This window comes from Eschrichtius robustus, chromosome 18, assembly GCF_028021215.1.
Source record: "Eschrichtius robustus isolate mEscRob2 chromosome 18, mEscRob2.pri, whole genome shotgun sequence".
NCBI classification, from domain to species: Eukaryota; Metazoa; Chordata; class Mammalia; order Artiodactyla; family Eschrichtiidae; genus Eschrichtius; species Eschrichtius robustus.
In genome coordinates, this window is record NC_090841.1 from 67,106,141 (window position 1) to 67,331,816 (window position 225,676).

The following is a 225,676-nucleotide window of genomic DNA, read 5'->3' on the forward strand; positions in this document are numbered from 1 at the left end:
GCAAAAGAGGTGTTTGAATTATGGCCTGTGACTGTCTTGGATGAAGTACTTCTCAAAGGCAAGTCTTTGGGACACTGAGTGGCTACTGCATTTAACGTTTCGTTGGGAATGATGGTGCAAGGATCGTGAGGTTGGATGACTACTCCTTACTGTACCAAAGAGCCTTAAATAAAGAAAATGACAAACTCAGGACTTTAAATACTCAATTTAAGGCCATCAGAGAACCCAAGAACTTCTATGATAGCCCTAGAATAATCACTGATCTCTTGTAGCCACAGAACTGATAGAGACCTACAGTTGGATGATTTGGTCTGAGGAATTACAAGAGAAACTGATTTAGCAGCCTCTCCAGTTTTCTGACATAAACCTTAGGGCATTAATTGAGAACTGGGACTCTGAGAACTGAAATGGGGACATTTGTGTGGATTTGAACAAATAAAATGATTTTGAAACACCAAAGGTCCCTAAGTCACCATTACAAGTGGATTCACTCTCTTCTCCGTGTCCAAGGAGACGAGACTCCTTTTCATGGTTGAAAACACCCTGTTAGGTTGGAGTGCTATTTTACAGGATAAGGTACATGCTTTGGGTCAGAAATTAATATTTCTCCCACAGTCAGACACTGGTCCAGGATATAGCTGGTAGAAGTTGGAATAGTGCCTCTCAGTCTCACGCCTGAAATTTGCTTCCCATTCCTGCATTTTTAATGTCTGAAGATTTAGTGGACTTCCTTTACTTCTGCGAGGAGAATGCGTCCACCGGGAGACACATCAGTGGTTCCAGGTAAACTGCTTCTCTTGCCACTGAATCAATATGCAAAGAAGCAGGTAAATTACTGACTGGAGTAATTGATTACAATTATAAGAGGATGTAGGGTTGCTACTACACGGTGAGGCAGGTAAGACTTAGTCAAACCAGGGACTCTCTGGAATGCCTCTTAATACCCTCAAGTCCAGTAATTAAGGTTAAAAGAATGACTGTATTCACCCAGTTAAGGATTCTGATCCTTCAGGAATGAAGATTTAGGTCACAATACCACATAAAGAATCCCAGCCAGCTGACTTCCTGGCTGAAGTGAAAGGGAAGATGGAATGGGTAATAGGAAAAAATTATAAATATCAACTAAAGGCTCAGGGTCAGCTATAGAAATGAGGGCTACAGCAGCTAGGCATGTTTTCTACTTTGTTGTTATGTACATGTTATTTATGATGAACCTCGAGAACGTTATACTAAGTGAAATAAGCCAGTCACAAAAGGACAAATACCATATGATTACACTTATATGAGTTACCTAGAGGAGTCAAATTCAGAGAGAAAAAAAGTGGTTGCCAGGGGCTGGGGGAGCAGCGAATGGAGAGATGTTGTTTAATGGGTACAGAGTTTCAGTCTGTGAAGATAAAGAAGTTCTGGAGATGGATGGTAGTGATGGTAGCACAACATTGTGAAAGTACTTAACTGCCACTGAAGTGTACCTTAAAAATGATTAAAATGGCAAATGTTACATTGTGTATATTTTACCATAGTTTCTTTAAAAAGCACAAGACTATTAGAGTTGTCAGATGTAGGCTCAAATACGGGTAGAAGGGCGTGTATGGAGTAGTCAAAGGGGGCAGAGCAAAATGAGCTTGGTCAACTCATGTCTCCTACCCCTAAGTCCATCCTTCTTCTTCTTCTTTTTTTTTTTAAGAAAAAAAAAATCCATGTTCTTTAATGTACAAAAAAGTATGAGTAGAACCAAAAGCAAATTAAACATTCTCACATTTGTTTATACCACAATCTAGTTCTTTATTTTACCTTTACTATTCAAACAACAGAAAGTAGGTGGCGATTTTAGGGATTGGGAAAGAGGTAAGACCCCAAACAACATTTCTACTGTGTTTACTCTATGCTGTGTATACAGCCATCCTTTAATAGGCTCCTCTAGAGAGCTGGGGCTAGGATTCTGGAGACCACTTTTTCCAGAGTCCCTTGCTGGTTGGTTCCTGTTAGACTCTGTCAGCAGGAGGCACCAGAGGGAGACCTGAGGCCCGGGGAGGGAAAGGAGACTTCCTATGTTGCTTTCTGCCAGCATTCCTCCAGCTTCTGGCACCGTCTCCAGCAACAGCCCAAGCCCCCTCTCAGCGAGACTAGGAGCAGTGGCAGTTGGAGCCCCAGTGGAGCTGAGCTCCTTGATGCCCTGTGCACACCTCCTGGTTTCCCAGAACTCGTCTCCTCGCGGTCTGAGCCCCTGTGGAGTCAGGCCTCTTCCTCAGGGGTCTACACAGCTGCTGAGGCCTTGCCTGAGCACCGGTTGAGTGGACATTCCCCTCAGGAGTCTGAACAGCACCTGTAGTGCCCTTCTCTCAAGCTTTAGTTCTGGTCACCCCACCTCTTCTCTTTTGTTTCCTCAACCCAAGGGATTTTATCTGCTTCCTGCAGTTATTTGTTTCAGGGTTACCTCAGTATCTCCATTGTGCTCTCAGATTTCCAGTACCTAGGTAGCCAGTTTTTTGTATTAAATCCCTTCTGTTTAAAGTACTAGTGTGGTTTCTCTTTTCCTGATTGGATCCTGATTTATACAAATCAAAACTAAGGGATTAGCAGAAAAAAGAGGGGAGAGAGAGGGAGGCAGGGAGGGAAAGAGAGGTTTAATAGAATCATTGACCCTCCCCTACACCTGGCAGAAGCAACTTAAAAACCACTAGATAGAAAAACTCACAAACCATGTCACATGGAACTCCCACAGAGAAGATAATCTCCTTTGAAGGCCATTACAGTTTGCAAAATCTCAATTACCAGATTAAACAGCAGTTTAGAAATAGCTGAAAAGTGACTTAGTAAATTGGAAGAGAAATCTGAAACTATCCAGATTGTAGCACAGAGAAATGAAGAGATGAAATATATGAAAGCATGATTAAGAGAAACGAAGGTTGGGATGTATGAAACTAGAGGAGAACTGAGGGAGAACAGGTAAAAAGGTCATTTTTGAAGAGAAAATTGTCCAGAATTGAAGAAAAGTAGGAGCCTCCATCTCAAACAGGGCTTTAAAATGACAATAAAATATGTGTAGTGTTTTCTACTTATCCTATATATAACGTATGTATTATATTATTACACTCATCAGTCATAAAAGAGATTTTCAGATTGGACAAGAAACACCATCTATGGGGAAATACCCTGGCGGTCCAGTGGTTAGGACTCTGAGCTCTCACTGCCAAGGGCCTGGGTTCGATCCCTGGTCTGGGAACTAAGATCCCGCAAGCCACATGGCGTGGCAAAAAAAAGAAAGAAGAAAAAAAATACCATCTATGCCATTTATAAGTAATCCACGTAAAACATAATGAAATCAGAGATTTAAAGTGAAGGAAAATGATATACAAAGAAAACATTTCCCCCAACAAAGTTGGTATAACAATATTAAATGTTACGGACTGAATGTGTGTGTCCCTCCAACCCCAATTCATATGTTGAAGCCCTAAACCCCTGTGTGACTGTGTTTAGAGGTAGGGCCTTTAGGGAGGTAATCAAGGTTAGATGAGGTCATAAGGGTAGGGCCTTGATCCAGTAGGACTAGTGTCCTTGTAAGAAGAGAGAGAGAGTCCAGAGTTCTCTTGCCCTCTTGCGCTCTCTCTCTCTCTCTCTCTCTGCAAGCACACACTAAGGAAATAACCATGTGTGTACACAGCGAGAAGGCAGCCCTCTGAAAGCCAGAAAGAATATTCACTAGAAACCAACCATGCTGGGACCCTGATTTAGAACTTCCAGCCTCCAGGACCGTGAGAAAATAAATTTCTTATTTTTTAGCCACCCAATTTGTGTTTTGTTATGGCAGCCTGACCTGAGTAATACATTAATAGTAGATAAAATACATCCTGTGGCAAACAAACAAACAAACAAAAAACAAAAGAAAGAAAAGAAAAAAAGACAAAGTATTATTATGGATAAAGAGGATCAATATTATAGGATTTTTAAAAAATCACAGAAAGGAGGGGGAAATTTGATGAAGGCAGTCAAAAGGTACAAACTTTCAGTTATAAGATACATAGGTACTAAGGATGTGATGTACGACATGATAAATATAATGAACACTGCTGTATGTTACATATGAAAGTTGTTAAGAGAGTAGATCCTAAGAGTCTCATCACAAGGAAAAAATATCTTTTTCTTTTTAATTTTGTATTTATATGAGATGATGGCTATTCACTAAACTTATTGTGACAGTCATTTCATGTAAATCAAATCATTATGCTGTACATCTTAAACTTATACAGTACTATATGTCAATTATATCTCAATAAAACTGAAAGAAAAACGAAACAAAATTACAGAAAGTTAAAACAATCCTGAGTTTGTACACTCTGATGATTTAGCATCAATATATAAATCAAAAGTACATAGAATCAAAAGATCATTTGATAGGGACTTCCTTGGTGGTCCAGTGGTAAAGAATCCGCCTTACGGTGCAGGGGACATGGGTTCAATCCCTGGTCGGGTAACCAAGATCCCACATGGCGCGGGGCAACTAATCCCGCGTGTCACAACTACTGAGGTCGCGTGCCTCAACGTGAGAGCCCGCGTGCGGCAAACGATAGAGCCCACGCACCCTGGAGCCTGCACACCACAACTAGAGAGAGAAAACCTGGACGCCACAACTAGAGAGAAGCCTGCGCGCCGCAACAAAGAGCCCACATGCCTCAACGAAGATCCCACGCGCCACAACTAAGACCCGATGCAGCCAAAATAAAATAAATAAATAAATAATTTTTTAAAAAAAGATCATTTGATAAATCCACACATATAGAGATTTTCATACATGCTGCTTAGAAACTCCAGATCAAATACAAAATTAATATAAATGTAAAATTAGTAAGCTTGATCTCAAAGATGTATAGAACTCTGTCTAACAAATAGAGAATTATTAAGTATATATGAAATATTTTTATAAATGTATTAGGCCACAAAAGAATTAAAAGAATTGATATCATAGAGAAAACGCTTGTTGACCATGATGCAGTAAAATTAAAAATAAATTGGAAAAAATTAACCCCAAAGAATATTTATTTTATATATTGGGAAACCAAAGCCGGTTGTTTGAAAAGGATAATAGCATAGGTAAAGGTCTGGCAAGGTTAGTCAAGGGAAAAAACTGAGAAAGAGAAGGAAAAGAAATTTTAATTTAAGATTGAAAAAGGGTGTGTAAAAAAGTCAGAATACTATAAAGCAATTTAATGCAAATGAAAACCCATAATATATTTTAATAATACTTAATAAGTTCACTTCAACAATCCAAAGATAGTGTAATACCAGAAAATAATGTAATTTATCATATAACAGATATAGGTAGAAAACCTACATGATATCAATAGATTATAAAATTATTTTATAACATTCAATATCAATGCACAATTAAGTCTCCCCACTCCACCCAGAAATGTAAACTACAGTTAGAAGGGAAATCCCTTAGCCTAAAGGGAACCTAGAAGAAATCTATATCAAATACCATATTTTAGTGGTTAGAAATTAGAAAATGTCTCTTCAAAATCAGGAACCAGATAAGGATGCTCATTATCACAACTTCTATTGAGTATCTCTATCTTTCTCCTGAATAGCACAAATTCTTTAAAATTCTTTCATTCAGAGAGGGCATACCATTCCCTGAATACACTTATAAATATACTTTGAAAAGAAAAACATGGATCCACAAGGAAAGTGGGGGATCCAAGAAGCAACAAAGATCCATCAAATTATCCAACACTTTAGAAATGTCAGTGGGGACACAATTATATTGCAATTTTAAAGTTTAGGGAATTTATTCCACTCATTCTTTTTTATTCAGCAAGCATTTGTTCATATCCTATCGTGGGAAGTAGGTGTTTAAACATTTTATTATGGAAATTTTCAAACATATCCAAAAGCAGAATAGTACAATGAACTTCAACAATTATTAACAATGAAACAAGCTTCAACAATTATTAACATGTTGTCCGTCCTTTCTCATTAAACTCTCCACTTTTGCTGCTTGCCTCCAGTATTTATCCCAACTCCCAGATACGTATAATTTCACCGATAGATACTCCCATACACATCTCTAAGAGATAAAGACTTGAGGAAGATAAACACAATACCCTTATCCCATTTAATAATCACCTTAACATCATGTAATATGTATATGCTCAGTACTATGTGTCAAGAACATGTTGAGAGGACTTCCCTGGTGGCGCAGTGGTTAAGAATCTGCCTACCAATGCAGGGGACCCGGGTTCGAGCCCTGGTCTGGGAAGATCCCACGTGCCGTGGAGCAACTAAGCCCGTGCGCCACAACTGCTGAGCCTGCGCTCTAGAGCCCACGAGCCACAACTACTGAGCCCGCATGCCACAACTACTGAAGCTCGCGCACCTACAGCCCATGCTCTGTGACAAGAGAAGCCACGGCAATGAGAAGCCCGTGCACAGCAATGAGGAGTAGCCCCCCCTTGCTGCAACTAGAGGAAGCCCGCGAGCAACAACGAAGACCCAACGCAGCCATAAATAAATAAATTTATAAAAATAAAAAAAAAACATGTTGAGAAACGTAGATGCCTGCTGAAATCTTTACACAGGATCTCACTAGTTTTCTTTGGATCCGTCAGTCTTTATAAGCATATGCATTTAATTTGGCATTACATTCCTATATTTATTGAACCCAAGAGGTCATTCCAGTGATCACTGCTTCCTTTTCTAAATCGCCACAAGCCATCGATTTAATAATTCATTTTGGAATTTTACTTGACAGCAGTTTCTGGGATGATTCATTTCTTCCCTTTGAAATGCTGGATAAATAGCTTCAGTCTTTTTTTTTGGAATAAAAATTTTTATTAGTATAGTTGCTGTGCAGTATTATATGTTACAGGTATGCAATATAGTGATGCACAATTTTTAAAGGTTATACTCCATTTATAGTTTTTATAAAATATTGGCTATATTCTGTTGTACAGTATATCCTTATAGCTTTTTTTTTAAATTTTATTTTATTTATTTTTTTATACAGCACGTTCTTGTTAGTCATCCATTTTATACACGTCAGTGTATACATGTCAATCCCAATCTCCCAATTCATCCCACCACCACCCCGCCACGTCCCCCCCTTGGTGTCCACACGTTGGTTCTCTACATCTGTGTCTCTAATTAGCTCCAGTCTTATCTTGCTACCAGTCCTTTTCTTTTGTCGTTATTATGCAATAACCTAATCAGATAGCCTGCCACCTAACACCTGAGTCAGAAATTTAAAATGCTCTTGAGGAGAGGTCGGAACATACATGGAGAGGTGGGAGGGGCTGCAGCATGGAGGTCAGGGGCCCGCAAAGGTAACTTTCCCCCCCCTCACAGTGATGGGGGACCTGGGTCTGGCGAAAATGCTATGGTGTTTGCCTTTGCTGCATGTTACGTGCCCCACACCCTGGTTTAAAAGATGAGAGAAGAAGCCAATCAGTACCTCAGACCCTCATGCCTTTTCCAGCCTCACCCCTCCCCTCCTTGTCCTTGTGTGTCAAGCCACTCAAATATCAAGGGCTAAGCTTTTAAACAACAGAGAAGTTAGCTTAAGAAAGATTTCAGCTCTGAGACAGAACTCTGGGGAGACCCGGATGGATGCGAGGGCAAGTCCAAGGGCAGATACAAGGGCAGAGGGGAATAGAAGGGCGGAGATGGCGGGAGCAGGGCAGGGGGGTGGACCTGCCGAGGGGTCAGAGGACACTCATTCGTCTCATCCTCTTCCCCACCTCTCAGTCACGGGCTCACTCAGCAGTCAGGCGGCCGGTTACGGAGACACGACAAGCCTTCTCTCGGCCTCAGCCCTGCTCTTCTGGGGAAGGTGAGTGAAGTATGCGCTACATCTCTGTTTAAAAAGCATGGCCATTAATGCATGCACAGCGGTGCACCCCCTGAGGTTAGACACAGCCCCTGGCGAGGTCTGTAGGGAGACTCTCTTCTCTGCACTCTAGGTCTGGGAGGCATCTGCCGGCGATGTCCTGACAGGTTCCCCTGTGAACTCTAGGCCAAGTTCTTAATTCATTTGATCCACTTCCCCAGGGAGTGCCCCTGTGTGGCTTTTTGTCTAATCTGAGTTTTCCAAGTGATGTCCCTATACCTTGCCAAACTTCCCAGAGCCAACTTGGACAAAGGCCAAAGAGGACTTCAATTAATCCCATCCTTTTCATGTCTGGGTTTATCGCTGAGATCAAGGCCTCTTTTCCATAGGGAAATTGGAAGCTCTCTTACTATGAATGAAAACAGAAGCGGCTGGTTAACAGCACCAGTTCTTAATTACCTGTTTGTCTTGTCTTGGCAAGCTTTCCTGACCTGAAAGAGGAAAAAAAAAAAAAAAAAGCTAGTGCTCTTAATAGCTTCTTTGAAATACATTTGTTGTTCTGTGCTGGTCTTCCTGGGCTTAGAGTCTGGCTTTGTGGGTCTCCTAGCCTCGAACTGGATAAACTCAGGACCAGGAGCTACCGGGACACAGAGGTGATTTGAGTGGACCGTCTGTAACTTGTTTTGTTCCTGCTATTTGGTATTTTCTCTGTCATGTATAAATCATCTGATCCAGGCTTTCTGGAGTGCCTCCACAGATTTCTTTTCTTTTTAGTTATGGTAAAATATACATAAGATTTACCATCGAAACCATTTCTAAGTGTACAGTTCAGTTGTGTCAAGTACATTCACGTTGTTGTATGATCAGTCTCCAGAATGCTTTTCATTTTGCAAAACTGAAACTCTGTACCCGTTAAACAACAGCTTCTCATCCCTCTCCCCTCAGCCCCTGGCGACCACCGTTCTCTCTGTCTCAATGAATTTGACTGCTCTACGTGCCTTGTGGAAGTGGAGTCACACACTAGTTGTCCTTTTGTGTCTGGCTTATTTCACTGAACATAATGTCCTCAAGGTTCACCCATGTCGTAGCATGAGCTCCACAGATTTTCACATCATCCATCTGACTTTTTTTTTTTTTAACATCTTTATTGGAGTATAATTGCTTTACAATGGTGTGTTAGTTTCTGCTTTATAACAAAGTGAATCAGTTATACATATACATATGTTCCCATATCTCTTCCCTCTTGCGTCTCCCTCCCTCCCACCCTCCCTATCCCACCCCTCTAGGTGGTCACAAAGCACCGAGCTGATCTCCCTGTGCTATGCGGCTGCTTCCCACTAGCTATCTATTTTACGTTTGGTAGTGTATATATGTCCGTGCCACTCTCTCACTTTGTCCCAGTTTACCCTTCCCCCTCCCCATATCCTCAAGTCCATTCTCTAGTAGGTCTGTGTCTTTATTCCCATCTTACCCCTAGGTTCTAAATGACCTTTTTTTTTTTTTTTTCTTAGATTCCATATATATGTGTTAGCATACGGTATTTGTTTTTCTCTTTCTGACTTACTTCACTCTGTATGACACACTCTAACTCCATCCACCTCACTACAAATAACTCCATTTCATTTCTTTTTATGGTGAGTGATATTCCATTGTATATATGTGCCACATCTTCTTTATCCATTCATCTGATGATGGACACTTAGGTTGCTTCCATGTCCTGGCTATTGTAAATAGAGCTGCAATGAACATTTTGGTACATGACTCTTTTTGAATTATGGTTTTCTGCGGGTATATGCCCAGTAGTGGGATTGCTGGGTCGTATGGTAGTTCTAATTTTAGTTTTTTAAGGAACCTCCATACTGTTCTCCATAGTGGCTGTATCAATTTACATTCCCACCAACAGTGCAAGAGTGTTCCCTTTTCTCCACACCCTCTCCAGCATTTATTGTTTCTAGATTTTTTGATGATGGCCATTCTGACTGGTGTGAGATGATATCTCATTGTAGTTTTGATTTGCATTTCTCTAATGATTAATGATGTTGAGCATTCTTTCATGTGTCTGTTGGCAATCTGTATATCTTCTTTGGAGAAATGTGTATTTAGGTCTTCTGCCCATTTTTGGATTGGGTTGTTTGTTTTTTTGTTATTGAGCTGCATGAGCTGCTTGTAAATCCATCCATCTGACTTTTTCTGAGCTTTTTCCTTTCCTCCACTTTCATACGACTGAGCTAACAATAGATAAATCTGTTCATTAAAAATATTATTCTTTCAGGACTTCCCTGGTGGTCCAGTGGTTAAGACTCTGCGCTTCCACTGCAGGGGACACAGGTTTGATCCCTGGTCTGGGAACTAAGAATCTGCCTGCCGCATGGTGCAGCCAAAAAAAAAAAAATTATTCTTTTCAAGGAGGGAAGCAAGAGAATTGAAGATAAAAAGGTGTATTTGAAAGAGGAGAAAAAGAAGGCAGGTAGAGATGCTTTGAAAGCACTGCTGCAACAGCAGCATGGGAAGGAGTAGAAGCAGCAAAGCAGTAGAATTGGGGATGACAGGAGGGGACACTGGCCATCATGTCCCCAAGAAAACTCTGATGGGGAGTCTTCCTCATCACCTGCCCTGCCTCCAAGCAGCTTGAAGAGTGGAATCCCTACCCCTTGATGCCACCGTGCCTCTAGGAAAATCTTTTGAACAACTGGATGAGAAATCAGTCAGGACTCAAATCCTGCAGTCACTCAGGCACAGCAGGACATGCCAGTGTCATCTCCAAACTGCCCAGTACGTCCTCTGATGTGATCCAGTTCCTCATGCTCATTGCTCCAAATGTCCATTGAGTTCCCCGGGAACACCTGCTCTGTATCAGAGCAGGAACGCCCTGCAATCCCACCTCATCTCCCACCGAGCTCCCGCCTCCTGTCACTAACAGGCGCTTCCTCCGTAATCTTTTGCAGATTCCCTTTATTTTCACACACACCACTCATCTCAGATCCCAAGGTGGGTCCTGTGCCCATATTCCCCAGCCTTCCAGACCTTTCTCCTTTTCCTTCTTGCCAAATGGTACCAGCTCCCCTGATGCCCAGACCATGAGACCACCCCACCCTCTCCGCACCCGCCTTCTGCTTTCAAGCAACTTCCTACTCACTGCCCCCCAGTCACTTAAGGGGAACTCTTTCCACTCCACCTTCGACCAGCATTTACACTCTGGCCTCTTCTTTCCTGAACCGTCTCATCCGCAGGAACCTCTCCTCCACTCCATCCATCTCAGCCACCTGATCCCAATACCAAACCCTGCATCTTGTCATCACCAGAAAGTGCGCCGCCCCTGAAATCTCAGATGTAGACACCCGCTTCTCCAAATCCATCCCCTACCCTTCCCGCATATTAGCTGCAGGATGCCCATGGGAACAACTCTTCAGCCTCAGGGAGACCCCTCCCCATGGATGCCATCCCCTCAGGTCCCAGCGTCCAGCCAGGATTCCACCGCCCAGAATTAAAATCACTCCCTGGGAAACACCTGCAACTTCCTCTCCTTCCCTCAGCTGTATCATCTGGAAACACCGAGTCCTAGAGAGTGGGAGCCCCACCTGCTGCAAGCCTGCCGCTGGGCATTCCCAAGGAATCACCCACCTGGGCAGACTGAACTTATTAGAGATGTAATCGCAAACTTTAAATGGACTTTAAGGAGCAAGAATTTGTACTAATGGGGTCACTTTCCCACTCCCTAAAATAGCTACCTCAGGCCTTTTCTTCTCCCTTCAAGCCCTCAAAACACACACACAAACACACACACACACACACACACACACACACACACACACACACACCCGCCTCCCCAGTCACGGTGTCTGCAATTCATTTTTTTTTAAAATAAATTATTTTATTTATTTTTGGCTGCGTTGGGTCTTCGTTGCTGTGCGCGGGCTTTCTCTAGTTGCGGCGGGCGGGGGCTACTCTTCGTTGAGGCGCGTGGGCTTCTCATTGCGGTGGCTTCTCTTGTTGCGGAGCATGGGCTCTAGGCGAGTGGGCTTCAGTAGTTGTGTCACGCGGGCTCAGTAGTTGTGGCTCACGGGCTTAGTTGCTCCACGGCATGTGGGATCTTCCCGGACCAGGGCTCGAACCCATGTCCCCTGCATTGGCAGGCGATTCTTAACCACTGCGCCACCAGGGAAGCCCTGTAATTCATTTTTTAAAACTTCAGTGTAATTAGTGTGCTCTTAGTTGTGTGCCTGTCAGTTTCAGCTTTCGTTCTAAGTACGGTTAGTAACATGTCATCTCGCCAGGTGGGCATGGGGAGCCCTGTGGGGTGAGGCGGACAGAGGGACGCATGCAGATACACAAGCATGTGGTCCGCTGGGAGGGGGCACAGCCTCAGGACCTCAAAACCCCGCCAGAGCCATCCTCTCTCTCTTCTCTCTTCTCTCTCCTCTCTCCATGCATCCCTCTGTGTGGTCTTCCTACTGATCAAAAGGTTTAGGAGAACCACAGAGGGCAGAGACTAAAGTCTTCACAGATAAATGACAGTGGCATCAGTTTCCTAGGCCTGCTTGGCAATGTACGGAAAACTTCGATGGCTAGAGACAACAGAGATTTAGTTCCTCACAGTTGTGGAGGCTGCAAGTCTACAATCAAGGTGGCAGCAGGGCCCTGCTCCCCCTGAAGCCTCGTGGGGAGACTCTCCCATTGCCTTGTCTAGTCTCTGGCAGCTCCGCCTTCCGTGGCTTGTAGACGCATCACTCCGGTCCCTGCCTCCGCTTCTTCCTGTGTGTCTTTTTTTTTTCAATGACAAATCATAAAAAGCATCTGTCTTTAATTTTTGTTGGTTTTAGGAAATAAATGGGAAAATATATACACTGTGGAGTCTTAATACGCCCATCATAGAGTGTGAATGATGGTCTGGTTGCGAAGCTTCTGGATATACTCTTTGGCGTGGGCAGCTGCTGCCTTCGGTGCCTCATCTGGAGGTAGAGGGCCTTCCACCAACTTCACAAAATAATGGCAAAAAACCTTTTCCATAATCCCAAAGCACCCTCTGTCGGGGTATCAGATGCGTTTCAGGTACTGGCCTCGCCCTGAGGTGGACTCAGCTATATATAAATTGGATCTGAATTCCACATTGTGGTTTCTCACTGCCATATCTTGTGCTTCTAAGAGAACCTCTTTAATTATCTGGGCCCCTTTTTTGTCACTGAATTCCAACTGAGCCAGAGCCTGGTCAATGGACATTCCTCGTATCAATTTTGCCAAATACCACATCTTGTCTTTGCTGTACTTTATTTGTCTTCGACAATGGTAGATTTCCCCAAAGCCAGCTTCCCCCTCAGATTCTGCATCCATAAGGCACCCAGATGATCCAGTATTGCCGCTGCCATCTTTCTCACTCCCTCTCCTTCCTGTGTGTCTTTACGTCGCCTTCCCTCTGTGCTTCTATGTGTCCAAATTTCTCTTATGAGGACACCAGTCATTTTGGATGAGGCCCTCCACTCCAATTCCAATATGACCTCATCTTACCTTAACTAATTACATCTGCAACTACCTTGTTTCCCAACACCCGTCTCAGGTCACATTCTGAGGGTGTTTGGACTTGAACAATCTTTTTAGGAAACAAATTCAATCCATTACAAAGGTTGACATGCATTGCTCAGTGCCAGTGCTGTGTATTTGCTTATTCAGCTAAAGCCACGGAAAGCTACCAGAATGAATCCGACATTATCTTGAACGGGGTGGAGCTCAGTGTGAATCAAAAGAGCAGGATTTGGCAAAAGTTCCCAGTAACTCTCTAGAGATCTGGACAATCTCTGTGGGGTTCCTTCTCATATCTACCACTTGGCTCAAACGTTCCTCACAGTTATGAGTGTGAAACCCAGGGGGAGAGTTACAGATCCATTGATCATCCAGATAAAGTAGGTAACAACATTATGGAACAATTAGACTCTGTGTCTTTTAGCAATTACTTGAGGACACCCCATAACGTAATTTGTGGAAGACATTCCGTTGGGGTGTTATTATATGTTATCACGGAACTCCAGAAGAGTGGGATGAAAATGAGCTTCTCTTTCTTGAATCATGCCAGGCGAATCCACATAGGAACTAGTCCTGTGAGCTGTACAGCAGGAGCAGGGTCCGTGGAGGCTCTGACGCCCCCAGGATGCCACCCGCACGTCCCCCCGCTAAGACTAGGGTCCCAGCCCAGCCCGTACAAAGGCATCCACCCTGCTCCGAGAGGATGCCACCTGCACGTCCCCCCGCTAAGACTAGGGTCCCAGCCCAGCCCGTACAAAGGCATCCACCCTGCTCCGAGAGGATGCCACCTGCACGTCCCCCCGCTAAGACTAGGGTCCCAGCCCAGCCCGTACAAAGGCATCCACCCTGCTCCGAGAGGATGCCACCTGCACGTCCCCCCGCTAAGACTAGGGTCCCAGCCCAGCCCGTACAAAGGCATCCACCCTGCTCCGAGAGGATGCCACCTGCACGTCCCCCCGCTAAGACTAGGGACCCAGCCCAGCCCGTACAAAGGCATCCACCCTGCTCAGAGAGGAGGCCACCTGCACGTCCCCCCGCTAAGACTAGGGTCCCAGCCCAGCCCGTTCAAAGGCATCCACCCTGCTCACAGAGGAGGCCACCTGCACGTCCCCCCGCTAAGACTAGGGTCCCAGCCCAGCCCGTACAAAGGCATCCACCCTGCTCCGAGAGGATGCCACCTGCACGTCCCCCCGCTAAGACTAGGGTCCCAGCCCAGCCCGTACAAAGGCATCCACCCTGCTCCGAGAGGATGCCACCTGCACGTCCCCCCGCTAAGACTAGGGTCCCAGCCCAGCCCGTACAAAGGCATCCACCCTGCTCCGAGAGGATGCCACCTGCACGTCCCCCCGCTAAGACTAGGGTCCCAGCCCAGCCCGTACAAAGGCATCCACCCTGCTCCTAGAGGATGCCACCTGCACGTCCCCCCGCTAAGACTAGGGTCCCAGCCCAGCCCGTACAAAGGCATCCACCCTGCTCCTAGAGGATGCCACCTGCACGTCCCCCCGCTAAGACTAGGGTCCCAGCCCAGCCCGTACAAAGGCATCCACCCTGCTCAGAGAGGATGCCACCTGCACGTCCCCCCGCTAAGACTAGGGTCCCAGCCCAGCCCGTACAAAGGCATCCACCCTGCTCAGAGAGGATGCCACCTGCACGTCCCCCCGCTAAGACTAGGGTCCCAGCCCAGCCCGTACAAAGGCATCCACCCTGCTCACAGAGGAGGCCACCTGCACGTCCCCCCGCTAAGACTAGGGTCCCAGCCCAGCCCGTACAAAGGCATCCACCCTGCTCACAGAGGAGGCCACCTGCACGTCCCCCCGCTAAGACTAGGGTCCCAGCCCAGCCCGTACAAAGGCATCCACCCTGCTCAGAGAGGAGGCCACCTGCACGTCCCCCCGCTAAGACTAGGGTCCCAGCCCAGCCCGTACAAAGGCATCCACCCTGCTCCGAGAGGAGGCCACCTGCACGTCCCCCCGCTAAGACTAGGGTCCCAGCCCAGCCCGTACAAAGGCATCCACCCTGCTCCGAGAGGATGCCACCTGCACGTCCCCCCGCTAAGACTAGGGTCCCAGCCCAGCCCGTACAAAGGCATCCACCCTGCTCCGAGAGGATGCCACCTGCACGTCCCCCCGCTAAGACTAGGGTCCCAGCCCAGCCCGTACAAAGGCATCCACCCTGCTCAGAGAGGAGGCCACCTGCACGTCCCCCCGCTAAGACTAGGGTCCCAGCCCAGCCCGTACAAAGGCATCCACCCTGCTCACAGAGGAGGCCACCTGCACGTCCCCCCGCTAAGACTAGGGTCCCAGCCCAGCCCGTACAAAGGCATCCACCCTGCTCCGAGAGGATGCCACCTGCACGTCCCCCCGCTAAGACTAGGGTCCCAGCCCAGCCCGTACAAAGGCATCCACCCTGCTCACAGAGGAGGCCACCTGCACGTCCCCCCGCTAAGACTAGGGTCCCAGCCCAGCCCGTACAAAGGCATCCACCCTGCTCCGAGAGGATGCCACCTGCACGTCCCCCCGCTAAGACTAGGGTCCCAGCCCAGCCCGTACAAAGGCATCCACCCTGCTCCGAGAGGATGCCACCTGCACGTCCCCCCGCTAAGACTAGGGTCCCAGCCCAGCCCGTACAAAGGCATCCACCCTGCTCCGAGAGGATGTCACCTGCACGTCCCCCCGCTAAGACTAGGGTCCCAGCCCAGCCCGTACAAAGGCATCCACCCTGCTCCGAGAGGATGCCACCTGCACGTCCCCCCGCTAAGACTAGGGTCCCAGCCCAGCCCGTACAAAGGCATCCACCCTGCTCACAGAGGAGGCCACCTGCACGTCCCCCCGCTAAGACTAGGGTCCCAGCCCAGCCCGTACAAAGGCATCCACCCTGCTCCGAGAGGATGCCACCTGCACGTCCCCCCGCTAAGACTAGGGTCCCAGCCCAGCCCGTACAATGGCATCCACCCTGCTCAGAGAGGATGCCACCTGCACGTCCCCCCGCTAAGACTAGGGTCCCAGCCCAGCCCGTACAAAGGCATCCACCCTGCTCCGAGAGGATGCCACCTGCACGTCCCCCCGCTAAGACTAGGGTCCCAGCCCAGCCCGTACAAAGGCATCCACCCTGCTCCGAGAGGATGCCACCTGCACGTCCCCCCGCTAAGACTAGGGTCCCAGCCCAGCCCGTACAAAGGCATCCACCCTGCTCACAGAGGAGGCCACCTGCACGTCCCCCCGCTAAGACTAGGGTCCCAGCCCAGCCCGTACAAAGGCATCCACCCTGCTCCGAGAGGATGCCACCTGCACGTCCCCCCGCTAAGACTAGGGTCCCAGCCCAGCCCGTACAAAGGCATCCACCCTGCTCACAGAGGAGGCCACCTGCACGTCCCCCCGCTAAGACTAGGGTCCCAGCCCAGCCCGTACAAAGGCATCCACCCTGCTCCTAGAGGATGCCACCTGCACGTCCCCCCGCTAAGACTAGGGTCCCAGCCCAGCCCGTACAAAGGCATCCACCCTGCTCCTAGAGGATGCCACCTGCACGTCCCCCCGCTAAGACTAGGGTCCCAGCCCAGCCCGTACAAAGGCATCCACCCTGCTCCGAGAGGAGGCCACCTGCACGTCCCCCCGCTAAGACTAGGGTCCCAGCCCAGCCCGTACAAAGGCATCCACCCTGCTCAGAGAGGATGCCACCTGCACGTCCCCCCGCTAAGACTAGGGTCCCAGCCCAGCCCGTACAAAGGCATCCACCCTGCTCAGAGAGGATGCCACCTGCACGTCCCCCCGCTAAGACTAGGGTCCCAGCCCAGCCCGTACAAAGGCATCCACCCTGCTCCTAGAGGAGGCCACCTGCACGTCCCCCCGCTAAGACTAGGGTCCCAGCCCAGCCCGTACAAAGGCATCCACCCTGCTCAGAGAGGATGCCACCTGCACGTCCCCCCGCTAAGACTAGGGTCCCAGCCCAGCCCGTACAAAGGCATCCACCCTGCTCAGAGAGGATGCCACCTGCACGTCCCCCCGCTAAGACTAGGGTCCCAGCCCAGCCCGTACAAAGGCATCCACCCTGCTCAGAGAGGATGCCACCTGCACGTCCCCCCGCTAAGACTAGGGTCCCAGCCCAGCCCGTACAAAGGCATCCACCCTGATCCGAGAGGATGCCACCTGCACGTCCCCCCGCTAAGACTAGGGTCCCAGCCCAGCCCGTACAAAGGCATCCACCCTGCTCAGAGAGGATGCCACGTGCACGTCCCCCCGCTAAGACTAGGGTCCCAGCCCAGCCCGTACAAAGGCATCCACCCTGCTCCGAGAGGATGCCACCTGCACGTCCCCCCGCTAAGACTAGGGTCCCAGCCCAGCCCGTACAAAGGCATCCACCCTGCTCAGAGAGGATGCCACCTGCACGTCCCCCCGCTAAGACTAGGGTCCCAGCCCAGCCCGTACAAAGGCATCCACCCTGCTCCTAGAGGATGCCACCTGCACGTCCCCCCGCTAAGACTAGGGTCCCAGCCCAGCCCGTACAAAGGCATCCACCCTGCTCAGAGAGGATGCCACCTGCACGTCCCCCCGCTAAGACTAGGGTCCCAGCCCAGCCCGTACAAAGGCATCCACCCTGCTCATAGAGGATGCCACCTGCACGTCCTCCCGCTAAGACTAGGGTCCCAGCCCAGCCCGGACAAAGGCATCCACCCTGCTCCGAGAGGATGCCACCTGCACGTCCCCCCCTAAGGCTAGGGTCCCAGCCCAGCCCGTACAAAGGCATCCACCCTGCTCCGAGAGGATGCCACCTGCACGTCCCCCCGCTAAGACTAGGGTCCCAGCCCAGCCCGTACAAAGGCATCCACCCTGCTCCGAGAGGATGCCACCTGCACGTCCCCCCGCTAAGACTAGGGTCCCAGCCCAGCCCGTACAAAGGCATCCACCCTGCTCACAGAGGAGGCCACCTGCACGTCCCCCCGCTAAGACTAGGGTCCCAGCCCAGCCCGTACAAAGGCATCCACCCTGCTCAGAGAGGATGCCACCTGCACGTCCCCCCGCTAAGACTAGGGTCCCAGCCCAGCCCGTACAAAGGCATCCACCCTGCTCAGAGAGGATGCCACCTGCACGTCCCCCCGCTAAGACTAGGGTCCCAGCCCAGCCCGTACAAAGGCATCCACCCTGCTCACAGAGGAGGCCACCTGCACGTCCCCCCGCTAAGACTAGGGTCCCAGCCCAGCCCGTACAAAGGCATCCACCCTGCTCAGAGAGGATGCCACCTGCACGTCCCCCCGCTAAGACTAGGGTCCCAGCCCAGCCCGTACAAAGGCATCCACCCTGCTCAGAGAGGATGCCACCTGCACTTCCCCCCGCTAAGTCTAGAGTCCCAGCCCAGCCCGTACAAAGGCATCCACCCTGCTCCGAGAGGATGCCACCTGCACGTCCCCCCGCTAAGACTAGGGTCCCAGCCCAGCCCGTACAAAGGCATCCACCCTGCTCAGAGAGGATGCCACCTGCACGTCCCCCCGCTAAGACTAGGGTCCCAGCCCAGCCCGTACAAAGGCATCCACCCTGCTCACAGAGGAGGCCACCTGCACGTCCCCCCGCTAAGACTAGGGTCCCAGCCCAGCCCGTACAAAGGCATCCACCCTGCTCACAGAGGAGGCCACCTGCACGTCCCCCCGCTAAGACTAGGGTCCCAGCCCAGCCCGTACAAAGGCATCCACCCTGCTCAGAGAGGATGCCACCTGCACGTCCCCCCGCTAAGACTAGGGTCCCAGCCCAGCCCGTACAAAGGCATCCACCCTGCTCAGAGAGGATGCCACCTGCACGTCCCCCCGCTAAGACTAGGGTCCCAGCCCAGCCCGTTCAAAGGCATCCACCCTGCTCAGAGAGGAGGCCACCTGCACGTCCCCCCGCTAAGACTAGGGTCCCAGCCCAGCCCGTACAAAGGCATCCACCCTGCTCAGAGAGGATGCCACCTGCACGTCCCCCCGCTAAGACTAGGGTCCCAGCCCAGCCCGTACAAAGGCATCCACCCTGCTCAGAGAGGATGCCACCTGCACGTCCCCCCGCTAAGACTAGGGTCCCAGCCCAGCCCGTACAAAGGCATCCACCCTGCTCAGAGAGGATGCCACCTGCACGTCCCCCCGCTAAGACTAGGGTCCCAGCCCAGCCCGTACAAAGGCATCCACCCTGCTCACAGAGGAGGCCACCTGCACGTCCCCCCGCTAAGACTAGGGTCCCAGCCCAGCCCGTACAAAGGCATCCACCCTGCTCCGAGAGGATGCCACCTGCACGTCCCCCCGCTAAGACTAGGGTCCCAGCCCAGCCCGTACAAAGGCATCCACCCTGCTCAGAGAGGATGCCACCTGCACGTCCCCCCGCTAAGACTAGGGTCCCAGCCCAGCCCGTACAAAGGCATCCACCCTGCTCAGAGAGGATGCCACCTGCACGTCCCCCCGCTAAGACTAGGGTCCCAGCCCAGCCCGTACAAAGGCATCCACCCTGCTCCGAGAGGATGCCACCTGCACGTCCCCCCGCTAAGACTAGGGTCCCAGCCCAGCCCGTACAAAGGCATCCACCCTGCTCCGAGAGGATGCCACCTGCACGTCCCCCCGCTAAGACTAGGGTCCCAGCCCAGCCCGTAAAAAGGCATCCACCCTGCTCAGAGAGGATGCCACCTGCACGTCCCCCCGCTAAGACTAGGGTCCCAGCCCAGCCCGTACAAAGGCATCCACCCTGCTCAGAGAGGAGGCCACCTGCACGTCCCCCCGCTAAGACTAGGGTCCCAGCCCAGCCCGTACAAAGGCATCCACCCTGCTCCTAGAGGATGCCACCTGCACGTCCCCCCGCTAAGACTAGGGTCCCAGCCCAGCCCGTACAAAGGCATCCACCCTGCTCAGAGAGGATGCCACCTGCACGTCCCCCCGCTAAGACTAGGGTCCCAGCCCAGCCCGTACAAAGGCATCCACCCTGCTCAGAGAGGATGCCACCTGCACGTCCCCCCGCTAAGACTAGGGTCCCAGCCCAGCCCGTACAAAGGCATCCACCCTGCTCCGAGAGGATGCCACCTGCACGTCCCCCCCTAAGGCTAGGGTCCCAGCCCAGCCCGTACAAAGGCATCCACCCTGCTCAGAGAGGATGCCACCTGCACGTCCCCCCGCTAAGACTAGGGTCCCAGCCCAGCCCGTACAAAGGCATCCACCCTGCTCCTAGAGGATGCCACCTGCACGTCCCCCCGCTAAGACTAGGGTCCCAGCCCAGCCCGTACAAAGGCATCCACCCTGCTCCGAGAGGATGCCACCTGCACGTCCCCCCGCTAAGACTAGGGTCCCAGCCCAGCCCGTACAAAGGCATCCACCCTGCTCAGAGAGGATGCCACCTGCACGTCCCCCCGCTAAGACTAGGGTCCCAGCCCAGCCCGTACAAAGGCATCCACCCTGCTCAGAGAGGATGCCACCTGCACGTCCCCCCGCTAAGACTAGGGTCCCAGCCCAGCCCGTACAAAGGCATCCACCCTGCTCACAGAGGAGGCCACCTGCACGTCCCCCCGCTAAGACTAGGGTCCCAGCCCAGCCCGTACAAAGGCATCCACCCTGCTCAGAGAGGAGGCCACCTGCACGTCCCCCCGCTAAGACTAGGGTCCCAGCCCAGCCCGTACAAAGGCATCCACCCTGCTCCGAGAGGATGCCACCTGCACGTCCCCCCGCTAAGACTAGGGTCCCAGCCCAGCCCGTACAAAGGCATCCACCCTGCTCCGAGAGGATGCCACCTGCACGTCCCCCCGCTAAGACTAGGGTCCCAGCCCAGCCCGTACAAAGGCATCCACCCTGCTCAGAGAGGATGCCACCTGCACGTCCCCCCGCTAAGACTAGGGTCCCAGCCCAGCCCGTACAAAGGCATCCACCCTGCTCCTAGAGGATGCCACCTGCACGTCCCCCCGCTAAGACTAGGGTCCCAGCCCAGCCCGTACAAAGGCATCCACCCTGCTCCTAGAGGATGCCACCTGAACGTCCCCCCGCTAAGACTAGGGTCCCAGCCCAGCCCGTACAAAGGCATCCACCCTGCTCAGAGAGGATGCCACCTGCACGTCCCCCCGCTAAGACTAGGGTCCCAGCCCAGCCCGTACAAAGGCATCCACCCTGTTCCGAGAGGATGCCACCTGCTCGTCCCCCCGCTAAGACTAGGGTCCCAGCCCAGCCCGTACAAAGGCATCCACCCTGCTCCGAGAGGATGCCACCTGCACGTCCCCCCGCTAAGACTAGGGTCCCAGCCCAGCCCGTACAAAGGCATCCACCCTGCTCCGAGAGGATGCCACCTGCACGTCCCCCCGCTAAGACTAGGGTCCCAGCCCAGCCCGTACAAAGGCATCCACCCTGCTCAGAGAGGATGCCACCTGCACGTCCCCCCGCTAAGACTAGGGTCCCAGCCCAGCCCGTACAAAGGCATCCACCCTGCTCCGAGAGGATGCCACCTGCACGTCCCCCCGCTAAGACTAGGGTCCCAGCCCAGCCCGTACAAAGGCATCCACCCTGCTCCGAGAGGATGCCACCTGCACGTCCCCCCGCTAAGACTAGGGTCCCAGCCCAGCCCGTACAAAGGCATCCACCCTGCTCCGAGAGGATGCCACCTGCACGTCCCCCCGCTAAGACTAGGGTCCCAGCCCAGCCCGTACAAAGGCATCCACCCTGCTCACAGAGGAGGCCACCTGCACGTCCCCCCGCTAAGACTAGGGTCCCAGCCCAGCCCGTACAAACGCATCCACCCTGCTCACAGAGGAGGCCACCTGCACGTCCCCCCGCTAAGACTAGGGTCCCAGCCCAGCCCGTACAAAGGCATCCACCCTGCTCAGAGAGGATGCCACCTGCACGTCCCCCCGCTAAGACTAGGGTCCCAGCCCAGCCCGTACAAAGGCATCCACCCTGCTCAGAGAGGATGCCACCTGCACGTCCCCCCGCTAAGACTAGGGTCCCAGCCCAGCCCGTACAAAGGCATCCACCCTGCTCACAGAGGAGGCCACCTGCACGTCCCCCCGCTAAGACTAGGGTCCCAGCCCAGCCCGTACAAAGGCATCCACCCTGCTCAGAGAGGATGCCACCTGCACGTCCCCCCACTAAGACTAGGGTCCCAGCCCAGCCCGTACAAAGGCATCCACCCTGCTCACAGAGGAGGCCACCTGCACGTCCCCCCGCTAAGACTAGGGTCCCAGCCCAGCCCGTACAAAGGCATCCACCCTGCTCCGAGAGGAGGCCACCTGCACGTCCCCCCGCTAAGACTAGGGTCCCAGCCCAGCCCGTACAAAGGCATCCACCCTGCTCCGAGAGGATGCCACCTGCACGTCCCCCCGCTAAGACTAGGGTCCCAGCCCAGCCCGTACAAAGGCATCCACCCTGCTCCGAGAGGATGCCACCTGCACGTCCCCCCGCTAAGACTAGGGTCCCAGCCCAGCCCGTACAAAGGCATCCACCCTGCTCAGAGAGGATGCCACCTGCACGTCCCCCCGCTAAGACTAGGGTCCCAGCCCAGCCCGTACAAAGGCATCCACCCTGCTCACAGAGGAGGCCACCTGCACGTCCCCCCGCTAAGACTAGGGTCCCAGCCCAGCCCGTACAAAGGCATCCACCCTGCTCAGAGAGGATGCCACCTGCACGTCCCCCCGCTAAGACTAGGGTCCCAGCCCAGCCCGTACAAAGGCATCCACCCTGCTCCGAGAGGATGCCACCTGCACGTCCCCCCGCTAAGACTAGGGTCCCAGCCCAGCCCGTACAAAGGCATCCACCCTGCTCAGAGAGGATGCCACCTGCACGTCCCCCCGCTAAGACTAGGGTCCCAGCCCAGCCCGTACAAAGGCATCCACCCTGCTCCGAGAGGATGCCACCTGCACGTCCCCCCGCTAAGACTAGGGTCCCAGCCCAGCCCGTACAAAGGCATCCACCCTGCTCAGAGAGGATGCCACCTGCACGTCCCCCCGCTAAGACTAGGGTCCCAGCCCAGCCCGTACAAAGGCATCCACCCTGCTCAGAGAGGATGCCACCTGCACGTCCCCCCGCTAAGACTAGGGTCCCAGCCCAGCCCGTACAAAGGCATCCACCCTGCTCCGAGAGGATGCCACCTGCACGTCCCCCCGCTAAGACTAGGGTCCCAGCCCAGCCCGTACAAAGGCATCCACCCTGCTCCTAGAGGATGCCACCTGCACGTCCCCCCGCTAAGACTAGGGTCCCAGCCCAGCCCGTACAAAGGCATCCACCCTGCTCAGAGAGGATGCCACCTGCACGTCCCCCCGCTAAGACTAGGGTCCCAGCCCAGCCCGTACAAAGGCATCCACCCTGCTCAGAGAGGATGCCACCTGCACGTCCCCCCGCTAAGACTAGGGTCCCAGCCCAGCCCGTACAAAGGCATCCACCCTGCTCAGAGAGGATGCCACCTGCACGTCCCCCCGCTAAGACTAGGGTCCCAGCCCAGCCCGTACAAAGGCATCCACCCTGCTCCGAGAGGAGGCCACCTGCACGTCCCCCCGCTAAGTCTAGAGTCCCAGCCCAGCCCGTACAAAGGCATCCACCCTGCTCCGAGAGGATGCCACCTGCACGTCCCCCCGCTAAGACTAGGGTCCCAGCCCAGCCCGTACAAAGGCATCCACCCTGCTCAGAGAGGATGCCACCTGCACGTCCCCCCGCTAAGACTAGGGTCCCAGCCCAGCCCGTACAAAGGCATCCACCCTGCTCACAGAGGAGGCCACCTGCACGTCCCCCCGCTAAGACTAGGGTCCCAGCCCAGCCCGTACAAAGGCATCCACCCTGCTCAGAGAGGAGGCCACCTGCACGTCCCCCCGCTAAGACTAGGGTCCCAGCCCAGCCCGTACAAAGGCATCCACCCTGCTCAGAGAGGATGCCACCTGCACGTCCCCCCACTAAGAATAGGGTCCCAGCCCAGCCCGTACAAAGGCATCCACCCTGCTCAGAGAGGATGCCACCTGCACGTCCCCCCGCTAAGACTAGGGTCCCAGCCCAGCCCGTTCAAAGGCATCCACCCTGCTCAGAGAGGAGGCCACCTGCACGTCCCCCCGCTAAGACTAGGGTCCCAGCCCAGCCCGTACAAAGGCATCCACCCTGCTCAGAGAGGATGCCACCTGCACGTCCCCCCGCTAAGACTAGGGTCCCAGCCCAGCCCGTACAAAGGCATCCACCCTGCTCAGAGAGGATGCCACCTGCACGTCCCCCCGCTAAGACTAGGGTCCCAGCCCAGCCCGTACAAAGGCATCCACCCTGCTCCGAGAGGATGCCACCTGCACGTCCCCCCGCTAAGACTAGGGTCCCAGCCCAGCCCGTACAAAGGCATCCACCCTGCTCCGAGAGGATGCCACCTGCACGTCCCCCCGCTAAGACTAGGGTCCCAGCCCAGCCCGTACAAAGGCATCCACCCTGCTCAGAGAGGATGCCACCTGCACGTCCCCCCGCTAAGACTAGGGTCCCAGCCCAGCCCGTACAAAGGCATCCACCCTGCTCCGAGAGGATGCCACCTGCACGTCCCCCCGCTAAGACTAGGGTCCCAGCCCAGCCCGTACAAAGGCATCCACCCTGCTCCGAGAGGATGCCACCTGCACGTCCCCCCGCTAAGACTAGGGTCCCAGCCCAGCCCGTACAAAGGCATCCACCCTGCTCCTAGAGGATGCCACCTGCACGTCCCCCCGCTAAGACTAGGGTCCCAGCCCAGCCCGTACAAAGGCATCCACCCTGCTCAGAGAGGATGCCACCTGCACGTCCCCCCGCTAAGACTAGGGTCCCAGCCCAGCCCGTACAAAGGCATCCACCCTGCTCCGAGAGGATGCCACCTGCACGTCCCCCCGCTAAGACTAGGGTCCCAGCCCAGCCCGTACAAAGGCATCCACCCTGCTCAGAGAGGATGCCACCTGCACGTCCCCCCGCTAAGACTAGGGTCCCAGCCCAGCCCGTACAAAGGCATCCACCCTGCTCAGAGAGGATGCCACCTGCACGTCCCCCCGCTAAGACTAGGGTCCCAGCCCAGCCCTTACAAAGGCATCCACCCTGCTCCGAGAGGATGCCACCTGCACGTCCCCCCGCTAAGACTAGGGTCCCAGCCCAGCCCGTACAAAGGCATCCACCCTGCTCCGAGAGGATGCCACCTGCACGTCCCCCCGCTAAGACTAGGGTCCCAGCCCAGCCCGTACAAAGGCATCCACCCTGCTCCGAGAGGATGCCACCTGCACGTCCCCCCGCTAAGACTAGGGTCCCAGCCCAGCCCGTACAAAGGCATCCACCCTGCTCACAGAGGAGGCCACCTGCACGTCCCCCCTCTAAGACTAGGGTCCCAGCCCAGCCCGTACAAAGGCATCCACCCTGCTCACAGAGGATGCCACCTGCACGTCCCCCCGCTAAGACTAGGGTCCCAGCCCAGCCCGTACAAAGGCATCCACCCTGCTCAGAGAGGATGCCACCTGCACGTCCCCCCGCTAAGACTAGGGTCCCAGCCCAGCCCGTACAAAGGCATCCACCCTGCTCACAGAGGAGGCCACCTGCACGTCCCCCCGCTAAGACTAGGGTCCCAGCCCAGCCCGTACAAAGGCATCCACCCTGCTCAGAGAGGATGCCACCTGCACGTCCCCCCACTAAGACTAGGGTCCCAGCCCAACCCGTACAAAGGCATCCACCCTGCTCACAGAGGAGGCCACCTGCACGTCCCCCCGCTAAGACTAGGGTCCCAGCCCAGCCCGTACAAAGGCATCCACCCTGCTCCGAGAGGAGGCCACCTGCACGTCCCCCCGCTAAGACTAGGGTCCCAGCCCAGCCCGTACAAAGGCATCCACCCTGCTCCGAGAGGATGCCACCTGCACGTCCCCCCGCTAAGACTAGGGTCCCAGCCCAGCCCGTACAAAGGCATCCACCCTGCTCCGAGAGGATGCCACCTGCACGTCCCCCCGCTAAGACTAGGGTCCCAGCCCAGCCCGTACAAAGGCATCCACCCTGCTCAGAGAGGATGCCACCTGCACGTCCCCCCGCTAAGACTAGGGTCCCAGCCCAGCCCGTACAAAGGCATCCACCCTGCTCACAGAGGAGGCCACCTGCACGTCCCCCCGCTAAGACTAGGGTCCCAGCCCAGCCCGTACAAAGGCATCCACCCTGCTCAGAGAGGATGCCACCTGCACGTCCCCCCGCTAAGACTAGGGTCCCAGCCCAGCCCGTACAAAGGCATCCACCCTGCTCCGAGAGGATGCCACCTGCACGTCCCCCCGCTAAGACTAGGGTCCAAGCCCAGCCCGTACAAAGGCATCCACCCTGCTCAGAGAGGATGCCACCTGCACGTCCCCCCGCTAAGACTAGGGTCCCAGCCCAGCCCGTACAAAGGCATCCACCCTGCTCCGAGAGGATGCCACCTGCACGTCCCCCCGCTAAGACTAGGGTCCCAGCCCAGCCCGTACAAAGGCATCCACCCTGCTCAGAGAGGATGCCACCTGCACGTCCCCCCGCTAAGACTAGGGTCCCAGCCCAGCCCGTACAAAGGCATCCACCCTGCTCAGAGAGGATGCCACCTGCACGTCCCCCCGCTAAGACTAGGGTCCCAGCCCAGCCCGTACAAAGGCATCCACCCTGCTCCGAGAGGATGCCACCTGCACGTCCCCCCGCTAAGACTAGGGTCCCAGCCCAGCCCGTACAAAGGCATCCACCCTGCTCCGAGAGGATGCCACCTGCACGTCCCCCCGCTAAGACTAGGGTCCCAGCCCAGCCCGTACAAAGGCATCCACCCTGCTCAGAGAGGATGCCACCTGCACGTCCCCCCGCTAAGACTAGGGTCCCAGCCCAGCCCGTACAAAGGCATCCACCCTGCTCAGAGAGGATGCCACCTGCACGTCCCCCCGCTAAGACTAGGGTCCCAGCCCAGCCCGTACAAAGGCATCCACCCTGCTCAGAGAGGATGCCACCTGCACGTCCCCCCGCTAAGACTAGGGTCCCAGCCCAGCCCGTACAAAGGCATCCACCCTGCTCAGAGAGGATGCCACCTGCACGTCCCCCCGCTAAGACTAGGGTCCCAGCCCAGCCCGTACAAAGGCATCCACCCTGCTCCGAGAGGAGGCCACCTGCACGTCCCCCCGCTAAGTCTAGAGTCCCAGCCCAGCCCGTACAAAGGCATCCACCCTGCTCCGAGAGGATGCCACCTGCACGTCCCCCCGCTAAGACTAGGGTCCCAGCCCAGCCCGTACAAAGGCATCCACCCTGCTCAGAGAGGATGCCACCTGCACGTCCCCCCGCTAAGACTAGGGTCCCAGCCCAGCCCGTACAAAGGCATCCACCCTGCTCACAGAGGAGGCCACCTGCACGTCCCCCCGCTAAGACTAGGGTCCCAGCCCAGCCCGTACAAAGGCATCCACCCTGCTCAGAGAGGATGCCACCTGCACGTCCCCCCGCTAAGACTAGGGTCCCAGCCCAGCCCGTACAAAGGCATCCACCCTGCTCAGAGAGGATGCCACCTGCACGTCCCCCCGCTAAGACTAGGGTCCCAGCCCAGCCCGTACAAAGGCATCCACCCTGCTCAGAGAGGATGCCACCTGCACGTCCCCCCGCTAAGACTAGGGTCCCAGCCCAGCCCGTTCAAAGGCATCCACCCTGCTCAGAGAGGAGGCCACCTGCACGTCCCCCCGCTAAGACTAGGGTCCCAGCCCAGCCCGTACAAAGGCATCCACCCTGCTCAGAGAGGATGCCACCTGCACGTCCCCCCGCTAAGACTAGGGTCCCAGCCCAGCCCGTACAAAGGCATCCACCCTGCTCAGAGAGGATGCCACCTGCACGTCCCCCCGCTAAGACTAGGGTCCCAGCCCAGCCCGTACAAAGGCATCCACCCTGCTCAGAGAGGATGCCACCTGCACGTCCCCCCGCTAAGACTAGGGTCCCAGCCCAGCCCGTACAAAGGCATCCACCCTGCTCCGAGAGGATGCCACCTGCACGTCCCCCCGCTAAGACTAGGGTCCCAGCCCAGCCCGTACAAAGGCATCCACCCTGCTCAGAGAGGATGCCACCTGCACGTCCCCCCGCTAAGACTAGGGTCCCAGCCCAGCCCGTACAAAGGCATCCACCCTGCTCAGAGAGGATGCCACCTGCACGTCCCCCCGCTAAGACTAGGGTCCCAGCCCAGCCCGTACAAAGGCATCCACCCTGCTCCGAGAGGATGCCACCTGCACGTCCCCCCGCTAAGACTAGGGTCCCAGCCCAGCCCGTACAAAGGCATCCACCCTGCTCAGAGAGGATGCCACCTGCACGTCCCCCCGCTAAGACTAGGGTCCCTGCCCAGCCCGTACAAAAGCATCCACCCTGCTCCGAGAGGATGCCACCTGCACGTCCCCCCGCTAAGACTAGGGTCCCAGCCCAGCCCGTACAAAGGCATCCACCCTGCTCACAGAGGAGGCCACCTGCACGTCCCCCCGCTAAGACTAGGGTCCCAGCCCAGCCCGTACAAAGGCATCCACCCTGCTCAGAGAGGATGCCACCTGCACGTCCCCCCGCTAAGACTAGGGTCCCAGCCCAGCCCGTACAAAGGCATCCACCCTGCTCACAGAGGAGGCCACCTGCACGTCCCCCCGCTAAGACTAGGGTCCCAGCCCAGCCCGTACAAAGGCATCCACCCTGCTCCGAGAGGATGCCACCTGCACGTCCCCCCGCTAAGACTAGGGTCCCAGCCCAGCCCGTACAAAGGCATCCACCCTGCTCAGAGAGGATGCCACCTGCACGTCCCCCCGCTAAGACTAGGGTCCCAGCCCAGCCCGTACAAAGGCATCCACCCTGTTCCGAGAGGATGCCACCTGCTCGTCCCCCCGCTAAGACTAGGGTCCCAGCCCAGCCCGTACAAAGGCATCCACCCTGCTCCTAGAGGATGCCACCTGCACGTCCCCCCGCTAAGACTAGGGTCCCAGCCCAGCCCGTACAAAGGCATCCACCCTGCTCCGAGAGGATGCCACCTGCACGTCCCCCCGCTAAGACTAGGGTCCCAGCCCAGCCCGTACAAAGGCATCCACCCTGCTCAGAGAGGATGCCACCTGCACGTCCCCCCGCTAAGACTAGGGTCCCAGCCCAGCCCGTACAAAGGCATCCACCCTGCTCCGAGAGGATGCCACCTGCACGTCCCCCCGCTAAGACTAGGGTCCCAGCCCAGCCCGTACAAAGGCATCCACCCTGCTCAGAGAGGATGCCACCTGCACGTCCCCCCGCTAAGACTAGGGTCCCAGCCCAGCCCGTACAAAGGCATCCACCCTGCTCAGAGAGGATGCCACCTGCACGTCCCCCCACTAAGACTAGGGTCCCAGCCCAGCCCGTACAAAGGCATCCACCCTGCTCCGAGAGGAGGCCACCTGCACGTCCCCCCGCTAAGACTAGGGTCCCAGCCCAGCCCGTACAAAGGCATCCACCCTGCTCCGAGAGGATGCCACCTGCACGTCCCCCCGCTAAGACTAGGGTCCCAGCCCAGCCCGTACAAAGGCATCCACCCTGCTCCGAGAGGATGCCACCTGCACGTCCCCCCGCTAAGACTAGGGTCCCAGCCCAGCCCGTACAAAGGCATCCACCCTGCTCCGAGAGGATGCCACCTGAACGTCCCCCCGCTAAGACTAGGGTCCCAGCCCAGCCCGTACAAAGGCATCCACCCTGCTCCGAGAGGATGCCACCTGCACGTCCCCCCGCTAAGACTAGGGTCCCAGCCCAGCCCGTACAAAGGCATCCACCCTGCTCAGAGAGGATGCCACCTGCACGTCCCCCCGCTAAGACTAGGGTCCCAGCCCAGCCCGTACAAAGGCATCCACCCTGCTCCGAGAGGATGCCACCTGCACGTCCCCCCGCTAAGACTAGGGTCCCAGCCCAGCCCGTACAAAGGCATCCACCCTGCTCAGAGAGGATGCCACCTGCACGTCCCCCCGCTAAGACTAGGGTCCCAGCCCAGCCCGTACAAAGGCATCCACCCTGCTCAGAGAGGATGCCACCTGCACGTCCCCCCGCTAAGACTAGGGTCCCAGCCCAGCCCGTACAAAGGCATCCACCCTGCTCAGAGAGGATGCCACCTGCACGTCCCCCCGCTAAGACTAGGGTCCCAGCCCAGCCCGTACAAAGGCATCCACCCTGCTCCGAGAGGATGCCACCTGCACGTCCCCCCGCTAAGACTAGGGTCCCAGCCCAGCCCGTACAAAGGCATCCACCCTGCTCCTAGAGGATGCCACCTGCACGTCCCCCCGCTAAGACTAGGGTCCCAGCCCAGCCCGTACAAAGGCATCCACCCTGCTCCGAGAGGATGCCACCTGCACGTCCCCCCGCTAAGACTAGGGTCCCAGCCCAGCCCGTACAAAGGCATCCACCCTGCTCAGAGAGGATGCCACCTGCACGTCCCCCCGCTAAGACTAGGGTCCCAGCCCAGCCCGTACAAAGGCATCCACCCTGCTCCGAGAGGATGCCACCTGCACGTCCCCCCGCTAAGACTAGGGTCCCAGCCCAGCCCGTACAAAGGCATCCACCCTGCTCAGAGAGGATGCCACCTGCACGTCCCCCCGCTAAGACTAGGGTCCCAGCCCAGCCCGTACAAAGGCATCCACCCTGCTCAGAGAGGATGCCACCTGCACGTCCCCCCGCTAAGACTAGGGTCCCAGCCCAGCCCGTACAAAGGCATCCACCCTGCTCAGAGAGGATGCCACCTGCACCTCCCCCCGCTAAGACTAAGGTCCCAGCCCAGCCCGTACAAAGGCATCCACCCTGCTCAGAGAGGATGCCACCTGCACGTCCCCCCGCTAAGACTAGGGTCCCAGCCCAGCCCGTACAAAGGCATCCACCCTGCTCACAGAGGAGGCCACCTGCACGTCCCCCCGCTAAGACTAGGGTCCCAGCCCAGCCCGTACAAAGGCATCCACCCTGCTCAGAGAGGATGCCACCTGCACGTCCCCCCGCTAAGACTAGGGTCCCAGCCCAGCCCGTACAAAGGCATCCACCCTGCTCAGAGAGGATGCCACCTGCACGTCCCCCCGCTAAGACTAGGGTCCCAGCCCAGCCCGTACAAAGGCATCCACCCTGCTCCGAGAGGATGCCACCTGCACGTCCCCCCGCTAAGACTAGGGTCCCAGCCCAGCCCGTACAAAGGCATCCACCCTGCTCAGAGAGGATGCCACCTGCACGTCCCCCCGCTAAGACTAGGGTCCCAGCCCAGCCCGTACAAAGGCATCCACCCTGCTCAGAGAGGATGCCACCTGCACGTCCCCCCGCTAAGACTAGGGTCCCAGCCCAGCCCGTACAAAGGCATCCACCCTGCTCAGAGAGGATGCCACCTGCACGTCCCCCCGCTAAGACTAGGGTCCCAGCCCAGCCCGTACAAAGGCATCCACCCTGCTCACAGAGGAGGCCACCTGCACGTCCCCCCGCTAAGACTAGGGTCCCAGCCCAGCCCGTACAAAGGCATCCACCCTGCTCAGAGAGGATGCCACCTGCACGTCCCCCCGCTAAGACTAGGGTCCCAGCCCAGCCCGTACAAAGGCATCCACCCTGCTCCGAGAGGATGCCACCTGCACGTCCCCCCGCTAAGACTAGGGTCCCAGCCCAGCCCGTACAAAGGCATCCACCCTGCTCCTAGAGGATGCCACCTGCACGTCCCCCCGCTAAGACTAGGGTCCCAGCCCAGCCCGTACAAAGGCATCCACCCTGCTCCGAGAGGATGCCACCTGCACGTCCCCCCGCTAAGACTAGGGTCCCAGCCCAGCCCGTACAAAGGCATCCACCCTGCTCCTAGAGGATGCCACCTGCACGTCCCCCCGCTAAGACTAGGGTCCCAGCCCAGCCCGTACAAAGGCATCCACCCTGCTCCGAGAGGATGCCACCTGCACGTCCCCCCGCTAAGACTAGGGTCCCAGCCCAGCCCGTACAAAGGCATCCACCCTGCTCCGAGAGGATGCCACCTGCACGTCCCCCCGCTAAGACTAGGGTCCCAGCCCAGCCCGTACAAAGGCATCCACCCTGCTCAGAGAGGATGCCACCTGCACGTCCCCCCGCTAAGACTAGGGTCCCAGCCCAGCCCGTACAAAGGCATCCACCCTGCTCCGAGAGGATGCCACCTGCACGTCCCCCCGCTAAGACTAGGGTCCCAGCCCAGCCCGTACAAAGGCATCCACCCTGCTCCTAGAGGATGCCACCTGCACGTCCCCCCGCTAAGACTAGGGTCCCAGCCCAGCCCGTACAAAGGCATCCACCCTGCTCCGAGAGGATGCCACCTGCACGTCCCCCCGCTAAGACTAGGGTCCCAGCCCAGCCCGTACAAAGGCATCCACCCTGCTCCTAGAGGATGCCACCTGCACGTCCCCCCGCTAAGACTAGGGTCCCAGCCCAGCCCGTACAAAGGCATCCACCCTGCTCAGAGAGGATGCCACCTGCACGTCCCCCCGCTAAGACTAGGGTCCCAGCCCAGCCCGTACAAAGGCATCCACCCTGCTCCGAGAGGATGCCACCTGCACATCCCCCCGCTAAGACTAGGGTCCCAGCCCAGCCCGTACAAAGGCATCCACCCTGCTCATAGAGGATGCCACCTGCACGTCCTCCCGCTAACACTAGGGTCCCAGCCCAGCCCAGCCCGTACAAAGGCATCCACCCTGCTCAGAGAGGATGCCACCTGCACGTCCTCCCGCTAAGACTTGCGTCCCAGCCCAGCCCGTACAAAGGCATCCACCCTGCTCATAGAGGATGCCACCTGCACGTCCTCCCGCTAAGACTAGGGTCCCAGCCCAGCCCGTACAAAGGCATCCACCCTGCTCAGAGAGGATGCCACCTGCACGTCCCCCCGCTAAGACTAGGGTCCCAGCCCAGCCCGTACAAAGGCATCCACCCTGCTCATAGAGGATGCCACCTGCACGTCCTCCCGCTAAGACTAGGGTCCCAGCCCGTAGAGGATGCCAAAACCTCCAACTAATGGACATGGGCTTCTTTTCAAGGCATAATCCTTCTTTAATGTCAACTCATTAGAAAATGCTACCTTGTTTAGGGCAGTGGAAAGAAGACTGACCTCGAAATATTTTGATTTTAAAAATGATGGATGTAAAGCCTCAGCTGTGACAGGCCGTCCTCTGAATGAAACTGATAAAGAGCTTAGCACATCCTAGATTTGTACTTTTTGGACACTTGTGAATACATATTTTTTAAGAAAGAAATTATCTTTTAAAAATAGTCTGTATTGGGCTTCCCTGGTGGCGCAGTGGTTGAGAATCTGCCTGCCAATGCAGGGGACATGGGTTCGAGCCCTCGTCTGGGAAGATCCCACATGCTTCGGAGCAGCTAGGCCCGTGAGCCACAACTACTGAGCCTGCGCGTCTGGAGCTTGTGCTCCGAAACAAGAGAGGCCGCGACAGTGAGAGGCCCGAGCACCGCAATGAAGAGTGGCCCCCGTTCGCCACAACTAGAGAAAGCCCTCGCACAGAAACGAAGACCCAACACAGCCAAAAATAAATAAATAAATAATTAAAATTTAAAAAAAAAAAATAGTCTGTATCAACCTATAGTAATCTGCAGTATTGTCAATTACTACCTGTGTTATACAACAGAAACCTTCTATTTTTGTGTTTGGATAAAGGGTTACAGAACTCAAAACAAAAAGGCCCAGTCCAGGGGGTCCAGCATTCTATTAGAGAGGGCCATACTCCTAGGGTGACCACTACAAGTCTTTTATTTATTTATTTATTTATTTATTAATTTATTTATTTATTTGGCTGCGTTGGGTCTTTGTTGCTGTGGGCAGGCTTTCCCTGGTTGCGGAGAGTGGGGGCCACTCTGTTGCGGTGCGTGGGCTTGTCACTGTGGTGGCCTCTCCCATTGCGGAGCACGGGCTCTAGGCATGCGGGCTTCAGTAGCTGTGGCACGCGGGCCCAGCAGTTGTGGCTCACGGGCTCCAGAATGCAGGCTCAGCAGCTGTGGTGCACGGGCCCAGTTGCTCCGCGGCATGCGGGATCCTCCCAGGCCAGGGCTCGAACCCGTGTCCCCTGCATTGGCAGGCAGATTCTTAACCACTGCGCCACCAGGGAAGCCCCACTACAAATCTTGATATTGTCTCTATCTTAGTCCAGAATTGACCATTTATTAATGTATCAGATGCCACAAATGGGTTTTTATTTGCGAAACTATTGGCCTGTTAGTTTGAGTGATGGATGTTAGAAAGGGCCACTTCTTGGGGACATTAAAAGTATTTGATATGTGTGGACAAGGTAAAATAGCTTGAAAATACCACCCTCTCCACCACCTCAGACACCTATCTGCCTTACATGAACATGGAAAAGTATCCACTGAAGCCTCCAGCTTGCACCTCTTACACATGGGGCTCGTGGCTTCCTGGGTCCAGGAAAAATGGTTTAGGGAAATTTCTGACCACACGATATCAGAAAGAGGGCGCAGAATGTTGCTTTGGGAAAGTTGTCCAAGTGAATCCTTTATAGAGTGGGAAAAGTAGGTTGGAATTCCTGTGTATCAGTCAGCCTTAGCTGGCTTGTGTTTTGGTAACAAACAGTGCCCCGATCCTCAGGGGCTTCCAGCAACCAAAGCTGTTGGCATGTTGGCTGCGGGTCAGCTGAGGTCCTGCTCTGCATCTCCTTCATCCCACGAGCCTGAGGGAGGAGCCCCTCTGTAGGATATACTGGTCTCAAGGCACAGGGCAGGGAACGATGGTGAGACCAAAGAAAGGATCTTAAAACCTCTACTTGGAAGTGACACACATCACTTCCACTCACCTTTCATTGGCCAAAGCAAACCACATGGCCAAGCCCGAGGTTGCTGGGTCGGTGGCAGGGAACATGGACACAAGCACAACCTACTAACCCACCAAGGCTGGAGAGCTGGGAGTGGGTCGAGCTTGCAGAACTGGTTGCATGAATGGTGTTGTGCCTTCTGTGCTGATAACTGTTGGCCTAATAAATATCTCTGGCTGAAGCTAGTTTTACCCTGACTTTGTAGTGAGGCTGTGGGGGGAGTGGATTCTTTGACAGCTCCCCTTATCTAGCAAAAGAGCCCAAGTTGTGCACACCCCTCCCCCGACTCCCTGACAAAGGCAGATGGCTCTCATTCCCTGGAGCCTTTTCAAAGCTTGGCTTCTGCAGTTTTCCCCAATCTCTCTGAGGCATCATCAAATTCTTCCTTTTTACTGAATCATTCCCATCAGCACATAAACATGCAGGCGTTTTTCTCATCTTCAAAACAAAAACATGGACCTTGAGGGCATTATGCTAAGTGAAAGAAGTCAGACAGAGAAAGACAAATATCATATGATTTCACTTATATGTGAATCTAAAAAACAAGCAAACAGAAAAAACAAGCTCATAGATGCTGAGAACAGGTTGGTGGTGCCTGAGGCGGGGATGGGGAGTAGGACTTCGGGGAAAGGAGTGAAGGTGGTCAAAAGGCACAGAGTTCCAGTTACAAGATAAGTAAGTCCTGGATGTAATGTACAGCATGTGACTATAGTTAACAGTACTCTACTGTATACTTGAAAGTTGTTAAGAGATTTGGTCTTGAAAGTTCTCATTATAAGAAAAAAAAATTGAAACAGTGTAGTGATGGATGTTATTTAACTAGGCTTACTGTGGTGATCATTTTGCAATATATACATATAGCAAATCATTATGTTGTATACCTTAAACTAATACAATGTTATATGTCAACTGTATTTCAACAAAAAGCAAAACAAACAAACAAAAAACCCAAATTCTTTTAAACCCTCAGCCCCCTTCGGTTACTGCCTTTTGCCTGTTTCTTTTCCAAGAAAAACATCTTTAAAAAATTGTCTCCACTACTCTTTCTACTCCTTCAGTATTGAATCATTCACTAACCCACCTCGGTCTGCCTGCACCTCCAGGATGCCACAAAACCCTTTGCAGAGATCACCAGGAACCTCCCTGTTCTGTGTCCAGTAGACATTTCCAGTTTGCATGTGTTGGCCTCTCCATGGCATCCGATGCCGCTGCCTACAGGGTCCACTGAAACACTCTCTCCTCCTCACTTCCTCGACAGGACCCTCTCCCGGTTTTCCTTGTGTCTCTCCTCAGTCTCTCCTGAAGGGAGCCCTGATGTCTTTTCTGAGCTCCACACACTGATGCCCAGCTGATCATCTGACTGAGACGTGGCGCAGGCATTTTAGGCTTCTCAGGTCCACACCTGAGCTCTTGATCTCCCCTCCAAAACTCACGCTCTGCCTTTTTCCTCATATCAGTAAGGGCGCTGCCACACGGCCAGACGTGCGTTCCCAAACACTCTAATTGTTATGACCTGCCTTCTCTCTCTCCCATCTCCTCCAGCCCATTTCCAAGTCCAAACGTTTCTACCTACAATTTCTTGACTGTCTCTCTGCTGCCGCCGTGCAGCCTAGGCTGCCACCACCTTCTGCTTACGGAGTGACAGAAGCTTCTCAAAACAGGCTTGCTTCACTACCAGTGAGAGAAGATTTTGAAAACCCCAAGAGATTTGTTTTGGCCAGAATTTGAAGAGCTTACAGTAATATCATTATTTGGAATTTGTGATTTGAAGGAAGGAAGGATTAAATACAGTTGTGCTTTATTCAAGGATTCCCAGTTAAGTGCCTTTAAAAACATATTTTGAGCACATACACACACAGAGACACAGCTGGCTGTTACAGGTGTGGTTTTCATTGAACCAGCTCTGTAAGAGGGAGAATTCTGGGTGTGCTGGATTGGAAGGAGAGGAAGTAGTTCTGGGCTTTCCCAGGTGATCTGGGGGGTGCCCACACCTCCTCCAGCAGGGACCTTGGGGTTCTGGCTCCAGGTGGCCCTCAGGCCGCAGGGCAGACTCGAGAATGGAGGGCTTGTCATGCACCTGTGCCCTGACCTCCAGATGATTCTTGGACAAAACCCAGAGCACCCTCGGAGATGATAGCAAAGTGTGGGAGGAGAAGATTTATTTTTCTTCCCATATAAATTAGTGTAATTTGATACCACTTTTCTACTGCCACCACCAGATGGATTAGAAAGTGTCTGGTACCCTAGCTGGCACTGTGGTATTTCTAATTGAATAAATAAGCATCTTTTTTTTTTTTTTACAGTATTTAATTTTTTAATTTTGTTATTTTTTTAAATTTTACTTTTTTTTTATACAGCAGGTTCTTATTAGTTACCTATTTTATACATATTAGTGTATACATGTCAATCCCAACCTCCCAATTCATCCCACCACTACCCACCTCCAGGCCGCTTTCCCTCCTTGGCATCCATACTTTTGTCCTCTACATCTGTGTCTCTATTTCTGCCCTGCAAACCGGTTCCTCTGTACCATTTTTTCTAGGTTCCACATATATGCGTTAATATACAATATTTGTTTTTCTCTTTCTGTCTTACTTCACTCTGTATGACAGTGTCTGGATCCATCCACGGCTCTACAAATAACCCAATTTTGTTCCTTTTTATGGCTGAGTAATATTCCATTGTATATATGTACCACATCGTCTTTATCCATTCGTCTGTTGATGGGCATTTAGGTTGCTTCCATGACCTGGCTATTGTAAACAGTGCTGCAATGAACATTGGGGTGCATGTGTCTTTTTGAATTATGGTTTTCTCAGGGTATATGCCCAGTAGTGGGATTGCTGGATCATATGGTAATTCTATTTTTAGTTTTTTAAGGAACCTCCATACTTGTCCTCCATAGTGGCTGTATCAGTTTACATTCCCACCAACAGTGCAAGAGGGTTCCCTTTTCTCCACACCCTCTCCAGCATTTGTTGTCTGTAGATTTTCTGATGATGCCCATTCTAACTGGTGTGAGGTGATACCTCATTGTAGTTTTGATTTGCATTTCTCTAATAATTAGGGATGTTGAGCATAAATAAGCATCTTGAAATATAAACTTTGTTACCTTTTTATTTTTGAAGGAACCAAAAGTCTTTCCTAAACCACAGCTTTCATTCAAAATGAGTAATATAGCAGAATGTCAACCATTAGTTTTTCTTAGAAATCTCTATTTCTGCTCAATTATTCAATTGTTAATGGTGCACTAAAGTATTTAAAAATGAATTTTAAGGTGGGAAAGGGATCTATTAATGATCCATACTATGAAAGCAATTGCGTCTTTGCTTTTATATATATATAGAAAGAAAAGGAAAAAAATCATTGTCATGCCAGGTATGACTCATGAACTTTCTTTTCATAGTTCCTTTCCTTCCTCTTCTTCAAAACAAATAAATCACTAAACCGATAACCCAAAACAACCCCCCTCGACAACTTATTCCTTTTAATAAAAGATTAATCAGTGGCATGTCGTTTGGGAAGAGGGGAGCAAAACCCAGTCTTCAGCAACTGTGGGCTGTTCCTGGGGAATAAGCACCTCACCCTGGCGAGACTTTCCCAGCTGTGTTGTTGACAGATGGAACGAGAGAGAGAGGAGGGAGGCGAGGGGATACATTTCAGGGGCTTTATGAACGAGCTGAGCATAAATCTGTTCAATAGATTAGGCTTTCGTTTCCCCTTGCTGCAATATGAGAAATATTAGAGGTAACTGAGATAGAAGTCCTTTGTGTATGCAAAGTCTCATTGACGGTGTCCCCTCAACAAACATGATACAGTCTTGAATTTATACATGTTCCAGCCCCAGATGAGTGCTGTGTGCTTAGTGAGTTCCGGGTGCTGTGCTTGGTGGTCCACAGCATCATTCCATTTTTTTCCACCGAATGACCTCCCCTGAGCAGGGCCTCTCCCTTTCTCAATGAGAATCTAAAGCGAAGGTGCCACGGGGGAGCTGGGACTGGGAAGCAAGCTATTTGATCCTAAAGTCTACATTCCCCGCCTCTGCTCTGCACCGCCTCCCGTTCAGCCTTCACTCGCTTCCTCGGGTTCAGGCCCCCTCCGTGGGCCCCAACCCTGCAGAGCTGCGGGCACAGCGCCAACCATAGTGTCCTAATGGTGCATGGCGCCATCTGGTGGCCAAACTAGGCAACTGTAGGGATCCACACTACATCCACTGTATTTGGGACGCATGACTGCTTTATTTGGGGTGACAGCAGAGCTCTCTAGATGTTCTTTTCTTTTCTCTTTTTTTTTCTTTTCTAACAGAATAACATTAACTCATATGCTCAAAGAAATTCATGTTCCCATTTTAACTGACTCATGGCACGAACAGGAAGTGTTTACGTGGACAGAAATGGAAAAGGGGAGGATCGCAGGAGCAAAAATGGGTTACAAGGAGCATTTTATTTTATTTTTATTTTTAAATTTAATTTAATTAATTTATTTATTTTTGGCTGCATTGGGTCCTCGTTGCTGCACGTGGGCTTTCTCTATTTGCGGCGAGCGGGGGCTACTCTTCGTTGCGGTGCGCGGGCTTCTCATTGCGGTGGATTCTCTTGTGGAGCACGGGCTCTAGGCGCGTGGGCGTCAGTAGTTGCAGCACGCAGGCTCAGTAGTTGTGGCTCGTGGGCTCTAGAGCGCAGGCTCAGTAGTTGTGGTGCACGGGCTTAGTAGCTCCGCGTCCTGTGGGATCTTCCCGGACCAGGGATCAAACCTGTGTCCCCTGCATTGGCAGGTGAATTCTTAACCACTGCGCCACCAGGGAAGTCCCGGAGCATTTTATTATTAATGTAGTACTGACGCCTCTTTTTCTGGCATGATTCAAAGACAGAAGTACAAATGTGCAGAGGTATTGTGGTAGTAGCACTTTCAGAAGTATGTACCATACATCTACATATACAGACTTCTCTTTTACATTATACAATATGTATATTCTCTCTTATGTATATACAATATATATATTCCCCACTTCCATAAATGTGAAATGTAAGCAGGACTAACAAAGCCCGTTACATGTTTACTCATCCTTACTTGTACATCTGCTAGTGTTCCCTGACTCCTCTGGGGAAGTTATGACCGATTTCCCTGCCTGGGTTCATTTTAGGACAATAAGAAGGTGATTTGTTTTGTCCAAACCTGTGCTACGTGACTGTGAATGTTGGGAATTTCTTTGACAGAGACCAAAGCCTGTCTCTCAAGTACTATACTATGCCTTTTCTATATTCTTTGGCAGTAGTCAGTTCTGCCTAGGAGACAAGAAATACAGGCAGAATGGATGAAACTCCTAAGTGTTACGTATAGATAGTAGGTACGCAAGTAGCTTATGAAACATAAGCAAACCTAATAGGATATATTAGATATAGCTAATAAGTAAGTTGATCATCTGAAAGCCATGCTAAAAATAAGCAGAATAAAAGGAATATACAATGGGACAAGCATTATTCTTCATAGATAGAAAGATGGAGAGACCAAGTCACCGTGCTTGCCCTAAGCTGGCAGCTGGGTCATGCCCACGTCAACCACACATTGGCAATGCCCAGTATATGCCATCTGGTTCCGTATGTGCTCTGCCCAAGAAAAGTGAATTAAAGCGCCAAGAGCTAGGCAGGCTAACTGGCAAGCTCCAGCTGTGGCCAGGTGTGCACACCTGAGTCTCTCTGATAGAGCAGGTGGTGTGTTGGCCCCCATGCCTGCTGTCTTTTGGGTCTGCTTACTCAACACGCAATACTGGTCCTCACATGCGTGCTGCCAGGAGGCGATGCAGCAGAAAGAGGGAGAGGGAGAGAAAGAGAGAGACACAGGACATATGAAATTTGTATGATCTGGGATTCAGGCAGTGTGGTCCTTGTGTCCCCCTTACACCCCATCCTAAGCCTGTGCACCTTTTGGACCGTGAGTCTTTCTGATCCATGACCCCTGGGGTAGCCTCAGCGGTGCTCCTGGAGGCTAACATCGCATCCAGGTAATTCCTACATAACAAGTACAGGTAAGGGCTAAGCTGTTGAGAACCCAGAATTTCTATGTAGGAGGGGCTAAGGGACAACAATTTGTTGGAACAGAGGCCGGGGACTGTCTTAAAGTTGTATTTACATAGCAAACACTGTTTAGAGTGATGGAGGTAAGTGGGAGTGCTTTAAACCATCAGTCACTGAGTTTAAAAACGTTTATCCTTGGGAAGCACACACAGACTGAAATCCACACTGACCTCAAATGACAGCCGGTCCCCTGCCAAGAGCAGCTTGGGGTTGGGGGGAAGGAGAGAAGGGAGGGGGTGCTGATGATGGGGAAGCCACCAAAGAGGAAGGGATGGGTAAGGAAAAGGTGGCCGCAGCTGGGTCAGAAGCCCGGGCAAAGGCACCCAGCTGCCTACGTCACAACCCGGACTCCTAGGTGTGGGTCATGATACACATCTGGCAAGTTTTATAAAAGAAAGATGTTCTGAGCTTCCCAATTAGCTGTTAAAAATCTACATCTTCTTGGGGGGTGGGGTGGGATGAATTGGGAGACAGGGATTGACATATATACACTTTTGATACTATGTATAAAACAGATAACTAATGAGAACCTACTGTATGGCACAGGGAACTCTACTCAGTGCTCTGTGGTGAACTAAATGGGAAGGAAATCCAAAAAAGAGGAGATATATGCATAGGTATAGCTGATTCACTTTGCTGTACAGCAGAAACTAACACAATATTGTAAAGCAACTATACGCCAATAAAAATTTTTTTAAAATCTACATCTTCTCCCAGGTTAGTAAAAAATATGTTTCTCATCCCAAGGAGACATAGACATCACTTGTGACACCCCTGCTACATAGCATATTCCCCACGTTCCTGGGGGGCGTCTGCAGCGCTCACCCCGGACTCCACCGAGAGCCAGGTGCCCAGCATGCCATGAGCACCCCACAGGCACCTCCTGCCGTGCTCCTCTGGTTTCTACTGGAGAGGCCAAACATATTTTCCTGCAAGTGTGAGTTGATCCACACCGGTTAAAAATCCAGCCCTCCTGGCCCAGTCGTCAGTTGTGAAAAGTCCAGGGCACCAGAAAGCTGTTAGGCATTGTTTGCAGGAGAGAGGAACGTGCCAGGGAGCACCAGGAAGCCCTTTCAGGCCTTGGGGAAGGTGGGCTCACAGGCGAGGCATCTGTTCTTACCTGCCCGCACAGGTGCAGCTGGTCTGCAGCTCAGACGTTTATCAGAGGAGAGGTTGCCTGGATTGCTCTGTGCTCGTCGGACCCTGGTGGCATCTCTGATCTACGAGCCAGATAGGGTCCCATTTGAAGAAGGTAGACATGAGGCTGCTTATACGATAGGACTGATTGGGGGTAGGTTGGGGAGGGGAGATCGCAAACAGTGAGCAGTTATTGGGTATCAATTATGTGCCAAGCACCATGCTTGCTTTTCACGTGCATTGATTAATGACACTCTAGGAGGGATTTTATCTGTCTTGTTCATAGCACACTGCACAAAGTAAGTACTCCATAAATATCTGCAGAATGAATAAATGAATCATCTCGACAACCGTGGAAAGTTTGTATTTTAATACCCATTTTACAGAGTATTAATAGATTTGAAAACAAAACTAATCTGTGTTGTTGAAAGTTGGGAGACTGGTGATTAATGATGTAGAAACCAGGGAAACGTGGTAGGAGTGCTCCTGTGTCCTGGTCACGTGGTGCTCAGTTTGAGAAAACTCAAACAGTACACTTATGTTCACTTTCTAATAGTATATTGTACTTTAATAAAAAGCTAAAAATTTCCTCCAAAAATTAAACAGGCATGGAATTACCATATGATCCAGCAATTCCACTTCTAGGAATATGCCCCAAAGAACTGAAAGCAGGGACTCCAGATATTTGTACACCCATGTTTATAGCAGCATTATTCACAGTGGCCAAAACATGAAAGCAACCCAAGTGTCCATCGACAGTTGGGTGGATAAACAAAATGTGGTATATACGTACAACACAATAATTATTCAGCCTTAAAAAGGAAGGAAACTCTGACACAGGCTACAATATGGATGAACCTTGAGGACATTATGTTGAGTGAAATAAGCCAGTCACAAAAGAACAACTATTGCATATTTCACGTAAATGAGGTCCTAGAGTAGTCAGATTCGAGGCAGAAAGTAGAAGGGTGGTGGCCAGGGGCTGAGGATGCGGGAGTTCTTGTTTAATGGGTGCAGAGTATCAGTTTGGGGAAGATGAAGAAATTCTGGAGATGGATGGTGGTGATGATTGCACCACAGCGTGAAACTACTGAATGCCACAGATGGTGCGTTTAAAAATGTTCAAATGGGAAATTTTATGTTACCTATATTTTACCACGATTTTCTTCGAAAGCTAAAAATAAATAAACTTGCCTTAGATCACATCTGCTAGTAAGTGGGAGGCCAACCCAACTTCACCTGGTTCCAAAGCCCTGCCCGTTCCTCGCCACCACAAGACCCTGCACCTTAAAGTTAATGTCTGTCTCAGGCACCATTAATAGGAACAGAGGTTGACAAGGTCTAATCCGTCATTTCCTCCTCTTCACCCCAGCATCCCTGAGCCTCTTGCTCAGAGTCTGTTGCTGGACTTGGTTTGACAATGGGACCAGCCTCAAATGCCAACCCATCTCCAAATAAAATGGAATTATGTTTTTAAACTCTAGGTTGGGGGACTTCTCTGGTGGCACAGTGGTTAAGAATCAGCCTGCCAATGCAGGGGACACGGGTTCGAGCCCTGGTCCGGGAAGATCCCACATGCCGCGGAGCAACTAAGCCCGTGCGCCACAACTACTGAGCCTGCACTCTGGAGCCCGCGAGCCACAACTACTGAGCCCGTGTGCCTAGAGCCCGTGCTCCACAACAAAGAGAAGCCACCGCACTGAGAGGCCTGTGCACCGCGACGAAGAGTAGCCCCCGCTCGCCGCAACTAGAGAAAAGCCCGCGCACAGCAATGAAGACCCAATGCAACCATAAATAACAAAAACAAAAACAAAAACAAAAACTCTACGTTGAGTTTGAATCACTACAAAATAATCAAGAAAAGGCAGTTCCAGCACCAAATGATGGTATGGTTATGAAACTATCATCAGAAATCCTGTCCAGAATTTACCGAAATCCAATTAATTCAGAAGGATTTGTGGAAAGAGGATGAGGTTTGACAATTAATCTGGAGATGAGGGTTCATCTTGGAAGGAGCTGTCCAGCGGTACAAAATATTGAACTAGCGTAAACATTTGCCTTTAAGGATCTTTATCTTCCTAAAGAACTCAGAAAGTTTCTCAAGGGCAGTTAGGGAGGTTTTCTGTGAGGTAGCAAGCTGGCACCAGTGCAGGCCATAACTCACATTGTTTCTCCATCTGTCCCAGGAGGTGTAGACACGACAGAGGTTCTGGAGTAATCTCTCTAGGCTTCCATCCTATTGGGGTGAGTTGGGGAGTCTGCCTGAAGTTAGTAAGGCCCAGTGGCCATAAAGGAGGAAAGAGGTGTGGCCTATGCTTAAAAAAAATAGAAAAAGTTAATCACAGGCCCATGTAAAGAAACAAAGAATCAGACTGGGCCAGATAACTGACATTCATAAAGAAGAAGAATTTGGAAACAGATTTGGAGTTAGAAAGCAAATGCTCAGTACAAATGGGCAGGCCATTGATGGGATTAGAGCGAAGTTAGTCCCTGATGGGGCCGCTTGGGATTCTCCCAGTGAGCACGTTATCCGTTCACAATAGCACCGTATGTTGTGTTTTAGACACTCTCCTGAATATGTGTTGTATTTCATAATAAAGAAACAGTGCAGGGGCTTCCCTGGTGGCGCAGTGGTTAAGAATCTGCCTGCCAATGCAGGGGACACGGGTTCGAGCCCTGGTCTGGGAAGATCCCACATGCCGCGGAGCAACTAAGCCCGTGAGCCACAACTACTGAGCCTGCGTGTCTGGAGCCTGTGCTCTGCAATGGGAGAGGCCCACGCACCGCGATGAAGAGTGGTCCCCACTTGCCGCAACTGGAGAAAGCCCTCGCACAGAAATGAGGACCCAACACAGCCAAAAATAAATATAAATAAATAAATAAATTTATTAAAAAAAAAAAAAAGAAACAGTGCATTGTATGAGCATAAGGATGGGGGTTGGGAGTGTTTAGGTTTGTTCTGTGTAATCCTCCCTGCTGTGTTTGATCTTTTGCCGTTCAGTTAGGGGCTGAAGATGAGGCTGGCTACTGGTGTAATGTTCTGCCTCCTCTTAAGTTGCAGGGTGATTATGTTAATGATGTGGTTTGGGGATGGAAGATTGAGTGTCAGCTCAGCTCCGGGCACCCACCCACCCTCCCAGGATTCACAGGAGGAACGTACATAAAGGGTCTCCATCCTTTGCCTCCAGGGCAGGTTTGAGCAACATCAAACATCAAGAGAACCAGTGCAACTCACACTTGTCTGGACCTAGTAAAGGTACTTCCCTGACTTTATGGTAAACAAGAGTGCTGGGAACACGTGCTCCTATCTGTTTATTCGTCTTTTAGTAGAGAGTCATGAGTCTTTCCATCCTGGTAAAAGCCACATCAAGCAATTTGATTTGCTGCTTGTGGTGGCAACTGACCAACTTCAAAGTAGGAAGAGCTGGGTGAAGACAATGTCTTTCTAGAAAATTCAGTTGAAATCTATAAATCTGAACTTTCTGGTTCTTCCTATGTGTGTAGTACCCTGCATCAGGTTATTTGTTGAATGAAATTGATGAATCATTCAACAGCACTTTTTTTTTTGACCACCACAATCCTGGGTTGGGTTGCTGTGTTAATTTATCCCAGCAGTGATTGCTTTAGCAGACCTCTATTCAATTTACCACCTGTAATGAGTCCATTGTATTTGCTTTGAAAGCCACTGAAAAATGAGTGCGCTAAAGTGAAAACACATTTGGCAAGGGGATACATTTTATAATTTCCTGCAGTAAAACTATAATCTTGTTTTGGGATTATATTAGTATAGCATCAGAAAAATAGAAAAATAGATGTGGGACAGCAATACCTCCTGATTTACATGATTTTCAGTGACAAGTGTGCTTCTACTGCAGGGGCCGCGGGTTCGATCCCTGGTTGGGGAACTAAGATCCCGCATGCCGTGAGGAATGGCCAAAAAAATAGAAAAAACAAATAGAGTTATTGTTAATGACGAGTTTCTCTAAGGGAGACGTAGGAACATGGAAAACACCTCTTTACCTCCCCTTATCTGCCCTGTGTCAACATCTCACTATTTCTCACTCAGACTCCCTCACTCAAGATAGCTGATGGCTGTGAAATCCTGTGTAAAGGGTATAAGAGATCAATTTTTTCCTAAGTCCAAGCATAATCAAGAGAGTAACTTTTTTCTGGTAATTCAAGACCTAAAAATGAAAGCTTATGTCTAGAGGTTTACTTTCTTTCCTTGTGCCTGGTCCCCTTTATCTTACTGATGCCTAAAAACACTAAAATTTTATTACACTGTGATGTTGTGAAGAATTGATAAACTTACCCTAAAATGTATGTAGGAAGATAAAGTTCCACTCAGGGAGGACTCAAGGTTTATGTAGTTTTGAGGGCTCTCTTGAAGAAATTCAAAATTAGGTGTGAAAGTGAATATCTAGAATGAGAAAAGAAAGCACAGCAAACTACTGGAGTCATGGATACTTGGGTCCCTTTCTTGTAAGATCTTTTACCAGATGTGCTTACTTAGAAATGCTGGCTGATTGCAATCTGCCTTTCTTTCCCCACCTAGAACATTCTTTTTTTTTTTTTTTAATAAATTTATTTATTTTATTTTATTTTTGGCTGTGTTGTGTCTTTGTTGCTGCACGCGGGCTTTTCTCTGGATGCGGCGAGCAGGGGCTACTTTTCATTGTGGTGCACAGGCTTCTCATTGCAGTGGCTTCTCTTGTTGCAGAGCATGGGCTCTAGCCGCACGGGCTTCAGTAGTTGTGGCACACAGGCTCAGTAGTTGTGGCTTGCGGGCTCTAGAGCACAGGCTCCGTAGTTGTGGCGCACTGGCTTAGTTGCTCCACGGCATGTGGGATCTACCCAGACCAGGGCTCGAACCCATGTCTCCTGCATTGGCGGGTGGATTTTTACCAGCAGGGAAGCCCTCTCCACCTAGAACATTCTGCAACCCCCAGCTACTCTCAGGAACCCCAGGGTGTGGGCAGATGAGGGGCTTTGATGCTTAAGCTTCCTTCTCTTCATGCCACATCCACCTCTGATCCATGAATAGCAACATCAGCCTTTCAGAAGGAGGACAGGGACGTCTGGGCCACCAAGCGGCCCTATGGGGTGCAGAACTTGAGTTTCTTCACGGTGAAGACCTGGGAGCTGCACACCTGGGGAGAGTCCTGGTCCACACAGCCCTGGTTCTGCCCAGGCCCCGGAGAGCAACCCTGAGCTGGGGGGAGACAGACCCAGAAACACTGGAGAAGGAGCCCAGGACTTCAGCCTTTGAGGAAACAAATCTGCACAGGACTCTGCTCACCTCAGGAAAGCAGGGGGCTGCCCCACGTGGTCACGAAATGCAGTCGCCACTCCTGCCCTGGGAGACTGCCTGATGCTTCTGAGGACGTGGAAGCCTCTTTACACACAGTTCTCACTGTGCATTGTTCGTGTTGCTATGGTTTCCGATTTCTTCTCCCCCAGCATTTTATTTTGAAATTTTGCAACCAGAGAAGTTGAACATATAGTGCAAAGAACACGCAGGCACCTCACCCAGGGTCATCAGTTATCCACAACATCTTGCCACCTTTGCTTTGTATATACATATTTTTCTGAACCATTTGATAGTAAGTTGCCTACATTTTGACACTGTGACATTAGGTTAGAATCATCACACGTGCTCTGAGCAACACAGAAGAGTCCTAACAGTACAGTGTTGACAAAACGCAACAGAGTGAGATACAGTAACAGAACAATATATTTTATACACTACATTTTTATAAATCAATAAAACCTGCACATCAGACAACCATGTACCTTTTTAAAAGAATACAGAACAAAAGAAGGCACAGTCAACACCAGAGGACAGTGGTTTGTTTATGGAAGAGAGGAAAATGGAAATGGAGAAGTGGGACAAAAGGAATCAAACAAGAGAGCAGCTTCCCACAGTGCAAAGAGGCTGTTACGTCATGAACTGAGGCATATGATGAACCCAGCCATCGGCACCTAAAATCAGAAATGAAAGCCAGAAAGGAACGGAAAAAACAGACAAGAAGAAGGAAGGGAGAAGAGAGAGGGAAGGAGGGAAATAATAAATGAATTTATCCCAAATGAGGGGAATTCTGGAATTTCAGATTTCTGCAAATTCTTTTGTTTTACCTGCTCTCAATTCATATTTAGCTTCATTTGGAAAGTAGTTGTATGTGTTTAGGGGAAAGAGCTCTCCTGAAAAAAAAAAAAAGAATGATAACCCCCTTTCTTAGTACATTGTATTTTTCTTCATCAAACTATGAGTCGACTTCTCAGAAAAGATATGCTTGGTTCTACATTTAAGATGGAAACCCAGGGAATTCCCTGGCGGTCCAGTGGTTAGGACTCCGCACTCTCACTGCCACAGGTTGGAGTTCAATCCTTAGGGAACTGAAATCCCACAAGCCTTGCTGTGAGGCCAAGAAAACCCAGCAATTTAAAATGAAAAACCACTTATTTTCTTATATCATTCAAATCAAATTTTAAACTAGATTTTTTTAAACTTAAAGACATTAATATCTACCTCTTTTGGTCAATATCTTGATTTCAGGGTTTAATTAGAGCCCCGTCAAACATTCTTCCAAACATTTAATAACTAGCACTAAAAATTAAGTAAACAATTCTGTCTATAAGTAATTATTAGTATCTTAGTTTGCCTGCCAGAATTTTATGCACTTTGATTTTTTTTCAGATGTAAATACAGGTTAAAGTCTCCTTTCTGACATAAAGATTCAGAGGATTAGAACATGAGAAAGAAAACCGAGAGAAACACCACCTGGGTGAGTCTGCAAATGTTTTGGGCATAAGCAGGTTCCTAGCTCACCTCCCCCCGGAAGGGAAACAAGAGGTGACTTCTCTGCAAGAATTCAGCTGAACTTTGATCACTATCTATTGTCAAAATTACTAAGAGATGCCAAATTTTATTGTTTTTGAGCTTTTGCAAAGCTTCCTGGAATTCAAAAGGCAAATGCAGATGAAGGTGGAGGGAAGAATCCATTGTAATTAATCATAGAAAAAAGGGGAAGAATTAAGTCTGCAAAGACAGAAACATTAGAAATAGCCAGTTTAAATCGTGGAACACTCGGCTAGAGGGATGGCAGTGGGGTGCTGTGAGTGGAGCTGTAATTCCAGGTTTTCTTTGAAGGGGGGCAGAAATCTTTGAACCCTTCCAGGCTCATAAATTTTATTATATCACAAATACCTCCCTCCTAAGTGCGTGTGAAGATTATGACATAATACATGTAGAGCACAGTGAAAGTGCTAAATAAATGTCAGCTATTGTTATTATTATTCCCAGAAAGATGAGGATACTGAGATCAGGGTGACCAGCCCTTTCCGTTTGCCCAGATGGTCTAGGTTTTAGCACTGAATGTCCTGTGTTCTGTGAATCCCCTCACCCCCAGGACACAAGTAGTTCCAGGTTTTCAGCTTTTGTTGGGGTCGAGGAGGGTGGAGGAAAGTGACTGAATTCCTGTTTTCCACAATCAAACGATCATCTCCTGTCAGAGGCCCAGCATTTCCTGTTTCTACCCTATCTTTCCCTCACACTGCCACCTGCCTGCAAAAAAGAAGGAACTTCTTGTCCTGGGAGACAAGTCAGCACATTGTCCTGAGGAGGGCGGCCTAAGGCTCCATCTGGATTTGGTGTTCTCTGCACCACTCAGCAGCTACCAGCAGAGGGCACACTCCAACCTACCCTGCTCACTGTATTCCCCTCCCCTGACCCACCTAGAGTTTCTGCCTCCTATGAAGTCTTAGTACATTGCTCTTCCAAGCTTAGATGTGTGCATCCCTTTTCCTCTCCCTTTTTTCCTTCCCTTCCTTTCTTTCTCCTTTCTTCCTTCCTTCCCTACCTTCCTCTCTCCTTACTTCCTCTCTCCCTCCCTCCCTTCGTTTCCGTGAGTAAAGTTGCAAGGAACACAAGCTCACAATCACAAGTCACGAAGCACACATTTTAACAAACCACTATGAATGACGGATTCAGTAGGAAAAAATATAATCAATCCAACCTGCAAAAGCTACAGCTATGAAGATAATCAGACACAGAATATAAAATAAGTATCTTTAATACTTAATAAAATAGGGCATTTGAATTATGACTAAAGAACAAGACATTAGAAAAAAAAAGAAACAGAAAAATTTGAAAAAAATAAAATGGAACTTCTAGAGATAAAAAAAGGCATTTAGAAATTAGAGACTCTGGATGGGTTAACAGCAGATTATACATAGCTGAAGAAAAAATTAATGTATCAGAACATATAGCTGAAAAAATCCCCAGAATGCAGCATGGAGAAATAAAGAGATAAAAAATGTTAAAGAGAGTTTGAGCCATAGGACAAACTAAAAAATAGTTCTTACCAGAGTTACGAAGGAGATAAAGAAAGGATAGGGACAGAGGGTAATATCTTGAGAGGAAAGGAACTAATAGTTTTCCAAAACTGATAGAAGATATGAATTACGGTTTCAAAAGTTTAGTAAATCCCAAAAAAGACTTAAAAAGAAATCTACATTTAGAAAATCAGAGTGAAACTGCCAAAACCAAAGACAATCTTAAAACCAGCCAAAGAGAAAACACAGATTAATTTACAAAGAAATGACAAATCAGACTCTTGATTTCTCAACAGCAATGATGGAAGCCAAATCAAAATGGAATTATACTTCAAAGTACTGAGTCAAAATAACTGTCTACTTATAACTGTATACCCAGCAAAATTATCTACCAAAAGCAAGCATAGAGTAAGTATATTATCCGACACACAAAAACCGAGAGAGGTAACTACCAATGGTCCCTCACTCCTGTTTCTAGAGAAACTTCTCAAGAATAGACTTTAAATGCAAGAGGGAAGAGATATAGGGATATATGTATATGTATAGCTGATTCACTTTGTTATACAGCAGAAACTAACACACCATTGTAAAGCAATTATACTCCAATAAAGATGTTAAAATAAAAAAAAGAACAGACTTTAGGAGGAAGAAAATAAACTCACAGGGAATGTTTGAGAAGCACAATGGAATAACAAGCAAAAAAAAAAAAAAGGTAAACAATGACAGCACACAGTAATAATAATACTTACTGTGGAGTTAACATTTGTGGAGGTAAAAATCCAATTTGTGGGGCTAAAAACCAAACAACATACAAATAAAGTAATAACATAGACCAGAAGAGGAGTTATTAATGTTAAAACATTTTAAGATCCTGTGTTATTCAGAAGGAGAGTAAAGACAATAATTTTATATATTAAATTAGATATGTATTAACATTTCTAGAGCAACCATTAAACAATACAAGTAGTGTATAACTTCCAATTTAATAGAATGGAAAAATTGAGGTGTGGAAAAAAACTCAACTCAAAAAATGCAAGAAAGAAGGAAAACTATATGTAGATACAAGAAAAAATAAGAAATCATATGTTAGGGACTTACCTGGTGGCGCAGTGATTAAGAATCCACCTGCCAGTGCGGGGGACACGGGTGCGATCCCTGGTCCAGGAAGATCCCACATGCCGCGGAGCAACTAAGCCCGTGCGCCACAACTACTGAGCCTGCGCTCTAGAGCCTGCGAGCCACAGCTACTGCAGCCCGCGCGCCTAGAGCCCATGCTCCACAACAAGAGAAGCCACCGCAATGAGAAGCCCACGCACCACAACGAAGAGTAGCCCCCGCTCGCCGCAAATAGAGAAAAGCCCGCACGCAGTGACAAAGACCCAACGCAGCCAAAAATTAAAAAAATAAATAAAATTTTTTTTAAAAAAAGAAATCATATGTTAGAGAAAATAGATGTTAGAATGAGTCCTAAGTTTAAGAATAAATCTGGCAAAAAAATGTAACAAGGCCTTTATGAATTAGAGTGTATAACTGAGAGACATTAAAGATGGGTTAAATGAAGAGACATATGATATATATATATTTTTTTAATTTATTTATTTATTTTTGGCTGCGTTGGGTCTTCGTTGCCGCGTGGGCTTTCTCTAGTTGCAGCGAGCGGGGGCTACTCTTCATTGCGGTGCGTGGGCTTCTCATCGCGGCGGCTTCTCTTCTTGCGGAGCACCGGCTCTAGGAACGTGGGCTTCAGTAGTTGTGGCACGTGGGCTCAGTAGTTGTGGCACACGGGCTCAGTAGTTGTGGCTCACGGGCTCTAGAGCGCAGGCTCAGTAGTTGTGGCACACGGGCTTAGTTGCTCCATGGCATGTGGGATCTTCCCAGACCAGGGCTCGAACCCATATCCCCTGCATTGGCAGGCGGATTCTTAACCACTGTGCCACCAGGGAAGTTCCAGACATATGATATTGATTGACAGGAAGACTCAATTTTATAACGTTCTCCACTTTCCTCTAACAAACATCCTAATAAGTATGTATGTGTGTGTGTAACTCCACTTATTCTAAAATATATAAGGCACAGCAAAAAGCTAAAAACAAAAAAAAAAGTCCGAGACACTCTTGAAAAAAAGAGCAAGGTAAGAGACACCAACAAGATCTCAAGACATAGTTATAAAATTTGAGTAATTAAGAAAGTGTTGTATTGGTGCAGGAATAGACAAGCAGGTAGATGGAACAGAGCAGAGAACCCAAAAACAGACCATGCAAATATCGATACCTGACATGACAGAGGTAACATCACAGATCAACAGGGAAACCAGGGACATTCAGTAAAGATAGAAAAAATGGGTTTCCGTTTTTAAAAGATGAAATAGAATAGATGGCAAACCATAAAACACACACAAAAAATCAATTCTGGATGATTTAAGAACTTAAACGTGAAGGCTAAAACTTTGAATCGGAGGGAATTCCCTGGCGGTCCAGTGGTTAGGACTCGGTGCTTTCAGTGCTAAGGGCGAGGTCATCAAGATCTCAAAAACACAGATCATTTAGGGGAAACTTGATAAATGTGACTACATTGAAATTAAGACTCTTTATCAAATGGCCCATAAAGACAAACCACAAACTAGAGGAAGCTATTTCCAACATAAATAACCAACAAAAGATTACTCTCCAGAATATTATAGAACTAAAGATAAATTTATTTAAAAATCAAGCATCTCAATGGATAAAAATGGGCAAAAACTACAAATGTCTTTGTAGACAAAAACACGAATGGTCCATAAACACAAAAAGATGCTCAACCTCACTGATAATCAGAAAGTACAAAGCAGTAATCATAATGTGGTACCTTTACACCCATCAGACTGGACAAAAGAAGAAAAACAATTCTGAGAACACCACAATACCAAGTGTTATGAAATAGCGTGGTGGAGACACAGCCTCTGGCAGCGGGACTGTGTACTGCTGTGACTACATACTCAGTAGAGCAATTAACATCATCTATAAAATAGAAGATGGGTATTTCCTACTTCCTAGCAATTCTCTTTCCAGGATTTACCTTGGAAAAGCACTTGCACCTATACTCAAGGAGAAACGTGTGAGAATGTTTATAGCTGCTGCAATTAGTGATACTAAGGGGTAGAGGGTGAGGGGGAAGCAACATACATATTCATCTCCAGGAAGATAGATAAATAAATTGTAGCATATTTAATAAAATACTATATTCATGTATAGTAATTGATGAACGATAGCTATATTCCTGAACACAGATAAATCTCACAAACATAATGTGTGAAAAAATAGGTTACAGAAGGAAACCTAAACTATGATTCCACTTATATAAAGATTCAGAAGTACACAAGCGTAAAGCAATAGGTCGAGTAAGCCTTAACCGTTACTATATAATTTGCACTTTGTAATATCTGGTCCCTGCATGGTTCATTAAGCTTCAGGCTAACAGAAAATTAAGCATTAACTATGTGGCAGGAAAAAAACCTGCGAACTCAAAACCTTTAGAATCCGTCTACAAACTTTTAGTAAATATCCGTGTAGGAAGTTGGAGAGATCATCTTAGGCTACCTTTAAAATGCCATCGGTAAATCAGACTTTATCCTAAGTTCCGGTCCTTCCTCAGGCCACCTGAGCATGAAGTACTGTCACCTACCCGCATTAGCTTGCTGCAACACTGGTCCAAGCAGGTTGTGTCCGCTGCATGCCTAGACCACCGCAGCGATCTGTCTGGACAGTGTCCCTGGAGACGCCTGAGCGACATGTTCAGGGCACAGATCTCGGCTCTGGTGTTTGGCGTCGGGGGCTTTGGTGCTCTCGTCGCTGCCACCGTGTCCAATGAGTGGAAAGTAACTACCCGAGCATCCTCGGTGATAACGGCCACTTGGGTTTACCAGGGTCTGTGGATGAACTGCGCAGGTACCGCGTTGGGTTCTTTCCATTGCCGACCGCACTTTACTATCTTCAAAGTAGAAGGTAAATATAATAGCTTTGTTTGGGGTGGAAGTAAAATGTTGCTTTTCCCCTTACTGTGCTGAAGTGGCTGTGTACAGTTGGCTGTTAACTGAGTGCTTGATCCAAGTGCCAAGATTGGCCTAGGATGGATGGGGTCTTTTACATGGCAAAGGAAAGTTAGGAATAACTTTATGGATATTTTACAAAAATACCTAATGTGAACAATAGACTCCAAAGGAAAGTGACTGACTTCTTTCACAAACTAGTTTCAATTTGCCTTGCATCATGGAGGAATTATATACTATATTTGTACATATATTATATATACTTACATATTTATACACACATGCTGTCAGCAGATCACACATTATTCTGAATTCCTGTATTTCTCAGGCCATCTGAGCATAAAATCCATACACACACATATGTATATTCATATATATATATATATATTCACAGTGATAGAAGCATATGAGAAGATGGATAGTGTTGAGAGAGGAAGAAATTCTGCTTTTAGAGGAGTTTCCATATTTTTTAAAAAAAATCATATTTAGTGATAAAATAGCAGAGCAAGAAAATTTTTAAAAATATTTAGGTGAAAGAAAATGCCCATGATCTTTCCCTTTTTGTTACTTAGTTTTATTAAAAATATATATGTAGACAAGCTTTCAATGCTTTGCATGTTAGGAACTATTACAAGCATATGTATGTTAAAGAGGGAAAACATTTTAAAGGCATTTTCAGGGAATTCCCTGGCAGTCCAGTGGTTTGGACTCCATGCTTTCACTGCTGAGGGCCCAGGTTCGATCCCTGGTTGGGGAACTAATATCCCACAAGAAAGGAAGGAAGGAAGGAGGGAAGGAGGAAAGAAAGACATTTTCAGTATAATCTATAAGAATATTGAATCATTATGTTGTACACCTGAAACTAATATAATACTGTAAATCACCTATACTTCAAAAAAAAAAAAAAGGGCATTTTCATACCTCAGCATACCTCCAGGGACACAATTATTGGCTATTGGCTTGTATGTCATTATAAGAATCACTGTCTGTATCTGCTTTCTGCCTATTTGATTATTTTTACAAATCTGCCACAAGTTGTGGGTTTTAATACGTTAAAAATTGCCCCTGGTATTTTATAATATATAGACTTTTCACAATCAAATTGCAAAACTGTACTTTGGCCCTAGTAAAGAAAATGAAATAAAATTTTAACTAGGAAGTTACTAAAGCATCATATTTTATGGGATTTTGTGTCAAGTATTCACGTTATTAGTCCACAGTGCGTGCCAAGGGATGAAGAGAGGATATTTAGTTAAATCCAGGAGGGTCTAATGACAATCAAGGGAAGGGTTCAAGCTTGGACACCTCAGTTAGGCCTCCAAATAACATGGACTTTCCTGAGCACCCATTAGAGGAATCAGTGCTAGTCTCTCTTTAGTCCCAGCTTCTAAACTTATTTTAGGATATTTCAAAATTCTCCTTCTACTACAGAAGGTTTCCCTAGGTGCAGGGAAAACTGTAAAAGGAGAAGAGTATTATGGGGACACGGTTGTCATTCCACAGACCTCTTGGCCCATTCCCACCTTGAGGCAGCAGGTAGAAGTTATGTCATGTGGCTAAGTTTATTTCTTTGTTCTCTACTAGGTTCATCCTTTAAGAAATATATATATTTTTTCTTATTATCCTTCATTCTGTATTCCTTAATGAACCCCAGGTATTGTGAAAAATAGGTGTTCGACCTTAGCTCCAAAGTAGATTTCTGTTAGGATTTCAACAGCTGCTTCCAAATACATCTTGGGAAACATGGAGTTAGAAATTTTGCTTCTAAATAGTGTTGGTGGTGGTCCAAATAATCTTCCACCCTTAAAACTTGACCCTTTTGATTTTGCTTCTCAACAGTAAAAATAACGTATTCTTTGTCTGCTGTGTACCCTGCACACGAGAGGTAATTTGGAAAACCTTGTTCACTGACAATGCTTCAATTAGAATTTGTAAAATTCATTTAACATAATCTCTCCACTTTCTTCATCCTGAATCCAAATCTTTATCAAAGATACAAGTTACTACAGAAATCTATATTCAACATCAGGAACACGGATTCATATTTCCAAAGGAAATGGACACTCACCAGTTTGGATGTCCTCATTCACACGGAGTCATTGCTGACGAGGCTGGTTGCTTTTCCTTTATTCCTGTTTGAAAACACAATGGTGGGGTGTTGGGAAGCTTTCTATGCCAATAGGCTCTCAAACGTCACAATGATTCCAAATTGAGAAAAGAACTCACAAGCCAAAGAGGAACGAAAATGGTTATATCGCATTTTAAAATAATAAACGATTTAAGCCGACATTGTCAATTTGAGACACATCTTCTAGGTTTGGGCCAGATTAAGCCTCCTCTAAGAAAGAAAAACAGAAAACCTTTTTAAGCTGCCAGATTTTTTTTTCCTTGCTGGTTACATAACTTATTGTCAAAGTCATACTTTCTTGCTGCTAACCCTCTTAGACGCCCCAGTATAGCCATGGGTTTTTAGGAACTCATTTATATTAATAGTGACTACATCCTTTAATGATTTTATACAATCCACACCTCTTTGGACAAGGAGCATTTATGGCTATTGTGAAAAATACAGGCCCCCTTCAACTACAGTTCTGTGGAATAAATTTCAGAAGAACACCATAGGGACACTTGGAATTCAGTCCTCATTGTGGCCCGAAAGCTTCCTGACTCAATTTCAAAAGCACTTCACTGTCTTTAGATGCAATATCCACTCTAGGCTGTGTCTCCTGTTTTGTTGTGTTTTGTTTTTCTCTCTTCTCGATGTTAATAGAGATGTTTTAACTGTGAAAGCAAAACATCTCTCACAGGGAGAGCAGCAGTAATTTCTGACGGGAAAAGCTGGATCCAGAAGCATTGCTCCAAGGAGAGAGTAAAGCTGAGTCATGGTCACTTTGAGGGCAGGGACCTGGTCTGTGATGTTCTCCTTGTGCTCCTGGTACACGGCAGGCTCTGGATACATATTTGCAAAATGACTGAATGAATAAAATAATGAGGAGAGAGTTTGTGATGAGGACAAAATTGTATTCCTGGAGGAAGGCTGGGGTGTTGAGGAATGATTTAGGATGGGTACTCAGGCAGGAAAAAGGAAGATCGCTGGGCTGCAATTCAGCAGACTGAGCTTCAGTTCTGACTCTTTTATTAGCTAGTCTCAAGATCTTGACCTTGGTAATTAAACTCTCTGTGCCTCATTCATAAATTTCCTCCTCCATAAATTGGGAGAGCTGGATGCCAGGAGTCCCTTAAGGTATGTTTCTACTTGAAGTTCTCTCAAGAACTTTACAATCCTTGACCACCTCAAAGTAGAAGTTCACTACAGAATGATGGCTATGGGACTTCCCTGGAGGTCCAGTGGTTAAGAATCTGCGCTTCCACTGCAGGGGATGCAGGTTTGATCCCTGGTCGGGGCAAGTAAGATCCCAAGATCCCGCATGCCATTCCGTGCGGCCACAAAAAAAAAAAAAAGATGGCCGTAAAAGGCTCCTCTAACATAATTGCTCCTGAGAATAGTCCTTTTTTCCCCTCCCGTTATCTATTATGTTGGCTGGCTTCGTGGTTCCTGACAGTGTAGAATCTTATCTGCATCTGTGTGGAGATAGGTCTAAATGACCTAAATGACCGTATGACTCAAGTGAATGTGCCAGGGTTTCAGTGGAATGAAGGTAAATACTACTCTGGAAGCTGGTGGTCACGGGATGCCGGCTGCCTGGAGGAGTGTGGACCTCTCCTCACCTGCCTATCCTTCACCTCTCTCCCCATCCCCTTACCAGCCAGGCCATAAGGATGGGGGGAAAGGAATGGCATTTGCTAAAGAAAAGGGGTTTCTGTGGGTGTTTATTCTCACATAGGGGATAGTTTGGAGCCATCTGATGTTATAACTTTAGATTTCTTCCTGGTTGAAATGTGTGCCTTAGTCCACAATTAAATAACAGTGAAAATTGGCTTGAGTAATTTAGATGCTTCAAAAATATTTTCAAAATAACACATTTGATAGATCTATGTACGCTTGGAAGGCATTTACCTTTAATCTCAGGACAGGTGTCCATTTGCTGAGATTCTGAGTGCTTTCTGAGACTTAATTTCATTAAATAAGACTAAGGTTAATTTTAATTTAGTTTTATTCTCTTGCTGTGTTCCAAATGCATATAAAGTTATCTAAAAGTGTATGGAAAAACTCAAGTTCTGTCTTTGGCAGTTCTCACCCCCAAAATAAGTATAAGAAACATTTGATGTGTTCTTACCCTAACAAAAAATGGCATAGTTTTATGTTTACTGACACAATCAATGACCCAAGGTAGGTGAATTGTATTTTCGCAGTAGACTCTGGACAGGAGGAGCCACCAGAAAACTGTCTCTGTGCCAAGAGAACTGGACCCACGTGCTGAAACATGCCCACACCTTGTGGCAGTGAGGATGGTGCCAGAGCCAAGGCAGCCCACAAGTGGACTCCGTCCTAAGTCAGTCTGCTGCAGGGTGTTCAGAGGTCTTCAGGACAGCCTGTGTCCATCAATAGCTTCTCTCTTAGAGGCCAGGACCTTACTTTACTTATCCTGCTATCCTCAGCACCCACCATTATGGCTGGCTCCTAGCAGGCTCTCAATAAAGGTTTGTGGATTGAACAAATCAAAGAAGAAATCATTCACTGAGTTAAATCAGAGCATTTAATAGATGCATAGGGACTCTCCTCTCATGTCACCAAGCTCTGGCAAAGGGAGAAGCCCTAGGGAGGTGCTTAGGAGAAGAGCCATGAGTGTTGTTTTCTTTTTTTAATAAATTTATTTATTTATTTTTATTTTTGGCTGCATTGGGTCTTTGTTGCTGTGTGTGGGCTTTTCTCTAGTTGAGGCGAGCGGGGGCTACTCTTCTTTGCGGTGCATGGGCTTCTCATTGCAGTGGCTTCTCTTGTTGCAGAGCACAGGCTCTAGGCGCGCGGGCTTCAGTAGTTGTGGCACTCGGGCTCAGTAGTTGTGGCTTGCGGGCTCTAGAGCGCAGGCTCAGTAGTTATGGCGCACAGGCTTAGTTGCTCCGCGGCACGTGAGATCTTCTGGGACCAGGGATCGAACCCGTGTCCCCTGCTGTGGCAGGCAGATTCTTAACCACTGTGCCACCAGGGAAGCCCACCATGAGTGTTTTTTTATGATGAGATTCAAGAAGCACTTTTTGAAGAGCAGGACGATTTAGAGCTTTGCTTCTTGAAGTGTGGTCCTCAGACCAGCAGCGTCTATATCACTTGGGAGCTTGCTAGACATGCAGACTCTCAGGCCCCACCACAGACCCATAGAATCAGAATCTGCACTTTAACAACATCTCCAGGTGTCTCCCATGCACGTTAAAAGGTGAGAAATTCTGTTTAAAACTTGGACTTCGAGTCTGATGGACTCACCATTTACTAAGGGTCTTAATCTCCCTGTGCTTCAATTTTCTTACCTGTGAAATGGTGATGAAATGAGATAACATAGGCAAAGTGCCTTATACAATGCCAGACACAAGAGACGTGCACCATAAAGGGCAGCGGTCATTCCTATGAATACAGATTTCAATGCCTGCAGAGCTCACATCTCAACAGTAGGAAGGTGACCATTACTTCTGCTCCATCTATTTGTTTCCAGCCAGGACTGCAGTAGCTGCTTCCTGGAATCCAAAACCTAATAGAAGGATGACTCTGATGCCTTGTTGCATGTCTTATGTCATATTTATAACAAAGCAAAGGCTATTGTGCTCATTGGACTACGGTTTATGATTATCCTACAGGTAAGGATTTGCTGTACCTCATAAGGCAAGACCACACTTTGTTTAGAAGTCAGTTTCTCACCACAGATGTGGGACCCTTCCTTGTGTCAATCACATGTTGCATCTGCTGAAATGGGGAGAAAAGGCCCCCTCTGGGCTCCATGGTAGGGGATAGAGCTTCACCAGACCTAGGACGTGTTTGTGTTCTGGACAGTCAAAAAAGGACAAAGGTTTCCAGGAGTATTCCTGGCCCTGAGAACTGGGAAAAACTTTGTGACAAACAGTTTAATATATTGATTTGAATCACATTTGCATTTTACAAAGTGCTTTCACATATATTATCATATTTATCCAAAAGATGGTATTCTGTAGTCCCCATTTTACAGACAAATTAACTGAGGCTCACAAGAGAACATATTTATAACTTTGTATGGTCGTCTATAGAACTTTTGGGGAAATGTCCAGCCTTTAGTACTAGCCCCAAACCTGTGTTTAAATCCCAGCTCGGCCATTAATTTTTCGTGTGACCTGGGATAGGTCACTTAAATTCATTTTGTTTCCCTCCCTTCCTTCCTTCTTTCCTTCCTTCCTTCCTTCCTTCCTTCCTTCCTTCCTTCCTTCCTTCCTTCCTTCCTTCCTTCCTTCCTTCCTTCCTCCCTCCCTCCCTCCCTCTTTCTCTCTTTCTCTCTTTCTTTCTCCCTGCAGCCTGGCTTGCAGGATCTTAAGTTCCCCGACCCTGGGTTGGAACCCCTGCCCCCTGCAGTGGAAGCGCAGAGTCCTAACCACTGGACCACCAGGGAATTCCCTCCCTTTCTTATCTATAAGATGATAATGATGATATCTAGTTACATACCAAAAGTTTGTACGAAGATCAAGAAAAAGAATCCTATTACGTGAAATAGACTAGTATATGTTTTTAAATGTACCTGGACTTTGTTTTAATCAGGGATGGTAAGACACACAGACATGAAATGCTGTCATGAAGGAAGAAGTTTTTACACTCACAGATCCCTAGAAGTAGGAGGCCTGGTTCCCCACACAGGACCCTGCTGGGAAGCACCAGAGTTGGTCAGAAGGCAGAAGGAATGAGAGGAAGGCACTGGCGAGAGGCTTTATTGAGTTGTCTGGTACCCGGCCCTGGGTTGATTAAGGTGGAGGAATGTTGGTTTGATGTGAGAAAGCTTGACAAAGGACGTCGCTGGGGTGTGTGCTTTGGATTCGCTGATTTGTCTCTGAAAGCTGCACTTGTGTGTCATTTCTAAGAATCTGCTGGCCCCGGGAGGGCAGTCTTCCCCTCCGCTCACCTGCCACACCCGAGACCCTAGATGCCAGAGCATGGAGAACGCAGAAAATAAGAAAAGGCAGTGAGAGCAGTACGAATACGAGATCCTTTGGTGGTGTTTGCGTAGGGAAGTCAGGAAGGCTATCCCACCTCCCCTTTATGGCTTCTCACGCTTATCTGATTGTCAGTATTTGTCTTCTCGTGGTGAATATTTTGTGTAGAAAAGGCTCAGGCGTGTTTCTCACCGGGTCCACTGCTCCTCTCTCGCTCGTTGCCCGTCTGACCACACGTGCGGCAAACTGGCGCTCCTGAGTCTCCTCTGCTGATTCCCTTACAGACTAACTCGCATCCTCAAGGGGATGAGCTCAAAGGACACCTGAGCAAAGAGCATACTGGGATTGGTAGTTGTTTTTTTTTTTTAACATCTTTATTGGAGTATAATTGCTTTACAATGGTGTGTTAGTTTCTGCTTTATAACAAAGTGAATCAGTTATACATATACATATGTTCCCATATTCTTCCCTCTTGCGTCTCCCTCCCTCCCACCCTCCCTATCCCACCCCTCTAGGTGGTCACAAAGCACAGAGCTGATCTCCCTGTGCTATGCGGTTGCTTCCCACTAGCTATCTATTTTACATTTGGTAGTGTATATATGTCCATGCCACTCTCTCACTTTGTCACAGCTTACCCTTCCCCCTCCCCATATCCTCAAGTCCATTCTCTAGTAGGTCTGTGTCTTTATTCCCATCTTGCCACTAGCTTTTTCATGACCTTTTTTTTTTTTCCTTAGATTCCATATATATGTGTTAGCATACGGTATTTGTTTTTCTCTTTCTGACTTACTTCACTCTGTATGACACACTCTAACTCCATCCACCTCATTACAAGTAACTCAATTTCGTTTCTTTTTATGGCTGAGTAATATTCCATTGTATATATGTGCCACATCTTCTTTATCCATTCATCTGATGATGGACACTTAGGTTGCTTCCATGTCCTGGCTGTTGTAAATAGAGCTGCAATGAACATTTTGGTACATGACTCTTTTTGAATTATGGTTTTCTGCGGGTATATGCCCAGTAGTGGGATTGCTGGGTCGTATGGTAGTTCTAATTTTAGTTTTTTAAGGAACCTCCATACTGTTCTCCATAGTGGCTGTATCAATTTACATTCCCACCAACAGTGCAAGAGTGTTCCCTTTTCTCCACACCCTCTCCAGCATTTATTGTTTCTAGATTTTTTGATGATGGCCATTCTGACTGGTGTGAGATGATATCTCATTGTAGTTTTGATTTGCATTTCTCTAATGATTAATGATGTTGAGCATTCTTTCATGTGTCTGTTGGCAATCTGTATATCTTCTTTGGAGAAATGTCTGTTTAGGTCTTCTGCCCATTTTTGGATTGGGTTGTTTGTTTTTTTTGTTATTGAGCTGCATGAGCTGCTTGTAAATTTTGGAGATTAATCCTTTGTCAGTTGCTTCATTTGCAAATATTTTCTCCCATTCTGAGGGTTGTCTTTTGGTCTTGTTTATGGTTTGCTTTGCTGTGCAAAAGCTTTGAAGTTTCATTAGGTCCCATTTGTTTATTTTTGTTTTTATTTCCATTTCTCTAGGGGCTGGGTCAAAAAGGATCTTGCTGTGATTTATGTCATAGAGTGTTCTGCCTATGTTTTCCTCTAAGAGTTTGATACTGTCTGGCCTTACATTTAGGTCTTTAATCCATTTTGAGTTTATTTTTGTGTATGGTGTTAGGGAGTGTTCTAATTTCATACTTTTACAAATAGATGGAGAGATATACCATATTCTTGGATTGGAAGAATCAACATTGTGAAAATGACTCTACTACCCAAAGCAATCTACAGATTCAATGCAATCCCTATCAAACTACCACTGGCATTTTTCACAGAACTAGAACAAAAAATTTCACAATTTGTATGGAAACACAAAAGACCCCGAATAGCCAAAGCAATCTTGAGAACGAAAAATGGAGCTGGAGGAATCAGGCTCCCTGACTTCAGACTATACTACAAAGCTACAGTAATCAAGACAGTATGGTACTGGCACAAAAACAGAAATATAGATCAATGGAACAGGATAGAAAGCCCAGAGATAAACCCACGCACATATGGTCACCTTATCTTTGATAAAGGAGGCAAGCATATACAGTGGAGAAAAGACAGCCTCTTCAATAAGTGGTGCTGGGAAAGCTGGGATTGGTAGTTTTAAAACTTACTGCCGCTGTGCGTTTTTAAGTAATTCCAGAGCACTTCAGAAAGCAGTATTGCTCTTAGATAAAGCCAGGATAACTGATCTGATTTTCAGGAGAAAATTAAGAATTTTTAAATTCTTTAATTCTTTCTTAAGAAAATTAAGAATTGATCTACAATTAAGCTTTGGCCAGATTTTTGTACTCATTACAGGAAAAACTGATGGCCCAAAATTAACAATTTGGTAAATGGCTATGATGCCATATTACAACTACAGAAGGAACCCTGTAAGTAGTTAATTCACTTATTCATTAATGAGTTCCTTTCATCAAAGCATTCATTAGATTTCTGGCACAGAATATAGGTTCTGGGGGCTCAGTGAGGAAAGGACAGGGGCCTATCTCCGTGGATGTGCTGCTTAAGAGGGAGATGATCATTTAGCAAACGACTAGCCCAGAACGATAAGTGCTGTCTGAGGTTAAGTTCAGGGCATAGGCAGACTTCCCAGAAAAGCCAGTACTTGAACTGTCTTGAAAGATGGGTAGAAGTTCAGCCAGGAGAAAGAAAGGGAGGGCATTTCAGGTCACGGGACTCATCCTGCTCTACAACTTATTAACTGCGTGACTCCAAGCAAAATACTTAACATATGAGCTCCCCCATCTGTAAAATGGGAGTAATATTATCTACTTCAGAGGGTGGTGATGAGGATGAAGTGAGTTAATTTGTGTAGAGCATTCAGAGCAGAGCCTGGCACATACGAGCAAAGACCTCAAAGCAGGAAGGAGCCAAGCGCCTCAGGGACCAGCGAGCACATTGGAAAGGCTGACACGCGGATGTGCAGGAGGAGGTTAAGATGGGGCACAGGTGCACATAGAGGGGAGCTTGCAAAGGGACCTGAAAACTCTATGAGGGGATTTCGACTTTGTCTTAGAGGAGCCGGAAAGCCGTTGAAACATTTTGAGCAGAGAATACCTGATGGGACTTGCATTTCAGAAAGCTCCTGCAGTATTTCATGTGAGAACCTGAACCTCATGTGAGGGCAACAGTGGGAACAGACAAGGAAGGTACTTAGAGGAAGAACTGATAAGACCGAGTAAGTCGGTGACTCATGAGGGATGAAGGGGTCACGGGTGCTCTGAGGTTCCTGCCCAGAGACTTGTGGGCAGTGGAAGGGGAAGCTGGCTGCAGAGCAGGTCCCAACCTAAGTTCCATCCCTTCTCCCAGGACAGTATTTTCCAATACATACCAAGATCTCAAGCAATCAGATTCTCGACTTAATGTTTGGCTTTAAAAATCAATTGGATAGAATGAAAGAGAATAGTTTGACTGAATTTAATTAAAAAAAGAAAACTGTGCTTCTTAGATGTTTAGTAAAAAACAACAGGAAAAGGTAGCAGCCTTAAAGATTAATGCAATCAGTGCCATTAATAGTATAAGAATGTCCAAATTAGGAGCGTAATAACCCCTCACTCCCGCATATTCCGTAGTCAAATTGCATAGTGCTGGTCTTGAGCACCATATTTTAAGGAACGTGAATACAAACCACATTCACTGATGTGAGAGGAGGGTAACTAGGAAGATGGGAGGTCTTGAAATAAATGTACACGGACAACTGTTTCACCTGGAAAAAAGGAAAAGAATATGGTGAGTAAGGGTGTGAGAGGGATGGAGGAATGGGAAGAAGATGAGTAGGACCACTGGGTAGATGTTACTAGGGAATCAGATTTAGAGGCTCTCTGAAGAAGAAATTCATATCAGAGTTGCCCAACAATGGAACAGGCTGTCCCACAAAGAACTGGTTGGAAATATCCAGAGGAGGCTGATGATCCTCTGCTAAAAGGGTGGTAGAAATAATTCCTGCATTGGCCAGGAAGACAGACTAGGTAATCTCTAAAGTCACTTCCAGTTTGAGATCTGAGATTCTGTGAACATGTAAAAATAAAAAGAAATATTTAAACATCAATATTCCTGATTTGCATATCGACAAATAGTTTTGGACAACTTGTGGGCTCTGTGCTGATCACTTGGGAACAAAGCAGTAAAAAGACCTGTCTCTGCCCTGGAGATGTTCTCGGCCCAGAAGAGGACATTAGGATAATAATATCTTCTTTATGAAAAAGATTAAATGTGCTAATATATAAGTTCCCTATTATATTGTTGTTTTCTCCAACCCACAATTCTAGCCTTCAAGACTGTTTTGAATCCTGATTTGGGCATCTTTGTATTCACCAACCTCCCAGTTTAGCATCACGTAAAAGCCTTCAGCACACTCCCTGTGATCTCTGTGGAATTCCTCCTATAGAGGTAAAGACATCTTCCACCCAGTCCCACACTTGCCCCCAGATTTCCAAATCCAAGAGGATGCAGCACACATTTCTCCTCCTTTCTTTTCCCAAACTGCTGATCCCACACCTTGCCAGTTGCCAAATCCTGCAGAATTGCCTGCCCACCCTCCCATTCTCCGTGCGGGGAGGTCTGCCTTTTCTGTGGCTCAGCCTGTGGCTTACCTGGGCTCAGCCTCCCGGCTCTCCCTGCTACACTAGATAGAGATCAAATATCAGGAAGACATTTTCTACTCTTTGATTTGTTCTAATCAAGGCTATCCAGCACTGCCAGATCACACTTGCAAAACAGAGCTTCCTCCAGTTTAATTCTGGGCTTTTTAAATTTTTTTGGCTGCGCCGTGTCTTAGTTGTGCCACGTGTCTTAGTTGTGCCACGTGGGATCTTCGATCTTCGTTGCAGCCTGTGGGATCTTTAGTTGTGGCATGCGGGCTCCTTAGTTGTGGCATGCAAACTCTTAGTTGCGGCATGTGGGACCTAGTTCCCTAACCAGGGATCGAACCCGAGCCCCCTGCATTGGGAGTGTGGAGTCTTAGCCATTGGACCACCAGGGAAGTCCCTGATTCTGGGCTTTATTCAGCCCATTTCGAGAGCACTCCCTCCGTGCCAGGCACCACTTGACACATAATCTCGCCTACTCCCCAGAGTGGCCCTCTGCGTGGGGCGCTGTAACCAGGCCTGTTCTACAGGTGAATTAACCAGCGCTTGGGGAAGTTTCGTAACTTGCTCAATTTCTTGGCGAAGGTGGTGGCCATGGCAAGATTCATGCCAGACGGTGTGACTCCTGAATCCAAACACCTGATTGAAGGACTCCGCGGCCGCTTTCCAGCGAGAGGAATGCATCACAGCAGTCCTGACTTGCCTTTCTCGTCCCCCTGCTTCGATCAACCTGGACTTTGTGCTTAACCTTTTCCCTAGTCTGTGCCTCTGCTCACACCGTGTGGGGCAAATGCCTTTCTTCATCACCCCCATCTCTCTCCTCCTTCCAACTCCACCTCCACTGCCATGTCCCATGCAAAGCCTTTTCAACCTTCTAACCAGATAGGACCTTTGTCTCCATTGATCCCCCCCATAGTGCTTTGTACTTTTCTTTTTGTGATTTTGCTTTTTCTGGCTTGGATTGTGGTTACTTGTGTACTTGTCCTTTCCCACCACTAGGTTATAAGCCCTGTGAGGACAAGGATTGAACAATTTCTTCCTATCTCTTTCCCAGAAGATAAAATCCATAAAGTCCATGCTCTATAAGGCATACATTGAATTAGTGAATTCTCTGTTGAGGTGAATGAATGGAAGCAAGGATGGGACCATAGGGCCTGGTTCACCATCCTTGGTGCCATCACTGAGTCTGTCTGGATGGTGACCAGGCCCGTGTTTCTCCTTCTTGTCCAGCAGCACAGCACGATCAAAGTTTCGAAGCATCCTAGTAAACTCATCAAAAGAGAAATTGTCTTATATGATGTTTCTTGCTCTTAGGGAATCATGCTGCCTCCTATTGGGAGCTTCTTGCTTTACTAAGAGCTATAAAACCATCCCTTTAATTATCCATTCTAGAATTTATCTGGAGTTTGCTGCCAAGCATACCATTGGCAATTTCTGAAATGTACCCTTTTGAAATTTGGGGCATTTCCTTGACCCCTTCCCTTCTCTCTGGTCATTGCTTTCATTCTAAGATCACATCTGGTCCCTTCATTCAGATGTTAACATTATGAAAAATCTTAGGCACCATTTACAACGTTCCCTTTGGGCCTTAGAAAACAGGTTGTATTTGAAAGAGGCAACGGAGAAATCAGAATGTGATTAAAATGGCTCTGATTGTTCGGAGTACTCTAACAGACTCCCTCTCTGAGGACTTTCTATCCTCTGGGTGGTTCTGGACTGAGTCCTTCTCTTGGTAATTAATGACTCTGAGATACAGATGTAGCTGTTGGTCTTGTCCATGAATCATCTAGCCATGCGTGGCCACAGCCAGCAGAAAAAGAGCTCTGCGTCTCTTCATCCGATAGACTCTGAAGAGGAGCTGGATGGCATGGCCATTTCTGTGAGGGTTTACTTTCTGCATGTTATAAGCAACTGGGTAAAAAGGGCAGGGTGAACATAAAGTGCCATTCACTGCAAACAGACCGAATTACAAGCCAAAACCTTCTCAAGATAGCTTGGTATCACTCAGGTTATCTGTGTTACAAAACATGTCTGAGGATGATTGCTTTGATTAGTTGTTCTTTCACGGGTCTTACTTTATTTTAACTCAAATAGTTGAGATGAGGAGTGGAAATCATTTTCTAACAGTAAGTTATTTCCTTCCTGAATTTTTTTCCTGTCAGGATTTTCTCTTCGTTCCCTGTTCCCTGACCACACACACTCCACAGCTCAACTGTGCTTCATTAGCTTCTTAAAATATTTGTTGCTATCTTTGATTGTTAACTTAATTGACAGATCTTTTCTTCCTATTTACAAATCTTGATTCTTCCCTTAATCAGCATGAATTTTTTTTAACCTTTCACCGTCTTATATCTTATACTTTTCATTTTATTCTTTTCTATGTGTAAAAGTTATGCTCTACACTACATCAGTCTATGGGAACAAATGCTATATCTTTACATTTCTGCCCCAGTTCAAATGGAATCCAGGCAGAAACTCCAGACTTTTCCACGGGCCCCTGCCCTAAATATCTCCAAGCTTCCTGGCAATGCTTGTAATGATCTCATTTCGTACTTGGTATTGTCTTAGGGGAGAACTCAGGTTCTTCTCAATAGGGCTCAAGTCCCACCATCACCAGCACCACCACTGCTCCACCTCAAACTCCATCAGCCTTTCCTCTAAATAAACACAAAGGAGAGTAAAAGCTATGCATTCTATGCAAACATAGCTTCTAGAAAAGACTCCTAGGCATATCTCTCCCAACACCACCACTGTGCACAAGCTCCTCCCACCTAGAAACCCAGGACCCTCATTTCTCCTCAAGGTCATATTCCACCACTGCTGGCCTCTGCGTCCACCCTGTCTCTTTCTCCCTCCCTCCCTATGTCAACTGCAGAGAGACACGTCCCAAGGGTCCCAAGACAGTGACAATTTCAATTCACCTTTGGGTAGGTGTTTCCCACAAATATACCCACAGTCAGGATGGCCAAGTCAGGATACGTTTTGGTGTTGGTGCCACATTGGACCAAGACCCTTGTCTTCCTCTCCAACAACTTACAAGTTTTTATTTATTTATTATTTATTTATTTATTTTCGGCTGCATTGGGTCTTCGTTGCTGTGCATGGGCTTTCTCTAGTTGTGACAAGAGGGGGCTACTCTTCATTGAGGTGCGTGGGCTTCTCATTGCGGTGGCTTCTCTTGTTGTGGAGCATGGGCTCTAGGCACACAGGCTTCAGTAGTTGTGGCACATGGGCTCAGTAGTTGTGGCTCACAGTCTCTGGAGTGCAGACACAGTAGTTGTGGTGCACGGGCTTAGTTGCTCCATGGCATGTGGGATCTTCCTGGACCTGGGCTCGAGCCCGTGTCCCCTGCATTGGCTGGCAGATTCTTAACCACTGCGCCACAAGGGAAGCCCTCTCCAACAATTTAAAGAAGATTGATGCTGAGACCACATCACTATTCAGGCTCCTCTCCCTCTCTCCCCACACTTTTATGGGGTTGATGGTAGGGTGGGAAGGGAAGTGCTGTCCTTTCTACACTCTGACCTCATCTTAGAGGTTCAGTGGAGATGGTAGTAGAGCAGGTAGTGTGTGAGGATGATAGGATGGAAGGGGGTCTGGGGGACGATGTGAGGGTCTTAGTGCCTTTCAGAAAACTTGACTCTGTTGACTGAAAAAATATACAACCTAGAAGCTGAGAATTATATTTTATTTGGCGGACAAAACTGAGGACTTGGGAATTCCCTGGTGGTCCAGTAGTTAGGACTCCAAGCTTTCACTGCTGAGGGTGCGGGTTCAATCCCTGGTAAGGGAACTAAGATCCTGCAAGCCGTGCAGCATGGCCAAAAAACTGAGGAATTAAGCCCGGGACACAGCCTCTCAGATAACTCTGGGAGACTGCTCTGAAGAGGTAACAGAGGAGCCAGGATATATAGGAGTTTTTGCAACAAAGAACAGGTAGTTGGAACATCAAAAGATTACTGTTAATTAAAGAAAACCAGACATCTCAAGTATGTATGGGAAGATCAAGAGTCTGGGCTGACTGAAATCATTCCTTTGATATGCACCTCAGTTATCTGGGGCCAGTGTCCTGTGCTTTCTCTTCCTGAGAGTCCTCAGGATGCATCATTGGGGGCGGCTGCAGAGCTGACTCATTCATTCACCCTACAGATACTAATGGAGTCCCTCCATGTACTATTCATTGTTCAGCACTGGAGACACTGTAGAAAACAAGGCAAACAAAGTCCTTGCCTTCATGGAGCTTAGGTTTTAGTGGGAACAGGAGGAAATGAGGGGGTTTCAATGGACTGAATGTCTCCCCCAAATTCATACTTTGAAATTCTAACCCTCAATGTGATGGTTTTAGGAGATGGGGCCTTTGGGCAGTGATTAGTGCCTTTATAAAAGGGACCCCAGAGAGCTCTCTCCCTCTCTTTCCACCACGTGGGGACACAATGGGGGTTTGACAGTCTGCCAACCAGAAGAGGGTTCTCACTGGAACCTGACCATGCTGGCACCCTTTTCTCAGACTTCCAGCCTTCAGAACTGTGAGAAATACACTTCTGTTGTCTATAAGCTTCCCGCCCTGCCGAAGTCTGTGGTACTTTGTTACAGCAGCCCAAACTAGCTAAGACATAGGGGCTTGGGGAATAGCCCTCAAATGCCATACATGTCATAACTATCCTTTCTGGATGAATGTTCATCAGCCTCATCTCCCTAAACCTTTTCAGTAAGACTCTATTATGGCATTTCTGTTGCTTTCCATACCTTCTTTCATTGAATTTTGAAGAACTACAGTTTGACCAACAAGGAGCCAAGGTTGGGGCATAGATGGATTAAATGGAAATTTTCTCAGTGTGTTTCAAAACTATAAGAATATTTGGTCCTACTTGTCAAGTAGTTTATTTATTTATTTATTTATTTATTTGGCCTCATTGGGTCTTCGTTGCTGTGTGCGGGCTTTCTCTAGTTGCAGTGAGCGGGGACTACTCTTCGTTGCGGCGTGCGGGCTTCTCATTGCGGTGGCTTCTCTTGTTGCGGAGCACGGGCTCTAGGTGTGGGGGCTTCAGTAGTTGTGGCTCTTGGGCTCTAGAGCACAGGGTCAGTAGTTGTGGCGCATGGGCTTAGTTGCTCTGTGGCATGTGCGATCTTCCCGGACCAGGGCTCGAACCCGTGTCCCCTGCCTTGGCAGGTGGATTCTTAACCACTGTGCCACCAGGGAAGTCCCTGTCAATTAGTTTTTGCTAAAGGTCATTCCTTCTAAAGCTACATAGACTCATGGCAATGCTCAAAGCAAAAACTGTGCCTGATATACTGTACCGAGGATTATTTTCTATAGCCAGTAAAATAGATTTTAAAAATTCTCTTCCTGTAGCCTACTGGCTAGGGGCCCTGGGATTCAATCCAACCAAAACACACACATCCTATCCAGTGGTGCAGTGTGATTTCGTTAGCCTTTTCCCTCACAGAATGTTCAAAGAAATTGTTCATGGTTATTTCTTTGTGAAGTTTTTGATTGGATTAAAAAACCAATATAAATTGAATTTAAACTGTCCAATGGCAATTTTTTTTTTATTAAAAATAAAACAAATCCTAAACTCCTGGGAAACAGAACCAGTAGCTTATATTTCTCTCTCTATTGCACAGCACTTACCTAGCTCAGTGCCTGGTACAAATACGAGCTCTGTAAGTTCATTTGTTGGATGAATGAATTTACTTATTCATGAATAAATTCTTTATTCATGAATGAACTTATTTATTCACTCATTACTTTTCTTCCTTTCCTTGCATTTTATCTGCAATTTTCTTTATTCTTTGGACTCAGTAATACTTTTCATATCATTTTCAATAAGAGAGCTGAATAAATGCATATTGACCTGACTTGAAAAGAGTAATGGAAACAGACAGAAAATCTTTAGCAACTGGACCCAAAACCTCCCAGTGAGTTGCAAATTAATCCAGTGAAATATTCCGGATGTTTTGGATGAGGGAATTCTATCCCAGACAGGTCACACTCTCTTACTAACCTTGGGTCTGGTTGAAGGAAGATTCCTCTAATCCAAAACATCCTGCGATTTTAATTTAATTACAAAACAACATGTTGTGCAAGTGAAGTTGGACTTCAAGATGATGTAGCAGAAAGTTCCTGCTTTGATAATGAAAACAGATGCCATCTAGAGCAATAAAAATGACTGCACCAGGCCAAGCGGTCAGAGACAGGTCCAAACAAGCTGGAATGGCTTTTACTTAACGTGATGTTAGGAGCAATATAATTCTGTGTCATTTGGGGTTAAACTTTAATTTCACAGTTTTTAAATATAAAACTACATTTGCTGTTTGCACACCAAGTAGACCGTCTAGCCATCTTTACTCTTTTTCCTTACTTCTCGAAACATAACTTATTTTTATGTTCTGCCAACTCTTCTTTCTGACCTCTTACATCTGTCTGTTTGTTGTCCCCATAAAGATTCCAACTCTTTCCAACCTCTGCTCTCCTGTCCTGTCCCACTTTGCTCTAAGGAACTCCAAGAAGCAAAGGCAAAGCCCCTGCTCAAGAACATTTGAATATCCATCCAGCCATCCATTCAACATCCATTAAGCATCTTCTATGTGTAAGGCATTTTGCTTGGTTTGTGAGGGCAGATCAAAGAAAACCAAGTTATTGTTTCCATTCTTCAAGAGAGATTTAAACTTGAAGGGAAGGTTGAAGCAGAAGGGGGAACAGGAGAAAGATGGAGCTGATACGCATAAATACAAGACACGTAGAGGCCCTACCAGGTCGTAAATAGGTCCCAAACCAAACTCATCATGTTCCCCCACAAACCACTTCCTTTTCCAGCCCTCCTCGTGTGGTCATGGCTCCACAGCTGCTCCTCTGTCTTCAGGTAGCATTTTATTGTACCCATCTCACGTCCACCTCTATTGTTGTCATTTATGCATTTGCCCACTTCTTGAGGAGGACTCTACCTTAAACCTGGAATCTGATGGCAGATCCGATTCCTAGTCACCTCCTCATCTCTGGAGATGACTCCATTTTCCAGAGGGAAGGACACTTCTCAAGGCCTTGATTTATGCTAAAAACCACTTTACTTTTTTCCTTCACCATTGATCCCCATTTATTCTCATCTCCAAATTATTTGGCTTTTCTTGTTGTGTGGTTGAATCTCCAGAATTCTACCTAAGTGTTCCTTCCACTCTCCCACACTGTGCCTCAGTACCATCAGCATGACTGTTTTCCTGACCTAGTATAGCAATGGCTTATGAAGCCCAGAGTTCCCTTGGGGGATCTGCATTATTCTAGGGAAAAAAGAACTTTGAAATGAAACAACTTAAGCTTCCTAAACCAAATTCCTGAAGGCTACTCTGCTTTTTAAATCAAAACTAACTATTCCTACCTATCACAATGCAAATGCTTGAACTCTGTGTGCTCCTGTGAGATACAGAACAGCAGAAACTGCTCTTTAAAGAACACTTTGCATGCAGTATTTAAGCTCTATTACTAGGTCAGCCTTTTTTTTTTTCCTCTCCACATCCTTGTAAAATGTTTACAAGCTTCCCAACATTTTCACACAGTCCAGAATACACCCAGACACCATTTATCCAAGCCTAGGATTCCTTGTGAGTTGGGGGAGGAAGCAAGGGATAGGGATGAAGACGAGATGGAGAGGTGTTAATACAATGATCACCACTGAAGGGAAAAGCTGTGAAAGATGTTGGAAGGGCAAGAGAGGCTGCAGAATATCTCTTCAGTGGAATGCCGGATTATGATCTTTGCAGGGTTGTTTTATCCTATAGAGTTGAACACCTTTGTTTTTCACTAGGCTATTTTACAACTCTGTTAAGGTAGAAGTTAACTTGTAGAAAACTAATAGTGATACAAATGATTCCTGTTCACAGCAGTGCAAACAATCCTGTTTATGGCAACTGAAAGGAATTTTGTCAGGGAGAGACTATAAAAACCAGTTGTAAAAGAGGCATGTACCACAATGTTCATTGCACCTCTATTTACAATAGTCAGGACATGGAAGTAACCTACGTGTCCATCGACAGATGAATGGATAAAGAAGATGTGGCACATATATACAGTGGAATATTACTCAGCCATAAAAGGAAACGAAATTGAGTTATTTGTAGTGAGGTGGATGGACCTAGAGTCTGCCATACAGAGTGAAGTAAGTCAGAAAGAGAAAAACAAATACCGTATGCTAACACATATGTATGGAATCTAAAAAAAAAAAATAGTCATGAAGAACCTAGGGGCAGGATGGGAATAAAGACGCAGACCTACTAGAGAATGGACTTGAGGACACGGGGAGGGGGAAGGGTAAGCTGTGACAAAGTGAGAGAGTGGCATGTACATATATACACCACCAAATGTAAAACCGATAGCTAGTAGGAAGCAGCCGCATAGCACAGGGAGATCAGCTCGGTGCTCTGTGACCACCTAGAGGGGTGGGATAGGGAGGGTGGGAGGGAGGGAGATGCAAAAGGGAAGAGATTTGGGGATATATGTATATGTATAGCTGATTCACTTTGTTATGAAGCAGAAACTAACACACCATTGTAAAGCAATTATACTCCAATAAAGATATTAAAAAAACCAAAAAACAAAAACCAGTTGTAATATCTTACTGATTCCATTGTGAATTAATAATAGTTAATAATAAATAACTCACAGATTAATGATGACCATTTATTATTTGCATGAGAGTCATGATTTTACCTTTTTAGAAATTACCCTCTTAAAAAAAATTACCCTCTAATGCTGCATCACTGGGTTGCTTTCAGATTACAATCCTTATTGCCACTTCTGCTTATTTTATTCATTCAGCCTGTAAGGAGAAGTGTCTAAGTTTATTAACACCGTAATTGATTTTCTTTGACCATTCTTTGAATATTTTTCAGAAGTAAATAACTTTCACAAAGGCAAAGGCTTTGGTGTCAAAGGAAACTAAGAGGCCCAGAATGAGTAGTCGGTAGCACCGAGGGCTGGAGATGGTTCTATCACATGCTCCCCTTTTGCACAGGTGGTTGGGAGACACTCAGGGGATGGAAGGAAGGGAAAAGGAATCAGGGCCCGGTGACTGCTTGACAGAGGAGGGCGCTTTTAGGCCAGAACACACTACAGTGTTTGAGGCATTAAGTGCTCAGAAAAGCAGATGAAAGAATTAAATGGTGGTCAAGTACCACTTTATTCTAAATAGAAGCTAAGTGTTAGGTAGAAAAAAAGAGGGGAAGAATTTATGAAGGGATGGGATATGGAAGCAACCAGAAATGGGGAAAAGATAAGCAACTCTAAGGATTCTGTGATGCTACAGTTCAGAGCTTTTAGCAGTTCAGTTCCTGCCAAGTATTTATCTGATTGGAAGGAAAAAGACCATCTATGGGTTCAGGGATACAAAAGAGAAATACCTAATTTATGCTTGTTCCACTGATCAGAGATTATAAACTGCTTGAGCAGGACTGAGGCCTCCACAACCTGTTTGTTTGGCTGGTTGGCGTTTCTGAAATGTTTTGAAAGTAAATACTTTTGGACAGGGTGTGCCCTCTGATGACAGGCCCCCTTCTCTCTGCAAGAGATCGTAAGGCCTCCCTCAGTTGTTTTACCCATGGAAACATTTGAATTTGCACCCTCAACTAATAATTACATCTTTAAGCAGTTTTTGAAACCATTTACACAGATTTAATGATGTGACATTACTTATAGCAGTTAGCCAGAGCCAAAGTAAGTTCAAGCTCTGCCCCTATATGAACAAAATCACCCTTTGGCAAGTTCCCAAAATATAGGCAGAGGACTTGCCCTGCAAAATCCTCTTTTTTGGCAACCCCCGGCCAGTGCTGTCTTTTCTTCGTGTCATTTATGTGTTTACTTTAAATGCACAACTGCTAAAGTTGTCCAAATAAATTTCATTCTATGCCCAGTTATTCTTCAGTTTTCCAGGTTATTCAAGCAGCAAGTCTAGTCCTTAAACAAGAATATTAGTCCCTTTAACTTGTGATTATGAAGTCCTCTAGCCTGACATCAATCTAAGAGGCAGACATAACAGTCCCAGTCCCCGCCTTGGATGTTGTTCATCATGATGAATACTTCCATGGCCCAGGCACTAAATACTTCATAGGTATTATTTTTTTTAAATTCTCATCTTATGGTGTTAGAATCCTAATTTCAGATATGAATAAAAGCTAAAAGAATTCTGAGGCTTAAAATTTAAATCACTGAGTTACTATAACACAGCTACTGTTAAATCTAAGTCTAAAGCACTTGCCCTAAATCTCCAAGCCATTCAAAGGCCCTTTAATTATGGTACCACAAAAATACTCATGCCCATCTAGCAGTTGAATAATTATGCCTGTAGCAAAGAAGGAATACACACACCTACACTTTAAAAGTTTACGCTATGTACTCCTCTTAGATCTTAGATAAATCATTTACGCTGTCATTGTTCATGATCAAGGTAGATTCAAGAAGACTCTTTCCAGGGACTTCCCTGGTGGTCCAGTGGTTAAGAATCTGCCTTCCAATGTAGGGGATGCAAGTTCAATCCCTGGCCGGGGAACTAAGATCCCACATGCTGCGGGGCAACTAAGCCTGCACGCTGCAGCTACTGAGCCTGCGTGCCACAACTACTGAGCCCGAGTGCAGCAACTAGAGAGAAGTCCAAACGCTGCAACGAAGATCTCACTGCCACAACTATGATCCTATGCAGCCAAAAAAAACAAAACAAAAACAAAAAAAGAAGACTTTTTCCAATAGATTCAAGAGAACATTTTTTCCCCAGTAGCACCCTTTAAATTTACTTTCTAGCCCTCGGTTGTTTCTTCACTATTATTTGTCATCTGCTATGTTTAGAGACTTTCCAGAACAGGTGTTCTCAACCAGGGGTACATGAACTTGGATTTTGTCGAATGCTTTTCCCACACCTACTGAGATTGATCATGTGATCATCCTTGCATCCCTGAGATAAATCCCATTTAGTCATGTGTATAATTCTTTTTATTATTTTACTATTTTTTATTGTGGTAAAATATATATCACATAAAATTTGCCATGTTTAAGTGTATTATTCTTTTTACATGTTGCTGGATTTGATTTGCTTGTATTTTGTTGAGAAATTTTGTGTACATTGAATGCGAATATTGGTCTGTAGTTTTCTTTCTTGTGTGATGTCTTTGTCTGGTTTTGATATCAGAGCAATATTGACCTCATAAAATGGGTTTTTATTTTATTTTATTTTTTTAATATCTTTATTGGAGTATAATTGATTTACAATGTTGTGTTAGTGGGTTTTTAAAATTTTTATTGAAGTATAGTTGATTTACAATGTGTTAATTTCTGCTTTACAGCAAAGTGACTCAGTTATACACATATATATTCTTTTTCATATTCTTTTCCATTATGGTTTATCACAGGATATTGAATGTAGTTTCCTGTGCTATACAGTAAGACCTTGTAGTTTATCTATTCTATATATAATAGTTTGCATCTGCTAATCCCAAACTCCTAATACTTCCCCCCCACCCCCTCCCCTTGGCAACCACAAGTCTGTTCTCATGTCTGCGAGTCTGTTTCTGTTTTGTAGATATGTTCATTTGTGTCATATTTTAGATTCCACATGTAAGTGATATCATATGGTATTTGTCTTTTCTTTCTGACTTACTTCACTTTATATGATAATCTCTAGGTCCATCCATGTTGCTGCAAGTGGCATTATAAAATGGGTTCTAAAGTGTTTCCTCTCTGGGAATTCCATGGCGGTCCAGTGGTTAGGGCTCTGTGCTTCCACTGCAGGGGGCACAGGTTCGATCCCTGGTTGGGGAACAAAGATCCCACACGCTGCCGTGTGGCAAAAAAAAAAAAAAAAAAGTATAGAAGTGTTTCCTCTCTTCTGTACTTTGGAAGAGTTTGTCTGACATGTAGGATGGAGTTTGATTATGGTGGGGTTTGTTTGTCAAAGTAGGGGGCACCTGCATTTTATCACAATGTGATGAGGAAATATTGACTCATATATAGAAAATGCATTTCAATAAAATTTAAAAAATCACTACAAGTAAATATGACAAAATAAACGAGTGCCCTCCTCATGAGATAGAGGAAGGAGTTAAAAATCATATAGTTTAGGAGGCAAATGAAAATATATTTGCAACAGACAAAAAAGGAATAGGTTTTGATTGGTACCTTAAAAATATGTCAATGGAAAAGTAAGCATTTGAAAAAAACATGTACTTGTAAAAAATTTATAATGGAAATAATATATAAAAGTAGAGAAAATAGTATAATCAACCACCATGTTCTTATCTTCTATTCTTCAACAATTACCAACACATGACAACTTTTGTTTTTTTCTATACCCACTCTACTCCTCACCCTTACTCCTACCTCTGCTGAATTATTATTGTCTTTAATTCTTTTTTTTTAAATTAATTAATTTATTTATTTTAATTTTTGGCTGTGTTGGGTCTTCATTTCTGTGCGAGGGCTTTCTCTAGTTGCGGCAAGTGGGGGCCACTCTTCTTCGCGGTGCGCGGGCCTCTCACTGTCGCAGCCTCTCTTGTTGCAGAGCACAGGCTCCAGACGCGCAGGATCAGTAGTTGTGGCTCACGGGCCCAGTTGTTCCACGGCATGTGGGATCTTCCCAGACCAGGGCTCGAACCCGTGTCCCCTGCATTGGCAGGCAGATTCTCAACCGCTGCGCCACCAGGGAAGCCCTATATGAATATTTTCTGTTATATTAGTTTGGTCCCCTGAAACTAAGCTCTAGGACAAGAATTTGAATGCAGTAGATTATTTTGGAAGTCGTCCCAGGAAACGCTGGTAATGGAGGGGGGAAGTGAGACAAGAAAGGGAATGAAGGCAGCAAAGGATTTATTATCAAGCATTTCCCCAGGATGGGCTACTGGAGCATAATCCTGCTGGGTAAGTAACTTTAGGAGACAGTGTGGAACACAAGCCTCACGGTTAACTTCTCTGAGGAGTGAGTGAGTTGGGGTATTTATACTCCTGTCTGTCTGTTGACTGAAGGCTGCTGGGGGAGGAGAGCAGAGAGAGACATTAAATTCCCTGGCACTCTGGGCCTGCCTTGAACTTGAGCAGAGCTGACTGTGGTGGCAGACAAAGCCCTCAGGCAGAGTTGCAGGAAGTCAAGCTGGTGTGAAATGGAAGGGGGCAGGGCTTATGGGCAGGCACTGGCAACTCTCACCCATGTTATTAAACACTGGCTATAGAACAGTCTACAGTGTGGAGGAGTGCCTTCTCAAGGGTTGTACTCCTGCACTTATTTCTTTTTCTACTTCTTTTCTCTTCCTCCTCACAGCAAAATTTCTCACAGGAGTTGTGTATAACCACTGTCTCCACACCTTCACACACTGTTCTCTGCTCAACACAGTTTTATAGGGTTTCTCTGTCTCTGTCTGTCTTTAAAATACTGCTTTTTCTAAGTCAAAAACCTCCACTTTGCCAAATCCAGTTGTTACTCTTCTGTCTTCAGAAGCATAGGTTCCAGCTTTTCCTGCATTTCTGTGACTGCACATTTTCTCCCACCTCAGTCTCCTTGGGTGGGTGTCTACCTGTAAATGTTGGAGGGCCTCAGGGCTCCATCTCTGGTTTCTCTCTCCCTCTCTCTCTTTTTGGTTTGTTTCTGTACATCTTATTTCTTTAATGAAAATTCATAAATAACTCTAGGAAAATGTCAACACTTTATATAATCTGTTTTGGATATATGTACATTTGAAAAATAAAATTGGGGGTATTTTTAACATTCTTGAAATATTTCATATTAAAAGAAGAAGGGAAATTTACTAATCATTTAGGAACACTTATAAAGCCATTAGCAAACCAAAACACCTTCTGGTAACATTCACTTCTCCAGCTGTCATTCTTCAGGCAATTTCAGTCTCACAGAAGACAACTGAGACCAAGAGGCATCTAAGTTGCCAAAATTGTGTGTCCAAACTCATCATTATTATTCCTAGCAGAGACCCTCTGATCCTTACTTTAAAGCCTATTAAATCTTACTTAACAAGCCAATTTAAAAATAGTAAAAAGTAAAATATTATTAGAAAAGGAAAGAGAAGAAAAATATATAAAAAACAGACATGAAAGTTTTAAAAGGTAAATGGTTGCTATTAAATGTATATAAGTAAATCCATAAACCCCTACACCTGTGTTTCATTAGGCCCTAAGGGTATTGTACCAAATGGCACAATACTACTTGCTGGTAATGATACCAAATAATTAATAATGTTTGTCATCATATTCTGCATACTCTAAGAATGGAGGGACATCAGCAACACATTTTAGAAAAATGCCCATCAAAAAAGTCAATATTTTTTGTTTTAATACTGAAACATAACGGACTTCATTTCTGTTGTCCATATTATAATAGAAGGCTTCACTCAAAGGTGTGACTCTAAGGATGGGAATTGCACACACAGTATAAGTTGTAAGCTCTGTGAGGGTAGGAAACATACATTTCATTTAGATGCAATTTGCTAATTTTATACCCATAGCTTCCCTAAGAGTGCAGTTGAAAATAGACTGTCTAGGGCTTCCCTGGTGGCGCAGTGGTTGAGAATCTGCCTGCCAATGCAGGGGACACGGGTTCGAGCCCTGGTCTGGGAAGATCCCACATGCCGCGGAGCAACTGTGCCTGTGAGCCACAATTACTGAGCCTGGGCGTCTGGAGCCTGTGCTCTGCAACAAGAGAGGCCACGATAGTGAGAGGCCCGCGCACCGCGATGGAAGAGTGGCCCCCGCTTGCTGCAACTAGAGAAAGCCCTCGCACGGAAACGAAGACCCAACACAGCCATAAAATAAAAATAAATAAATAAATAAAAATTAAAAAATATATATATATATATAACAAAGTATGTACAATATCTATATGAAGAAAAAACTATAAAACTCTGATGAAAGAAATCAAAGAACTAAATAAATGGAAAGATATTAAAAAAAAAAAAAGAAAATAGACTGTCTAGAAGGAGTGAAGGGAAGTCCCTTTTCAGAAAACAGAAAACAATTCTAGAGTTCTTTATGTTCGGGAAGAGCATTTCAGCTTTTTAACCCCTGAATGTGATATAATATATCTATGATTATCCAAAACAGAGATTAAACATTAATATAATGCAATGCAAATTAATTTTATACATGTATTTCTTACCTCAAATTCTATTTCTCTTAGTTTAACTGAAGTCTCATTTAATAAACAGAAAAAAAGTTTAATGAAGAGAAAATGGACCTGCTGATGGTAATTTGCAAGGGATGGAAAGGAGGTTAATGGTGATCACTTTGGTAGTGTGTTCTACATTATTTTTTAAAAATTGACAGGCGATAGGCTAAGTCTGGCCTTCTAATTTTCCTGATTGAGTTGGAGAAAGCTGTATCTCTATCGGATGATGTATAAGCCTGTGAAATTCTCTAAGGGATCAATGGGACAGTTTATTAATATGAATCTCAGTCTCTAACTTAAAAAAAATCTCTTTATGTCCTCTCTTATAACACTTCACCTTTTGGATATATAATCTTCATCAATATCTTATTAGCATTTCATAGATTTTTCTTTTTTCTTTCTTTTTTTTTTGTAGTGGCAAGTACGGAGATTTCCCGTATCTGCCCTGTCCCCGCACTCCATAGCCTCCCCACTACCAGCATTCCTCCACCAGAGTGATGCTTTTGCTACAACTGATGAATCTACACTGACACATCATAGTCACCTGAAGTCCATTGGTTTTTTTAAAAAAATATTTTTTTAATTTATTTATTTATTGGCTGCATCAGGTCTTAGTTGCGGCATGTGGGATCTTTCCTTGCGGCGCGTGCGTTCTTGTTGCGGCATGCGGGCTTCTCTCTAGTTGTGGCACGTGGACTCAAGGGTGCACGGGCTCTGTAGTTTGCGGCACATGGACTCTTTTGTTGAGGCACGCAAGCTCAGTAGTAGTGGCGTGCGAGCTCAGTAGTAGTGGCGTGCGAGCTCAGTAGTAGTGGCGTGCAGTCTTAGTTGCCCCACAGCATGCGGCATCTTAGTTCCCCAACCAGTGATCAAATCCTCTTCCCCTGCATTGCAAGGTGGATTCTTTACCACTGGACCACCAGGGAAGTCCCCTGGAGTCCATAGCTTACGTTAGCGCTCACTCTTGGTGTTGTGCATTCTATGGTTTTGGACAAATGTATAATGACATTTCCATCACTATGGTATCGTACAGAGTATTTTCATTGTCCAAAAATCCTCTGTGCTCCACCAGTTCATCCCTCACTCCCACCTCCACCCTCTGGCAGCCACTGATCTTTTTATTGTCTCCATAGTTTTGCCTTTCTGTTATATAGTTAGAATCATAAAGTATGTAGCCTTTTCAGACTGGCTTCCTTCACTTAGTTACAAGCATTTAAGTCTCCTTCATGTTGTTTCATGTCTTGGTAGCTCATTTCTTTTTAGTGCTGAATAATACTCCACTGTCTGGATGAACCAGTTTATTTATCCATTCACCTACTGAAGGACGTCTTGGTTACTTCCAGGTTTTGGCAGTTATGAATAAAGCTTCCATAGATTCAAAAAAATTCCTTTCCTTCAAAATTAAGCATATAATCAATGAGTTTACTACCAGTATGCATCCAAACCAGACTGAAGAGTTACCTCCTTTGTTCTACTTCATACTCTCTCCATCTTTGCAGTAATTGCATTATTACTATTAGCATACTAATTTTTCCATCTTCTATTCATTTATGTTAAAGAATGCAGGAAAATGTAATAAAACACCAAAATGGATCTACAAACAAGTGCCATTATAATACAGACATGGTTGTTTTATGGAAACTGAACCAGTTGACTGATAGGCAGAGATGGATGGCAATGCTTGATAGTCAGTTGCTGGATGAAAGTCTAAATTTGAAATAAGAAAAGCAGTTTGAGGGCAGCAGAGTAAATGTTGCAGTCCTATAGGACACACAGATGTGTGCTAGAAATAGCCTGCCTGGCTATTTTGATTAATGAGTAAAGACTTAAGTTGACTGACTATTGAAAAATGATAAATGACACATACATACACACTAGTTGGTGAAAGGTGTGGAAACTTTGGTCTCAATTTAGAGAGAGTGGCATCTCTAACAGGATACAGGCAAGCTATACTACATAGTTTGATTCTGAACTTTGCATGGACACATGACATGGCGTTAAATGTATCCTTACAGGTCAGCTCATTTTGAAGAGGTGGCACCTCAGGCTTTCTGACCAAAACTACTAGATTTGGGTCAAAGGCCAGTTGCTCTTTCCCAATTGCTTCTTATCCAAAGCTACCGCCTTATTGTGGGTCCTCCATCGGTAGACTGTGGTCAGTAGTAAAATACTGTCACCACACAAAATCCAAAGAAACCCACTGCAGGCAGTAAAGAAGCTACCACCTTATCTTGGTTCCTCTGTGTGGTAGACAGTGGTCAGTAGTAAAATGCCATCACCAGGCAGAATCCAGCAAAACCCACTGCAAAGTAAAAAAAGAATAATATCCTTAGCTACCAAAGCTCAGGAATAGTCAAATGTTAGGAATCCAGAAAGAACCTACAGTTGAGTCAATAAAAGGTATTAACCATCAGTGCAGTAAACATGGTTCAATGCACAAGTCAAGAAGCTGGCTGATCCTCAGTCCACAGGTGAGGTGACGTACAACATGTGGTTGCCATGAAAGAGAAGTGAAGGAATGGGAATGGCAGGCAGAGTCTAACAGCCTGTTTGCTAAAATCCTCACAACTTCTCTGTTGCTTTTGTCACTACACTCTCAGGATACAGCTTTTGAAAGTTCTTCCATTCTGGCCACTGTCCAAAGCTTTCAATACCGTTTTATCTGTTCCTCTTGCAGAACTATTCCCTTCGTCCTTCTTTGATGCTCTTCCTTACTTTATGTAGGTCTTTGTTTCTGACATTATTTTCCTTCTCAATGAAGAACTGCTTTTAACATTTTTTGCAAAGCAAGTCTACCGGCAACAAAGTCCCTCAATTTTTGTTTGTCTGAAAAAAATATTTCTCCTTCAGTTTTGAAAGATCATTTCACAAGGTACAGAATTCTAGGTTGGTGATTTTTTTTTTCTCTCAACACTTAAAAATTTTCACTCCACTCTCTTCTTGTTTGCATGATTTCTGAAGAGAAGTTGAATGCAATTCTTATCTTTATTCCTTCATAGCCAAAGTGTTTTTCTTTAATTTGAAAATAGTATACCTAGTTGTAGGGGTTGTTGTTTTTTTTTTTTTTTTTTTTTTTAAATTTATTATTTATTTTTGGCTGTGTTGGGTCTTCGTTGCTGCATGCGGGCTTTCTCTAGTTGTGGCAAGCGGGGGCCACTCTTCATCATGGTGTGCGGGCCTCTCACTGTCGCGGCCTCTCTTGTTGCGGAGCACAGGCTCCAGATGCACAGGCTCAGTAGTTGTGGCTGACGGGCCCAGTCGCTCCGCGGCATGTGGGATCCCCCAGACCAGGGCTCGAACCCGTGTCCCCTGCATTGGCAGGCAGACCTCTCAACCACTGCGCCACCAGGGAAGCCCCTGTTTTTTTTTTTTTTTTGACATTAATTCTGCTTGGTGTTCTCTGAGCTTCCTGGACCTGTGGTTTGGCGTTTGACATTAATTGGGGGAAATTTTCAGTCATTATTGTTTTAAACATTTCTTTTATCCCTTTCTCTCTTTCTTCTCCTTCTGGAATTCTCATTACGCAGATGTGGAATCTTTTGTATTTGCTCCTCAGTCCCTGGATATTCTGGTTTTTCTAGCCTTCGTTCTCTTTGCTTTTTGGTTTTTGTGGATTCTATTGATATATCCTGTAGCTCAGCAACTCCTCCCTCAGCTGTGGCCAGTCTGCTAATAAGCCCATCAGAGGCATTCTTCATTTCGGTTACAGCGCTTTTTATCTCTAGCGTTTCTATTTGGTTCTTTCTAAGGATTTCCATCTCTCTGCTTACACTGCTCATCCGTTTTTGCATGCTGTCTACTTTATCCATTAGAGCCCTTGGTGTGTTAATCATAGTTGCGTTTAAATTCCTGGTCTGATAATCCCAACATCCCTGCCGCATCTGGTTCTGATGCATGCTCTGTCTCTTCAAAAAAAAGTGGGTTTTTTTGGCTTTTGGTGTGCCTTGTAACTTTTGTTCGATATGCAGACACAATGTCCTGGGTTAAAGGAACTGCTGTAACAAAGCCTTAGTAATGAGGTGGTGAGGTGTGAGGGCAGGCAGCTCCCACCATTAAGTCTCAATCCCCCAGTGAGCTTCTACCTCTGGACCATGAACTTCACAAGTGTTTCTCATTTTTTTCTCCCCCCACCCCTTCCCTTATGTGGGACAGGACGGCTAGAGACAGTTGAAGCTGGGTATTTCTCTTCCCCCAGGTCAGTTAGGCTCAGCTAACAGCCCAGCAGGTTAGACTCTGGTTAACTAGTTTCCCCCAAGGGCAAGCCTTGTTAAGAGGACCGAGTCTTCTGGTCTATTTCAAATTGGCTACTTTCCCCTCCCCCAGCAGGAAGGCTGAGGGATTCTTCTCTGGTATTTTCTGTAGGATCCTGGTGGAGCTCCTGGAGGAAAATCTCCCTGTGTCGTGAGTCCTCGCATGACGGGGTCCCCCTGGAGTTTCTAGCTCTCAGATGGTCACACTGAGCCTCCAGCAATTGTCACTTATAGCTGTGGTTTTCCTCCCCAGGCACAGGTCCCCCTGGTGCTTTTGCTCTGAGTCTCTGGTCCGGGAAGCCTCCATTTCCTCTATTCACTGGGGGGGGGGGGCTCCCCAGTCTCGGGGGTGGCAGTTTGCCTAGTGTCCTCCCCTCTCTTCCAGATGCAACAGGTCTCTCTTCCCTTTAAAAAAAATCTACACTCACCCAAGTTATCTTATCCAATGCCATGGAAAGTGACAACTTCTGCTATAGCAGGTCACACAATCCAAGTAGGGATTCTATTAGCTTCGGGAACCCCAGAGAATTGATGCCACTAAGATGCTGCTTTGCACCACTCACCCTGTTCACTTGTGCATCCCTAACTCTTGGAACAGTTCTTGGCACACAGTAGGTGTTTAGCTAAATAGTTGTTGATGTGATGACTTTCCTTTGGGTACCTGCTTTATTCTTTTAGGCCTCTCCACATAAATGGAAGACATGACTACCAGCAGTTAGGAGTTATATCCATGTAACTCCCTTCTCAGAAAGGAAACTGAGGTTTTTCCCTTTCTAGCTCCAGCCAAAACAAAAACAAAAACAAACATTCTCAAGGAAGAAAACCAGTTGGTCTGGTGTGGGCCATGAGGTTATCTCCGGGCCATACCCTTTTGATAGGGACACGGCATGTTATGATTGGCTAGATTTGATTTGGGTGCTGACTTCTGAGGTTACAGAGGTGGATATATTACTATAAGGTGAAGTGACAGAAATGGTCACCATATTCAGAACTGTGGATACCCACTGAAGTATGTTTAAGTTGTGAATGCCATTTGTCCTATGTGTCTTGGTAGAAAATGCTTGAGGTCCAGAACTGTCTTAGCTAAACCACATTTTGGTATTACTCTTAAACATACTGCAGATTTAACACTTGATGCTTTGACTATTTGACAGAGATACTGTAGATCATTTAATAATTTATAGTTTGCACAGCTGCACATTTGCATCATGTGTCCCTGAGGTTTGTCTGGGAATGAATCATCAAGCCCAACAAGATTGAATCTCTCCTAAGATGCTGTCTCATCATCCTGACTAGAGTCAATGGCTGGCTTCATTAACTCAACATAATATTTTCAACGTTCATCCATGTTGTAGAATGCGTCAGTATATCTATCTTGCCAAATACTATTCCATTGCAAGGAATACCACATTTTATTTATCCCGTCATCAGCTGATGTACACTTGGTTCCCCCTGCCCCCAACACACTTTTTGGCTTTTATGAATAGTGCTGCTATGACATTTGTATCTAGATTTTCACGTCGCCATATGTTTTCATTTATCTTGCATGGATAACTAGGAGTAGAATTGCTGGGTTATATGGTAACTTTGCGGCTGTACCATCTTACATTCCCGCCAGCAATGTATGAGGGTTCTAATTTCTCTACATACCCTCCAACACTTGTTACTGTCTTTTTAGTTACAGCAGTTTTTTAAAATTTTTGTTTATTTATTTTTGGCTGCATTGGGTCTTCATTGCTGCGCGCGGGCTTTCTCTAGTTGCGGCGAGCCGGGGCTGCTCTTCATTGCGGTGCACGGGCTTCTCATTGCCGTGGCTTCTTTTGTTGAGAAGGAGGGGCTCTGGGCGTGCGGGCTTCAGTAGTTGTGGTACGTGGGCTCAGTAGTTGTGGCACGTGGGCTCAGTAGTTGTGGCTTGCGGGCTCTAGAGCGCAGGCTCAGTAGTTGTGGCGCTGGAGCTTAGTTGCTCTGCGGCGTGTGGGATCTTCCCAGACCAGGCTTCGATCCTGCATCTCCTGCATTGGCAGGCGGATTCTTAACCACTGGTGCCACCAGGGAAGTCCCCCAGGGGACATTTTTGAGTAGCAAAGGTGGGCAGAGCCTGAGCCTCCTCTCTGCACCTTCTGGGTGGGTGCGTGGGCTCAGAGCAAGCACTTTTGGCAGAGTTTGCAGCCAGGTACTAGTAAGTGGGTGCCTGCGCGCTGGACCCGGTGTGCTGTGCAGTCCGCCTACCCGCCTCCATCAACTGCGCCTGCGGCCTTGCCTCACACCTGCCTGTGGCTCCTGGCAGCGTCTGCTCGGCCCCGCTTCATCCGGCAGCCCCGCACCTTGCGCGCAGGCTTCATCTCTGAGGCCTCAGGCAGCTGCGCGTAGAGGGCGCTCCTCCCCTCCCCGCCCCCGACCCGAGGCGTTCCCGGAAGGCGGCGTGGCGGGGGGTAGACGCGGACTGAGCGGCCGCCGGCGCTCCACTCCAGGTTCCTGCGGAGCGGAGGCGCCCGGGGCTCCAGACGCCCCGCCAGCGGTGGCAAGATGCTGCCGGTGAACCCGGAGGTGCCGCCCAGCTCGCTGCAGGACGCGAACCCCTGCTCCCGCCTGTTCTTCTGGTGAGCTCCCCGCCTGAGCTGCGACATCCCGCCGCCGGCGCCCTTTAGGGGGCAGAGCGTTGGGGCGAGGGAGCGCTCTCCGCCGCCGCTGGAGCCTCCCCACGCCGGCGGCGTGTTCCCCTCTGCGCCCGGGCGCGCGGGGCGGGCGGGAGCAGGCCCGGGGAGGGAGACCTCGCGACCTGGTGGCTGGGGCACAGGGTCTTCCTCTCTTGCCGCTAGTCGCCCCGCCAGCCTCCAGTGCCCGAGAGCAGGAGGAGGAGCGGGAGCAGGAGGCGGGGAGGCTGAGGCCCGAGGCGGCCCAGTGGGGTCACCACCCAGCGGGAGGAGGGACTGGCGTCCCCGCGCTCCACCGTTAGCCGGCTTCCCCCAGGCCGCGCAGGAATTCGCAGTTCTGAACTAAAGCTGTAGCCTGTTTACGCCAAAGCAATCAGCTTATTAACCACCTCCTGTATCTAGTTAGCGCCCTGGACCGATGCCGTCTTCCAGTAATATCACCACCTCTTCCCATGTATCTTATGTGACAGGGCGTTCCAACTGCACCCGGCTCCCTCTGTCCTTGTGTCTATGACCATGTCTCTCTCTCCCTCCCTCTCTCCCTGTGTGTCTTTCACTGTATGTCCTGGTACCTAATCATGGCAAATTTCGTGTTGGTGAAAAACACTTATTTTTTATTTAAGGATTAAAAAACACTTATTTTTTATTTAATATTTATTTTATTCTTGAAAACGTTTTGATTGGGACACACAGCCACTACTGGAGTGTGTATTTGACCAGCCCCTTTCCCTATTTCGAATATTTCCACTTCTACCTTTGAGGACCACTCTGGGGATGGGGTCCCTGAAGCCTGTGGGGTCTTATCCATATCTTTAGCCTTTGGAGAAGCAGTGCATGGTCTTGATGCAGGTGGTATGCCTAGGAATCATTTGGTCCTGAAACCACTGAAGGTTCCTTGAACTGGGGGGAAACACACAGATAAAAAACGGCTCAGAGAGGTGAAGCTCTTAACTAAAGTTTTCCATCTAGTAGCTGGGACTACTAACAAGATGGGCCTGAAACTTGGGGCTTTTTTTTTTTTTTTTTTTTTTGGTTATTTATTTGGCTGCGTTGGGTCTTAGTTGCGGCACACGGGATCTTTCGTTGCAACGCGTGGGCTTCTCTCTAGTTGTGGTGTGGGCTCCAGAGCGCGTGGGCTCAGTAGTTGCAGTGCACAGGCTTAGTTGTCCCGTGGCATGTGGGATCTTAGTTCCGTGACCAGGGATCGAACCCGCGTCCCCTGCATTGGAAGGCGGATTTTCTTTTTTTTTTTTTTTGACTGCGTTAGGTCTTCATTGCTGTGCACGGGCTTTTCTCTCTAGTTGCGGCGAGCGGGGGCTACTCTTTGTTCTGGCTTCTCTCGTTGCAGAGCACAGGCTCTAGGCACGTGGGCTTCAGTAGTTGCAGCACTCGGGCTCCGTAGTTGCAGCATGTGGGCTCTAGAGCGCAGGCTCAGTAGTTGTGGTGCACGGGCTTAGTTGCTCCGCGGCATGTGGGATCTTCCCAGACCAGGCCTCGAGCCCGTGTGCCCTGCATTGGCAGGCGGATTCTTAACCACTGCGCCACCAGGGAAGTCCGAACCTTGGGGCTTTAATCACACTTGGGTGATTATTAGATCTTTTGTTTCTGGACCCTAACCCATTCATCTTTCCCACAAATTCTGATATTTTCTTTTTCTATGGGATGGTCTAGGGGATCCCCACGGGATGGGAGCTCCTATGCTTATTTTGATTGTGGTGTATTCAGTGTGTGTAGCCACATCTCTTGGCTATTTGATGGCCCTTAAGGCAAGAGGGGCCTAGAAGAAGGTGTATGGGTGTAGTTAATGTAAATAATAACAAAGTAGACACGTCTCCTTAACTTCAGGCAGGGCATGGAACTCTCTAAACACCTTCTGTTTGTGCATTTTCAAAATGTATGTGGATGGAAATGGGAAGGTTAAGACTTCTCATTGATTTTGGTAGGCACCAATTTCCAGTTTTCCTGCTGGAAGGAAAGGAGCTATTACCTCTTATTTTACACCTGAAGGCACTGAAACAGAGAGGTTGAGTAAGTTTCCTACCATCACACAGCTAGTGAGTGGCAGAGCAGGATCCCAGATCAGGCGGTCTCGTTCTGGAGCCTATGTTCCTTGTGTAGGTAACTGCTGTACTTGTCACCGAATTGGTCGCCTGGACTCATGCCGGGGTCCTAGCCAAGGCTAAGAACCGTTATCTTGGCTGGGGCGGTTGTTTTTCCATTCGGATTCCCACAGCCAATAATTAAACCGATGGTGAATCTGGAACAGCACAAGCTTTATTCCATGGCCAAAAAATGGAGAAGCAGGAACTTAGTTCGCAAATCAACTTCTCAACCCAGTTTAGGCTGAGGCACTGTATATATATAGCAGGGTCGAGGTAAAAGGAGGGAGTTGAGTCAAGAGAGGGAGGAATATTCATGACTTATCTGAAACAGGCTCTTGTAACAGGTGAGATAGCTCACCCATCCTCACATAGCTCGTAAATGACAGAACCAGGATTATGCCCAAAGCCCGGTTTCTTAACCATTGTTACATTATTGCCTTCTTAGTACCTTTGGTCATGTGGAATATCTCATTAAGTCTAGTTTTCATCATCTCCTCTTACTCTGAAGACCTTCAAAGGTTCCCTGTTTCCTGCAGAATCAAAATGTTAAACTCTAGGCTCCACTGGCCGCTCTATTTGTTTCCCAGCACATGACCCTCCACTCTGGCGGGGGAGTGGGGAAGGGGGCTTGTCCCTGTGACCTGCCTCATTCATCCCCACTTTTGGGTCTTGGCTCACTCTTCTGGGCCCCCTGGGTTGCCTTCTCGTCTGTCCTTGATTTAAGCAAGTGATGCTGAGCCCTCCGGCAGCCCTATGCCCCTCTCCCAGCACTTTCGTTCGTACTGATCTAGGGCTTCCATTTATGTGCACGGCCAGTCCCGCACCGCCCAGCGTCATGTCAAGTGGGGTGATCCTGACTCCCCAGGAGTATTCTAAGGCCTTTCACAGCAGACTGTATCTGGTAGTTCTTTAGCATAGTGCCTGGCCCATGTTGGACACGTCATGGGCATCAAATAAACACTGGATTGCCTGAAACAACAGGTGCAGGAAACAGCTGGGACCCCACGGAGGTCCAGGGTGGCTCAACCTGTTCTAGATGCCAGAGAAATGCAGAGGGAGGGAGCAGCTTGGAGTTAGGCATCCCTGGAACATCGGGCCCTGGCAGGGTCTCAACGCAGGGCAACTGGATCTTATCCAGAGTGGGAATAGATCTGAATCTTCCCCTTGTTCTGTGTGTTCATCTGTGTAACTCAAACCAGCCCTACTGGACTTGATACCGACCAGGGTTCTTAGCCTTCCCCAGTCAGTAGAAATTGACTTGAGGCCAGACAAGAAATTCAGGCCAGGCTTTATTGGGGCCCCTGAACTGGCTGCAGGAGGGAGCGAGAACAAGTGACAGGTTCCCTCGCTCGCTGAGGGGGGCTCATTCCTTATACTGGATGAGGGTGGGGTGTGTCCAGGGGTCAGACTGGACGGGTGGCTGAGGTGGTCTGCCCACCCCTTTGTGGTGTTGAGTGCAGGGGGACATGCGCGGTGCCCTGCTTTTACTCCCGACACCCAGTTCTTTCGCTCCCAGCTCTTCAGAAATGGCAGTTGGGTTTTTTGTCTTTCTTTAATCTTTTGGTCCAGAATTTGCCCCAACTATGCATGCACACAGTTATTTTTAGTCCCATATGGTTTCTTTGTATTTTGTAGCTCGAAGAGAGGTGTGTCCCGGTGCAAGCTGCAGGCCTGTCTCAGACTTGGTGGACCTGCTCTCTAGAGAGAGGAACTGTGCCCTGCACAGCCTGGTGTTCATGTAGACTCTGCTGGCCTGGCTCCTGGGCTGGGCTCTTGGGCCTGGCAGGGATTTAGGAACACCTCAGTCTTACTTGGTTAACAACATTAGTCTGACTGTCTTCCTGATCATCGTGAGATAAAAGAAGATTAAAACAATGAAGCTTTATGCTAAAATGCATTTCAAGTCTGAAGGTGGTCAGGAGAGAGGATTCCCTCCTCTTTGGAGTTTGTCAGTCTTTATTTTCTGAAGGCCTTTGTCTAATTGCATGAGGCCCACCCACATTACAGAGGATAATCTGCTTTACTCAGAGTCTACTGATTTCAATGTTGATCTCATCTGAAAAATACTTTCACTGTAATATGTGTTTGAGCAAGTGTCTGGGGACTGGGTTTAGCCAGGTTGACATAAAATTAAACATCACACCCTCTTGAATCCCCATCTCTTCCTTTGAGCTCCTGGATGTGACTTCGTCCTCACTGAGCCATGTGTTTGTGGATCTCTTTCCCTCCCTGAACTCCAGACTTATCTAAAGGGCAGATACAGTGCCTCGTTCATCTTTATACTCCTCACAAATAGCAGGTGCTCAGAAAATGTGCAACTGGAGGAACCATCGAGCTCCATGATGTCTGGGTTCCTGCAAATGCCTAACCATTAAGCATGGTTTTAGTGGAAAAACTGGTAACTGATTCTTTGACGGATTATGTGATGCACCAAAGAGTGTAGCATGAAAGGAGTCCTACAGAAAGTTTTCAGGGAATTATGCTCAAATATTTGGGTGGATTTTATTTCTTTTCCTCAAAAATGCATCTGAACTGTCTGAGTCCTGAAATTCCTTCTCATGTAGGTGTGTGCAGTAACATTAAAATTATGACCTGCTGAGAACTTTGGATTTTCTGGGGCTGACTTTGTCAGGCTGCTTTGTGTCCTGATGAATGAAGCATCTTTGATTTGGGCAAGAAACTTAAATTTTCCCTCATGTACATAAATTTTCCAGCAGGAAGGTGGTCTAGGAATTTAAACTTCTTTTGGCAGTAGTTGCTTTCAGTAAAGGTGGGACAAGTGGCCAAGAATGAGAGTGGTGAGAAGGGTTGGTGTTAGCGTGACAAACTCCTTCTTGGTGGGTTGAAGTAATCGTTGAAATATTATTGTCTTTTAGGTCTTAGATTCTGTATATGGTTTCTATAACCCTTTAAAAAATTTGTTTCTCTAGTTCGTCAGAATCACCTGGAGTGCTTTTTAAAACTAAATGGTCACACCTTGGAGTTTCTGATTCACTGGGTCTTGTCTGGGGCTCAAGGTATCTACGTCTTTAGTAAATGCTCCTGTATACCTGAAAATAGGCCACATTTGGGAAACGTTGCCCTAGTTGTAGAAAGAAACACACAAAGCCAAAATGTATTTCAGCAAATATGAAAGACGACCAGATCTCGTTATGACTAAAATCAGCTGAGAGGAAAAACTTGTCTTGGTTTATGCTAGACTTTTGTGGGAACAAATTTGGAATTTATTCATCCATTCAATCACTTATTCCACAAAATAACTGAGTATCTACCTGATGCCTGGCGAGGTGCCAGATACATATGTACAATGGCAGGTGGCAAATGCAGAGGAGTCCTTCCTGCTTAGAATTTGTTTCATTAAGTGGGGGATTAATAAAGAATTAAGTAGTGAAACTCACTGTGGATGCGCGTTTGTGTGTCATCAGTCCTTGGAAGGAAAAGTCCAAGGGGCCATGAGGTGCTTTGGCAGAGACGCTGGTGTAATTTTGGAGGTCGTGCTTCCTGGGAAGGCTGAGGAAGTTACCTGGAGAATTACGTGGGGGAGGGGGGAGGAGGGGGACGGCTGATGCTGCGCATTTCCCTGGGGAGGGTGATGGGACACAGGCTTTTAGTGCACAAGAAGGGGATCCATGCATCTGAGGAAGCACAAGTGTCTGAGGCTGCAGAGGAGAGGCTCTGGAGGCCTGAGCAGGGGACTATACAGGACCCTACAGGTAACATGAAAGCTTTTATTACCTCAGAGCTCACCCTGGCTGCAGCCTAAGGAAGGGGCCAGGGAGCTGGGGATTGGGACCCAGAGCGGAGGCAGGGAGACGTGTCAAGAGGCTAATGCAATCCAAGGACCACGTGGTGTGGTTTGGTTTAGTGTGAAATAGAGAGACTTGGCCAGATTTGAGAGCCACTCAGGTCAGGTCTTGAGTTGGGTATGGGGGGAGGGGAGAGGTGGATCGTGGGCTGTTTTGGGATTTTGGGCTGCAGAATCACCTGGAATCATTGATATATGGAATAGGGGAGGAGAGGAGCGTGAACTTAGTTTTGAATTCTGAAAGGCTCTTGAAATGCCTGGTGTTTGCTGTAAGACTCACACCGCTGGCAGGCCCTTGGCCTGATTCAGCCTCCTTTCCTGTTAGATGACAGGTCCTAGGCAATGAATACAGTTAGCTGATTGGATGTTCACTTTTCTTCCTTTCCCTGCCTTTCACTTAGATGTGTTCATGCCCACGTAGAAGGTGAAGAGTTCAGCAGGAGTGGACGAAAAGGCCAGCCAAGTGGATTGACCAGGTAGTCAGAACAGGGCGTTGTCTGACCATAGGCGGGCTGGAATCGTGGCGGGCACGTAGAGCTTAGAACACGATGTTGTGTTGAAGCCCTGCCGCCCCACTGCCTTCTGCAGCCTGGGACTCAGCAGATTGGATGGGCCGTCTTCCAGGATTTCCAGTCAGGTCACCTTGGAGGTGGTACGATGGTCCATACCCTCGAGGCAAACCTACATGTTCATAGTGTTGTGTCTTCTTGTTTACACGTGCTTTTCAATGTCCTTTTCTTCATGTACAGAAAATGAACGATTTATTATGACCTTAGAGGGCCAAGAAGTCCCTCTATTTTTCTCTCAGTAAGGAAGGGGGACTGAAGTTCTTGGCATTGAACAACTTCAGCAGCGCAACTCCAGATATCTTGTCTTAACTTCAGAGCACTGAAAGTCCTCAGTGACTTTTACATCTGTAAAAGGTATCTCTGAGGTTATACTGTTCACAGAGCTGCTTAGGTTTTCCCCTACCAGCTACTTGGATGTCAGCCTTTTTGGCTGCAGTTCTGACATTGATACTTTCCTGCAAGACCTGCTCTGGGTCTGCACTTCATGGCTCTAATGGCAATTTAATTTCAGCGTTTTCATCAGCCTGAGTCCTGGAGAAAAATCTGGCCAGCACTTCTGGCACCTTTTTACAAGCTGGTCATGTGTTGGAGTGTCATTTAAGCCCTGGAAGATTGTGACTTCTTTACCCACTCAGACCTATTATTTGTGGACAAGTGCTCAATAGTTGTAATTCCTCATTTAGGGAATACCTTTCTTTACTTACTTTTTTTTTTTTTTGAAAGTGGGGAATTTCTGTTCTACCATGCACACACTGAATATTGAGTTTTTGTCTTGGTAACATGCTTAAGCTGAAATTGGAATTTGCCTCTGTCTAGACAAGATGTATAACATACGTATAACCTTTTGCTTGTTGCTCTGTTAGCTCAGACTATGTAAGGCTGTTGCCATGCAGATAGTGGTTGGACGGATTTGAACCAGCCCTACAGTCTGTTCCTTCCTTTAGCTGATGCCCACGATGGACCGACTCTGTGCAAGGCCCAGTCTTAGTTGGAGTTGGGTCTGTGTAAGTGCGTGAATGATGTCGTGTCTACCATCTTGGTGACTTAATATCCCTATGGGGATTCAGAGCTAGGGAGCGCAGTGCCAGCCTGGAACATCCTGAGCTGGTTCCCAGGAGGATTAGCATTTGAGATGGGCCTGGAAGGATGGGTGGGATTAGTACTCAGGGCGTCCAGGCAGAGGCCATGTGGGAGTATGGACTTAGGTGCTGTGGGTCACTGGAGGGTGTTAAGTGTGGTGGACACTCTCAGAGGTGTTGTAAAGAGGTCAGGAGGGAGTGGTGTTGGGGGAGGGTCGGTGGTATTGGGGAGGGCTGAGGAAGGAACCAGCAAAAAAAAAAAAAAGTTGTATCAGTATTTCAAATGGTTAATAGTATTGCCGCAAAAGGCCTCTGCTCACCAGTGCCGAATAGAAACGCGGAGACACAGCTTTAGAGGAGTAGAAAGGAGTAGCTTTATTACTTTTCCAGGCAGAATGGGCCACAGCAGGCTAACGCTCTCAAGACTGTGCCCCACCTTCCTGGGAAACAGGAAGGGGTCTTAGAGTTTCAGAGTGGAAAATAGGGCTGTAGAAAAGGATCGGGGCTGCTGTAGTCTTGGATTCTTCTTTCCTCCTGGAGACACTGAGATCATTAGGGCTGGCATCAGGTGATTCTGGAACAGGTTCTGGTGGTCCTCGAGGTTATCATTCTGTGACCTTCTTTGTGGAATGAAGAATGCTCACAAAGGAAAGGAAGGTTAGGGAGTGTTGTCTTGGAGAAGTAAATATCAGGTGCATAGTACAACTTTAGCTAGAGGGCAGTCATTTTCAGAGTGCAATGAAGCAAGAAAGAGAGGGGGAAAAAAACCTGTAGACCGGTTGAATGGGTGGAAAGAATAAGGGCTGAATAAGGGCTCACATAATGGGGGTGTCTCAACTAGTTTCTGCTACAGCAATAGTAAGTGAGATTGTGAAATTATGTTTCAAGAGGAAAGGAGAATTGGGAGAGGGATGAACTGTGGCAGCACAGGCGAGAGCTGGTACCTGGCTGACGATGGGAGAGGTGGAGTGGAGAGAGAACTCAGGCTGCAGTGGCTGAAAGCCTGCAGAGGAGTCCTCAGACCACTGTCCATCCTGCCTCCTGCTGGACACGGGCTCGGGGCGGGTAGGGGCAGCCGTGCCCAGTGTTCAGGTTCTCAGTGAGCCTGAGAGGAGGGAAAGAGTGGATCGCATCTCCCGCCAGCTGGTCTTTGAGGGAAATGCAAGGATCCCGTCTTCCTTTTCAAGTTCAGTTTTTACTTTGAAGTAGAAGGTTGCAATCACATTTGTAGCTTTGTGGCATGATAGATGGGGACGTCAAGGACTTGAAGGGTGTTTATGATGTTTAAGGTAGTAGGTTACTATTCGTGTGTCGTTTTTATTTCTCAGACATCCTCACGTGCTTGTTTCAGTTGCCCCCTGTGTTGCTTAGGACTCAGTTTGCCTGTGGGTCCTAGAATTACCCATGTTAAAGCTGTTTTCACAGATAGTTTGTTTTGCTCTCATTCAAGAATCCTTGTAAGGCTCTGTAACAGTTTCCTGAGGCTGCCGTTACAAAGCATCACAAACCAGGTGGTTAAAACCACAGACATTTATTGTTTCACAGTTCTGGAAGCTAGAAGTCTGAAATCAAGATGTCAGGAGGTTCAAGATCTCTCTGAATCCTGCAAGGGGTGAGAAATGGAATATTGCCTGCCATATCAGTAAACGAGGATGTCACACTCATCAGCGATTACAGCGCTCCAAAATGAGCTGGTGAGCCCTGAGGAAACTCAGGAAGGGAAAGAATACCCGCCATCTAGCAGCCATCAGACTGCAGCCACTCCCCTTGGGGAGCCCTGAGGAAACTCAGGATGAGAAAACACAGGACACTGGCCCCAGATAGCTGAGGTGCATATCAGGGGAATGAGTTCGGTGAGCCCAGACTCTTGCGTCTTCCCATACATAGAAAAGCACTAAATTCCTTAACTTGGGATATCTGGTTTTCTTTAATTAACAGTACCCTTTTGTTCCTACTATTTGCCCTTTGTTGCAAAACTCCTATATATCCTAGCTCCTGCCTCGCCTCCTTGGAGCAGTTTTCTCGTAGTTACTTGAGATGCTGCCTCCTGGGCTTGAAGTCCTAGGAATACTGCAGAAGAAAACATCACTCTCAACTTTTAGGTTGTGAATATATTTTTTTAGTCGATGGGGGAATCCTTCCTTGCCTCTGTTAGCTTCTGGTGGTTGCAGGCAAACCTTGGCGTTCCTTGGCTTTTGTAACTGCCATCACTCCAACCTCTGTCTCCATCATCGTGTGGTTGTTTTCTGTCTGTGTGTCCGTCTCTGCATCTCTCATAAGGCCACCAATGATATTGGATTCAGGGCCTGAAGCCGACTCTGGCCTCTGTGTCCTGACACTGAATTAAATCTCGGAGACAGAGTTTTGGGTGAAGTAGAAAAGAATAGCTTTATTGCTTTGCCAGGCAAAGGGGGCCACAGTGGGCTAATGCCCTCAAAACTGTGTGTCTCAACCTGGAGGGGGTAGTGAGAAGTTTTATATTAATGGTTCAAAGAGGGCGTGATCAGCTGGTGGACATTCTTCTGATTGGTTGGTGGGGAGGTAAGTGGGAGTCAACGTCATCGACCTGGTTCCAGCTGGTCTGGGGTCGATGTGCTTAACCGTTAACTTCTCCCACCTCGTGTGGGTTTCAGTATCTGCAAAACAGCTCAAAGATATCTTTCTGTGTATCCCTGGATGGGGAACCACGACCCTGCCCGCAAGGCTGCACTATTGTTTCTCTTGACTGTTTCTCCTTGTCTCCCATCCCCTCCTTTCCCTAATTAACAACAGCTTGAACCTACCTGTTGGAACTCAGGGAAGGTCATGGAGGCTGAATGAAGCCTATTTCCTGTAATCAAAGAAATGGGCGACTCAGAAAGGCTTTTGAGCCCAGGAGCCCTACAGGGTCCTGCTCAGTATCAGGCCCACCCTACTCCAGTGTGATCCCACCTTAATTGATGACATCTGCAACAACCCAATTTCCAAGTAAAGTCACGTTTTGAGGTAACTGTGGTTAGGACTTCAACATAGCTTTTTTGTGGGGATACAGTTCACCCCATAACAAGTTCCGTGGCTAGTATGATCCTCCAGGGTGCTAGGGACCCAGACTCTTTCTCTCTTGTTGCTCCTCTGCATGTGGCCCTGACCCAGCTGGTGACCTCCAAGGCCCAGGCCGTGGGGTGGATGAAGGTCCCGGACGTTGTCACTTTCCACCGGCCTGGATGTAGTCACGTGGCTACACCTATCTGCTCGGGGGGCTGGAGAGAGAGGGCCTCCTTCCAGGCTGCCAGGTGCCAGCTAAAATCTGGGGTTTGTCACCTCAGAGGAACGAGAGCAGATTTTGAGGACAACCAGCAGTCTCTGTCTGCCACACGTTCACAGTTCTTGGTGGGGGGAGTGGGCAGTGAGGGTGGTATTTCTCTACCACTGTAGCTTTTCTTGTTGAATTATGTCCAGCACTTGCAGGGCAAGAGGGAGTTTTCCTATATATGGTTATGTTAGTTCAGTAGTGGTTCGCAGGACTTGGTTTTATTCAGCTGAATTGCATTGAATAGCTGCTAAGGGGTGTGAAAATAATAAGAAGTGGGAGATGCGGCCATTCCTGCTGTCGAGGAGAGAGGGCGTTGACTAAGGAGAAGAGACAAGTGATTGTGAATAGTTGCTTGTAAACTATTTCTTAAGAGAGAGAAACTTAATAAGAGCATTTCATTTTTAGAGCAATGACTTCAGTGATAGTTAATGACAAGCAGCGATATTGATTTAACACACGTGAGGAGAAGACCAGAGTATACTTAAGTGCCCAGGAAAAGGTCACGACTCAAAACAGGCAGAGCCAGGGTTTTCGTTCAGAGTCTCTGCCGTTTGTCTTGTGTTCCCAGCCTGTCCTGTGCCACCTGATTCCTGAAGGCCTGAAAATGGCCTTCCTCTCTGTGTTCCTGGTATGTCGCATGGTGCTTGGTACATGGTGGGATTCAGGAAATATTTATGGAATCATTTCCTACCAACTCCAACTCCCCTGTTTGTTGTTAGTAACACAAAAGTAAAACAATAAAAATGTCCGGGTTTTAACTATGTTGGAGTTTGGAGCCATATTTTCTCCTTAAGGAGGAACTAGTAAACCAGTATACTTGTTGAGAAAGTTACAACTTTTCTCATGGCCTGGAACTCTTTTATTTATTTATATATATATACACACACACCTACAAACACACATACATATATAATATATATAATAAGCTATACATGTGTACTATGTATACTATATGATTGTATATACTATATGCTATAATAATAGTATATATTATTCTCTATATTATTTAGTATGTTCTGATGTGAACCAACATTTTAAATATAGTTGGCAAAATGATATATAAGCTGTATAAAATTTTTTATTGCAAATTCCAGGAAAGCGATTATTTTTGTTTGTGTTTTATTCCTGCAGTTTAAACAATCTGTTTTTCCTTTTCTGTAGAATTTTCTGTTACTTGATGAGATATCACAGTGCAACCCTCAGCTGCCATCAGATGGTAAAACCATAGTGGACGTGCAAGATTTCACTGCTTTTTGGGATGAGGTAACAATTCTTCATTCTAAGATCTTGACTGCTAACAGACAACTGAAGACATAGATTTATTGGAGAATTTTCAGATTTTACACATGTTGTAAAGTATGACTTGCTCATTTACTGAAAGTATGTTATAAAAATTCTCAAAATCAGGAATAAGGTTTGCAACTACTGGAGATTAAGTATAAAATCAGCCTAAGACGTTTGACATGTTGCTCTCCATCTCACTTTCAGGAGAGCTTTCAAAGTACCAGCACATTTTGAACTTCAAGCACATACGTTTGTAATGTTAGACTTTATAGGATTGGACAGACAAAATGCTGCAGTGTGGAGTGGGTTAACTAACAGGTACATGAACAGTTGTTACAGACCAGAGGCTTTGGGGGATCAGTGTACATTTTTTGCCTTGATGTCCTCAGGTCCTCTTATTACATATGGAGTGAAGCCATGGATCTTCATACGGATCTTTACTCTGGGGCAGGGTGGAGGCTCCCCATCCTTAGCTTCTGGATGGTTCTGGCTACTTTGGTGGCAGCCAGGGACGGGGAGGCGACAGCAGGAGGGCATAGTGAGCACCAGTGATTCCCAGTTGCAGGGTTGCACTGTGCGGCAAGCTGACAGGGAGAACTGGTGATTTTCCAACACTTGGTTTATTTATGACGTTCAGGCAAACAGAAAACACACAGGGTCTGCTCTCAAGAAGTTGTCAATACTGCACACCCTGTGCAGCCCCTTTACCGACGACCGAAACGCTCCCCCTGCCCCCTGGTTCCATGGTCCTCCGTGCGCATGGGTTTACCTCCAGCGTGGTGTTTCTCATCGTAACGCACATTTATGGAAAGCATCATTAAAGTTTCATTGTAAAGGCGACTCTGTGTGAATGCTAACACATACTTTGAATGACCCATTACCAAATTTCTTTTGTACCAAACTATGTAGCATTTTAAAATGAGCTCCTTTGTCCTTCTTTCAAGAACTTAGTAACATGTTCTCAGACTTCCCTGCAATTTGCACCCTATTCTGTGGTCCTGGCCTTGCCTATGGAAGGATTCTGTTCCACGCTGGCGTCATTAGTAATTAGGACCTGTCAACTTAGGTCATGGGTGAGAGAGCCCTCGGAGGGGGAGGGGCACAGTCCTTGGAGGTTTTGGGGAGAAGCTGCTTCTGAATGAAGGGCATGCTGGGTTGGGAGGCAGGAGATAGACATGAGCTCTGTAACCTGCTCCGCTATACAGCCAGGTGGGCAGGTGGGGGAGGTTTTCGGAGACCCAGGTCTCATTCGTGAAATGATGGGACTTGGTCTCAATCTTGAAGCTTTAAAATAAATGGTCCTGTGAGAGCCTCCAAATCTCCACGGGGCGGGGATTTCAAACGGTCTCTGCTACGGAGTGGGGCTCAGCTGATGATCAGATGATCATCCCTCAGATGGTCCTTGTTGAGTCAGTGTCGCCTGAGCCTGGCTAATCAGGAGACAGTCCCCGGTACCCCTGGGCTGTCGAGTGCTGCCCCCTTCTGGTCACGGCAGAGCAGTGCCCGATCCTGAAGCCTGAACAGGGAGGGAACTCAAGTGTCCGGCCCTGATAGACTGTGAGGGGCTGCAACGGGAAGCTGATGTTTGTATGTGGCTCATTGTTTTGTTGTCATAACTGAGTGAAAGGTGGTAAAATAGGAACCCTAGGTGTCAGACAGGAAGAAAGGAATGGAGAAGCTTAAAAAATGTTTCTCATGTATTAAAATCTAGCCTCTTATTGATAGATTTGTAATACCTATAAAATCTGGGGCTAGTTTTTTTGGTGATAAAAAATAATTGTCATTTTTTTTAGTATGTGAATGTTTTATAATTAGTTTAGTTCTTTCCAGCAAAATTTTTCATTTTGAAGATTATCCAGACTCTGCCTTTCGATCTTTTGGGCATTTTACTAATCAAGTGTAACCACTCTTTTTTTTTTTTTTTTAAACATTAGCTGTTACTGACAATTTTCTTAACACATGCATACGCTCTTACGTCTCTCAGGAATACTACCTGTGATTGGCATGATGAGTACTTTGTCCTTCTCCCTCACGTTGGATTGTGTGCTGTCACATGTATCTTCATGTTTTTTGTTTTTCTTACGGTAGTACTTTACTGCCCCTGTTTAGCCAGGACAGGTAATGCATGAAACATGTATAAATATGAGGCCTTATCACTCTGACCCATGATGTCATAATTAATTTTTTTAATAGAGTTTTTTTAATTAATTAATTTATTCATTTATATTTGGCAGTGTTGGGTCCCCGGCATTGGCAGACGGATTCTTAACCACTGCGCCACCAGGGAAGTCCCCATAGTTAATTTCTTTATTCCCCATTTTTTGTTGCTGTTGGTGTTAAATTAGAGCTCTTGTGAAATTAGAGCTTTGACCGTTATTTGTAAGAGTTAATTTACCAAGAGTGACTTTATCATATAAAGTGCCCCTTTGCGTGCTGAGCGTTACTGAGATTCATTCTTTATCAAATGAAAATGGAGCGATTAGTGGAGATTTCAAATTATTTATTAGTAAAGGGCCAGGCATGTATGCACTTATGCTGCCACCTTGTGGAGATTAATGAAATAGACAGTTAAAACCAAGGGTCATAATGAAAACTTACAAATGATTAAAAACTTCATACTGAATATTCTATTAAGTACATTATTTTAATAAGCTAGTAAGCACGTTGTGTTTTCCTTCCTGGTGCTTCATGTTACACAGTTGGGAACTGCTTGTTGGGACTTTGGACATCTCAGTGAAGGAAATGATTTATGTGACAGCTATTGTGGATGGACAGAGACAATGGGGACTTCTTTCTGTCACAGTGGTCCCTCCAGGAGGTCTGGAGGTTGTAATGGCTCTTCCGGGAAGCTTTGAGCATTTCCTCATGTGACTTGACTTGATCCCGTCAGTACACGTGTAGTGAATGTGCAGCCATGTGCTGGAGCTAAAGATACAGACGTGAGCAAGACCCAGACGCCTCTGCCCTCCAGAGGCAACCAGGTTCTGGGGCGAGACAGATACGCAGGCAGATTATTTCAGCCCAGTGTAGTGAGCGCTGTGATGGTGTGGACACAGACACGCCACGTCTCTGTGTTGCAAGAGATTTTAAGAACATGTGCACATGCACTTAGTCTCCTGTGTTCTGTACAACAAAATACAGAAATCTAAACTTGGGATGTGTGCACAAGAGGGTGATGTGTGCACAAGAGGGTGATGACTTCCTTTATGATGGATTTTTGCTCTTTGGACACAACTCACTTCAGAGTTCTTTTAATAATTTTGGATATATTCTTCACACACAGCTTTTTAAGTGCAAGTATTTGTCACGTAAAGGATACCTGTATGCAAGAACAGCTGCATTAAACATCAGATACATGAAATACACGTCCTGCTGGGCTGCTCTGCTTGTTGAGAATGTTAAACATTCTTAATTAGTCTTTGCTGAATATAGCACTTCATTTGGGCGAAACTCTTGGGCAGAGTAGATTGTTATACTATTAATAATCCTTATCAACCATTAGTTTACGTTGACCAATAGTGTTATTTTCCATTTTTTTTGTCCCTACTGCCTTAATCCTATTCTAAACGAAAGGGTTTAGAATACTGTACTTAATCCTATTCCTTTAGAATAAGATTCTAAATGAAAGGTTTAGAATCTTATTTTTTCACTATTCTAAAGGAAAGGGTTCTATCGTTTATCAAGCGCCCAGGGTGGGGACAGTTGTTCTGCGGGCATGTCCGTCCTGAGCGCTGCCTGTTCACGCCTGTGTGTTGCCATCTGTTTCAGTCGTCACTGTTGAGTGCTGTGCTGGGGGAACTGCCCCCGAGCCAGGGGCTGGTCAACGTGCACGGGAGGATCGCGTATGTTTCTCAGCAGCCCTGGGTGTTTTCAGGAACTGTGGGGAGTAACATTCTGTTTGGGAAAAAAGTATGAAAAAGAACGATATGAAAAAGTAATAAAGGCTTGTGCTTTGAAAAAGGTGAGTAATGACTTTTGAGTTATATATACTCAGATTTCAAATGATGATAGTGTTGGTTTAAACTACAAGGTTTGTTCAAAGATCTTTTAATGTTGTTTAATGCTTTGAAGCTGGTCTTCTGGATGAACATGTACACACGTATGTGCTACTGTTTGAATTCGGATGTAACGACGCTCACAGAATGCCTTTTTGGGGGAGGGGACTGTTTCATCTTGTGAAGTTTCATTCACTTTTACCTTCTTTTTTTAATGCACAATTACAAAAAATTGTGAAAATAGAGAGCACAGTGTAATGAACTCTCAGTTACCCACCCCCAGCTTCAGCCAGGATCAGCTCGTGGCCGGTCTTGCTGCATCTCTACCCCTGCCCACCGCCAGCCCCACTCCCACCCCAAATTATTCTGAAGCAGATCCTAGACCTCAGATTAGTTCATCTGTAAACATTTCACTAGTTTCCTCTAAAAGACCTTTGGAAAAAAATTACCACGTATTACACCTGAAAAGTAACCTGAATTTCCTGAATATCATCAATGTTCTCGTCAGTGTTTACATGTTAATCATCTCACTGGGAAATTTCCTTAACCATTGGCTTGAATCAGGCTTCACATAAGGTCTGCCCCCTGTGCTTGGTTGATGCCTCCTTCTTCCCTTTCAGTCTGTAGGTTTCCCTCTCCACTTCATTTTTGACTTGTATTTTATTATTTAAGGAAAGCGGAATGCTTTAAAAATTTCTTCTTAATATTGCATTGTTTCACTGGGGGAAAGGTTGTTTTCACAAATGGCATTGAGTTTCACAGAAAATAGCAACTGAAACATTTAACTCTGTTGGGATTTAAATGAACTTAGTGAATGAATGATGAAAACTGAACTTATCTGATAGGAGAATGTAATTTGGCAAAAAGAAAGAAAAATGTAAATACTGATAAATACTATGTTACTCTCTTGGATTATAAAAATCAGTGAATAATAGCATTAAAGGGCTTCCCCGGGATCTGTTCAGTGCATTCTGGACGTCCAACTGTCCTTTTATGCTGTGAGGAAAAGGCTGGGACAGGCTTTCAAGGGCGTGGTGTTGAGGGCTCCAAACCCGCCCGCTTTGTGAGGAAAGAGTAATTCTGCTTGAACAATGGCTTGAACCTCATAGATTGCATCAGTTGATGTGGACAAAACAGAATCGCTTGCTCGTTTAATGGGCTTCTATTTCTTTCTCCCAGGTTATTGTTAATGGGAGATTGTGCATTTGCAGAAATGACATCAAGTTAGCAGTAATGAGCTAGATTTTTATTAAGTGGTATATATATTGTGGAAGAAAAGAAGGGGGAAAGCAAATGTATAACAGTGAGAACAGTAGCTGCCATTTATTCAGTCCATGTGCAAATCATTTTTCTATCTCTCACACACGCTCACGCGCGCACATAAAAAGTATATGTGTTATTAATTTTTTGTGAGTGTCCTCGATGTTACCATCCTCATTTTATAGTTGGTAAAACTGAGGCTTGGAGAGATGAAACAGCTTTCCTCAACATCTGCACCTCACGTTCAGTCTGTTCCTGCGTGACTCTACACTCCATGCTTTTCCACGGTGTCATGCTGCCTCTCAAATGAAGAAATTTAAAAGAAGGAACTTTTTAAAAAGCGGGTGATGGATGAAGGTAAGGTTGAATGTGGAATAAGCAGATCTCAGACATTTCCTCTTTACCTTAATCACGTCCAGCTCCTGATTCCCAGATGATACTCCAGAGACGCAGGCCAGTGTGTGGGTGTTTCTTTCACGACCTCGCCTTTCTGGTGAAGCTCAGCCCTGTCTTTCTCCCACACATTTGAGCATCTCTGGAGAAAAGCAGGTGTTGAGATAGTGGCTGCCATTCAGCGTTTTCCCCGGGGGCTGAGGCTTTGCCCCAGCCCCGTGGGGTGATGGGACCAGTAACTCGGGCCGTGCTCTGGGGCTTCACCCACCCTCGGGTGTCCGTGCGGCACAGACTCTGGTGGGAAGGGGCCCCTGCGGGATTGGGCTGCACAGCGATTCTTCTGTACGTGATGTGAGGTTTATAAACACGGACTGCTCTCCTGGTCGGCTGCGTGGTCGGGACATAGAGTTGGGGCCCCTCGTGCCCATTCCCTCCTTGGCAGGAAGGGAGGCCCAGGGCGGAGAAGGAGCGGAGAGCGGAGTCCTGGCCCCGGCTTCGTCACTTGCCTGCTGTCACTTTGGACACGTCCTGTTTCCTGCCTGGGCCTCTGACGTTTCTGCAGCAAAATGAGGGCGTTGGGTCGAGGGTTTCCAAGAGGTTTTGCTGCTGCTCTGAAACGTCGTCTATGACTCTGATTAGCAAGGGGTCAGCAAGGTCTTTACGACACCTGGGAACCACTTAATGAGTAATGCGATCCTCTGCTTATCTCCTTCTGGAATCCCTGTGTCAGTGGATGGGCATAAGACAGTCACAGATAATAGTGGTATTCTGGAATTATTTTGGCCTGTAGATACAGAGACTGCACGTGTAGTAGAAAAGCCTTGGCCTTTGGAGAGAAACAGTCTTGGGTGGTAACTCCAGGTATTTGTCTGTTTCCTCTCATTAAATGGGGGAGGTGTGGGATTACTGTAAAGGCTACAGGCAGTGCCTATAAAATGCAAATATGCCAGGTTTTTAGTAAATGGTAGCTATTGTTGCTATTATAGCCCTTTTCTGTACATCCATACATATGTACGTAGGTACATATAAATATAATAAAGGTTTCTCCTTACAGATCTCCTTACCTCCCACTTCCCCCAAATCCTGAGGGAAAAAACAGAAAAAAAGCAACATTTCTTGTATTACATATGTTAATAACAACATAGATGTATTATACTAGGTCTAATTAACATAATTACATATGTTAATAATAATATAAATGCATTATACTGTATCTAATTGAAGTAAACATTAAAGTTCATAGAGCTGAAAACTTTTCTGTAACAAAATAGATAAGATGTAATCACATTTGGCAACATCGATTCAGGCTGATGACATCGACGCCAAGGCCCAGGAGTCAGAAGGCTCAGGGATTGAGTCTCTGTCTCTGTGTGTCTCAGGTGTGTGACTTTGGTTGATTGTCTGCACCTTACAAGCCTGTTTCTTCATCTGTAAAGGGGAGATAATAATACTGTCAACCTCATAAGGTTGTTTTGAGGATGAAATGCGGTAATGATTTTAAAGCACCTGATTGCTAGGGATGTAACAAGCACTCTATAAATGTTAGAGTGATTTTGAAAATAAATTAGCTATTAATTATAAGCTCAGCTAGTTTTTGGTAGAATCACTTCCATAAAATGTGACATGTAAGAAGGAAGGTATCTGAGTATTTATCTTCCGTTGTTTTTTTTTTTCCTTCTCTGTGAGAGGGCTTTCTCCAGTTGCGGCGAGCGGGGGCCACTCTTCATCGCGGTGCGCGGGCCTCTCACTATCGCGGCCTCTCTTGTTGCGGAGCACAGGCTCCAGATGCGCAGGCTCAGTAGCTGTGGCTCACGGGCCTAGTTGCTCCACGGCATGTGGGATCTTCCCAGACCAGGGCTCGAACCCGTGTCCCCTGCATTGGCAGGCAGATTCTCAACCACTGCACCACGAGGGAAGCCCCTATCTTCCATTTTTGAGTTGGTATTTATATAGGTGCTCTACACATAGTACGTTATATAAATCAACAATAAAAATATTCTGTTATCATAACATAAGTACTATAGTATGTCACATTTGTCTGCATATTATCTTCAACCACTTGAAGGCTCTTAAAAACTTTCAGGCAATACATATTTAAAGGTATCACAGTGATAAATTCTAGTTTAATATTTTCTCACATAGATCGCTTGAATTTACAAACCCCTCTTGGGTGCCCACAAGCTTGTTCTTTTATTTCATATTTACCATATTCTGGCCAACTTGGACATTTTCAGATTGCCTTGACAGTCATAGAATAATAAGTTTATTGATACTTCCTTATCTAGGTATAGAGGCCTTCAAGTCTTGAATTATTTTAGTATTACCTTCATTTCAAATATACTGTTCAGTCACCACTTGGATAGCATGATGTGAAAGAGCAGAAGACTACGAACTGCCATGAGCTTGGTTCAGATTCCAACTCTTCTGGTTAAAAGCTGACAGTCCTCAGACCAACGGTGTAACCTCACTTAGTCTCAGTTTCCTCATCTGTGTAATGGGGCCAGTACTTACTGTGCAGCTTGTTGTGAGGATTAGAGATAATCAGTACCAGGGTTCAGAACAGTGCTTGGTGCACAGATCTTACCCTCCAGGAGCTGAGAGAAGGTCCTTCATGAAAGATGCAAACAAAGCCTTAGGAACCCAGCAGGAAAAGAGACGACTCCAGGATGGTTTCATGGAAGAGTGTGTTTGGGCTGAGCCTGCAAAGATGGGCAGGATATTGACAGGCTGTGAGAGGAGGGGCAGTTCCAAATGGAAGAAAAACTGTGAAGAAAGGCAGGGGCCTCCTGCTGTTTGACTCTGGAACCCAGCCCTCCTCTGCCAGGACCTCACGTCCGTTCCTCGTCAACTATTTCCACAGTCTGCTCCGTGATGTTTCTACTGTAAGTCTCCACCATCGCTGAAGGGCCCTTGATGTGCTTCAGGACGGGTGGCATCAAACCAGCGTCGCCATTTCCTTGTGTTTCTTTAGTTTATGTACTGCTTTTCAGTGAAAATTGGTGAAATTTAACTGAAAGGTAACAATTGCTCCAGTGGGAGGAACTATAATATATGCTCAACTCAGGCTTTTCCCTTTAACCTAATCGGAAAATGGTGGCTGGGAAATTAGCCTGACTTAGATTTTACTTCAAATCCTTTGAAATGGTTTTCCCATTTGGAGCTAGTCCATAAATAATTTGCAGAGTGAGTAACACACTTGAAGTCCTACTACCAGACTCAGAGAGCCTGTTTCTTATGCCTAACTGTGCTAAATGAAAGAGTGGATTTAAGTGCCTTTTCTAGAATGTGGTTAAGATTGCTGTGCTATAGCTTGGTGTAATTTTGAGAAGGAAACCAAAATGACATAAAATCAAGGCATAAAATCTAAGTGGAACAGTTTGCAAGGACTGTCAACAGTGAAACGGAGGCTCAGTAACTGTGTGTGCGCTTGTGTGTGTGTGTTTAAGGCTGGAAACCTATCTTAAAATGGCTCATTGTTTTTCGTGAAAACCAAAAGCAAGAGATGGTGTAAACTTTTGAGCCTAACAAAGAAATAATGTAAAATAATGATGAATTTTCACGACAGAGCAATTGCTGCCTTTCATTTGATGCAACCCAGTGAGGGTGCAGGGAACCTGTGTGTGCCTGTGTGTCTTTCTGGCTGTCAGGGAGGGTTATGATGGAGATAGTATTTCTCTTCTTCTTAGGGTCATGTGATTTCCCTGTTGTGATTCACACTGTGAATGGGGTCCCACTGTTGGTTTGATGAGAAAATAGGGATAAGTCACCAATAGCAAGTTACAGTCAATTCATGTCCTTTTTCCACTTACAGAGGGTGTTCATACACTTCTTTTTTTTTTTTTTTAAACATCTTTATTGGCGTATAATTGCTTTACAATGTTGTGTTAGTTTCTGCTGTATAACAAAGTGAATCAGCTATATGTATACATATGTCCCCATACCCCTCCCTCTTGCGTCTCCCTCCCTATCCCACCCCTCTAGGTGGTCACAAAGCACGGAGCTGATCTCCCTGTGCCATGCGGCTGCTTCCCACTAGCTATCTGTTTTACATTTGGTAGTGTATATATGTCAATGCCACTCTCTCACTTTGTCCCACCTTACCCTTCCCCCTCCCCGTGTCCTCAAGTCCAGGACAGGAATAAAGATGTAGAGAATGGACTTGAGGACATACACTTCTTTTGACTCTCACAGCATCCTTGAGTTTACTGACTCTTGTTTCTGCAGCACATTCTGTAGAAGAGGAAAATGAGACTTAGAGAGATCAAACGACTTGTTTATCATGGAGACCCCAGTGTGCCACTTGCTTTCTCCCCAAATTTGCTGAAGTAGAGACAAAGAAATGAGGCCTTCATCTGCAGAAAGAGAGTGCTGTGTATCCTAGGTTGATGCCTGAGGAGTTTAGTAGATGACAAACTCCCCACAAACTCTGCTTGTCTATGCCACGTTCTGTCCAGTGATAATTATAGGCAATCTAAGTAAAGGTTTCTAATATAACACCGTATAACTTAAATCTGGTTGTTATCTTGTCATTTGGGGGATGTTCTTGTCATCTTTTCTTTTTTTCCCAGGTACTCTGATTTGTCTACTTACTTCTTAAATAATATTCAAATATAACTTTTGATAGATTCCCAGATCCTCAAGTCAAAACTTCATATCCTTCTTAAATTTGAGTTTTTCTTGCTTCCACGGACAGGCACCTACTTAGTCCAGCTGATCTGCTTGGTGTCCCTCGAGCACACTGTCTCCTTCGCTTTTGTGTTTCCTGCACAGCCTGCTTTCTGCTCCCATTTCTTGTGTAGACCTTGTCTGTCGCTCTGTCAGTATGCCTTAAGTATCACTGTGAAGACAGAGGTCAGGTGTTATCCCTTCTCTGAAAGTGGAAAGCTGGGGCCGAGATCAGCAAGATGTCCAGTTTAAGACACACTTATTCCTGGATAAAAACAGTCCTGTGCCTTCACCAGCCTGGGACACCAGCCCTCATACTTGTGCCTCTAGCACAGACCTTCGCACTGTGACACCACCAGGAGGTCATCTCAGCTCGTCCACAAGCGAAGTCCCCTAAACCTGCATCCACCATCTTCCCCAGCTCAGTAAACGGAGACCCTGTTCTTCCCCTTCCTCACGCCCCAGACAACAGTCATCCTCCTCTCTTACCGCCTACACCCGTCCCATCAGCAGGCCTTACAGACTCCGCCTTCCACATGTGTGTGCAGTGTGTGACCCCGCCTCTCCGTTCTCACTTCTCCCACTCTGGTCCTGGCCACCGTCGTCTCTCACCTGGGTTACTGCAGTGGCCTAACTGGTATCCTCTCTCACCCTCCCCCCCTTACTGCCTGTTCTCCACAAAGAGGCAGGAGTGATTCCTTAAAAGCCTCCGACCATGTCAGTCCCCCCCATTCCCCTCCCCCTTTTACTGGGAGTGAAACCAGGGCTCCTCCTGCTCTGTCTCTGCCTTCATTCTCCTCATTCTCCCTCTGTTTCTGCTCTCCTGGCCTCCTTGCTCGTCCTGGGACACCTTGGACATCTGCCCCGTAGCCTTTGTACTCGCTCCTTGCTCTGTGTGGAGCGCCCTCTCCAGGTCTGCGTAAGCCCCTCCACCCTCCAGAAGATCTGCTCAGACCCCCTCTGAGCAGAGCCCTTCCTGACCCTAGTATAGACTCACTTTCCCTCCTTCACTCTCTATCCCCCTAAGTTGGCTTCTTTTTTCTTCCAGTCCTTAGTACTTGCACTCATGTTAATTTTCCATATTGTCTGTCTCCCACCGTGGAAAGAAACTCTAGGGACTTTGTTTCCTTATGGCTGAATTCATTGTGCCCAGAACAGTGCCTGGCATATAGTCGACCCTCAATAAGTATCTGTTAAAATGACCTAATGCATAAATGCTGTGAAAAACTACAGAATGTAAACAAATGAAGAACCCTGAGAGATGTTTTTTAAAATGTTGAAGGTTATGGTTTACTCACTATGCAATGTACCCGTTGCTTTTGATCAAATACTTGTATGAAGAACTAATGCTAAAAAGGTTAGGGTGGCAGGAGGAGAACACGTTTGAAATCTTTTTCTTTTTTCCCCTTTCTATCTCCATGTAGGATTTAGAGGTTTTGGAGGATGGAGACCTAACTGTGATAGGAGACCGGGGAACCACACTGAGTGGAGGGCAGAAAGCCCGGGTCAGCCTCGCAAGGTAAATGGCGTTTCAGTTGCCATCCTGCCCCTCCCTCCTCCGTGGCTCCTAGTGGAAGTGAGCAGGCAGACCCCGCTCACCGGGTGGCCCTGTGTGAAGCAGGGTCTTGGCCCTTTTCCATGGGCTCTTGGAATGAATAATGATTTGTTGGACACCGTCATGATTCAGAAATGGGATCTAGGAAGCTGGAAGCGTTCTTCTCCTGACATCTCTCTACGTTTTCTAGAGCCGTGTATCAGGATGCAGACATCTACCTCCTGGATGATCCGCTCAGTGCAGTAGATGCAGAAGTGAGCAGGCACTTGCTTGAACTGTGAGTTTGCTCCTGTTTCCTGTCACTTCTGCTTTCCAAGGACCCTGTGGAGTTCAGGGAAGAGAGCTCAGGAAAGCGTTTGTGCTTCAGGAGACTCAGCTCACTCTGCCCTGGTGTCCCTCCCTCCCCTCCCTTCCCTCCACAGAAGATCCATCCTAGAGAAATTTTGCATCATGATGAGGTCAAGACAGGAAATGCAGAAGGAGCTTCCAGTGTGTGGAGGTCAGGGAGTCCGTGCTGTAGGGAGCTGAGGAACAGGTGGCAGATCTCCCCCTGCTGCTTGTGGCTGACGGCCACACGTTGTGGATGGACCCAGACCCCAGCCATAAGAAAGGCGCTGTACGTACGGCTTTTAAATCAGAGAGTGGGACTCGGTCACCTGGCACTTGGCTGCCCGTCCTTTTCCTCCATCATTTGTTTAAGGCCCGTCAGAAGCGAAGTTTCCAGTAGTGACATAGGGCTTCCGTGGAAAGGCCTTGTTGGTTTACGCTTATTATTCTGTCGGTTTGGAAATACTTAATACAGTCTAGAATTTAATAATGAGTTATTCCACATCTAAGTATGGCTTCAATCATTTAACATTGCTTCATACGTGCTTATTAGAATTAATACTTAGACCCACAGTGTACGGTTAACTTGAATTTGTAACTAGGTATCTAGAATCTGGCTGAAATCCTGACTTTCAGTTTGAGTTTCTGGAATTTGTTGTCAGTGGCTCTTGTTTGGCCACTGAACCCCTGAAGCAGAACAGCTCTGATGCTTTTCTGTGTATAACGTGTCCTAGCACACGCTGACTGAGGCCTCTTCTGGAGTCTAGACTGACCTCTTTGAAAGCCTCGTGAACTTGCTTTTTCTGAAACGGCACCCACATGTACCCCACGGTTAGTTACCTTGCTGTTCACCTTGTTAAAGCCAATGAGCCCTTCCAGCTGCACTTATGAAAGCCCTACTGTGTGCACTGAGATCCATGCCCTTACAGATGTTGTTGCACAAAACCTCTTAGTTTACAAAGCAGAACAGTGAGCCAGGAGAGGGGAAGGACCCACACGGGGCAGAATAAGGGAGACTAAGACGTTCAGCTCTCACTTCTGCCTCTAAGGAATCTGTCTCTATGGAGCTTGTTAAGACAGATGCCTGGGGAAAGTTCCGCAGAGTCGCGGTTTAGAGGGTTTGGATATAGGATGGTAAATGCTAAATGGAAGTAGAAGTGGGCAGCTCTAGGCTTTCAGGTGAAGTTGGAAAGCTCCCTGTGCACTGGCCTCAGCGGGAAGTGCCCTGTGGGTTTGCAGGCTGGGCAGGGTTTGTGGAGGCTGAGAATAGGATTCAGTTCCTTTTGCTAAACAGGAAGATTAGAAGCAAAGGTGGACACTGAGAATAGGATTCAGCTTCTTTTGCTAAACGGGAAGAAGCAAGGCTGTGAGAAGAACAGCAGGCACGTCTTTGCCTGGGGGATGCAGGTCGTACAGCAAAGAGAAGCTATTTGGAAATTCTCGCTGTCAGGTCCTGTATTAGTTTGCTAGGGCTCTGTCTGTCCAGGCTGCTCTCACAGGAGACCGTAGACTGGGTGGCTTATAAATAACGGAAATTTATCTCTCACGGTTCTGGAAGCTGGGAAAGCCCGAGGTCAGGGTGCTGGCAGATTTGGTGTCTGGTGAGGGCCCGATTCCTGTGTCTTCATATGGTGGAAGGGGTGAGGGAGCCGTGTGGGTCCCTTTTATAAGGGCACTAATCCCGTTCATGAAGGCTCTACACCCATGACCTGTTCGCCTCCCAACTGTCCCATCTTCAGTACCTTCACAGTGGGAATTAGGTTTAATGTATGAATTTTGAGGACACAACATTGTCTATAGCAAGCTGTCACAGATGGGGGGGAGCTTAAACAATAGCAATTAGTTTTCTCACAGTTTTGGAAGCTAGAAGTCCAAGATCAAGGTGTGGGCAGGTTTGGTTTCTGCTGAGACCTCTCTCTTTGGCTTCTGATGGCATCCTCCTCACTGTGTCCTGTCTTTTCCTCTGGTCTTTCCTCTGTTCACGTGCACCCCTGTGTCTCTGTCCTTATGTCTTAGTCTCTTCTTCTAAGGACACCGGTCAGATTGGATTAGCCCCACCCTAATTAAGAATAACAATTACCTCTTTAAAGGCCCTGACACCAAATTCTAAGGTACTGGCAGCTAAGGTGTCAACAGGTGAATCTGGGGAGACGTGATTGATTTACAGCAGGTCCAGAATAGCGAAGTAGAGAGACCTCAGCAGAGTCAGCAGTGTGAGAGTGAGAGCTGTGAGGGGCTCTGAGCTCTGGACACGAGGAGCTGGGATTCCACGTCCGCTACGCAGGGGTCGCACTTTTTGTGTGTGTGTTAAGATATACGTAAATTGCATGTTACGTATATCTTAACACACACACAAAAAGTGCACAATAGCATTGAATGTTTCAGAACACGAGAGAGCAGGGCAGCCGACACGTGGCATGGCCTCCGGCTCTCTGATCTGACTTGCCTTTCCCACCCTCTCCTGATCGTGACTTGATGAATTTTCCCTTAGAGAAGTGCCTTGTGTCTTGTCACGAGTCCAGTGGCAGGCACTAGTGCTGTGACAGAGGTTCCCACTCCCACCCTCCTTGAGGGTCTTGAGTAGCTCAGCCTCCCTGTTCCCAGCGCCCTGCCTGGAATTCACAGATGTCTGTCACTCCGTCTTGTGTGCGTCTTCACAAGTTCTCCATCACTCCGAGAACAGTTTCGGCTGGCCATTGCATCCGTGTCACAGGGAGGAGAGAGGAAGGTGTACTGATCGCCACGGATCGGTGTGCTTATCACGGAAGCTCTCCCAAGCTCTTCTTCCAGCACAGGAGGTGTTTATAAAGTCCCTTCCAACCTTTTGGATTTAGTGACCTTGGATGTACGCCTGATAGAAGCAACCTTGTTCAGACTGTTGTTTGCTAATCAGAACCACATTTTTTGGAAAACTTAGGGCGGGGAGCAGGAAGGCAGTTTAGGAAATCGCTCAGCAGCACCTGGAGAATGTTCTCAAGTTAGAAAATTGGATGGAACAGTATGCTATGAAAGATGGTGGTTGTGTCGAAGCTTAGTAAGGGGGAGTGCTTTGTATTAAAGTGAATCATTCGCACTTCTACTTGCTGTTGACAGTTTCCTTCAGTCATGACTATATGTTGAAGGTTGTTAAGGTTTGTGAATTTTACAACTGTATGTTGTAAACCTTAAGTGGATTCTATCACCTACAGAAGGTTAGAGCCTTAGGTGAACTGATGCAGTCTCACCTGTGTCCAGCTGTGGATCCCGTTTTGGTTCAGAGAACCCCACATCGCCAGACCCCCCGCCTCCTGCGTCATCAGTTCTTCGGGTCTGTCCTGATCAGATGCCCACGCTGCGTCTACACAGCTCGCCCTTCCTGCTCCAGCCCTTCACAGGCTCCCCTCATGTTCAGGCTGCAGCTCCAGGTCCTCAAACAGAGAACCAGCTTCTTTGCCATCTGCCCCCATCGGCCTTGCCAGCTGGTCCTCACACCCACTCGGCATTCCGGCCGCGCTGGCTTTGTGACGGGCCCTTTCTCGCACCTGTCTTGTCTGTAGATACTGCCCCCTGTGTCCCAGAGCCCCTGCCTTTCCCTCCTGTTCCTTCAGGGGGAGCCTGTGCCCTTCCGTCTTCCCACAGCCCTCAGTGGGTTGCACTTGACCATGTATCAGTCCTCCCCACCCCCTAGAAGCTGTGAATGCAGGAAGGTTCCTTAGCCCAGCATGTTCTGTCCCAGGACCCTTGGACCCACTGTACCTTTCTCCAGGATGTTTTCCCCCAGATAGTCTCAGGGCTCCCGTGTCACCCCCGTCTAAGACAGCAGCCCCCCTTGCTTTTCCTTCAGAGCACACATCACAGCCGGATAGTGCATTTTCTATACTTGTTTAGTGTGTCCTCCTGTACACGGTGCTGAGTAGTGTCTGCTTTCCTGACCTGCAGATGTAGGTCAAGTGCCCGGCACTTCAACAAACCTCTGCTGATTGAAGGAATGGAGGTGGGACCCTGTCTTCCTTATTTGTATCCCCTCTACTATGGGGTGTGTCCCCTCTTAACACAGCCCTTATATAGGATTGTATATAGGATTATAGGATCAACACAGTCCTTATATAGGAGTAACAGCTAAACAACTGGTTGCTGAATCAATCTTTTTTTTTTTTTTTCTTTTCTTTTTAGAAGCCAGAGTTTATTTCTGCTTTAACTGAATCAATCATTTTTATGCATGACTTGGAAATCTTTATTCTAAAAACTAGAAAAATAGAGTATTTCCTAGAGATTTGGATAAAGTGCATTATTTAGGAAAAATTTAAAGTCATCAACTGATCACTTCATTGTAATTATTTGTATTACCTCATCTGTGATGGAATGTTAGGAAGGAAACATTTTAGAATTTTTGGGTCGCTCCGTCTTGGACACAGCAGCCCTTCAGATTGGATTAACATCCACCTTCAGGGACTGTCGGCAGGTAATTTTGAGTTAAGGAGAAACAGTTCCATGAAAAGCTTTAGTACTAAGACTGAAGGCGGGTTTACTCAGTTAAGAAACTTAGGTACGAAAGCTGAACTAACACATGTCAACGGGAAGAATGAATCCTTTTGGACATAATGGTGTATGTGTCTACATCCTGAGCTCTTGCTTCTGATCGTAGACCCAGTGTCCAGCGTGTCCCCTTAGGACTTTTCTGTCCTGAATCCAGAGCCCATGACCGCACGTGGGTTAGGAGGGAGTGGAGGAGGGGGCTGACGTGTACTGAGCGGATTGGTGGTTTGATTTCTCAGAACATGTGGGTGAGTTGTCATTGGCCTTGTTTTGAGATGAAGACACTGAGGTTTAGTAGCTCGTCCGACGCTGTCAGGCTCGTGAGAGGGATTGAGCTGCAGTCTGCTGCCTCCAGACTCTGCATCTGGCTCACTCAGCAGGCTGAGCTGTGGCCCAGGTCCCTGAGATTTGCTCTGCGAGGGGCTCGGGCACCCAGAGTACACGCCTGGAGCCCTGCCCGTGGTCACCGGGGCCCCGGACCTGGCTACTCGCTTCCCTGGAGGGGTCGTCGACCCTTGTGGGATGAGCCCGGGGCTGAGTCCCTAGGGGTCCGCATTTAAAAGGTGAAGCAGTCTGAGGGGTTACTGTAAACACACACGTAAGGTTGGGTACGGAGGGTGTTTGTTGGGCTGCACTCCGCAGCCTGCAGGGCCTGTGCTTGCCCAGCTTAGACCTGAGAAAGAGCCCGGAGTCAGCGACAGAGACACAGATGGTTCAATGGCCACGGCGAGCTTCCATGTCTGAAGCAAGGTCCTGGAGGGACACCCCACCGTGTGTGGTGGACACGGCAGCAGTCTGGGCTCCTGGCGGGGAGGCGGGGGAGAGGGAGGATTACCGGTTACAGGGGAATGGACATCAGGCTGGCTCATCGGTTACCATGGGAAGCAGGGAAGGAGCACAGCCCTGGCTGCCCCTTTGGTAAGCATAGTGGAGCGTTCTGAGCTGAAGCTGGCACAGTCATTGGCTGGGGCCTGGGGCAAGTGTGTAGGAAGGTCAGTCACGTGATTGCGGCGTAGGTGAAGCAGGCCCTGGATGAGCAGGGATGGGCAGAGAGCACGAGAACAGCCGTCTCGGGTGGGCTGATCACACAGCGGTCTTGGCTATAGAGCATTGCTATGTCTCTGAGCTGTTGGATAATTTCCACTGTGATTTGTGCCGTTTGGATTCTGTTCTTTCATTTTCATATTTGGAAGGTGTTCAGTCCTAATGAAAAAGGATTTGCTTCCTGGGTGGGACTGGGAATGTTGTAGAGACTGATGGAGGCCACGCTAGCATTCATTTTCTATCTAATATTATCTGGGAAGAAGTGTCTAGAAAATGCACTCTGGCAAAGGTTACCAAGAATCTATTAATTTTTTTGTTGTTAATATGTACATTATATGTCATAAATAATCAGAAAACTAAGAAAAATGTACCCATTTTTATATGACATAAATCCGTCTCCTCCTGTTCCCACAAGGTGATAAAATAGTGTTTTGGTTCAGTCAAGTTTTGGAATCTCAGTATTGCTCAACTGTTATTCATTATGAAACATGTAAATAATTGTTAAGCTGAGTTTTTGAAAGAAAAATAAACTTAGCTGTTGGTGCCTCTTTCACTGGACTGCCTTTTAGAATTTTTTAGCAGAGCTAGATTCAAGTTTGCTGCTGATGAATTTGAGGCCTAGTCAGAATCATTGACTTATATTTATATTTAATTTGTATTATTTATACTGGTATTTAAACTACACACCTTTGACTACTGTGTTGTCTTTGTCTCATTATGTTTCCAAATACAGGTTTTCAGTTTGGAGCACCCCCATTAATGTGCTTTTGCATGCTGTACCTTTTACATTTGTAGGTGTATTCGCCAAGCCTTGCACAAGAAAATCACAATCCTGGTGACTCATCAGTTGCAGTACCTAAAAGATGCAAGTCAGATTCTGGTATTGAAAGATGTAAGTAGTTTCTAGAAGCCTGTGGAACTTGCCAGCACTCAGGTGTGTTGAAGGCCATGCCTCCCAGCAGGTCACTCTCCTTGAGTTCATGGTAAACAGCCTCTTCTCCCTCAGTTTTATGCCCCCTTCTTCTCAGAGCTGGTATTCATGCCTTTGAGGATGAATCCGAAGACCTGTAGAAATGTCACTATCACACCCTAGGCCACATAAACCCTAAAGTATATGAAAGTGCTGCCGCAGAGTTGCTGAATTATCACTGTTGTAGTGAAATTTATTGAGTGTAATGATGCTATTTTATTTAGAACTATTTGTGTTCCCTTTCCACAACTTAAGTCAAAGAGTGTTAGTATTTGGAAATTAGAGATGCTAAGACCTGTTTGTATCCATGTGATTGTCATGCTTGCTTTGCCTGAAGAGCATCTTCCACTGACACCAGAAGGGAGGCGAGCACCCCCAGTTAGAGATGCCCACGCTGCTGGTGTAGCCAGTTGCTGGTCTCACTGCCCAGGCCTCTTTCTGTGCCCCATACACGTGAGAGCCTGTGCGGCGGTAGGACAAGGCCCTGCCTTCGTGGGGCTTCTGTTCTTATGGGGACAGATGTGATGAAAGAGAGAGGGGGTGGGGTTGATATCCTGACTGCCTCTCTGGGGAGCTGGTGCCTCTCGGGGCCTGAGTGACACGAAGGTGAGGGCCATCCAGGCACCTGGGGGAGGGGGTCCTAAGGAAGGAGCTGACCTGGCAGGTTGGAGGAATGGCAGGAAGGCCAGCGTGTCTGAGGAGAGTGAGCAGGGGACGTGGAGGGCGCTGGTCTCTGAGCAGCGGGCAGTGGGCCAGGAAGTGGGATGGAAGCCACTGGATGGTCCAGAGCAGAGGAGTGACGTGGTCTGATGTGTGATTTAAAAGATTCCTCTGATGTTCACTGGAGGGGCGACAGCAAAAGCAGTTAGAAATCTTAGTACAGTTGAGAAGACAGAAGTGCGGGCTCAGGCTAGTGTATCAGTTTCTGGAGCTGCCATAACAAAGTACTGCAAACTGGGTGGCTTAAAGCAACAGAAATTTATCATCTCACTGTTCTGGAGGCTACAGGTCCCAAATCAAGGTGCTGGCAGGGCTGTGCTCTCCCTGAAGGCTCTAGGGGAGAATCCTCCCTTCCAGCTTCTGGGGTTCACCAGCCTTCCTTGTGGTTCCTTGGCTTACAGCTGCAGGACTGTAGTCTCTGCCTCTGATGTCACGTGGCCATTGTCCCCGTGTCTGTCTGAGTCTCTTCTCTTCTCATAAGGACATCAGTCATATTGGATTTAGGGCCACCCTACTCAATATGACCTGACCTTAACTTGATTACATCTGCAAAGACCCTGTTTCCAAATAAGGTCACCTTTACAGGTGTCACGTTCATAGCTTGAACGTATCTTTTTTTTGGAGGAGGGCACCAGTCAACCCACAACTCCTAGCATGGTTAGGGGTGGATTGGAGATTAGTGAGAATTTTTCAGAGTTGCTGGTGGTTTGATGCTTCAACTCCTTGGCTTGTTTGCCTCTGTGCCTCAGCACCTCCATCCTTAACCACCGTCTGTTCCAGTAGGCCCTTGGTAAACTTCCTGACTTATCAAATGAATTTCTGCTCCAAGTAAGATATTAAAATGCAGAACCTCTACCTCTCTAGAAGAGAGGTACCTCTCTCTCCAGACAGAAATGCACTAGATCTCCCTTAAAAACATACACAGGTGTTGCTCGATATCCAAACCCTCACTATCCAAACCCAGGATCCTGGATGATTCTCATAAGTATTTAGATTAGTCCCTCACATTCCAAACTCAGGAATCACTCTCTGAAATTCAGGAACCAAGTGGGTTCTGATCATATGCTGTTCCCCTGCTATCCAGACTCACATTACTCCAGCTCACCGTGTGAACTCAGTTTACTGTATCTGGCTAGTATTTTGAGCCCCGAGTATGTTTTATGTTTCCATCATTGAGTGACACAAATAATCTAGAGGGATACATTAGCTCCATATCATTTAGTGTATTATTTTGGAATAAACTTCTGCATTTATACTTGAATCAGGTATGTTGTGTGTGTGCTGAGGCTCGTGATAGATTTAAAGCAAAGCCACCCAACAGTGAATAACTTTGTGCAAATGATGTTCCCTTGTTTCTCATAGATTCCTAGGAGTAGGATGGCTGGGTCCAAGGGTGAATGCATACATGGTTTTGCTAGATACTTCCACATCCTTCTCTGTAGGAGACGGACCATCTTGCACTCCTACCAGCGTATGAGTTGTGTCTGTTTTTCCACAGCTTTGCAATGGAGCGAATTGTTGAACTTCTAAAATTCGGGGTTCATTATTTAAAATTTTGTCTCTCACTGTCATTTTTGCCTCGCAGACTGAGAATATACAGGTTAGACTACCCCTGGAGAGCTATTCGGAGGGAAGAGTTCACTTTAAGACCTACATGAATTACTTCACATCTGATGCTCACTGGCTTATCATCATTTTCTTTATTCTAGTAAACATCGCAGCTCGGGTAAGTAAGGACATTTATTTTGGTTTGTGCCCTCAACTTGATATATATGTGCTATTTATACTGTATTTATTTTATTATTATTTTTAGTATGTATATTAAGAGATTTATTTCAAAGAATTGGCTCATGAGACTGTGGGATCTAGCTGGGTGAATATGAAATCAGTAAGGCAGGCCTGCAGGCTGATTCAGGCCGCTGACCCTGCAGTCTTGAGGCAGAATTTCTTCCTTTTCCAAGAATCCTCAGGTTTTCCTGTTAAGGCCTTTGACTGACTGGATGAGGCCCACCGCATTGTTGAGGGTGATCTCCTTTACTTAAGTTGACTGACTGTAGATGTGAACCACATCTACAAAATACCTTCACAGCAATATCTAGCCGAGCGTTTGGTTGAATCACTGGACACTGGCCTGGCCAAGCTGACACAGAAAACTGACCGTCACAGTACCCGTCAAGCGTTTTTCCTTAAAAAAATCCCGACATTTACACTATTACTACTGCATTTTGCCGTCCACTTGGATTTGCGTTGAAATGCGGTATCTGTGGGGAGCAAAATAAGTGAGGCTTTCTGGTGTCACATGTGCATGATAGAGAGCTTTTAGGAAAGAAAGGATGTCTTTTAGAGATTTTAAAATGTCACATGCCCTTCCCTGACCTGTGGTTTTCTGGGATGTGGGGCTTGCCACTGACCTGAGCTTGAAGGACCGTCTCCGTTCTCTGGAGCCTTTCCATCACCCATTCTAGTGAGTGGGGTTTTGAGGGGGTCAGTAATGTCAGTGTTTGAGTGATTGTTGTTTCCTGCTCCAGGTTGCCTACGTCCTTCAGGATTGGTGGCTTTCATACTGGTGAGTGATTCCTGGTCTGACCCAAAGTGCTGTAAAATCAACAAGAAGCCGCAGTTTCCCACAGAGTCAGGGGGAGAGATGGGGCTTGTTCAGCCCCCTGTTCTGATCCTCACGTAGTTTCCCCTGCTATCATGATTCAAACTGAGTCTTTATAAGGTAGATGCACACAGGGCCTTGTGAGCTGGGAACCATTTTCCAGCATAAAACACTTCTTCCAAATTGAGGGGTTTTTTTTGGTTGTTATTTATCTAAATTCTATCCATAGCATAATATTTTTTTCTTCCGTGTTCCATAGGGCGAATGGACAGAGTACGCTGTATGCCATGGTGTATGGAAAAGGAAACCTAATTGTGGTCCCTGATCCTGACTGGTACTTTACAGTTTATTCAGGTAAAATCGAGTAATCTGGCCTATTATACAAGAGTCTGAGGTGCTTACAATGAGCCTGTGTGAGCAACTAGGTCTTCTAGGAGTAATTTAGTAATGTCTTAGCGGGTTAAGAGTCTGAGTTGCATTTACTCTGTGAATTAATTAGAATGATTATTTTTAAAATCTACTAGAACAAAGAGGTTGAATGAAGACTCTTAATTTGCTCTGTACTGGATTTTGGACGTTAAACCAGGATTGCACATTCAGAAAATCAGCCACTAGAAGTATGTGGCTATTGTCTATTCTAGTAAGTTGCTTTAGCCAAATCTTATCTCATTAGATGGATGGGCAAGAGGATTAGAAACAGATCCCCACCGTGTGGTTCAGATTGTTCCAATTCTGTCTGAAAAAAGCCTGGCTTTTATTGAACTTGGATGAAGCCTTTGGCAGCAGGGGCCCCCAAATAAAAGCATTATTTCCTCACAGGTATGCAAAGCCCCCTTTCGCCATACTGCTCATCTCTTGGGCTTCCCTAATTACTTAAGAGGGAAGCTAAGCAGGGAGAAATCCAGTGTCTGGGAATTAGGATTGCTTCTCTTTCTTACCTTGAAATTACAATGTTATCATGTCCACAACTGTGTGATTAATTTAGCATCTGGCTTGCTAGACTAATATTAACACGGCTCTCTGCTTTCAAAAGAGTGCTTAGAATATATGTAGTGTTACATACTTTTTAGAGGAAATACTCATCTAAAATATTAAATATTCCCATGGGAAACCCTCATACAAGCTTTCTGCAGAGATAGAGTGTGATATCTTTCTAAGAACCCACTCATTGAAATTTGGTGTTTATTGTGTTGATCTCTTGCTAAGAAACCTAAATCCATTAGTTGTTTACCTTCTGAATTGGTGGACTATGGGAACTTAAAGGAAGAAGAAAGGGAATCTGTTATACATTCACATAGGATGATGGGCTAAGGCAAATGCATGTTGATGGAGTTCAGGAATTTGAGCAGCTTTCAGAGTTGAAATAAGCGATGTGTCAGCTGGAGGGGAGAAAAAAAGTACTTGATGGAATATTTATTATAGAAGTTATGTCCACTCTATTTAGCATTGTCAGTTCAAGAGATGTTAGGAGGGATATTTTAATTTTTATATGCATAGCAGGTACTCATTTATGTTGTTAATAAAATATAAGTTTAAGTGATTATGTTCATTTCCAAATGCTTTGCATTTCTATAAAACACATAGAGGTTAGTTGCTCTTTAGATTAATTATGTCATGTTAAAATATAATTTGTATTTTCTTGCAATTATTTAAGAGATTTTCTGCTTGCAACTTAATATGATGTTTTCATACTCTTTAAAGCTACTTGGGCGTGGAATTAACTACGTGGAATTAAATTTCGATGTAAATTTACCATTTACATGGAAATGGTAAATCATTTCTCCTGTTCCCTGTTAATTCATGATGGTACCAAAGTATTCCTCAATTTTAGATTATGGGACATGTTTTAATTAGTAAGATTTGAAATACGGAAAAAGGAAGATCAACTACTTTTTATAATTTTCTTTCTTCTGAGTTTTTATTAGAACTTGTAATTGAATTAGGAAAGCATAGAATGAAATTGTGGTTTACACATGATTTTTTTTTCCCATGTGGTTTCTGTTTAATGAGAGGAACATAGTGATTTTTATATTATTCCTTATAAATGTATCTTGTGAATGTATTAAACTATTAAATAATCCATTATATATATAAATTTATTCTATATTCTATTTATGAATTTATATATAAATTATATTTATAGAATAAAATACATAATATCTTTATAAACTGCCTGCCATGCTTTAGCATCATGGAAGGAAAGGCAGAGATCTTGTGCTGAATGATGTTTCTTTATTTCAGTTCTAACTGTAGGTACTGTCCTTTTCGGCATCACAAGATCTCTGTTGATATTCTGCGTTCTTGTTAATTCTTCACAAATTTGGCACGACAAAATGTTGGAGTCCATTTTGAGAGTTCCGGTATTGTTCTTTGATACAAATCCAATAGGTAAGTCGGACACCAAGTTTCTCAGCATATATGTCTTGTTAATGCATTTAGTGCCTGATTACATTTGATATTTGAAATTGGAGGAGATTCTTGGGAGAAAATCACTGTGCATGTTGTTCCATCTTGTACAAAAAGCTTTACTGATATTTTTTTCTTACCAGAGAAAATCTGAATATAAGATCATATAAGCTTTCGTTCCAATTTATGTGTGTGTGGAAAGATAAATGAACATTCACTTTGCAGAATGATTTAGGAATCCATTTTTTGTGTGGCGTATGAAACACCCTACATTCGATATAAATGTGTTTCAATGTTGTTGACGAGTTGCCAAAACGTTGGCTGTGTCACATAGTGTTAAGCTAGGTTGTCCCCTCAGAAGGAACTTCTTACAAAGAATCTCTACACGAGACAGGCTGTGTGTTTCTTTCTTTCATTTCCCTTCGATTTCTGGGATCACAGTGCTCTGACATGTACCTATAACTTCGAGGTTTACCTAAAATGGTAATGAGAGTGGTTCAAGATGGCAGAGTAGAAGGCCGTGCGCTTACTACCTCTTGTGAGCACACCGTAATCACAACTAACTGCTGAACAGTCATCGACAGGAAGCCACTGGAACTCACCAAAAAAGATACCCCACATCCAAAGACAAAGGAGAAGCTGCAGTGAGACGGTAGGAGGGGCACAATCACAGTAAAATCAAATCCCATTACCGCTGGGTGGGCGACTCACAAACTGGAGAACAATTATAACACAGAAGTCCACCCACTGGAGTGAAGGTACTAAGCCGTACGTCAGGCTTCCCAACCTGGGGGTCCAGCAGTGGGAGCAGGAATCCCCACAGAATCAGACTTTGAAGGCCAGCGGGATTTGATTGCAGGACATCGATGGGATTGGGGGAAACAGAGACTCCACACTTGGAGGGCACACACAAAGTAGTGTGCACACGAGGACCCAGGGGGAAGGAGCAGTGACCCCATAGGAGACTGAACCAGACCTATCTGCTAGTGTTGGAGGGTCTCCTGCAGAGGCAGGGGGTGCCTGTGGCTCACCGCGGGAACAAGGACACTGGCAGCAGAAGTTCTGGGAAGTACTCTTTGGTGAGAGCCCTCCTGGAGTCTGCCATTAGCCCCACCAAAGAGCCTGTAGTCTTCAGTGCTGGGTTGTCTCAGTCCAAACAGCCACCAGGGAGGGAACTCAGCCCTGCCAATCAGCAGACAAGCAGATTAAAGTTTTATTGAGCTCTGCCCACCAGAGCAACACCCAGCTCTACCCACCACCAGTCCCTCCCATCAGGAAGCTTGCACAAGCCTCTTAGATAGCCTCATCCACCAGAGGGCAGACAGCAGAAGCAAGAACTACAATCCTGCAGCCTGCGGAATGAAAACCACTATCATAGAAATGTAGACAAAATGAAAAGGCAGACGACTATGTCCCAGATGAAGAAACAAGATAAAACCCCAGAGAAACAGCTAAATGAAGTGGAGATAGGCAACCTTCCAGAAAAAGAATTGAGAATAATGATAGTGAAGATGATCCAGGACCTTGGAAAAAGAATGGAGGCAACGATTGAGAAGATGCAAGAAGTATTTAACAAAGACTTAGAAGAATTAAAGAACAGACAGAGATGAATGATACAATAACTGAAATGAAAAATACACTAGAAGGAATCAGTAGTAGAATAACTGAGGCAGAAGAATGGATAAGTGACCTGGAAGACAGAATGGTGGGAATCACTGCTGTGGAACAGAATAAAGAAAAGAGAAATGAAGGCAGCCTAAGAGACCTCTGGAACAACATTAAACACACCAACATTTGCATTAAAGGGGTCCCAGAAGGAGAAGAGAGAGGGAAAGGACCTGAGAAAATATTCAAAGAGATTATAGTCAAAAACTTCCCTAACATGGGAAAGGAAATAGCCACCCAAGTCCAGGAAGCACAGAGAGTCCCAAGCAGGATAAACCCAAGCAGAAACATGCCGAGACACAGAGTAATCAAACTGACAAAAATTAAAGACAAAGAAAAATTATTAAAAGCAACATGGGAAAAATGACAAATAACATACAAGGGAACTCCCGCAAGGTTAACAGCTGATTTCTCAGCAGAAACTCTGCAAGCCAGGAGGGAGTGGCACGATATATTTAAAGTGATGAAAGGGAAGAACCTCAACCAAGAATACTCTACCCAGCAAGGATCTCATTCAGATTCTATGGAGAAATCAAAAGTGTTACAAACAGTCAAAAGCTAAGAGAATTCAGCACCACCAAACCAACTCTACAACAAATGCTAAAGGAACTTCTCTAAGTGGGAAACACAAGAGAAGAAAAGGACCTACAAAAACAAACCACCCAAAATTAAGAAAATGGTAATAGAAACATACATATTGGCAATTACCTTAAATGTGAATGGATTAAATGCTCCAACCAAAAGACAAAGACTGGCTGAATGGATACAAAAACAAGACCCGTATATATGCTGTCTACAAGAGACCCACTTCGGAACTAGGGACACATACAGACTGAAAGTGAGGGGTTGGAAAAAGATATTCCATGCAAGTGGAAATCACTAGAAAGCTGGAGTAGCAATACTCATATCAGATAGCATAGACTTTAAAATAAAACATGTTACAAGAGACAAGGAAGGACACTACATAATGATCAAGGGATCAATCCAAGAAGAAGATATAACAATTATAAATATATATGCACCCAACATAGGAGCTCCTCAATACATAAGGCAGATGCTAACAGCTATAAAAGAGGAAATTGACAGTAACACAATAATAGTGGGGACTTTAACACCTCACTTACACCAATGGACAGATCATCAAGACAGAAAATTAATAAACAAGCTTTAAATGGCACAATAGACCAGATAGATTTAATTGATACTTACGGGATATTCCATCCAAAAACAGCAGATTACACTTTCTCAAGTGCACATGGAACATTCTCCAGGATAGATCACATCTTGGGTCACAAATCAAGCCTCAGTAAATTTAAGAAAATCGAAATCGTATTAAGCATCTTTTCTGACCACAATGCTATGAAATTAGAAATAAATTACAGGAAGAAGACCATAAAAAACGTGAACAAATGGAGGCTAAACAATATGCTACTAAATAACCGAGACATCACTAAAGAAATTCAACAGGAATTCAAAAAATACCTAGAGACAAATTACAACGAAAACACGATGATCCAAAACCTATGGGATGCAGCAAAAGCAGTTCTAAGAGGGAAGTTTATAGCAATACAGTTCTACTGCAAGAAACTTGAAAAATCTCAAATAAACAACCTAACCTTACACCCAAAGGAACTAGAGAAAGAAGAACAAACAAAACCCAAAGTTAATAGAAGGAAAGAAATCATAAAGATCAGAGCAGAAGTAAATGAAATAGAAACAAAGAAAACAGTAACAAAGATCAATGAAACTAAAAGCTGGTTCTTTGAGACGATAAACAAAATTGATAAACCTTTAGCCAGACTCATCAAGAAAAAGAGGGAGAGGACTCAAATCAATAAAATCAGAAATGAAAAAGGAGAAGTTACAACAGACACCACAGAAATACAAAGCATCATAAGAGACTACTACAGGCAACTCTATGCCAATAAAATGGACAACCTGGAAGAAATGGACAAATTCTTAGAAAGGTATAACCTTCCAAGACTGAACCAGGAAGAAATAGAAAATATGAACAGACCAATCGCAAGTAATGAAATTGAAACTATGATTAAAAATCTTCCAACAAACAAAAGTCCAGTACCAGATGGCTTCACAGGTGAATTCTATCAAACATTTAGAGAAGAGCTAACACCCATCCTTCTCAAACTCTTCCAAAAAAGTTGCAGAGGAAGGAACACTCTCAAACTCCTTCTATGAGGCCACCATCACCCTGATACCAAAACCAGACAAAGATACTACAAAAAAAGAAAATTACAGACCAATATCACTGATTAATATAGATGCAAAAATCGTCAACAAAATACTAGCAAACAGAATCCAACAACACATTAAAAGGATCATACACCATGATCAAGTGGGATTTATCCCAGGGATGCAAAGATTCTTCAATATATGCAAATCAATCAATGTGATACACCGTATTAACAAATTGAAGAATAAAAACCATATGATCATCTCAATAGATGCAGAAAAAGCTTTTGACAAAATTCAACACCCATTTATGATAAAAACTCTCCAGAAAGTGGGCATAGAGGGAACCTACCTCAACATAATAAAGGCCATATATGACAAACCTACAGCCAACATCATACTCAATGGGGAAAAGCTGAAAGCATTTTCTCTAAGATCAGGAACAAGACAAGGATGTCCACTCTCACCACTATTATTCAACATAGTTTTGGAAATCCTAGCCACGGCAATCAGAGAAGAAAAAGAAATAAAAGGAATACAAATTGGAAAAGAAGAAGTAAAATTATCACTGTTTGCAGTTGTCATGATACTATACATAGAAAGTCCTAAAGATGCCACCAGGAAACTACTAGAGCTAAACAATGAATTTGGTAAAGTTGAAGGATACAAAATTAATGCACAGAAATTTCTTGCATACCTATACACTAACAACGAAAGATCGGAAAGAAATTAAAGAAACAATCCGATTCACCATTGCCACAAAAATAATAAAATACCTAGGAATAAACCTACCTAAGGAGGTAAAAGACCTGTACTCAGAAAACTATAAGACACTGATGAAAGAAATTAAAGATGATACCAACAGATGGAGAGACATACCATGTTCTTGGATTAGAAGAACCAATATTGTGAAAATGACTATACTACCCAAAGCAATCTACAGATTCAATGCAATCCCTATCAAATTACCAATGGCATTTTTTACAGAACTAGAACAAAACATCTTAAAATTTATATGGAGACAAAAAAGACCCCATATAGCGAAAGCAATCTTGAGGGGAAAAAACAGAGCTGGAGGAATCAGACTCCCTGACTTCAGACTATACTACAAAGCTACAGTAATCACGACAATATGGTACTGGCACAAAAACAGAAATATAGATCAATGGAACAGGATAGAAAGCCCAGAGATAAACCCATGCACCTATGGTCAACTAATCTATGACAAAGGAGGCAAGGATATACAGTGGAGAAAATACAGTCTCTTCAATAAGTGGTGCTGGGAAAATTGGACAGCTACATGTTAAAGAATGAAATTAGAACACTCCCTAACACCATACACAAAAATAAACTCAGTATGGATTAGAGACCTAAATGTGAGACCAGACACTATAAAACTCTTATTACTTAGAAGAAAACATAGGAAGAACACTCTGACATAAATCACAGCAAGATCTTTTTTGACCCACCTCCTAGAATAATGGAAATAAAAGAAAAATAAACAAATGGGACCTAATGAAACTGAAAAGCTTTTTGCACAGCAAAGAAAGCTATAAACAAGATGAAGAAACAACCCTCAGAATGGGAGAAAATATTTGCAAATGAATCCACGGACAAATGATTAATCTCCAAAATATATAAACAGCTCATGCAGCTCAATATCAAAACAACAAACAACCCAATCAAAAAATGGGAGGAAGACCTAAATAGACATTTCTCCAAAGAAGACGTACAGATGGCCAAGAGGCACATGAAAAGCTGCTCAACATCACTAATTATTAGAGAAATGCAGATCAAAACTACAATGAGGTATCACCTCACACTAGTTAGAATGGGCATTATCAGAAAATCTACAAACAACAAATGCTGGAGAGGGTGTGGAGAAAAGGGAACCCTCTTGCACTGTTGGTAAGAATGTAAATTGATACAGCCACTATGGAGAACAGTATTGAGGTTCCTTAAAAAACTAAAAATAGAATTACCATATGACCCAGCAATCCCACTACTGGGCATATACCCAGAGAAAACCGTAATTCAGAAAGACACATGCACCCCAATGTTCATTGCAGCACTCTTTACAATAGCCAGGTCATGGAAGCAATCTAAGTGTCCATCAACAGACGAATGGATAAAGAAGATGTGGTACATATATACAATGGAATATTACTCAGTCATAAAAAGGAATGAAATTGGGTCATTTGTGTGATGGACCTAGAGACTGTTATACAGTGTGAAGCAAATCAGAAAGAGAGAAACAAATATCGTATATTAAAGCATATATGAGGAATCTAGAAAAATGATACAGATGAACCGGTTTGCAAGGCAGAAACAGAGACACAGATGTAGAAAACAAACGTATGGACACCAAGGGGTAAAGTGGGGGGCGAGGGGAGGGTGGGATGAATTGGGAGATTGGGATTGACACTAATATATATAAAATAGATAACTAATAAGAACCTGCTGTATAGCACAGGGAACTCCACTTCTCTGTATGGTAGAAACTAATACAACATTGTAAAACAACTATACCCCAATTAAAAAAAAAAAAAACTTTAGTGACTGTTTCCCATATGCCAAGCACTGTGCAAAGAGCGGCCTGAGAATTGATTGAGCAGCATCTTGGTCTGGGAGAAGCTCTGAATCCACAGGAGAGAAGACATGGTGTGAAGTGCCTGCCATGCTAGGAGAAAAGGGTAAAGAGAACGTCTTCTGGAAGTTCACGGAATGATTCTAGATTTGGAAGCTGCCTGGAGATGATAGGATTTGGACTCCACTTTCAGAGAAAAACAAGATATCGTTGTGGAGGAAGCCGGCAACAGGAGCTTAGAATCAGGGCCTTTAAGTACGGGGTATCCTAAGGAATAGTATGATGTTAAATTCATACATTCTGAAGTTAAAAAAATAAATAAATAAAATGGTAATAAAAAAATAATTAAGATATAAGATTGGTAAAATGTAAACATCCTCTTCAATAAAATTAACTCTATAGTTTTACCGTGGACTTTTGGTGACATGTAAGAGGCTTTGTGGCATGTAGCAGGTGGATCTTCAGTAGGAATTTTCTTGATCTGTGTGTCCCTCTAGGTTTCCCACTGGTTGCTTCCTCCACCCTGAGACCTTCCACCTGTCTTGCTTCGGAAGGTAGCCTCCTGACCTGGGTTCCTATGAAGAGTTAGTTCATCAGCATACATGTCCACTCTGTTCAGTTGTTTAGACTCGTGATAAGGCCCAGAGTGGCTTTGTTTTTGCAGGTGATGATTGATAGCATGCCTGTCAAGGCAGGGATGTGGGCTGGAAGGAAGATGGGAGTGGCCTTGGCCTGGCCATCGACTAGCTACGTGACTGAGGCCGAAGCAGATAGATACTCTTGGACACACACATCTCAAGGCAGGGTGTTGTCTGCCTTGGTTTAAAAGTATGGACTCTGGAGCCAACTGCCTGAGTTCAGTCCTGGTTCTGGTTACTAATAGTGATAGCTGGTTATAGTTATGTTAATACTTAGTGCTAGTTACTTAAATTCTCTGTTTCTCGGTTTTCTTATCTGCAAAATGGGGATACTACTCACACCTACCTTATCTGTATCTTAATATTGTAGACACGAAGCAGGTTCATACAGTCACACTGCTTAGAATGTGGTCAGGGCCTAATGAATCTTCGTGACAGTGACCACGTGGTGTTCGGGAACTTCTTCACCTGTAAAGTGGGAATAACTCCTACCCTCCTGTTTCACAAGACTGTTGTGAGGATTAAATGAGACTGTTGAGGGAAGCATCTTGTGTAGATTTATTCAGCGCATGTTGTTTAGTCCAGGCCCCGTAAACTGCAGAGGCCCACACAGATCTCGTCTTACGAAGCCGTGGAAAATGAGCGACTGGAGGAGTACCTGCTATTACAGCTATGAAGTTCCTCCACTTTGTCAGTTAATGTGAAAACTACAGTCATAAAGTTGGGAGCATTAAGTGGGACTGAATTTCTGTTATCACAGACTGAGTGCTCGTGACCAAGTTAATCAGGCTCTTCATGTTCAAGACCTGTAGGCTTCTCCAGACGCTGATTTATTTATTATTCAAGGATTTGGGACCAAGTTTAAATCTTCGAGGTCACTAATCTTAGCGCAGCCAGCACACCAGTGTTATCTTGCCTCCCTCTCCTGTATCTATTAGCGGGACTTCATTCCTTCAAGAAAATACAAGCCAAAATAAGTACTGCAAACATAGGCCTAGTTAGCCCAAAAGGTTTAGGGGTCGTGAATTATTTACTCTTTAGTAAATAGATTAAATCTATTTAATCTACTCTTTAGTGGTAGGTTAAATTGAACTCTTTCCTGTAGCTTATTTTCAGAAGTGGAATTTGGAATAGATTATTTATGGTCGGCTTTGGTTCTGGTATGTGATGTTGTGAAGAGAAAACCACGTGTGTTGGTTCTTTGGAAGCTGTGTTTCACGGAACCAGACTATCCAAGCTTCCAAGTTCTGTTGTCTGTCAAGCAAGGAAGTGAAACTGTCAAACACCTAGTACATTTCCCTGGGATTTAGTTGTATATTCAGGATGAATCTTGGCACTTATTTGGGTTAAATATTTGATACCTGATAGTTTTACCTTATAAACTACAGGCCCTTAAGAAGAGGAGTAATTGATCCATTTTAAATTATCAGTAGACACTTAAAAACTATTATTGGACCGGGAGTTGGGATGTAGGTGGAGATGTTGCTTAGTTGCCTAAAGGCCTCTTGCTGCTGAGTAGCAGAGGAGGACCAGAACTTGGTGGTGTTTCCACTGACGGTTTCCTAAATCCTGTTGCTCTTTCTATTTCATGACATTCTTTAGGCTGCCACCATATTGATGGCCTATTCTAACAGCAAAGACTAAGAAAATGTGGAGCGCCCTGACTTCTGCAGCTCCCTCTCCTGTTCTCAGGCTCGTCTAAGCTGAATTAGTTTGTGTAAGATGAGGCAGGAAGTCCAGGCTGGCCCACCTGCCTTAGTGGCTCCCTCATGCACGCAGGGATCCTCTTCAGCCCGGTGACCGCCTCTGGGTTCCACTGAACACCCTCTCCATTGGACCCATTTTGCCCCATCCCCTTGCACGGTACCTGGAAGGTTCAGGTATATTTTCTTTGCCCCTTTGGAGGGACTCCGCTCTTTTTTTCCATTGGCTGATTGGATGTAGATCCCATTTCTCACCAGGACAATGGATCTTTTATTGTCCTCCCTGCCCTGCCACATTCCACTGGACTCAGAGCCTGGCCTTGACCCAGGACTCTTGGATTCTGAATCTCTGCAATGGCTGATCCTAATCAAAAGAATTAGGTTCTAGAACCCTTAGTGAAGCTAGCTGTGGGTGCATATAAACAAGTTCACAATATCAAAGAGTTCACGAAACACATCTGTTCTTACTTACCCTCAAGGTCAGGTGTGGCCTGGTATGGGGTCTTTTTTGCTGGTGCCTAGCGCCACTTTGTGGTAAAGAATGGGGCTCAAAAAGACACATACTACATCATGGCGAACCTCAAAAACATTACACTGAGTGAAAAAAGTCAGACCCAGAGACCACATTATTGTACGATTCCATTTCGATGTTATGTCCTGAAAAAGCGAATTTATAGAGAAAGAAAGTAGATTAGTGGTTGCCTGAGGCTGGGAGTGGGAATAGGGAGTCCTGTAAATGGCACAAGGGATCTTACTGTGGGCATAAAAATGTCTTAAAACTGATTTTTGGTGATGGTTGCATCACTCAGTAAAGTTACAAAAATTCATTGAATTGTACACTTGAAATGGGCGACTGTTATGAGATGTAAAATATACCTCAATAAAACTATACCTCAGTATTTTATATGTAAATATACCTTTTTATTGTTTAAAAAAAAAAATAAGGCCCAGATTAGACGTGGGAACTTACAAGTTTTAAATTACAGTTTGGTTATAAGTAAGCTGAGGAGTCCTGGGTATGGGTCAGGTGTCAGAATTCTAGAGGTGACTGACTCCCGCTTAGATTGTAGACTCAGTTCTTAAAATATGATCATCCTGAATTTGTATTTTGACAAGAAGTTCGAATGTCATCTTTCATGATATTCTGTCTTATGGACAAGATGGAAAACTGTGAGCCAGAGCAGTTAGGAGGACCCTGATTGGTTCCTGGATACCATGGACTTCAAGGTGGGTACCTCCCTCCTCCTCTCCTCTCTTCCCCCCCTCCCTCTTTTCCTCCCTCCCTCCTCCCTTTTACCTCCTTCTTCCTCCTGCCCCTCTTTCCCTGTCTTTCTCTTGCCCTCCCCTCCCTGCTTTACCTTTTTACACAATGTGCAGTTATTGTAGAAAGATCAGAATGTCCCAAAAAATTAAAATTGTACATAATACATTATAGACTTGTTTCAGACTTGTTCGGGTTGTTTTCTACTTCTGACTTGACAAATATGCCACATACAACCTTTTGATGAACTTACTAACTCTTGGGGATATGTTCCTAGAAATGGAATTTTGGGGTCAGAAGGGATGCACTATTAGAGTTGCTTATACATATTGCTCAGTTGTCCCCCAAAATCTACCTGTGCAGAGCAATGTGGATTTTCGTTTTGCATGTGTCCAAAATGTGATCTGGCCTCCAGAATTTACTGTTACTGTTGGCTTCATGATTCACTATATCCTATGCAGGATGGGGGAGGTGGTGATACCAATTTACCCCAGTACCTGGGGTACTGATTTTAATCCTGAGCACAAAGCATTAACTGAGACTGGCCATCCGAGTCTGGTCAAGAGGCAGCGGCCAAGATAGGACACCATGCCTTATGAGGGATCATTGAGGAACCAAGGAGTAGTTGCTGGAAAGGATACGATTCACTTCCTTTGAGGAGTTGAAAGGCTGTCATATCAAAAGAAATTCGATTCACTTTGTGTGGTTACAAGGGCAGAAGAAGCGGCAGAGGTTGGATGTTCTAGGAAGGCAAGATTCGGTTTGATGTGAGAAATCCCTGTCTAACAGAACAGACTGAAAATGGATTGGGTTCCCGGTGTTCATGTGAATCCCCCTTCCCTCTACCTCCCTGGAGATACTCCAGTAGGGAGCACATGTCATTTGGATGAAGAGTCATGGCATGTGTGTGAAGGGAATTCATCGTAAGGATTTCATTTGGAGACTTTTGAGAAAACTTTAATACTATGAGGCCATGAACTTGAAATCACAGCTCTGTTTATAACAGTCTATCCCTAAGCCCGATGAAATACTCTGCAAATACCATTCATTCTCTTAATGTTTCTTAGTGCAAGGAAGTAGCTACTGAACTTTCTGATTTCACATTTTCTACACTCAGCTCATTGGTGAACAAGACTTTAGTTTTTTGACCTGCTTTGACGTTCAGTTCCATTTTTGTAGTCATTGTGTGGGGAGATAGTTTTTCTCATTGTTTTTGTTTTCCTTGCATTTTACACTATTTGCCAACCCTGGGTCTCTCAGACCTTAAGACTTGCACATCTGGTGAAAGGTAAAGGGGTAGTTTTCACTTACTGTTCATCCCTGAGTAGCCTTTTCATCTTAAGAAATTCCTGTACTGCTTTCAACACTTTCTAAGACAAATCATACTTGCAGTGTTTCTGAATCCTGCTATGTTAAAAAGTTGCATTTTTCCGTCAAAGAAATCACAAGCGTTTAAACTATGTCTTTTTTGACATGTATTTTCCTTATTTCTATATTGCTACTTTGGGAAGTTAAAAAATGACTGGGAGGCCGTAAAATCCATAAGAGTATGTGGAAAAACTGTCCATCTGATTTTAATATTTTTAAAGCAGAATTGATTAAATAACAGCCCAAGCTCTTGCCCCTCAAAGCATGATCTGGGAAACTGCCATCACCTGGCCACTTGGAAGAAATGCAGACTCTCTAGCTCCCCCCAACACTCCTGAATCAGAGTCTGCATTTTAACAAGTGGACCTTCCCACAGTACCTAGTAGACTTTCCCAGGTGACATGATGCTGCAGAACCTGGGGGGAATAGTCATTATCTCGCCTTGGTGGTTGAGCACCTGTTAACTCACCGGGCATTGTGACTGGCTTCTTTTCACCTGCACGAGCCCATTTAATCCTGAGAATCACCTTCTAAAGCAGGCATTCCTAGAGGCTCCGAAAATTTGTCCCTGGTCCTCCAAACGTGTCACTAAAAGTCAGTTTCTGGAGTCTGTATTTCCTACGCCTGAGACAGGAGAATTGAGGCCCGGCCTGTAACGGCCTGGCCTGGCCTGGCCAAGGGCGAAAGCCTCCGATGTCTGCAGCTCCCGGCCTGGGCGCACCCTGTGCCTCCGGTGAGCCAGGCGCCCTGTGGGGGGCGGCCCAGCCGGCCCAGCCCGGCAGCGGAACCTCAGCGCCCAGCCTCTGCTCATTCAGGGTCCAGCTGGGGCTTGGTGTGAAGGGCCTCGGGAGGAAGTCACCTCTGACAGAGGTCAGGAAGAGCACCTAGAGGTCCCACATCTCACCTGCAGGCTGGCTTCCTGGAGCCTTCATTACGAAAGAAATTCAGGGGCCTAGATAAACACATTTCTCAGGAGTTGCTACCCCAAAGTAGGCTGTGTGTGTGTGTGTGTGTGTGTGTGTCTTCGACTTCTTTAAATTTAATCATGAAACGACTAGTGTCGACTGAAACAAAATGTACAGCCTAAAAGTTGAGAGTTGTGCTTTATTCTGTGGACAAAACTGAGGACTTAAGCCCGGGACGCGCCTCTGAGATAGCTCTGAGACACTGCTCCGAAGAGGCAAGGCAGGGGGGAGCCAGGGTACGTAGGAGTTTTTGCAACAAAGAACAAGTAGTCAGCATATCAAAAGATTACTGTTAATAAAAGAAAAGCAGACATCTCAAGTTAGGGAATTTAGTGCTTTTCTACGTATGGGAAGATGCAACAGTCTAGGCTCACCGAAATCATGCCTTTGATGTGCACCTCAGCTATCCGGGGCCAGTATCCTGCGTTTTCTCATCCTGAGTTTCCTCAGGGTGCACCATCGCAGGGTTGGCTGCAGTGCCTGATGGCTACAACATCCGTTGTTTACTTGATACGGCAGGCGGCATGTTTAGTTCACACTAGATATTTATTAGAAATTATTTCTCATCTTCCAATGCTGCAGCCTTTAGGATATACTGTTTTCGAGGATTCTGAGAAGGGAAATAAAATCAGTAATGATCTTTAGTCGCTAAGTAATATTTATGTTTTCCTGCTTCCATCCCTCTGGTCTTCATGGATGCTTAAGCATGAGTCTGTGTTTGTCACACCCAGTGCACCTCTGAAAATAACAACTTATTACCCCGGTAGTAAACTCACAACTTGGAAATGGCAGGAATCCACAATTTCCCAAAATGTGAGGTCCTGTGAGCCATCTGGAGGGAAAAAATTACAGAGAAGTTATAATTATGTTTATTTAAAAAGTATCACTTAGCAAAATTACTTTTGATAACTAAAGCAAAATTAGTGTGACAATTAGGATTAATTTAGGTATTGTGCAACTGTTTATTTGCTGACTTAGCACTTGGAATGAGTCTCAGATGGGATGGATCTAAAAGGAGGGAACATTCTCAAATCCACCAGCCCTTCCCGATACTGCCGCAAGATTTTCGCCCCCATTCTTTTTTTTTTTTTTTTTTTAAATAAATTTATTTATTTTATTTTTAGCTGCATTGGGTCTTCATTGCTGCGTGCAGGCTTTCTCTGGTTGCGGCGAGCGGGGGCTACTCTTTGTTGTGGTGCGCGGGCTTCTCATTGCGGTGGCTTCTCTTGTTGCGGAGCACGGGCTCTAGGCGCGCGGGCTTCAGTAGTTGTGGCACGTGGGCTCAAGAACACAGCCTCGGTAGTCGTGCTGCACGGGCTTAGTTGCTCCGTGGCATGTGGGATCTTCCCAGACCAGGGCTCGAACCCACGTCCCCTGCATCGGCAGGCGGATTCTTAACCACTGCGCCACCAGGGAAGCCCCTCCCCCGAGTCTTTTATAATAAAAACCAGGTTTCAATTTCGGCTCCCCACCCACTGCCATTTGGTGGCATTTTTGTTTCTCTTTAGATATCATTCTATTTTCTCTTTCTTTACCACTGACATTGGCTTATTTCATATGAATCTGTAATATATTACATACATATACGTTAAAAATATTGTTTTGATTTGTTTATGAATTGTTTCTCTTAAAGGGTATATCTGGGGAAATGAGTAATTTCTAATATCCTGTTATTGCAGGAAGAATTTTGAATCGTTTCTCCAAAGACATTGGGCATATGGATGACTTGCTGCCCCTGACATTTCTTGATTTCATCCAGGTAAGGTAACAGTCATGTCAGAGTTCTCACAGCGCAAAGTGCCTGTTTTTCAAGGCCTTTTTTCACAGGGGCTGAGATGGGCCTTTCAGCCTGACTGTGTTATCTTAATTAAGTAAAAGGCCACGTTTGTAAGAGAAAGGTGTGGTTGTGATCGGGAGGCTGAGTTAACATGAGTGACACCTGCTGTAGGAGTGGCTACACAGTCGAGGTTGGTTTGAAGCAGCGACGTGCTTGGTAAGTGGTTCTCCCGCTGCTGTTCAGGTGTCTGGCGTGGATCCCCTTTACTGTGAGCACATTTCACAACAGAGAAAAACAATCACCTCTCACGGAAAGATAGCCTAGATTAACTAAATTATGCATCGGATTACCACAAAGGACAAATATTTACTGCACCAGTTTTTTTTTTGGATAGAGCCAGGTGGGGTTACTTACAAAGAAAAGAATAGTAATAATAAGGTGAAAATAATACTTGAGCAAGGACGATAGAGAGCAGTAATGGAAGATACAAAGATACGGGATCAAAGTCATCTTAGAAAATGTCTTTTTTTGTTTTTGTAGACAGCATTTCTTTTCACACATTGATTGCTCTGTCTTAAGGCATCTTTAAAAAAAAAAAAGACAGAAATACCCACAGGAATATCTTGTATCCAGCCTTTGTTTTGTCTGCGAACTTGAAGTTCTGAAGAATAATGTTGGGTCATCTCATCTCTCATCCTCTCATTCAGTATCGTTGCTCACGTGGGATGTTTTTTCTGTTACTGAATTTTGTCTACTTTACAGTGATTCAGGCTGTGGGGACTTTCTTCATTAATTACTTAATTTTGGAAATGAAATGTATTTATCAGAAGCTGCACAGAGACATGCAGCAATGAATATCTCACTGCAAACAGCATAGCCTATGGGCAAAGGCTTCCACTGTTTACCAACGTGAACTAAGCTGAGACTCAGAGGCAGAGTACTTTTACTGCAAAGATGTTTGATGGGCTACGTCTGATTTTTTCTTTCTCTTCTGCAAACTTATTTTATAAATGTGTCCTGCTGGGATAAGCCATGTGATTTATCCCCAGAAGCAGTCTTTCACTATAACAGTGTCACGTTTTGACAGTGATTATTAATTACATAGAGATTTTGTGAAAGGTTCTGTTTCTTTGCTACTACAAGCAAGGCCAAGGGTAGGTTTCCAAAGCTGGCCGTCCCACTGTGTGCTGAGCCCATGCTTAGTTAACCATCATAATCAGAATCCGTCACGTATTTGTATGACGTATAGAGGGACAGGGATAGATGCTACCTGATTTCAGATAAAACATGCGCAGTCATGTGAGGAGAGAAAATTCTGGTCTCACTGATTTCCAGTCCCAGCTCTGCCACTTTTAGTTCAGTTATCTTGAAGTTTGGGGCCTCCAGGTGGAGGCGTCCTGCAGGTCATGGGAAGTAAGAGTCTGGTGTTTGAGAGAGAGACGTGGGATGAGCCTGGTGCCTGCGTATTCTTCACTGAGCAGGTAATAGCTGAATCTGTGACAATGGATAAGATTGCCCAGAGAGAGTGAAGCATTTTTAGGGACCAAGATCAGAAACTTACGGAAGCCTCCATGTTCAGAGAAGAAGCAGAGAGAGGAGGGAAGCAGAGGAGACACACAATGAACAGCAAGGAAGAGAGGAGGAAATAGGTTGGGGAACCTAGGAAGGACAGGCCTGTTCAACGCAAAGGAGAAGGTAAGTCCGTGGAAAGTTGTCGGTTGATTCGGAATCAGGGCGTCTGGTGACCAGAAGAGCAGGTTTCAGATGTGAGGAGGCCCCATTGCAAAGGGCTGAGAATGGAGGAGGCGTGGAGGAAGCTGAAGTGAAGGCAGGCTACTCCTGGAAGGAGTTTGAGTAAAACCAGAGAGAGGCCCATCCGGAATGTAGGGTCTGCGGAGGAGTTGCTGGTTGGGTGTTTAGTTTTGGGGTTGGGGGTGTGTGGTGGGTAATACTTTCCTCTGTCCCTCCTTCCCCTCAACAAACAGGGATTAGCGTTGAGGCCCTGAAGTACAGGGGTGAGTCCGGCAGGAATCCTCCCCTCCAGGCCCCCAAGGGGAGGGAGCCACCCAGAGATTCACCCCTTGCCGCCTTTGGAATCCTAACTGTGGCAGCGCCCTGGAGGAAGTCCTGGAAGGCAAACTGGGTGTGGGGCTGGAGGTAGTAAGGGAGCCTGGTCCAGGAGGTGGGCGTGGCTTCTAGAAAGCGACCTTTGATCCCAGGTGAGAGGTAAAGGCTGCTGTGGATAGTGGGGCAGGAGGGGCTGCCTGAAACCGTGTTCCCAGTGGGAACCAGTCTTTTCTCTCTGTCGTCAACTGAGAGTGGGATCGGGAAGGGGCTTGAAGGTGTTGTTCAGTTCTGTTTTGAAGGACATAGTTAGTGCCAAATGTGTTCGAACTCATTTTTGATGATTCTGCTTATCCTTGGTATATTTGATAAACCTTGGAAGATACTTGATCATGTTCTTTTTTTCTTTTTTAATTTAACTAATTAATTTATTTTTGGCTGCATTGGGTCTTCGTTGCTGTGCGCGGGCTTCTCATTGCAGTGGCTTCTCTTGTTGCGGACCACGGGCTCTAGGCACACGGGCTTCAGTAGTTGTGGCACTCAGGCTCAGTAGTTGTGGCTCACGGGCTCTAGAGCACAGTCTCAGTAGTTGTGGCGCACAGGCTTAGTTGCTCCGTGGCATGTGGGATCTTCCCGGACCAGGGCTCAAAGCCGTGTCCCCTGCACTGGCAGGCGGATTCTCAACCACTGCACCACCAGGGAAGCCCGATCATGTTCATTTTTATTTTTACTACTTCTAAAGTGTTTATTCTATATACTTTTCCTCATCTGATTCCTTGTCATTCCCGTAAATGAGATATCATATAATTCATTTAATATTTTGTAATAGTGATGCCAAGTATGGCTGATGAAAACCCTGGATTCTGAGTAGTGGTCCGCACTGCAGGACAGTCCATTCCCACAGGCAGTGTCATTCAGAGACCACATCCCAACAGAGGGGCGATCACGAGTTTGTACACCATCATGTACACTGACTCTTGCAGCTACCAGATATGTTGCCTCTCCAGTCACATTATAGTTGCTGACCAAAGTGGAGTGTTTGTAATTCCACAGGAAGAAGGAAGGCAGCATAAAAAAAAAATTATGTAGTGTGATTCCACATGATAATCATTTATGATGTCAGCAGCTTTAAAGTGTGGTGGACTGGGAGCCCCGCAGTCTCCCTTTCCAAGCTTGAATCCTAGCTCTCCCTCTTACTGTCTCTGCCCCACAAAGCCACACTCTCCTTATCTGTAAAATAAAGAAAATAATACCAAATTCCATAAGGGTTGTTGGGAAAACAAAGTGAAGTCGTTTTAATAAAATTCTTTGCATAACATCTAAGTGCACGTTGAGCACTAAATAATGGGTAGTTATTTTTTAAATACCACATGTGGGGACTTCCCTGGTGGTCCAGTGGCTAGGACTCCATCCTCCCAGTGCAGGGGGCCTGGGTTTGATCCCTGGTCGGGGAACTAGATCCCACATGCCTCAACTAAGAGTTTGCACGCCACAACTAAAAGATCCCACATGCTGCAACGAAGATCGACGATCCTGTGTGCTGCAACTAAGACCCTGTGCAGCCAAATAAATAAAAAATAAAAATTTTAAAATAAATAAACACCACATGTATTTTTAAGTAGGAGAAGTAGTCTGATAATGGCATTATGTTGCGTTAAAATTATTGTCACAGACAGTTTCCAGGCTCATAAATATCGCCTCGTGAGTTTGTATTACAGAGATTCTAGGTGTGTAATCCCTGATGATTTTAATGGACACTTTCCCATGTAGACTCACAGAATAAAAATCAATTATTTTCAAGATAGACCATTGAGCACGAAATATTTCAAATTAATGTAGTTTTCATACGATTTGCCAAAGTCCCAGATAACATTGAGTAAGGAATCTTAATTATCTACAATTCTTGTCATTAAAATCATCACTTCCAAGAAGTCTTCCTATTAGTAAAATAAGTGAAGATGAAGGTAAGATGTGGAAGTCAGGTTTAGGCATTTTAATTTCGTTTAACAAAGTTTGGGAACTGCTCTGAGCATGTGAAGTTGCACACAGCTGCCCTCAGCAAAATGCTGTAATTTATTGAGGAAAATTGAATTGCAAAACCTTTTTTCCCCACACACCCCTCATTCAGGGAAAAAAAAAAAATCAGCAGCTTGACTGAGCTTAAACAACTGACTTTTCATATCCTTTCATGGACACAAAGGGCTAATCCTGAGGCTACTTGAGCCACCAATGCTGGCTGTGGTGGGGACCACCATGGAACGTGTCATTCCCTCCTCACCACACACAAAACACATTGACTGAAGCTTTATGAAGTGAAAATGCCCAAGAAAAAGAAAATGTGAAGGAGGTGTTCTCAGTCATTTCTTTCCAGAGCGGGGAGCACAAAAGAACAAGCTGCTGCATCTGGATATTGAGAACAAAGCAAGCCTGAGACCAGGGCCTAATAGCTTGGGTCACTTGCTTTTATAGAAGCAAAGAGTGGAACTGCCTTTACTTGTCTCAGTACCACTGACCCTTGCATTTCATTGTATAGAGATGTCAGGGAAAGTGTGTAGAAAGCATCTCAGCCTCTCTCACTGAACAATGACTTTGTCATTTTGAGGTTTCTGTGGTGTGTTGATCCCTTCCCCACCCCCTCCCTCAAATCCCCATTGGAGATATTTATTTTACTATATATTTAATACTATTCCTTTATGAATAGTTTCTTCCAGTCTGTGGCTTGCCTTTTTACATCCTTAATGGAGATCAAGTTTCAATTTTGATGAAGTCTAACATGTACCCTATTGTTTCTTTTGTAGTTCATGTTTTTGTATCCTAAGAAATCTTTGTATCCTTAGGAGCATGAAGATATTGATACTTTCCTATTGTTCTACCTTTTTAGAAATTGATGCATCTTGTGTTATTTTTTGTGTATGGAAGAGTAGTACATGGTTGAGGTTTATTTTTTATTCTAGCCACATTTGTTAAAAACACTTTTATGCGCTGAATTGGCACCTTGGTTAAAAATCATTTGACTGTATTTGAGGACGTCTGCATCTGTATACTTTATTTTGTTCCACCGACCTGTTTATCTATCCTTATACCAATACTGCAGTCTTGGTTATTATACATTTTAGTAAGACTTGAAATCCAGTAGTTCAAGTCTTCTAATTTTGTACTTCTTTGTCAAGCTTGTTTTGATCGTTCTAGATTCTTTACTTTTCTGTGTAAATTTTAGAAGCCTTTTCAAGTTGTTTTTTCCGGCTGGAATTTTTATTAATATTTTCTTTTATCTATAGATCGATTTGAGGAGTCTGAGTCTTAACAATGTTGAATCTGCAATTATGAATATGGTATCTCTCTCCACTTATTTAGGTTTTCTTTAATTTTAGGAATGTTTTGTAATTTTTAGTATAGACATCTTACACTTCTTTGGTTTAACTTATTCCTGAATATTTGATGTTTTTTTCATTACGTTATTGGATGGTTTTTAATACCGTTTTCAACTGCTTATTGATAGTTTATAGAAATACAGTTGATTTATTTGTGAATTCATTTTGCATTTCCTGGAGTTGGTGGTGGTGCTTTTAAAAATTCTGTAGGATTTTGTACATAAACAATCACGTCAGCTGTAAATAATGACAGTTTCACTTCTTCATTTCCAATATTTATTTTCCTTTCTAGACTTATTGTTGTGGCTAGAGTTTCCAGTACACCATGGAACAGAAGTGATAAGACATTCTTGTACTCTTAGGGCAAAATCTTTCAATATTTTTTCATTATGAATGATCTGAACTGTGATTTTTTAGGTAGATATCTGTTATCAGATTGAAAACTTTTCCTTTAATTCCTTAATTGCCAAGAGTTTTACTTTTTTTTTAAAATCAAGAATAGGTGTTGAATTTGGACAAATATTTTTTCTACATCTCTTCAGATAATCATATGATTATTCACCTTTATTCTTTTAATGTGAATTATAGTGATTGGTATTTGAAGGTTAACCTTACATTCCTGGAATAAACTCCACTTGGTCATGATTATAGTATCTTTTTTTTTAATGTATCATTGTATGTAATTTGTTAATGATTTGTCAAGAATTTTTGTTTCTGTTGTTCATGAGAATATGGGTCTATAATTTGCTTTTCTTGAACTATTTTGTCAGCTTTTGGTATCAGAATTATGCAGGCCTCAAAAAAGACATAGGAAATACTTCCATTTTGTGGTGGTCAGTTTTATGTGTCAGCTTGACCAGACTACATTCCCCAGTTATTCAATCAAAAGGTAATCTAGGTGTTGTTGTGTAGGTATTTTGTAGATGTGATTAAAGTCCATAATCAGTTGATTTTAAGTAAGAACGATTATCCTGGGTAGTCTGGGTGGGCACAGTTCAGTCAGTTGGAAGGGCTTAGGAGCTAAGCCTTCCCTGAAGAAAAAGAAATTCTGCCTGTGGGTAATAGCCTCAGCTCCTGCACAAGAGTTCCAGCGTATCCTTTGTAACAGCCAGCCCTGTGAATTTTGGACTTACCTAGCCAAGTTTGATTGTGGAGTATTACCATTTTTATATTGTTAGATTCAGTTTATTGGTATGTTGTTTAATGTCCCTAAGACAGTTTGCTTTATAATTTTTCTTTCTTTTAATGTCTTTGTCTGGTTTTTACATCATAATGCTGTACTCAGATTTCCTGGAAGAGTTTAGTAAAACTTCTTTTGTACAATTTATTTGTGTAGCCCTCTTGGCCTAAAGTCTTTTCTGTGGATACAAATTCTTTTTTTTTTTTTTTTTTTTTTTTTTGGGTCACGCTGTGCAACTTGCAGGCTCTTAGTTCCCCGACCAGGGATTGAACCTGGCACCCTGGCAGTGAGAGCGCCAAGTCCTAACCACTGAGCCACCAGGGAATTCCCCTGGATTCAAATTCTTAATTCAATATGGAATTATTCAGATTTTCTGTCTTATGTCAGTCTTTGTATGTCATTTTTCAAGACATTAGTCCTTTGCATTAAAATTTAAAAATTTATCAGCACAATGTTTATTATATCCTCTTTATAATACCCATGGTATCTCTTGTGTTATCCTCTTTTAATTCAAATTAATGGTAAAGTTTCCGTTTTTTTTTTTTTTTTCTTACATTTCATGGTGCTTTAAAAGAACCAAGCTTTGTATTTGTTGATTTTTCTGCTTAGAGGTTAGTTTTCTATTACATTCGTGTCTACTTTTTTCTTATTTCCATTCTTCTACATACTTTAATATGCTGGATTTTTTCTTTTTCATTATAAGATATATTTTAAATTCTTGACTTTTAGCTTTTTCTTTTTGTAAGACTTTATTTTTTGTTAGGGCATTTTTGCAGTTCACAACAAAATTACGAAGACGATATAGAGATTTCCCATGTATTCTCTGTAGCCTTTAAAAAAATGTTTAAACTGTAAATTTACCTCTAAGCACAGCTTTAGTTTGCAGCCCTCAAATTTTAATATTAGTAGATTTTCATTTTCTTTTGTCAAAATACTTTCTAATTTTATTGTAATTTTTGAACTAGGTGACATTTTCAAGTGTATTAGTGAGCCTCCAGACATTTATTAATTTTCTAGTTACCTTTTTGTCACCAATTTCTCATTAAATCCATGTAGGTTAGAATATGTTGTGTACAATTTCTGTCCCTTGAAGTTTGTTGATTCTTGCTTTAGTATAGCATACATGTAACTGAAAAGAATGTATTATGTAGTTATTTACTGCAGTATTGTATATTTCTTAATTAGGTCAAGTTTGTTAATCATGTTTTCAAAATCTTCTATATCCCTCTTGATGTTTATCTGCTTGTTTTATCAGTTATTGAGGTGAGTTTAATTCTCCCACTGTGAGTATGGAATTGCCTATTTCTCCTGAGTTCTGTCAGATTTTCCTTTATATATTTTGGAGCTATGTTATTAAAGGATGATGTAAATTCAGATTTCAAAAAATATCTTCTGGATAAATCGACCCTTTATTCTTATGAAATGTTTTTCCTTATTTCTAGGAATCCTTCCTAACTTCATGTTCATAGTGGTGTAGATAGATACTCCAGCTTTCTTTTGGCTAGTGTTTTTATGGGGTACCTTTTTCAACGTTTCATCTCCACCTTCATGTGCTATTATTTTTAAGGTGTGCCTTTTAAAAGCAGCAAATAAATGGACTTCAGTCTTGAATTTTGTAATAAGCATGAACCCTGACAAAAGGTAGAAAGGAAACTATTGATCAATGAGATATGCTGAACACAAGGGAAGAAGTGCACTGTGTTTCCCCAGTGCTTTCTGTTGTGTTGATTAACAAACTGTAAACCAGACACCGCCATTCACTCTTCAGCGGAGTTAGCTGTGACTCAGTTGGGAGCTAATTGAAGGATACACAGGTCCCAGAGCTGGTGTGGTTGTGAAAAGATCCAAGGCAGCCAAATGAGGGATGAAGGTGTGATTAGTGTATCCCAAGGAAAAGACAAGTTTAGAATAGCTTAGTCTTAGGGTTTGTGTAGATCTCATCATACAGATATGACACCCCAATGTTCTGATTGAACAGAGTTAACTGAGGTGGGTGAGGTCAAAGGAAACAGAGGTGAGAAACGAGGGATCTGGGAACCAGAGCTGATCTCTGAACCTCCTGAGAGGTGCAAGGTACTGTATCAGCTTTACATGCAGACTCAGCACTAACCCTAGGTTGGCATTAAGTTTAGGAGCTTACATTTAGAAGCCTTCCATGTTTTTCCTTTTGCTTCTGTTTATACTGTAATTGAAGGGTAACGAGTATTGTAGGATAGGAGTTACGTTTTATTTCTTAATTCTTTCAGAGTTTTGTGCAGTCTGTTCAGGATTTTACTGTCTGCACAAGAATCTTGTGTTAGCCAGCAGCACAATCTATGTGATAGCCATTTCATTGAAAGGTTATTTTTAAATCTCATATGTTTCCAGAATGAATAGGTAGAAGAGTCTCTCCTACACCCACATCAGTAAACAGCTTACTGATCAAAAACTAGTTGTCATTTTTTTCCCTCTCTAAATCACAAGGAGATCTTGCCTTGTTTTCTTGCCAAAAGTTTATTGCACTTAAGTTATATCTTTTGCAAAATCAGTAATAGTTTAAGGAAATCTGGATGACTTGTACTTACCACAGCTTGAAACAGAATTCTTAAGAGTCTGACCGTAGAATTAAAAGCTTTGAAATTCTTTTGAGGAGTTAGCAATCTTAATGATCCTGGTTTTATTTTTTAATACTGTAAACAAATAATAAAAGTAATGTCTACTGATTAAGTGGTTTTATGATTAAATACATATTTCACATTGTGCCTAATATAGATATCAGAGTGAGCAAGAGAGAATTAAATAAGAATAGAGAGTGAGCCAAAAGTATGGATGGCATATTTATTTGCATTAAATAAGAAGAATACATTGTTACTGATGTTTATAGAAAGCATGTTCTTTGACACAAGCTTCACAGAGACTATCAGGAACAGAATCCCTTGGAACTAAGTTTAAAGTAACGTGGGTAGATATCTAGGAATTCCTACAGGACTGTAAGCAATTTGGAAGTTAAATGCCAGGGAGGCAAATGGGGCCTTGTATTTCAAACTGTGCTTGTGAAAGGAATATGTTAAAATCTGCAATATTATAATACAGTGTTAATTCTATAGGTCGAGACTTTCTGGTGAAATTTTAATGTTTTTAACCACCATCCAAATACAGGTGTTACACATTTAAACTACTCGGCCTCATTTTGTGTCCTTGGCGTTTATGTATGTATTAAAATTAGATTGGGTTGTTTTTTTTTTTTTTTTTTTCAAGTCATTTTGCTTTCTGGGCTTAGACCTCATCTTTCTTATGAAATTTTCTTTTTTCTTATTTAAAGAGTAATTCTTAAATCGACACGTTAGTGTGTTCTATAGGCGAACACTTTTAAGACCTTTTAATGATCAGTCCGCTCTGTGAGCTGAGCAGGCTGTTTTTCCCTAACTAGCTGGGAATCTAGGACTGCTCCCCTCATGGGAGAGAACAGATACGATCCCAAGAAACCCAACAAAAGTAGACAATGCAGACAGAAGGGAAAATATAATCCCAGTGAATTTCCTGGGATTCACTAGTGTACCAAATCTAGCTTTTGTACTTCCATTGATATCAACCCATGAATTCATGGTGCATGAAATAGAAAATATCAAATTGATCTTGTCTTTGGAATATATTGAATAATGTGGTTTGGTTTTATTGGTTCAGAAGTCCACCATGTTTTCCCTTAGTCTCCCATAAATGCTCAGTAGTTTCATAACAGTAAGTCTTCACCAAGAAAAAGCAAAACTTGAAACAGAAAGAAGATATGGAATAAGAAAACAAACATCTCAAAAAATGTTGACTTGCTGCCATATGCCTAAGGTTATCAATCTTTGGAAGACCTAGACTTGGGAAGAAAATACAGAGAGGACAGAAATTGTAGTAGGCATGAGGTTTATTGGTCATATTACTTTAAAAGTGCATCTTCAAACAAAATAGACCTCAGATACGTTTTTCGCTGTGACCAGAGAAAAGCCACAATCCCTTTGGTACATGTGACATCATTACCACATCTAGGAAAAATAGCACCTGCTCTGATACATCTTTGGATAGTACTAAGCTGTTCTAGTGGTTAGAATGAGCTGCCTCTCAAGGTCCAACTTCATGAGATTCATAAGATTCTTTGGGCCTGTAAGTCTATTAATACACCTCCTCTCTTCCCCCTGGCTGCTGGCACGCAGAGCATACTGTAGGGTGGTAATGATGGAGTTACAGTTTATATTTGTTATATATGAACTGGTAACCCCTTTGTATACATTGTCTTATTTAATTCCAACCACCATCCTTTTATGTTGTTGGTATATCCCAGTTTTTACTAAGATTGACAGTAGCCGTAGGGTCTTACCCTCCCTGTTAATATTCAAGAAGGTTAGCCCTAAACCCTATCTCAGTACAATACGTGGCTAATGGAATTTCCACTCCAGGTGTAGGTTGTCATTCTCTGCAAACTAAAGAATTATTCTGAATTGTGAAAAATCACCATGTACTCTCAAGTGAAAGATTTCATCTAAGAAGTTTTTGTATTTGTTCATGTGGCTTCATAGACTTTGGATAGAATTTCCCAACTGGTGTGCTCCAAATGGGTTATAAGCATATCAACATAATGATTCCCCTTATTTCTTGGGGCATCAGGACTTGGGTCACTTGCTTCTAGGTCAACACGCTTCTTGCTGTGTACACATCGTCATCTCTGTGCCATAGTGTGACAGAGGTACAGAAGCACTGGCCATGGTGAGGTGGGTCATCATATGGGCCAGAAATCCAGTCAGATGGGGGGAATTGTGTGTGCAGCTTGGATTAGGCTCCTTGGAATTCCTGGGAATGTGGAAGGAGAATTGAGATTGGCTTCAAGGAAGGGTTGTTTATCATGCACCAGAATCTTTCTTTTCCTTCTTCAGATGTTGACTTTTTGCTTAGGTACTATTTTTGTCTTCTACCAACTTCTATAAAGAGTTTGAGACAGCTGGCAATAAAAGATTCACATGTATATACATAGATACATATAAATGTAAAGCCATACATTGTATTGTATATGTATATATATTTTTTATGAAAAATATATATTTTATATATTTTTATAATATAGTATCCAATCCACAATGAGGATGGCTATAGTATGACCAACAAGTACAAATAAAACTCTTGGAGAAAGCCTCTTTGAATTGCTTCAGAATTTAGGGGCATGAAATCTGAAGGACCTAACCTAACTGGGGAGCCTCTGAGAGCAACAGTTACCAGTCTTTAACGGGTACCCAAAGAAAGGTGTTGGCACAGCTCCCATGGAGCCCTTTGTTTTGATCTTACCTCTGCTTCCCAGGTAATCTGCCGGGCTGCGTTAGTCATAAAAGGCGCTCACCTGGGGAGAGCCAGATTATTGACACTGGTGAATGTTGTCCAATCAAATGATGTGAATCTGCTGAAAAACTGTAATTTGGATTTTTTCCTAATTGACATTTCAGCAGGTTTTTTTCCTGACAGCCAACAATGGCAAGCCAAGTGACTTAAGGCTAGACATAGAAGGAGCTGGAAGGACCCTCCCCGTGAGCACAAAGGGTGTAGCAGAGTGGGATGCATCAGTTAATCCGGTGGCTGTAAGAAGTTGTTCAGCTGTAGGTATAATAGGAGAGAGGTCAGACAGCCCTGTTTTTCTCCACTTATGATTGGAATTGTTCCTTCAGAATTCCATTCCTCTTCACTCTGAGTTTTATACTGATACCACGGCAGAGACTGGGAGAAACAGGAAAAGCACATGGGTCTACATCCAGATAATGCAGTTTGGTTCACAAGGGCTCCTGGTCATAAAGTCACAGTTCTGGAAGCTTCCTCCTCCTTCCAGGCTCCTCCTGCCTGCAGCTGTGGCTCTGGGATTTCCTGAGTATGAACAGTTCCTGGCTTTCTCTAAGGAACACACTAACTTTCTGGGAAAACTTAGGACAACTACTTACCTCCCAGCTTCATGTTTCTTATCTGTAAATGGAAAGGACAGTTCTTACTGTTCTTATTCACAAGATGGTTGTGAGGATCCCCTGAGAAAACTGATTTGGAAGAGCTGTGAAACGATAACCTGCATCTCTGTGATACAGGCATTACCCCGCTAACCCATCCCTCAGAGACACGCGGGGCCAGCTGCCCTGGGTGACAAGGCGGGGAGGGCCCTGCGCCGGAGAGCGCAGGTTGCAGGTGCTGGCGCTGAGAGGACACAGAACAACTGCTGTTAACTCGGACAAGCATCTCAACCTTCCCAGCCCAGCTCCTTTTTGGTCAAAATTTCCATCAAATGTGATTGCTACCTGCAAATTATTCATGCCACTCTTTCTGTTTGTTAAACCAGCCTGTGAAATTCAGTTGTCAGTCTCTTAGAATCCTCAAAAAAGTGTTCACACATTCTTCCCTGTGTTTCCCCAGCGCTCTGTGACTTGTACAGATCACCGTGGATCTGTATCCATCTGAGACTGTAAAATTCAGAGGCCTTGGCTCAGGCTGTGTGATTGTGCACGTCCCTCCCACCCCACCCCGCTTTCACAGCAGGCAGATGCTAAGTGCTGATTGCATTCCTGTCGCCTGAAGCTGTACACCATGATATCATACTTCTCCTGATAAAGATGGATGCTTAAATCAGCATCCTTCAATGCCTTGGGTTTCTATTCTGTCTGCTGTCTTTTTAAGCCAAGATCATTTCCTGAGATAAAATCACCTCATGGGATGAGATGAAGATTAAGTGACTGTTCATGGAACCCTTAGCACAGGGCCTTGCATACAGTAAACACCTGGTAAATGGCATCTGCTGTTGTTATAATCATTAGCCTTTGAAATGGACATTTTAAATACTTAGCATAGTGATAGAAAGTTGGGAGCAAGCTTAAATATGTCATAATGGCTCGTAACCTGGGCTCTCCAGCTCCGTGACTTGTGCTTTGCCATCTTGACCAAGTTGCTTTTCCTCTCCCTCTGCCTCAGTGTCTCCATCTGTAAGGTGAGATAATACTATTACTCGATAGGGCTATTGTGAGGATCAACTAAGTAAATACACGTGAAGTATTAAACGTACAGCCCTGTACACATTCAGCTCTCAATAAATACTAACTATGGTTAGAAAACCAAGAAAGAAAGAGGAATTCCTACTTCCAAAGGTCAACATTTGAATTTTTTCAGACTTTTCTGGACACTGAATTTGTAATTAACCACTTCTTTATCCCTACAGGTATAGATGAAGCTTCTCAATTCCTCATCTGTGATACCTGCTTGCTCATCTCTCTAGTAACACCTACTGACTCATGATAGTTTGGGATTCAAGTCCTACTCTGAGTCTCGAACATTCTCATCTGTGAAAAATAGTAATGCCTGCCTCATAGGGCTACTGAGTGTATCACAAGAGCTAATACCTAGAAAGCTCTTACAGTGTTTGACACACCCAATAAATAAATATGAGGACCACCTATAATTTTATTTCTTTGGATGGGAAAGCATTCCCTACCATTCCAACAAGTCTTTCAAGGAAAGGAACGTAATCCTAACAAAACAGCCAAGTTTATCTTTGAAAAGAATCCTTGACAAGGAGGCCTCTGTGTCTCTTTTTGCTATTTTAGACATTTCTCCTTGTGACGGGTGTGATGGTGCACGCTGCAGGCGTGATGGTGGCTGTGATTCCTTGGACTGCGATACCCCTGGTTCCCCTTGGCATCATTTTCTTTGTTCTTCGGCAGTATTTCTTAGAGACGTCAGGAGATGTCAAACGCCTGGAATGTGCAAGTGAGTGCCCGGGGCTCTCAGGTTGGGATGGCAACTCGGGCTGGCTTCCATTTACACTGTAATGAACGAGACCCCTGAAGTTCTGCAGACTCTGTCTTCTGGAATTTCACACTAAGTTAACATTAGGTAATTGGCTATTATGGCCACTGTGAGTCCGTGTGGCCCTTAAGGCAAATGGAGCTGGTGGCGGGTCAGCTGCAGCTTGGCATTTTAGCACAAGGAGGACGAAATGTGAGCACCATGAGGAAGGGGACCGTTTCTGTCTCGTTCATGACATACTTCCTCACGTAGAGGAGCCACTCAGTAAACATTTTTCCAAAAAACAGACATTTCATCATGTTGGAACTAATGAAGAAGGAAAATAGGGGATTTTTCTTCTCCCAGAGTTACTAGAGGTGATGAGGAAAGGAAAAGATTAGGAAAAGGAAAGGAGACATCAGGAAACATATGTCAGAAGTAATACATTTGAAAAACACATTCTTTCTCACGTTCAAAGATGGCAATTAAGTTGCACTTGTTAAATGCTTTGAAAAGGTAAGTGCTGTTATTTTCAGGTGTGCGTGTATTATCACCAGTATTTGGTGTGATGCCACCCTGTTTGTGGTCCCCCTTCCCCAAAGCTGTTCATATAAACGGCTGCTGAAAATAATCCCCTTAGCAGGACACAGGAGGGGGAATCCGTTGAGTACGCATTTAGTTTATTACTCCATTCAACTGCCTAGCTTTAGAATAATGGGAAACACATTTTATGATTAATTATTCTATTCTGCAGGTAATCAGAGAGGATGAAATAATTCAGAGCTTATCTCGCTATTAATGCACAAACATATTTCGTTAATATTAAAACAAAAAATTGTAAGGAAAGTAGAATTGTTACATATTTTTTAAAAAGGTATAAGGACAGTAGCCAAAAGGTAAGGAAGGAAGATGTTTACATCAGAAATCCCAACCATATAGGTAGTTATTGCAAATTAATACCAACTTAACTTTCTAGAAACCAAGCCAAGAAGGGAAGCATATTGATCCCAAGGTTCTTCGTATCTACTAAGTGGAAAAAAAATCTAAATTCCTCAAGACAAAGGAGTTTTTTTGTTGTGGTGTTTGTGTGTTTTTTTTTAAAGTAATAAATTCTTAAGAGGCATTTATCCTAAGTGTTTACGTAAAGGATAGTGGACATCAGTTTCATAAAAGCTGTGGAAAAAGGTTTCAGTCATCAAGAGAACCAGCTAAAGCCCCATGAGGTCTGGTTTTGTGATGTGTTTGAATGGACCGTGGAGCGCTAGAGTCCAGATGTGTGCGCTGTTCTGCCCATGTGACTTGGTAGGATGACAGGACCTGGGGAAGCAGGAGAGGAAGTGATGAGCTCCATCCGGTCTTCTGTGTGCGCGAGGCTTCAGATGTTTTATGATTTGAGGCCACTCATGAAATGGAGTCATTCAGCAGTCTTGTTGCGAAGCAGACGTGGTACACTCAAAGAGGAGTTGATCCAGAAGGAATGCTTGACAGAGGTTTTCGCCTGGGGGGAGGACCACCTCCCATCCACATGAAAGTGGAGAGAAGGGCACCTCCAGAGGCTTTTTTAAAGAATCAGTACAGGAATTTTTCAGTGTGTGTTATGGGGGTTTTGAAAACTTGGGCACAGCTCCTGTGGAGTATTTGTGTTTTCGGCACCCTAGTAGGCTGTGACAGTGTTAGACCGTAAGTTCAGTCTGTATACTCCCTCCTCCACTCCCCCAGATAACTAAATGTGGTGGTCAGTTCATTAGAACTGTTTATGTTTTCTCTCTAGATAGTGGGTCTCTGTCATAAATAATAACACTGCTGTTTTCTCTATGCAGTAACTGATAGTATGTCTTCAGGCCACTGCTAGAGCTACTAGCAAAAAGAAGGACGCCTGATTGCTGTGGCCAGACGACATAAACCTGCTTCATTTTTGTGCTCTGAAGAACTACTAAAGTCCTGAGGTTTATTTTCAGATCCTACTGCCTAGCTGCCTCTGGAAGCTTAGGTTAACTTTTGTCATCTTAATGACAAATCTGCAGCTGATTATAATGGGTTTTTTTTTTTGCATATTTTTGCAAAAGCGAGCATAGCAGTGGTCAGTCAGGGAGCAGCACATAAAACCAGGATGAAGTTTGGTTGCCTTTCTCTAGCCAACTTTATTCATTTGGCAGTGCCTGAATGATGAAGCCATATCCAAGGTCACAGACTCACTCTGTCCCTGACAACAGCAGGTTATAGCCTAGTTCACGGTGGGGAATGAAAATCGTTCAGGGTCCTCCCTGCCCAGCAGCCTGAAGCCCACCTGTTCCCTGATGTGCAGGAGCCAGACCCTGGTGCTTGTGTTCAGTGTGCTCTTAGAGAAGATGGCAGGAAATGAATGGCCAGTCATGTGACACCAGCCCCCAAACCCACGTGACGTCACTCAAAAGAGAATGGACACTAAGGCCACGGTCAGATTCTAAAAGAGTGATGTGAGTGTCACATGCAGAGTGACCTCCAGAAGCCTCAAGCATCCAGCAGGCAGTTAATAAAAACATCCATCAGGTTCATGGAGTGGAGTCAAGACTATTCAGAGACGCCTCGGCTGCCCGGGTCCTGTGGGCACAAGGGCAGTGCGATACCCAGGCTCCGTGACCTGCAAAGAGGCTCTTGATGCAGGTTCAGGGAAAGTCCCAGGATGCAGGGAGACAGCAGACTGTCCGTTCACCTTCTTATCTCACCCGTGCCCTGTGCCTGGCACTGTTCCAGTTTGGGGGATATGCCGATTTTATCCCAGCCCTTAAGTTACTAATCTAAGGTGGAGACAACACGTAGATGCTCATCAAAATTCAGTGTGGTGAGGACTCTCACAGAGAATTAAATTTAAAAATGCTGCTGACTCAAAAATTAGTGGACAGTAGTTACTCAGCCATGAAAAAGAATGAAATATTGCCATTTGCAGCAAAATGGTTGGACCTAGAGAGTATTATTCTTAGTAAAGTAAGTCAGAGGAGGGCAGTATAAATACTATATGGTATCACTTATATGTGGAATCTAAAAAATAATACAAATGACTATATATACAAAACAGAAACAGACTCAGAGACATAGAAAACAAACTTACGGTTACCAAAGCGGGCAGGGAGGGAGGGAGGAACAAATTAGGAGTATGGGATTAACAGATACACACTACTATACATAAAGTAGGTAAGCAACAAGGATTTACTGTATAGCACAGGGGATTCTATTCAGTAACTTGTAATACCTATAATGGAACATAATCAGAAAAAAACTGAATCACTATGCTATATACCTGAAACTAACACATTATTGCAAATCAACTATACTTCATTAAGTTTTTAAAAAATTAGTGAACAACTGGAGGGATATCAGGGAGGAATTTGGAGGGAAGCGTGTTTGAGGAGGACCTTGATGAATGAGCTAGTAGAGAATTTCTTTATCTAAATCTAGCTGTGATTTGAATCTGGTCAAAGATAGGTTCAGAGAGAATCTTCGTTTCCAGGTCATTAAAGTGCAGCTTGGTGTGAGCAGGTGTGAGCAGGTGTGAGCTTGAGGCTTCATGCGGAGGACCCTCTACGGAAGCGGCATCATCCCTCTTCTCCCAGGCAGCCCTCCAGGAAGCCCTTTGGCAGGATGTGCAACCACAGAGCACAAGAGGCAGTTGGTCTCCTTGCATCCAGCCTCCCTAACTTTCTCTGTTGTTTGTCTGTCTCTGCTTCCCCAGCTCGGAGCCTAGTGTTTTCCCACTTAGCATCTTCTCTCCGGGGACTCTGGACCATCCGGGCAAACAATGCTGAACAGAAGTTTCAGGAAGTGTTCGACACACACCAGGACTTGCATTCAGGTCTGTAAGTTTCTGGAAATGATTTCAAAGGATGGGAGGTGCTGCTTTCTGAGGCTTGAGTCCTTGTCAGGTGGTCTCGCTGGCCCACACCTCTCTCTCTGCCTCCCCACGTCCTCCTCCCCACCCCTTCCTCTCAGCCTCCCCTCTGTGCTCCTCTCTTCCCGTCACACCCCCTGCTTTTCTCCCCTCACTGGCTTATGTTGTCCTTCCATCACTGTGACCTGTGGCTTTCTGTCCCTTTAGGGCAGGAGTCAGCAAACTTTTTTTTGCAAAGAGCCAGAGAGTAATATTTTAGGCTTTGTTTGCCATACTGTCTCTGTTGTAACTTTTCAACTTTCCTGTTTTAGCACAAAGACAGACAAAGATAATACATCAGCAAATGGCCATGGCTGTGTTCCAATAAAACTTTATTTTCAGAACAGGTGGTGGGCCGTTTTTGGCCCCCAGGCTGTAGTTTGCCGACTCTCTTTTCACAGCATGAAGGGCAGCAGATGTGATTGAGGAAAATAATTTCCTGATTCGCCGCCCACTTGATGTGTATTATTCTTTGTATCGGTGAAGTTTTTTCTAGGTAGAAATTTCAGAATTTCCTCTAAGTCTATAAAATCCTGGCTCAGTTATCCAGTCTTTATTGTATTTTGAAGATAAAGTGGCATTTTGAAAGCCACATGCAGATCCTGTTAGCTGGTGGTCGTTTAGATACTGGCTCGTAAGAATAAACGCTATGCAGGGCCCTGCAGTAAGTGCAGAAGGTGCTGGAAGCAGAGTGCGAGCTGAGCTCTCTGCTACTGGAGAAAAGGGAACAGTTGACATGTGAGAGGATAAGCCTCACTTTGAGGCCCAGCACTGCAGGAAATGTACCGATGAGACCATTTTTCCATGTTCTTTATTATGATTGTATTTCTGTTTATAACCTGTGGGTTGAATTTTTCAGTGCATGCTTCCCACAAAGCCCCTGGACTGATTCCTATGTGTACCATATGTTGTCTTCTGTCAAAACCTAGCCTTCTGGAGTCTTCAGGCTCCTTGGGTGTGGAGCTTTGCTGTCCTACCTTGTGTAAAATCTTCTGTAGCTCAGCTGAGCAAAATGCTGTCCCTCATTAGAAGCAGCTAACATGGTTTTTCTACTTACTTATTATGCTTATTACGGTTCACAAATCCAGAGGCTTGGTTACTGCTTTTGACTACGTCCCGATGGCTGGCTGTGCGTCTGGATGCCATCTGTGCCATCCTTGTCACTGTTGTTGCCTTTGTGTCCCTGATTCTGGCAGAAAGTAAGTACAGATGTGAATGTCTGTGGTATGCCTACAGTTGATAGCTTTGTTTACAGTTATTAAATTAGACTCTTGCCATCTTGTCTAATATACACTGTTTGGTTCTAATAAATTGTATTATAGCATTTATAGCGTGTGATTCCACAGTGTGGTCCATGTGAAGTCATTTGTGTCTTGATGAGACCTTTTATCTTTTTTTTTCTTTCTCTGAATGGGTGGAGGTCTTTGCAACTGCAGCAAGCCGACCTTCTGAACATTCCAGGTAGTGTCCTACAGTTGGGAGGAGAGAACCAAGTTTACCATTAAGCTTTTTGTTCAGCTGAGCACTTTAGGTTTTAGCTTTAGGGCTACTCAGATCTCTTGGTTGTGGGTATTGAGGTGAGAAAGATTCCCTGTAGGAAAGGACAGTATCCTCTGCTGTGTGGGTACCAGACGAGCAGGTATTGGCCTGCGTGCCATGAACTCACCATCCCTAACTACTCCATAGTAACAACACTGAATAAGAAACAGTGAGAGTGGTATTTTAGATATAAAAGCACTGGCTCTTAAAACCCATTGCCTTGTTTTTCGTGGTTTCACCTGCAGCTACATTGGACATAGTAAGTGAAATTACATAATGATTCTTGAAACCGTAATGACGAAAGTCTGAATGATGACATTATTCCTCACCTATATAATACTGTAAAATGTATGTCAGTCCTGTTGGGATTAATAAACACATCTAACAGTCTTTCTAAATTTATAGTGGGGTTTTTTTTCACTGTATTATGGTCTCAATCAACAGATAGTAAAAGTATGAGTAATACTATCATTGTATGAAATGATTTAAATATGTAAAGGGGTCCTGGTAAAGTGACAGGAGGAGCTGAGCAAGGGGTTGAGAATGAGACTGACTTTGTTCCCCTTCTTCTTCCTCATTTAGCTTTGGATGCTGGGCGGGTTGGCCTGGCACTGTCTCTCGCCCTCACGCTCATGGGGATGACCCAGTGGTGCATCAGGCAAAGCGTCAAAGTTGAGAATATGGTGATGTTTATCTTATCTTATCGTTCTTAGCTTTTTCAAGTCTCCTTGCCATTAAATGGCATAAAAGCAATTCTTATGTAAAATAGTAAAACTGTTATTTTTACGTCATAGTTAAGAGATTTTTTTATATCCTCTTCTATCTGTTTAAAGTTAATGTAAAATAAAATATATACATCTTTTTCTCAGTCTTATGTGTGCCATATCAGCAGATTTTATATTCATCATAAGCTGTCTTCAAATATAATAAATGTCTCTATAAGAGGGAGGTTCTGAAATCCTGGAGAGAATATAAGCTAATTTCTTAGGGGTTTGTTTATTTTTGTTTCTTAATGGGTAATTCCTCATTTTTGGTAAAAGAAGAATTCAGTATTTTGAGGTTTGTTTATTTAATTAATAGGTTCCTCTGTCCCCCATTTTAGCATTTGATCTTGTATGTGTTGAACACCTGAATTTGCTGGTGTCCCTTTTTTCTGGTAGGGTAAGCCCCCTCTCAGAATGAGCTATCAAAGGTGTCAAATTAAAGTTGTTTAAAAGACCTCAGTCGATATGTAAATTATACTCTCTTTTGAATATTAGCATCTTCTCCTAAAGGGAGAGAAACAGTAGAAACAAAATCTTTCCATTTCTTTCTTCTAATAGAGTAGAAAGTGATTAATTATTATTATTATTATTTTTTTAAATGAATAGCCCAGTTTGCTTTTTTTTTTTTTTTTTAAAGAAATTCACGTTCTTTTATTTATTTATTTATTTATTTATTTATTTATGACTGTGTTGAGTCTTCGTTTCTGTGCGAGGGCTTTCTCTAGTTGCGGCAAGTGGGGACCACTCTTCATCGCGGTGCGCGGGCCTCTCACCATCGCGGCCTCTCTTGTTGCGGAGCACAGGCTCCAGACGCGCAGGCTCGGTAATTGTGGCTCACGGGCCCAGTTGCTCCGTGGCATGTGGGATCTTCCCAGACCAGGGCTCGAACCCGTGTGCCCTGCATTGGCAGGCAGATTCTCAACCACTGCGCCACCAGAGAAGCCCGTGATTAATTATTAAAGTGAGGTGTGATGACCATCCAGTCCTGCTCGTCTATAACCGATGGCCCTTCTGTAGCAACACATTACTGATGGGCGTCCATCAGTATTCTTTTCTTTAACAAAATTCTTTTGCTTTTTATTCAGGTGTGAAAAGTGGATCAATAAGATCTTTGCATTCATTTCTCTAATTCTTTAATTTTAATACAATGTTGAAGGAAGTAGCTGTAAAGGACAGTGTTACAAGGCCATAAACAAGTTTGCAAATCATCAAAGGCTTCATCAAACTCCTACTTCTGTCCTTTGTGTTTGCTAAGACCTGAGATATTCTTAACCATAGAAACGCAGATGTAAAGATATAAAAGCAGAATGCTTCATTTACAATCTCTGAACATCCATGAATGAGACCTTCCCTTCGTAACTCATGTGATGTCGTATGTGTTGCAGATGATTTCAGTAGAAAGAGTGATTGAATATACAGACCTTGAGAAAGAAGCACCCTGGAAATACTTCTTTCATCGTCTACCACCAGCCTGGCCCCATGAAGGAAAGATTTTCTTTCAAAATATTAACTTAAGGTACAGCTTGGATGGGCCTCTGGTATTGAAGGACCTGACAGCAGTCATTAACTCAAGAGAAAAGGTTTGTTTAAGCCATTTGCCTCTTTAAAATCCAGCTTAAGATTTAGCACTGCATCTGCTGTTGGGTTCCTCGTCAGTGTGGCAGGGGGACTCTTTGTTCCTCTTGGATGCAGATTAGATCAGTGACATTGTAGGTGAATCTTTCTTGGAAACCGACCATGGAATGGGGATCCCAGCATTTCTTTCCCTGTGTGGTGAGCTGCCTCATGGTGGTTGGTGGGTCCTGGAGCTTCTTAGAAATGCAGAATCTCAGGCCCACCCAGACTTCTTGACTCAGAATCACATTTAAACAAGACCTCCCAGTAAAGTCGTTTCTCTCCCATAGGCAATTTTTGATGACTGATAACCTGTGATTTCCAAGAAATGTCCTTTGACAGTTTGCAATTGAGCTCATGAATCACCTAACCCCTCTTGTGTCTTAGCATGCGGCTCTAGAAAGTTTTGTGCCACTTACCCTACAAATTTACTTACTTTTATATTCTGCAAATCGTGCCTTTACATTATAATCTAATTCTGTGTAATTCCAGTGCATTTATTTGCATCTTTTCAGTGGAGTCTGTCTTCATCACAGGCAGTTTTCATCCTGCTGTCTGGCCTTCCCCACACCAGCCTCCTGGGGGCACTATAGGTATTTCACCACAGGCTCGGCCCTGCCTGGGCTCGGAGTCAGAGACAGCCCAGTGTAGCAGTGTATGTGCAGCTCTTCCACCACCTGACGGGATCAAAAATTACTCTTGCTGCCCGAAGCAGGGCACTGGGTCTGTCTGGCCTGTTTCCCAGGCACCATGTGCCCACTTAGCTGCAGGTTTCTCTCCCAGCCCAGCTGTGGGTGCCAGTTCTTCCTGCTGACAGCCAGCCCACCTGAGCTCAGGTACCTGTGTCCATGTCATGCTTTAACTGTCTGGCATAGGATCCATATGGTAGGCCTGTTCTTTTAACTGCAGCTACACCTCTCCCCGCTTTCTCTTCTAGCTACACAGAGGGGCATAATAAGCTGCCAGGCCATCCAGGTGATAAGGAGGCCATCAGCAGAATGGAAAAGAGGCCGATGCAAGTGTATTTGAGTCCCGTCCTGTGACTTACGGGCTCCATTATTTCGGGCAGACTAATTAATCTTACCAAGTCTCAATCTTTTCTTTTGCAAAATGGAAGCGATAGGACCTAACCTCTAGGGTTGTTGAACAACTTGAACAAGATAAGACACTTAAAGCACCCAGCATGGAGACCAGCATAGAGTAAATGCCTGGACAAAGATTGTTGTCATTTTCATAGTGTGTAAAATGACCGTAACCACTTACACTGTATCAGTTGTCTGCCGCATGAAAATGTGAGGTTGGCCATTTGCAATTGTATTTATGGCGGTAGGATCCATCTGCCATGTCTTTTCTCTGTCCAACTTATCATATACCTAAATACTATGGTAATCAATTTTCCATAAATTTCTCCAGCTTGAGTTAAAAATCTCAGCTCCCTACATAATGCCTGTTTGTCTCAGGACACCACAGGTAATACAAATAATACAAAGGCAAATCCAATACAGGTCGTACTGTCAACACATACAGTCCAGTTGAAAAAATAAGGAAAAGGCCATATTAGCTTTGTAAGATAGAAGGAGGTCATCATTTTTATGGAACTTTAGAAAAAGATGGTATCACGTCTATTAGGGTTGAGAGAAGTCCACAGGAGGGGTCAGGGAGAGCATTTCTGAGGAATTAGGCCGGTGAAGCAGACTTAGTGATATATGGTTAGGGTTTCAGCAGGTGGAAATGCATGTGGAAGGCATTCCGGGAGGTGGGACCAGCATGAGCAAAGGCACGATGCCCTGAATCAGTGAATGAAGAACTAGGCACCTGCAGAGCATTCAGGGAAAAGAACTGCCAGGTGTATAGCACACATTTTCACGTTCAGCCATCACAACTACCTAGTAACCCTAAGGAAGCTGCCTCGTGGAGATGGAGGATGGAGAGGTAAGCGGGGACAGTTTTGTAGCGGAGACTTCCCGGGGTGGAGTGAAGGGCACAGAGCCACCTTCGGGAGTTTAGTCTGAGAAGTGGGTGCGCGTGGACCAGAGTGGGCAGATGCGGAAGGCAGGGAGCCAGTAGCTGCTGGGCCTCCGGCAAGACGTCAGGGAAAGTGATTCCACTTTTTGGAATCAAACTGATGTCAATTAAAACAAAGTTACAACACCTAGGTTTGCGAATGTGCACCTAGGTTTACGACTGGGAGTAGAAAGTGGTATCCGGAATTCCCTGGCAGTCCAGTGGTGAAGACCCTGCACTTTCACTGCCGTGGGCCCGGGTTCAGTCCCTGTATGGTTAGCTAAAAATCCCCCAAGCCATGCAGCACGGCCAAAAAAAAAGAAAACAAACTATTATCATATGTCTGGAGGGTAGGTTGGCTCTATGTAACAGCTTCCTCTGAAAATGTTCATACCTGTTTCTTATCAGTTGCACACCTAAGAATTTCTCTTAAGGAAATAATGAAGGTTGTTTGCAAAGATTTAGCTTCAGTGATATTTAACAGAGTTGTTTATAATAGCAAAACATTGGAGACCATCTGCCCATCCGGAAATTGGGGGCTTGTTAAATAAATGATCACGCATACTGTAATATTATGTAGCCATTAAAATAAATACTTCTATGAAATACTGAATGAAAGCAGATTACAACAGTATGTTCATGTTAATCCCATTCTGTTTAAGTATATAAGAACATCAACATACAAGTCTAGAAAGTAAAAACATCAACATCTTAAGAATGGTGTTTAATCAGAGTGCTGGGGTGTAGCTAGAATTTACTTTTCAAATTCATTTGCACTGATTATGATTAAGGAAAGAGTTTCAAAGGAAAGAGACTCAGTGAGGGATTGAGTCATGAAACATTGCAGGAGTAGAATCTGCAGGGCTTGGCACCATGCTGGACTCAGGGAAAGCTGGAAGTAAGGTGGACATTGTGAGCCCATGAGCCTGAGAAAGAAGTAATGAGAGTAAAGAGGGGAAGTCAGAGGAAGCAGCTGTTTTGTGTGGGGCATTGGGTGTTGATCATGTTGAGTTTGACGTATGAAGAGAGATCCAGGTGCAAATGTCTAACAAGTTGGTGTGTTAGTCAGAGGCCAGCCCTGGCCTGTTTGAGAAAATAGAATGGGTATGTCACAAAACACTGAAATAAGACTGTCTCCAAGCGTCTTTGGCGTTAGGAATGTAAACTTACTGATACTGGTGACACTCTCCACGGGCAATTGGAAAAACCCATTGGTGTCCTGGGAAAGACTTCCAGAGTGTATTTTGATAACTGAATGGTAGAAATAGCCAGAGCAGATTTTCTCTGAGTTGCCTTTTTCTTAGGCACTCACAGTCCTGTGGTTGTGAGCAGCCCTTGGTGCCCCTGCATATCTCTGCCATTTACCAGGAGTCTACAAATGTTCCCGTTTGCACAGATGGATCAGTTTCAGTAGAGCTGATAGTATGGGAACATATGCACATTCTCACAGACACAGTTCTTGCCTGTGTCCTGATGTGTGTTGGTTTACATATGAGAACACCCAGAAATACAGGCATACCTGGTTTTATTGTGCTTCACAGAGCATGCATTTTTTACAAATTGAACATTTGTGGCAACCCTGCATCAAGCAAGTCCATTGGCCCCATTTTTCTTAACAGCCTTTGTTCACTCCCTGTCTCTGTGTCACATTTTGGTAATTCTTGCAATATGCCAAATCTTTTCAATATTATTATATCTGTTACGGTGATCTGTGGTCAGCATTCTTTAATGTTACTACAACCCAGTGAAGTCTCAGATGATGGTTAGCACTTTTTTTTAGCAATAAAGTATTTGAAAATTAAGGTATGTACATTGTTTTTCAGATATAATGCTATTGTACACTTAGTAGGCTACGGTATAGTGTAAGCACAACTTTTATATGTACAGAGAAACAAAAGAATTCTTATGACTTGCTTTATTTGGTGATATTCACATTATTGTGGTCGTCTGGAACCAAATCCACAGTATGTTCAAGGTCTGCCTGTACACAGAACACATGAGTCATATATATATACACGCACTAGGGCCTGCCTATATGCAGAGAATGGCCCATCTATATTACATATATTAAGGTTTAACATAAGGTATAAAATGGCTACAAAATAATAAAATTAGCTAAGCTCACTTTTCTTACATTTAATCTCTATAGAGATAAATTCTTTTTTGAAATGCTATGATTGATTTTACAGACAAAAATTCGAAACTTTGGAGGCATTCAAATGAGAAAATATGAAAAGTTCCCAGCATTCTGATTACATGCTCAGGAAGACTTAGTTCTTCTCTGTTTAAAGCCGTGAGTTTTAAAAATTTGCTGAATAAATTTACAAATGATTGAAAGCATGTCTTACACCCCCCATCGATTCCAAATTTCTGAATAGAAATGAAATCATCTCTTGGGAAGCTCCCACCACAGAGTTGGGCAAGCTTATTGATAAAAAAGGCCAGTTTCTGTATAGTACATGTTTGGATGCACACATTTAAAAGCCAGTTTTTACAGTATAGTTTTATTCCTGACCAGCATTTTACCTGCATTATATTGATTCCTTAATCTTATTCTTAATGCACTTAATTTCTCTCTACTTTGGCTTTAATAACTAGACTGAAACTTGCATGTATCTTTCCAAGGAGCAATTGTAAGTATTAAGTTGTTTATAAAACGCCTTTTGAACTGCTCAGAGGAAAGGTCCCATGTAAGTAGCCAATGTTGTTTGTGTTGTTGTTGATCTCATTATGTGTATTTTGTCTGCTGGCTACTGTCTTTTACGACACTGAGACCTGCATTTTATAATTTTAAGATGTTTCCTTTCAAGATAGGGTATAATTAAGATACTTAACATCAGAAAGTGATTTAGTTTCTCTACCAAAGAATAATTCCTCTTAAATAATAGATCCCTGAGAAAATGAGTACTTGTTTATGTATAACACTTCTTACTTGACTTGTTGACATCTCTGTAAAATTACCCACATAATTCTCAAGGTCAAAATGCCTAGACAGTAGGAATAAAGCTAATTTAGAAGTGAACTTCTTATGGGCCACTTAGGATGGGCTCCCCAACCCCCGGGCCGCAGACTGGCACCAGTCGCAGCCTGTAGGGAGCCGGGCCGCAAGGCAGGAGGTGAGCAGCGGGCGAGCAAGTGAAGCTTCGTCTGCCGCTCCCCATCGCTCCCCATCGCTCCCCATCGCTCGCTCGGACTACCTACCGCTTGAACCATCCCCCACCCCTCCAACCCCGCCTGTCCGTGGAGAAATTGTCTTCCACGAAACCAGCCCCTGGTGCCAAAAAGGGTGTGGACCGCTGACTTAGGAGACTGCTAGCTTTTTTTTTTAAATTTTTTTTATTTATATATATATATATATATATGTATTTTTAACACCGTTATTAGAGTATAATTGCTTTACAATGGTGTATCAGTTTCTGCTTTATAACAAAGTGAGTCAGTTATACATATACATATGTCCCCATATCTCTTCCCTCTTGCATCTCCCTCCCTCCCACCCTCCCCATCCCACCCCTCGAGCTGATCTCCCTGTGCTATGTGGCTGCTTCCCACTACCTATTTTACTTTTGGTAGTGTATATATGTCCATGCCAGAGACTGCTAGCTTTTCACTGCCAGTAGATTGATTCTGTTATTTTTAACTCTTTTTGAGACTAGGGGGTCTCAACCAGGGGACATGTGTCAGTATCTGATATTTTTGGTTGCCAAAATGTGGGAGGTGCTTCTGGTATCTAGTGGGTAGAGTCCATGGCTACTGCTAAACATCCTACAGTAATACACAGGACAGGCCCCTGACCCCCCAACAATAAATTATCTAGCCCGTAATGTCAACAGTGCCATGGTTGAGAAACTTGTAGACTGCTCTTTATATAGAACGTTAAAAATTCATCTTCAACAGCCAGGGTTTCTCCTAGGTTTGTTGCATATTGTGAATTCTTAATCCCGATGGATCTCTTTACAGGCTGGCATTGTGGGAAGAACAGGAGCTGGAAAAAGTTCCCTCATCGCTGCCCTTTTTAGACTGTTAGAACCTGAAGGTGAAATTTCCATTGACGGGATCTTGACAACCATAATTGGATTTCACCATTTAAGGAAGAAAATGTCAGTTGTACCTCAGGTATGCACATCAGAACATTCTCACATGTTCTTTTTATAAGGCACCTAAGTTTAATTGCTTTTAAGTTGATTAGTTTTTTCAAATTGCATGAAAGTGTCGATCCGTTTTCCCCCAATAGAGCATATTTTTAGCAGCAGGTGTTTTCAGCAGATACTTTCAGCAGATACCAGGGTTGGTTGGTTTGTTCTTTCGTTTGTTTTGTGTGCATGTGATTTAATAACTGACCCAGACAGATTTCTGGACTCATACTTCCTCAGGTGCCACATTTTTATCCACTGATAACCACATAATACTGAGAACAAAACGATAAATGATTAGTTTAGCACTGGAGAGGTTCCTATAGAGAAACACGAATTTTAAGTGTCTTAAAGATGGAATTTTGCTGTAGGAAATAAAGCTACTTTTTCAAAGGTGATTATCTCCCTGGAAGGCTTGGTGAAACTGTGGAGCTTTGAGAATTACAGGGTGTATTGATGATCTGGGGAACCTTTTAGAATTCAACCCTTAATAAATGATTAACCAGGCAGGCAGTACAGAATAATGAGGAAGAGCACAGGCCACGGAATCCCATCTCTGTGCTCTTCAGTCTTCTCCCCCTTACAAGGCAGCTGACAGGACCAACTCATCGAGCTGCTGTGAGGACTAAATAAGTCAGTACATGTGGAGTGCTTCCCGGAGACCCTGTACACAGTTGCTGTGACGGTGGAGCATTGAACTGACCTTCTCTTCCTGGGCTCTGCTTCTGTTCTCTTTTGTTCTGCTTCTTAAAGATGTATGACTTTCAGGGATTGTTTTAGAGACTGGATTATATGCACAGGAGAAGCTCCTGCCATTCCTTATGGTTCACCCACCCCACATAATTCAGTGAATATTTGTTGAGTAATTACTATCCTACAGGTATATACCCAAGGGCAACATAGGCCCTGTCCCTTCATCTTCCATCCTGCCCTCTGCTTTGACAGCCTTGCTGATTTTGTTTTTTAATTTTGAGTGTTTTTTTTTTTTAATTCTCTACAATTATCTGGCCATCAAGGGAAGCTCAGAAAAACACCCTCTTGAGATGAGAAACACAAAGAGGGGACAACACAAAAAGATCCAGGCAAATGTTCATCCTGAAATGTGGGTATAATGAGCTCTGTAATGCCTGTTTATTAGGAAGCATATCGAACATGGCACCCAAAGGAAGGAGAACGTGGACTTGTGTCTTATGACTGAGTACAGCTGTTGCTACCTACCCCTGGTCTCTAAAATACCTGGAATTACTCTAAGTATTTTTGAAATCAAGATATTCCTTTCAGGCCACAATGAGATGCCACTTCACACCCCTTAAGATGTCTACTATAAAAAAAAAAAAAAGAAAATAACAAGTGTTGACTAGGATGTAGAGAAATTACAGTCCTCGTGCATTGCTGGTAGGAGTGTAAAATGGTGCAGCCACTGTGGAAAACAAGATGGAGTTCCTCAAAAAAGTTAAAAATCGAATTATTATACGATCCAGTAATTCTGCATAAGGTTATAAACCCAAAATAATTGAAACAGGGTCTTGAAGAGCTCTCTGTACAAGCATGTTTATAGCAGCATTATTCTCAATTGCAAAAAGGTGGAGGCACCCAAGGGTGCATCAACAGATGAATGGATAAACAAAATGTGGTACATATATATACAATGCAATATTATTCAGCCTTATAAAAGAAGGAAATTCAGACACATGCTACAACACAGATGAACCTTGAGAACATTATGCTAAGTGAAATAAGCCATTCGCAAAGGACAGATATGGTATGATTCTACTAATATGAGGTACCTAGAGTAGTCAGTTCATGGAGACAAGAAGTAGAATGGTGGCTGCCAGGAGCTGCCAGGATGGAGAAGTGGGGAGTTGTTGTTTAATGGGTACCGAGTTTCATTTTTGCAAGATGAAAGGAGTTCTGTGGCTGGATGGTGGTGATGGCTGTACAACAATGTGAATGTATTTAATACCACTGAGCTGTACACTCAAAAATGGTTAAAGTGGTAAATTTTATGTGTATTTTACTACAATTAAAAAGAAATTTTTTAAGACATCCCTTTCAGGAAAAATGGGAATAACTTTTCAGTACATATAATCCCTGTATTTAAAGATTCCCTCTGGCTATTAGATTCATGACTTAGTGATTACAGTAGAAAATAAATGAGTTTAGATTCCCAAGTTTTAAGTTTTGATTATACCCATTTCTGAAATGGCCAAATGAGACTATTTAGTAGAAATAATGGGCATGTCTCTAAAGTCCTTTCATATTCTCGGATGAAAGGATCTGGAAGCGTGCCCTGCATTATCTTCAATGTTTCTTAATAAGAAAAGGCTGTACGTTTGTGTACGTAAAGAACTCTATAAATAAAGAAAGGTTGGATGGTTCTTGGCTCTGCCGAAAATGTCTGGAAGCACATCTGAGCAAAGACTAAATATACCTTGACATCACCAGGTTTTGGTTCTGTTCCATCAGTTTCCACTCTGCTTTTGAGCATGCTCTGTGTACACACTCCAGAGTGTGTTTATAGAACAGTGCTAAGCTTTGTATCCATGTAGATAATGATCACCAACCACTGTAAACACAGAACCTTTATTTTCCACTTTTTATGTGTTTGTCTCCAGGGCGCAGTGTTGGTTGATTAGAGAGAGAGAATCTGTAGACACTGTGCAATGTGTAAACGTCCCAGGAAATCATTCAGGAGGCATCCAGGGATAGAATGTTTAAGAGCGTAGACTGAGTGTCAGTATGACCTACATCTTTATTCCTGTTCTGCCTCATACGAGTGTGTGACCTTGATGAAGTCACTCGGCTTCCAAGCTTCAGAGTCCTCCTCATTCTTAAACCAGGTCTAGGAACTACTGCCACACAGATTTGCTGTGAAGATGTAAGTGGGTGTGAAAACACTTGTGGCCCATGCCTGGTTCTTGGGAACACTCAGTTGATAGGAACTATCATTGTTCTTAAGGATCAGGGCACTAAACTTTTAGGTATTATTTCTATTGATATAAAAAGAGTAACACATTCTGGACTGACTTTGCTCTTTAATTTCTGTTAATGTTTTTGTGATCCTTGGTGATTTTCTTTATTCCTTATAATAAAAACCAAATTGTTTCCATCAGGATTGCAGCCTATATGGAAATTCAAATATGGATAACACTATGAAAAGTTGTATTCTCCAAATAACTCATACATGCTAAAGAGTATAAACATAAACCTATGTTTTTTTAATATACAAAATTATCATTTCTAAAAAAAAAAACCAAATTGTTTATATAAATTTAAAGAGTAAAGAAAAAAAAAAAACACAGGAGTTTTGGGGAAAAGCATTAACAGAGAAATGTATCTAATTATTTTCTACCAAGAACAAGAAGAGAGAATATCACTTTTTTGTATTGTTTTGATTTCTGGCTCCCCTCCCACCAGGTTCTTTCCTGACTACCACCCTGTACCCACCTGTACTTTCCAGTTCCCCACCAAGACCTCCGGCATTTTTTTTCTCATCCCTCCCCACATTCTTGACTATGTTCTTCCTCTCCTTGAAGAGAGGGCCTGTGTCTCTCATTTCTGTTGCTCTAGTGCTTGTTGCAGGCCCTGACAAGTTACACAAGTATTAATAATAATTCCTAACAATCGCAGAATCCTTAACATGTTTTAGCCTCTTTTCCCACCATCTGCCACTTAATCCTCACAATTCTCTCGTCATCCTTATCTGACAGATTTAAAAACCAAGGCATTGTGAGCTTACCCCACTTACCAAGTAAGCGGCAGAGCCAGGATTCAAATTGTGTGTGTGTGTGTTTGGTTTTGTTTAATTGAAGTATAGTTGATTTACAGTGTTTCAGGTGTATAGCAAAGTGATTTTATATTATATATATAAAAGTTATATATACGTAAATTTTTCAGATTCTTTTGTAATATAGGTTACTGCAAGATACTGAATATAGTTCCCTTTGCTACAAGGCAGGACCATGTTTATCTATTTTATATATAGTAGTGTATATTTGTTAATCCCAAATTCCTAATTTATCCCTCCCCATCACTTTCCCCTTTGGTAACCATTAGTTTGTTTTCTGTGTCTGTAAGTCTATTTCTGTTTTGTAATTAAGTTTATTTCTATCATTTTTTTAGATTCTACATATAAGGGATATGTGATATTTGTCTTTCTCTGTCTTACTTACTTCACTTAGTATGACAATCTCTAGCTCCATCTGTGTTGCTGCAAATAGCATTATTTCATTCTTTTTTATGGCTGAGTAATATTCCAGTGTGTGTGTGTGTGTGTGTGTGTGCGCGCGCATGTGTGTATATTGTTTCTATGTCTTCGCTATTGTAAGTAGTGCTGCTATGGACATTGGGGTGCATGTATCTTTTTGAATTAGGGTTTTCATCTTTTCCGGATATATGACCAGGAATGGAATTTCTGGATCATATGTTAACTCTTTCAGTTTTTTAGGGAACCTCCATACTGTTTTCCATAATAGCTGCACCAATTTACATTCCCACCAATGGTGTAGGAGGGCCCCCTTTTCTCCACACCCTCTCCACCATTTATTTTTTGTAGACTTTTTAATGATGGACCTTCTGACTGGTGTGAGGTGATACCTCATTGTAATTTTGATTTGCATTTCTCTAATAATTTGTGACACTGAGCATCTTTTCATGTGCCTGTTGGCCATCTGTATGTCTTCTTTGGAGAAATGTCTGTTTAGATCTTATGCCTATTTTTTGATTGGGTTGTTTGGTTTTTTGATATTGAGCTGTATAAGTTGTTGTATATACAGAAATCTGTTGCACTTCTATACACTAACAACAAAATATCAGAAAGAAATTATGGAAACAGTCCTATTTACCATTGCATCAAAAAAGAAAAAAAAGAAAACCTAGGAATAAACCTACTTAAGGAGTCAAAAGACCTGTACTCCAAAAACTATTAAGATTCTGATGAAAAAAATGGAAGACAACACAGATGGAAATATGTACTGTGTTCTTGGATTGGAAGAATCAATATTGTTAAAATGACCATACTACCAGAGCATTCTACAGATTTAATGCAATCCCTATCAAATTACCAATGGCATTTTTCACAGAACTAGAACAGAAATTTTTTAAATTTGTATGGAAACAGAAAAGACCCTGAATAGTCGAAACAACCTTGAGAAAGAAGAAGGAAGCTGGAGGAATCACACTCCCTGACTTGAGGCTACACTAAAAAGCTACAGTAATGAAAACAGTATGGTACTGGCACAAAAATCAGACCCATAGATCAATGGAACAGAGCAGAAAGCCCAGAAATAAAACCACACACTTATGGTCAGTTAATCTAAGACAAAGGAGGCAAGAATATACAATGGAGAAAAGACAGTCTCTTCAATAAGTGGTGCTCGGAAACCTGGACAGCTACACATAAAAGAATGAAATTAGAACATTCTCTAACACCATACACAAAAATAAACTCAAAATGAATTAAAGACTATTAAACACCTAGAGGAAAACGTAGAACACTCTTTGACATAATTCGCAGCAATATTTTCTTGGATCTGTCTCTTAGAGTAATGGAAACAAGAACAAAAATAAACAAATGAGACCTAACTAAACTTAAAGGCTTTTGCACAGCAAGGGAAACCATGAACAAAATGAAAAGACAACCTACGGAATGGGAAAAAATATTTGCAAATGATGCAACCCACAAGGGATTAATTTCCAAAATATACAAACAGGATTCAAATTTAATTTAAGGAGATTTCTGACTCCATAACCTGAGAAGCTAACCTCTCTGCTAATGACTTCAACGCACCGTTGACCGCTGACACAGTAGAACTGCTTCATATCATGATTTCAAGTGTATGTGCACGTGCGCGCACACAGAGAGGAACAAAAATTTCACAAAACAATATTACTCTTGCTCTGTACTCTGATATTTTCTATTATATCAGTTCTATTCTAGTTCATATGAAAGACAAAATGATGGTCATGAGGTACAAAATTGACATCATGATCCATTGGTTGCACCTGCAGCTTGACAGACACCACCCCTCACTGTCCCCCTGTTGGGCTGGGCTCCTGGTCCATGTTAGCATCACACCAGGAGCTTCATTGTTGTTCCAGATTCTCATAGCAGCCCCACAGGGTTAGCCCTGTTTTCCACTTAGGGAACTGAGTCTTGAGGAGATTAATAACTTACCCTGAGTCAAATAGCAGTAGAATCAGAATTTAAAACTGTCTGACTCCAAATTTATTTTTTTTTCAATAAATGTTTGTTGAACTTAATGATGTTCTCATCAGATATTTTCCCCATTTTTCCTACCACCCCATTCAAAATGATTCTCCAAACCATAACAAAAGTGAGTAAGTATAGAGCAAAGGTGGAAGATACTACTCCTAATGCTATGTCCCTCATTTGGAGAGTATCAGTTTAGAAATGTGTTATTCACTTATATGTCATGGGCTAATAAGTGTCAGGAGAAGATACTCAAACTCTTATCCTCTAGAGCCAAGAGCGCTTTCTCTTTACAACGTCTAGCTGGCTGCAGAGGTGGAGAAAGTCTGGTCGTTTGGTTACTTGAAGTTACTTATCTAAGTGCAGAAAGCTTACATCCCTCTTCTCCTAAAATGAGTAGGAAGCAGTGTTGCATGTGTCTCAACACCCTGATTTAGGGAACCTAAGAAACTGCGAGCAAACTGCAGAGGGGGAGCCCAGTGCTGTTTCTTTGAGTTGCCCCGCTTAGGTGGGCCAGGCCCCCATCATCTTCCCTGGCTCCCTGTGATCCTGGGAGTAGCAGCGAGCTTCCAGGATGTTCTCTCTCCCAGGCTTATCGCCGTCACTGTTGACCCCCCCCCCCATGAGCATGTCGGAATTGGGGAAGGTGTTATAGCAGCAAAGACCTGCATAGGAACCAGAGGCAGGGGAGTGGTGACAGTCAGTCTTGGAGGTCTGAGGGGAACTTTCAAAAACAAGTACTGTATTTGTAAGAATGAACTCCTCAAACTGTGTTTAAAATTTCAGGAATAAGCAAAAAATGGAAGCACTTCCTAGGTTATTTCCTTAAACAAAACAGGTAGATGAAATGTATTCAGCATTTGTGCTCACCATCTGAAGTAATTAAGTATGTTCCCCAGAAAGGACACCAAGGTGAGATTATATTCAGGGAGTAGCTTGCTTATCTGAAAGGATCTGGAAAAATGGATTTCAGAACTTCTTTGAATGATCCTCTACACCTAGAGGCCCTTGTCCTCTTGGCACAAAGAAAATGTTTTCAGTTGAAGAGGGCTTCCATGCAAATTCAGTATTTATGATTGCAGCCCAAGGGTTGACACAGATCAGCAGCCATCATCTTTATCATGATTAAACAGATTGATATTTTGTATTTAACAGGTTTTATTTTAAATCAAAGCAAAAACTAAGTATTTTTTTAAACAGCCCACTCTGCTCTTTTGGTATTTACATTCCCTGAGTTTTCTTCAGTAGGTTAAAGAAGGTGAACCACAGCTGTCTCTTTAAGACTTCTCCCTGGTTACCTGGTTTTATTTCCCTTTTTTTCTTGTTGCGAACAAAACTGAAAGAAGAGGCGGATGTGCTGTTACTAGTAAAGATATACAACTGGATTCTAGTCTAATGCAGTCGGCCCTTTGTCTCTGACACTGAAGTCTTCATTAAATCCCTTGGAACTGCTCCCTGGAGCCCCTGAAAGAGAGCTTAATGGGACTTAAATTCTTTTTCCTTTGTTGGCAAAGAGTCTTTTTTTCTTCTGAGTATGGATGATGATCAGTTCATTCAGAGGCTACAGGATTTAAAAAAGGAGAGCAAGCGGGAAACCAAGATTTAAAGTGATTTCAGATGATTCCCTCATTCTTGAAACAGGTACACTAGTAGACCCTTCAATAAGGTCCTCCAATTAGAAATGAGAACATACCTCTTAGGAAACAGCAGCAGTAGCTGCTTTTGATGATAGATTTTAATAGAGGGCAGTTTCCCAGTTTGGGACTGAAATAGGGCAAACTGTTGTGTATTATCTGCTTAATTTGTAACCACTTGTACTGCTTTTGCCTTGATCCCAAGTTGTTTTAAGCTTAGAAGGTTAGTGGGTAGGGTTTCTTTTTAAGATAATGAGGGTCTTGTCTTCCAGCAGAGTATGCAAAAGATCCAGTAAGACTACAGTTTTCAGTCTTGCAGTTGTGTTGAGGGATGATCAATTTACTACATTAAATGCTCTAATTTAGAGTGGCCATTTTGGGGTCACACGCCTAATATGAACTTGTGTTATGTTAGCAATAAAGGAAAAAATTACTACTGAATATGGCACAAAGGATTAAATTAGAGAAGTGTAAACTTTAAACCATGATGAAAACAGTTTTGAAGCTAGCACTCCATTTAAAATATTACATTGAATAAGAGTATTTGTTTTCCTGACTCTGCTGTGCCAGCTAACTCTTATTAAATGAGGTTTAATTGTTTACCTTCAGAAAAAAAATATACATGGGCCAGTAAATTTAGTGTATATTTACATGAAGTTTGTGTGTCCTACCATAAATCGCTACACTGAAGTGTTCTGCCTGTACTTATTTATAAGATTAATTTATTAACTTCATTGCTTAGAGGTGGGTAATTTAAATAATCATATCTATCAGAAATGATCATTAATTTGCCCTTATCTGCTCTTGCAGTATGTGTCTACTGTGAGCACTTTTATTACCTTTTGAAGATAACATAATGGTCTCTTATTTGGCAAGTGATGAAGGTAGAATGAGTAGAAACCAAAATGAACACCATGCATAAAATACATTGACATATTTAAACGGACATTTTTCAAAAATTGCCTGCTGGCTTTAAAGAAAAGTATAGTTTCAATCAGTTGATGTTACAATAAATCATTCTTTTTTTTTTAAATTGAAGTATAGTTGATTTACAAAATTGTGTTAATTTCTGCTGTACAGCAAAGTGATTCAGTCACACACACACACACACACACATTCTTTTCTATATTCTTTTCCATTATGGTTTATCACAGGATATTGAATATAGTTCCCTGTGCTATACAGTAGCATCTTGTTGTTTATCCATTCTATATATAATAGTTTGCATCTGCTAACCCCAAGCTCCTAAGCCATCCCACCTCCCCCTTGGCGACTGCAAGTCTGTTCTCTATATCTCTGAGTCTGTTTCTGTTTCAGATAAGTTCATTTGTGTCATATTTTAGATTCCACATATAAGTGATATCATGTGGTATTTGTCTTTCTGACTTACTTCACTTAGTATGATAATCTCTAGGTCCATCCATGTTGCTGCAAATGGCATTATTTCATTCCTTTTTATGACTGAGTAGTATTCCATTGTCTATATGTACCACATCTTTTTTTTTTTCAGAAATTTATTTTTAACATCTTTATTGGAGTATAATTGCTTTACAATGGTGTGTTAGTTTCTGCTGTATAACAAAGTGAATCAGCTTTATGTATACATATATCCCCATATCTCCTCCCTCTTGAGTCTCCCTCCCACCCTCCCTATCCCACCCCCTAGGTGGTCACAAAGTACCGAGCTGATCTCTCTGTGCTATGCAGCTGCTTCCCACTAGCTATCTATTTTACATTTTATGTACCACATCTTTATCCATTCATCTGTCAATGGACATTTAGGTTGTTTGCATGTCTTGGCTGTTGTGAATAGTGCTGCTATGAACATAGGGGGTGCATGTATCTTTTTCAATAATAGTTTTGTCTGGATATATGCCCAGAAGTGGAATTGGAACCTCCATACTGTTTTCCACAGTGGCTGCACCAACTTACATTTCCACCAACAGTGTAGGAGGGTTCCCTTTTCTCCATACCCTCTTCAGCATTTGTTATTTGTAGGCTTTTCAGTGATGGCCATTCTGACTGGTGTGGGGTGGTACCTCTTTGTAGTTTTGCTTTGCATTTCTCTAATAATTAGTGATGCTGAGCATCTTTTCATGTGCCTGTTGGTCATCTGTATGTCCTCTTTGGAAAAATGTCTATTTAGGTCTTCTGCCCAGTTTACAGTTGGGTTGTTTGTTTTGTTGTTGTTGAGTAGTATGAGCTGTTTGTATATTTTGGAAATTAAGCCCTTGTCAGTCTCATCATTTGCAAATATTTTCTCCCAGTACATAGGCTGCCTTTTTGTTTTATGTTTTCCTTTGGTGTACAAAAGCTTGTAACTTTGATTAGTCCCATTTGTTTATTTTTGCTTTTATTTCTATTGCCTTGGGAGACTAACCTAAAAAAACATTGGTACGATTTGTGTCAGAGAATGTTTTGCCTGTCTTCTCTTCTAGGAGCTTTATGGTGTCATGTCTTCTGATTAAGTCTTTAAGCCATTTTGAGTTTACTTTTGTGTATGGTGTGAGGGTGTGTTCTAACTTCACTGATTTACATGCACTGTCCAACTTTCCCAACACCACGTGCTAAAGAGACTGTCTTTTCTCCATTGTATAGTTTTGCCTCCTTCGTCAAAGATCAATTGACTGTAGGTGTGTGGGTTTATTTCTGGGCTCTCTATTCTGTTCCGTTTATCCATAGTCTGTTTTTATGCCAATACCATGCCATTTTGATTACTGTAGCTTTGTAGTATTGTCTGAAGTCTACGAGGGTTATGCCTCCTGCTTTGTTCTCTTTCCTCAGGATTGCTTTGGCAATTCTGGGTCTTCTGTGGTTCCATATAAATTTTAGGAGTATTGGTTCTAGTTCTGTGAAAAATGTCATGGGTAATTTGATAACAATTGCCTTAAATCTGTGGATTGCTTTGGGTAGTATAGTCATTTTAACAATATTAATTCTTCCAATCCAAGAGCTTGGGATAGCTTTCCATTTCCTTGAATCATCTTCAGTTTCCTTTATTAATGTTTTCTAGTTGTCAGCATAAAAGTCTTTCACCTCCTTCATCAGGTTTATTCCTAAGTATTTTAATTTTTTTTTGATATGATTTTAAAAGCAATTGTTTTTTTACATTCCCTTTCTGATATTTCACTGTTAGTGTAAAGAAATGCGACCAATTTCTGTATGTTAATCTTGTGTCCTGCTACCTTGCTGAATTCATTTATCAGTTCTAGTAGTTTTTGTGTGGAGTCTTTAGGGTTTTCTATATATAGTATCACGTCTTCTATATATAATGACAGCTTTACCACTTCTCTTCCAATTTAGATACCTTTAATTTCCTTTTCCTGTCTGATTCCTGTCTAAAAAATCATTATATTTTCATTCAACTTTTCATTGAAATTTTACTGATTTTGAAATACATATTTGGCATATCATAACAAAGAGAAGTATTCTTATTTACTAAACTATGTTCTTCCGTCAAATACTGCTAAATAAACACGTGAAATTGCCCAATATGTCCTTTTAGACTGACAGTATAGACTTAAGTGAGGACCCTTATTGCAGTGGGAAATCGTTAAACTTATTTTTTTTTCTTTTTATGACAATCAGAAGTGGTTTGATGGTAATTAGCAGGACCTCTTTAAGGCCTAAAGAGTGTCTGAGGGCTCCGATTAAAGCTCAGAATGAAGCAGCTGCAGGCATTGGTCAGGGGCTCAGAAGTGAGGGACTCCTCTTTCTGCAAAGAATGCCACTTTCGTCCCCCAGTCGTTGGCGAGCTTCATCCCCTTTGAGGAGTTTCCTAAAGAGAAGGTGAGGGAGGTGACAATAGAGAGAGGCTTTGATTATGAAATAGGTGATTGAACTTTAAGTGGGTATCCCTGTTCTCTTGAGCGACAAAAACCACCCTTCCCAAACGTGCTGATACTGTGAGCCCATTCATTGCTCAAGAAGGTCTATCTTTTAAAAACAAAGAGATTTTGTTTTGTGTGGATTAGCTCAAGTAACTCCTCTATAGAGTGTACTTCGATAAACCAGGTGGACACTTCAAGCCTTAGACCTCTTACAGGCAGTAAATTTGCTCTATGAGAGGGGCCTGAAGGAAAAAATGTGATGGGCAAAGAAACGTTCTTGTCATTATTATAAGCAAAGAGACCCTGTCTCACTTCTCCCAGTTGGGCTCAAAGCTGGTTCATTAACCTGGCCTCTTTCAGGCCCTTTATCTCCTCAAATACCAGTCCTTGAAGAGGCCCTCATTTGGGCCCCAGAGTAGAATCCTGCCCATGGTTTAGAGCACTGGGGGGAAGGTGAAGGAGAGTCAGGGGAGAGGGAGGAATATTGGGGACCAGCCTCCCCTCGACCGGCCACGTCATTTGTGTAAACCTCATGCAAACAGCTAAAGGAAGAGAAATCGCTTGCATGTTAGAATCCTAGAGGTAATCATTACAAGGAGTAAAAAGTTTTCATAAAAATCTAAGTAAAATGATGGTTATTCCCCTGACAAGGAATTCTTACCTTTGCTTACATGGTTGCTTAATCTTTGATCCTAAATTTGAGAGTTTTAAGGGAGACCTTAAATTTGGCTCCAGGGATTTTTCAGTTCAATTCAATAATCATTTTGAAATGTCATACGACCAGTGATTTTCAGTGCTTTGGAGGCATACTGTCCACTTAATCAACTCTGTGCAAATAAAGCTCCCTTTATAATGTCTTTTTAATTTTGGATTTTGCTCAGGGATACATCTTTTTTGGTGGCACACCATGTGTCTTCTGCATCCATTTCTCTCACCAGACTTAAAACTAAGACAATAGGGAAAGAAGGTACAGGAGGCTCTCTGAGTGTCATTCTTCATGGGCAGAGAAAAGAAATGTCTGCCTTCTTCATCTTTCTTCTCAGGCTTTTGTGAAGTGAGGAGGAATAGTCCAGCCCCAAGACCAGGCAGGATTTGAGGCTGGTGATTCCGAGCAGTTCCCGGGCACTTGTGGAAGAGTCAGATCTCCTCTTGTTCCCACATGTGTGCATCACACTGTTCTATCCCCTTCACTGAAAGGAGCCAACTGGGCTCTTCTCTGCTGCCCATATTCTTGTGCCCTGGCTTACTAGAGGCTTCCAGAAGAAAACTTAAATGACCTGCATAAGCCTATGTACAAGATTCTTTCTTGAAACCCAGAAAGGCATATATTTCCAGAGTAATTTCCTTGTGGTTCCTCTCAAAGCAGATGAGTAGGAAAAGCTTTTTAAATTAAAACAATTTTATTATAGCTCATGTCACAATGGGTTTCAGGTTATCCTGCCCTTGCAGTTTGTAATGATGTTCTGTGAGGCCTGTCATCTTGATGCACAGGTGAGGTAATGTGGGGATCAGCTGATACAGAATCAGAGGCAGTCTCTTCATGAACAGAGGTGCCACGGGCCCCAGTAGTCGACATTCTCTTTGAACATATGGAGATGTTCCTTTCACGCATGTGGAGAGATTCCCCATCCCAGAAGGCTGTTGTACCAATGGAGAAAATATCCTAGTTCATTCTTCAGTGCCAATGTGCAAAAATTTTAACAATTCTGCTTTGAGGCACAAACCTCAACTAATCATGCTGTTGGTATTTCCCAGTATCACACCAGGATTGACAATCAATTTATCTAGCTCTCTTGATGTAAAGTTCCTCAAATTAGTATATCCTCATTTTTTTCTGAGCAGGTATTACCAGGAAGGTATTTTTAAAAAATCAAATCTTCCTTTCTCTTCTTCAACTTCTTCTTAAGATGACACATTTCCACACTTTCTTGTTAGTGTTCAATCATCCAGAAGATATTTTGGAGCATACTTTGTACAGTGGAAAATTAATTTGGAGATACTATTTTGTAAAAAAGCATTTGCAACCTTATTAATTTATAGGGAATTTTGGTGGTTTGTTTTGTATTTTAATTGTTCTGTAAGTATTCAAACATGATGAAAAGAGGTTAAGGTAATAACATTCACTATTTTGGAGTATTTAGGAACCGGTTTTATTCACTGGAACAATGAGGAAAAATCTGGATCCCTTTAATGAGCATATGGATGAGGAACTGTGGAATGCCTTAGAAGAGGTAATTTATTGAATGTTCTTAACTTGTTAGCATCAGTATATGTCTGTGTACATTTATAGCAGCGCAGGTAATTAAGGGGAGCTTATCGGTTTAACTGACTTTATTTAGCTCCAAGGAGAACACTGATGATGACATGGGTACATGTGTAAATTGAAACATGTATATTAATGGTGGTGAAAACCAACAAGATAATGCCTTATGCTTTCATTTTAGCTTTTCTCTAGAACCCAAAGCAACTAGGTACATTATCTTGTCCTTAATAGAGCACTAAACTAGAAGTTACAATTATGAGTTCAAATTCTACTAAGTGACCTAGTGAATTAGTTACCTTAATTACCTTGCAATGTTCATTTTATTCCTCTGGTCTTAGGGAATATCAACTAAGTGGAGACAATAGTAGTTTTTCATTATTCACTGAAAGATAAATGAGATCATACCAACAAAATGCTATAAAGTTTCATAAGAAAGTGTCTATAAAGGTAAATTATATAATTGGAATGTGATGATAGTTATTTATTGGCGATCATGTCCTTTTAATGCTGCAGCATGAATGCAGGTAAGAGAACCCTGGAGCTTTTGCTCAGTTTTTATATGGATTGTTCATTTCTAGAAGATTTTCTGTTATTTGTGTCATGTTTTCCTTTGGCCCACTTCTTTGAATTTCCTCACCCTTGCGTGAAAAGGATTTTGACTTGTTAAGTTGCTGTTGGTTTGTATATTTTGATACAAATTATTTTGTGTATTGGTCCTAGTTTTGCATATTGATTCTACTAATGGCAGAAATTGTATCTAGACTTCTAAACCATAAACAGACTTCTAACTTCTCATAGGACCTAGCTCAGTCTTATTCTTTTTAAAAAGTAAGCACTTAATAAATAGGTACTAAATGTTTGATTGATCTCATTTCTGAGAAGTGTGGCTTATTTCTTTAAAAAAACAATTTTTTTTACACATATCCAAATGACTGATTGTTCACATTGTTGTTTTGAATTGGTGTGTTTGTCATTTAGTGTCACCCTTCCAGGGAAGCTCTGAAATCTGTAATATATAGATGAGCTTTGACTGTGAGCAAGCAGATTTGGAGGCCTGACAATTTCCTGCCAGGAATTCTGGTTTCTGAAGGCATGTCGGCACTGAGTCTTTACAAACTACCCCTCTTTCCAGCAACTGTGGGGATTTTATTTTCCTAGATCAGGCTGATTGCTTCACCTTCTCCTACTTGAGAAGCAGTGGACCTCTGATTTCATTTAAGCTTGTGAGTCTTTCTACAGTGAAATTCTAGAAGAGAAGAGGTGGGGAGAGCAGTTACCCATTAAATATAAAGAAAGAAGGATGGTCCACTGCTCTTGAACTCACAGAACAGATTTAATGGTGAAATTGTGACATCTTAAAAAAAAAAACTGTAAGTACTGGTAAATTATTTTCCTATTTGTTTCCCAGCTCGAGATCTCTCTTAACAGACTCTCAGGTAGTAAAATTACTCTAGAATTTTGGACAGAGAGGAAATGTTAATTGGGAGACAAATCCTGTAGAAAACTATCTTAGAACTTGGCCCTAACTTATACTTAATTCATCTGTAGGAGCCAAAATTTAGATAAAATTTAGTAGCCTCTCAATTCTAAAAATGATGAGGTGGTGGAAGTGGTAGACAACACTGAGATCTACCTTTATTTAAACTACATTTGGAACTTTCTGTAAAAAGAAATAAACATGAGTTTATTTCACAAAGTGAAGTGTGTGGTTTCCATGTATTGCTTCTGGAATTAACCCTATTACTTTACTGATATGTCTTAGAGTGAGAAATCATCCCATCATTTTGTTTCTCTAGGAATTGTTTCTTTATGACTTTTTAAAATAAAACCTACCACATCTTTTATTGAAAAACATACAAATGTCATAAAGAAATAATTCCCAGAGAAACAGAATGATGGGATGATTTCTCACTCTAAGACGTACCACTAAAGCAATGAGGTCAATTTTTTTTTTTTTAATGAGGTCAGTTTTTAAGTGAACTAAAAACCCCAGTCATTGGTTAATAAATGATGCCAAACTGGACATGTGAACCCAAACTCATAGAGTTGGCCTGCAAGAGAGAGGGCACCACTATGTTTTCCTCTTTAAGAACTTCAATTTAAAGAAAAAGATGCTTTAAAAAAATTTTTTTTAGGTCCTCTTAGTTCTGTCTCCTCCTTCTCCCTTGGTGGAGATGGACATTCAGAAGGGAGACAGTCCTAATAATGGTGCCCGTCTCATCTTGGTTACTTTTCAAAATATGCTGAAATATGGTTTTCTTATACTGAAGAATAGCCAGCTGACTGTAAACTGAAGAAAGTTCATCAGAAATTGGTGCCAATTAGGGCACCTAAAAAGCAAGGGCAGCTCTACAAGTATAGCATAAGTAATGACTGAAGAAGATGAAGCACTTTATCACTCGAAGGTTAAAAGAGCACAGTAGATAAAACTCTGGAAATGAATCATCGATGTGTTGCTTCTGTTAAAAAACAAAAACAAAACAGCTTAGATACTGGAATTTACAATTGAGAGTGCTATGTCATGTCAAAACTGTGAAGAAATCACCCAGTTATGTTATGTTCTACATTGATACGTTGATCCTCTGTTAGGACACAAGTATGTCTCATCATACTGAAAACCAAGATAGAGAAATCTGGGTATCAGCGGCCTGTGCATCAGGAACCACGTGATTCAGTCCTGGCTTTGGCGACAGGTCACATTTCCATTTCTCTGGGCCTTGTATTTAGGTGAGCAGGCTCTCCTTTTACTTCATTTACTGCTGGCTCTGCTCTACTAAAAGCTCTTCCCCATCTGCTGATTGCATTTCACTCTCTCTTTCCAGCCCACACCAGCCTTTCTTTTTGAAAAGTAAGAAGGTTCCATAAAATGTGGAAACCATCTGACATCTGTGTTAACTTCCTATGAGGGGCGTTGGCACCTGGTTGGTAGATACAGTACATGCAGTAGGTTACTTTGAAAATGTTTAAGATGATAGAAATACGGTGCCTTACAAGTTCAGTTTATTTATATATTTATATTTATTTTTTAAATGTCTAAGAGGATTGTCTACTTCAGTAGCAGTTTGTTTAGGAAAATGTTCTTTCTGTATCCACAGGTACAATTTAAAGAAGCCATCAAAGGTGTTCCTGGTAAAATGGATACTGAATTAGCAGAATCAGGATCGAACTTCAGTGCTGGACAGAGACAACTGGTGTGTCTTGCTAGGGCTATTCTCAGGAAAAATCAGATATTGATTATTGACAAAGCCACATCAAATGTGGACCCAAGGTATGGAGCTGAGGTCCATGAAACCTGGTATCCAAAATTTAAATGTTGTAAATGGAAAACATTTAGTGATGCTGAGAAATGTTTCTAAGTGTTCTCTTTGCCCGAAAGATATCTCTTGTTAACATTAATTCCAGAAAACAAAAGAAGAAACCAAAACATGTTATATAGTGTTAATGTTGTTATTAGGTATCCTGTGAGAGCTAGATTCCTAAATCCAGCTCCTGATACTTTCAAGCAATTTTGAGGGAAGACTATTTTCCATTGTTTTATGAAAAATAGTAAATTTCCAAGACTTTTTATACTTAGCTTTTTAGGAACAAGATTATGTCTTAAAGTATTGATTTTTTAAAACATTATAAAAATATGTGATTTTTTTTTAAGTCTTAAGTCTGCTATTTCTGTCTTTACTGAACTAAATTCAACTTCTTTGTTTCCAGAACTGATGAGTTAATACAAAAAAAATCCATGAGAAATTTGTTCAGTGCACTGTGCTAACCATCACAAACAGACTGCCCACCATTATTGACAGCAACAGGATAATGGTAAGACCTTCACCTGTGGAATTTCAGTTGTTTCCATTTATGTTCAGTTTTTCAACACATCCTTCCTTGTAAAACTTGATAGGAAGGAACCTCCAATAATTTAATTTTCTCTTAGTTTCTCCTCTCATTCCTGACAATAACTCAAGTACTTAACTATACTTTCAGAATGTGCTATTAAATAATATATCCAGTAATTTCATATTTTCATATTAACACATTATCGACTGGGGGATTTTTGCAGAAACTAATGCCTGTGGCCAGCGATTTGTTATGTAAGTGAATACTGAAATGTCTCTGGTCAATAATATTCAGGTAACAAAAGACATATTATATGTCTCTGGTCAATAATGAGTTAAAAGTTTATTAAACTGTCATTTTTTTAAGATGGCCATGAAAATATTCCAAACCCAAGTTATGGCTTCATATTTCAGAGAGGTAGAAGATGGTCATCTTGGCTGTGTCACAATTGTTTCAGCATTTTTGGATTCCCTTAATCAAAAAATTAGCCTTTCATTTAGACTGCCACGAGGTTGGCTAAGGTTGCAGAATTTCTCAGCTGTTGCTGTCAGAGGGGAGTCCATGAGAAGAAAGGGCCTAGTGAGAAAAACAAACTATTTCAACAGAAAGGATTTAATATAGGAAATTTGTTACACAGGAATTGGAGGGCTAGAAAAATGAAACACTGGGGTACTAATTTTAGGAAGCAGCTGCTGTGTCCTAGGACAGATCTCCAGAACTAAGAACTCAGAAGAGAGGCTCTAAAGAGTCAGTGCTCAGAGCTCCAAGGAGAGGTCACTGCCTAGTTGCTGGCCGTATTTGTGGGGGAGCACAATGAGGCTAGTTCTCCATGTGCTAATAGAAGCTGGGAGCTGGAGTCAGGTCCCACTGCTGAGATGCTGCTGCAGCAGCAGCAGAAACCAGGTAGACCATTAGCTCTGATTCCCACCTTCAGTCTCCCTCTAGTGCCCCCTACTGACAAAACCGAACAAAGGCCAGCTGGCCAAAGGTCTTCTGAAATGTGATTTGCAGAGACCCAGCCTTTGCATCACAGATGAGAGTACAGAAAGAAAAGTGGATCAGGGGCTGAGATAACTGCATATAAACAACTAGTAAGTCTCACACAGTAAATCTGGACTTTGCACACAAAGCTTGGGCCTCTGGATATCTGTCTAGTATCTTCCTTCCAGGTTTGATTGGCTTTTCCTTCCTTAGTAATTTAATATTTCCTTCCTTAGCTTTATTTCCTTCCTTCCTCCCTCTATTGCTTTTCTCTCTCATTTTCATCTTCTCTCTTTCTTTGATCTTTCCCTGCTGAGTTTCAATAAATGTTAGGGTGTGGCTTTATAAAATGATAAGGGAATCATCCCTCAAAGGAAAAACCTTTGGCTGCATATAATCTCAAGGAATGCAGGGTTATTTTAAGGTTAACCTGTAGCCTGTGACAGTGAGCTGACTTCACTCATCTTATGGATGGTAACTGTTGTCAGGAGACACCACAGTGTCCAGTGATGCTGATTAGTAATGAAATAGGTAAAGAACACCTGCATATGATGCATAAGAGGCAACAGATGCAGTTAACCAGTGAATTTGATGGTCCATAAAAAACAGGTAATAATCAGTAATACCCAGACTTCCTTATGTTTAATGATAATGGTACTATCACTCTTGACTTCTTAGGCAGTTTCTGGAATATCACCTCCCATCCTACTTCACATTCATTGTCAGATGGGATCATCAGTGGGGGGCACTGAGTAGATAGCAGACTGTCAGCACTGAAGCAGTGCCTTTAGCCTCACTCTGTGTGAGCCGGACGTGCACAGGAGTGAGTTCTGGGGAGGCAGACGACAGGAGTGGGGCATCCCCAACCAAAGGGATGCTCTAGGCTCCAAGCATTGGGTCTGGTCATCTGGACTAGAACATCACAGTAGGAAGCAGGCCTCTCCTGCAGACTTTCATGAGGGATCAGGTAACATTCCAAGGTTGTAGGACAGTGACTCTTAGATTCCAGAAACGTTTAGCATCAGGCATCCTTAGTCCCTCATTTTGTGTTCCTTTTTTTTTTTTTTTTTTTAATATTTATTTACTTGGTTGCACCAGGTCTTAGTTGTGGCAGGCGGGCTCCTTAGTTGCGGCTCACGGGCTCCTCAGTTGCGGCTCGCCGACTCCTTCGTTGTGGCAGGCAGGCTCCTTAGTTGTGGCATGCAGACTCTTAGTTGCGGCATGCATGTGGGATCTAGTTCCCTGACCAGGGATCGAATCCGGGCCCCCTGCATTGGGAGCACGAAGTCTTAACCACTGCGCGCCATCAGGGAAGTCCCTCTCATTTTGTGGTCTTGAATGCTAATTGGAAAAGTAACATTTTAGTTCTACTTTTTACCTGTCACTTTCTTGTTCTTACCTCTCAGCATTGCAGCATTGTATTTCTCAGACTATCCCCAAAAGTGTCCTTCTTCCACAATAAACGAATGATGCTGTGAAATCTACCTGTTTCAAGCCCCTTGTCAGGCTTTAGAGGCAGCAGCAGAAAGATGGCTTGATCTCTAGCTCAGTTAGGGGTCCATTCAAATAAATTCTTTTCTCCTAAATGTACCCTGGAGTTTTATTTTTGTTTTTTGGTATCGCAGTCACCTTGCAATGTATGATCGGTTAGGGAAACAGTAAGGGAGGACAAAATTTGGCAGACGTGTCAGCTCTTCAGTCCTAAGTCTTATCCATCAGCACTTGATCCACAGGTGTGAACGTCCATAGATGTGAATCAATCAACTTTGTTGCCATTATCAAAATATGTCCATTTGTTTAATGCTTTACTTACCAGTATCTTCTGGTAAATTTCTATAACCTCAGATTTTTCTCTCTTGGTCAGTGTCTTTGAACAAATCTTTAACATGGTTTTACAAAGCAGTTTACATCCTGGCGCCTCCCCACCTTTCTAGTTTTGTCCTTCTCTGCTCTCCCTCTTTCCTTTACAGGTAAAACCACACTGATGGTCTTTCAGTTCTCCAAATGCAGTGTTCACTCTCTCTTACAGTTGTGCCCTTTCTCGACTGTTGGTGGCTTAGACTAAGGTGCTAGCAGTGGAAATGGTGAGATGGTTGGATTTGGGGTGGATTACAGAGTGGAGCCAAGTGGACTGTGTGATGGATCGAACGTGGGATCTGAGGGAAGAGAGAGGAGTTGATACTGGTTTCTGGGTGTGGAGACTGACCATCTGGGTGAATGGTGAAGACGGAGGGAGAAGGGAAATGCAAGGGTTCTCTTTGGAGCCTGTCACCTTTGCGATGGACGACGTTTTTCATGGTGGACCTTGTCCTTCACTGTGGAGCTGCCCTTCCCACTCCTGTGTTGGGAGACCTTCGGTTTAGGGCTCCCTGGCCAAGATTTCATCAATGATAACACGGGGAGGTCCCACCAGGAGATGTAAACTTGGCCACTTGTTTATATCCTGGTCCGAGCTGGTTGCGGTCGCTGACTCCTTTGGTAGGAATGGCAGGATTAGACCTCAGAGGACCCAAGAGACATTCATCCCCTAGCTTCAGAGCTGGGGAATTGTCTTCTGTGCTCCATCCGCCCCAGGTGTAAACCTTGTATTTTGTTCTAGAGCTTCTGATTATCAGTTGGCTTTCAATTCAACAAAAACACCAATAATGTTCTTTCTCAAAACTTTGATTTTTGAGGCAATTTTTTTTCTTGCTTGCTTTAGAAATAAAGGCATACCTTTTTCTATTGCACTTCACAGATACTGGTTGTTTTTTTTTTCTTTTTTTTACAAATTGAAGGTTTGTCACATCTCTGTGTGGAGCAAGTCTATCAGTGCCATTTTTCCAACAATATTGCTCACTCCGTGTCTTTGTCACATTTTGGTAATTGTCACAGTATTTCAAACTTTTTCACCATCACTACATCTGTTATGGTGATCTGTGATCAGTGATCTTTGCTGTTACTACTATGACTTGCTAAAGACTCTGATGATGGTTAGTATTTTTTAGCAATAAATTATTTTTAAATTAAGGTCTGTACATTGTGTTTTTCCAAACATAATGCTATTGCACACTTGATAGGCTGCGGTATAGTGTAAACATAACTTCTATATGCCCTGGGAAATCAGGAAATTCATGCGACTCACTTTATTGCGATACTCACTTCATTCTGGTGTTCTGGAACTGAACCTGCAGTATCTCCGAGGGAAGCCTGTACCTCTTTCCTTTGTGGAAAGCAAGTGATTGTCTGTTCTGAAAGCTCTGTTTTTTCTTTTTAAAGTAATGACAGATTCCAGAAACCCAATCCAGAATATCAAACCATACTCTCAGGGATTGGGCCTGTATTTTTTTTTTTTAACATCTTTATTGGAGTATAATTGCTCTACAATGGTGTGTTAGTTTCTGCTTCATAACAAAGTGAATCAGCTGTACATATACATATATCCCCATCTCTTCCCTCTTGCATCTCCCTCCCTCCCACCCTCCCTATCCCACCCCTCTAGGTGGTCACAAAGCACCGAGCTGATCTCCGTGTGCTATGCAGCTGCTTCCCACTAGCTATCATTTTACATTTAGTAGTGTATATATGTCCATGCCACTCTCTCAGTTTGTCCCAGCTTACCCTTCCCCCTCCCCATGTCCTCAAGTCCATTCTCTAGTAGGTCTGCATCCTTATTCCCATCCTGCCCCTAGGTTCTTCATAACTTTTTTTTCTTTTTTTAGATTCCACATATATGTGTTAGCATACAGTGAGTTTATTTTTGTGTATGGTGTCAGGGAGTGTTCTAATTTCACACTTTTACATGTATCTGTCTAATTTTCCCAGCACCACTTATTGAAGAGGCTGTCTTTTCTCCATTGTATATTCTTGCCTCCTTTATCAAAGATAAGGTGACCATATGTGCGTGGGTTTATCTCTGGGCTTTCTATCCTGTACCATTGATCTATATTTCTGATTTTGTACAAGTACCATGATGTCTTGATTACTGTAGCTTTGTAGTATAGTCTGAAGTCAGGGAGCCTGATTGTTCCAGCTCCGGTTTTCTTTCTCAAGATTGCTTTGGCTATTCGGGGTCTTTTGTGTTTCCATACAAATTGTAAAATTTTTTGTTCTAGTTCTGTGAAGAATGCCATTGGTAATTTGATAGGGATTGCATTGAATCTGTAGATTGCTTTGGGTAGTATAGTCATTTTCACAACACTGATTCTTCTAATCCAAGAACATGGTATATTTCTCCATCTGCTTCTGTCATGTTTGATTTCTTTCATCAGTGTTTTATAGTTTTCTCAGTACAGGTCTTTTGCCTCCTTAGGTAGGTCTCTTCCTAGGTATTTTATTCTTTTTGTTGTGATGGTGAATGGGATTGTTTCCTTAACTTCTCTTTCTGATCTTTCGTTGTTAGTGTATAGGAATGCAAGAGATTTCTATGCATTAATTTTGTATGCTTCAGCCTTACCAAATTCATTGATTAGTTCTAGTATCTTTCTGGTGACATCTTTAGGATTTTCTGGGTATAGTATCATGTCATCTGCAAACAGTGACAGTTTTACTTCTTCTTTTCCAATTTGTTCCTTTTCTTTTTCTTTGATTGCCATGGGTAGGACTTCGAAAACTATATTGAGTAAGAGTGGCGAGAGTGGACATCCCTGTCTTCTTCCTGATCTTAGTGGAAATGCTTTCATTTTTTCACCATTGAGAATGATGTTTGCTGTGGGTTTGTCATATATGGCCTTTATTATGTTGAAGTAGGTTCCCTCTATGCCCATGTTCTGGAGAGTTTTTATCATAAATGGGTGTTGAATTTTGTCAAAAGCTTTTTCTGCATCTGTCAAGATGATCTTGTTTTTTATTCCTTAATTTGTTAATATGGTGTAGCACATTGATTTGCATATATTAAAGAATCCTTGCATCCCTGGGATAAATCCCACTTGATCATGGTGTATGATCCTTTTAATGTGTTGTTGGATTCTGTTTGCTGGTATTTTGTTGAGGATTTTTGCATCTGTGTTCATCAGGGATATTGGTCTGTAACTTTCTTTTTTCTGTGATATCTTCATCTGGTTTTGGTATCAGGGTGATGGTGGCCTCATAGAACGAATTTGGGAGTGTTCCTCCCTCTGCCATTTTTTGGAAGAGTTTGCGCAGGATAGGTGTTAGCTCTTTCTAAATGTTTGATAGAATTTGCCTGTGAAGCTGTCCAGTCCTGGACTTTTGTTTGTTGGAAGATTTTTAATTACAGTTTCAATTTCATTACTTGTGACAGGTCTGTTTATATTTTCTAATTATTCCTGGTTCAGTCCTGGAAAATTGTACCTTTGCAAGAATTTGTCCATTCCTTCTAGGTTGGCATATAGTTGCTCGTAGTAGTCTCTTATGATCCTTTGTATTTCTGAGGTGTCAGTTGCAATTTCTCCTTTTTCATTTCTAATTTTATTGATGTGCCCTCTCCCTTTCTTTCTTGATGAGTCTGGCTAAAGGTTTATCAGTTTTGTTTATCTTCTCAAAGAACCAGCTCTTAGTTTTATTGATCTTTGCTATTGTTTCCTTCATTTCTTTTTCATTTATTTCTGCTCTGATCTTTATGATTTCTTTCCTTCTACTGACTTTGGGTTTTCTTTGTTCTTCTTTTTCTGGTTGCTTTACGTGTAACGTTCGGTTTATTTCACATTTTTCTTGTTTCTTGAGGTGAGACTGAATTGCTATAAACGTCCCTCTTAGACCTGCTTTTGTGGCATCCCATAGGTTTTGGGTCATTGTGTTTTCATTGTCATTTGTTTCTTTTTTTTTTCTCTCTCTTTGATTTCTTCAGTGATCTCTTTGTTTTTTAGTACCACACAGTTTAGCCTCCATGTATGTGTGTTTTTTTAGTTTTTTTCCCTGTAATTCATTTCTAATCTTATAGCGTTGTGGTCGCAAAAGATGCTTGATACGATTTCAGTTTTCTTAAATTTTCTGAGGCTTGATTTGTGACCCAAGATGTCATCTATCCTGGAAAATGTTCCATGTGCACTTGAGAAGAAAGTGTATGCTGCCACTTTTGAGTGGAATGTCCTATAAATATCAATTAAATCTATCTGGTCTATTGTGTCATTTAAACCTTGTATTTCCTTATTTATTTTCTGTTTGGATGATCTGTCCATTGATATAAGTGAGGTGTTAAAGTCCCCTACTATCATTGTGTTACTGTTGATTTCCCCTTTTATGGTTGTTAGCATTTCCCTTATGTATCAAGGTGCTCCCATGTTGGGTGCATATTTACAGTTGTTACATCTCCTTCTTTGATCCCTTGATCATTATGTAGTGTCCTTCCTTGTCTCTTGTAACAGTCTTTATTTTAAAGTCTATTTTATCTGATATGAGTGTTGCTACTCCAGCTTTCTTTTGATTTCCATGTGCATGGAGTATTTTTTTCCATCCCCTCACTTTCAGTCTGTATGTGTCCCTAGGTCTGAAGTGGGTCTCTTGTGGACAGCACATATATGGGCCTTGTTTTTGTATCCATTCAGCCAGTCTGTGTCTTTTGGTTGAGGCATTTAATCCATTTACATTTAAGGTAATTATCAATATGTATGTTCCTGTAGCCATTTTCATAATTATTTTAGTTTTTTGTGCTTTTTTTGTGTGTGTGTGTGGGTCTTTTTCTTCTCATGTGTTTCCCGCCTAGAGGAGTTCCTTTAGCATTTGTTGTAAAGCTGGTGTGGTGGTGCTGAATTGTCTTAGCTTTTGCTTGTCTGTAAAGCTTTTGATTTCTTGGTCGAATCTGAATGAGATCCTTGCTGGGTAGAGTAATCTTGGTTGTAGGTTTTTCTCTTTCATCACTTGAAGTATATCCTGCCACTCCCTCCTGGCTGCAGAGTTCCTGCTGAAAAATAAGCTGATAACCTTATGGGGATTCCCTTGTATGTTATTTTTTGCTTTTCCCTTGCTGCTTTTAGTATTTTTTCTTTGAATTTAATTTTTGTTTGTTTGATTAACATGCATCTTGGTGTGTTTCTCCTAGGGTTTATCCTGTATGGGACTCTCTGAGATTCCTGGGTGGCTCTTTCCTTTCCCATGTTAGGGACGTTTTCGACTATAATCTCTTCGAATATTTTCTGAGACCCTCTCTTTTTCTCTTCTTCTTCTGGGACCCCTATAATTCGAATGTTGGTGTGTTAAGTGTTGTCCCAGAGGTCTCTGAGATTGTCTTCAATTCTTTTCATTCTTTTTTCTTTATTCTGCTCTGCGGTAGTTGTTTCCACTATTTTATTTTCCAGGTCACTTATCCATTCTTCTGCCTCATTTATTCTGCTATTGATTCCTTCTAGAGAATTTTTAATTTCATTTATTGTGTTGTTCATCATTGTTTGTTTGCTCTTCAGTTCTTCTAGGTCCTTGTTAAACGTTTCTTGTATTTTCTCCATTTTATTTCCAAGATTTTGGATCATCTTTACTATCATCACTCTGAATTCTTTTTCAGGTAGGTTGCCTATTTCCTCTTCATTTATTTGGTCTTATAGGTTTTTACCTTGCTCCTTCATCTGTAACATATTTTTTTGTCATCTTTTTTTTTTTTTTGATGGGTGGGACTATCTTCCTGTCTTACTGGTTGTTTGGCCTGAGGCTTCCAGCACTGGAGTTTGTAGGCCAGTCGTTCGGGGGTTGCTCCCATCCCCAGAGTCTGGTAGGTGCCCTAGTTGTGGGGAGATGTGAACTCTGCATCCCCCTACTCCACCATCTTGACCACTTTTCTGCCCTTAGGAGACTTAATAAATGTTTCCAGTTAAATGACATGGGATGGAATTAACTGCAGTACTAGGTATGGAAGAACAACCTGTGTCCTGTTCAGAGTTGCTGCATATTCTCTTAAGATACAGTTACTCTACATGAAGAACTAAGTACCACTTAACATCAGAACTATCTTTATAGCTATGTCATTTGGGCCAATTGTTTCAGATTCTTTTTTCCCCTCTAAAACCATTATGCAAAGCCACTAATAAGTAGAAAGGCAGAGTTAAGACCCCCTTCCTCTCCCTTTTAATTTTCAACTAGGGACATATCAATGTGCACAAAAGGGCTGAACGGCAGACAGCTGAAGAGAGAAAGAAAAAGAAGCAAAGAAAGATAACTTGTGAAAAAAGATTCAGATCCTCGGCAGTTCAGGTTGGGCTGTCCCTGGGCACTGTGCAGGCTGTGAGCACTAGAATTTGAAGCTGAATTTCTTACTTGCTTCTTTAGTCTTAGTCAAAGAAAAAATTGGAGTTCTAGGGATTTCTTCTGTGCAGAGAAATTCTGCTAATGCTGCTTATGTAGCAGCTCTTTTTGCCAGCCTTTCACTCTCAGAATAATAAACTACAATCAAAGCCAAGTTGACGAAGCATCTTAACCTCTCAGACAAGGGATTCTGCCCCTCTTAGCAACTAACATAATCCAGGACCCCGTCGACTGAAAAAGAAAAAAAAAAGCACAACCTGGAAGTTGAGAGTTATATTTTATGTGGTGGACATTGTGAAGGCTTAGGGACAAAGCATCTCATAACAGTGAGAAATGGTTCTGAAGAGGCAAGGGGATGAGCCAGGATATGTAAGAGTTTTTGCAACAAAAGACCAGGTAGTCAGAACATTAAAAGATTACTGTTAATCAAAGAAAACCAGACATCCCAAGTTAATGAATTTAGTGCTTTTCTATACATGGGAAGATGCAAGGTCTGGGCTCATTGAAATCATTCCTTTGATGTGCACCTCAGCTATCTGAGGCCAGTATCCTGTGTTTTTCTCATCCTGAGTCTCCTCAGGGTGCACTGTTGGGGGTGGCTGCACACATTCTGGTTCCATCCTGAGTTCCCTCAGGGCTTATTGTCAGGGCAGCTGTAATGTGGTGGCTTGATGGCTGCAACACCCTTTGTTCACTGATATGACAGGCAATTTTTTAGTTCACAACCCTAAAGAAATTCTGGAGGCATTTACTTTTTTCCCCAAATACTACTGAGATTCTATCAAACCAACTTAACAGTTAATTTGCTGTCAGGTCACTTCCATCTGGATTGTATGACATCAACCTGACTTTAGATAGAGTTTGATTTTCTTAAATCAAGAAATTTCCCAACTCTGTGTTTCTGTATAAATAGCCCTTAAAGCTCAGAGTCTGAGAGGTAAAAGCACTAACTAATGATAACCACCCCAAATGCCCTTGGCAGAATATAAAATGCCAGACTGCTGAGTGCTCTACTTGATGCACTGGGGTGACCTAAATGGGGGGGAAATCCAAAAGGGAGGGGATATATGTATATGTATGGCTGATTCATTTTGCTGTGCAGTAGAAGCTAACACAACATTGTAAAGCAACTGTACTCCAATAAAAATTAATTTAAAGAAATCATAGTCTAAAACTCATTTTTCTTCCTTTCCTATAGCATTATAGTAATAGAAGGTCAGGTTAGGCCTTTATCTGCCTAGTAAAACAAGTTAATCAAACCATTAAAACACCAGCCAGGCCTACCACCCAAACAGATTTTCTCTATTCTTCCCCTCCTGTTCCTTTACAAAATATTGTCTGAGTTATAATACTTTATTGTGAAACATTGTGTGCAATGGGTTTTTTTTCTGCTGATCAACAGGTTTTGGATTCAGGGAGATTGGAAGAATACGATAAGCCATATGATTTGCTGCAAGATAGAGACGGCCTATTTTACAAGATGGTGCAACAACTGGGCAAGGACGAGGCTGCTGCCCTCATTGAAACAGGAGAACAGGTAAGCCTGCCGCAGGGAGTTGTGATTAAAGTTCGTCTCCAGGATTTACTCTTCACACGATCTCCACCAGGGGTCTGGTGATAAGCACTCTGTGCCCTTTTCAATTAAAAGCCTCCAGAGACAAAGCTTCATGACTGGGTCTTAACAACACACTGCAAGTTGAAGGTGGGTCTGCTGAGCATCTGCAGAAGCGGTGAGGGTGGGGTGTAGGATGTGCACATGCACGTGTGCCTGAGAGATTTTGGATTGGACTTTCCACATGTTTGGACTTCATGGGTTCAGATTCCCATAGAGCACAGAACACTCTCATTTTGCAGACCCTCTACATTACATTCTGATTGGTGCTCAGCACATTGTGATACGAGTGCTGTCAAGGAACATCCAGGAAGTTTGAGGGGAAAAACATCTGGAATGTTTCTGGCCTAGGGAGATCTACCAGGGAAAGGTGTAGGTCACTTCTGTTTTCTAACCTTCTAGGAGTAAAGAAAACTCCTACATGATACTGTCACTTTCTCCCTAACTATTTGTTGTTTAGAATTACGTCCAGTTGCCCCCTTATGCTTCCTCTACCTTCTAGAAGATGAAATTGTCATCAGGACAAATCAAGAATTCACAGTACCCTAACACTGTAGTCTGAATGGTGCTTGAAGGTTTACAAAGTATTTTCTCAGAGATGAGATGTGTGAAAGCACTAAGCACTGTACATGGCGTGAGAAAAGGTGCTTGATGAGTAACATTTGGGTCACGTACCTTTCTAACAATGGTCAGGTGGTAGTATCTCCTACAGATGTGATAACTGAGGTCTGGTTTAAGGGTTAGCCATTGTCATGCAGCTGCCTGTAATTCTTTCTGGAACAAGGTGGGAGTGGGGTTGATGGAAGGATGGAGGGAAAGAGGGGAGGTCTGGTCTTCTTGCCCACTGAGATGCATGGCTCACGTGGGAAGAGGTTTCTGACTGTATATGATAAGTCTTCCCATCAAAACTTTATCTCTGGGCATTAAATTATGGGTGCATTTTTCCTCATTTATACTTTTCTGCATTTCTGCATAAAATTACTTGTATAATATTTAATCCATCACTTAAAGAAAACATGTCCCAGTATCTAAGTACTTCTTTAGAAAGGTTTATCTAAAATGTAGCCTAAGTTCCCTCTGTCACTGTTTCATCTCATTCCTCCTCCTTAGAAATGAAGAGCAGTACCTTCCACTGTTCATAGAGTAGGAAATGGTCCAGGGTCACAGAGCTGGCTGAAGAACGGGCAGAGTTGGAGTTCATATCTAGGTTTAGGGATGATGAAGTGTGTGTTCTGAACTTTTCATAAGTACTTATATTGTATGCAAACGTACAGAAGCTGCCCTTGGAGCCCTATATTTTTTTATGCCTGAAATTCACAGAGCACTTTCATTTACTAGAGTGAGACCTTCCTTCTGAAGATATGAAAATAATTTGAGATTCCCTGTATAACCTAGTCACAAAATGGCCAGGAATCTCCCAAACCCTTTTGGTCTTTTGACCTTAGGCATTTCACATCAAAGAGAGATGTCCCCACCTATGTGTCAAAGTCTTCACTTAAAAAGTCTCTTATAAGATAATAGGGTTCAACATCCTCATTTTACAGGTGAGGAAACTAAGGCCCCCTTAGAAGGAAGGTGGTCTTCTATATATAACTAGTGTTAAGCTAGCTTGCAGCAGATACACAATTTGAAATCTGTTCTTTCAGTATATGTTTTAAATCAACTGTAACATAAATACAAAAGCAGGGATAGGTCATAGAATTAGAAATCTTGTGATTCCTGGTCTAGTAATCCTGCACCTACTTTAAACAAGATTAGTGTTAAGTTACATTTGGGTAGTTCTTTATAATTTATTTTACATACTTCTCGCATGTATGATTGCACTTAATCCTCATCACGGTCCTTTTTTATCCCCCGTCATGGATGAGGAGACTGGGTCCAGGGCTCACCTAAGGTCACAGAGCTGGTCCAGGGAGCGCAGGGGGTGAATTGGTGGGGGAGGCTGAGTTCCACCCTAGGCACTCTGCTCTGTGTCGAGCCTGAGAATGCTGCTCCTTTCGTGGTAGCCAAGGAGGGGCCAGTCACCCAAGTTCACAGGGTGGCAGAACATCACTCTTGGATTTCAGTCCTGCCACTGGCTCAGGTCACCTCTACAGAAAGACATAAGGAAATACGTATCTTGATTCCCATCCTAGTTGAATATCCTCTTGACGTTATTTCTACATATGCTCAGTCCTCTTAGGAGAACAACCTGTCAGATTGTCAACTTTTTAAACGTGCAAGCATCAGATATCAATGCGTTGTTCAGAGCTGTAACACAGGGAGGACTAGCCTAAGGCAACAAGCTTTTCACTCTAACAGAACAGAATTCATTCATTTGAAAAGAAAACATCTGGGGAGAGGTGCTTCCAAGTCACATTTTCTTGACCACATAGTTGCTTCTCTGAAAACGTTGGTGCAGGCAAGCTGAATCACTGTCTGATTGACCCTTTTAGATGATCCATGAAATCGTAGAGAAAGTACTTTTTAGATACATAAAGCTGAATGATGCGTTAGTTTGCTAGGGCTGCCATACAAGGACCACGTAGTATGCGACTTAAACAATAGACATTTATTTCCTCACAGCTCTGGAGGTTGGAAGTCTGAAGTTAAAGTGTTGGTAGGGTTGTTTTCCTCTGAGGCCTCTCTCCTTGGCTTGGAGATGCTGTCTTCTCTCTGTGTCTTTGCATGGTCATCCCTCTGTGTGCCTGTGTCCTAATCTCTTTTTATAAGGACACCAGTCAGATTAGGGCCCACCTGTATGAGACTTCATTTTAACTTATTCACCTCTTTAAAGATCCTGTCTCTAAATACAGTCACGTTCTGAGGTACTGGGGATTAGGACTTCAACATATAAAATAGAAGGTGACAGGACTCAGCCCATAACAAAGGATGAATGCCTGTCATTCACTTTCTTCTGTGATGAAGCAGACATGATTGAGGTTCTTTGGAAGTTTCTTTGTTCCCAGTGTGTAACAGAGGTGTCATTCTATCTACTCATGAAATCACTAGATACAACCCAAAAGTTATGAAATCCTAATATCCTAGGAGCCTGGACCAGTTTGAATAGGTGCAGGAGGCACTTAGCAGCCGTGTGGCCTCGTGTCCCCCAAGGTCTCTGAGCCTCAGGGTCCTCACCTGTATGCAGTGCAGGGATTACAGCACTGCCTGGCTTCTTCACACTTATTACATGGATCAGATGAGATAGCAGATGCCTCAGTGCTTTGAGAATATAGAGCATTTTACAGTATAAAATGGGATCATTTTTTAAAAGGCTATAGATTAAACCCTTCCCTCCCAATAATAATAAAAAAATGCATCCACAGTTCTTTTAAGTAGCTTTAGAGACTCTAAATAATTCAAATGTATTATTTTTAATAATCAGTTTTTAAACAAATGATACATCTAATGCTACAAAATTCAAAAACTTTACTTTTTTTTAATCTTTGTACATTTTTTATTTCATACATTTGTCATGTTTAAGAGAATTTGGCATATTAGAATAGTGAGTACAATTTAAAATATCTAGTTACTAATTTACACTTGTGATCTTAAGATGAAAAGTATAAAAATATTTTATCACAACTTATACACTATATTTATGAGTCTACATTATTAGAGTTGGGTTTTATCTTTATTAGAGTATAATTGCTTTACAATGTGTTTTCTGCTGTAGAACAAAGTGAATCAGCTATATGTATACATATATCCCCATGTCCCCTCCCTCTTGCATCTCCCTCCAACCCTCCCTATGCCACCCCTGTGTGCTCACAAAGCACTGAGCTGATCTCCCCGTGTGATGCAGCTGCTTCCCACTAGCTAGCTATTTTACATTTGGTAGTGTATATATGTCCATGCCACTCTTACTTCGTCCCAGCTTACCCTTCCCCCTCCCCGTGTCCTCAAGTCCATTCTCTACATCTGTGTCTTTATTCCTGTCCTGCCCCTAGGTTCATCAGAACCACTTTTTTTTTTCAGATTCCATTTTTATGTAAAAACTTTACTTTTTTAAATAGGTTTTTAAAATTTATGAATAAGTCACTCTGCGACTCCTGTCATCACACAGCTCCTCCCCCAGCACAATTGTTGACTGTTCTGTTGACATGTTCTGTGCATCAGTAAGAACTTGTGCATACGTAACGTGGCCTTCCTTGTTTTTAAGCGCAAATGATAGCTGTTCCTTGCTTTTTTCATTTAATGTTATATCTCAGATTATATTCATATAGTTACCTCATTCTTTTTAATGGCTACATAGTATTTATGCTCTTTCCATTCCCTACTCCTCATTTTCCCTTCTAATGAACTGTTACAGTTTTATGTTTTTTCCCCCAAAGAAGGAACTCTCACATTCACTTACTACTTGTATTCTTTTTGATTATTTATCACTTTCTGTGTTTTGTCTTTAATCATTCCTTCCTTCGGTTTATTTTGTTGTTTCTTCTTACTTCTTGAATACATTTGTTTTCTTTCTTATTTATTAATATAAACATTTTAAGGCTGTGAACTTTTCTCTGAATACTGTTCTAGCTATATCCCATAGGTTCTGGTGTGTAGTGCTTTCATCATAGTTACGTTTTTATTTATAGATTCTGCAATTTTGGTTGTCATTTTCTCTTTGGCCTAAGATTTAAGAGATCTTTAAAATTTCCTGTGGATAGAGGATTTTTTTATGTTTGTATGTTTTCTATTTTACTCATTTCATTGCCTTATGATTAAAAAAAAAAAAAGTTCTCTGTACCATTTCCACCCAGAAACAGTGTTTAATAATACTTTAAGTTCTAGTACATAGGTAGTTTTTGTGAATGTTCTTTGGGCATTTAAAAAGATGGACTATTGGCTATTGAAGGTATAGAGGTTAATTTTTAATTATAGTGATTTTATTAATTACATTATTTAGGTTTTCTCTATTCTTATTTATTTTGATCCATTTGATGTGACTTGGACCTAGAGAAGTGAATTAGTCTCATACTGTACCAAGTTTCACTTTATAGTTCTTGTAATTTTTGTTTTGATAATTTCAGTGCTATAATTTTTCAGTCCCTAGATATTCATGACTTAGGTTTTCACTATGAATTACATTTTCTACTTTAAAGTACCTTTCTTTTTTTGTTTTGTTTTAAATTTTATTGGAGTATAGTTGATTTACAATGCTGTGTTACTTTCAGGTGCACAGCAAAGTGATTCAGTTATACATATATTCATTCTTTTTCAGATTCTTTTCTCATATAGGTTATCACAGAATACTGAGTAGATTTCCCTGTGCTATTCAGTAGGTCCTTGTTGGTTATCTATTGGGTTGGCCAAAACGTTCAGTTTTTTCCATAAGTCAGCTCTAGTAGTGCTTAGTTGTCTTTAACTTCATTCAAAACAATTTTGTTAGATTGTGACAGCTGTCGTATCAGCGTGTATTTAAAAAAATAACTTAAAATTGGTGAATTTTTGTGTAGCCATTTTAATATTTAAGATGGAAGAAAAAAGCAACATTTTCGGCATATTATGCTTTATTATTTCAAGAAAGGTAAAAGCACAATTGAAATGCAAAAAAAGATTTGTGCAGTGTATGGAGAAGGTGCTGTGACTGATTGAATGTTGCCAAAAGTGGTTTGCGAAGTTTCGTGCTGGAGATTTCTCGCTGGACAATGCTCCACGGTTGGGTAGACCAGTTGAAGTTGACAGCGATCAAATCAAGACATTAATTGAGAACAATCAACGTTATACCATGCAGGAGATAGATGACATACTCAAAATATCCAAATCAAGCACTGAAAATCATTTGCACCAGCTTGGTTATGTTAATCGCTTTGATGTTTAGTTTCCACATAAATTAAGCACAAAAAACTTTCTTGACCATGTTTCCACATGCGATTCTCTACTGAAACTAATGAAAAGGTTCCGTTTTTAAAACAAATTGTGACGGGCGATGAGAAGTGGATACTGTACAGTAATGTGGAATGGAAGAGATTGTGGGGCAGCTGAAATGAACCACCACCAACCACACCAAAGGCACCGGTGGTCTTCATCCAAAGAAGGTGATGTTGTGTATATGGTGGGATTGGAAGGGAGTCCTCTATTATGAGCTCCTTCCAGAAATCCAACAATTAATTCCAACACGTTCAGCTGATGCCAAAATCTTGGCTCTCTGTTCACCAATGCCAAAAAGAAATACGAAGAGTTTTAGCAGAACGAGAAAAAGTAGCTTTTATTCTTTACCAGGCAAAGAGAGGATACAGCAGGCTACCACCTCAAGAACTGTGCTCCCCCATCCCTGGGGAATAGGGAAAGGTTTTATAGGCCAAGACTCCATGGTCTGGGGTAGGTGATAAGGCTCAAACTAATGAAGGTCTTGCATTTCCTTCTTCTGCAAATTTATGGCCAAAAGCTGGCATCAGGTGGCTCAGCAACCAGGTCCGGTGTCCCTTAAGTTATCAGCCATGACCTTGTTTTTGAAATGCAGAGTGCTACAGGGGAGTGTAGGGGGAGAAGAATGCTAGGTGCCGAGTATAATTCATATGGAGTCACAGAGTAATTGGCTTTGTTTAGCTTTGTGAAGGACAAGTCTAGCTACAAGTGTTTGTTAGTAGTAACAGCTAAAGAATAACCAAGACTGCTTAACTCTTGCAGGCCTGTTTGGCTGCTACGTGCCTAAGGCCATTTACTCATTTCTGGTTTTGCTGCAACACTGCTCCCAATGAGACCAACTGAAAGCAGCGCTGGACGAAAAGCATCTGGAATTAGTCAACAGAAAATGCATAATCTTCCATCAGGATAATGCAAGACTGCATGTTTTTTTGATGACCAGGTGAAAACCATTACAGCTTGGCTGGGAAGTTCTGATTCATCTGCCATATTCACCAGACACTGCACCTTCAGATTTCCATTTATTTCGGTCTTTACAAAATTCTCGTAATGGAAAAAGTTTCAGTTCCCTGGAAGTCTATAAAAGGTACCTGGAACAGTTCTTTCCTCAAACAGACAAAAAGTTTTAGGAAGATGGAATTATGAAGTTGCCTGAAAAAAGGCAGAAAGTAGTGGAACAAAACGGTGAATACATTGTTCAATAAAGTTCTTGGAGAAAATGAAAAATGTCTTATTTTTACTTAAAAACTGAAGGAATTTTTTTGGCCAACCCAAAGTTTTACATATAGTAGTGAGCGTATGTTAATCCCAAACTCCTGATTTATCCCTCCTCCCCCCACGTTTCCCCTTTGGTAACCAACAGTTTGTTTTCTATGTCTGTGAGTCTATTTATGTATTGTAAATAACTTCATTTGTATCATTTTTTAAAGATTCTACATATAAGTGATATCACAGGATATTTGTCTTTCTCTGTCTGACTTACTTCACTTAGTTATGATAATCTCTAGGTCCACACATGTTGCTGCAGATGGCATTATTTCATTCCTTATGGCTGAGTAATATTCCATTGTATATATATGCCGTGTCTTCTTTATCCATTCATCTGTCAAAGGACATTTAGGTTGCTTCCACGTGTTGGCTATTGTAAATAGTGCTGCAATGAACACTGGGGTGTATGTATCCTTTTGAACCATGGTTTTCTCCAAATATATGCCCAGGAATGGGATTCCTGGATAATATGGTAGTTCTATTTTTAGTTTTTTAAGGAACTTCCATACTGTTCCCCATAGTGGTTGTACCAATTTACATTCCCACCAATAGTGTAGTAGGGTTCCCTTTTCCTCCACACCCTTGCCAGCATTTATTGTTTTAGGCTTTCTGATGACGGCCACTCTGACCAGTGTGAGGTGATACCTCATTGTAGTTTTGATTTGCATTTCTCTGATAATTAGTGATGTTGAGCATCTTTTCACATGCTTTATGGTCATCTGTATGTCGTCTTTGGAGAAATGTCTATTTAGGTCTTCTGCCCACTTTTGATTGGGTTGTTTGGGTTTTTTTTCTTTTTTTGATACTGAGCTATATGAACTGTTTGTGTATTTTGGAAATTAATACCTTGTTGGTCATCACATCATTTGCAAATATTTTCTCCCAGTCCGTAGGTTGTCTTTTCATTTTGTTTATTGTTTCCTTTGCTGTGCAAAGCTTTTAAGTTTAATTAGGTCCCATGTGCATATTTTTGTTTTTATTTTCATTACTCTAGCGAGTGGATCAAAAAAGACATTTCTGCAATTTATGTCAGAGTTCTGCCTATGTTTTCGTCTAAGAGTTTTATAGCCTTACATTTTTTTGTGTTTATGGTGTTTGAGAATGCTCTAATTTCATTCTCTTACATGTAGCTGTCCAGTTTTCCCAGTGCCACTTAATTAAAGAGACTGTCTTTTCTCCATTGTACAGTCTTGTCTCCTTTCTCATAGGTTAATTGACAAAACTATAGGTGTGTGGATTTATTTCTAGGCTTTCTATCCTGTTCCATTGATCTATATTTCTGTTTGTGCACCAGTACCATACTGTTTTGATGACTGTAGCTTTGTAGTATAGTCTGAAGTCAGGGCACATGATTCCTCCAGCTCCGTTTTTCTTTCTCAGGATTGCTTTGGCTATTCAGGGTCTTCTGTGATTCCATACAAATTAAAAATTTTTTTGGTTCTAGTTCTGTGGAAAATATCATTGGTGACTTGATAGGGATTGCACTGAATCTGTAGATTGCCTTGGGTAGTATAGTCATGTTGACAATATTGATTCTTCCAATCCAAGAATATGGTATATCTTTCCATCTGTTTGTGTCAGCTTCGATTTTTTTCATCAGCGTCTTATAGTTTACAGAGTACAAGTCTTTTGTCTCCTTAGGTAGGTTTATTCCTAGGTATTTTATTCTTTTTGATGCAATGGTAAATGGGGTTGTTTCCTTAATTTCTCTTTCTGATCTTTTGTTGTTAGTATATAGGAATGCAAGACATTTCTGTGTGTTACTTTAGTATCCTGCGTTAAGGAATTCATTGATGTGTTCTAGTAGTTTTCTGGTGGCATCTTTAGGATTTTGTATGTATAGTATTATGTCATCTGCAAACAGTGCCAGTTTTACTTCTTTCCAATTTGGATTCCTTTTCTTTCTTTTTCTTCTCTGATTGCCATGGTTAGGACTTCCAAAACTATGTTGAATAAAAGTGGTGAGAGTGCACATCCTTGTCTTGTCCTGATCTTAGAGGGAATGCTTTCAGCTTTTTACCATTGAGCATGTTGTTAGCTGTGGGTTTGTCATATATGGCCTTTATTATGTTAAGGCAGTTTCCCTCTGTGCCTACTTTCTGGAGAGTTTTTATCATAAATGGGTGTTGAATTTTGTCAAAAGCTTTTTCTGCATCTCTTGAGATGATCATATGGTTCTTATTCCTCAGTTTGTTAATGTGGTGTATCACACTGATTGATTTGCGAATACTGAAGAATCCTTGCATCCCTGGGATAAATCCCACTTGATCATGGTGTATGATCCTTTTAATGCGTTGTTGGATTCTGTTGGCTAGTATTTTGTTGAGGATTTTTGCATCAATGTTCATCAGAGATATATAGCCTGTAATTTTCTTTTTTTGTGGTATTCTTTGTCTGGTTTTGGAATCAGGGTGGTGGTGGCCTCATAGAATGAATTTGGCAGTGTTCCTCCCTCTGCTATATTTTGGAAGAGTTTGAGAAGGATAGGTGTTAGCTCTTCTCTAAATGCTTGATAGAATTCACCTGTGAAGCCATCTGGTCCTGGGCTTTTGTTTGTTGGAAGATTTTAAATCACAGTTTCAATTTCAGTGCTTGTGATTGGTCTGTTTATATTTTCTATTTCTTCATGGTTCAGTCTCAGAAGGTTGTACCTTTCTAAGAATTTGTCCATTTTTTCCAGGTTGTCCATTTTATTGGCATATAGTTGCTTGTAGTAGTCTCTTATGATCCTTTGTATTTCTGTGGTGTCAGTTGTAACTTCTTTTTCATTTCTAATTTTATTGATTTGAGCCCGCTCCCTTTTTTTCTTGATGAGTCTGGCTAAAGGTTTTTCAATTTTATCTTTTCAAAGAACCAGCTTTTACTTTCATTGGTCTTTTCTGGTTTTCTTTGTCTCTATTTCATTTATTTCTGCTCTGATCTTTATGATTTCTTTCTTTCTACTAATTTGGGTTTTGTTTGTTCTTCTTTCTCTAGTTGCTTTAGGTGTAAGGTTAGGTTGTTTATTTGAGATTTTTCAAATAAACTTCCCTCTTCAAACTGCATTTGCTGCATCCCATAGGTTTTGGCTTGTTGTGTTTTCATTTTTCTCTAGGTATTTTTTGATTTCCTCTTTGATTTCTTCAGTGATCCATTGGTTGTTTAGTAACATATTGTTTAGCCTCCACGTGTTTGTGTTTTATACATTTTTTTTTCTGTAATTGATTTCTAATCTCATAGTGTTGTGATCAGAAAGGATGCTGGATATGATTTCAGTTTTCTTAAATTTACCAAAAAATGATGGTTAGATGCCCTGAAGCAGGTGGCAATGCCTTAACCATTTGCTGTTGTCAGGCCCAAGAACCTCTTCCATCCTTGTCAAGGGGAGTGCTAACCTTCTCTTCTTTCATACAACACTAAAGTGCCTTTCTTTGATTCATTTAATGTTTCTGGCCCTGAATCCAACCTGGTTCAAAACTGAAATTAAGTCCCCAGTTTTCATTTGCCTGATATGTCTTTGTCTTTTGATATCAGATTGTAGATGTGTCTCCTGCAATGCGCCAAGTATTATAGTTAGGTTTAGCTCTGAGATTTAATCTTAGCCCTTAGGGGTATGTTTTATCTTAGTTCTGTTATGCTTTCAGTTTTTAGTATTCTTTTTTTTTAAAACCTTTTATTTTGTAGTCTGTAATTTTTGGATTTTTGTTGTTTTGTGTGTTGCTTTAATTTCTTCCAGGAATACTTTATTTCCTTATTATTGACTCCACATTATAAACACTGACATGTTTCCCTTTTCTCCATTCTACCAACAAATTTTAGTTGTTTAAATGGTTCTTCTACTGTTTACCTTCAAATCTTTAAAAATACTTAAACCTCTATTATTTTACTTACCTGTGTCAAATGATACTTTTTGCATCTCTAGTTGACTAAAGTTTGTTCTTTGTATACTGTTTTTAAAAGTTTGGGTTGTGAGTCCTTAGTGGGCCTGTGAAATCCATTTAGTCAGTCATGACCAGCATGTTTTAAGAAATGAAACAGAAAAGAATGGAATGGATGAAGAATAGCAATGTATCTTTCCTAGTAATAGTAAATATTTCATTAAATTCCTTTCAGGATAGATGAATATAAATATAGACAGTGAATCTGTACTGGTACTCAACGTGAATTTAAATGTATTTACTACTGTGGGCGGCAGTACAAATAAAAGTTTGAAAACAAGGCTCTATATCATCTTAAAGAGGGTGCATTGAAGTTAGAATCCCTGACTTATTGTAAATATAGTTAACCCTTGAATAGTACAGGTTTGAACTGCACAGGTTAACTTGTATTCACTTTTTAAAAAATTTGTACTGCAGTACTACATGATCCACAGTTGGTTCGATCTGTAGATATGGAGGGTGACTACAGTGTTATATACAGACTGTCCAGAGGATCAGCGCCCTAACCTCTATGTTGCTCAAGGGTTAACTGTATGAAATATTTACCTCCTGTATCTCTAATTTGATAAAACTTGATCTTCTTTCCTGGATTCTTAAAAGATTCTTTCTTATTTTGAAGGTCATTAGATTCTTTCTTATTTTGAAGGTCATTAGTTTTTCCTAGGACATCATGCACTCTTGATCTCTAGATTCAAGTCTTTTATTTCTGAGCATTTGCTTGAATTACATCTTTGAATTTATTTGATTAGACTCTCCTCTTTAGCTATCTATAATGTGTATGTTGCTGTCCTTTGTCTATTTTATAAAGCTATTATCTCCTTAATCCTTTTAAATTTTTCATTAATTTACAGTTATTTGCCTTGCTTTCTCAATCCTATCCTCCATGTCTCATGTTGTTTTTTCAGCAGTGACTAATCTTCATGCTGCCTTTTAGAATGATCATTTCTTTGATGTTTTCATTTTTCTCTTCCATTTCACTTTCGGCCTCTGTCAACTCATGTTTCATCATTGTTGCTGTGCCATGTTTTCCTGTACTCTTGGATATCCACAGGTTGGTTGATCTACTACATCTTGTTTGAATGTATTATATTTTTTTATAATTTTCATCTTTTCAGTATTTTTTCATCCATCATATGCTCATCTTATTCCTTGTCTTCATTTTTGTTTGTGTCTTTTACAGATCCTATACTACTTTTTTATTACTGTTATTCCTACTACTCTACTCACCTCTGAATTGAGTTTTTTTTAGACCATGTATCTGTGGGATAGTTGTGGCTAGGGCATCATTTGAGGCTAAAGGGAATTCTCTGTGCTTAACACAGAAGTTCCACATGGCCTAGAGAGAAAAAATAAGCGAGTGAGAGAGAAATCGAGAACACATATTCATTTAGCCTGTATTCCTCCCTAGCCTGCAGAGATGGGCAGTCAATGGTGCTTGCATTTCAAAATCTCTCTTCTCCTAGGACCTCACCAATATACATGCTTCCGGCAAAGATACTGATTCTATATGATTCCTCACTGGCATTTGCCCCTTAGTTGGAGAGCTATGTTCTCCCATGATGCTGAGATCTGTTCCCCTTACGTACCATCTCTGTCATGCCACAGCCCACTGGATCCAGCTGCTTAATGTAGCCTGTCCAGATATTTTGTCACTTGGAATTTCAAATGACTCCTGATTTCATCAAAGATTGGGCTTATTTCTTATCTCCCAATATCCTTGCTGTTTAGGGTGATTTCTGAAAGGATAAGGGAAAAGAGTATTCATTATTCCGTTAAGTTAAAAGCAAAAATCCTTTCTAACTCTACAGCATTCTTTTACTTTGGTAATATACCTGCCAGTATGTACACAAAGTTAGACCTGCTTTCAAGACGAGGAGTTTGAGGGTTACTGGGATTGAACTAGGGCCATGCAGTTCAGGGAGAATGAACGTACAGTCTTGAGCCAGAATTCTACATATGTTGAAGCACTGCTTGCTGGCTTTTATCCACGCAGGTGAGCTTTTATTGCTCTGTTGCTCTTAGTAAGATCTAATTTCATGATGGTGGTTTTATTTACAAGCTGGAGTTTAAGTACTAGACTGTTTTAACCTACATTGGAGGAACTATAATGAACCACACCCAAGAGAAGAAGGGGAAGAGGGCCAAGAAACCCACCACTCACTGGTCTTATGTTCTGCTTACCATGAATTGAATATTTTTGGCGTTATCTCTTTTAATCTTCACAACCATTCTGAGCTGGCATTATATTATCCCTCAGATGGAGAAACTGAGGCAGAAGAACCTAGGTAACTTCTCAAAGTCACAGGTTAGAAAGTAATTTTTTAACCACCTTTCTGCCACCCAGGTTACCATGTTCACTGAGCTAAATGTGTCTCAACTGGGCTTCTTTTAAGATAAAACTACAAGATTCACTCAAGGGCCTCTGAGATGTTCTGTTTTCATCATTCAATCTGACTGACGCTGCTACTTTCTGTGGACTAAGGGGCCGCGTCTCTGAGCAGCATCATAATCACGCCCAACACTTAGCTCAGCATGCTTTAAACCTGCAGTTTGTGGCCATCACTTAGTTCCTATGAGGTAGGTCATTGTCTCATTTCACAAATGTGGTAGCCAGTGTGGAGAAAGCTTAAGTGATCTTTCCAGGGTCAGCAGTGGTTCCAGGAGAGAGAGAGAGAGAGAGAGAGAGGTGAGATTGGGCCTCTCCATTCAGGCTCAGCCCATCCACAAGGACTCTGCTAACAAGCGTTCAGTCATCTCAACTCTCTTCATAACCCACCCTATGAAAAAGATGCCTTCTTTCACTTCTGCTGTCAGCCAGAGTGTAGCCTATACCATGAGAAAGAGAAGGGTCGAATCAAGGCTTTTATACACAGAAAGCTTATTTTCAGTATTCAGTTTCAATTATTGCAGACCATGAAGCAAAGGCCATTTTGGTTAAAAGGTGCTAGTAATAACATTTTCTGGGCTCCCCTGGTGGCACAGTGGTTACGAGTCCACCTGCCAATGCAGGGGACACGGGTTCAAGCCCTGGTCTGGGAAGATCCCACATGCCGCAGAGCAACTAAGCCCATGCGCCACAACTACTGAGCCTGCGCTCTGGAGCCCGTGAGCCACAACTACTGAGCCTACGTGCCACAACTACTGGAGCCCGTGCTCCATAAACAAGAGAAGCCACCGCAATAAGAAGCCCACGCACTGTAACGAAGAGTAGCCCCCGCTCACCGCAACTAGAGAAAGCCTGCACGCAGCAACGAAGACCCAACACAGCCAAAAATAAATAAATTAATTTAAAAAATTTTTTTCTTTTAAAAAATTGCATTGAGAAGAGTTTGGGAGGACCATCAAGCAGTAGAAAGTTAAAAGTATTTCCATTTGTTTTTTGGCTGTTTTTAGTTTCACCAAGAGAGTACATAATAGATAACCACACAAAATATGGCTAGCTTTAAAAAATGGAGGAGAGAGATCATATGCAATTAGCCTACCCCCAAAGGCCTTATTTTTTAAAATTCTTGCATTATAATGGAAATAGCCTCAGATTTCACCCAGTGGGGTCCACGCATTCTTGGAGAACTTCTTATTTTTCTCCTTAACTTAAGGAACATTTTAATATATAGCATTTCATATTCAGTGCTGTTTGGAGGCGGGTAGCAAGTATGCAAGCAACAAGAGAAGAAGAAAGTACACTTGATATGAAGGTAGGTGTCTCAGTGCTTTTCTATTTCATGTGTGATGTCCATTATCTCTTGTGATAACTTTGTTGACAGCACCCACAAAAATGTATTTGGTCCCAGGTTTTTATAAAATAGATCCGTAATCCTATGTTTAGGCGACTCAGATACTGACACTAGTCAGCCTCAGATAGATGGTACATTTTCTGTTACAAAAGACTCAAACAAAACATTTCACATTCTTCTTTGGGGGAAAAAAATGACATTTGAAGTCCTTTTTCAAAGAAATACATTTTGAGATAACAGCTTACAAACCTTGACATTATTTCATTTTGTTCTGCACATCTGTCAAGGAACTGAGATACAATACAGCTACTAAAAACTGATGATTGTGGAACAGAGAAACTTGGCAGCATTTCATTTCCTTTATGTTCTGATTATATATTTATCAGAAAACCTGTTATCTCTTCCAGTTCAGCTAGAAATTGGTAGAATTCAAGAACTCAAAGGCCTGGCAAAGACCTGTCCTATTATTTGGTATCATTTCTTTTTCAAAGTTGCTTGGTTGAGTCTCTGTTAAAGCTTTTGATTCTCTTTTCATTCCTGTGACCCACCATACACAGATCACATTTCTATAGGCCCTATAACTGCTTTGCTGCAGTTAAATTAAATGCCAGCATATTTCATACATATATGCCAGCGTTTCTTGTCAGTCCGAGTTTATAAAATATAGGGATGACAACCTGATGTTAACATCCAAATCTGGTGTGCTCATTTTATGTGTGAAAATGAGAAACCCTTTTCAGACACTAGATTTCCCAGCCTCTCTGTCACCCTGTTTTTAATATATCTCCAGGTTTTCAGTAAAATGATTCTGCTTATCAATTTAATATAGTGATAAAACATATCTGTGAATCAGAATGATCAGAACTCAAGTGGATCTACAGGGTGTTTGGCATTAGGCCCAGCCCCACTGAGGGTTTTAATGGGGCTACTTCCTCCATAGAATAAATACATCCCTGGTTTTTTAAATTGCGGCTCCAGTAGTGATATAATTTGCTTCACATAAGGAAGTGGACCTAGAAATGCATTGCCTTAGGGAGGAGGACTTTAAAACTTTTAAACATGTTGTTTTTGTCTTTTTTCCCCTCAGGTGCACTTCAAAATGAAATAGCCAGATATTACTCACAGTGACCATCTGGTTATGAACGCTTCCAATGGACAGCCCTCAGCCTTAACAATTTTTGAGTCAGCACCGTGATTCTACCATGAGGTCAAGTCTATTCCGAAGGCATTTCTCCAATAGTTTTTGCACTGCATAAGCTATACTGTATTTTCTTTACACCAGCAACAAATATTTACACATACAAGATGTTCGTTTATTTGGATTATTTTCTCCAACTTCACCCAACGATTCTAAGCTCTTACAAAAGGATTATTTTTATTATGTTATACTATTTTTTTCTTATCCAAATCAGATGTACAGGCCACCAATAAAAGCTGTCTCTCAGTTTTTGTGCCTTGAGAGACTCCAGAGACAAAGCACATTTTCTAAGGTGCAAGACAAAGTTGTCACGGATGTTTCTTACTGTTCCCCAAATTATATACCCCTGTCCAATTATATCAAGGATTCTATTTAGTTGAACTGTGTGTGTGAAGTTGCCATTTTGTCTCACCACTTCCTTTAACAGAACTGGGTTCCATACCCAAAGACCTCTGGTTAAAATAGTAAGAGAAAACTAATAGGAAAAACAAAAAATATACCTTAGTTTAAGTGACATTATATGAGAGAGAGGCATCCCCTCTCCAGAAAAAAAATACATAGGGTTAAAATACAGAAGGACAGTATTATATGCTCTAAAAGAGAAGGGAGAGAAAATATACTTTTTCAAAATAGGAGCCCTTCTAGGGGATTTCATAATGAAGGACAGATGTGTGATCGATTGTCTTTTAGACTGAAGATCTTATTTTTTAATTTTTTTCATTGTGGTAAAATATATATAACATAAAATTTGCCATATAACCATTTTTAAACATACAATTCAATGTCATTAATCACATCTACAGTGTTGTGCAACCATCAATGTCTGGTTAATTTTTCGTAATTATTTTAGGACTATTCAGTTATTTCTATAGAGTCATTTTTGGTACATTTTATTTCTCTAGGAGTGGATCTCCTGTGAGTTTTGAACTTGATTGACATAAAGTTATTCACAATATCTTATATGTTTAAACTCTGCAGCACCTATAATTGTGTTCTTTTGCTCTTTATGGCTTGATTGATCCTTTCTGGTTTTTTAAACATTTTCTAGTTCATTACATTATTCTTTCTTTCCTTCAACTTTTCATTTATTTTGAGATTTTTTTTGGTCAATTCTTAAACTGGAAACTTAATTTTTAACTTAATTAATTCTTTTTCTAATATAAGTACATAAAGTGTACTTTTGTTTCCTAAGACCCACCTTAGCTGCAACCTACAAGTTTTGGTGCTTAGCACTGATCAATAACCATAGTATTAGGTATTTTCTAATTTCCAATTTAACTCAATTATATCTTTTACCCATGAGTTATTCATAAGTATAATGTTCTCTAAATTTCAAATGCTAATGTATTTTTTCTATTAGATTGAACCATGTGGAACTGCTAACAGTCAACCTTTTTTTTTTAACTTATAAAATGGCAGTTTCATACGGTTCAACATAATAGCTTTCTTTTGTTATTAATAGATAATTTCATTTTGGTCAGAAAACATTAGATTGAGGATTTTAAACCAAAGGTAACCACATTCACCCACAAAGTCCTTGTTTCCACCATTTTGTATTTTATTTGGTGATTCTAAAATGTTATATGGGTAACCAGTAATTTTCAAATAAAAATCCTCCCCAAGTACTGGAATGTTTTCTGATACATGCTGCAAGTTGGTTCTCTGGGATACAGACCCAGATGGAGTTTAGTGTTGGGATGTTTATTAGGGGTGCCCTTGGGATCAATACTTGCAGAAGCGAGAGGGAAGAAACAAAATAGGGCAGAGGGAGAAATCAAGCTGGAACACTGGCCAGATGACCTTAGCTGACTCCATGGGGGCTCTGGAATGAAGACGGCCCTTCAGGGTTTCCTGACATGTCCAATGGCCAGGCCTTTATACCTCCACCTTGATGGGTCACTGCATACAGGCTGCCCCCAGAGAAGCTGATGGCTAAAGACTGCTCACTAGCAGCACTTCCAGCAGCTGGGGCAACAAGTCCTTGAAGGGAGGTCTGGACAGCACCTCTCCATGCCCCCCCATGGCATGTGTCACAACTCCAGAGGTAGATAATTAGAATGTACTGGGGCAGAAAACTCTTGGTGACTGACATTTAAGTCAGAATGACTAAGTGATCCTCCTCAATACCCTGTGGTCTAAAAAAAGAGGAGAAGGTCCATGTAGGGGAGACAGCCTCATTCTCTAGGGTCAGCCCAGTTTTCACCTCTTCTAGGAAGCCACCGTAAGATCAATCCTCATCCTAGGTAACTCATATTTCTATAATACCCTGACCGCCTCTCACTTGTTAAACTGAACCATACTTGGTTAGTGTCCTGTTGTTGCTATCTTGAAATAATTTCTAAACAATGGACCCTGCTTTTTCCATTTTGCCCTGGGCCCTTTAAAATATGTAGCCTGCCCTGACTATAAGTATTTGTAGGTGGTCTGTTTTCTCACTGTTAGTTCCCTGTTCACAAGAAAAGAAAGAATGGAGTGTTCATGGAATAGGCAAGGCCAGCCTGTATATAGTTTAAAGGGGGGATCAGGTCTTGAAATAAACCCACACACTACTCAAGGTCAATTAATCTAGGACAAAGAATATAGGCAAAAATATACAATGGGGAAAAGACATTTTCTTCAATAAGTGGTGCTGGGAAATCTGGACAGCTACATGTAAAAGAATGAAATTAGAACATTCTCTAACACCACATACAAAAATAAACTCAAAATGGATTAAAGACCTAAACGTTAAGGCCAGACACTATAAAACTCTTAAAGGAAAACATAGGCAGCACTCTGACATAAATTGCAGCAATGTCTTTTTTGATCTACCTCCTAGAGTAATGAAAATAAAACCAAAAATATGCAAATGGGACCTAATTAAACTTAAAAGCTTTTGCACAGCAAAGGAAACAATAAACAAAATGAAAGAAAACCTATGGACTGGGAGAACATATTTGCAAATGATGTTTTGACCAACAAAGTATTTATTTCCAAAATATACAAACAGCTCATATAGCTCAGTATCAAAAAACACAACCCAATCAAAAAATGGGCAGAAGACCTAAATAGACATTTCTCCAAAAAAGACATACATGGCCAACAGGCACATGAAAAGAAGCTCAACATCACTATTAGAGAAATGCAAATCAAAACTACAGTGAGGTATCACCTCACACCAGTCAGAAAGGCCATGATCAAAAAGTCTACAAATAATAAATGCTGGAGAGGGTGTGGAGAAAAGAGAACCCTCCTATACTGTTGGTGGGAATGTAAATTGGTACAGCCAGTATGGAAAACAGTATGGAGGTTCCTTAAAAAACTAAAAATAGAGTTACCATATGATCCAGCAATACCACTCCTGGGCATATATCCGGAAAAGACGGAAAATCTAATTCAAAAAGATACATGCACCCCAATGTTCATAGCAACACTATTTACAATAGCCAAGACATGGGAACAACCTAAATGCCCATCGATAGATGAACGGATAAAGAAGATATGGTGATATATATACAATGTATTACTCAGCCATAAAAAAGAATGAAATAATGCCATTTGCAGCAACATGGATGGAGCCAGAGATCATACTAAGTGAAGTAAGTCAGGCAGGGAAAGACAAATACCATATGATATCACTTATATGTGGAATCTAAACTATGATGCAAGTGAACTTATTTACAAAACAAGCAGACTCACAGATATAGAAAAGAAACTTAGGGTTACCAAAGGGGAAAGTGGGGGAGAGAGAAATTAGGAGTTTGGGATTAACAGATACACACTACTATATATCAAATAGATAAACAGCAAGGACCTACTGTATAGCACAGGGAACTGTACTCAGTATCTTGTAATAACCTATAATGGAAAAGAATCTGAAAAAATATATATATATGCATAACTGAATCTTTGCTATATACCTGAAACTAACACAATACTGTAAATCAACTATACTTCAATTAAAAAAAAAAAGATACTAAGTCCTTCTTCAAAAAAAATAAAGGGATCAGATCCTGCCAACAAAAGTGCATGTGATAATACCTAGTGAGTTCACCTGGCCGCCACTCCTCACTTGCGCTCTGTAGGTGGGTTCCCGAGCTGTCTTCCCTTGTTACCCACAGGCACTCAGGATAGCCATGCCTGTATGTGTGTTTACATACAGGTAATATTCCAAGACTCTGGGCACTGCAAGGAAGCAACAGTACCTAGCACTCTTCACCTTTATCAATGGCCCTATACCTACCATGAAAAATTATAACCCATTAGATAACAGGGACTTCCCTGGTGGCACAGTGGTTAAGAATCCGCCTGCCAATGCAGGGGCCACGGGTTCGAGCCCTGGTCCGGGAAGATCCCACATGCCGCGGAGTAACTAAGCCCATGAGCCACAACTACTGAGCCTGCACTCTAGAGCCTGCAAGCCACAACTACTGAACCCGTGTGCCACAACTCCTGAAGCCTGCGTGCCTAGAGTCCATGCTCCGCAACAAGAGAAGCCACCACAGTGAGAAGCCTGCGCACCACAACAAAGAGTAGCCCCCGCTCACCACAACTAGAGATAGCCTGTGCACAGCAACGAAGACCCAACACAGCCAAAATTAATTAGAAAAAAAATTTAATTAAAAAAATAACAAAAGAATCCATGAATTTTAGTATTACTGCTCCATAAACAGGAGAGAAGGGAAATATCTTGTATAATTAAATGCAAAGAAATACAGAAGGAACAATGGAGGCAGAAAACTATCCAATGAAGAAAAAACTAGTGGGTGAAACTGATGTGGGGCACAATATTGACATAATATCAAGTTATCTCTCTGCAAATTACTTATTAATTATAAAAGGAAAAAACAACTGTACAGAGGATCGCCCCCAAAACCTATTCAAATCCATTATGCATTATTTAAATGATGTAATATGCAGAGGTATCCCAAATATTAACACCATTTTACTGATTTTACAGGGTAAGGAAATTTCCAAGGCTAGACAATAACCACCCATGAAGGTAGAGATCACTATCCTCTTATTTATTGTGTCATTCCCAGAATAATAAAGATACAGAGGAGATGCTCAAGAATCATTTGTTGAATAACTGAATGCCTATGAATTATTAAAGAAGCCATAAGAGAGACTGAGCTTCAGACTTTGCTAACCCTGGTAGGTTGGCACCTCTAAAGCACCCCAGTCCAGGAGTCAGAAGACTGGTTTCTAGTCCCAGCAGTGGTACTGAGGCCCCAGGGCCTCAACTGTCCCCCCATCTCCTTCTCCACTCCAGTTCAGCATCTCCATGACCCTTAATATCTCTAGGTCTCAATTTACTTCTAAAACAAAAGTATACATCTGTGAGCTTTACCAATAAACAGGTTTGAAACGTGTTGGGCCATGTATCTTACAGTTATTTCCTACAGAGAACACTCAGGGAATTAACAATGGGACTTACCCTGAAAGGCCCTCTTTAAAATTCTGCTTGCACAGGAAAAGATGCTCAAAATCAATAATCGTTAGGGAAATGCAAATCAAAACCACAATGAGATACCACTTCACACATATTAGGAGGGCTACTATGGGAGAAAAAAAAGGAGAAAAGATAGTTTGGCAAGGATGTGGAGAAACTGGAACCCTTGCACACTGATGGCGGGGGATGTAAAATGGTGTAGTCACAAAGGTCAGAAACTGTATGATTCTACTTACATGAAGGTACTCAGAGCAGTCAAATTCAGAGAGAAACAGAGTGGCACTGTGGTTGCCAGGGGCGGGAAGGAAGGAGAGTGGGGAGTTAGTGTTTAATGCTACACTAAGGCAGGATGAAAAGAGTTCTGGAAATTGATTGCACAATGATGTAAATGTATATAACACTGGACCAAATGCTTAAAAATAGTTCAGATGGTAAATTTTATGTTGTGTGCATTTCACCACTATTTTTTTTAATTAAATGAGAAAAAAAAATTCCACTCGATGTGCCCCAGGTGGAAACCTTCCTGTGTTAAGAGTCTAGACTTTGCCACTTTCTGGTTGTTACGACCTTGGACTAGCCACATAACGTCTCAGTATTGGCCTCTGGCAAACGGGGAGAACACGTGGAGATGACACCTCCCAAGGCTGCTGAGGGATCACTGAGAGGATCAGTGACGCTCTGAACGGGACAAAGTTGCACCAGACAAAGAGCAGCCTTCGCCGCGACAGCGCTCTTGAGTAACCCCATGCGGGCCCAGCAGAAAGCCTCTGACAACTGTGATAGATGAAGTCACAACAATAGTAGAGCCTGTTGGGAAGAAGATAGACTCTTCTTTCCCGGCAAAGACTCAGCCAGTGAAAAACTCTCTCTTCTACAGCCCTCCCAACTTCCTTTTGCTATGTATAAGAGTCCTTCTTCCCTTGCCCTTTGGGGACTCGCACGTGGCTCCATGGTGGCAGACCTTGAATTGCCATTCTCTGCTGATCCCGAATAAACCCATTTTCCTGGAGAAATATCTGACAGTCTATTTGTTTCAGGTCAACCAAAGGAAGGGATTGTTTAACAAGATCTGGGGACCCCAGAAGACTCAGAAAGGCAAATTATCCACTTGACACAGCTGAGTGGACACTAGTTGACACCTCTCAGGCTGACCAGATGCAGGACTATAAAGACCCAAAAAACCAGGAATAAACTACAGGAGATAAACTTAAATTTGTTACACTGTTTATTTTGTCATAAAGACACAGTAGTAAATTATAATACACCTTCAGGCTGTTCTACATTTGCTTGGGGCTGTAGTTATTGTATAAAATTACCAAAACTCATCAAACTAAATGGTTAGGAAAGGGGAACAGGTCAAGGCCAGAGAAAATGCCCTTGAAAGCTCACCCAGTCTCCATCTACATCATTTGGATTTCTGACTGTTAACCAAGAACAAGATTAATACAGGTGGTATTCTGAAAATGGTGCAAAGAATCCTAGTTTGAAATTAAACATTTCTATGCACTCATGATCACTAGTTACAGAGGGCCTAACGGGACCAACCTCTCTAAACCATCACAGCACTCAGCCAGTTTGCATTCCCCCTCATGGCATCATCTTTCTGAGACAAGAGTCTCCAGAGAGTCTGTCTCGACACCAGTGGCAGTTTCCACAGCTGCACTCCCTTTGCAAGGTGACAGTTCACTGATTGAGGTGTGGCCAGCATCGGGAGAGCCAGGATTTAACCATCAATGATGGGCCAAGTGCATCTGGCCCAAGACACTGTTCAACCCTCATCTCTTGGGACAGGTCCTGCACTAACCCCCAACCTGCTGGCCTCTGAGATGAGGGTGGGAGAGAAGTGCAGAGCACACCCCAGAGGCCTGCAGTGCAGGACAGTGGGGACATAACCAAGGAGAGTCTCAGCAGACTGGACAATCTAGTACCCAGCTGGACACAGTTATAAACTGTGCCCCTTACTTTCAATGACGGGGGAAAGGAAGAATTAGTCAATAATCCATGATGGGGAAATGGGATGCTTCGGAAAAAACGAGGCCTAGCTTATATCAAATACTAAAAGAAATTCTAGCTGCCTTTATTGTTAGATAAGGAATGATAAAAGAGCTACAATAAAATGCTTAGGGAGATTTAGATGATGCTGGGATCTTAAAAAGACACAGTACAAAAGCAACAGGAGAAAAAAAAGCTCAATGTAATTAATGATATATAATTTAAAACCTCTAAACTAAATTACAATACAAATGAAAATCTGGCAAAATATTATAAGCACTATTGCAATTTACTTCAAAAATATAAATGCCTCATAGGAAAAAATCCATTAAGAGACAATTCAAAAATGACAAATAGATGGTCAATATACACAAAAACTGCCATCTCTATAAATTAAATAAATTCAAATTAAAACTGTCTGATATTATTTTAGACTTCAGACTGAGAAAAAATGTAATTCAGGTACTCAAAGTTGACAATGAAATAAGCACACAAACAGCTATTAAGAGGGCAAATCTGTCCAAACCTGATGGAAAACAATTTGGCCTTTCACCAGTTAGTCTACTTCTAGGAATATAGAAAAAGGAAAAATGCACCAAAGTACATGGTCATGGATATGCATCACATCATAATTAGAAATAAACTGTGTTAAACAACAATGAAAGACTGCATAAATTGCAATACCATGTTTCAAAGATTATGTAATGCCCATAAATAAATGTAAACCACAGAAAATTAAGAAGGATTCAGGATTCAAAATTGTTTAGTTTTATAGAAAAGATGTGGCTGTGTGCAGACGTGCATAAAGATTTCTAGGGGAAAGACTAAGAAACAACCAAAATATCACCAAGTGTACTTGGCTAATAGAAAGAAATCCTTATTCCTTTCTTCTTCTTCTATAGTTTTAAATTTCTTACAGAAATAGAAAAATATATATTCTTTCCTAAAGTTCACAATTACCACTAGCCATAATGTATGACTCCTCTTAGACCTTAAGTCCAAACTGAGCTGTGAAAACACTAAAACCCCAGTGAAGTTGAAATGGAGCCGGACCCCTATGGTCCTTTCCTCCCATGTCCTCAGCCTGCCTTTTGTCTGTGGAAAAACTTTAGCCAAAGAATAAGTTTAATCAGAGAAGTGAGAAAATACAGAAGCAGAGGAAAACAGTCAACCAGGACAAAACAACAGTAGTTTAGTCAGTAAGCAAATTCAAGGGCCTTTAGTGCCTCCTCAAGGGCTACAGATCATATTCTGAGCCATAACCTGCGAGCTGTCTTATAGATACTGAAAGCCCCACCAGGTAGAAGAGGTTAACTAAATGACGACCAGGCTGTAGCCATGACATAAGCTGCCACAATTCTGAGAACTGGCCTCGAGGAAATGGGAACAAACCGACCCTGGGACGAAGATTAACTGTACTTAAAACAATCAAGATGATGCTGGTCAGACCACCAGTGACCAATTTCAAGATGACCATCAGAGCTGACTGTGCTGTTTCTGCATGCAGCCCTCTCCGTCTATGAAAGCTCTTGCCCACTGAATGTCGGGGTGGGGAGGGGGGAGTCGGCCTTTGAACAGGCATCTGCCCTCCCCCCTAACCCCCATGACAGCATCCAAAATAAAGCAAACTTTCCTTTCCACCAACCTTGCCTCTTTATTGGTTTCTGAGCAGCGAGTAGCCCGACCCCACTTTCAGTTACAAGGTCATTCGTATAAAGGTAAGCTAGTTACTGGCATCATTTACAAGTTTAGAAAACTGATGACATTTGAGAACAGCAAATACCCAATAAAAAGATGAAAACTCAGTTTTTCTCTACAAAATGGGCCTCGTCTCTGGGCAGCACTTGCTGGCTGGGCTCATTTCAGCTTTCCCGGGGCAGCGAGAGGGGGACACAAGGAAATCACTAAGGTACCTCAGACTTTACAGACAGATGGTAATCATGGTCAACATCTAACCCCTTTTTAAAAGTTAATACTGAAATAACAATGCCGATGGGAGGAGTGGCTTGAAGCAGTGGCCAGCCTCAACCTTCCGTCAGAATCACCTGGAGCACTTGTTTAAATGCCATCCCCAGAGTTTCTAATTTTACAAAATTGGTTTAAAATGAGTGCGGGGCAATTGCACTTCTAACAAGCGCCCGGGTGATGAGGACGCTGCAGGTCTGAGCGCCGTACTTTGAGAGCAGCCACCCTAAAGCTTGGTAACGGAGACGTTTCACTTGCATCATCTCCAACAGCACGAACTTTAAGCACTTCCCTTGAGAAACTCCTGTCTACAAAGACAAAGGTGTGTTTGGAATCGCCTTTTCCCTGCATTTAAGAACAAGTATCCAAATCGAAGCAGCACAGTACAGCAGTTACATACAGGGTGAACAGGGGCTCGGGAGCCAGACCGCCTGGTTCGGGGTCCTGCTCCACCACTCACTAGCTGTGTGATGGTAGGAAACTTGACCTCTGCTTCAGTGCCTTCAGCTCCTTCCCCTCCAGAGGGAAAACTGGAGATGGGTGCCTACCCAAATCAGTGAGAAGTCTTCACCTTCCCATTTCCATGCATATACACTTTGAAAATCCACAAACAGAAGATGCTTGAAGTGTTCCTTGCCCTGCCTGAAGTTAAGGAGGTGTTTGCCCACTTTGCTATTATTTACGTTAACCACCCCCATATTCCTTCTAGGCCCCTCTCTCCTTAAGGGCCACCAAATGACCAAGAGATGTAGCTACACACACTGAATACACCACAATCAAAACAAGCATAGGAGCTCCCACCCCCTGGGGATCCCGTAGGCTGTCCCATAATAAAAGGAAATATCAGAATTTGGGAAAGATGAATGGGTTAGGGTCCAGTAACAAAAGATCTAATAATCACCCAAGTGTAATTACAGTCCAACTAGTTAGTAGTTCCAGCTACTAGATGGAAAACTTTAGTTAAAAGCTTCACCTCTCTGAGCCATTTTCCATCTGCAGGTTTCCTCCCAGCTTAGGGACCTGTCAGTTTCAGGACTCTAGGACTCCTGGGCAGGACCACCTGCCTCAAGACCATGCACTGCTTCTCTGAAGGCTAGTGATCTGGATAAGACCCCACAGGCTCCAGTGACCCCATCCCCTGAGTGGTCCTCAAAGGTGGAAGTGAAATATTAACAATAAGGAAAGGGCTGGTCAAACATAATACACCCTCCAGTCGTGGCTGTGAGTCCCAGGCAAATGCAAAACGTGTTCAACAACAGTGTCCCGTTCATTAAATACCAAAGAGTGTTTTTACCCACAGGAAATTTGCTACCACTAGGTACCAGGACATACAGTGAGAGACGCACAGGGAGAGAAGGAGGCAGAGAGAGACGTGGTCATAGACACAAGGACAGAGGGAGCCGGGTGGAGGTGGAACGCAGCTGCCACATAAGGAAGATGGGAAAAGCTGGGGACGTTACTGGAAGATGGCAACGGTTCAGGGCACTAATCAGATAAAGGAAGCTGTTCGTAATCTGCTTGCTTGGGGGGGCGGGGGGGGAAGGGTGCAGTTTTAGTTCAGAACTGCGAATTCCTGAGCAGTACTGAGGAAGCGAGATAAGGGTGGAGTGCGCGGGTCCAGTCCGTTCTCCCACTGGGCGGTGACTCCTCCTGGGCAGCCTCGGCTCTCTACTTCCCCGCCTCCTGCTCGCCCTGCTCCCGGACGCTGCAGGCTGGCGGGACGGCAAAGCAGGGAGACCGGTGCCCCAGCCACCAGGTCTCCGGGTCCCCCTCCCCGGCCCTGCTCCCGCCCGCCCAGTGTTCCCGGGCGCAGGCGGAGACCAAGCGGCCGGCGTGGGGAAGCCCCACCGACAGCAAAAAGCCGTCCTCGGCCCGCCAAAGGCGCGGGCGGCGTCAGGCACTGGGCCCCCAGCGGCGGGATGTTGCAGCTCAGGCGGGGCGCGCACCGTAAGAACGCGCAGGAGCAGAGGTTCGCCTCCTGCAGCGGGCTGGCCGGCACCGCCCCGGGACACTGACTGCATCTTGCCAGCCAGGGCGGCCGCGGACCGGGGACGCGCTACTCCAGCTGCGGTGCCACTCCCGCTGCTCCTGGAGGCGCCGGCGGGGATGCTGGAGACCTCGCCGCCTCGCTGGTCCGCTGGGCAGGAGCCCAAGAACCACCTGCTTCTGGGAGGGGAGCGCCCACGGCCCACCGGTCCCTGCCTCCCGGGGTCGCCTCGGGGGCGTCCGCTACGCGCCGCTGCCTCGGCTGCTGGGAGCCGGGTGCGGGGCGGCGGGACGAAGGGGCGGCCAGGCGGAATCTGCCGGGAACCACAGGGAGGTATGAGGCGAGGGGCCAGAGCAGTTGATGGAGGCGGGTAAGCCAACTGCGCAGCACAGCGGGTCGGCACCCAAACGCCCACTTACTCGCACCTGGCTGCGAACTCTACCGAAGTGCTTGCTCTGAGCCCAGGCACCGACCCAGAAGGTGCAGAGAGAGAGGCGCAGGCTCTGCCCGCCTCTGCTGCGCTGAAACACCCCGTCTTCAGGGAAGACCAGGAGAAAGATGGCACAAGGCATTAGCAGCCCACCCTCATCAGGACCAAACAAGGGTGCGTGGCAGGTTCTCCAGCTGTAACCAAGCAGGACCCTGTGGGGACTTCCTGGGACAGACCCCCCCCCCCTTATGTCCTCTGCCTGTCTCTTGTTTGTAGAAAAGCTTTAGTCTCCCAGGCCTCCCCTGAGTTACAAAAGGCTGGCTCAGAAATTAACCACTGAAAGAATGTGAACATGTAATAACAAAAAAAATTTAAACAATAGGTCAGCCATGTTACAGTCACAGAACCTTTAGTTCCTCCCCAAAGGACATAGATAGCGTCTGGCACACATTCCTCAGCTGTTTGGCAGATACTAAAACCTCTTCCAGATGGAAGAAGTTAACTGCATGATGATCATGAGCAGGTAGCCTCCAGACCTGCTGGGGCCTAGGGACTGATGCTGATAACCCCTGTGCCACCACTGCGTTAACTCACGGTCCACCAATCAGAGAACAGTGCACGAGCTGACTGCTGTACTGTGGAAGAAGCATGTCGCCTGCCCTATCAGTAAGCTAAGAATATTGGGGCGTCAAGCCCTCAGCCACTGCAGCCACCCCCAAGTGTGCACCCTGAGGGGATTCAGGATGGAGAAAAAGAGTATACTGGCCCTAGATAGTTAATGTGCATGTCAAAGGAATGATTTCAGTAAGCCCAGACTCTTGCATCTTCACATACTTAGGAAAGCGCTAGGGAATTCCCTGGCGGTCCAGTGTTAAGGCTCTGCACTTTCACTGGTTTTCACTGGCACAGGTTCAATCCCACAAGCCTCACAGAACGGCCAAAAAAAAAAAAAAAAAGTGATAAATTCATTAACTTCAGATGTCTGGTTTTCTTTAATTAACAGTAATCTTTTGATGCTCTGACTCCCTGGTTTTTGTTGCAAAAACTCCTATATATCCTGCCTCCTCCGTTACCTCTTGGGAGCAGACCCTTGGAGCTATCTCTGAGCTACAGGGTTTAAGTCCTCAGCAAGTCGGCTGAATAAAAGATAATTCTCAAGTTAGTACCCTGGACTCTCTCCCCAACCTCGCCTTTAAAAATCCTCCCCTGGAATCCATCAAGGAAGATAAACCTTTCTCTGCTCAGAACTTGGACATTTCGGTTTATCTGGCATCACTGTGCCTTGGGTATGGGAACTTGCGTTTGACAACACAACCTGAGGCCAACACAAAGCAGGATTTAGCCCAGATTATGTTTGTACAGCTACAAAGACTTAAAGAAAGGTAGAAGAAGATTAGAGGAGCTCAGATGATTTTGGAAGATGAATGCATGCTGTCACTGGGAACAGCCTTTTGGCATCTCACATGTTACATTGTGCGAGGGACCTCTGTAAGCTTTTTGCTGCCCTTGAAGATTGGGAAAGGGGAATACTGGGAGAGAGAGACTGCTGTATGATTTCTTTCATCGTGTGCTCAGAGCCTAGATAAATAACAGTGGCACATGTTACAGAAAACAGGTCATGCGCATTTCTGGGGACCTTACTTCCATTTTAACTCTAATAATGCCCTATTCAAGAAGGTATTATTGGGTTTCCTTGGTGGCGCAGTGGTTAGGAATCCGCCTGCCAATGCAGGGGACACGGGTTCGAGCCCTGGTCTGGGAAGATCCCACATGCCGTGGAGCAACTAAGCCCGTGCGCCACAACTACTGAGCCTGCGCTCTAGAGCCCGCGAGCCACAACTACTGAGCCCACATGCCACAACTACTGAAGCCCACGCGCCTAGAGCCCGTGCTCTGCAACAAGAGAAGCCACCGCAATGAGAAGCCTGCGCA

At 43.9% G+C, this 225,676-nt stretch overlaps 1 protein-coding gene, 1 non-coding gene and 1 pseudogene across 2 annotated transcripts; 1 reads left to right on the top strand and 2 right to left on the bottom strand.

Annotated features, from left to right (window-relative positions):
• Positions 1-12,691: 12,691 nt before the first annotated feature.
• LOC137752146 (large ribosomal subunit protein uL22m pseudogene) lies at positions 12,692-13,138 on the bottom strand (annotated as a pseudogene).
• A 54,988-nt stretch (positions 13,139-68,126) lies between these two features.
• On the top strand, positions 68,127-212,747 carry LOC137751878 (ATP-binding cassette sub-family C member 4-like). The gene is made up of 25 exons (XM_068526525.1): positions 68,127-68,213; positions 87,948-88,083; positions 88,176-88,327; positions 100,390-100,491; positions 112,250-112,344; positions 112,571-112,657; positions 119,062-119,158; positions 121,542-121,682; positions 122,485-122,522; positions 122,818-122,912; positions 124,800-124,946; positions 139,021-139,100; positions 153,317-153,479; positions 157,207-157,326; positions 158,490-158,600; positions 159,523-159,623; positions 161,090-161,284; positions 167,283-167,438; positions 181,272-181,361; positions 182,372-182,763; positions 183,983-184,120; positions 184,489-184,661; positions 185,099-185,203; positions 195,777-195,911; positions 211,829-212,747. The coding sequence occupies exons 1-20, from the start codon at positions 68,127-68,129 to the stop codon at positions 182,414-182,416; spliced, it is 2,238 nt and encodes a 745-aa protein (XP_068382626.1). The 3' UTR covers positions 182,417-182,763; positions 183,983-184,120; positions 184,489-184,661; positions 185,099-185,203; positions 195,777-195,911; positions 211,829-212,747.
• Positions 206,362-206,486, bottom strand: LOC137752323 (U6atac minor spliceosomal RNA). The gene has a single exon (XR_011071164.1). It is a non-coding gene; the product is annotated as a U6atac minor spliceosomal RNA (small nuclear RNA).
• Positions 212,748-225,676: the final 12,929 nt, after the last annotated feature.

Bases quoted from the DNA above. Each gene is read 5' to 3' on its own strand.
- LOC137751878 (XM_068526525.1), top strand. From the start codon at position 68,127: ATGCGTGGCCACAGCCAGCAGAAAAAGAGCTCTGCGTCTCTTCATCCG. The intron at 112,658-119,061 runs GTGAGTTTGCTC...TTACATTTGTAG, and splicing joins AGCAGGCACTTGCTTGAACT to GTGTATTCGCCAAGCCTTGC. The intron at 157,327-158,489 runs GTCTGTAAGTTT...TCACAAATCCAG, and splicing joins ACACCAGGACTTGCATTCAG to AGGCTTGGTTACTGCTTTTG.